The sequence below is a fragment of the Mauremys mutica genome, chromosome 2 (assembly GCF_020497125.1).
Source record: "Mauremys mutica isolate MM-2020 ecotype Southern chromosome 2, ASM2049712v1, whole genome shotgun sequence".
In the NCBI taxonomy this organism is placed as follows: domain Eukaryota; kingdom Metazoa; phylum Chordata; order Testudines; family Geoemydidae; genus Mauremys; species Mauremys mutica.
The window spans coordinates 114828585-115044651 of record NC_059073.1 but is presented as its reverse complement, the minus strand read 5'-3'; the positions used below and the strand labels follow the sequence as shown (position 1 = coordinate 115044651).

Genomic DNA, 216067 nt, shown 5'->3' with positions numbered 1-216067 from the left:
GATTTTATACTGCCTAGCACCTTGGCTCTGTTTAGACTAGGAGAAAAAGCTGTTTTTTAAAAAATGTATTAGCTAACATGCAATAATGTTGTGATATTTATAAATGCGACTGCTGTAGGTAGGTTTTCACACATTTTAAAGGTGTTAACTGGTTGTGATCCACCCTGGCCTCCCTCTGGGGTAGCTGTACTTTTTTGATGAGTGAAGTGATTTCCCTCCCACACACACACATTGTTTATATACAGTATATAGCACTTTGGGACCCTTTAAGATGAAAGACTCAGTAGGCCAGATTTGTAAAGATATTTAGGTGCCTCAACAAGCAGATAGGGATCTAGTGGGATTTTCAAAGTTGCCTAGGCATTTCAGGATCCTTTCTGCTTCTTCAAGTGCCTAAATACCAGTACAAATCTGGCCACATATGGTGATGTAATCATTAATGCATCGGAATAACTGCACTTTATTCGTGGTCGGGAAGTGGGCCAGGTCTGACAGAGCAGTTTTAACACCTTTTTGGTGTGCTTTACTGTCAAACAAAAGAAAATGTAACAAATACATTTGCAAATGGAAAGAATTCAAGAGGGATATTGATAAACTAGAGAGGGTTCAGAGAAGGGCCACGAGAATGATTAAAGGATTAGAAAACATGACTTATAGTGACAGACTCAAAGAGCTCAATCTATTTATCTTAACAAAGAGAAGTTTTAAGGGGTGACTTTGTAGGGATATTAAAGAAGGTACTAACAGTGATTCCCCTAAGTGACAGTGCCCCCCCATAATCTGTCCCCCACACTTTAAAAATCCAACAGTTTCACCAAGTACAAAAATCTCTTTTAGTTCTTCTGTTAAAACTTGCAAGCTACTGTCTGTAAAAACCATTGATTGTATCTGTCCTGTGAAAGATGCACTATTACTATGTAAAACTTACAAACAAGTTAATTGACTTTGTTCTTGAAGTAAACACTATGCTACCACCCCTGCTGTGAGCCTTAAGCTGTAATTGATACAATGTAAACAAATGCTATAAGCCCTTAAGTGACTTTCACTTCATTGTAACAGCAATGGCTCCTAGGAACAGACCACCACCCTCTGTGGGCTTGGCTACACTTACAAGTTGCAGCGTTGGGAGTTACAGCGCTGGTCAGGCAGCTGTGTAGGGCCAGCGCTGGAGTGTGGCCACACTGACAGCTACCAGCGCTGCAGTGTGGCCACACTTGCAGCACTTTCCAGCGCTGTATTGAGAGGTGCATTGTGGGCAGCTATCCCACAGAGCACCTCGTCCCATTTTGGCGCTGAGTATTGTGGGAAGGGGAAGGAAGTGTGTGGGTCATTCCGCTTACTGTGCCAACGCCCCGTGGTGCATCGCTTCACATCCCAGCATTCTGTCTTTCCGGCAACGTTTGGCGCCTTTGTGAGTGTCTTTCTGTTTTACTCTCTGTGTGTGAATCGCGATTTCTGTGGCAAATGGAGCCCGAGCTGCTGAGGACTGTGCTGATGAGTGTCGCCAGCACAACACGTTTGGCAGTTGAGCTATTCCTTCAGCTCCAAAGTGACAGTGAGGAGTCCGACGATGATATCGATATGGATTTGCCTGCCGCGTGTGACACTACAGTGCTTGTGGCATTCACGGAAATGCTCAGCACTGTTGAACGCCGCTTTTGGGCTCGGGAAACAAGCACTGACTGGTGGGATCACATCATCATGGAAGTCTGGGATGACGAGCAGTGGCTACAGAACTTTCGTACGAGAAAAGCCACTTTCATGGGACTGTGTGCTGAGCTCGCCCCCACTCTGCGGCGCAAGGACACAAGATTGAGAGCTGCCCTGACGGTGGAAAAGCGGGTGGCTATTGCAATCTGGAAGCTGGCAACTCCAGACAGCTACCGGTCGGTCGGGAACCAGTTTGGAGTGGGAAAGTCGACCGTTGGAATCGTGTTGATGCAAGTTTGCAAGGCAATTAATCGCATCCTGCTAAGAAAGACCGTGACTCTGGGGAACGTGCAGGACATTGTGGATGGCTTTGCACAAATGGGTTTCCCTAACTGTGGAGGGGCGATAGATGGGACGCATATTCCTATTCTGCCCCCCCCCCCCCCACCTGGCATCAGAGTACGTTAATCGTAAGGGGTATTTCTCTATGGTTCTCCAGGCACTTGTGGATCACCGTGGGCGTTTCATTGACATTTACACAGGCTGGCCTGGAAAGGTGCATGATGCACGCATCTTTCGGAACAGTGGCCTGTTCAGGAAGATGCAGGCAGGGACTTTTTTCCCCAGACAGGAAGATCACAGTAGGGGACGTCGAAATGCCCATTGTGATCCTTGGAGACCCCGCTTACCCGTTACTGCCTTGGCTCATGAAACCCTATACAGGGAAGCTTGACAGGAGCAAGGACCGGTTCAACTACAGGCTGAGCCGGTGCCGAATGACTGTGGAGTGTGCTTTTGGCCGTTTAAAAGCACGCTGGAGATCCTTGTATGGGAAGCTAGACTGGGGGAAAGCAGCATCCCCGTGGTTATATCTGCTTGCTGTACCCTCCATAATATTTGTGAAGGGAAGGGTGAAACATTCAGTCAGGCATGGACCACCGAGGTTCAAGTCCTGGAGGCTGAATATGCACGGCCAGAGAGCAGGGCTAATAGAGAGGCCCAGCACAGGGCTTCAAGGATTAGGGATGCCTTGAGGGAAGAATTTGAGGCTGAAAGCCAACAGTAATGTTTGCTACCTTGCATGGGAGTGAAGTGCACTGTTTACACTGTTATTCTATTATCCCTAAAATGATTTGCAGTGCCTGTTTCTTTACTGGGCTAAGGTATCTTTCACTATCTGCTATAATAAAGACTGTTTTCAAAGCCAAGAATTGTTTTATTGAAAAGAAAAAAACTTCCTTGACCGACAGACAGACACACACAACATTTCATGAACACAAGAGGGCAGGGGTGTGGGTTGGTGAACTGCACAGTCACAAGTTTGCATACGTCCTGTCTGGAGTGCTGTGCAATGAATCCTGCACTTCAGGGTGCATAAACTGCATGGTGATGGGGGTTGAGTGCAGAGGGTAAGGGTTGTAGTTATCAGGGCTGGTTAGTGAACATACAGGTGTTGGAGGCAGCTGGTGGTGGTAAGAACCTGGATGCTGGGGAAGGGGGGTTTGAACTGACATTGGTGCACAAGGCAAAAAGCTTTGGGACGGGGGGGTGGGGGAGTAGCACGGTAGTGCTCTGCTTGCATGGCAACGAGTGACTCGATAGAGTCCGCTTGGCGCGACAGGATGCTTAGCAGCTGCTCTGTGCTTTTCCTCTTGGCCACTGCATTTCTCTTGCGGAGCCTGCTTTCCTTTTCTCTCCACTCCTGCAAGTTTTTACTCTCTCTAGCAGAGTGAGCAATAACAGTTTTCAGCATGTCCTCCTTGCTTTTTCAGGGATTTTTCCTCAAATTCTGCAGTTTCTGTGCTGTGGTACATCTGGTCAGTCCAGCAGTCAAGGTCACTTTAGAAAGGCAGAAATGACAACATTTAACAGGGTAGCATTGTTTTCACTATCTCCAGACAGTAATTCCCACACACTGAAGGAGTTCTTAGTCCTCACTTTAGCATTCTTTTACCACACACATAACACAACAGAAGACACGAAATGGTGAGTGAGGGGTGCTGCATAGAGGGAGAAGTGGGGCTTGAGCGATAGAGGGGTGCTGGTTGCTTCGGGGAAGTGCACCGAACAGCTGCAGTGATAGAGGGGTTGAGTGAAGATGCAGCTGCAGGGGTGATCTTCACTATCTCCCTATCTCTATCACTATCTTCACTAAAGAGTCTCCCAACATTTTTCACAGGAGTTAATCCTGGAAGATATCTCCCTGCTGAGGGTCACTAGGGAACAGCGGGAGGCTCTTCTACAGCAATGTGGATTCCGCCCTGGACCCTATGCGAGTTGCCTGTGTGCAGCAATGGTCCCCCCACCCCTCGCGGCACAGTGGCGCGGACACGTTAGCCTGACTGGGACAAGGACCACAGTGGCTCTCCCTATAAACCTGCGCAGGCATATTGCCCACGCTCTGGCTGAAACTTTTGAGGAGATTACTGCAGCCGATTACCGCGACGTGATAGACCACATCAATGGGCTATTCCACATCTAGGCTGGCATGCATGCAGCCTTAACCCCCCTTCCTCTCCAGAAACATTTCCACCCAGAAAATAAAAGCCGCTTACCGGTAACCCGCTGCTCTGCTTGTACTTCTGCAACTGCTGGCTGCTGCGATTGGGTACTTTCCTCCTGGCTTGAGAAGAGCTCCTGGCTGCATGGCCACTCTGGGGTGTCTTCCCCCATCCCAGTAGCTTCACTCGCGTTTTCCTCCCCCCCCCCGCCTCCGCCTCCTCCTGTCCCCCACCCTGCTCAGAAGTGTCCATCGTGGTCCTGGGATTGGCAGTGGGGTCACCCCCAAGTATCTCGTCCATCTCCCTGTAAAAACGGCAGGTCGTGGGGGCAGCTCCGGATTGGCTATTGCCCTCGCGGGCTTTGTAATAGGCACTCCGCAGCTCTTTAACTTTAACCCTGCATTGTAGTGCATCCCGATCATGGCCCCTATCCAGCATGGACCTCGATACCTGCTCAAAGATATCGTAATTCCTACGGCTGGAGCGCAGCTGGGACTGCACAGCTTCCTCCCCCCAAACACTAATGAGGTCCTGCAATTCGCCAGTGCTCCATGCTGGGGCTCGTTTGCCGCGTGGAGGCATGGTCACCTGTAAAGATTAACTGATTGCACTCCACACACCTGGCTGCTGCAAACAGGAAGGAGATTTTTAAATTTCCCAGGGCATTTAAAGGGCGGGTCACCTGAGGCAAGAGCAGTAGAGTGCAAACTGATGAGCAGAGAGTGGCTGAACAGGAATTCTGGGATAACTCCTTATTCCCTGGAGGACAATTACAGCGCTGGTGAGTGTCCACACCTGATGAGCAGCGCTGGATCACCAGCGCTGCACTCCTTATACCCCAACCCGGATGGGTTTTCAGCCAGCGCTGCAACCAGGGAGTTGCAGCGCTGGTTGTGCCCTGCAAGTGTGGACGGGGTGTAATTGCAGCGCTGGAAAGCCTCCACCAGCGCTGCAACTTGTAAGTGTAGCCAAGCCAAAGGGCCGGGAGTCTCAAATGAATTAGCACACACTCCGAAAGTGGTGGAGACAGTAAATTAAAATATGGTTAAGATATGGAATGTATGTTGATGAATGCTTGATGTACATGAATGGTTAGGGAGGTGCCAGCCTAGAAAGGGAGTATCTATCAGCCGAAGAATGTGTCAAGTGGACCACCAGACAACTCCCGGAGGGTAAACTGGGATCCACCTCAACACCTGAAAGGATGAGAAACACAAACTTTGGACAGTGTGGAGCCACCAGGAATGTGCCATCTGCTGAATGAGTCAGCAACAGCAGGATGAAACAGTTCCCATAGACTAACATAGGAATTTATTCCTATAAGAATGGACTCTAAAGACTGAGGACTTTGAGTCTCTGGTTCTGCTGCCAACCTTCAGGAGCATCACGTGCATCTGACACAGACTCAGCTCCATCCTCATGACCAAGATACCTGGCCAGTAACTTGGCATGAGCAACTTCTAGGCTGGTAACTATAACACCTATACAGAACTTGAATGAATATGTATGTGTGTATAAGGAATAAGTAGTAACAGGCATAAGTAGTTAAACAACGTTGTTTACTTTTATCTTTTGCTTTATTATTATATTTACAATAAATGTGGCATCTTTGCCTTTCTCCTCTTAATAAGATCCTGCTGGTTTTTATTCTATTGGTATAACAACTTGATCACAGTCAATAAGTACCTACATGGGAAACAGAACATTGATAGTAAGCTCTTCAGTCTAGCAGATAAAAGTATAACATGATCCAGTGGCCAGAAGTTGAAGCTAGACCAATTCAGACTGGAAGAAGGTGTACGTTTTTAACAGTGAGGATAATTAACCATTGGAACAATTTACCAGGAGTTGTGGTGGATTCTCCATCACTAGCAATTTCTAAATCAAGATTGGATGTTTTCCTAAACGATCTGCTCCCGGAATACTTTTGGGGAAGTTCTATGGTCTGTGTTATACAGCTCAGGCTAGATGATCACAGTGGTCCCTTCTGGCCTTGGAATCTATGAAGAATACCCTACTGCTTTAAGAGAAAAACACAATGGGGCTTGTAAAGTTACAAATTCCTCACTTCTTGCTGAACACTAGTACCTTGCAAATGTGGTTCTTTCCTGTGTCACAGAGAGATGGGGCGGGGAGGACACCCATTTTCTGGCAGACCCTGTTTTCTGGCAGAGCCTATACACCCAGACATGGGATAGGACTACCAGGGTGTTTAAATTGCTACCCTGTCCTAAAGTGTCTTTCTGCAAACACAAGAAAATTTCTCCAGGTTAAATCATTCCAGAAGGAGTTAGTTTAAAAACTTGCTAAAAAGTTAAATCTTCTAATATCTACTGCTCCCTTCCCTAACCCCACAATTACCTCATGCTGCTGCAAGCACAAATCTTGTGTATTTTGCTCAGACATGCTGAACTTAATCATACCAGAAGACAGAAATAACTGATGCTGTTTCACTGCACCAAACACAAGAGGCCGAGAAAAAAAATGGCTGACAGCTGGAATCATCTCCTTTTATGTCTTTATTTGCCATTCAAGATCCTTTTATTCCATCAATGCAAATATGCAGAACAGCTAGAAACCATGTTTTAAGCAGCACATACCAGTTGGCTGAGTATAACTAACTACATTCCCCAAGCAATATAAAATGAACAATGCACATCACCTTCCAGGAGAAGAGACAGATATTGTGGCAACTGAGAAACACAGTAGGCAGCTTTCTTACAAAGTAGTTTGGCTGTTAAAATGGTAGAACTGTCACTGTCCATTTCTTTAAAAAAAAAAAATCCTACTATAATTTAAACACTATTTTTTTGCTATCTACATTATATAGAAAATATAGACTCTGTTTACTTTATAACACTTATTCTTGATAAATAGCTCTTTAAAATATCTACTGTACATATGTCCATGCACTGACATTTATATATATATATATATATATATACACACACACACACACACTTTGCATTTATGTTTGAAAAAACACAATAAATATATTTAATATTGATAAAGCAAAAGTATCTTCAGTTTGTTGCTATAAGATTTGAAAAAAAAAACACCAAAAAAAAAAAACCCAGACAGTACAAAGAGAAGCAATGGGCACCATTCATGAACCAGGCATAGCAGGGAGCTGCTGTCTGTCCTAGCTGGGCAATGGGAATGTAATTTATTCAAATTTAATGGATTTTTACTAAAGCAATTTTTTGCTTTGGGATTAGCTTCAAATCAGCAATTAGCCACCTGAGCTACCCTGTGTTATATAGAGTGAGAGCAAACCTGATGAGGAAGCAAAAGATGCCTTTCTCAACAGATACCTGTCTTGATGGCCTGCAATGGGATGAGAAAGAAAGTCCATACCAGTGGGCTTGATTGATGGTTAAAAAGAAACAAGGCTGTGGGAGGGACTGTAAAATCATATAAACCATATGATAAACGTGTTAATCCTTATTTTAGTGCTTCTAAAGATGATAGCTAGCACTGCAACACCAGAAGTGGAGAACCTTGATTATCTACAGCCAAGTCCATGTAATCAACCAGAGTTCCTATATAGAACAATGGCAATATATGAGTGAAACACACTGGACCAAATTCAGACCCTGACAATACAAATCTATAGAATTGCACCTGTCTATACCAGGACTGAATCTGGCCCAGTTAAAACTAATTCAGTGCTGATCTGGCCATCATGACAATTTTGATTTAGAGGCAACATCTTCTCCAAAAGAAGAGACATTTCAGGTTCCTTGTTAACACAATGATTCTGTGTTTCAAATGCTTGGCATCAGAGCAGCAGCAAGAAAGAGACAGTTGTTCAGGTATGGGTGGGTTCATGAATGCAGCCTTATGTACAGTCCTATCTATTTAAAATTCCTCCTTTCATGCATGAAGGAAGTGAGGATTTGGGGGTGGAGGGGAGGGGGTTGGACGTCATTGTTATTTAATGGAATCTACCTTGTAGGTTAAGAAATCCACAGCAAGGAGAGAATTTTAAGTGAACAGGACTAAAGATTATTCATTCATACTTCATCTGCAAAATTTACAGATTTTGCTTCCAATTTTAACAAGAACAAGAACAACAAAACCTGCTATCCTGCATAAGTCTGCCATCTCTCAGCTAGTCGTAAATACCCAAAAGCCTTCTTTAGAGGTCAAACAGTTCAGTGTTGAGCTTTTCAGCTATTTAAGGGCATATCACTTGCCCATCAAGGAGGTAAGAGTGTAAAGCCAATGCGTTAAATAGCTGCACAAAGCCCAAAGGTCTGCTAGATGCTTTTAAACACTTGTAGGTACAGAAATGAACAGATTACACTCAGTGTATTATACACCTGTACCCTGAAATAATGCGACCCAATATAACACGAATTCGGCTATAACGCGGTAAAGCAGCGCTCCGAGGGGGAGGGGCTGCGCACTCAGGCAGATCAAAGCAAGTTCAATATAACACAGTAAGATTTTTTTGGCTCCCGAGGACAGTGTTATATCAGGGTAGAGATGTACTTACACCATGTAGAAGTTCAGGGCTAAAAACTTCCAGTGACAAGCATTGCTGTCAGTAGTCATTTATGGATCTCTGCAAAGATGCGATGGAGATACTAAGCTTGTCTTTTGAGGTGAAATAAAATCAGCTAAGAATAATGTTAATTTTTGTACAGAACAGTCATTTTTAGTTGGTTTTTGCTATAGTTGTAAGGACATAAAAATAAATGGGATAATGCCAGAATTGAATAGTTTACGTGCCAGGACAATGTGGAGCAGAGACAGGGATACCCCTTCTCTTCTGTGGTCACAGTAATTCAAAAGCTATTGAAGAGATGAGAAAAGAAAAAGCAATTGAGTACAAAGTGGAGAGTGCCTCTGATTGCTCTAAGCTAGCTAGACAGGAATTTCTCATGCTTTCAGCCAAAGGTTAAGATGAGTTTTGCAGAAACTCATGCTGAGTCTGAGCTTGTCTGTGCATGCATTGACACTCTGCCATACAGGGATCCTGGGTAAGAAAGTATTATCTATACATAGGTATTTTCTAACTATACAGGTTGAATGCTACTAATCTAGCCATGTGCACGGTATGAAATAAGGGAAAGCCCAAAGCTTGAGGTTGCTAACATTGTTTAGGGCTTAACTGAGCCCTGCATTGGGGCACAGCTCCAGGCAGGGCCGGCTCTAGACCCCAGCACGGCAAGCACGCGCGTGGGGCGGCCCTTTCCTGGGGGGGCGGCAGGCTGGGCCGGCGGACCTGCCGCAGTCATGCCTGCGGCAGTTCCACCGGAGCCCTGGGACGACCGGACCTGCCGCAGGCATGACTGCGGAGGGGGCGCTCGTCCCGCGGCTCCAGTGGACCTCCCGTAGGCATGACTGCGGCCGGTTCGCTGGTCCCGCGGCTCGGCTGGACCTGCCGAAGGCATGACTGCGGAGGGGGTAGGCAGCTCAAGCGGAGCCGCCGGACCTGCGAACCGTCCACAGCTGCGGGAGGTCCGCGAGCCGCGCGACCAGCGGACCCTCCGCAGTCATGCCCGCGGGAGGTCCGCTGCTCCCGCGGCTCCGGGGCGCCTCCCGCGCATAACTGCTTGGGGCGGCCAAAAAGGTAGAGCCGCCCCTGGCTCCAGGGGGAGTTCTGGGAGGAATTTTGCCCTTGGGAAAACATGACTCCTTCCTGAGCTCCCTGACACACAGGCAGAGTGCACCTGTTGTTACACCCGTCCAGGGGTAACAGTATACTTCACTTGCATGGCTGGTGTATACAGGGCCATGGACCCACCTTCTCACCCACTTGGGGTATCTTGAAACTTATGGGGCACATGGAAGGACTGCAATTGTGCCTTGCTGCTACACAGGGACATGAGGAGGGGCTGCCCTCCATTTACCTCTTTGTTCATTGGAGCCCAATCCAACTCCACATGGAGTCAATGGGAATCTTTCTACTGAATTCACTGCAAGGCATAACCTGCCTCTTAATGAGCATTGCTTTGGCTCGCTGCCTCTTTGGCGGCAGATCACAATGTTTAATATCACAGGTACACAAGTAACGAATGGCAAAGGAAAGAGCCTCTCCAACAGCAGCCCTAGAAACAAAGATTATTTTTGATTTAGCAAGTGCACAAGGTTACTTCTGGGCTACTGTACATTAAATAGTAGCCTGGATTTGAATAACTGGGTCTGCACCAATTCTAGCAGGAGCTCAGATCTTGTGGCACTAGAGCAGAGGTAGGCAAACTATGGCCCGCGACCATCCTGCCTGGCCCCTGAGTTCCTGGCCTGGGAGGCTAGCCCCCGACTCCATCCCTACTGTCCCCCCTCCCCCGCAGCCTCAGCGTGCCGCGCCGCCAGCGCTCTGGCCTGCCGCACCTGCTGGGCAGCGCAGCGGCGTGGCTGGATCCGGCATGCTAAAGGGGCAGGGAGTGGGGAGTCCCAGGGTGCAGTCAGGGGACAGGGAGCGGTTGGATGGGGCAGAGGTTCTGGGGGAAGGGAGGGCCTTCAGGGGATGGAGAACGGGGGCGGAGGTTGGCTAGGCTTGGGAGTCCCAGGGGGCCTGTCATAAACAGATAGTTAAGGGTTAAGGTCTGTTTTACCTGTAAAGGGTTAACATGTAGTACCTGGTGACCACCTGACCAGAGGACCAATCAGAGATAAGATTTTTTCAAATCTCTGTGGAGGGAAGCCTTTGTCTGGGTGAGAACTGTTCTTGAATTTAACAGAGGACAGTCATGTCTCCAAGTTCTCCTGGAGTAGTTTCTACTAATTAATAGTGAGTATTAATTAGAAAGGCAAATTAGTCTTATGATTTGATTTCTATATTTGCAATTGTGTGTTTGCTAAAGGAAATGCTTTATTCCTGTTTGCTGATATTGCTTTTACTGAGAAAAGGGGGAGAGGGGATTCTCTCCAGAGATTGATAAGGTTATACCCTATGAGTGTCCAGCTTGGGCTCATAGAGATTCTGTACTTTCTTTTTGTTCTCTTAATAAATTCTTTTCTTTTCTTTGGACTTGGTTAATTCCTTCCCTTGGGGAAATTCAGGGGAAGGGGAGGGGGAAGTGGGCTGCTTCCCTGTGTGTAGAGATTCAAGGCGTTTGAATCCAGGCAACTCTGTCTCCAGAGCAGGCTGGAGAGAGGGAAGAGGGGGGGAGGTTCCTCCTCTGTGAATTGATCTGTGTTCCCAAGGGGGGAAACAGGGGTGTCCCGGCCCACGGAATTGACCGGGTGGTGGCAGCCGAAGGGGAGACCTACCCTAGGATTTTGGGGTGGGGGAAGACATGCGGGTCCTCACTTTGAAACCGCCCAGTTTCAAGTGAGGGTAGACTCCTGACATGGTGGCAGTGGTGTTTCGGACCCAGAGAGAGAGGCTAGGCTTTTCTACCAGAGGCACTCTGAGGCAGTTTCAGGGTTAGAAGTATTTTCAGTTTTTTGCAGGGCTTTCTGTTACAAAGCCTCCTGTGGAGCGATACTTGCGTCCATTGTGATACGAGGTACCACTCAGGATTCCTGAGGTGGGGGGAAGTGCTCGCCAAAGTACATTCCCATCCAACAGGAAAAACAGGTTTGGGGTGGAGAGAGAGAAACCCTCCAGCCAGGTTTTTTTTTTTTTTTCTCCCTGTGTCTTTTGAAAGGATCAGAAGACAGGAGAACACAGATCCCTGAGGAAATAGATCAGATTTTTCTCAGGGGTATTGTTAGCAGCAGCCTTTCAGCTGGGCTGCTGGGTACAGCAACTCAGAGCAGAGGCAGTTTACAGTTTCAGCCAGGTTGGCTGGAGGCAATTTAGTTTTCCAGCAGGCTTTGTTGAAAGCATATTTTCGTTCTTGTTGCTTGGACAGGCAGCTTGAGGAAAAGGCAAGTTTCAAGCAGTTTTCAGGGTTAGGAGGAGTTTTTTTCTCTGCTGGCTATGTTGAGGAAAAACTCTTCCCTAGAGGTGTGTCCTTCCTTTGTGATATCAGGTATCACTCAGGATTCCTAAGGTGGGGGGAAGTGCTCGACAAAGTACATTCCCATCCAACAGGGAAAATAGGTTTGGGGGGGGGAGACAGAAACCCTCCAGCCAGATTTTTTTCCCCTGTGTCTTTTCAAATCCTCTGGAGCCAGGGAATACAAATCTCTGAGAGGATTTACTACACTTTTCTGCAGGTACTAAGTAGCACCAGCCGGTCAGCTGGGCTTATTAGGAAGATTGTTTTTTGGAAACAGATTTTCAGCTGGGTTTAGCTGAGGCATAAGGTTTCTAACAGGCTGTGTTAGAAAAGGATTTTTTTCCTTCTTCTTTTCTTTTTTCTCCTTTTTTTCTTTCTGTCTGCTTAAAAACAGCTAGGAAAGAGGTGCAAGTTTTTCTAGGAGGCTTGTTAGAAAGGACCCCCACTGTGAGGTACTTAGCAAGTGCTAGAAACAGGACAAACCAGTTTTTTTGGGTCTTCTCAGTATATCAGCAAACAGCAACTACACATTTGCAAATGAAAAGGTTTTGTTTCTTTTCTATTCAGTCTCTCGGAAATAGAGAGGGTTAGGAATTGGGGAAACCAATTCCCTGACTGCAAAGGGGTGTGGCCAGCACCAAAAAGCAACACCAGCAAGCCACACATAAAATTCACTGACTGCAGAGGGGTGTGGCCAGCACCAGAAGGCACTGTTCCCCATCCCAACAAATTTCCCACCTACATGGCAGGTGAGGACACTAAGGCCTTCTTCAAAAAGGTTAAAAGGACCTGCCATGGGTACAGCATCCCTGAAGACCAGTACAAGGACTGGTCAGGAAAAAGGACTTTTGCTGTCTATTACAATTATTCCATCCCCATGCTACTGGGGGAAGACTTGGCCAACCATGTGCAGCTGGCCAAGAGGGGGGGAGTGGTCACCCGCGGCCAGGCCAAACAAGCAGGCACTCCCATCCCTGTTCCTGAGCCATCCACCAGGACCCTGTCTGTGTTACCAAAGACCCAGACAGAGGTGGTGGAACCGGATCCCATGCCAACAACTACAGCAGCCATAGTACATCCAGTCCCAGGACCGGAACTGGAAAAGCAACCAGCGGCAGAACCAGCGCCAGCACTGACGCCAGCGCTTGCAACTCCACCGCCAGGGGGCGCCAACGGGCCTAAACTGGCAGAAGCAGCAGACAACTCTACCCAAGAGGCTCAGCCAGAGCCTGAAATATCACCTTGTGCACCAGCGGAGAGCGGTCCACAGTCAATGAAAACAACCTCATCACCTACATCGCTCCCAGAGGAACTGGTGTCTCCCGCCTCAAGGGAACAGTTCCAGACTGAGCAGGAAGCCGATGACAGCCTTAAAAAAGCTTTGGGCGGCGGCACGAAGCAACCCACCGCCTCTCAGCTCTTCTACCCAATTCCAGTTTGTTGTAAAACAAGGACTTTTATATAAGGACATTCTTTCTGGTGGACACCAGGAAGGCCAGCATCCTCAAAGACAGTTGGTAGTTCCAACTAAGTACTGGGACAAGCTCTTAAGCTTGGGCCCTGACATCCCAGGGGGCATTCTGGGGTCAACAAAGCAATAACAGGTTAAAAACATTCCTTCCACTGGGAGGGGATGGGCAAGGACGTTGCCAAGTATGTCCGCTCAAATGCATACAAAGTGTTCTTCAGTGTCAAATATCTTGTTGGTTACATACTTAGTAGTATATGTAATAGTGCATGTGTTTTGTTTATCTGTTTATGTTACAGTGCTAGGAGGAAATCACCACCAGTAGTTCCCACTGTTGGCGATTTGGGGGGCGTGTCATAAACAGATAGTTAAGGGTTAAGGTCTGTTTTACCTGTAAAGGGTTAACATGTAGTACCTGGTGACCACCTGACCAGAGGACCAATCACAGATAAGATTTTTTCAAATCTCTGTGGAGGGAAGCCTTTGTCTGGGTGAGAACTGTTCTTGAATTTAACAGAGGACAGTCATGTCTCCAAGTTCTCCTGGAGTAGTTTCTACTAATTAATAGTGAGTATTAATTAGAAAGGCAAATTAGTCTTATGATTTGATTTCTATATTTGCAATTGTGTGTTTGCTAAAGGAAATGCTTTATTCCTGTTTGCTGATATTGCTTTTACTGAGAAAAGGGGGAGAGGGGATTCTCTCCAGAGATTGATAAGGTTATACCCTATGAGTGTCCAGCTTGGGCTCATAGAGATTCTGTACTTTCTTTTTGTTCTCTTAATAAATTCTTTTCTTTTCTTTGGACTTGGTTAATTCCTTCCCTTGGGGAAATTCAGGGGAAGGGGAGGGGGAAGTGGGCTGCTTCCCTGTGTGTAGAGATTCAAGGCGTTTGAATCCAGGCAACTCTGTCTCCAGAGCAGGCTGGAGAGAGGGAAGAGGGGGGGAGGTTCCTCCTCTGTGAATTGATCTGTGTTCCCAAGGGGGGAAACAGGGGTGTCCCGGCCCACGGAATTGACCGGGTGGTGGCAGCCGAAGGGGAGACCTACCCTAGGATTTTGGGGTGGGGGAAGACATGCGGGTCCTCACTTTGAAACCGCCCAGTTTCAAGTGAGGGTAGACTCCTGACAGGGCCTGTCAGGGGGCAGGGGTGTGGATAAGGTTCAGGGCAGTCAGAACGGGGGAGGTGACTAGGGGGTAGTCAGGGGACAAGGAGCGGGGGGGTTGGATGGGTTGGGGTTCTGAGAGGGGCAGTCAGGGGGCGGGAAATGGGAGTGGGCGGATGGGGGGCAGGGACCAGGCTGTTTGGGGAGGCACAGCCTTCCCTACCCGGCCCTCCATACAGTTTTGCAACCCCGATGTGGTCCTCGGGCCAAAAAGTTTGCCCACCCCTGCACTAGAGAAAGAGTAGCATTAAAACTGCAATTCCAAATTCATTGGTACAGTACCAGGGATTCTTTTAAATTAAATACAGTAAACCTTTTTTAACCATTGGCCACATTCTTAAATGTGATGTGAACTCCAGGGGCCAGCTGCAGCATTCTGCTCAATGTACTTCAAATGGTCCCCAAAATAATGAGGGTTTGATACTGCAAATCTAAATAGCCCTAGTATAGAGTAAGTCATAATTTTATTGGAATATTATGACACATTCTACAAATAAACTAGTCACTTGTTCCTTTAATTCAGATGGCAGTTTAATATATTTGCATCTCATGCTACCAAAATCTTGCCCAGATAGCAGTATATTTCATCTCACCTTACATCCTGGAAAGTACAAAAACTTCATTCAATCCTGACTGCAAGCAGTCACCAGTTGCACCCCAGTTAGAGTTAAACTCTGCAAATTGCAGTATCCAAACCGATAAGGCTAAGGAGAGGAAAGGTGATGCACAACCACCTGAAACTCAGGGCCAGAAAAACTGAATTCAATAGGACTCTGTTTTGCCTGCATGGAGCTCACTGCAAGGACAAGGCCCAGGATTCCAGCACTTATGCTTTCAGCCAGGACCATAAAACTCCAGAGAGGCATAAACGTTAAAAATATAGATGGCAAAGATATTACATTTTGTGCAGCACCTGGCACAATGGGGTCCTGGTCCATGACTGGAGCTCTGTAACTCTACTGCAATGCAAATAATAAATGAAGAGAAACGAAAAAATAATTTGATTCAGATTTAATTCAGGTTTGGGGCTACAGTTTGGGATGGTGTTTTCTTTTACCAGACTTGGTTTATGGTACCTAGCTCCCTGCCATTGATTTTTCTGTATCTTAGTCATCCACTTTATCCTGCATCCATGACTCTACCTTTGTCCTCAGTAAGGAGATTACACCATACTGCATTAAAAAAAAACAAAAAACAATACATGTCTCTTGACCCTCTCTGATTAATATCATTCTTTTGCTAAGAGAGATTTAGTTTTTGATCCGACTGTCCCTCGGGGGGGTGTGTGTGTGTGTGTGTGTGTGTGTGCGCGCGCGCAGGTTTATTTAAATAAAGGAATAGTGTTATATGCAACAATGATTGTAATCTTGGCTATTTCCTATTTGCTTAATTGCTTCATTGACAATTATTTTCCAAGGAATAATTTTAAACAATTGGGAAAAAAATTGAAACTTGAGACCCTAGCAGGAGAAGCCCTGCATCCTTGCCCAAGGCCCTAGCAGAAGCAGTAAACAACAGATACAATTGCTAGAGCTGGTCAAGCAGTAATCATCCAATAGTCTGATTCATTTCACAATATTATTTAAACAAATGTTATGACCTTTTTCCTCCATCATTCACACTATTTAAAGATCTCTGTAAAGAAGTCGTGAAAGTTCACAAATATCTAGGATTTTACAAATTTTTTCAAATAAAATTTGTACTGAGCATTGCTCTCCCAGTTCAGTAAATGCAGCACTAAAGCCTAGACAATAGCAGTCAAGAGAACAAGGTAATAAGGTAGGGGCCAGTAGCAGGATTCCTAAGGGAGCTCTAAGCACCCCTAAAGATGACAGAGCTGTAAACATTTTTTTTTTTAATTTAAAGAGAGTCATAATTTTTGTAATTTAAACAATTAATTAGTATACTGACCTGGTGTCCCTGAGAAAAAGGTTCAAAATTTCTCTCTCAATCCTTAGAGCAAGCATATATCTTCTAAGAGGTCCTCTCCCCGCACCCCCCGGCCGCCCAATCAGATTAACCAAAACAAGTTGTTTTGCTACAGTTTAAGACAAATGCATTTTTGCTTTGTATTCTTTTGGGGATTACATTTTACTGTGTTATTTTTCATAGCTGCACCCCGATGCTGCAAACTCATGAACATGTGAGTAGCTTAATGCATAAGAGGAGCCCCACAGAGCTCACCAGGACAATTCACAAGCATCCGCATAAAATGTTTCCAAGAGTAGGGCCTAACACATTAAAGACAAGGGGGATAAGTAAACCAGAGACCATTTGTCTGTTCCTGCAGAACAGTCAGCACAGTACCTGTGGCTGCTGACTTTAGGCAGTTAAGGAGGTTTTTGCTTTTTTCCCCTGTAAATCTATAAGAATTTTTCTCATTCTTTGTGGCCTATCATTCAGACCTTCCATCTTCAGGAGCTGAAAGCTTCTGGGCTGAGCAACGGGGAATTTGGTGGCTGGTGCAGATTTCTTCTTTTAGGTTGAGGTTCACATGCATGTAAAAACACAAAAACTCAAAACATAGCTTTGGGTAAAAGCCCACTTAGTTTTGTATATTCTCTGCCATAATTCAAGACCAGTTCACTCAGAACTCAATCCCAGGCTCACAGGAAAAAAGTGTGTAAACCTGGTCCAAGTTTTGGCTGTGTAACAAACCCCAAATCAGGAGAGTGTCACGTGGCCTGGATTTTGCTGATGAAGGTTTTGCACAAACCTTCTTTATGAGCACATCTGTACAGCTAACATTGAAACTCAACATGAGCTTGTAGAATGCTTTTCCCACCCCCAGTTATATGAGCTGCTGTTGGAGACTTACTTGTTTACAAAAGCCACAGTGTCCCCTACTTAATTGTAGTTAAAAACAAAACAAAACAAAAAAACCCTCAGAATAAACTATGAAAATTGAGCTGCCAAGTGTGACCTGGTCACATGACACTTGGTCACACCAAGTCTTATTATTCTATGTACTGGTTAGTAATGTAGTAGTACAGTGTGGTGTTGTCAGCTGGCATGGTAGGAACTCTTCACGTCAGATGCCACAGGAGACTTTCTGACATGACAGAGCCTTCACAGCCCTCTGGCCGGACAGGTAAGTCAAAAAGGACCTTCCTGAACTTTCACAGTAAGCACAACTGGATCAGATAAGCACTTCCATGCAGGAGACTGATTCCATGATATCTTGCTATCCAGCCAGTTAATACTGCTGCTAAACAGTTAGCACAAGTTATTTAGGTCAGCCCTTTAACAATTCTCATTTCCAGCTGTCTAGCTTAGGCATTTCTAACACGCCCATCACCATAATATAGAGGCACCAACTAGTTTAGTTGGTCTAAACACCAAATTTGTCAAACTTTTATATGTCCAAATCCTTATGCTGTCTGAATTATTCTTTAACAGCTGTGTTGTTTCCATTCCTTTCTAAGAGCTGAGTGAAGCTAGCAGTACAGAGACATTCTGCTCCTACGCATGGCTTCACTGATCAGGTATGCAGGGCTCAGCTCTGGCTCTTCTGTCATGATTGCAATGTTCTGCCATTCCCCTAGTTGGTTTGACTTTTTAATGGTGTCCACTACACACAAGGCATACAGGCAGTCATCAAAAGTCGCAGCCATGGTGAGGGGCCTCCCATCCCAGGTTCTCCTGTCATCCTGGTCCTCAAACGCTTGCCGGATGGCCTGCACCATCTTAATAGTGCCCTGAAGGTATGGGGATGGGATATCACTGAAGGCCTTCTCAGGCAGTAAGGAGTTGCTGACTGGCATAGAGTCCTTTAGAAGGAGCTCTCTTTGAGGAGAGCTGTTTCTCTGCCCATACAGATCAGTGCCTATTACAATCAGTCGTCCAGTTGAACCTACCATAATAATATCCTGTTTGAATTCCCCAGGGACATTGAAGTTGAGAGTGACAGTGCAGCACACCCCTCCTTCCAGAACCATTTGAAATGTGCAAAAGTCATCACTGGTGATCTGACGTATTCCCTTGATGTGGTCGGTCTGTTTCACAAAGGTCTTGAGCAGCCCATGCACTTTCACAGCCTTTTGGCTGGTGAGGAAGGTCAAGAGGTCGATAATATAGGTACCGACCGAGTGCAAACCCCCGCCCCCCATCAGGTCATCACAGCTCCAGTTGTACTTCTTGCCCAGCAGACTTCCGCTGTGCACCTGCACCTCGCACACCAGCAGCTCCCCCACATAGCCCTCCTGAATCAGCTGCTTCATCTTCACAAAGGCAGGCAGGAAGCGGAGAACGTTCCCCATGATGCTCATGAGCTTGGGGTAATAATGGGCTGCAGACATCATCCTAAAGGCATCCAGAGGAGTTGCTGTTCGGTCACAGATAACATTTTTTCCAATGCCTGCAAAACAGAAAAAAGAGTGAGCAAATTCAGGACGTTTTAATGGGCAAATATTGATCAAGACCAACAAGAGACATCCTGGACAGAAGACAATATTTTGTGAACCAGTGGTACCATATGCACAAAAATCCCGCATGTGTCAGCTGACTGAATACTGCAATGAAAACGAACCCCTTCCTGTTTTCAAAATTCATTCACACCGAAAAGGGGATATGAAAGTGAGCAGTTAATCCTAGCCTTCCCTCATTCTTACTTGTAGAAGTGCATGGTAGAGGAGATCTTATGCCCGTAGTAGCCCACACTAGGACACTGAAAATCCTGGGATTTTCTTCTGAGGGAACTCATTTCTCCATCCCCACCCTTTCTGTTTGATGGATTTTGTAGGGGAGGGAAGTGTATTGGATTGATTGATTATTTTGGGTCGGGGAGCGGGAAATAGTATTTTATCCACAGAACATCACGTATCATTCTGGCTGAGGTGCAAAATATTTGAGGGAGCCCCATGTCAAGATGTTAGTAACATATCTAGGATGTCAAAGAAGACCTGTGATGTCTCAAAAGAGGTCAAACATGCAAACATATAGCTGGGACGATCTGTCCTCCCACATTTCTCATATGTGCACATTGTTATATTGAGCCTTTTATGAGGGTTCTGTTTTAACAAGCTACCTGCGTGTACTGAATGCAATTCAGGGTTTGATATCTAATAGTTGTTTTATTATTGACTTCTTCTTGATGGCTTCTTTCTTCCTGTATATATACACAAATGCAGTGCTGGCAAGGTAAAGTTACACAAATAGACCTGCAGTAACTGCTTGCATGCAGAAATCAATTCAAAATGACAGCAGGGTAAATCACTTTATACCATTCCAATTTGAGTTACAAGTGACACCTGTTCCCAGACAAAAAAAATACTCAAATTGTTTTATATATTATGCCTGTACTTGGGCTTTTCACATGTAAAGGGGGGTGAAAAGAACTGACAGTTCTTGAAGTCTTAATTCCATTTATAATAGCACAGATGGATTTTTTATGTCCGATGAGCAATAGCAGAACTCCTATCACCTATCCGGCCCTGCATTATGTCCTGCCTTCCTCTAAACAAAAGCCTGAGAGGAGGAAGGAAGGTCTTGTGGAGAAAGACTCAGGAGATGCATGTTCAGTTCTTGTCTCAGACTAAATGTGTGATCTCAGGAAAGCCATTTAATCTCTGTGTGACTCAGTCCCTTGTCTCTAAAACTGAGTATAGTACTTCCCTCCTTCATAGGGGTGTTTTGAGGATACGATCATAAATGTTTATGAGGTGCTCAGATGCGGGGGTCATAAGGCCAGACAACCCCTTGGGGTCAGACTGGGACCACTCACATAAGTAACTAACTGCTCGCCCATGGGGAGGAAGCAGGGTCACAATCTGTCCTTGACAATCAATTCATATGCACTTCCTATTCAGTCTTTGTCTGCTACATATTGGACCAATCAGAATTGGAGCTAGGGCTGTCACCACCGAAGAGGTAGTCAAAACTGGTAAATCATCTCCACAGGACTAAATGAACTGGAGTGAATGAACTGTGTCCCCCGTCCCCTTTTATATGGCCACTGACAAATACGCCTCATTTACACTGGTGACAGCATGTAAGTTATGTGTAGCCACACATCACAGTGAAAAGCAGACTGTGTCCTCACTGCAGTGTGTAGCTACATGCATCAGTTAGAGCAGGGGTCGGCAACCTTTCAGAAGTGCTGTGCCAAGTCTTCATTTATTCACTCTGATTTAAGGGTTCGCGTGCCGGTAATAAATTTTAACGTTTTTAGAAGGTCTCTTTCTATAAGTCTATAATATATAATTAAACTATTGTTGTATGTAAAGTAAATAAGGTTTTTAAAATGTTTAAGAAGCTTAATTTAAAATTAAATTAAAATGCAGAGCCCCCTGGACTGGTGGTCAGGACCTGGGCATGTGAGTGCCACTGAAAATCAGCTTGCGTGCCACCTTTGGCCCACGTGCCATAGGTTGCCTACCCCGAGTTAGAGGCTCTGGCAGTGGGGAGGCCAGAGCCTTTCCCCACTGCTCGAGTCTTTCTCCATGGCAGGGATAGGCTCTGGCAGCAGTACACTATGCTGCTCAAAATACCACTGTAAATGTGGGAGGTACTGCTTGGGTGAGTAGAGAGCCATGTAAGGTGCATACCCTAGGGTTCTGGTGTGTCTTCACTCTATTCACCTAAGCAGTGCCTCGCCACCTGCACTGCTATTTATACCCATGCTAGGGGGAGTGTGAAATGTATGTACTAGACATGCCGCTGTAAGTGTAGACATAGCTATAGACACATATAACCTTTTTCTAATTGTATTATATTCTACTGGATTCCCTTTCAAACAGTCATGGTTTTCTTTTCTACATTTCCTTTCTCATCTTTACAGATAGCTCAGACACCAGTCTGTAGGCATTCTCCTTCATAGTCAGCCTTCTCCTGCTCCTGTGTAATCCCTTCAGTGATGCCACAGTGCAGGATTTGTTTGCATTCATCTTCCTGACCTATATTCCTTTAACAGGTAATGTTCTGCTGTACCATTTGCTTCAGACACAGCTCAGTGATTATTTCAACGAGCCATTTTCTGTTACATGGATGCTTTACAGTGGGCCCTAGTTTGGACAATTAGCCATGAACACAGAAAATGTCAGGTGCAATTATATCCTAGGGGGTCATCATGTGATGTGAGTACATAAGACTAATAAGAAATTCTAACGATTATTCCTAGACAGACAGTATTTCAGAAGGATTACTTCTGCTTGCCACAGTTTTCTTTGCTGGAGGATAATAGGGGTGGTCAAATGGTCCCAGATACAGTCAAATCCCTCAATGAGGAATCCCCAGGGGCTCAATCGTGAGCTGATCTACACAATGGAAGAGAATCCCCTGAGTTCAGTTCCTGTTCCAGTTTGATTCTCATCCTCCTCTCCCTGCCCTCAACACATGCTGCTGGGTTTTTTCCTGTCCTCCACACAGTCATTGATTACGTAAGCTATGCATGAGGGCAAGACTGCATTGTGTTCGTAAACTCTTTGGAGCTCTGGGACAATCTTTACGTGTGTAGAGTGCCTAAAACAACTGAGCCCTGATTGGGACCTCTTGGAGCTACCAATATACAAACAAACAAACAAACAAACCAAAACAAGATTGAGCACCCTATGGGCCCTGAGACACAGGGGAATTGCCTTTAGAATCAGTGGGAGTTAGGCCCACACATGGAAGGATGAGCAGAACCGAGAGAGAAAGGGAGGGGGAATCTTGCAGTTTCTTTTAGCAGCATTTTGATCTGTTTTTTAAACCGGATTCTTTATTAATTAAAAAAGCCTCAAATGCAAACCCTGAGAGCCATTGTTTATTTATACATATCCTAATCCACGTGCTATAGTCTACTCTGGCGGGGATTTGGACAACTTTCTGCTTTGTGCCCAGATAGCTCTTATATTATCACCAGCACTGATCTTTCAGGAGGACGCTGTTCAGCATTTGAGTCTATGCGATACTAAACTCTGTCCTCTCCACAGCTGTAAATTTACAAGCAGCTATAATGGTTTTCTTGAAACATGGAGAACATTAAAGGTTTGCACAAAACAGCTGATTTAGAACACTGACATGTTTGTGCAGACCAAATAAGAAACAGGGAGATCAAAATCCCCCCACCTGTCCCCCCACCCCTCGGGGTTTCCTTCTCCAAAGAAGAAATTAGCACCTTAGCTTTGAGCTGTGGGAATGAATCAGCTGCATGCTGACCAAAAGTCAGGGTTGAAGGAGAAACTCTTCTTTAAATATTGACAGTCTCAAGAAAACATATGTGTCTGGCTGCAAGTTCCAAAACTGGATTCTTTAGGAATGAACCTAGATACAATATTTACCTCCTGCTGCCCAGGCCTAGGGTCAAGGTCTAGTCATGTCCACTGTTGAACAAGATACTTTTGAGAAACAGATTTAGCACGGGAAATAACGGTCATTCTACTGGTCATTTCATCACTGCCTTAAACTGAGCTAAGCGCAGCTTTTCCTACAAACATCTTTCACAAGAGCAGCTCACTGTTGCAGATAAAAAGAGCCACATCAATGACACAAAAGCTAAGAAAAACATAGCAAGCTTATTTCAGCAAAAATAGTGAGATATTTACCCACAGCGAGAAGCACCAATATGTATGTTGTGAATCTCAAAAGGACTGGATCTTTTGCAGGTTCCTATCCTTGTCCTGGAGTTTTTAATTAAAATAATAATTTTATACAAGTACTGACCATCCAGAGTGCTCAATCCCGGCCCATTTCTGAGTGCTCTACTCACCCCCTATTGTTGTATTACCTTCAAAGGGGGAAAAATTCACACTTTTAATAAAATAACTTAGTTTCCAGCACTTCTGTCACCATTTCTACCATCCTACCTTCAAAAGGCCCCCTCAGCTCATAGAGACTCTCTCTTTGGCTGACACTGCTCCTCAAGTCAGAAGGTGAGGCATAGCTAAAAAGGGTCACTCCATATAATGGGCCAAATTCTGCTGTCAGTGACACAGGCATGTATCTCTGTCATCACTCCAATGATTTCATTCTGGAGTCACACCCGTGTAACTAAGCTCAGAATCTGGCCCAATTGTGAACAAGGTACTGGTCTGAACAGTAGAAATGGGGACTTCAATTTCAGGTTGTTTTCTAAATATTGTAGCTTCTGCAATGCTCCTGTGCCTTGGCAAATTGGAGAGACACACACACACAAGCAATGGAACCACCCCAGGATATCACATGCAGCAGTGCAGTCAAGTATTCTGCTTGCCTTAAAAATGAGGTGGAGGGACTAGTTGATTCAGGAGATTGGCAAAATGACACAAGAGGCTTTGGTTTCTAGGTCACCAGTTTACATTCAGATATGGGCACTTGTCACTGAAAGCTGTTGGCATTCGTCAGCTTTTGAAATGAGCTGGTGGTTTTAGTCTAAGTCCAAGAGTCTACTTCACAAAACCATCACTAATATTAGCCCTCCTTGGTGTCCTTGTTAGCAAGTTCAGCAGAGGCCAAAAACTGAATGAGCTATGGAGACTACTAATTTTGAGAGTAAAATACACCCCTGAGCAAAACCCTATGCACACACACACACCCTAGGGCCTACACACCACTTAGGTCCTATTCAATCCTTATTTTGAGCATGTAAGGTTTGTGATGGCCCTCTGTACAAGGATGAATTTCACCCTAACTCCCTGGAAGTGTTTGCTCCAGGCAAAGTGGGGCATCTGCCTGTTTTGTAGACAGGATTATCTGATACTTTACACAAGCCCAGAGATTTATAACATTTTAAAATCATGTGAGTTGATAGTATTTATCATCTATGTCATATAGATATCATTTATAATAGTTGGTGCTTTTCTTACAGCAACAGCTTGTGGAATCATGTGATTATATGTGAATCTCAGCTTTCATTTAAAAAAAAAAAAAAGAAGTATCTAGCCCTCATGGTTGCAGAGAAAAGCTTGAAAACATGAACATAAAGGCTCAAAAACCACCAGGCAGTTAGAACACAAACTTTATGTATATTTAAAACTCTCATGAATTTTAAGCCAATCTCATGATTTTCTGGGGGCCCAACTCATGATAGTTCAATGCTTGGGACTGGCATATACTACATTTTATATAAAAGTCGCATAGCATTTTGGTTATCTGCTGTCCAGCAAGTCACTCTACCCACACACAATCCCTGTACTTGCCAGATGTCCTAAATAATTAGCAGAGAATATCAAGTTCCATGACTTGACCAGTGCATGACGGTCCTAACTCACTTAGAGATTTTCCAATCTAATCAATTCTAAAACTCTGCAATGCCAGCTTTATTTTTCCATCTGCTCTGAATCCTTCAAATACGCTGACAGCCCCATTTTCACTGGAAACAAAATTAGATGTCCAACATCCAGCTGGAACGAGGCTAGCCCTGGACTTGTTCAGTCCAGGATGTGAACCTACAATCAAATATTTTCTCCTCCTCCTATTCACAAGGAAATCAAAAAGGCTTTTATTTGGAGTCTGGGCATCTAATCAAAAACTGCATTTACATCACAAAGATTCATTAGTCCAAAGCCTGCACTTATCACTGTTGCTCAGGGGGGTTTCAAGATCCTGAGATTTGGTAGAATGAGTTAAATTAGTCAGCAGAAAAAAGTATATTTTTGAAGAGAAAGGGCAGATTTAAACATTTCAAGGATAGTCTGAATGTTTAAGTAGGGAATGGGGTCCTTAGAGTGTAGGCTGAACTCCCCGACCTGCGTGCCATGGTGGATAAAAATAATTTTTTTTTTAAGTTATTTAAATCAGATTTTTTTAAATTTAAATTAAATACATTTTTCTTTTAAAATTAAATGTGAAATTATGACAACCTGTAATAAGATTTAAATGTACTATAATTATTAAAATCATTTAAGTAATTAAAAAAGAGATGCTGCTTCATGAGTCCTCATCAGTTTGAATGAGCTTATTTAACTATATTCAGAATCAGGGAAAACACACCCTAAACTTTTGAAGTCACCTCAAGCTTTCTAAATATATCACAATGTTCTGTACTGAATTATGTATCTATATTATGTTCAATCTTTACACCAGAGCCACTGCCGGTATTGTCATTTTTGCAAATCTAAGGAGTTTCAGTTCCTGTTGTGCAGAAAAGCTTTTGCCTTAATTACTTTTGGGTTCAGTTGAGTCAGCAGGTGCAGAGAGGATATTTTCCTTCATGTAGATTAGTTCATTCAAAGTTTAGACATTTATTAGGAGTTAACAAAGCAAGAAAGCTTGTTTTCCTCTTCCAGACTATGAATACAAACCAGGTGGGAAAGGATGAGATCTACTAATTCTAAAAACAGGGAGGAGCCAGATTTTCAAAGGTATTTAGGTATTAAGATTCGGAGAGGCACCTAGTGGGATTTTTAAAAGCACATAGGCATGTTAGGCACCTAATTCCCATTGACTTCAACAGGACTTAGGCACCAAACCTGCTCAGGTACTTTTGAAAATCCCACAAGACACCTCTCCACATTTCTAGGCACCTAAATAACTTTGTTTCTTGTCACTATGAGTCAGATTTTCAAACTGTCAATTTACTAACCAGAGTTAATGCTTTCTTTGTTTAATCAAGGACAGCATATTCCCGTTTATCTAAAACTCTATTATCCAAACCTCCACATTATCTTAACCCCCTCCTTGTCCCCCAGCATGAGACACCTGACCTCTGCAGCATGTACTTCATGCTGAAGGATGGGATTCAGATAGTAGTTGGGATAATAGAGCAAAGAATTGCTCCTGTGGCAGCACAGGGAGACCTCTACAGCCCTACTGTCAGGGAAATGACACCTGATCCCTGCATGCACAAGGTGCAGGGAAGGAGTTGTCTTGGCAGGACAGATCCCCTGGCTGGGGATCTCAGCTTTGCCCCACCAGGACTACTACATATTCCCCCCACCCCGATCCTGCAGCGAGCAAGTGTCACCAGCCCTGCAGCAACCAGGGAGCCCTCTGTAGCCCTGCTGTTACAGGAGTGAGTGAGCAGGGCAGAGCAGAGAGATCTCTGGCCAGGACTGCAAGGAGTAGCAGCAGCCCCAGACCGCAGGGAAGACCACCTTGCTGCTGATTGGCTCCTGCCCTCTTGATTAACCAGACTCCCAGTTATCCAAATTAAATCTGTTCCCCACGGGCTGTTCAAATAATTAGGAACATACTGTAGTTTGAAATGCAAAGCATGTTTTGAACAAGCTTTTTTCCTTATGTGGCCAGAATATTTAAGGTAGTTTTATTTAATTAATTAAAAAAACTATTCTAAAATGATGTGTGTGCGCATTTTTAATTGAATTCCAATTTCCATCAAATACAGCTGGAAACAAATCATGAGTAAATAAAAGTCATCCTAATAAGGAAATGCATCATTCACCATTTTCTAAATATATTTAAAAATGTAAAACTGAAGAATATGAATAAATGTATGTTAAACAATATAATTTCTTAAATAAATATGCATAGATCTAGTATATCCTCCTGGTTAGCCCAGAGAATATTGTCTAAAAGTGTAGGCAACTGATTGACTATACTTGCAGTTCAACATTAAGAATGTTCAAGAGACCAAATAACCCAGCTCAGCCAAATTTTTTATCTAAAGGCAAAGTAATGTGGTATAGGAAAGAAAAAAAGAAAGTACACCTCTACTCCGATATAACGCGACCCGATATAACACGAATTCGGATAGAACGCGGTAAAGCAGCGCTCTGAGGGTGGGTGGGGCGGGCTGCGCACTCTGGTGGATCAAAGCAAGTTTGATAACACGCAGTTTCACCTATAACACAGTAAGATTTTTTGGCTCCTGAGGACAGCGTTATATTGGGGTAGGGGTGTACATCACCAATTCTTCCCAGGAAGCAAATTCTCACACATTGTTCAGTTTAACTTACATAGAATGCCCCCTTAAACTAGCCATCTTTTATAAGATGGCTATTTATAAGTTACACAGCACTGTTCATGTCACTTAAGTTTAAGTTTAACTAACCAGCTTTGTCATTGGTGCCTTCCTGTATTTTCCCATCTTTTGTTTTGAATAGTAAATTCCAAATATTAAGGGGCAAGAAGATACTCCCTAATACAAAACATTCATACACCGTACATTATTTCCTTTGTTTCATAAAACACTCATCCACCTAGCTTCTGTATTTACCTCAGCCAAGTGCTGAGCTATAGCTCTCCTAGGGCATTATGGGATATATGCTTTAGCATAAGTGAGCAAGAATAAGCATAGAACAAATTAGCATGATTACCCAACACACATATATAGATATATATACTCTAATACCAGATACTTAATGTGTGTGTGTGTGTGTGTGTGTGTGTGTCCTGTATGCATGGGCTAACAATAAGTACCAAATTTAGTGTAAAGACTATATTTAGTTGCAAGTAAACACATTTGAATGGTTACCAACCATTGAGAATCAGCCTCTTTTTAGGAAAAAAACTAAAAAGTATAAAATACAAAGAAAGATTAAACTCAATTATTTAAATCAATCCACTCTACTATATTCATGCATATGTTCTGGTACAAAAGGTGATTGGGTGGGTGAGTGAGGAATATAAAAACCTCTGAAGCCAATTAATCCAAGCCCTCCCATCTCTTTGAGTCTGCAGAAGATGATGTGTGTTTATATATTTATTTTGGTCGCTATTCCACCATTACCTCAAAAATCTTCTCAACTATCTAAATGTATTAATTACAGGAAAACAAAACTTGAGTTTGGTAAAGCAAAGTTCTGTGGGCGTAAAGCTGGAAGGAAAGGAGAAATACTGTTTATATAATTCGTATTTGGACGGAACTTTAAACTGTATGTCAGATTTATAGAACTGAAATTATGTGTGTATCATACTAATGCACAAAAACAGTTTTTATTTTAAACCCACAGTCACATTCTGATTTATGTGAAGCTTGACTAACCATTTCAGTCTTACTACATATAACTAGCATACCAATGTGAAACTGGCAGACCAGGTCCCAGCTCTTGCCAAAACGGCCTGCATTAGCTAAGGACTGACAGACTCATAGCTGGAGACCAGACTGGTTCACTTGTATGTTAGTTTTGCTCAAAAAAGTATTATTCTTATAAGAATGTATTTAGTGTTTAGACTCTATGAAATGCTTGCAAGTCTCCCTTGTAATGTCTGTATTCTATGCTATAAGAAAATGTAAGTTTTGCTTTGTAACTTTGAAAATGTTTGCTTTGAACTTGTGAACCCAGCCATGGGAATCACCCCCCTACCCATCCGAGAGGACTATCAAAATGGGCCATTTTAAGAAAAAAAGCTTTGTTAATTGCCCCATCCACTCATGGAGATGTACGTGCAGAAGGCCTCGTCCCATTGCTTTGAATGCTGGAAGAGAGAAATAAAAATAGTGGATGTGAAGATTCTTCATCTCTTTGCTGTTTGAATTCTCACAGGGCCAGAGAAATCAAACTGAAACCAGAGATCCTAAGGGGTTCTCTCTCCTGAGTCCATCCTGAAAGACACTTTGAATGGACAGATCACTTCAACTCTGTCTCTCTTAGGATTTAGATGGTAACTCATTTGTGTGTATGTTTCCTTGCTTTAACCTGTAAATAATACTCTTATTTCTCTTTCCTAGTTAATAAAAATTTAAATAATTTATTATAGGATTGGCTACAGGTGTTGTCTTTGTTGTATAGATACCCATTGATCTGGAGTAAGCATCTGGTCTCTTGGGACTGAAACAGCCTATGGTGTGATATTTGGAGTAATCATTTATCACTAAGTCCAGCTTGCTTAGATGGCAAGATAGACAGGAGACTGTGACTCCATAGTAATACTGTTACAGTGATCCAAGAGTTCACATTTGTCGCTGGCTAATTATAGAACACACCACCAGTTTGGATTGTCTACCCTGTTTTCTGACTGTCTGCCCTGAGGTAGGCACTCTCAGTCATGAGCCACTCCAGAGTGACAACACGTACAAGGTTGAGAGACCGCAACAGGTAATTCAAGACTGACATCTCAGAAATCATATGCAATTACAGAACTTGAAGGCACTAGCTCATACTGTCATTCTAATTTATTTAAAATTTTGATCACAAGGATAGCTTTGGAAAATAGATGTTCTCATTGGTCTCTCAGGAGCACCATAATCATACAGTCATATCTCAGCATACTTCAGGCATCACAAGGTATACATCTTTGGCACCATACATCAAGATTTTTCATTGTCACGTCAAACCCAGGCAACATACAGCGGGCACGATTCCCACCTGTGCAAACTCACTGACTTCAATGCCATTGCTCCAAGGGGCTCCACTGATGATTGAGAGGTTCTCTTAGCTCATTAGCTTTTAGCTACAGAAAATCTTGCCACACAGTGTCAGTGTTTCCAAACATTACTGTCACACGGGCAAGTGCTTCTGTTTTTTAGCTAACTCATCACTACACTGCTGTAAGGATTAGAGAGACACTGTATACTAATAGCATTGTTACACCATATGCTATCTACTTAGGCATCAGGAGAACTCCCCACCCCCACCCTCAGCACCTTATCCAGGATTGCTCAAAGAAGAGCCAAGGCCCTCAATTTTCTTTTCCATGTCTAGTCCACGGGGGCATGGAATTAAACCAGGCGGGGCTAAGTAGCTGGTGGCCAAGGCAGTCTGTTGTGTCCCCCAGAAGCTCAGCCCATGAGAGCAGAGACAAGCAGCAGCAACAGGTATTACGGTACCATTGGGGAAAGGGAGGAGCTGTGACCCAGGTGGCATTGCCCATCCCCCAGCACCCCTGAATCCAGAACTGCCAAGGGAAACGCCTCACTCTGGAGGCATCAGGACCCATGCAACCCCACTCCCTCCCCAGCTGTACGAGCTCAAAGACGAAAAACTTCTGGGAGGACCCATCCAGAATCTCAGCTGGCAGGAGCAGACAAGCAGCTGCCGCAGGGACCTACGGATGCTGAGGATGTCACTGGTGCACAAGTTTGGTACAGCTCTGAGTGTGGGCTCACTGGCTGTTTGCTCCATCTCCCTCCCTCTCAGTCTCTTCTCTTCAGCCTCACTGTGCCTGCCCTCCACACTGCCTTTCTTCCCTCCTTGCTCCTGTCCTCCTTGCTCTCCCTCCTTTCAATGCCCCTCCCCCTTCCTTTCTCTCTCTGTTTAGCCAATCCCCTCCCAGCAAAACCCTACCCAAAGCATTACAAAGAAACCCAACAAAAAGTCATGGCACTAACATGCTGTTTGTGACCATCCCTCTGCTTGTATATTCCATCCCTTCCCCCCAGCTCTCACCTGGCTTGTCGGTTTAGATTGTAAGCTCTTTGGGGCAGGGACTGTCTATTAGTCTGTGTTTGTACAATACTCAGCCCGCTGGGGCCCTGATTTCAGGTGGAGTCTTTAGGCACTATTATAATACAAATATTAAATAACAACAGCTGGGGACAGAGCTGACGTGATAAAGGAAGAGCCTGTGACAAGCACATTGCAGCACTTTTATGCAAGATCAGTTGTAAAAACAAAATAAAACTTGCAACTACTTCATGTTTTGTCATGTCAGGGGAGTTGGAATTGCCTGCCATAAGCAAAGGGTTAATGAGCTATGGAAAGATGGTGGTGGTGAATTAAAGCTTTCAAGGGAGTGTTTTGCTACCAGGACTAAAACATTCCACTGCTCTGTTACACTAAACCTTTTACCCAAGCAACCCCCTTTGCGTGTTATTGCCCTTCATAAGTATATTCTAGAATTATACAGTCTTGGGAGAACTACTAGTGCCTCTCATTGCCCCACTGACTTCAGAGGGACCAGAATTTGGCCCTTTGTGTAAAAGTGATCACTATCCGTGAGATCTGGCTGTTGTAAAATGACATGCAGATATCAACTAGTTTGGAGACCACAGGTATTTCAACACTCACATGGGGCAACTGATAATTTAAATATAAAAAACAAAAACACTTTGGTGGTGGTAAAAATAATGATGGAGGAGCAAGAGATGACTTGCAAGAGAGAAAGAAGGATTTTTCCTATTCAAAGACTTGGCAAGCACAGACCAGGAGAGAGAATCAAAGCTCAAAATGGGATAAAAGAGCGAGAGTGAGTGAGTGTGTTTTTTTTCTTTCAGGCTTCAGAACTATAATACTGAGCTAGCTTATTCAGTGGGGCCAGCATTTTCAGATGATGCATGAATCAGTTATTGAATTCTAATGCAAAGCTTTTGAATTGCTCTGAAATTGATCTAAATCAATATTAATATGAACGTTTTCAGCACTAGCAATGGAATAGTTCCGTAGAAGACAGATCTGGACATGGAAATGAAGAGCACACTTTGAAATGTCTTGTGGAGGAGGGTGCCGTTGAAAAGCAAAACTTACAAGGATTTCTTCAGACCCTTGAGCAGTATGTATAACAAGAAGCCTGTACTAAAAATATATACTATATCATACTCTAACCATTATTCTCATGTATTTATCACACCCTAAGTATGATATGCTGTCAATTACTTGATTGGCTTGAAGACTAAAATTAGTTCAATAAATACATCCGTAATGGGAAAATATATGGCAATACTATGCTTCTTTGAGAAAACTATGCTAAATAAAATTCCTGACAAGGGAATAAATTTGGCAGAGATATACATAGCAAGAGTAGCATTAATCATGGCTGTACCCCTGACTAATATAATTTTTATTAAGGCCAGCATAATTTACAAAAGTAAATTGAATCTTTTTCCCTTGTCTGAATATTACAAAATACAAATGAATATAAATACTTTTTATTTTAAAGTCAATTGAGAGAAGATATACTTCACAAATATTGAAAGAAACAATGGATTGAATAAGATTCCCGTGTGTCAGATCAGTTTATATAGTATCAACCAGACCAAAATTTCAGTTCATGAATCCCTGCTTGGACCAGATTCACCGTGTGACTCCGGTTTTATGCTGGTTGAACTCCACTGATTTCACTGGAGTTACATTAGCATAAAGCTAGAGTAACGCAACGGTGAATTGGGCCCTGAGTCTCTGAGGATCAGTAGTCTAAAGTGGTTTCAGAGAAGTCTCAGGTCAGTCACTGCCCAACAATGAAATTAATTAGCTTGTAACAAAATTTTAGGTCTCAAACAGCTTGTTTAGATATGTGTATAAAGCATCCTACCAGCAACCAGCTTGCCCCAGAGTTATGTTTTAAAAAAACAACCACTACCCAACAACCCAGAGTCTGTGACTCTGTGACCAAGGCTTGACTATTATGGAACCTCAAGGTATCCCATAGTTCAGTGGTTCTCATTTTCCAGACTACTGTTTCCCTTTTGAGAGTCTGAAGCCCAACCCCACCTCCTGGAGCTCAAGAGCAAGCCCGCTGTCCAGAGCTTCACAGGGCCCCCTGTAGCATGGGGTTCTACGCTATTGCTCTGCTTGCCACTCCTAACACCGGCCCTGCACTTACAAACCCTGCTAAACCTGTCCCAGGACCCCCCCTGGGGGTCGTGACCCCAAGGGTGAAAAACACTGATCTAGGTGACAGCTTTCAGAGTGGTAGCCGTGTTAGTCTGTATCAGCAAAAACAAGGAGTCACTCAATAACAGACTTAAAAGTGGCGATTCTTCAACAAAAAAACTTCAAACAGACTCCAACAAGAAACTGCAGAACTGGAATTAATTTGAAAACCGGACACCATCAAATTAGGCCTGAATAAAGACTGGGAGTGGATGGGTCACTACAAAAACTAGTTTCCCCCTGCTCATACTCACACATTCCTGTCAACTGTTTGAAATGAGTCACCTTGATTACACTGGCCTTATTAGTATTCACCCCTTCTTGTCAACTGTTGAGAATAGCTCACTTTCACCTTAATTGAATTGGCTCATTAGCACTGACCCCCACCCCCCACTTGGTAAGGCAACTCCCATCTTTTCATATGCTGTGTGGTTATACCTGCCTCTGTATTTTCCACTCCATGCATCTGATGAAGGTTAACCCATGACAGCTTATGCCCAAATAAATTTGTTAGTCTCCAAGGTGCCACAAAGACTCCTCATTGTTTTTGCTGATCTAGATGAGTTGACATACCACCTGGAAGACATCTGCATACACCCAGGGGCATGCATATCCCCGATTGAGAACCGCTGCAATAGTTCATTCTGAATGTTACATAAATGATGAAAACATAAACCCTTCAGAGAATGTTGGGAATGCAGGTCTCAAAGCACATGATCTATTTTCAATGATCAATTTAGGTGTCACCCAGCTATTAAGACCCACACACCTCACATGAGCAGTGTGAGAACTGGAAGAAGTGATCTGATTTTATTGTCAAGGCCGGAATCCACAGCTGAGACAAGAAAGCAGGTGAAATGGAGATGTGAAGAACTGATTCTGAAGGAGTAAATTTAACTGTGGCAGTGGTTTGAAGAGATATTAAATCAAGGAGAGAGCTGGTTCTCCTTAAAAGAAAAAAAAAAAAAAAGAGAGCTTAGCCCCTTTCGGGATAGGCTGTTTGGGCAAGATGTTGTGCAGGGGCAACCAACACACAAATCACTTGAGAAAAGGTGCCCCGACAACAGCATGTTACGACGGAGACTCTGGATGGATGACCACCACCTAACCAGCATTGACAGTACAATAGTAGAGGAAGAAATACAAAAGTGAGATCAGTGATCATTATTTATGATCACTGATGTGTATTGAGATAGTGCTCAGAAGCCCCAGTGAGGGCTCTTGGCCTCATTGTGCTAGACACTGTACATGCATACACATATTTTTATTGTAGTCAATGACCAGGGCCACATTGTGCTAGGTGCTGTACATGCATACACATATTTTTATTGTAGTCAATGACCAGGGCCACATTGTGCTAGGTGCTGTACAAACTCAGAACAAAAAGATAGCCCTTGCTCCAAAGAGCTTACATATTAGTATGCTTTTGACTACTCAGTGCCTTGAGGATCAAGTCCTCAGTAACTTTTCTAATAGCTCCCATATTCATTTTTGTTTGCTTGCTTGTTTCAGTTTTTTGTGCATGTGGTGTTTACTTTGTTAGTTGTGGATTGCCAAATTCTTTTAAACTTAAGTCTTGGGGGGGGGGTGGTATGAAGCATGTGAACGTACTCAGAGCCTGATCCTGCACCACTGAAGTTAATGGGAGTTTTGCTGTTCATTTCAATGAGCGCAGGATCAAGCCCTTATATAGCAGCCGAGTCTTATGCTTTCCTACTTACTCATGTATCATGGCAAAGCATGGATTCCCAAGCTTTTTATAGCATCAACCACATGTTGATAGAAAGACTGGTTTAAAGTTACCTTCTTTCTCATTCACGATCACATAAGATCCCTGTAGCAACTTGAGCAAATGCTTACATGGGGAAGTGAGATTAATGAAGTATTTAATGTATTTTTAGCTGTCAATACAATTTAACCTCTTGAAATTCAGAGAAAGAGCCAACACCATCTGACCAGCCCACTATCCACAGACCACCAGGATGAGCTCCATGAATCACAGGTTGAGAACCTCTGTGCTAAAGCATCTGAAACATGCTTATGCTTCCTGAGCAACTGTCTGGTGTTTTTCCATGCCACCAAAAGGACTTGGGAAAAAGTCTGTGGCCAAACCCTTCAATCTTTCCTGAGTTTCTACTCAATATTTACTCACACAAACTTCCATTAAAATCATTGACCCAAAAGCTGAAAATCCTTATCCACTGTCTACTAAGGCAAAACACCCATTAACCTCAGCATGTGGGTATTTCTTAAAAATATAATTCAGTCCTTAACTTCAATGGGAATTTACTGGGTAAGGACCTCTGTATTTGGTCCTTTATTTGCTCCAATTACTTCCAATTGCTCTACATTCCCCTAACAGTAAAATGCAGTCCATCAATGCAGTCTACATTACAATAATAAAAATCACATGGCTGTGACAACCTATGGTCAATCTCAGGTATTAGCATCTGCCTTTAATCAGGGCAGGTGCAAGGATGTTTCATGCCCTAGGCGAAACTTCCACCTTGCGCCTTCGTCCCCCGCCCCCGAGCCCTGTGGCAGCTCTCCGCCCCCCCCCTCCACCCTGAGGCGCCCCCCCCCCCAGCAGCTCCCCCCAGACCAGGGAGCCATGCAGCAGCTCCCCGCCCCAGCTCACCTGCTCCGCCTCCTCCCCGAGCACACCATCACAGCTGTTTGGCGCCGCAAGTCTGGGAGGAAGAGAAGCAGAGTGGGGTGGCGTGCTCAGGGGAGGAGGCGGAGCAGAGGTGAGCTGGGGCAGGGAACGGTTCCTCTGCGTGCCGTGCCGTACCCCCCTTACTTGGTGCAGGCAGCCCTCCCCACACCCCACTGCCCTAGATCCCTCTGCCTAAATGCTGATGATGACTGGGGTGGCCAAAGATCCAGCCGCTGCAGTCACTGCCAAAGGACCCGAAATGCTGCCCCCTCAAATGCTAGCGCCCTAATGAGTTGCACCGGCCCTGCCTTTAATATGTTTCTTTTTGTTAGTTGAAAACAACTAGATGCCCAGCTGTTGTAAAGGATTTGGGAAGATTAGGCAATCAGGCAGATTAATTTTCTTTAGGCTTTCCTGTCCTACACAGAATTGTTTATACAGATACGAATGGGTTACATTTACAGCTGTTAATCTGAGTCAATTCTCTTTATGTTATTCTCTCCTAACCCATTCCCCACCCCGCCCTAAACAAGCTAATTGTAGTCTGGCGCTGAACCTGACTCGTTACAAAAAGAAACGTCAGACTGATGCTTTGGAGTAATTAATGCAGCCATTACATTGACAGTTTTGTCTGTATTCAGGCAGCCTTAAGAACATGGAGGAAATTACATCTTGTCTGCAGAGTGACCGGGAAAGTGATAGGAAATCCAAGTCTTCATTTAGAAAGAAATGCAGGCTGCAGTGTCAGGTCAGTAAGTGTATTGCACACAACATAACCACAAACACAGCAAATCCTGCATTCTCCACACCTTTTATGGTTTGGTTTGTTGTTTTTTTTATATATAAACATTCCATTCTACCATCTCTCTGAGTGAGGTACACTGTAGCTTTATCACTATCTTTATTGTATGATGATGCTATAGGAAGCGTGAGCATATTTTGTTATGAATAAGAGTTACTATAGCTTGGGAACTTTAGTATTGTAAACCTTTGCTCTTGTAAACATTCGGTCTTGTTTAATTTGGGAACAGCTATCTTCCTAGGGTAAAATGGGATTGGTCAATCAGTCTCTCTTTCTTTCAAAATGAATTTGAAAACAAACTGGTGTTCAGAACTTGAGACCCGTTTCCTTCCCCTCTTTCTCATCTCCTCCCCCTGCTTTCCCCTTCACCGCCCCCCGCAAAAATAATAATAATTAAAAAAAAAGGTTACAAAGGACTTGGCTTAAGCACTTGTCATTAAACAGCCTCTGGCATTTTTGTAAGAGAGGAGGGGGCATTACTTCCAGTGTCCAGATCTAATTCTAAACTGGGTAATTACATTTTTCCTAACCTTAATTTCCCCTGTAGTTTCAACTGGATAAAATATAGTTCTTATACTGAGACTCTAAGGTGTGCCTACACAAGGAAACTGACCGGTATAGCAGAATAATTATAATATAGCAGAATTACATTTTTCTGGAATAAAATCACTTTGATTCCAGAACAGAGTGTCCATACTCTGTTATAGTTATATCAGTATCACCAATTTTATTCCTCTCCCTAAAACAAGCCCTAACTTGCCATCAAGTGGCTAGTGGAGTGACTTTAATAAATCCCCTCCAATTCTCTCCCGGTTTGGATTGTACAAAAATACAATAGGCAGCAGGCCTCCTCTTTACCCAATATTAAAAATCAGATTATGGCCCCTGTTTGGTTTCATTGTTTATTCAGGCAAACTCTGTCCCTATTCTATGTGGATAAACAGAGTTCTACTGTATCTATTATTTGGTCTGGTTCCAACCCGCCATAGGGTCCAGTTCCATTCTCCCCTTGACGTCAATGGGAGTTCTGCCATGGACTTTAGTGGAAGCACAATCAGGCCTTACCAAGCTTCAGGCCAAATTCATCACAGATATAATTCTACTGACTAGCCAGAGTTACACCAGAAATGAATACAACAGTAATAAACAGACTATAAGTAATCCATGGTTTAAACTAACTGTTACATACATACATAGCTGATTACCATTTCAGCTGAAATTACTCCACAATTAAATAAACATTGTTCTTCTTTGGGAAACTTGTTAAGTCCTTTTTTTATCTTAAAATAGTAGCCTAATGTTTTTAGTTCATATTTTATTCCTGGCAGAACTAGCTCAATGCTATTAAACAAGCCATAAACCCATTTTGAAAAGTAGCAAATATAGCTTATCTTGTGAGGATCAAAGTGAATCAGCAGTTCTAAATACTCCACCTCTGGATCCATCAGAAAGATTGATGCTTGTTTAATTACTCCCCAGGCTGCAGAGCTTACACCAGGGCCAAGGTCTCAGCCTATGCCCAAGCAGCTGACTGAGACAAAGAATTCATCAGGTTCCAGCTGCCTGGATTCCAGCCTCCCCTATCCACAATCATTCTGTAGCTAAATCTTTCTGAAAGGGATTCTTGAAAAATGCCATTCGGGCTCAAACTGGTTTAGCGTGACTTAGGCTGCCCCGCTACAAGACACAATTAAATTACACTGTGGTGAGCAATGGTGGCTTAGGCCAGGTTCACTATATTTTCCCGTTTGTTTGTTTTAATGGAGAATAAGTACCCTTTGCTCCAACTTAAAAAGTTTAAGGAACTCAACAAATCTCAGCATTCCTGGGTGGTGCCAGGCATACACAGTATGCGACTACACCGCCACGTTTGACATGCCCTCGGGCAACTTCTCTCACTGGAGCTCAGGAGAGCACCAGGCAGAATTTAAAGCAATTTTTCCCAGGTAAACTCCTAAGAGGAGGGTATCCCTGAATTTGAACCCCACTCTAGTACAAGTGTTCCCATGGATGTAGGGGGTGCACTTTGCATCTATCTGTGCCTGTGGTGGAATGAATCTGGTTTACTAACTAATGCAATATCCCTGTGATTTGGTAAATTGTATTATCCCCATTTAAAACCTATTGCAATTCTTAAGTTTGCTCTAGAACCAACTAACATTTGATTGCGGGGGAGGAAATGATAGCTAGAAAGATAGACAGACAGAGACATTTAATTCACTTTTAAGTGAATTAAGCCAAAGCAAATTAAAACCACTTTTAGTTCTGAATGAAAGCATCCCCACAGGGGCTTAACATGCTTTTAAACTAGTGCACTTTAAAGTCACACTTCTACTTAATTCAACTTAGCTTCCATGTAGATAAGCCCTAGAAAGGTTTTTCAACCTAATAACAACCTATGATCTAAATAACCAGCATTCCCAAACACATACTACATTCTACCTGTAATCCCTAGGAGGTTGAATGATTATGAACAATTCAAAAAGACAGTTTTTACTGTGGGGCCCTATTGCCATGTGAACTCAGTTTGATTTTTTTCACTGAACACCAAGCAGCCAATGTTATAACCCCACTCAGTAGGAAGCTCAGGGTCTGGATGTTGGAAAGAAAACTAACCAAATCAATTGTATTTACTTTTCTGACTGCAGTGTTTACCTTCACGGTTGGACTCTGAGGAAAAGCAGTAGTGTCTGTGATTAAAACCCCCTACTATGAACTAACAGTAAAAACTGCAGGTTTCAGAAAACTAGATTTATACCACAACAGATTTAATGTAGGCAAAAAAATATAAATGGCAATGTTAAAAAAGGAGTTTGAAAATCGCTTTCCATACTGACAGCATGTATGTGAAATGGAAGTGACTCCGGCACAAACAGCAACTTCAATTTTACAATGGTATAGCTCCAGTATCTCCAATTGCTGCATAACAACATGAGCATAACTTCACAACACTTAATACAGTCCCAGTTTCTAATAACCAGAGTAGTACCTTAATAAAGCAAACTTCAGTCTGGCCAAGGGCTCATAATTTCTACGGCCTTATCCATACGTGAAAGTTGTACCACTGACTATACTGGTGGCAGTTAAAGCGGTACAGCCCCACTAGAATGGACACAGGTATACTGGTTAAAAGGTGCATCATACCAGTACAGTTTAATAAAATGTACTGGCATAAGGCATCTTTATACTGGTATAACTGCACCCACACTAGGGGTAGTACCAGTATAATTGGTTAAAAAAAAAAAGTCACACCCCAAGTGACACAATTATACTGGTACAAAAATTTCTAGTAAACCAAGCCTAATACTGGGAGATTTGTGTACTCTATGGAATAATCAAATCACAGAATTTCAGTGTGGATGAGATAGGTTTCCAGTTATAAAACCAAATGTAACCATGCATAGGTGGATTCAGACAGGAGCTTTGCTCATGACTTCAACACCAGAGGAGTGCTAGCATATCAGCACTTGGGACTTCGTGGATGGAGAGAGGAACATGTCCATTCAAACTGTTACCCTGGCTGATTATATCATGGAGCCACAATATTGTTCCTCGAGGGGCTGACTCACCAACCTTCTAAGAGACACCTTCCACACTTGATAATGTCTAGCAGCGGAGGGAAAATATGTTAAAAACAATTTTAAAAACAATCTTGCTGTTCCCTGTCTATACTGTTTGTTAAAATGACTCTACACTAATTGCACCTGCATGGATATCTACAGAGACTTCACATCAGCTACCTTCTTGAGGAAGTTTCATAGGCAGAGGGATTTGACCTTCCAGTGCCATTCCCAACTTCCACCTTAACACAGAGGTTGAATCTGCACCGGTCATGGGAACTTTTAGAGTAAACCATCCCTAATTCTGCCCATGTCACAGCTTTTAGGAACAAGGCTAGCTGGCAAGCAACCTAAATAAGACTTTGAAAATAATCAGAATCAGTATTTCTAGAGAATTGTTAATCCACAGATTTCAAAACACTTTACAAAGTTGGGTATCATGAACCCCATTTTAGAGACAGTGAAATTGAGGCATTATGAGGGAAAGGGATTTGCCCAAGGTCACACAGTGAGTTAGTGGCAGAGGCAGCAATCTATCCTAGTCTATTCCCAGTTTGGTGACCTTTCCACACCAGAGGGTATTAGAGGGTTTCACAGTTTTATTGTGAGCCTTGCAATATTTAGTCTTCTTGTTAAAGTCCCACCTGCTGAAGTCAAGAGATTGCAAGAAAATCTCAACTTTCATTTAAAAAAAAAAAAGGATAAATTTATAGCTCTTATAGTTGCATAAAAAAAAGATGGAAAACATGAAGCAAGCTTGCCAACTACAGAACCAGTTTCTCCTCCCTTGGTTTTCACACCTCTACTGCTAGAACAGGGCCTCATCCTCTCTGATTGAACTAACCTCGTTATCTCTAGCTTGCTTCTTGCTTGCATATATATACCTGCCCCTGGATATTTCCACTACTTGCATCCGATGAAGTGGGTATTCACCCACGAAAGCTCATGCTGCAAAATGTCTGTTAGTCTATAAGGTGCCACAGGATTCTTTGCTGCTAAGTTCACCTGCTAAGACTCAAAAATCAGAAGGCAAACAAACTCCCACCCCAACATATTTTAATCTCATGATTTTGGGCCTGTCTCATGATGTTTTAACATTTGAGGCTGGCAGTACTGCAGATGAGGCTCACAATTAAAATATTATCTTTTATATCTATGCTGCATTAATGGAAAAACACATTTTGCTAGCACAATATATTTTTAACAATGAAGTATTACCACTCACAGATGAGTACTGTAGACTGTTCCTTATTTAATCCATTATGCTCGTCTCCAATAAAAAAGTGTATTTTACATTACTCCATTCTGTGGTGTACTAGTCTCCTGCCACTGTGGACACTATCCACATGCAAAAATATAATGCAGACCAGGGTAACATACTTTAGAAAGAACAGAGAGCTGGTCACATGAACTAAAGCAGTAGTAGCAAACCTCCAAGGCACTGACCTTCAATTTCCCAACTGCTTCACATTTTAAAGGATTCCCTCCGATATGTTTTTTAAGATAAGGGGGCTCACGTTTTTATACCTTCCTCTACACAATTGCAGAAGATACATGCCGGTGGAAGGAAATGGTACTTTGGGTAGGACTGGGGTGATTCACCCCTGGTTATTGTGCCCTCTACCAATGTCAGCCAGGGCACCAGACTCGCAAAGCAAAGAGTCTAGTAGAGGGAAGGCTGGAGTTGTGGAATTGTGGAAAGCTGATGCAAATTCCCCTTCTGCTGGGAGTGGGGTGAGCGCTGGCTTGGAAACAGGTGTGACCAGGGCAACTAAGATCTGAGCTGATGATTCAGTGCATCCTCTTTGTAGTCACCTTTCACCTGCAGAGCTGCTATAAAACTTCTGAGGAAACTAGTTAGTTGTCCTCCCTATTGTAAAACCCCTATCCTAAAGCTGGGTGGCAAACCCCCTCAAAACAGTGGAAACAACTGCCTGGACTCCCAGATGTACAGCAGGCCTTGCTGGTACAAGTAGGTGTAATTTGTACCTCCCTGTGCTAGTCAGGTGAATCCAGACCCTTATCTTCAGTGTTTAAAAAGGTGCTATAGGATAGTAAAGAATCCCATGTCTGTTTTCACTGTTGCTCCTTTTAGGTTCTGAGATAGCTGGAAAAGAAAGCCAAAGGCGAATTGACAGAGCAAAGCCTACCCACAGTGAAAAGCACATATGAGGCTTTAAAGAAACCTAACATGATGAGCTTAACTTCAGTGTGACATAACTCTTTTCAGCTTCCCAACATATTCACTGTATTATCCCTGTGTTGGGCTCTGCGGATAAGCATGACCCAGGCAGTCTTCATATGCAAAGCTTTCAAAGGCCAGAACAATGGGCACAAAAAATTATTTGCAACACATCTTCAGTTTCCAGCTGAGCAGTTAATATTTGCTGGAAACTGAAGCTGGAAACAAACAGTAACAAAGGCAAAAGACTAGTTTCTGTATGGGGCTCTTGTAGCCGGCAGAACTTTGTCCCTAGGATTCAGTGCATCAAGAAGTAGCTGTCAAAAATGACTTTGCTTTTTCTAATAAGTTTAGCCCAGAAAGAGGTCTTGTGGGGAACTGAGGAGCTCAGAGGAATTAGGGTGGAGATATGGGACTTTTTACCTCTGTGGAACAGGCCTCGATTCAGCTAGATCAGTACCAACTCAATGAACGTCATTAGATTTGATGAGCGTTTGGCAACCTATGTGGAAATAGGCCTCGGGCCCAGTTCCCGGGGGACAGTTGTCCATACCACAAAAACTACTTTCACTGTTGGCACTAATTAGCCCTCACAGGGCAGTCCCAACAGAGAGGCAAGCAAAGAGATTCATGAGCCAGGGAGAGTGACCCATCCTCAGACAGTCATCCTCACACAGACTGAGAGCAGTGAATTGGAGGCTTTCACTACTACACCCCGGGTCAGACAGGTTCTTTTGATAAAGAGGAGTTCAGTGTCCCAGGGCTGGCAGCCCTTTTTGCTGTAGTGATGCAGGCATTTTGATTATATCTTAACAGCAGCCATAGCTGCCTCCCACTAACTTACTAATGTTGCTGTGCCTTTGCGACACACATGTTTCTGCTTTCCCCCCAGGGAACTGCCAGCTGAGATTCTACACACTTAGAACAAGAAGTCAGGAGCATCCATGGCACAAACGGTTCCTCCTATTGGGCATGTGCTATGTTCTTTTTCCGAGAGCATCCCTGGCTTGCATATGGATGGCGACACCCTGGCCACAAATTAATTCCACTCAGACAAAGGGATATTGAAGCTGGTGTGATTGGTAAAGAAGTTGGGAGAGGTGGGTTTCAGAATCAGGAGATGTAGACAGGGCCTGAGCAATGGAGGGCCTTGGATAAATTTGAATCTGATTCACAGCTCAGTAAGGAGCCAGTGAAGCGACTCAAACACAGAGATAATATGGATGAAGAAATAAGTGTCTTCTACCTATTTTATTTTATTATTTTTTTTAAACTGGCATAATAACCTGTATGTAGGTCTGGGTTCCCATGCAAGATAATTTTAGAATATACCAGCAAAGACAGATGCTATAGAGCAATGATCATCTGCCACAGGAAAACATTTTGTACAGTGTGGCCAATACAGTCAGAGTATTTGCGCCAGTCTCTGCCAAGGCTCTCGTGCCTTGAATGTTGTTTGCAGATACAAGATATGTATTTGTGCCCTGGAAGAAGCCTGCCCTGGCAATCTGAACAGAGCAGCTACCAAGCTGCAATGGTACTTTGGTGAGGAGAGATTTCAGCAAACTGCTCATGTCTCAGAAGCTCAAAGTACAGGGAGCTGTCAGACTGCTGGATCCCCCAGGGATTTAATATGTGCACTGCTACTCACTATGTACTCTATGCAAACCTGTACACTGAATAGACTTATACATTCATTAAATCAGTTTTCCATAACACTGCATAAATAAAATGCGTCTCATATGCATGCCTTCTCTTCTTACTCCAACCTTGAGCTCCTGGCCATACTGGGGTGATTTGCACCAGTGCAACCACACCAGTGCAAACCTTCAGTGTGGATGTACTGCACCAGTGCAAGATGGAGCTTACCCTGTAAGGGGTCTTGGAACTTACCCTGCAGTGTTAGGCGATTTAGTGGGTGGCACATATTGCTATGGTCAAATATATTTGAAATACTGTATCTCTTTTTAGTGCATATTACTACTACTTGGGAAAGTGGAAGGCTGCCGTACCTGGGAAACTGAACTAGGGTTTATCAGAAGAATCAGTGTGACATGGGGAGTGGCAGTGAAAGCTTCCAAAACACTGCCTATGACCAGAGCAAAAATCTTTTCTGGTGCAAGCCTTATTTTGCACTGAGACAGTATGTGTTTATTGGGGCTTTACACTGCTATTGCTACACTGATGGAATTAGACAAGTATACACCTCCTTAACACTGTTTAAGGCTGTGTCTACTCTATGGAGTCTATATTGGCAACATACCCATGTAAACCTAACTTTTGAGTGGAGGCCAAGCACGATGTTACTCCTGGTTTTGCTACTGATGTGAAAAAATTTTTCTTTAAATAATGATAAACCAGTTAAAAAAAACCTAGCAAACATTAAAAAGAAAGTGACCAAATCCTCCCTGGCGTAACTGCACTGACTAGTTTGTCCCTGCTTAAGTTAAAATTAAGCTGGTTCTATAAGAATCTGGATACAAATCCAGTTGGACTACCCTTAAAAAAACCCGACAACTATGTGTTGTTTGTTCTCAATAAAACCAGCCTCTAAACTAAAGTTTTGGAGATTATTTTGTTATCTGTTATGGTTTGGGGCTTTAAAAAAAAAAAAATTAAAAAAAATCCACCAAATGTCCCTTCCAACGCGAGAACCAGTTAAACACAGACATCTGGTCATGATATTCTGTTGATTCTAGGAGAGCCAACTCAAGCTAATTATTTTTACTTCTGCTTCCACTTCAGAAAATAATAAAATACCTCCCCCTCACTAATGGAAAATAAACATTCTCCAGTGTGTATTCATTACATTATTGAAAAGTTTTGCTTGCCATGCAAATAACTTTTTAAAGGTACAAGCACTGAACATAGACAGTACTAGATACAACAACCACCTGTGTGCATTCATTCACATCTGCTTCCCTGGTTAATTAGATCAGCTGTTCTGTAAAATTTTAGGGTAAGGAAAGGAACATCTATTTCTGGGAAGGAAGAAAGCAAGGGAAGAAAGAGGCTGGCTGACTGGCTTTGGACTAGCTGGCTTCTGGACTACTGCACCAGTCCTATAAAGAGATTAAGCTACCCCTTGAAGACAATGGAAGAGGATCTGCTGGAGGAATGGAATATTCAGTAAGCAGCAGGCTTACAATGATAGATATGTCATAAAGGTTGATAAAATCTGTAACTAGCTCATGATTTTTCCACAAAGTGCATGATAAATTCACTGCAAGTGATCGTCACAGATGACAGCTAAAAACAGAAATCATAAACATAAGTGAGACATACTATGCAAGATGTGACAAATCTATCATGGACAGCCTTCCAACATGTCCTCACCCAACACTGAACACAGAGCGGCACTCATCTAAAATTCATATAAATGCAACTAGCAGTGTGACTCCAGTTCAGCCCAGAAGGATACACGTGGGTCTTGTGCAGACTCTGATGACTGTTCTCATGTATTAGATGTAAACAAGCATTTTTTGGGGGGGAGGGAGGGACCGCCTTGGCAAGATTTTAAGTTCTCTGTTCTTTATTCTCTTAGGCTGTGGCTACACTTAGCACTTCAAAGCGCTGCCGCAGCAGCGCTTTGAAGCGCTAAGTGTAGTCAAAGCGCCAGCGCTGGGAGAGAGCTCTCCCAGCGCTGTCCGTACTCCACCTCCCTGTGGGGAATAACGGACAGCGCTGGGAGGGAGCCGCGCTCCCAGCGCTGGGGCTGTGACCACACTGGCGCTTTGCAGCGCCGCAATGGGTGTGTTTTCACACCCTGCTGCAGCGCTGCAAATTTGTAAGTGTAGCCAAGCCCTTAGTCTATGCTGTTCTGATAGATAGCAAATAATGGAAGGGATTTGGCCTCTTTTTTGGCAGGCGATGTGTACTTACCCTAATAAAGTGTGCAGGACATGAGTGACTCATGTGCATTGCTTTCCAGCTGCTACCTCCAGGCTCTCAGATGGTCGTACCAAAGTGCAGTAACTTTTTGGTCTCTTAGTTTCTTTTCTACTTGTTGGAGTTTAATATACTCTTTTTCTTTCCAATGCAAGCTAGAGCTCAAAGAATGATGCTGCCCTTTGTCCACTGGATGTTAGTGATTTGTTCACATAAGGACAAGGAAAGGTTTTTTGGGGGGTTGGGTTAAAGCAAAAGGATTCTTGGTGCCTGAAGGCAATTTTTTCTCTCCAAAAACCAAAACATATTTTACAGTTTTCTCTCACAGATGATGGCTACAGGGGGCGTTGGAAGATTTGTGTCTGCGTGGCTGTGCATCCTGCTGGCTGACTTTACACAGAGCTGCTCCAGCGGCACTCAACATGGACTGCCAGCCAGTGAAGCCACAGGAGTAGAATCCCTTATCTGGGATCTCCTTGCTCTTCTGAAACTTGGTAGGCAAAGCTTTCCCCTTCTGGCCTAGTAGGGAGTGAAGATGTGGAAATTGAGAGTGTTCCGCAACTCTCAGGAGGTGTTCAACACTTCACAGGACCCAATCCTCGTAGGTGCTGAATGGGAGTTGAGAATGCTCGACATCTCTCAGAATCAGGCCCCACATATATTGAAACCCACTTAGGAAAAAGAACAAGAGTACTTGTGGCACCTTATAGACTAACACATTTATCTGAGCATAAGCTTTTGTGGGCTAAAACCCACTTCATCAGATGCTTGAGGAAAAGGCAGCCACCACTGAGGAAAGCCAGCCACCTCTGCAAAACTGTTTAGGAAAGGAAGTGAAGAGGAGTACCATATCCTGTCAGAACTGCCAGGCTGGTCAGAATCCTGCTTCTTTGACTTTGCCCCCCAAACGACCACAGATTATTTTACTGATGTAGTTTAAGGCTTCTCAACCATAAATCCGTAGCCCCCTGGAGATCTGTAAGACATACGCTGGGTGCACTTTATGCTGTAAGCAAAGAAATCTCAACACTGAGGCCAGTCTATGGAGAAATGCTTTTTCTCTCTTAGATGTTTTAATAGGAGCAGGAAGCTTTTATGGGGAGAAGCGGGGAAGTCCTTACCTAGTCCACTGCTATTCATTTGTCACAGACAGCCACTGTGTCTTAGCTGACATTCACTAATGCTTGGAAACAAGCCACCTCAGTGTACCACACTCAGAATGACCTCAGGGACAACAGAGTTCCAGAAAGGTTAACTTCAGCTCCATTCTAGGGCAAGACCCTGTTCCATTTGTTCATTTAGGCTTAATTTAATTTTCCACACTATCACCCACTGCTGATTCCCTTCCCTTTCCTGGGGAGGTGGAGCTTGTTCCTCTTATCCTACTGTCACTTTCAAACGGGATCCAAAAATTGTGACAATGAGTAAAAAAGTCTGCCTGGTAAAAATGTAAATTATGGTTGCACAAGATTTTGACCTAGCTGTGGAAAGGCTGGTTAATTCCTTCATTAATCATTTCCATTCTGTAAGAATGCACTGATATAGAAATGTGCCTGGCTGGGGAATGCAGTGAAGTCTTTCCCAGATAGATAATACTAGATAGAGGCAGTAAAGCCTGCAGCCATATCTCCTGGCACTGGAACCTACTCAGAGATGGAAGGGTATCTTGGGCAGAAACTTCCAAGGGACACTTAGATCTGGCAGAAAATTGTTCTCATAATTCAGCAAATATCACTTTGGATAGATACTGAATTAAGGGACAATGTGTCAGTCTGGTATAAGGGAGTGTTTCACTGTTGGAGGTGCTGTTTATCAGATGAAATATAACACAAAGATCTTGATCATTAGTGGTCATTAAAGATCTTATGACACTTTTCATAAGATTAGAGGGCTGTTAGCCCTGGGTGCAGTAGGTAACTATATTCTGCTTACCTAAATTTTCCCTACAGTTTCAACTTGACACTAAACTCTTTGTTTTAACCTGTCCCTGTGTGCTTCTACAACTGCTGTGCTGCACCCCAGTGACGGCTGTATTTTGGGGTGAAATAATCTTTACGCTATCTGGAGGGCAGTTTGTGTATTAGTTTATTACGCTTACTAAGTGTCTTGGGATCCTCTGGGATGAAAGACGCTACATATATCACCATTACTGAGCTCTATCCTGGGGTCTTTAGTCAGTTTCAATTCAGTCCTTACTCCTTAAGGACTTTGGGATTTTGCCCATTAAGCACAGACAGCACATTGGAGAGCAGATGCTGATAGAATAACATTTGGGTGGAGGTAGAAGGCTCCCCTTTCTTCACAACCTGCAAATAACTTTCCAGAAGTACAGTAGATTGGTTTTAAGCCCATATCTTGCAAATCTGCTTAACCACCAGCAAATTTTAGAGGTTCCACCCTTTATATTTTTAGGACCCAGGGAATAGCACAGGATTGCTCACAGAATATTTTTTCCAGCTCAGGGATACATCAAAACAGCCTCTAGTTACACACCTGGGATTACTGTTCAGTACAGAATGCTTTTACCTCTAGAAGTACAATTCCTTTCAAAGCAAAGGGCACTTGCATAGCCCCATGGATGCACAGTGTACATCCTAGCAAGAAAAGGCCCGACTCCCCCCTGCCTTGCATCTTGTGTAGTCACTGACACCTATGCAGAGCAAGTGTAAAATGCAGCCACTCTCATGTGACAGCATTCTACACTTGCCTTCCATGGGTATAAATGTGAGAGGCAGTGGAGAACCCGCCTACATAGTGTACGCAGGAAACAGGAAACTGCCTAACAAGTGGCCCTACATGATCTAACTAGTATGATATAAGAACTTAAAACTCCCAAGACCATTTAAGGGTGGCGTTTGAGAGGAAATTAGCAAACAGTTTCTAATTCCAGGAAGCTCCACCACAGATCTGTACAGGATATCCAAACACAGCCCAGTCAACTTGTGGTGCTGCATTTGGTAAAATGAATAGAAACGATTGGCATATTTCCTACCTTGACACTGAGAATGTACATAGTCAGCCAATACAAGATACTGCTCTAAATTCCAGGAAGACAAAGTGCCACTAAATATTTAAACATGGATTTATTTTTATTTTTTTTAAAGTCCAAAATACATACATCAAAAGCAATGACATTTAATAGTAATTAATTGCAGCTTTCCCTAAATCCCCTTCCAAAAATGCTTCTTTCCTTATATACTGCTGTGTAATTATTAAAATAAATAATAAAACCATAGTAATAATAAGATGAATTCTAGGCCAAGTTTATGAAGCCATAAAGGGCTTATTGGCCCCCAAAAGCCTGAAACAGGCCTCAGAACAATTGATCCTGTGGGTTGTCAACCCAGTGCACAGAAGGGAACGGAAGGTAACCATGGGACTGAGACCTCAGGTCAATATAAGCCCTCTGCCCCAGTCAATGAAGTTAGGGTGTTGCACAATATTTCAACAGTAAAATATTCCACTACAAACCACTTATTTATCATTTATGCAACTGAAAGTCTCAAGAGGTTCAACATAGAAGAAAAAGGGATAGTGGGGTCAGTTGGGGACTGGGGTCATAATCTACAACTCATATGAATAAAGGGGTCTGGGGTGTTTCTTGACAGTGGGAGGAGATGGATACAAGGGTGAATGCATTCCCAAACACAAGGCCTATTTAAACAAAAGCCTGATTGCCTGCTGATCTACAACACAATGGTAGGATTCTTAAGAGGTGGGTGGTGTCTGAGCACAGGCATCCATCTGAATGAGGCTCCAGGAGAAGGTGTCAAATGTGCCATTAACGGCATCAAAAAACCAACAGTGCTGATATAAAAATCAATCCACCTTTTGACAGGCAGCCAATGTAAAAATGCTGGACAAGAACAATATGACCATGCTCCTCCATTCTGACCAAGCTGCAAGTGGTGGAGATGCATTGCCAGCAGCTCTGATGAGAGTGAATGGTAATAGTCAAGACTTATAGTCACAAGGAAGTAGGTGCTGCTGTTACAAGTTTCTTGTGGATAAATAATAGCATAGTCTGTGCAAACTGTCCATTTGGACGTCAAATTTTTGTATCACATCTGATAGGCGGCACCCCCTGGCTTAAAGTAGTAATAGCAGCCAAATATACAGTAAAAATTGTTCCAGCACCTGTGTGTATGGCTCTCCATGGAAGAACATGGCTGAATGTAGCAGCAAGATTCTTAACTTTACTCACTAAAGGAGTCTTCTCAATAAACAGAGACACAAAGGAAGTGAGAACACCCTCACAATGACTATTATTCTCTGTATTACAGTAGTGCCCAGAGACCCACAATCATGAAACGCTGATTCATCTAAACTGAAACTTTTCAGGGTCGGTTTCTACAAGCTTCTTGACTCAAAATGTTTTTGAAAGAAAGTGTTTTGAAATTTTTGAAAAAAGTTTCATTTTGACATTTTCAAAACTCTGGCTCGCTGGTTCAAAATTACTGTTTCAAAATTTAAACTAATTGCAGTAAAAAAAAGACCCATTTTTGGGAGGAGGGAGGGAATTGAGTTTGACGACATTTTTGAGATTCTGACTTTTTGTCCTGGTTCAGGACAGGAATAAATTTCAAAATCTCAAAAAACCAATTCCTGCCCAGCTCTAGCACTGATCATGAGGCACTTAAATTCCCAGCTAGGCTTAAAATGAAAATGGCCCCATTTTTGGAGGTGTTTAGTGAAAAAAAAAAACTGCCACTGAAATCAATAGGAGCTGAGTACTCAACATCTCAGAAAATTAGGCCATTTAGTTAGGTGCTTACCCCGTAAGCATCCAAGTTTGAAAACTGACTTGCCACGGTGACATAAGTCAGCAGCACAGGCAGGACTAAAACCCAGCAATCTTGACTCCCAGTGCCCTTCTCTAAACCCTAGGCTGCATTTCCTCCAACAATTACCCAACAGTTCTCTGTGAACCAGTTATATGATAAAGAACTTTCATATTAACAGACTGGTCTGGTTTAGTGCCTGTTCCTGGTGGGCCAAGAAGAGGCTGATCTATAAGAACAATTCATCCTGATTGGCCAACCAGGGCTTATCTGCACCATGCACTGCAACTTCTCCGTCTTTTCTAGGAGAATCCCTACAGCCATCTCTGTACTGCCTGAACATTCCTACCAGTTCTGCCTATAGAGCAGCGGATCTTCACCTTTACAACTTCAAGCCTGAGCAGCCTTAGGGATCTAACAGCATGAAGGACCATAAAGTATACAATGGTGCTTCTTGGTCTATCCATGCAATCTATTCTTCCATCCATCCAAGGATGTGTCCAGCGCTGTGGTATCTGGGTACAGTGATACTTGATCACTCTTTCCATGAGAAAAAGATTTTCTGTGTCCTTTCCATGCCTTGTTTCCATGAACACCCATGGTTACAGCCTCTCACAGGAAGGACTGTTTTTAAGACCCTAACAGAGTGGCAGCAATCGGATTGTCTACATCATAAACTTCTGCATTCCAAGGACTACTACTCTCCATGGTCAGTAGTGGCCATGCTTTTAGGACTACTTGAGAACCCAAGAAAATAGTCACACTTCTGGTTAGTCCTCATCTGACCAAAGAGAGTAAAGGTGGCAGTGTTTTATGATGCCATATCGGCCTCTAACTCCACACAAGCTGTGAGTGTTTTGTTTATATCACCCAAGTGCTTCCTCCAAAACCAAAGTCATAATATACTATATCCCAGAAGTTCAATTGTTCTTTGTATTGCTGTGTGCAAGTGTCTGTAAAGCTCTTGTCTCACATTTCCTATAGGCAGTAAGGATGAGGACATGATTGAAGTTGCGGTGAAAATAAGCAAATGTTGCTGCAAAAGCTGCTTATTTCATAAGCCTGCATCTTAGGGGGAAGAAAAGGACAAAAGTCTCTTTTTTCCCAAAGTGGCACAAGATGCTCACAGACAGAGTCATTTCACTTGGGCCATCTCTGCTTGCACAATCCTTTCTATGTAAGGTACTTTTAAGGCCACACAACGATAGCATCTATGCCTGATTTCACAATATCTTGAAAGGTGGGGGGGGCATTATCCACATGGGGAACTGACGCACAAACAAAGACTAAGTGATTTGTCCATGGTCACCCAGGCAGGGGCGGCTCTAGCCATTTCGCTGCCCCAAGCACGGCGGCACGCCGCGGGGAGCGCTCTGCCGGTCGCCGGTCCCACGGCTCCGGTGGACCTCCCGCAGATGTGCCTGCGGAGGGTCCGCTGGTCCCGCGGCTCTGGTGGAGCATCCGCAGGCACACCTGTGGGAGGTCCACCGGAGCCGCCTGCCACCCTCCCAGCAACCGGCAGAGCGCCCCCTGCGGCATGCCGCCCCAAGCACGCGCTTGGCATGCTGGGGCCTGGAGCCGCCCCTGCACCCAGGGAGTCTCTGACAGAGCAGGGAAATGAACCCAGGCCTTCTAAGTCCCAGGCTAGTGCTTTTACTCCTGGACCATCTTTCCTTGCCTTTCCATACTGTGCTGTCCCATGCTGCACTTCTGGCACATCTGTGCCTGACAAACGGGGATACGTGAGCAAAGAGAAGCTCAACTATAGGTGAAAGTCATACAGATTGCCAAAGGGGGAAGGCTCAGGCAGGGGTGGTTAGTATAGTTAGAGGCCATGGGAGGTTGTAAACAGAGCCCAACCACCTGGCACAAATTACAGTGCGACTTGCCTTTTCTGCTTGATAGCATCCATGCAGGAAACCAAAGGTTTGCGAAGGGTGGAGGAAGGAAGTGGGGATTTCAGGGCTCATGCAAACAAAGGACAGGCAGAGCTAGCTGAAACCAGTGACAGTGCTGCAGACAGGTTCTGTTTCCATGCCTCCAGCACTGATTTCCAACACCCTGACTCTTCACTTACAATCCTAGTGCAGCATCCTCAGCTGATGTAAACTGAAGCTATGACGACCGACAGGAGTGGAGGAGCTTCTCCCTAGCACAGCAGCTAAATGGGGCAGTTGGTTCCATGGACAAATGTTTCACTAAGGAATCAGACCAGCTTGTAGATGATCTCACCAAATTCGTTTCATTTGTGACTCAAATTAGATGTGAATCCAGGTCCCAGGGGTGAAACCCTAGAGCATTAATTCACTGTGTCGCCTGCAGGCCAGGCGTATTCCCTCATATCACTTGAGTTTAAAAAAAAAAAAAATGCGTGTTGAAACCTAAGTCTGTCAATAACGTTAGAACATTTGATAGCAGCTTTTAGGATGGCCATGAATGAAAAGTGTCATTTCTGGAAGGCAGCCATGTCACACCCACCCACACCCAGAGTGTAGTTGCACATTAAAACCATTGCAGTATTTTGGCTGGATTATAGTTCATAATGAAATGAGGAATAAACAGAAAAATCAAATGGAAAAAAGTGTGCATGAGTGGGAAGTATTTTCCCCTGAAAATGTGTCAATATCATTATTTAATCTTTTAAACGAATGGGAATTGTATACACAAAACAAAGCTTTACTGATAAAACAAGATCTCATGTTACCTAGCTGCAAAATTTGAAATTTAAACTAAATATTGTTTTATACATTCGAATTTCTCCCTGCAGAGAAAAGATCTGGAATGCCAAGCCTTTCACGTTTTATGCCTTCCCAGTTTTTGGTTATACCAGCAAATAGATCAGACTCAGAATACTCAATTATTTATAATCTAAAATAAAAAGGTGACAATTCTTGGAGGAGAAGTCAAGAGGGTAAAACTTCACATCTGATCTCTGCAGGAGCTCTGGTCTAAAATGCTTTCAAGACCTTATCATACCAAATCCAATGCTCCAGGGTAATCCAAATTGGTGCTGTGTGTGCAAACAACACACAGAGGCCAAACAGAATCAAAATGCAAACACAGATGGGAAGACCCTCTAAGCAAGGAACACTCCTTTATCGTTCCAAATTGGAAATTCCAGACAAAACAAAACAAAAACACTAAAACAACAAAACAAAACCTCAAGGGTGCCTGATGCTATACAGCTGGCCCCTACCACGCAATCACCATTATCAAGTGTTTCATGGCACAAATACTTGAAATATTGGAGATTTAGTAAAGATAGGCAAATTTAAGACCCAAATTTAAAAACATTTACCCACACAACCAAATTTGGGAGAATCTGATCCAGGTGTTTGACTCAGGCTCATTCTAGTCTTTAGCTGTGTAAACCGAAGGGCAGTATTACCCCAATCTAACCATCAGCATTGTATAGGAAGGGGCAAATCCTGCAGTCCTTTGCATAAGGGGAGTGCAGTCTATTCAATCTTTTCTGAGCCCACTAGTGGTGCTCACCACGTTGTGTGTTTTAGAAGGTGCTGGAACTGTATCTGTAGCAAAGCCTTTTGTATATTTAGGAAACATGGTTAATTGGACCCTACCATACTCGTGTGGTTCCATCTATTCTGTTTGCTGTGTAAAAAGCAGAAGACAACAGGCTGGGAAGGAGGCCTAGACAAAATAAGGCTCTGAGATTATTCTTTTGTGCGGTTTTGCTAATAGAAATAGAATTGGCTTAGTGGGGTAGCATGGAACTGACTTCAGTCAGAGTTTTATATGCACAAGTGTAACCCATACACCACCTGGGTGCGGTGTTCTGTCCCATCTAGTGGCACTGAGACCACTTAGATAGAGAGCTAAAATGAGTCTGCTCTACAGCCTTAGCTAAGAGCCAGTTGGCTTTTAGCTCATGTGGTAGAGGCTCATGCACTAAGCTCCAGAGCTCCCCAATTCAATCCCACCCGCTGACGACCGGGGTCTGTCAACATTACAGGTGCAAATCGGTCAAAGGGGGTCTAACTGAGTGAAAGGGCTTGGCTACACTGGAGAGTTGCAGCGCTGGTGGTGGGTTTACAGCGCTGCAACTTAGTCACCGTCCACACTTGCAAGGCACATACAGCGCTGCATCTCCCTGGCTGCAGCGCTGGCTGTACTCCTGCTCTGCCTGGGGTACAAGGATTGCAGCGCTGGTGATGCAGTGCTGCTCCGCAAGTGTGGCCACCAAAAGCACTGTAATTGGCCTCCAAGGTATTCGGAGGTATCCCAGAATGCCTGTTCAGCCACTGTGCTCTTTTGTTGTGAACTCCGGGCTCCCGGAGCTGCTTATCTAAAAAAACAAACACAGCTACTGTTTGCTCCAGCAGAGGCAGGCAGGGGGATTCTTTTGGAATGTTCACAGCTAGTGTTTGCTTGAGGAGAGAAGCAACACGGCGGGGGGGGGGGGGGGGTGGGGGGAGTCCCTTTTGGAGCAGCTGCTTATCTGGTCTGACGGCTATTTGCATTTAGTGAATAAGAGAGGGGTGGGGGAAGGGGTCCAAACTTTTAAAATGATTGAAGGTTGGTGCTGTGTGTCTTCCAGTTCTTAGAACTTCCAAGGCAGGGAGCTCACACAGTGTCAGCTCCAAAAATCCACTCTCTCTGTCTCCCCCACGCTCCCTGTCACACTCCACCCCACCCCCCTCCTTTGAAAAGCACGTTGCAGCCACTTGAATGCTGGGATAGCTGCCCATAATGCACCACTCCCAACAGCGCTGCAAATGCTGCAAATGTGGCCACACTGCAGCGCTGGTAGCTGTCAGTGTGGCCACACTCCAGCGCTTTCCCTACACAGCTGTACGAAGACAACTGTAACTCCCAGCGCTACACACCTGCAAGTGTAGCCAAGCCCTAAGAGAGTCCAAGTGTAATAAGGTCTTACCTAAGCCTCCATCAAGACATACTGTTGCTGAATTTTACCCTTTGCATTTTACCTATATATTTAATGGACTAAAACCCAACAAACTTACTGTGCCAGCTCCATGGGTAATCTGGTTCATATGAATGGCATTTAAAGCCAATTGTTCATGTTGAGGAACATTACTGTCAAAATACACTAACTTCAAAAATGAAGGGACTGCTCTCCGATTTGTCTGTGGACTGTGTGACCTACCTAACGTGAAAGCACTGATTCATCCTAGATTGGTCTGGACCTCTTAAATCTCAGTTGATTTCCTGTCTTGCTTTTGCCTTCACATGTGCTGGTTGGAAGACTGAATACAAAGAGCCCTATTGGGGTGTTTTATAGACAGAGAAGAGTTTTAAAACTGGAGTTAGCAGCTTCCTTGTAACACTGGCACATGTAAAGAAAAAGCTTTCCCAACTGGGTCAGACATTTTGCAATTAGAACAGTGCGGTCAACGACAACAACATCAGAGAATCAATATACTTGGAAATCCTATACACTTTGTAAAGTGGGTCCAGTTCTGCAAGGGGCTTAGCAGTCTCAGCACCCAATATGCCCATGTCTCCTCACTCACTGACTCTTTTACACTAGTGTAACTCCATTGACATTGCACTGGTGAGAGAGAAGAATCTGGCCCATTGACTTTATTAGGAGTTGCAGATGCACAGTACCTCTCTGCATTAGTCCCCCCAGGCCCTGCATTGGTCTTACCCCAGTGGAATTTCATTGACTTCTGTGGGATTACTCTTGATTTACACAGGTGTCAGAGGATGTCTTCATTTAGAGGAAAGTGCATCCTGCTCCCAACCCACTATTTTGATAGAATGACCCGAAGTGAAAGGGAGGCCCTGATTTGCATTTATAATAAGATCGCTTTATTCTCTCTGGCCAGAGCAGTGTAAATGGGCCTTAATGTAAAAGAGAATCAAGACCAGAGTGAACAGTGGGAAAGGGTATTTTTAGATAACTGATTAGTGTCATCCCAGCACCTTAGATATCTAATAGTGCAAAGTGATGCAAGTCCATGTTATTGCCAGGAGTTATGTGCTTCTCCTATACCTAAAAAGTACAAATTTAAACAAAGACAAAATAAAAAAAGCAAGAAAAAGCAAGCGAGGAGCATGCTATAAAAACAAAAGAGGGTTAAGGCTTTTCAAGAAGAATCATTGGGCAAAGTAATAAAATAAAACAGCTCTTTGGGGGTAGGGATTATCTTTTTGTTCTGTGTCCATACAGGACCTAGCACAACTGGGTCCAGATCCATGAATGGGGCTCCTCGCTACTACTGCAATACAAATATTACAATGCCACTCAAAGCACAGATCCATTGACATTTTGTACCCCCAGCGTGCAGGCTGCCCCCATTCCTCCTCTTTTTCAGAGCTTCCTCCATAGATCCCCTCTCTTCTTCCCTATCCCAGAGACTCTCTCCTGCGAAGCCTTATAGCCGCCCTGCCCAGAGCAGACATCCACCCGCCCACTTTGCTTCACTCGCTGTTAAAGGTTTGGTTCTGTTGGTGGTGCTCGCTGCCAGTGGCAAAGGTGCTGCCTGCTCTCCTTGAATGCATAGCAGGCTCAGCTGTCTGAGTGCTGCCCACTTGGCCTTGTGCCAGCTGCCTCCTGCTTGAATTCCAGGCTCTAATGTGACATTAGGGGAGCACCCAGATTGTACTCCACCATCCACAGCTCAGTGGGACACTACATTCAAATAGAAGAAGGCTGGCAGTCCAGAGTGGTAGAAGGGGCCAGAAATCAATTGTACCACATGCATCCAGACTCCCTGCCTCCTTGACCCATTTTTATTACTTCTACCATAGATCAGCAGCAGATTCAAGGTTTGTTGATCTCTGTGTCCCCCTCTCAGCCCAAGGCCTGACTTCACAGACCCATCAAACCAGCCTCTATCACATCCAGGGCCGGCTCCAGGCACCAGCTGACCAAGCACATGCTTGGGGCGGCACCTTGGGGCAGGGCGGCGCTCAGGGGTTTTTTGTTTTTGTTTTTTAATTCCTCAGGGCAGCGCTGGAGGGTTTTTTTTGTTTCTGTGGCCCGGCGCTCGGGGGGGTGGGGGGGGCTTTGGGCAGGGCGGCACTTGGGCGGCGCGGGGTGCTCGGGGGGGCAGGGGCTTGGCGCATCGCTCGGAGGGGGGGTGGGGGCTTGGTGCAGTGCTCGGGGGGGCAGGGGCTTGGTGCGGCACCCAGTGGGGCAGGGGCTTGGCGCATCGCTCGGAGGGGAGGCGGGGGCTTGGTGCGGCGCTCAGGGGGGTGGGGGCTTGGTGCGGCGCGGAGCTTGGAGAGGGGGCGGGGGCTTGGCGTGGCGCTCAGACGGGGGCGGGGGCTTAGAGCAGCGCAGCGCTCAGAGGGGGGCGGGGGCTTGGTGCGGCGCGGAGCTTGGAGAGGGGGCGGGGGCTTGGCGTGGCGCTCAGAGGGGGGCGGGGGCTTAGAGCAGCGCAGCGCTCAGAGGGGGGCGGGGGCTTTGGGCGGGACGACGCTCTTCTCTTTTGCTTGGGGCAGCAAAAAGTTAGAGCTGGCCCTGATCACATCTGTCTCTGGGGAGGGCTTTGAGTTACTACAGCGAATTCTTTCCCAGGTGTCTGGCCAGTGGGTTTTGCCCGTATGCTCAGGGTCTAACTGATCACTGTATTTGGGGTCAGGAAGGAATTTTTGCCCAGGTCAGATTGGCAGAGACCATGGGAGGGTTTCGCCTTCCTCCTCAGCATGGGGCATGGGTCACTTGCAGGTTTAAACTAGTGTAAATGCTGGATTAAACCATAATTTGAGGACTTCAGTAACTCAGCGAGAGGTTAGGGGTCTATTACAGGAGTCGGTGGGTGAGGTTCTGTGGCTTGCAATGTACAGAAGGTCAGACTAGGTGATCACCATGGTACCATCGGACCTTAAAATCTATGAGCCTATGAACATTGTTTGTGATCCAAGTTATCAAATGCTTATTTGTGATCCATGCCACTAAACAAAATACCACACTCCCTCCACATCACATGAACATCAGTTTAGCCCAGTTCAGTCCCAGGGTTCTGGTGGCATTAGCTATCTGTGAGAGCTCCCATAGTTTAGGATCTCATCAGGACTTCTCTGTGTATATCCCAGCCTTATGTCCTGACCCTATGCTGCGCCGTGTGCAGGCCAAATCTCTGCAATCACACAAAGCCTCACCAATCTCAATGGGCTCCCAGTGCACGAGTGACCTTGCAGAATCAAGGCTTCAGTCCATACAGTTGGAGGGACTTTTCCGTACAAACACAAGGGGGACCAGAGAAGCACAATTACCAGTGGTTCTTAACTTTTCCCATACTGTGACTCCATGGTACATCAGAAAGAAAGAAAAAAAAAAAAGTCTCTGGGCCCTCCCACTCCCTTCTAGCTGTAAACAAAGGGAGGGTGATCACATTCTAGAACCCACATTCTAGGGGGCAGGAAAAAAGGATTGGGGACACCTACAAGTTCCACACAACATTCCATAAGCCTGCTGCCCTCGGGAGGGGGGATATCCAGCCCTACAGATAGCTAGCACACATACGGGTCTCAACAAGCACTAGCCACAAGTATATCCCATCTTCTCAGAGAAGCAGCAAAACGTGCTTGCAAGTATGCCCTAACCCTGTACATTAAATCCTGCCCTATCTGGCAGGCTTTCTATACTAGAGGATCTAGGACAGAATTTGGCCCTAAAATGTATTTTTTTTTAAATATCAATTTAAAAACGACAGTGGCAACTTAAAAATCACACTATTATTAAAAGTGAAAACAGAAATGTTCCACAACTGTTACTATGGTAATACAAATAAAATAAATAAATAATAATTGTAATTGTAAAACCACAAAAACTGGCAGGGGTGGGGTCCTCAGGATAAGGTAAACAAAACTGCTTTAAAACTTCTTTAGCAGACTAAATTTCAAGTCGATTTTATCTCTTTAATAATAGCATGTGAGAACTTCCTCATTCACTTCTAGTGTCATAGTGCAAGGGAGAGCTGCTGTCCGCTCACAGCTAGGGTGACCAGATGTCCCGATTTTATAGGGGCAGTCCCGATTTTTGGGTCTTTTTCTTATATAGGCTCCTATTACCCCACACCCCCGTCCCGATTTTTCACATTTGCTGTCTGGTCACCCTACTCACAGCGTATGAGGATTGTGTCACCACCACAATACCCAGTTTTACTTCTCAAGTCACCAGTGACTGTTCCCAGAATACGTCTCCCAGACAGAATTAAAAGTGATTTATGTCTCAACAGGAAGCATGTAACCTTCCAGACAGTACTGGCTTGGCTCCTTTTGTTTAGACAAAAGATTTCCCCCGAAAGCATGGAGAAAGGGGCTTTTAAGCTGTTCTATTCTGGCCTTTGCTTATAAAATTCTCTCCTAGTGGAAGTGTGTGGTGCTCAGACTGCAGTTGTTTTGAAATCCGGTTTGAATCGCTCTTGATGATTTAGCACATATTGTTTGAAGGGATTTTTGATGACATTACTCTTTCCTCCCGTAATGAGTCACTGCTCTACCTTGTTTTATAGGCTATTTCTAATGCATTGCCTGAAAGGTACCCTAATGATAAGATACAGCATTGGAATAATTGGAACACTTGCGGAGATTCATTCTCTGGTTCTTTCCCAGAATGATTCCCTGGTGTTTCTCTCACCCAACATGGAATGAGTAGGTCCAGGGCCATCCCTAGCTATTCTGGGGCCCTACACAGCTCCCCAACAGGGAGGGGGGAAGCCTCCGTGGGGGTGGGGGGCCTGGCTTGGGGGGCAAGGGGGAACCACCCCCCAGCATTCACCAGTGGCGTGGCTGGGGCCGGGTCCCTGCACATCCTGCCGGCGGTGAGTGCAGGCCCGGCCCTGGTGCACTCCTCAGGAGAGTTGGGGCAGGTCTGGAGCAGGGGTGGGAAGAGGTGGGGCTCGGGCAGGGGCTTTGGGGAAGGGAGTCGGGGCAGGGCTGGGGCGAAGGCCATGGAGAAGAGCCAGAGCAGGGTTGGAGCAGCATGCAGGCCACCAGGAAATTTGGTGTCCTACGCAGCTGCATACTTTGAATATGGGTAAGGACAGCCCTGAGTAGGTCTGCAGGAAGACCTAACTGACTTTACTTCACTTGATTTTTAACACCTGCCCCATGCCCTGCATTCTCCTGGTCCTTCTTTACACCCAACTAGGCCATAAGCTCTTGGGTCACGAGTGGTGTTTCCTTATGTATTTGTGCAGTGCCTAATACAGTGCAACCGTGATCTCAAATGGAACTTGTTTATATTTCTGTAGCACCTACAACAAACAACAAATACATTTAGCTCACTGACCTCTTGAATCTGGTCTGCTTTGTAGTAAACAGAGCCAATGCTCCGGCTTCTTAAAAGCCAAGAAAGCAAATGAATGCATCCTACACAAGCATAAAGTGTTTATAAAAGCTACTTTAGTCCAGGGCTATCTGCATTGTATGCTTCTCCCTCCCACCAGTCGCTGTATTACATAAAAGTATCTGTTCTCTGCAAAAACATAAAAAGGAATAGGGAGAAAATGTGAGTCAAGATATTCACGTTCTTTGATTTTACACCCGAAACGGCCTCCTTTTCTTTGAGCGATGTCTTGGAAACAGAGCAACTATGTACCGAAGAGAAATGCTGTACATCAAAATGAGAAAGCCATAAGCACAGCCTGATTTAGTTTAACAAGATAGAAGAAGTGAGTGCCAGGAAACCACAGAAACAGTTTTGGACACAGATCAGAACTGCAGACATCAATGTAAGCCTCAAGTTTTTCCCAGCCTGTCATTTATTGTGTTATCTGGGTCAGAGGGCAGGTCACAAGAAACTAAATGAAAAGTTCCTAATAGTGAGAGACAGCAGGAATCATTTTTGACACTGTACCATTTGGTACACTGAGCCTTACTGGAGCAGAGAAGAGATAACATTGGGGAGGGGGGAGGGAGGGAGAACATTTATTTTTCATCAGCGAGGAATGACTAGATAACACACAAATATCAGTAACACTCCAGGAAGTGAAAACAGAATGACAAAAGAAAACACTGCTGCATGCATTTCCAATTTGTTTCCTCATTGCCATCTTTGAGAGAAGATGTGAAACTGTCCTTACCACTGTGGTCTTTAAAAATACTATGGCCCTTCATGCAAGAGGAAAGGCATGTTAACCTCACTGTGCTGGCCATACTCCATTCTGGGTAATTATATTAGGCTTGCCTACAATCCCCCCTGTAGTTGCAGTTGGACATGGTATTCTTCTTCACTTCCTTTATTCAACTGTTGCATCGTGTTGCTTTGTGCTATTCAACAGCTGCCCCATTCCAGTTCAGAGGAGGTAGCATTTCATGACTGAGTGACATGATACTGGTATATACAGAGTGAGAGAGCATCAAATTCTACCAAGCATCTCAAGAAAATGCAATTGTCATTTCTGAACTCACAGATCAGAATCACCCACACAACTTCAAATAAGTCTCAATGGATATATGTTCACAAAGTGCAAACAAATTAGAAGAACATTCAAACTGAATGCAATTTACACAGATCTGAGCTTTGAATGTAGTTACACCTCTACCCCGATATAACGCTGTCCTCGGGAACCAAAAAGATCTTACTGCATTATAGGTGAAACCACGTTATATCGAACTTGCTTTGATCCATCGGAGCGTGCAGCCCCCCCGGAGCGCTGCTTTACTGCGTTATATCCAAATTCGTGTTATATCAGGTCGCGTTATATTGGGGTAGAGGTGTATTTAACTTCAGTCTGACGGTTGCTGTTCCTACAAAGGTTTGGCCTTTGTGAAGTAAATTTCTACAGTTGCAAAATAAGGTGCAAAATTTCAAAAGCGGTTTCTCATTCTGGAGGACTCAGTTTTGGGGTGCAACTAGAGAGAACCCTTTACCTTGATTTTCAGAAGCCCATGGAAACTATTGAAGGGAAGCACCATCAGCTACTGAAGTCAGTGGAAGCTGCAGCTGTTGTTCAGCTCTTTCTGAAAATCAGGACAAGGCATTTCAGGCTGGGCATGGGTACCCAAAAATGGAGATACCTAAATTCAATGGCCGCTTTTGAAATGGCCTAACCCTGCGAGGTGCTGAACGCTCTCCATTCCCACTTAATTCAAGAGCTTTGCATGATCAGGCCCTAGCACTGTACTTCCATATTTCCGTCCTCTGAATGTCACTGTGTCTGCAACCAGCAGAGACAAAGCACGAGGCTTACTTGTGATTGTTTACCAATACTGTTATGCAGTATGCAATTTTAGCGGTATAAAGGTAAAGCTATTCTTGTATGGGAAGGGGAAAAAGCTATATGGTATAAAGCACCTTTTTACTGATATAACTGCATCCGCACTAGGGATATTACACTGCTTTAACTATATCAGTATCAGGGATGGCTCTAGACACCAGCGCTCCAAGCATGTACTTGGGGGGGCACTTTCCAAGGGGTGGCACTCCGGCTCCTTTTTTTTTTTTTGCTTGGGGCACAAAAAGCCGGGAGCCGGCCCTGAGAGGAGGTGAACTGCGGCGGTGGGGGGCACGGGGAGGGCCACAAGAAGTAACCGGGGGGGGGCAGAGGAACCGCTCCCCCCCCCCCCCGCTCACCTCCGCCTCCTCCTCCGAGCGCCGCTTCTCTCCCCCAGGCTTGCTGCAAAACAGCTGATTCGCTGAGGGGGGTAGGAGGGGCAATGCCGCGTGCCTAGGGGAGGAGGCAGGGCCGGGGATTTGGGGAAGGGGTGGAGTTGGGGCGGGGCCGGGGGGTGCAGGAAAATTTTTTGCTTGGGGTGACAAAAAACTTGGAGCCAGCCCTGATCAGTAAATAGTCTTCTAACGCCCACTGAAGAAACTGGATTGTGTGTGAAAGCAGCTGAGCCACATGCAGTGCACACAGCCCTTCAGCTCCATGAAATTAACATAAAGCTGCTTGAGGGACTACCTTAAAGCCACTGTTAGGGATGCTGCTGCTTTCAATAATTAACCTTTTGCAGACTACAAATTGCTTGTACATTTCCCTCCTCCCCACACAGCAGCAGACATAAATTGCTTCTCGTAGTCACTTCATCTCTAAAACATGATGTGCTGAAACCGAGTAAGGAAATGTTATGCTGCCGGGGCTATCCAGTGCTCAGGCAATTGGACATATTGGGCTCCTCTCTCACACACCAGTTTTATATTAGTTGCTTAACTCTGATGGCTTTATTGGAGTTACTCCTGATTTAAAACTGGCACAATTTAGAGGGGAATCAAGACTCTAATGTGTGCATAAATGGCTGTCAGATTCCCATCTACACCCTTTTCGTAAAAGGTAATCAGATCACTATATGAGCCTTTTGCGACAATAGTGTCCCCAAATACACAGAGTAGCTTGTTGTGTCTTGCCCACATTTTCAACTGCTGCCTCTAAAATTGTATCTGCAGTTTTACGCATGCACTTTTTCATGCCAGAGTTGCTGCGTGCCTAAGATCTTGGCCTTGCACAGTCACAGGCACAATTTTAGAGAATGAAACCCCTGTGAAAAGTTGACCCATTGTCATGTAAATGTTACTGAACTTCGCTGATTGCTAAAAACACCACAGTCCATACGGGAATCCTGCCACAATATGGCCTTCAATAGCAGCAGGCCCTTCTGGGCAGAAACTCTGTGCCAGCTGTTTAGATTCTGCTACCCGTGCTCACACTGAATAGTACTTCTCTCCGCAAATAGTCCCACTGACTTCCCACAGCTAGACTGAGGAGCCATTACTCATTCTGACAAGCACTAACTTGTCCAAATGGTCCCACTGACTTCAGTAGCTAGATTGTGAACCCTGACCCATGTGAAGACAAGTAAAGGGTTCTCACTCTGGCCCACTGGGACCATCCAAGGAGTGCGAGTAAGGATAGTAGAATCTGGCCCTATGATGTGAGTTCTCTTGGATTCTCCCAATTTCACTCACTTTACTTCTCAAGTCGTCCTATTAAAGAAAATGGGACTACATGCAGAGTAATGTCCATGCAGTACTTGCAGGAGTAAGGGCAGCAGAACTACCGCTTAAATGGCTACTTTAAGCAAGATGAGTCATTACATGTAAGAGAATCCAAAAGATCTAGGGGACCAAATCCTCATCTGACATAAATCAGTGTAGCACCATTGGCTGCTGGCATACAGGTGAATGACTGTTTGTGATGACTCGTACCACAGCTAAGAAAACACCACAGTTCTAGTCGATGACATTGAAATCACATTAACTTTCCCCATTTGGAGCATTATGAGAGACTGTGATTCTTCTAGATGATTCAAAGGAAGAGCTGAGATTTTACAAGGGATATGGACGCTTGCTATTACAAGGCTACTCTCCTCACCTTTCCTTGTCCCCTGGGCAGCAGCAAGATGAGACAGACAGGTAGGTAGTTGCAGGGAAGTAAAGACTGAGCTTTTTTCCAGGGAGGCTTGTTCACTTAAATGACAATCAGATCACTTGTAGCTAATTACCAGGAAGGCCTCCACCATTTGTACTAGCAAAGCACAGGACAAAAGAAAAGAAATCAGCCCATTCCCCACCAACTCACCCAACCCGCCCTTTTTTTGCCATAGCTCAAAGGCCAGCATTCCTGTGAAACAGTAATAGGATGGAACAGCCTCCTGGGTATTGACATACAAATGAGCACACTAATTAGCATAGCCTAATTTTGTGTCAGGAGGAGAGGCTCACTATTACAACCTCATTCTCCTATTATCGCTGAAAAACGTGTTCCTCCGGCCTTCTGCATGGCTTGGTGGAAAGGGCAGGCAGGGATTAGGAGAAAACACAATATGATGCTAACTTCCATGTGGTATCATGGCGCCAGCTGGGCTGTGAGGTTCCTCTGCTCTCTCTAGGATAGCAGCTCACCCAGCAGTTTGGCAGATTACAGCCGTGATAGTGTTTCTGCTGGAATCCAGTACAGCGAAGCTCCTCTTCCTCATATACTTGGGGGTTGGAACAGTAGGTACCACTGCCACAAAGAACCAGCTTTTTCTTTTAAAGAGATCTCCATGGCTAGTTCAATGGTAGCTGAGTGGCTTCTAAGATGGGCCTTAGCTCTGAAACAAGACGACTGGGGCGGGGGGGTGGGGGGCTGAGGAGAAGCTGCACCCGAGTTAGCAACAGTGGGAATTTTTAAAGTAAAAACAGTCTAGTTTGTGCAACTCAAACAGATGGATAGTAGTTCAGACATATCATTTGCAATCTTTTGTCATGTGACCACTCACCTAAGGGCTAGTCTACACTGGCAATGCTAAACTGCTGCTGCGGCAGCGCTTTGACGTGGCTTGTGTGGTCGCAGTGCAGCACTGGGAGAGAGCTCTCTCAGCGCTCTAAAAACCCCACCTCCACGAGGGGCATACCTCCCAGTGCTGGTGCACTGTCTACACTGGCACTTTGCAGCGCTGAAACTTGCTGTGCTCAGGGGGGTGTTTTTCCACACCCCTGAGCGAGAAAGTTGCAGCGCTGTAAAGTGCCAGTGTAGACAAGCCCTAATGAATGCTATTGGCTCTATTTTTTTAAAAACACCTGCAGCACTGGATGTGTGTTTTGTAATACCCATAAAACATGATGCACTTCTACAGTGCCTTCTGTCTGAGACTCTCAGGTGCTTTACAGCCATTAATGGATTGAGCCACCCCCCAATACTCTGTGAGATAGGGAAGTATTGTTTGGTTTGGTTATTAAACAAATGGGGACCATGAGATGTCCGGGTCAAAATGGTCAAGATTGGTCCCAAATCAATGGCATTTTAGATTTTGGGAGCTCATGGTTTTTCAGGAGTGCTGAATGAGCCGATAGCTCCAGCAGAAACCCGTGGGATTTGCACCTGCTCAGTACTTCTTAAAAATCAAACCAAAGGTGTCTCAAGATGAGTGCCTAAAAATTGAGGCTCCTGAAATCACTGGCCACTTTTGAAAATGTGTCAGTATGTGAGTTGCACACTGAATCTGAACACCCCTTTTATTCCCAATTACCAACACCCCTCCAAACACACCCTCAGCCCCTACCCCAAGTAGAGTTGTGGCCTGTAAAGGGAGGAGCACCAGAGACTCCATTAGGGACTTTGCTATTGCTATTACATGGAAGGTGCTCATATACTATGGGGATGGGGATGGGGAGCAGTATAAAATGCTGAGAGAGACAGTTGGAAGCAAAGCTACGAACACCACCAGAACTACTGATTTCCATCCCCGTGCTTTAACCACAAGCCAGCCACTCCCTTCTTGTAGGTCAGGGGTTCTCAAACTGGGAATCGTGACCCCTCAGAGAGTCGTGAGCAGGGGTGAGCTGCAGCCGGTTCGCACGGGTTTGCGCGAACCCGTTGTTAAATTTAGCAGCCATTTTAGAACCGGTTGTTAAGGGCTGCTAAATTTAACAAAAGTTCCGGCCCAAACTCACTTCCCGCTCCTCTCCTGCTCCGCCCCCTTCTCCTCCCCCTCCCCTGCTTCCCGCGAATCAGATGTTCGCGGGAAGCCTGAACAAGCAGCATGGAGGCAGGTAAGCTGGGGCGCGGAGGGGGAGGGGAGGTGCGGCTGGCTCAGCAGCTCCCGGTCCCAGACCGCGGCTCCCTCCAGCCTAGCGCCGGCCCGGGAGCGGCTCGGCCCCGGTGCCGGCCCGGGGAGTCGGGCCGAGCGGCTGCCGCCGAGCGGCTGGGCCCCGGTGCCGGCCCGGGGAGTCGGGCCGAGCGGCTGGGCCCCGGTGCCGGCCCGGGGAGTCGGGCCGAGCGGCTGCCGCCGAGCGGTGCCGGCCCGGCGAGTCGGGCCGAGCGGCTGCCGCCGAGCGGTGCCTGCTCTAGTCCAGCTGGGCTCGGGGAGTTGGGCCCCGCGGCACCGGTCGTGGTCCTGGCAGAGTGGACCCGGTCCCCAGGCAGTGTGGTAAGGGGGCAGGGAGGGGGTGGGTTGTGGGGGGGTGGATAGGGGTCAGGGCAGTCAGAGGGCAGGGAACAGGGGGATTGAATGGGGGCAAGGGTCCCAGGGAGCAGTCAGGAAAGAGCAGGGTTGGATGAGGTGGTGGGGGCACTCAGGGACAGAGAGAAGGGGTAGTTGTATGGGGTAGGGGTTCTGGGGGGCCATTGAGAATGAGAGGAGGGGTTGGGTGGCGGCAAGGGGCAGTCAGGGGACAGGGAAGGGGGGGATGGGTCAGGGGTCTCGGAGTGTGTGTGTCAAGGAACATGAGGGGTTGGATGGGGCACGACCCCCCCGGGGGGGGGGGAAGGAGGGAACCTGTTGTTAAAAATTTGGCAGCTTATCACTGGTCGTGAGGTTATTACATGGGAGGTCGTGAGCTGGCAGCCTCTACCCCCAAACCCGCTTTGCTGCCAGCATTTATAATAGTGTTAAACAAAAAAAGTGTTTTTAATATATGGGGGGGGTCACACTCATAAGCTTGCTATGTGAAAGGGGTCACCAATACAAAAGTTTGAGAACCAGTGTTGTAGAGTAATTATTACAAAAACCTAAGTCATTATTATCAGATGTAAAATGACTGTCGGTTCTTTATTAAACACATTCTCAGCTGTTCTATAAGGTCTGAAATGAACTTGTCTTGTTCTATTATTTCACATACACTGTTATATTTTCTTTGCCTATATTTGGAGAGGGGTCTGGAAAAGTGATATCACAATTGGAATGTGGAAGTATTTATTCCCTGGCTGCAACCACATGACAGTGAAGTAAGAACTATTTATATTGACATTTCCTGAACCAAACATGACAGAGAAACTCGGGACAAAATGTTGTGTCATTGCTACATTCTGCAGGAACCACTGCCAGGGTTTCACAGAAGTTTGAATGTCAGCAAGTTACAACTGCATTGTGCAGCAGGCAGGCTAAAGGAGATACGTGGAGGGTTATAGGAATAGATCATTGCATCAGACAGACTACTGTTCTTGGGGCAAAGATTAGCATTTGTTGTGACATGCCTGAGTGGGCTTGTTTGCCCATGACTAACTCTTGTTACATAAACCTAAAATGTTCGCTATTGAAAAAATGGACATAAACAAATAAAGCCTGAAGGATTAAGCCATTGCAACATCCATTGTCGTAATCAATGCTCCTGACAAGTTTGACTTATATACATGTGAAGCACATCTACGTTGAAACAAATCTTTGAAAACCCTCTCGCTCATAATTTGCTGGTGATATAAATGCATGTGAAATGGACAGTGGTTATAGCACAATCAGTGTGCAATGACATTCACAGACCTAAAAGTCACAATATTACAACAAAAAAACTTCAAAAACAGACTCCAATGAGAGACTGCTGAATTGGAATTAATTTGCAAAATGAACAGCATTAAATTAGGCTTGAATAAAGACTGGGAGTGGATGGGTCATTACACAAAGTAAAACTATTTCCCCCCACTACTGTGCCTCACAACTTCTTGTCAACTGCTGCAAATGGACCATTTTTATTACCACTACAAAAAAACTCTCTCTCCCGCTGGTAATAGCTCACCTTAACTGATCACTCTCCTCAGAACGTGTATGGTAACACCCATTGTTTCATGTTCTCTGTGTGTGTACATAATCTTCCTACTGTATTTTCCACTAACTGCATGCATCCGATGAAGTGGGCTGTAGCCCATGAAAGCTTATGCTGAAATAAATTTGTTAGTCTCTAAGGTGCCACAAGTACTCCTGTTTTGTTTTTTTAAGAGTGGAATTTGATTTTAGTGAACACTGCTTGTAGTGTCACTCTGTTCTATAAATCAAAAATTACTCCCCGAAAAGCCATTCCCTGTTGCTAATGGATCAGTCAGGATTTGATTGCAAGAATCAGTTGTTTAGAAGTAATCATTTCTTTTAAAAAATTAAGGATTACAAAAGGGAAAGGAGATCTAGCTGAGACCCAATTTCCAGGCAGAGATCATATGAATTTATAGTCTGAACACCTTTAAGAAAACTGCATAACCTTCCTCTGATGAAGCTTTTCCACCATAATGTCATTCACAGCATCAACCATTTCCTTTCCCCACTGCCTTTAAAAAAAATAAAAACACCTGAAGTGGAGCTTTCTATGCTCGCAAATCAGGGAAGAGCCAGAGATTCTATGAAGTCCCCTAGGGACCTCATTATAGGGACCTCACTATTACCAATATAATTTGTGTGGAAGTTCCTCAGATACTACAGTGAATGACGGCAGTATAAAAAGTGATTAGACAAAGATTTCACACCTCTGAGTGCCAATTATCTGCAACTGAAGAATGTTACAAGTTCATAAGTGTACCAGTTAGAGCAAATAATAAGCTACACTGGCATTAAAATACCTAATATTACATTAATATACACAAGAGATCTTAGTCTGTCCCAATTTTGCAAGGATAGAGTCACAGGTAAGTCCAGGAGCGTCTAAGTTGGTGTATCATACATGCTGAAAAGCCTGGAAGAAGTAAACAAACACCAGTTAGGTAGCCTCTTAGGCTCCCTTCTGAATGTGGTCCTTTGTTTCTATGCATGTGGCTTCTGTCTGGAATTCATCCATATCCATCTTTAGTAATTCCACTGGGTGTCCAGTGTGCTGGGTGTACACAGTATATGGGACAAACAGGGTATAAAACGTTACCAAATCAGAAGGGTGGCATTTTACACCCTCTTTGCACAGATGTAAATGACTACACATGGAGCAACAGAGACTCAGGCACCTATATCTGTTCAAATTTGACAGACAATCATTTATAAATACATCTAGCATATGCAATACAATCCAAAATAAAATCCTGAGGTTCTTATACCTGGCTAAATTGTGTAGTTGACAATTGACAATTAAGCAAGTTTCCATCGAGTACATGTGATTTTGCCAGAGTAAAAACTGATGGAAAACCTTTGGACAGAACAGGGGGAGGGTGAAAAAAGATGTTGCAGAGATCTCTGCAACAACAGTTTCCTCACTAACAATGTTTCCCAGCCATTCTGTCCAGGATGGAAAAGGACAGGGGCCAGTCCAGAAACATCATAGACCCCTGACCAGGGTGAACCCATGGCTGTTTGTGAGGAAGTCCTACACATCCATACCAGCTTGAAATGTTACTGCATGTGTGTCTGGGCGGTGCCCAGAGAGCTTCACACAGAGGGCCTCATCCTCATCTGGTCTTAGCAACAAGAGAAGGCCCTCAACACGCATCCAATGGTTGACTTTCCCACTCCTAACTGGTTAGCAACCAATCGGCGGCAGTCTGGAGTAGTCAGCTTCCAAAGTGCAATCACCACACGCTTCTCCGGTGACAGGGCAGCTCTATTCTCGTGTCCTTGTGCCACAGGGCTGGGGTGAGCTCATCACAGTGTCCCACGAATATGGCTTTCCTCATCCAAAAGTTCTGCAGCCACTGCTCATCATCCTAGACGTGCATGACGATGTGATCCCACCACTCAGTGCTTGTTTCCCAAGCCCAAAAGTGGCATTCCACTGTGGTCAGCACCTCTGTGAATGCCACAAGCAATCTCATGTCGTAGCTACTACGCGTGGCGAGATCAACATCGAACTCCTATTGCCTTTGTAGTTTAAGGAATAACTCCACTGCTACTCGTGACGTGTTAGTGAGAGTGAGCAGCATATTGGTCAACAGTGTGGGATCCATTCCTGCAGCCCAAAGAGGCAGAGCATGCAGTACACAAACTGTTGAAAGATGGCACCAAATGTGGACAGAAACACAGGGATTGCTGGGATGTGAAGCAATGCATCATGGGGCATTGGGATGAGGACCCAGGATGCCCCATGACCCCCCTCCGCCTTCCCACAACTCTTAGCGGCAGAAGAGAGGAAGAGATGGTTTGTGATGTTGAGTCTGAACTTTTGATGAACTTAAACTTAACCCAGACTTGATGTCTCTGTCTGAAACTTTTAATCAAAGCTCTGACCTGCGAACTACTCATGACACCCCCCCTCCCCTTAAGTAGCCATCTCCCCTTTTGTCTTTTTAAATTTACATTTTAACCTGTTTTATCCTGTAGAATCTTGATTGATTATGCATGACCATTATGATCTGTTAATCACTTTGTTTACTTCTGTGTATAAATATTGATGCTCAACCCTAATAAACTTGCCACACTTACTCCGAAGCCTTTTAAGCTAAGGATAGTGTGAGCCCGTTGATCAACGAAGTGTTGTCTGGTCTCTGACAGATTGTGAGCCCCATACCAACTCCGCACGAACTCGGGTGCTGGAGAGGCGAGTAAGGACTCGCTTTTTACCTAACAGTGATATAGCTGCCCAGAGTACACCACTCCGAATACTGTTGCAAGTGCCGCAAATGTGAACATGTTATTGCACAGGAAGCTGACAGTGTGAACACACAACAGCAGTTTCCCTTCAGCACCCTCTAAGCGGCGCTGTAACTGCTGGTGCTTTAACTCTGCCAGTGTAGACATACTTTTATACCAGTATAGCTTAGGGTGACTTATACCAGAATAGCTGTGTCCACGCCAGGGCTTTTGCCAGTGTAACTATTTGGGGTTCTTTAAAATGACACCCCTAACCAAAATAGCTTATATCAGTAAAACTTTTAAGTGTAGACCAGGCCTAATTATAGGATAACAACAATGCCACATAAATGAATATTATATGGAACAATCCTTCCCAGGCAGGAGAATAATCTGGAAAGCCTACAAGGAATTTTTCATATTTAATTTAGATTATTCTTAAGGCCTGTGAATGCTATAAATGTAACCAGTTACAGCACGGTTTTCCCTGGCCCTGGTGCCTTTTGTAATGTAGATGGACCATAACTGTGTTCTCCAACTTGGCTTAAACCTGTTTTGCCAGTGGACAATAGGATCCCATTTTGCTTGAATTTATGGTACAGGCAGGTCCTAAGAAGAAGACAATATGCCAAAGGCCTAGCCACCAAGGAAATCCTCCTTTTCCAGACATAAAACTATAAACCGGGCACAGATTAACCAGGTCTGACTGTGTGAAATGTTTTTAATCCAAGCCCCTAAGTGACTCAGTGGGTTTGGCAGAAGCCTGAATGACAGAAAGGGTCAGAAGGGAATTTTTTACTGCAGTGTCTGCTCAAAACCACAGCCTGCCCATAAACTCTCAGTAATACCGTTTCCGGAGTGCACCAGTTAAGAGCTTTACCACGGATCAGTGGCCAGAATGAAAAACAAAACTACAGCATAGAAAGCTTGCTTGAGGCTGACAGGGCTGTCTGACCCATCAAGGTTCATATGCCAATAACACAAAAGCACTTTCATTTAAATCCTTCCTTTAATTCCAGGCCATTTTCCCAATACATCCAAAAATACATTAAAAAAGGGAAGAGGTTGGAGAAGGGAATGTGTATGTCTGTCTGTTTTCTATAGAGAAATCACAAAACTACTGCTTCCAAGAAATAGGTTTTTGCAGCCAAATCAACTGTTTCTTCTTTTAAAAAAACTTTTTTGTTTCAGTGTCAATCCCTCTTATGAGTGTACATGTGAAAAGAAACTGTCAATATACCTGCTTTCATGACCATAATAAAACACATGGTGGCAACAGAAAAGAAAGTTAAACATTAGCCTCATTCTTGTCCCCTGTGATGTGTAATTCTAAATTCCCTCTCAGCAACAATGCCATAGTACAAACACCCTATTAAACCTTTACCACAAGACATCTTGCAGGTGTCTATATATGCTATACCCTACCTACTTTTACATTGACCATCTAATCCCTGTGTTTAATCATGAAATGAGAAGCACTTATTTGCTACAATTTGTTACCAGGTGGAAGAAGTCACAGCTAAGAATTCACATATTGTGGTAGCACTAACTTAACCATGCGTTTCATTTGAGCTGGGGGAGGAGGGAGAGGAAATGGCAATAAAAGCTGAGCAGATGTAAAAAATGAACTCAGAACTTTCACCCAAACCATTTCATTTTCACACATACAAATTCCAGACCTATAGAGTTTAACCTGCAGCTCTAGTTAAACACTAAATGCTTAATGATCTCTCAGACGTAAAAACATATTGTCAGATCTAAATGGACTTGCCCTTCAGAGATAACAACTCCCCCATGTAGATAAGTATTTATTTTGGAAGAAACTATTCCAGACTGTGTCACTCCCTCAACCCAAAATGGCTGAAGTGAATTTGGAATAAAGCACTGATTCCAGAATAAGAGTGTCTACACAGGGAGTTAATCAGGAATAGCTATTCCACTTTAAATTCATACCCTATCTTAATATGAATTAACTTTACTGTGTAGACAAGCCCTAAAGGCTTGATTCTTATGTACACTAAGGCCGCTTTACATCCCTCTGGCAGAATAAAGAGTCCTTAAAGTGACTGTAAATTAAACATGCCCCCAGGTTTCAAGACACCTTTACTGTAGCAGAACAGCATAGTGTAAATGAGAATCATACCCATGATAGCTGTCATCATCGTATCTCTATTTCATGCACAGAACTTTCATTATAATCAGGGGGAGTTTTGTGCAGAAGCTGATGACAAGCTGTGATGCTGCATGGAATATGTGGAACTCTCTAATATTGTTGATACCCATATTATTATAAAATTGCAAGGAATCTGACCAGGTATGCCATGTAAGGGATGTGTGAAAGTGTTATGATTTGCCAAGTCTGATGTTCTTGTTTATGTTTGTATCCCTTTTATACCTGTGAGTTATAGATATGTATGGTATATCTGTATTTCCAAACTTGTGCTGTGTTTCTGGGTGACACCCCCAGACAGATTGGCATCAGCACTGCCTAGCTTATTCGATGGCCCATCAAGGGTCATCAAATGTACAAAGAACCCATTGAAAGAAGCCAGCGGCTACACCTTATGAGACAGCAGGACTTGTAGGGGCATGCCTATGGACAGGGAATGCCAAGGTTTTTCCATTCCATGTGCTGTGAAGCTTGTGTTTGGGACACAGGAAGTACAAGCCACATGGCAAATGGAGTATAAAGGGCAACTGCATCTTCTCCATTTTGTCTTCATTCCTGCTTCTTACCTCTGCAGCAACTTCTCTAAAAACTGAAGCACTGAACAAAGGACTGACTGGCCCATCCAAGCCATGGATGTATGTACAGTAACTCCTCACTTAAAGTCATCCCACTTAACGTTGTTTCGTTGTTATGTTGCTGATCAATTAGGGAACATACTCATTTAAAGTTGTGCAATGCTCCACTCTTACATTGTTTGGCTGCCTGCTTTCTCCAGAGCTGGCAGCCTCCCTATGGCCCCCTCCCCCCAGCACTGCCCGCCTGCCGGCAGACTCTGTGGATCAGCGCCTTCCCTCTCCTTCTGCCCATGGCAATCAGCTGGCTTGCAGCATTTTGGAAGCAGAAGGGAGGGGTGAGGAGCGAGGACTCAGACCGCAGGCTCCCCCTGCCTCCTGCCGGCAGCAATCATCTGGCTTGCGGCGTTTGGGAGGCAGGCACACTGAGTCCTCGTGACTCCCCCCTCCCTCCCCTACGCAGCAATCAGCTGGCTTGGCATTTACAAGGGAGGGGAGGGAGAGGTGAGGAGCTAGGATGCAGCGAGCGAAGTAAAGGGGGAGGAGGTGGGGGGCAGAAGAGGCGGGTCAAGGGTGGGGGTTTGGGGGAAGGAGTGGAGTGGACAGGCTGAAGGTTGAACACACACACCCCGCCTCTGGTGCTTGCAGAGTAGGGTAAGCTGCCCTGGAACTTAAGAACTAATGTAGCTGGGGTGGGGGTTGTTATGGGGAAATTGGATTTGCTTAACATTGTTTCACTTAAAGTCGCATTTTTCAGGAACATAAACTACAACGTTAAGTGAGGAGTTACTGTATTCCAGAGGGACTTTCATGACAGCAAACTCACCAACACTGCTAAGAACCTGATATATGGACTTTGTAGTCTTATGTATGTATCTGATTGCTTGACCATTTAACAACACTCTTCTTGTTCTCTTTTATAATAAACCTTTAGTTTTAGATGCTAAAGGATTGGCTGGCTGTGTGGTATTTTAGGTAAGATCCAAATGGATATTGACCTGGCAGTGTGGCTGGCCTTTTGGGAACAGAAGAACATTTTGTATAGTGAGCAGAGTTTTTAAATAACTTCTCACTCTACTGGGCCTGTGTACTGACTGGGAGCCAGAGAACTGGAATGCAATAAAGGGGCCTGTGTGATTTCCTTCTTCAGCTTCTTAATAACCAATGTGGGGAATCAGAAGCAGAGTGTGTGACTGGTGGGTAAGTTTAACTTCAGTGTGTTAACCACCAGTTTGGGGAGTACCTGCTCTCCCTTTTCCAGCCTGCCCCTGACCTTGGCATTTCAGTGAGGGCTGCCCCAGGCACACAAGCTACAACCATATACACTAGCCTAGTCCACCCACCTGAGCTCCCTAGTGGCATCAGAGACTTCAACATAAATAGGAACTGAGAATTACACTGCCTCACACTTTCAAAGCAGTACGTCGAAATACAATGTGGTTATTGGAGTGTACTGTAATACAGACCCTGTTCGGGAAGACACTATAATATGGCTGGCTGTCCCTGGAGGAAATAGGTGTGGAGCTTGTCTGCAGCAGAGAGTACACGTGTGAGTGTGTACAACAAATACAAGCATCAACAGGGCTTGGGTTTGGGGGTCTGTAAAGCATAGTTGATTGGATTTGCAAAGCTGAGATCCAAAGTCCAAAGCTAAGGTGGTTCAGCTCCAAGTCCCATTTATTCAAACGCTCAAAACATGGGTGAAGATGGATTTCAGTTATTCTGTTTTGGATCTACTTCTACATATTTTTCATGTACCTGTGTAGTGTACACAGTGTGCAATAATATGTTGACAAGGCTCTTGGCTACACATTAGAATGGTTGCTATTTTGTCCATTTAGGATTTGTATATGTGGCTTGTTGTTTGACACTATGCATGTGTTATTTATCATGTGTATTTCATCACCAGATTCACACTAAGTTTTTTTTTTAATTTCATGGGAGCCCTGGTAAACAGCAGGACCATGTCATCCACTGCATTTGGCATGCAGCTTTGGACACCTCACCCATACTGTGCCCATTAATCCATCTCTGCCGGGACTACTTCTGACATTCCAAACACTACTGATAATTCTAAGAAAGCTAGTTTCTAGCTCTTCTCTGGAGGTGAGGAAAAAAGTGTCTGTCTAGGCCTTACAAAGCTACGAATGGATGCAAGAGGGCTAGGACTACATGGAGCCAATTGCCTTAAATCCCTGAGCATGAAAGGGAAATGGCTGTTGTTCAAACTCATTGGATCCCACATGATCCCCACCAACACCACCCTTCCTGGCTCCAGATACCACAGATACCTGTTGTTGGAGCACAGTAAGAAGGAACAGTAACTACAGGAAATGAGGTAGGATTGATGTCAGTGCTCCACTTGTACCCCTCTCCTTTCTAGCCCCAGGCTCCTTGTAGAGAGGGTTGAATTTCACTCTGAAGAAAATGCATCATGTTAGAAAGCATGTTAACTAAGGCCTTGTCCCAGCTGGGATTTAAAGGTGTGACCTTAGCACATACTAACCGAAATGTGCTAACCAATCTAGTGTTGACAAGGCCATGTGCCTTTAACATGTGCTAAACTGACTGGGGGAGGGGGGAGCCTAGGCTTTAAGTCAACCAGTTAGCATGTGTTAGAGGATACACTGCATTTTCTACAATAACTTTTAGAACATGTTAATTAGTATATGTTAGCTACCACATCGCTCATTCTAATCTAGACAAGGCCTAATACACTTGAACTAACGTGTTAAACCCTTCTTTCCTGGTGTAGATGTGGCCAAAAGTTAATATCTAGTTTAACGTTTCATTAAACACAATGTTAAAATCCTTGCATAGACAAGGCAGTTGTAGTTTTAACACATGCTAGCTCATCAAGGTAAACTCTAGTAGGGAGTATATAATTAACCATGACCAAATACCAAGTTTTAAAAACACATTTTGCCCTCTCTACAATAGGTTCTAAGTCATGTTCGTTAGTTAATTAAAATGTTAAACAGGTTTACTAACATGATACATTTTCCCCAACAGACACATGCCCGATGTGCAGAGCAGAGATTTACATCAGAAGAAATGGTCAACTCAGGCAAATAATGCACTTTTCTCCATCCCAAACCGAGACAGTTTTGCTCTGAGGTCAATGCATTGCTGAAAATTAGGTCACGTTTTGCGGTCCATCAAGTCTATTGTTTCCAAAAGTAAATATCCATTGTCCTCAACTTACAATGACTCTCTTTCCTTAAATCAATGGCTTTGAAGACATGAGGGGAAAGGCTTGTTTGTCCCAGATAGCCCAAGCAGGAAAGGACAGCCAGCTTTTGTGCTCCTGTATTTCCAGGAAGACTTGTTTTCTAACTTTTTTTTTTTTTTTTTTACTGAAAGCTTTTCCCCACCACCATCCCCACTCCAATTAAATGATAAAACTTACAAGATCGTAGAAAATTATGGAATTGCCATAACCTTCTGGAAGGGGGTTGACTGTCTTTGGTCTGTGCTCTCTTTTGGTCTGGTTAGTATGCGCAGAAGGGTCAGAGCTGACGTGGTAAAAAATAGCTGGCAAGTAATAGACCCCTTGTCTACACGAGAGCTCCCATTCTTGTTGCCTTATGTGAAGCTACCTGCAAAGAGACATTATTGCATTCCTTAGTAGTAGTACTATAGGGCTAGTAGCAATTTAGATCTTTGCGGCTGGGTTCTGGTCTAGATCTCATTCCCTGGCATCAAGTTAAGGCTTATTCTGATAGAGTATAATTATGTTTCCCCCAGGAGACTGCCAGCACCAACTGAAAAAGCTTTGGCCAGTGACCTGTAGATGGACTTGCTTTAGCTTTCTCAAGATCTCTCAAGAGAGGGAGTGAATTGTAACACTGATTCAGGTACTCAGGCCAATATGTAGAGAGAGAGACAAAATTGCATCTCCTGGGGGGACAATACCAGCTCTACATCCTGTAAATATTTACCTGACTTGGAGGTATTGATTCCTCCCCACCCCTGCTCCATTATAGTTAAATAACGGAGGGCGTTAAATCCCAGGGATTGTCAAGAAAGCTCAGCACTGATCTACTTCTGCTCCCACTCAAGTCAATGTCAACGGGGGCCGATTTAAGACCAGTGCTGAATGCTTTTGAAAAATCTCATCCATAGCTAACAACAGGTCTAATCCAAAGCCCACTGAAATCAATTGAAAGATTCCCATCAACTTCAGAAGGCTGTCGATCCATCTCCAGCTGCGCTAGTGTCCTGTGGGCCACCGTGCTTCTGTAATTTACTGTCCAGCCGCTCTTAAAATTTTTCACCCTGTCTCAATCTCAGCCTGGTGTGACTGTTTATTATCATCTGGGTAGCATTCACAGTATATTTGGGGATTATGTTTTTTCTCCCTGCATAGTAGAAGTGACTGAATCAGACTACTGTTGTTGCTGAGGTACTTAAAAGTTAACAGTGCAACAAATTAGGGAGAAGGGGGTTCATTACAAACTCTGGGCATAATATTACACTAGTTCCATAATAGGCCCTGTCTCTGCTGAAACCGTGAACATCCCAGGTGATAAAAGCTAAACTGGGAGGACTAGCATTGTTAACCTACCTGATTTATGATCATAAGACAAATCAGGTAGCCATTAAGAAATATTAAGTAAGAAAATGCCCAGTTTTGTTTTGTTTGTAAAGTGGATTTGAGATGTGTAAAACAGGGCAAAAGAGGGGATTTAACTGGAGTAAAGAGGTTTTGCTCCAGTTACATGTTCCAGCATCAGCCCTGCTAAACTCAAATTAAATGTGTAAAGGGGAAAAAAAACAGGGATTTGGGGATGATGTGGGAGTACAAAAATTATCAGAAAAAACATCCAACAAGGACGGATAGAAAGCTGGAGAGCAAAAAATTTGGAAGCTGAATTTCCACCGACTGATGTGAACCCTTTTTTCCAAAGTCTTTGGATTTCAACAAATGTATTAGGAATCTGTTCTTCCGATGTCGAGTTGCTTTGGTTTGGTTTGTTTGCATTTCTCAAATACTGGATAGATGCCAGCTTCCCCCCTTAGCAAGAGAAGAGAGACCAATTTAAGTAATCTACTAAATTTAGACCATTTGCTGATACAACTAGAGCTACTGTGATGGCCAACCTCATGGCGGACACACTGGAAATTAAACCAGGCACCTCCAGAGCCAATAAGCACGAGCTGTGACAGCTTGTGTTAAAGAGCCAAAGATCTCTTTGTAAGAGTTGTACAGAGTCATATATTCTGTGTCTCATGCACAGAGAGGAACCTGAAACATATTCTTGCTGGTATGAATTAGACAATCTTTTCGCAACTCCATTTTAACCTCATCATACTGAATACACAATTAACTGGGACTTTGCTTACATATATTCTGCACCTGTTTGCACTATTTGATGCAAAACTTATGCATCTGTGAGCTGGAAATAACAACAAAAGAAAATTAATAAATAGCAACTTACAAATTATACCACCTTTCATTTAGACGAGATCCTCCAAATCTTTACAGACCTATGAATAATGGGCTAGATACCGACCTCAATGTCATCATTTTTACACCACTATAACACCATCGACTTCAGTGACTTTATGCTCACTTAACAACACGAGAGCAAAATTAAGCTCAGTGAGTACAGGAATCACTCTGCTTAACGCTGAAAGGCAGCAACGTTATGCAACAGTTGGTCACGTAAAGTGAAAGATAACCATACAATAGAAACCTCCTCTAAACATATCAAGCTCAGACTCTCTGGAGTGCTGTCCCAATGGCACAAAGCTGATTTATACCTGGCTTAATTAGCCAACAGAGCTCTCCCTTTTATAGGGAAATCTGCCTATGCCACCCCCCTCCCTAACTCCTGGCCTAGAGGTCATGGTTAGGATGCCCCTATGCCCAGCTGATCCAAGGCTGCTAGAATGGTTCTTTGGTGCTGTTGGCAGCCAGTATAAAATAGAGCTGCCCCCACCAGGCCCAGGATTGAGATGCCATAAAGCCAAGCTAGCTAAATGCCATCTTTGCCCAGCCCCTCTGGAGCTGTACCAAGTACAGCTCAGCTGGTCCAGAGGAGCTGGGCCATAGGTTTGTTCATGGTAAGGAGACATAACATATTTATACTACTTTCTGAGAGCTTTGTGTTGTACACTGCACTGCAAAGCTCCATGTCTCACATAATGAAACAGCCTAGAAATATATCCTCATATGCTTAGAAGCATATGTGTATGGTACAGTCTAAAGAAAGTTATCTTGTGTGTACTAATTAAGCCACAAACTAAAGCCTGAAGCTAATATCAAGGTTCTAACAACTTCACCCCATAAAAGCAAAAGAAATACCATAGAATGAAAATGTTCTAGTGGGGAGAGAAGGGCACTGGTTCCAGTTGCAGGGGACCAAAGATTGAAGCTGGAGTTGGGAGCTAGACACAGTTCTGTTCTACTAAAAAAGTTAATGGCTTCTGCATACTAAGCAGGCTATAGACTAGGGTAGTCAATAGGTAAAGCTACATTTTAATCACGGATATTTTTAGTAAAAGTCATGGACAGGACACGGGCAGTAAACAAAAATTCACAGCCCATGACCTGTCCATGACTTGTACTATATACCTATGAACAAATCTTGGGTGCTCTGGTGCAGGGAACTGCCCGGGGGCACCGTGGGTGCTCTGGGGAGGGGGCAGGCAGTGGTGTGCATCCCGGAACCCCCATGCTGCTGAGGGGAGGCAGGTGGCAGCGTGTGGCCCAGGACCCACATTGCTGCTGGGGGGAAGAGGGGGGTGCCTTCCAGCCCCCCTGCTGCTGCAGGGGGGCAGGAAGGCACGGCAGCCTGAGACTGCCCCAGCAGTGGCTGGTGCGGCTGGCCATGGGGCTGCCCGAACTGCTCAGTCGGCCCCCGGGCTAGCAGCAACAGACACTGCAGAAGTCACAGAGGTCCTGGAATCTGCAACCTCCATGTCAGACTTGCAGCCTTATCAATAGGTGAACCGCAGGCCAAGTCCAGACCGCCAGTCGCTTTTGAACGGACCCCAAAACCTTTTTATTTACTTATCATTATCATCATCTCCTCTTTTCATTATTATTTTGTCTGGAGTCTGGACCTTGACCAAGAAATTCAGACCTTGACAAAAATAATAGACTGATATAGACTTTAAGTTATGCTAAGGGGAAAATTGCAAAACTTCAAGATGCTGCTGTCTGAAACAGTTGTGATTACAAGGAGTATTCTTCTGAAATGAAAACCAAATGTATTCGGTTAAATTCAGCCATCTGCCACATGACTCAAGGTCTGATCTCAGAAGCTGTCAGACCTGAATAACCCAGGGGAAGTAGAACATGGGTAGTGGGTGTATGAGCGTGATTAGAGTGACATATTTATGAAGGCTGTGAATTATAGATGAGTTTCTGTATAAACCAGATGGGTTTAACTGTATCATACATCCTTCACGCAGCACATATGGATCTCATAATATGGCAATTGCACTTTATTATTCAGTGAATTTAAGGCTGACAAAAGTGCAAGATTGACAGCCCTGGAGACTTAAGTCCTCTATTTATCAACGAGATACGTGTAACACTCAGTACAAACTGATCCTCCATGGACCAGATGGGCATAGTGGCATCCCAGCCACACCCTCTAAGCCAGGAGCTAAGGAGGGGGTGGCACAGGAGCATTTCCCTACATAAGGGAGATCTCTGTTGGCCAATTAACCCAGGTTTTATGTCAACATGTCCTAATCTGGAGGGACCAACCAGTCTGGAGGAGTAAGCGAGTTTCAGTCTCCACAAGACCAGGTAGTAACAGTGGACTTTAACTACCCAAACATTTGTTGGAAAAGGAATACGGCTAATCACAAAATGTCCGGTGAGTTCTTGCAATGTATTGGGGACAACTTTTTGTTTCAGAAGATGGAGAAAATAACCAGGGGGGACAGCCAATTTAGACTGGATTCTGACTAACAGGGAGGTATTGGTTGCACATGTAAAGGCAGAAGGCAATTTGGGTGAAAGGGATCATGATATGATAGATTCAGGACCAGGTAAACTGAATCATGCAATCAGCATAGGGATTGAACTTGATGCGTTCTTGAGGTCCTTCAAGTCCTACATAAAAAGGAAAGCTGGAAGTTTCTCAAGGAGACAGTATTAAAGGAGCAACAGCAAACTATCCCAATGCAAAGGAAAGATAGGAAGAACAGTAAGAGGCAGAAATGATTCCATCGGGAGCTCTCTAGTGACCTGAAAAATCAAAAAAAGGAATCCTCCAAAAAGTGGAAACATGGACAAATTGCTAGGCATGAGAACAAAAGAATACCAAAAGCACACAGGGACAAAATCAGAAAGGCTAACACACAAAATGAGTTATACCTATCAAGAAACATGAAAGACAATAAGAAGAGGTTCTATAAGTACATTAGGAGCAAGAGGAAGACAAAGGACAGCAAGCCAAAATAGGGAAAGAACAGGCTGAATAATATTTAGCTAAATTAGATGCATTCAAATCAACAGGGCCTGATGAAATTCACCGTAAGGTATTTAAGGAACTAGCTGAAGCTATCTTTGAACTGTTAATAATTATCTTCGAAAACTCATGGAGGACAGATGCAGTCCCAGAGGACCGGGGAAGGGCAAATATAGTACCTGTCTTTAAAAAGGGGAACAAAGAGGACCTGGGGAATTATAGACAATTCAGTTTAACATCAATACCTGGAAAGATACTGGAACAAATTATTAAACAATCAAGTACCTGGAGGATAGTAGGATTACAGTAATAGCCAATCTGGATTTGTCAACATCAAATCCTGCCAAACCAACCTAATTTCCTTCTTTGACAGGATTATTGGCCTAGTGGATGCGAGGGAAGCAGCAGATTTTAGTAAGTTTATTGACGCAGTCCCACATGACATTCTCATAAGCAAACTAGGGAAATGCACAGCTGGTTGAAAGACCAAACTTAAAGACTAGTTATCAATGGTGGGCTGCCAAACTGAGGGGACATAATCAAGTGAGGTCTGTGCTGAGTCCGGTACTATTCAATACTTTCATTAATGACTTGGATAATGGAGTAGATGATATGCTTATAAAATCTGTGGATGACACCAAGCTGGGAAGGATTTCGGGCACTTTGGAGGACAGGACTGGAATTCAAAAACAACTTTGACAAATTGGAGAACTGGTCTGAAATCAACAAGATGGAATTAAATAAAGACAAGTGCAAAGTACTACACTTAAGAAAGGGGGCGGGGAAATATATACACACACACACAAAATGGGGAATAACTGGCAGTAGTACTCCTTAAAAGGATCTGGGGGTTATAATGAATACGAGTCTGCAACGTAATGCATTTGCAAAAAAAGATTAATATTCTGGGATTTATTAACAGGAGTGTTGTATGCAAGACACAGAAGGTAACTGTCTTGTTCTACTCAGCACTGGTGAGGTCTCAGCTGAAGTACTGTGTCCAGAACTGGACACTACGCTTTATATGATGTGGATACCTCCCCCACAGGAAATGAATTGAGACCACCAACACATTTAACACAGGCCACTAGATTTTGTGATGCTCTGAAACTCATCAGCTAAGAAGTTCAGTTGACAGGAGCACCATAAACAGTCCAATATATGACACGTAATGCTAGCACTGTTGAGTATATATTTTATGATGATGTGTTACATCTTTCAGTGTACAACCGTACATATGCAGTCTCAGTTTGTAATTATGCGATGACAATGTTTTACCATGTACTTATTATATTTCAGTATAGCCCAGCTACATTTCCATACGTGTTCACTAATAAGATGTATATATATGCAAACATCATGTCTGTCCCTAATGGCCCCTGATATGACTGAATATACAGACTCTCTCAAAACAGAGTCTACAGCACTATGTATGTGCCTAATATTTGAATCAGTTTTACAAAAAGCCCAACATCCCCCCCACAAGACTCTTCTGTCTTCACACTGCAGCATTTCAGCTTCAGTGCTGGAGATAGAACAAACATTTCTTTAAAGGGTACAGTATGCTAATTTTTAACTGGCTGCGTCTGATCAGATGTGGATAGAAATATCACCCACTTGAGTGACAAGACTTACTGCCAGACTTGCAAGCAACAGAACGTGCCATTCATTAAAGAGTTTAAAATCATGGTTATTGTCTGTCTACCAAACATGGCTAAGATCAATGGACATAATAGACTCCACTCACATCCTGCCAATTTGCTAGATGCAATACAATGCAAAAACACAACCTAATCATTCCAAAGACTGTGTACATTTTGAGGTAATATATTTTGATTTTCTTATGCAGTCATTTCCCCATGATCCAATTGGCATCTCATCAATAACCCTCTCCATTTGCACTACAACATTTGCAGGAATTTAACTGTACAAATCCCATGGCAGGGCTAAGCCCCTGACCATTACCATGGATATGCACAGGGAAGCGCAGATGGATTGTGACCACTATCTCTAGGAAGCACAACTGTGAAAATATATAGGCTGTTTTCTACTTATTGCTATGCCACTTAGATGTGAATCTGATGTGACTTCAATTGGAGGAAGGTGTAACTTAATAATGGTTCTCTGTCCCAATAGCCAGAGTGTTACTGTCATCTGAATACTGTTTGGACAGGCTCTGAGAAGTAAGGTGACTGATGGGACTCCAGCAAAGACACTGAAATGTGGGTGCAGTGGTGAAAGTGGGCTTGTACGGGCCAGTACGGCATACCAGTAAGAAGTGGCCACTGCTACCGGCCCATACGCAGCTGACATTAAAGCACTGCCGCGGAAGCACTTTAATGTCACTGCCCCTGCCCACCCCCCTCAGCAGCCCTGCCGGTAGGGACCCTACCAGCAGGGCCACTGCCGAGGAGGTGCGGTAAAAGGGGCAGCTGCGGGTCCCAGTGATTTAAAAAGGCCTGGGGCTCCCAGCCTATGCCACTGCGGCAGCAGCTGGAGCCCCAGGCCTTTTTAAATCGCCGCAGGCCAGGAGGTGCTGATGGGCTGGCTGGGGGAGGCTGACCCCAGCCCCGCCCCCTTCCACCAAGGCCCCACCCCCTTCTGGGGGCCCAGAGCCAGGTCCCCGTACCGGTAAGTCTTCTGTGTTACTTTCACCCTTGTGTGGGTGTGATGTGTTGGTGCAGAAATCTCTAAAAGCAGACAAAGAGGAACAATAACTAAGGCTGCAAGTCTGTCACAGAGGTCACGGATTCTGTGATTTTCCAGGACTTCTGGGACTTCTGCAGCAGCCAGTGCGGTGGATGTCACCAGGCTGGCCCTGGGGCCGTGTGAGCAGGTTGGGCAGCCCCTGGACCAGCCGCACCGGCTGCTGCTGGGGCAGTCTTGGGCCACTGCATTCATCCACCCCCCAGCAGGAGTTTGGGTGTGGGAGGGGGCTCAGGCCTGGGGCAGACAGTAGGGGTGAAGGAGGGGTGAGGGCTCTGGGCGGCGCTACTTCGGGGAGCTCCCTGGAAGCAGCGACATGTGCCTCAGCTCCTAGGAGTAGGGGCAGCCAATGGAAGCTGCGGAGCCAGCACTCGGGGTGGGAGTAGTGTGTGGAGCCTCCCTGGCTGTGTCTCTGCCAAGCAGCTGAGGGACATGTTGCTGCTTCTGGGGAGCCATGCGGAGCCAGCTAGGGAGTCTGCCAGCCCTGCCAGTCCCCTACCCCCAGCAGAGGTCCCAGATTGTGCATCACTATCCGCCCCCTACCCCAGAGGGCCCACAGCACCCCTGGGCCACCCCTTGCCCCAGAGCACCAAGATTTAATCAGGGGTATATATAGGGTGACCAGACAGCAAGTGTGAAAAATCAGGACAGGGGTAGGGGGTTATAGGCACCTATAGAAGAAAAAGCCCTAAATATCAGGACAGTCCCTATAAAACAGGGGTCGGCAACCGGTGGGAGGCAGGAAGTGGCGCGAGCCGAGGGATGTTCTGGCCGCGGCTTCCTGCCTCCCGCATTGGCCTGGGACCGCGAACCGCGGCCAGTGGGAGCCGCGATCGGCCAAACTTGCCGACGCGGCAGATAAACAAACCGGGCCAGCCCGCCAGGGTGCTTACCCTGGCGAGCCGCGAGCCACCGGTTGCCGACCCCTGCTATAAAATAAGGACATCTGGTCATCCTAGGTATATAGTACAAGTCATGGACAGGTCACAGGCCATTAATTTTTGTTTACTGCTTGTGACCTGTCCATGACTTTTACTAAAAATACCCATAACTAAAACGTAGCCTTAACAATAACTACCTATATATATATCTGAAGGGTATAAACATCCGGGATGGAAATGAAGTAAAGAACAAGAACAAAGAAGTAAAGAGCATTCACAAAAGTGAAATGCCTGCACGCTGCATGGAAACTTTTTAAAAAGAGGCACAAACTACCGTATATGTTAACACGAAATTTAAGAAAAGAAAAAAAAAAAAGTAAAAGGACAAAAAAATATGTCACCAGGGCTAACCAAAAGAGTCAGAGAGGCAGTTAAAGACAAAAAGACATTTTAAACACCGGAACTCAAATCCTACAGAGGAAAATAGAAAGGAGATATACTTTTACATTTGATTTGTCTAATTTGTCAGGCCAAAAACAGAATTTGAAGAGCAACTAGCAAAAGACACAAGAACTAGAAGCACAATATTTTAAAGTACATCAGAAGCCTGCCAAACAATCAGTGGGGCCACTGGATGACTGAGGTGCTAAAGGAGCACTCCGGGAAGATAAGGCTAGTGCTGAGATGCTAAATTAATTCTTTGCATTGGTCTTCACTGCAGACAGTGTGAGGCAGATTCCCACACCTAAGCCATTATTTTTAGGTGACAAATCTGAGGAACTGTCCCAGATTGAGGGGTCAGTACAGAAGGTTTTGGAACAAATCGCTAAATTAAACAGTAATAAGTCACAAGGATCAGATGGTATTCATCCAAGAGTTCTGAAGGAATTCAAATATTACTCCTGAGGGAATTCTGCGCCAAAAATTATGTGCACAATATTTTAAAATTCTGCAACTTTTAGTTGTCAATAAATAAATGTGGCTCCAGCATAGCAGTGGGAAGCACAAGGCCACTGGCTGCATTGATGTGGGAGATCACCCTGAAGCCCCCAGCTCCCCCAGTACAGGGACTCAGCAGTGAGGCTGCACCTGACTCTGACATAGCGCAAGGGCTGGGCCTGCCCCAGAAACACCCCAGAGCCCTGACCCTCTGTGCCTGGCGCACCAGGTGTGGGTGGACAGGCTCAGCCCTGCAGGATCCAAGTGTGGAGGAGCTTAGTGTGGGGAGCCCCAGCTGCTGCCGAGGGGACACCGCATGCCGGGCTCCTGCTTCCCTTTGTAATTCCCCATCCCCCTCCCCTCACACCCACATTCCTCTCCCCCTGCCCTATTCCATCCCCTTCCTTCCCCACTGCGTCTTCCCCCCCACCCCCTCACAAAACAAAAGAACCAGGGGGTCACCCAATGAATTTAATAAGCAGCAGGTTTCAAAACAAACAAAAGAAAGTACTTCTTCACAAAATGCACAGTCAATAAGTGGAACTCCTTGCCAGGGAATGTTGTGAAGGCCAAAAGTATAACTGTGTTCAAAATATTAGATAAGTTCACAGAGGATAGGTCCATCAATAGCTATTAACCAAGATGGTCAGGGACACAACCCCCATGGTCTGGATGTCCCTAAGCCTCTGACCACCAGAAGCTGGGACTGAATGACAGGGAACGGATCACTCAATAAATTGTCTTGTCTGGCACCAGCCACTGTCAGAAGACAGGAGACTGGGCAGGGGTGGCTCTAGACATTTTGCCGCCCCAAGCACAGTGGCATGCCGCGGGGGGCGCTATGCCGGCCGCCGGCGGCTCCGGTAGACCTCCCGCAGGCATGCCTGCGGAGGGTCCGCTGGACCCGCGGCTTTGGTGGACCTTCCGCAGGCACACCTGCAGGAGGTCCACCAGAGCTGCCTGCTGCCCTCCCTGCAGCCTGCATAGCGCCCCCCACGGCATGCCGCCCCAAGCACGCACTTGGCGTGCTGGGGCCTGGAGCCGCCCCTGAGACTGGGCTAGATGGAGGATGGTCGTTCTTGTGAATTTTTTAGGGTATTACATGGGTAATAAGGAGTAGTGGGATGAAATTAAGACATGGAAAATGTAGACTGAATATCAGGATAAGTTTCCCAGCTGAGAGATCCACCAGTCTGAGTTATTATTTCCCAAGAAAAAAGGTGAACACCCCATTGTTTAGGATATTTAAAACTAGACTGCACCAGAAAATGCATTGCAGGGAAAAACCCATCTAATAGGCTTTTTCCATATCAAATTTCTATGAGTGTCTGAAGCAATAAAAATGTAAGAGAGTTAGGGAGAAATACAATGCTTATTTGTTTTTCTGAGCAATATGTCCAAATATGAATAGCTATAGCCCTGCTAAGTCAATTATGTTTACACCTATGATGTGATATGACCAGGGCAGTACTGTCATCATAATGAAAACACAAAGGTACTTCCAGTCCATCAACCCTCTAAATGCTCTGATTTCTTTGCAATGATCTATGACTCCTTCAAGAGCACAGCCACCCTGGGACTAGAGATACCACAGCACATCTGTGCTTGCAAAATATCTGCATTTAAATAAATAATACTAACATGCAGGGGTAGAATACATTCTAATGGCAAGACTAATCTGATCTACTATGTAAGAGTACATTTTTACTGTATTATGCTGTAAGAAGATATTAACATGTACACCTGCTTGTATCTTCTTAGCCTATTACAAATAATGCTTAGATGGTAAGGAAATGAATAGGGATAGCAAGAAGCAGAGAGAGATCGTTTATTGCTTTATCATCTAAACATTGGTCAAGGATTAAAGTCACCCAGAGAGGTGGCAGCTGATACAGTCAGCCCAGCATAGGAGTTTGTGGGTTGAGAGACAGAGTGCTATAGGTGTGGGAAGAGAGCACGGTTCTTCCTCCTTTCAGTCACCTAAAAAATCCCTGTGACGGGTATGGTCACAGAAACTCCTTCAAGATTATCACCAGATGTGCTAGGATACCACTGAGAACAAACCCACCTGCCAGAGAAGGCTTCCCTCCACTCCCGTCTTGCTGAGCTAGACACACCAGCTGGCTACAGCACAGACCAAGAGGTTGGGCCACACACCCCTGCAGTTCACAGAAACTAAGATTCAGTTAGCCCAGGGGCTTCTCAGTTAACAGGGACTTTCCCAGCACCCACTATTCAGTCTTTCTGGGAAGCCTAAACCCAAAATGAATCCATTTTACTCTATAAAAGCTTATACCGAGTAAACTCATAAATTATCCGCCCTCTATAACACTGATAGAGAGATATGCACAGCTGTTTGCTCCCCCAGGTATTAATCACTTAATAAAATCACACTAATAAAATCAGAGTAAGTATAAAAAGTAGGATTTAAGTGATTCCAAGTAAGTTACCAAGCAAAATAAAACAAAACAGGCAAGTCTAAGCCTAACACATTTAAGAAACTGAATACAGATAAAATCTCACCCTCAGAGATGTTCCAATAAAACTTCTTTCACAGACTAGACTCCTTCTTAGTCTGGGCCCAATCATGTCCCCTGGTACAGTCCTTGTTCCAGCTCAGGTAGTAACTCAGGGATTTCTCATGACTGGCAGCCCCCTTTGTTCTGTTCCACCCCCTTTTATAGCTTTGGCACAAGGCGGGAATCTTTTGTCTCCCTGGATCCCCATCCGTCCTTCTAAATGGAAAAGAACCAGGTTTAAGATGGATTCCAGTTCAGGTGACATGATCACATGTCACTGTAAAACCTCCTTCTTCATAGCCCAGTAGCTGGAAGACACGTACACAGTAATGGCTTGCAGGTAAACAAACCCATTCACAGTTCATGGATTCTGAAGCACCCTTTATGGCTTCCACTTAACATGTTTACATTAGTAATAGAAGTTTACATCTTATTCTCCTAACTCCAGACATAGAAATAATACCTGCAAACAAATAGGATGAATATACTCAGTAGATCATAAGCTTTGTAATGATAACTTACAAGAGATCTTTTGCATCAAGCATATTCCAGTTACATTATATTTACACTCATAAGCATATTTCCATAAACATATGGAGCACAACATCACAAACCCTTCAGTAGATTCATGTTGCTATATCTGCTCAGTTTTCTTGTACTAAGATGCCTCAAGAAGAGGCCAAGCTCACCACAGACACTTTTCCATATTAATGACATCACTGTCAGGATGAGCTGCAATGGTCCCTCACCCACGCACTCTAGTAACCAGGCTGGGTTGCAGCCAGCTAAGCTGTAACATCTCATACTCTAACCCCTTAAACCTGTTAATTGGATTCCGTAGACTCCTGCCAGGTGCGGCAATGCTTTCTACAATATTATGATTCAGAAACACATAGCAGGTGGCCAAAACTGACAGCTTCTAATGAATATTAATATTCTTTAGTCCTCCATATGGCAAGAAACAGAGGGTGCAAGGATGGTGTGGAGGGAGGGGTGTCCAGATCTCCTGGGATTCTCTCCCATTCACTTTGCTTTTATTCACAGCAAAGCTTCAGTACCTACTGATTATGTTGTTATAAAAATACTAACTAATCATTACTGAAATTGAATGAGCTTCTGTATCAACTCCTGATCCACAGTACAAACAAGGATAAATCAGTTTGACTATACCAGCTCCCCTCTTTACTCTTCACTTCCTTCTGTCACACAGGCAAGTAAACAAGAAAATAAAATTAAAGCCATGCTAGAAAAAAAGAACAATTCCTCTATATCTAGAGAAACAGCCACATTATACTCCCCGGGGTGTGGGTGGGTATGGGTGTGCAGGCAGGGGCCTCGTTCACATCCAGCTTCTGGTTTCTGAAGATAAATGATTTTCAGAATATTAGGCTTGTCTCTTTGATAGAGAGCATCCCATATCACAAAACTGCCTGGGTAACTGCTAATCTTTAACTCTTCCCTCACTCTCTATTTCGCATAGTCAAGAAGATTTAGAGAAGAGAGGAGGCATGACTTGCCACTCACACCAGTTTCAACTGGTATAACCCCACTGACTTCAACAGAGTCACTCCTGATTTACATTGCTGTAAGTGACAGCAGAATCAGGCTCAAGGGTAGTTAGTCTACGGAGAAGCACCTGCAACTCAGGAATGAAACAGGGAGAGCTCAAGTACTATGTAGTATCCTCCATCACCATATGAGCCAGCAGATAAATATACAACATTAGGTTCTACAGCTGCTGTCCTCTGAACATTCAGGATGACAAAAAATGAAATAATAAAAGAAACAGCATCAGAGGGAAGCACTAAGACAGAATCATGGGAGGTGAGGTGATGAAATATTACTGCCACTCTCGCCCCCCAAAAAAACAAAACCAAAAAAACCCCCTATGATCTCATGTTGGCAGTATGCCCAGCATGTCTGACCACAGGGGATATGTAAGGCAATGCAGCAGGAGTAGCAGACCTTGAAATTTAATATCTGCTCCTCCTTGTAAATCAGTGTTTCTCAAACTTCGGTTGCCGCTTGTGCAGGGAAAGCCCCTGGTGGCCGGGCCGGTTTGTTTACCTGCCCCGTCCACAGGTCCGGCCGATCGCGGCTCCCACTGGCCGCAGTCCGCTGCTGCAGGCCAATGGGAGCTGCTGGAAGCAGCACGGGCCAAGGGATGTACTGGCCGCCGCTTCCAGCAGCTCCCATTGGCCTGCAGCAGCGAACTGCAGCCACTGGGAGCCTGCAGATGGGGGAGGTAAACAACCCAGCCTGGCCCGCCAGGGGCTTTCCCTGCACAAGCAGCGACCCCAGTTTGAGAAACACTGTTGTAAATCTTATCTAATCCAAAATATTTTATGTTAGGAAAATAAATAAAAATAAGCCAAGATAAGCACAGTTCAGTTATATGAAGTCATGATAACTATAGAAACAGTCATGTTAGGAACAGGTTAGCTGTTCATTTGGTCAAGTTAAGCAAGTCACAATTAGGACTATCTGTGGTTCATAAGCCTGTACATGGGAGCTCTGAACTGGTGCAATGGCAACCAATTAGCCTTAACTATGGTTAGACCATTTTAGTGACTAACCCATTTTTGAATGTGCTGTTTCTCTAGATATAGATGAACAGTCCTTTTTCTAGCATTGCTTTATTTATTTGTTTATTTATTTTACAGGTAGTGCTGGGGATCATTCAGATCATAATGGCTGTATTCTTTTACCAAGCTAGCTACAGTCATGACCAGAACGTTCAATGCACAAAGGTTGCTCTGCTCCCAAAAAAACCAAAGAAGATCTTTCAGTGGACAAGATCGATCCTTCATGCACGTCTGCTCGCAATATAACAGTCAATGAGTGCTTATACTGTACAGAGGCTCATTAGAATCACATCATATTGCTGCTGTCCAGTCATCAGCCCCCTTTGTGCTGTCATGCAGAGCACCTAGCCAGAGGGGATAACATATACATGGGCCATATCTGCAGTAGGTAATTCCTTACCTGTTTCTTAGCAATAGTTCATGCTGCGCTGGTGCTACCAACAGCATTTTTACCAGCATGTCATCTGACCCATTTCTAGATGTGGTAGTAAAGATCCCTATGGCCATCCCACATAACAATTTACAGGTTTAGTAGCACCATTGCTACTTGAGGACCTCAAAATGATGGTGATTCTGGGCCCCTTTTAACCTTAATCAACCCCTAAACAGATCTTGCATTCTGACTAGATGACACCTCATAAACTTGTCTCCTTTGCACACCAGCAACCAATTCAGGAGGGAGAAAGATAGCACATACATTTATAAATACACACAGAGAGGCTTAATTGAAACAGCACTTCCAAGCTAACAGCAACTGTGCAGAACATGTGCTTGACAAAAACACCTTCAGTTACACCAACTCACCAAATGCCTCACAGTTTAGTGCTCCTGCAACAGATATGTACTGCCTCATTTAAATTGACTGAATCTTCTTAACTTTAAATGTTTGTTACCATGTTTTCTGCTGGTGAAGACTTTCTCCCCCGCCCTTTCTTGCAGGATAGCCTCAGCCCTCACCTTTAACCATTACACTGTTACTCAATGGATGGCTGCAATTTTGGAACCAAAAGCATTTTCTTTTTGAGCAACACCACTGATTGTTATGTCCTGTAGCCAGTAATTCAGCATGGAGTCAGTGGCACCAGATAGGTTACTCTATTTGTACCCCCAAAAGTTATTCTGTATGCATCTCAAACTGTGAGGCTCATCTCCCTGGCGAGAGGCTTCAATCCCTTTCGACAGGAGGTTTGAGCAAGCTCAAGGAAAACAGAATACGGGGAATCTTTTAATTCATCTGCTTAACCCTTTCCACCATCAGCCTCACAAGAGCCCATGGGCAGCATTTTCACTTTCAGAGGTATTCACTAATCCTGCGCACCCCAATGTTTGGTTGCCCAATCTGAGATACCACAGAGGTTCTAAGGATTCTCTAGCTCCCACTGAAGTCAACCACACCCTTCCCAGTCTCCAAGGAGGACAAATGCTTCCTCTTCTGCTTTCTGGAAAAGAGCCTTTTGCAAGTGGTTCTTTCTCCTGGGAATCAAGCTTCTCTTTATATTTTACCTTGGCAAATTTTATTCCTGTGCCTTCACCCTGGCCTCCATGCTCAAAGGAGAGGGTCTTCACAGAGGCACTTTGGGGAGGACCGAGAACTCTCTTGACCTTGCTATTGTAGTAGCTTGCAAGCAGGTGCCCTTTGATCTTGCTACTGGGGCTCCCTTAGGACTGCCTGCTCCTGCAGCCACTAGATTAGCTTCCTTCTGCTTTGCTGCACAATGGATTGGGGAGGTCAGCAGGTTGGTTTTAGAACCTGTGCTACTGGCCTATTTTTTATTTAATAAAAGATTCTCATTACCCTCAAAAACATATTTCCATCATGCAGCAGCTTATATTTTTTACTCACTCCCTTACAAAACCAGAGAAATCAGTATTAGAAAAAGAAACTATGCTCTGTAGCAAGTCCTACCACGGTATTCTCCACCAACTATGGCATGGAGTGAGAGCAGGAAAGGAGACAAATCCACTGCGGGGCTGTTTGCCAGGCACAGAAATGGGGCCCATCAGTGGCACTCTTGATGGATACCTCCCTGAGAAGTTTTGATTTCCATAATAATCCAGGGAATTTCCAAAGGGAGTAAAACTAAATCCCTACTCTGATTGCATCTGAGATCTTTATTATTACTGAGCCGTGAAGGAACAAGTAGCTATCCCCAGCAGCCTGTGCCACACTCAGACTCCCACCAGCCCTCATTCCCCAGAGCCATTTGGTGATTGTGTCGGAATGGAAGGACTGTACAAATATCTCCTAATATTTCATGCTATTTATTGCTTATCCCAGTGGGGAGGGGATGGGAAGAGGCAGGAAGCTGAATGGAGCCTTGACTCCAATCCTCCTCCACAACATACCAGCCAGCAGAGCTGAGCCACAGTCATTACAATAGATCAAAACAAGAGGGGGAGCGCTCTCCATACCAGCTAAAGAAGATGGGAGTTCTCCGTCTGCTTTTAGCAGAGGAGGGGGAACTGAGCTCCACCCTGCTCCCCATTGCATCCTACCCACCCCACCCCCGAGTCAGCAGAAGGCAGGCAATGCGCTACACCTGACATGGGACTGTAACAAATTAATCCCCTCTTGCAGAAAGGCAGGAAAACAGGAGGAATTGTGACTCCAGGTACAGTCTAGCCATGGACATAGAGAAGCAGCAACTCTCCAACTGGTCTCTTTCCCCCTTCATTTGTAATCAGTTTGGTTACAGTAATATATCACGTTGCTTAAAATGCTCTTCCTCCCTCCCTTCCCTACTGAGCTGTATTCAGTTGGTTTCCTGTCAACCAGATTTGACAGTCAGTGTTTCCATTTCAACTTTCTTTGTTAATTTATTTTCCATAAGGTGGCTGAGGTGTGTCATTGAGAAAAGTCCCCCACTGCTTATCTTTTCACCCAAATCCATCCTCCTTTCCAAATAAAAAAGCATCTGAGGTTTTTTAAGCTTCATATAAATTTGTGTTTTCAAAGAAAAGAAACGTCCAAGAATGTTAAGGCTTTATAACAACACTTTGCAAATGTAGGTACGGTATGATCATCTCCATTCTACAGATGAGGAACTTAGTGTCTTGTTTAGGATCACATATGAGACAGAGTTAGGTCCAGAACCCAGATTTTATGACTTCTAATTCTGTCCCCTAGCCTGGATCACTCTTAACCCCCTTTACTCTCTTTAATCACCTAGATTTGGTTCACTATCTGTACTTTTGCCTCTGAAATTCTTTTGCCTCTGAAATTCTTCCCAATACATTTAGAAATACCTTTGGTATTAAATCCCATTTTATCCCTACTCACACCACTTCCATGCCCCTCTCCCGGGATTAGAATGGCCAGCAACCCAAGAAAATAAGAAAAAACAGACACTTGCACACAAAGAAATTAAACTCTGTGTTTTGTCTAAAGGTTGCTGGTCTGCAAAGACACTTTACAGTACTCTATTGGCACCATTTGCACAGCTATGTTCTGCCATACATTTCCATTACAAATTTTACTCCATTATCCTATTTTCAAGATTTATAACTCAAACATAAAAATTTGCCCTAGAGATGAAACTTGTCAAGGAAGCCTCAGCCCAAGAGCAAACCCTACTTTTTAAAAAAAAAGTTTGCTTAATAAATAACTAAATAAATAGATGCTGTATGGCCATTTGTAAGCTAGAGAAGTGCCCAGAAGATACAAGTGAATGGGATCAGCTTTCTGTTTTATGTTACGCTAATGAAGACCAATCTCTTTAGGTGTTTTGGACACCTCAGTAATTTGTCTAGAAATCAGCTACTTCAAACAGACAACTTTTTTCCAGCAAAAAAATGGTAAGGAACTTTAGTCCGTAGATTTAATGCACATATAAAGTTCATTCAGGATCAAATGGTGAGGTCTTTAAACACTTCTGACTTGGGTAAAACCCCAGATGGGCCAAATTCTGAAAAGTGGGAAGCATCCAAAAGTTTCAGTGAAGTCAATGGGAGTTGCAAGTGCTCAGCACCTTTCAGGATTTGGCCCTTAAAGCAGGTACCAGGGGAGTCATTTGCTGCAGGGTAGGAGGGCCCCGCCCTGAATTTTAGGAACTACCTTGAGTGGCAGATTTCTGAGCAGCCACGTAGGGCGGTAGATTTGGCCCAGCCACCCCTCTGTAATGATGGAGTGTCAGCTGTGCCAAGTTTGAGTGATGTTGAAACCCAGTGTTTGAGTGGCGTTGCAACCTGACTCAAATTTGGCATAGCTGCCGCTCTGTCATGATGGAGAGGTGGCAGGGCCAAATTTGAGTGGCATTGCGACCTTATGCACCAGAATGGAGGGGCAATGTGCTGCCCTAGGCCTATGAGGAAGGGGGTGGCAAACTGTCTTGAGCAGCCTAGGATGCCACCTCCCTCCCCCTGCTGTCCAGACAGGAAGCGGGGGCATGGCCCAGAGCTAAGCATGGAGCAAGACAGGCCCCAAGCACTGTCCCAGGCCAGCCATCAGTGAGAAACACACCTCCAGCCCTCTGACATCCTCTACCTCCTCTGGATGGGGCAGCCCGTTAACTACTCAGCTATAGCCTCACTAGGGAGGCAGAAACAGGAATGCTGCTGACACAACTTGGCCCCTTAAAGAAATTTTCTGAAACGAAGCCCCTGAGGCACACTACATTCTTCCTGGACTACTTTCACTGGGTAAGATTCACCTTGGATTCAGAGGACCACTCCAAGGCCACTTACATTTCCTTTAAGATTGGCCTTATTCTGTTTTGAAACTTAACTATTGCATAGGCCTTAGACTGCCCCTATGCATAAGGGTGCATTACACCTATTGTGCCTAACGATTTACATGAATCCCAGATCAGGACATGATGCTGAACTTGGGTAGAATCTAGGCTAACAAGTGCAGCTGAAAAGAGACGTTAACTTTCCCTTGTCGCTACATGAGGGGACCCTGCTAGAAACTCATGCTATCTGAAGGGGAGAGTGTGCAAGGGAGGAAAATATCAACACAGAATGGTCTCCTGTCCACGTAAATCCTTTTTTCCTTCTTCAAAACATCCACAGGGATCAAAACATGGACTTGACCTGGGAGTAGAGGGGCAGGGCCACACTGTGTGGCATATTTCCCTCCAAAACTGTATCTGACCTACAGTTGAGGAAAATGAATGCTGCCTCAGACAGCATCCACTCCTGCTGCATGCTCTTTTTGACTCCCTTTTCATAGTTACAGGGCACAATGGAAGGCCAGCAGCTATTGGCAACATAACTTACTTTTCCTGCCATTGTGCTGTGAGTTATGATACCTGTGAAGGAGCATAGAAGGGAGGTCACTCCATAGAGCTGAGCAGGATCCATAGGATTGGGGAACTAGATCCCTTTAGATTCCTGGCCTCTGCTACCCCCACTTTTCACCCTTCCACATCTTTGCCGATCAATCCCATGTACTGGGGGAGAGGAGAACCTTGTCAGAGTCCAGCGTACCCTTGCAGCTGCAGAGTTTGGGCATTCAGTCATCCCCCTCTAGGATACTTTAGCACAGAGGGAAGCATATTAAACTCTTCTAGGAAAGCTACACCTACATCACTGATTGTTCCATAGTGGTCTCATTTCTGTTTTGTATGCCTCTGACACAACAGTCTAGATCTTCAGAGGAGGTAAACTGGCATAACTCTACTGGCTTTAAATGCTTGACTATAAACTATGGCTCTGAGTTTCCACTGCTTGGCACCTTGTGAAGTCATTTGCACGTGTGCAAAGTGAGCACAAAGTGAGTGTAAAATACTTCATTTTTAAAAAGCAGAACCAAAATATATTAGATCTTAGATCAACCATTCAAAGCAATTGGAATGTATTTTTCCTCCAGGTTTCTCTAACAGCATCTCAAATATGTGAGGCATGTTACTCCTCATGCAATCCACAGTCTTTTCATTAACAACATAATCTATTGTGCACATTAATCCAGCCTCTCATAATCTTTAGTGATATGCTTACAGACTGAGGCAGGATATTTTTTGTTAAATCTCTAAGGCAAAGTTTAATATACTCAATTTTCCTATCTGAACCTCAAGACTTACCCTGCAGTTATTGGTCTGATTTCTCTCTTACTATGGCCATGCTCTTTCAAGAAACTACTGCAATCATTTCGCACCTGTCTGTTGCTTAAAAAAAATTTATCAAGAAAGCAAAATTATCTGCATCTTTACATCACTGTAACAGACGATTCCAGGAAATCCAGACAGAGAATGAGGAAGAGAAAAAGGGAAGAAGCTAGATAAAAGTAATCCATACCTTTGAATATTGTTAGGACTCAATTTGATTCTGTAGTTACACTGGGGCATATGTCCTGGGGTGACTGGCTTCTTTAAGAGAGAAAGGGTCCAATTCACCTGTGACTAGTTAGTTGCCGCCTAATGGGACTTGATAGAAGGCACCTGGCCTCTATAAAGACCCAGGAATCAGGTAAGAAACAGCTAGTGAGCACTACTTGAGATAGTAATAGATAAGAATGACTGGTGTAGTAAGAAGGCTGATGATAGAAGTAGTCTGAGCTAGGGAATTCTGCTCAGCAGAAGACAAGTACTGAGACCTCTAAGTAAAGGGGGAGAAACAGCTCAGTCAAAGGAGGCTGAGCCCAGGAAAATGAAGGTTGATTCTGGAGGGACATTCCTATGAGAAGCAGTTCAGCCTGGCTAGGACCTGCAGCTCAAAAGGGGGTTTGGGGAGTTGAATGCTGTAGGGGGTGGTCTTGTAGAAGCCCTGAGTTGAAGGTTGTGGGAGCAGACCTCCAAGAAGTATGGAGAATGGCCAGACATGTGGAGCCCTTGGAGAGTGAGATAGGAGTTAATGAAGAGTGAGTGTTTAACTCACAGGTAGATAGCCTGGTGAGTGGGCCCTGGAACAGAGGTAGAGGAACTGGAGAATGGAATGGGTGTGGATTCATAAGTGGGCATTCTGGGGGACTGTAGGAAAAATGAAGACAAAACTTACCTTTGCTGTTGTGAGTGGATTCGGGAAGGTGTGCTGGTGGGGTGAGATCTGTTATAACATGTAAGTACAAAACTGGATCTTGCACCCTTCTAGGCATGATGGCAACACCACAGATAAGTTTTCTAGAACCATCTTGTTCTGTCTGTACATTGCCTAGCATAACCGGGTACTAGCCCATCATGGGCTATTAGGCATTAGTATAACAAATTTGATCAGAGCAGAATAATTTTTGTCAAGTTAAGTAGCCTCAAATCTTCTTTAAACCTCAGCTAGATCCTGGTAAGACTGCTGGGATGTAGAACATCGAGAAGGTAGAGCGGTGGGAGGGCCAGGCAATTTTGCTGGGATGGAAGGGGGGGGGGGCATGAGCACTCACTGGCACTGGGAAAAGTTGGTGCCTATGTCACCAGCTCCATAAGTTTGTTGTCAATGTCTGCTACTTCTGATCAGGACATCTAAATTGCCTATGTAGATTAGGAACATTCTTGAATGCATGTGAAAGCAGTGTGCTTTCAAAGTTCTTATAAGGTACACTCCATTTTGAAACAATTTCAGTATCTTTATGCAATTGGATTCTCTGTATGACATTAAGAATTCTTGCTCTCATGCATTCAGACAGATTGCTGAGATTTAGGAAATATTCTATCAAAACAGCACTTCCTATCTGGTTAATTAGGGTCAGATTGAATCCCCTATGCCCAATGGTCTTAAACGCAGTTATGTTGAACTCCTCATCAAAAGCTGGCCCTCTTCTCTTTCAGTATGGTGGAATAGATGCAAGACCATAATTAAGGTTGCAGCAGATCACATGTAAGATGCATCATTAAAGGTTCTTTTGATGTATCCTTTGTAATCCGATTCAGTAACTAGCAGAGTATCATTAATATTACACTGCAGTCTTCCCTTAAATCTACTGTGAGCTGAATGTCTTTAATCTCAGTGACCCTCTAGCTGTTTATCAAACTGGCAAAATGCATAGAACATCCACAAAGGGAAGCTGAGTGTGGCTGTTTGTAAGAGGGTTTTTCTCCACAGTTTTATTTTGTGCTAGGTCATTAACAAGTACAATCATGGTATGGTGTGACTCAATTGTAAATTACCTCAAGTTCAGCAGCTGAAAGTGCCATATCTGCCTCTTCCCAGTGCCTTGTGACTACTCTGACCCCTCTGTTGCATGTTCTTTTTTTTATGCCCAACACGTACGTGTGTGTGTGTGTGTCAGTCAGTCATAGAATCTCAGGGTTGGAAGGGACCTCAGGAGGTCATCTAGTCCAACCCCCTGCTCAAAGCAGGACCAAACCCAACTAAATCATCCCAGCCAGGGCTTTGTCAAGCCTGACCTTAAAAACCTCTAAGAAAGGAGATTCCACCACCTCCCTAGGTAACCCATTCCAGTTCTTCACCACCCTACTAGTGAAAAAGGTTTTCCTAATGTCCAACCTAAACCTCCCCCTCTGCAACTTGAGACCATTACTCCTTGTTCTGTCATCTTCTACCACTGAGAACAGTCTAGATCCATCCTCTTTGGAACCCCCTTTCAGGTAGTTGAAAGCAGCTATCAAATCCCCCCTCATTCTTCTCTTCTGCAGGCTAAACAATCCCAGTTCCCTCAGCCTCGCCTCATAAGTCATGTGCTCCAGCCCCCTAATCATTTTTGTTGCCCTCCGCTGGACTCTCTCCAATTTATCCACATCCTTCTTGTAGTGTGGGGCCCAAAACTGGACACAGTACTCCAAATGAGGCCTCACCAGTGCTGAATAGAGGGAATGATCACATCCCTCGATCTGCTGGAAATGCCCCTACTTATACAACCCAAAATGCCATTAGCCTTCTTGGCAACAAGGGCACACTGTTGACTCATATTCAGCTTTTCGTCCACAGTAACCCCTAGGTCCTTTTCTGCAGAACTGCTGCCCAGCCATTCAGTCCCTAGTCTGTAGCAGTGCATGGGATTCTTCCATCCCAAGTGCAGGACTCTGCACTTGTCCTTGTTGAATCTCATCATATTTCTTTTGGCCCAATCCTCTAATTTGTCTAGGTCCCTCTGTATCCTATCCCTACCCTCCAGCGTATCAACCACTCCTCCCAGTTTAGTGTCATCTGCAAACTTGCTAAGGGTGCAGTCCACACCATCCTCCAGATCGTTAATGAAGATATTGAACAAAACTGGCCCCAGCACCGACCCTTGGGGCACTCCACTTGATACTGGCTGCCAACTAGACATGGAACCATTGATCACTACCCGTTGAGCCCGACCATCTAGCCAGTTTTCTATCCACCTTACCGTCCATTCATCCAGCCCATACTTCTTTAACTTGCTGGCAAGAATACTGTGGGAGACTGTATCAAAAGCTTTGCTAAAGTCCAGAAATAGCACATCCACTACTTTCCCCTCATCCACAGAGCCGGTTATCTCATCATAGAAGGCAATTAGGTTAGTCAGGCATGATTTGCCCTTGGTGAATCCATGCTGACTGTTCCTGATCACTTTCCCCTCCTTTAAGTGTGTGTGTGTGTGTGTGTGCACCCCTGCCCCCACCCCCCAAAAAAGTGAACACCACACATGAGATTATAAGGTCTGTAACACTTAAAAATGCCCTGAGCTGATTCTTAGCATCTTTTAACACTTGAGCATCTCTAACTGCAGCAGTAGATCTGAACTTGCATGTGTTGACAGAGCTTTTTGCTCAAGGTTGTATTTGCAACTGACAATATATGCTTATTTGCTATTAAGTTGTTTGTTTTCCCACATACCAGCTACTCAGATCTGCCCAGAAATGTACCGACTCCTTTGCAAATGAAGAGGAACAAGCTTTCCGAGCACAGAAAGGACCAAGTCATATACTGAACAGCATAGAATCCTCATTAAAAATAAACACACATCTGCTAGCTGTAGAGCCATCATTGCTGGTATCGAGCTGATTTAATACCATCTCTGCAGCAGCCACTAAATAAGAGCCGAATACCAGACTGACTATATGCAATAATCATCAAAGTCATCTTCAACGGCTAATATAATCCTACAGTGCAGGTTTGTATAATTTTTGGTGGCGCCCAGAATGGGTCCAAGTCCTACCCCCGCCCCACACCTGCCCTGTAAGCCTCTCTCTCTATATGTATGTATGTAAAAATGTGAGGGCTCTGGCAGGGGCTGGTGATAAGGGATTTGAGGTGTAGGAGGGGCTCAGGCAGAGGGTTGGGCTGTGGGGGTGAGGCTGGGGATAAGGGGTTCACATTGCAGGAGGGGGCTCAGGGCTGGGGCAGAGGGTTGGGATGCAGGGGGGTGAGGGCTCTGGCTGGGGGTGTGGGCTCTCGGGTGGGGTCAGGGATGAGGAGTTTGGGGTGCAGACAGGCTACCCTGGGGCTGGGGCCAGAGAGGAGCACTCCCCCTGCCCTCTCCCCGCTGGCAGCAGCAAGCTGTGGGGGAGGGGCCCCCTCTCTTTCTCCCCCCCTCCCCGGCAGCACTCTCGCCTCACATCACTGTCACTGCATGTGCTCCTAGGCCCCCTCTCAGGTCCAAGAAGCCCCCTTGCCTCCCCGTGGTGGGTGCTGGGGGGGAGGGGGGACTGCCATGATGTGCGCACCTCCTCCCCTGCTGCTGCCCCTCACTGTAGCCTCACTGGGGCTGGGGGATGGGGCTGCCCGTTGCCCACCATGGGGCAGGAGCGGTGACGGTGGGCAAGGGGGGGGGCTGTGCTGGTGGAGGGTCCTGCCGGAAAAGGGAAGGGTCCATCTCTCCGAGGCAGAAGGGCAAGGTCAGAGTCAGCCTGCCCTGGCACTAGTGGTTGAGGGGCGCTAGGACCCTGCAGTGGCAGCTGATGCTGGGAGCCGGCAGAGCGGAGTGCAGCACGGAGCTGCAGGGGGCAGCTGCCCAGGGCACAGGCAGGAACGCTCGGGGGAGATGCGGGGGGGGGGGGGTAGCAGACGGGGCAGGGGGAGAGACCCAGCCCCAAACATTGGTGGAGCCAGGCCCCCGAGCCCTGAATATTGCTGGAGCACGGGCACCATGGGCCCAAATAACTCGCCACCCCTGAGCACAGCCACATCTTCACATTGCTCTAATTATTACTCTTCCTCCCCACACTGGGCACTATATGCTTGTGGAGTCCTGTAAGGCTCTCCCTCAACTTTTCCTTCATTTTTTAACCTGACACCACAACCGTGATCCTTCCTCCCTAGAAGATTTGCACTGCAATCAGTTTGAAGGCTGTCCTATAACCAACAGAAATGGGTGCCACTGAGTGAAGTACCTGGCTTGCTTTCAACATTCAAGAGCCTGTGCCTTTTTGAGCTTTTATTGCAGCTATAAAGCCTCCAAGGAAAACCAGCAGGCTAGAGCAGTGGTTCTCAAAGCCGGCCCGCCGCTTGTTCAGGAAAAGCCCCTGGCGGGCTGGGCCGGTTTGTTTGCCTGCCACCTCCGCAGGTTCGGCCGATTGCGGCTCCCACTGGCTACAGTTCACTACTCCAGGCCAATGGGGGCTGTGGGAAGCGGCGCAGGCTGAGGAATGTGCTGGCTGCCCTTCCCGCAGCCCCCATTAGCCTGGAGCAGTGAACTGCAGCCAGTGGGAGCTGTGATCGGCCAAACCTGCAGACGCGGCAGGTAAACAAACTGGCCCGGCCCGCCAAGGGCTTTCCCTGAACAAGCGGCGGACCGGCTTTGAGAGCCACTGGGCTAGAGGAGTAACATACAGGTCTGTCCTTCAGACATTGGAATGACTTTGTGTTCATGGCCTAATTCAGCTAATTCTATTGATGCTTTGTTCATTAGGGATAAAGGAGGGTGTCATAAACCTATGACAGAGGGTCTTATGGTTAAGGCACAGGGTTGAAATCAGGAGACCTGGTTTATATTCCGGTCTTTGTCACCACTTTCCTGTGCGACCTTGGGTGAGTCAATTAACATCTCCATATTTCTGTTACTCAATCCGAACTTCTGAGGGTCTTGAGGCAAAATTCACTGTTGTAAAATGCTTTCAGATCCTCAGTCACAAGATGCTGTAGAAGTATTGCTACTTATTTTTATTGCTTATTTTGTCTATAGAAATAAGGTCACAAATCTTTTGTTCATAAGAGTGGGATGCTTATAATGTAAGTTACTCTTCTCATGTAGCCTCATCTTGGAGTTAGAAAAAGGTCTGGTATAGAGACAGTTTTATCTTAATCACATTTTTCATTTATGTGGCATCTTTCATCCCAGAAGATCAGAGTTCTTCACAAACTCTGGATCAGTTCATCAACTAGTATAAACTGATGTACCTCTATTGACTTCTCCATGGGCTTGCATCCCTGATCATCTTGGGTTCAAAAAAGAATTAGATAAGTTCATGGAGGATAGGTCCATCAATGGCTATTAGACAAGATTGTCAAGGATGCAAGCCCATGCTCCGCGTATCCCTAAACCGCTGATTGCTAGAAACTGGATGACAGGGGATGCATCGCTCAAAATTGCCTGTTTTGTTCACGCTCTCTGAAGCATCTGGCACTGGCCACTGTCAGAAGACAAGATATTGGACTAGATCAGGGTCGGCAACCTTTCAGAAGTGGTGTGCCAAGTCTTCATTTATTCACTCTAATTTAAGGTTTCAGGTGCCAGTAATACATTTTAACGTTTTTAAAAGGTTTCTTTCTGTAAGTCTAAACTATTGTTGTATGTATAGTTATATATTAAAGTAAATAAGGTTTTTAAAATGTTTAAGAAGCTTCATTTAAAATTAAATTAAAATGCAGAGCCCCCCGGACCAGTGGCAGTGACCCGGGCAGTGTGAGTGCCACTGAAAATCAGCTTGCGTGCTGCCTTCGTGCCATAGGTTGCCCACCCCTGGACTAGATATACCATTGGTCTGATCCAGTATGGCCATTCTTATTCCTTAATTCTCATATCCATGGACTGCACATCCTATCATGGCATTTTGAAGCATCTCATTGCAAAATACCTTTCACAATACTAAATAACACAGCAACTTCACACAAAGCAATTAGTCACAAAAGACTTCCAGGTTCTATCACGTGAACCTGCTGAACAACTTTCATATCTATTGCATTAAAAGTACTGAAATGAGCAAGGATTTGCAGAGTCAGCCTGGGATGCAAATAATTTTCTAAATTGACACACAATTTCCCCACTCAGCTGATATTGCCCTGCTGTCTGCACAGGGCCGGCTCCAGGCACCAGCCCAGAAAGCAGATGCTTGGGGCAGCCAACAGAGAGGGGCAGCACGTCCAGCTCTTTGGCGGCAATTCGGCGGAGGGTCCCTCACTCCCTGTCAGAGGGAAGGACCAGCTGCCGAATTGCCACCAAAGACTGAAGCGGCGGCGGTAGAGCTGATCACGATCGTGGCATTTTTTTTTTTTTTCCGCTTGGGGCAGCAAAAACCCTGGAGCCGGCCCTGTGTCTGCATTGTGCTACTAGCCGTTTTCTTTAGGCCATAGTCTGATCTCAGTCATACCAGTGTAAATCAGAAGTATCTCTCCTGATTCACTAGAGCTACTTTAGATTTGTACAAAGTAGCAGAGATCAGAATCTGGCCCTCTGTTTTTATATCTATTAATGTGCATTAACTCAGCCATGATTGCTGATATCAGCTGAGCACTTTCCAGCTGTTCCCTAAGGGGACAGCTTTAACTTGGCTGTGTAGTCATGGCACCAGCCCCCCTGGACAAAGTTGCAGCGCTGTAAAGTGCCAGTGTAGACAAGGCCTACGTTATTTTCTTTCTCACTATATAAAACTGTAGAATTATGTTGCTTATGGACTGAGGAAGTGAAGGGAGGAGGGAATTTCCAGGCACTTTTAAAATAGATGTTTTTCACCTTAGTTTTGGGATAGACATGAGTGTGTCCTCGGTTTTTAATTCACTTTATAGCTTTAAGCAATGTCATTTGATAACTATTTTGTGCATTGTCTGCTCTTGTTTGACTTGACTGTAAGTGTGCAGTTTTGAAAGTTGGTCTGAATAAAGCTTCTTTTTAATGCTTCTGAAGGCTAACACTCTGGGGACTCTCATTAATACAATAATGACCTCTCTTTTTGGCACTTCCTGGCAACTAATGATCAGCTGGAGGCATTGAAGGCTGCCAACCATTCACTGCAAGGAAGTGCCAGACTCAGAGGTCCTTACTGCTGTTATAAGCCATGAAAAATGTAAAAAATAAAAACAATTACCTTTTTTCTGTCTGCTGGACTCAAAGTGTGTATGTTGCTAATGTGGGATTCAAGGCATCAAGTTTTATCCAGCACTTAAAAGGTGGCACAGTAACAGATGAGAAGAGAATTTTACTCCGTGTCAAATAATGGTTTCCTCTTATTAGCAGCATTCATGAATCACATTAATTCACCTGGCTTGTAAAATCCTCAGGGCCGGGAGCATGTTTTGATTTCTCTCTGGTTAGCACCCTGCTCATACCTCTGTGCTACATATGTTCAGTAATAACCCATCTCACTATTATTTGCAGAGTGTCGTCTGTGTGTGCTCGGTGCTGTACAAACATAAAGGAAGTCACAGTCCCTTCTCTAAGGAGTTTATAATCTTAAGCCCCAATTCTCCAACTGAATCTGTGGGGGTGAGCATGAGTTCAATGTGGTTCCTTCCACCAAGGTGGATCCAGTTGTAGAATTGTGTCCAAAATCTGGCACACATGATAAACCAGAGGCAAATTCAATCACCTAGAAGTACAGCTATAAAAAGCACCAATGGGGACCAAGCAGAAATAAGGCCCCTTAAGTCAGTTCCAAGCTCATAATTAGCAGGTGCAGGTTGTCAGTTTCTTGGCTTTTTTTTCTTTTTCGTGTCTGCTTTCCCAGCGTCTAGTCCTAGGTGCTCCCAGATCCCTCACACCCGCCCGCACCCCAACCCGCTGCTCCAGCCCAGAGCCCCCTCCCGCACCCTGAACTCCTCATTTCTGGCCCGGACCAACCCAGAGCCTGCACCCCCAGCCAGAGCTCTCACCCCCTTTTGCATCCCAACCCCCTGAGCCTGCCCAGTGAAAATGAGCGAGTGAGTGAGGGTGGAGAGAGCGAGCGACAGAGGGAGGTGGGATGGAAGGAGTGCGGGGGGGGGCAAGGCCTCTGAGAAGGGTAGGGGCAAGGCCTTGGAGGTGGGGCAGGGCAAGGGTGTTCAGTTTTGTGCAAGTGGAAAGTTAGCAACCCTACTGCCCAAGAATGGGGTCAGACATGGGAATGTGCCTGAGGGTATGTCTACACTACAAGAGTAGTTCAATTCAACTTAATTTGAATTTGTGGAATCGACCTTACGAAGTCGAATTTGTGTATCCACACTAAGGACAGTAATTCGACTTTGTGATTCCACACTAACGGGGCCAGCGTCGACTTTGGAAGCGGTGCACTGTGGGAAGCTATCCCACAGTTCCCGCAGTCCCCGCTGCCCATTGGAATGCTGGGTAGAGCCCCCAATGCCTGCTGGGGGGAGAAATGTGTCAAGGGTGGTTTTGGGTAACTGTCATCATTGAACCGTCAGTCACGCCCTCCCTCCCTCCCCGGAAGCGCCTGCGGGCAATCTGTTCGTGCACTTTTCTGGTCAGTGACAGTGCGGACGCCGCAACACTGCGAGCATGGAGCCCGCTGCAGTTATGGCCGTTTTCACCTCCTCGCACCTTATCGTCCCCCTCTTCCACAGTCAGCTGCTGAGAAATCAGGCTACTTTTCAATGGTGCTGCAAGCACTGGTGGACCATAGGGGACGTTTTATCAACGTCGGGTGGCCAGGCAAGGTTCATGACACGTGTGTTTTCAGGAACTGTGGTCTGTTTAGACACCTGCAGGAAGGTAGTTTCTTCCCGGACCACAAAATAACTGTTGGGGATGTGCAGATGCCTATAGTGATCCTCGGGGACCCAGCCTACCTGCTAATGCCCTGGCTCATGAAGCCCTATACAGGTGCCTTGGACAGCAACAAGGAACTCTTCAAGTACCAGCGAGCAGCGTGACCTGTGACTGTTCAGTTTCTTTACAGAGAAGCTGAACCTGCCCCTGTTTCTTTACCCAGTTACTGTTGACTATCCTCTGCAGTTACATACCCCGTTCACCCCATTTTCCCCACTTCCAACACATGTGTAAAAATAAAATACATGTTCCATTGTTACTTAAGAAAGGTTTCTTTATTAATGACTTTGCATTAAAGGGTTGAAACTGGGACGCAGACTGTGCTGGGTAGGGTGTGCGGTGATGTAAAGACCGCCTCTGAACTCGAGGAATGACAGGCTCCTGCTCCTAGAGCGGTCCGCAGTGCCGGACTGGTTGTTTCAACAGAGCCTGTCATCCCTCCTTTTTGGGATTCTGTGTGCAGGGGCTATGTGACCTTGTGGCGGAGGAGGACAGATACAGATTCCTCTGCTGCGTGACTCAGCGGTCCAGGACAAGGACTGCTGCATAAGATCTGTAACCGCCCTCTCCCGCTACAAAGTCACATCCCCCCCACCCACACAGAACCTGGAAACCACCTCCCATACCGACCAGGGTGCCTACTGACTGCACTGTGTGTGTGACCTGCTGCTGATCCTGCCCCCGTGTCTGTACCCTGGTAAAGGTGACTGTCCTGTCCAATTACCAACCCCCTTCCCCCCCTTCAAACACAGTCTCCTCTAAAAGAACATGACGGAAACAGTAATTAACAGAAAAGTATTTTTTATTATCAACTAGCCAGTTAGGGGATGAAACTGGGACGGGGGCTTGGGTGAGGCGGGAAGGAAAGGACTTCTCAAAATTTAGGGTATGAGAGCTTTTGGGTACTTGAGCACTCTGCTGGGGTGCAGTGACAGTTTTAACGCCTCCTGGCGCCCCTCCTTCTGGTTATTTTGGGTGAGGGGGCTATGGGACTTTGTGGCGGGGGAGGGCGGTTGCAGATACACTGCAGGGGGGTTCTGTCCTCCTGCCTGCGGTCCTGCAGAACATGCACAAGGCGCCGGAGCGTGTCCGTTTTCTCCCTCATTAGTCCAAGCAGCGTTTGAGTCGCCTGCTTGTCTTCCTCATGCCACCTCTCCTCCCGTTCGCTGTGTGAGCGCTGGTACAGAGAGAGGGTCTCCCTCCACTGGCACTGCTGGCTGATGTGGCTGATCAGAACATCCAAGCTCGGACTGCTGTCCAGAGCGTCAACAGAGTGGTGCAGTGTGGGATAGCTCCCGGAGCTACTAAGGTCGATTTCCGTCCACACCTAGCCTAATTCGACATGGCCATGTCAAATTTAGCGCTACTCCCCTCGTCGGGGAGGAGTACAGAATTCGAACTAAAGAGCCCTCTATGTCGAATTAAATGGCTTCCTGGTGTGGACAGGTGCATGGTTAATTCGAATTAACGCTGCTAAATTCAAATTAAAGTCCTAGTGTGGACCAGGCCTGAGAGACCCAGAGATAGGAACAGTGACCGGTTACTACCCAGATGGCTTAGAAGTATATGGGATTTTGTGGTTGGGTCCACTCACCAGAGAGGCTACAGGGACAGGTTGCAACATACAGGTTGTTGAATGTATTACAAGGACATCCTTTCTCCAAAATGTTCATTAGACACTAGGTGTGGGGGGTTGTTTGACATCTGACAATGGCAGGGAGGGATTGGGGAAAGACAAGGTTTAGACAATGTAAAGTCAGTGCATTATTTGCATAATGTAAACAGATTTTTTTTATCTTCTTATTCAATTATAATTTGCACAAAAAAGGGAGTCACTGCAGCTAATGGAATTACATCAGGAATTAATTTGGTCATCAATCTTGTTTTAAACTTTGAACTTAGAAATCCAGTGGTTAGGGCGCTAGCCGAGCACTTGGGAGTTGTTTAATCCCCTGCTCTGCCTTGAACAAGTCAATTAATCTCTCTGCCTCGGTTTTCTATCTGTGAAAAGGGGATAATAGCAATTTCCTACCACACAGGGTGTTGTGAGGACTCATGCATTAAAGACTGTGGGGTACTCAGATGCTATGGTAATGGGGGGGATATGGGTTGAAGACTCACTACAACTAGTTAATAGACTGTGTAGACGCAGGTGGAAAGAACAAGTCAGCTGTACCTGGATGATGCTTCAGTTAGAAGGAAGATCTGATCTGGAGTAAAAGATGAAGAAACAGAGTAACCTCACTTATTTAAATGGCTCTATAAATCATAGTAAAGTAACAGAACTGTGTTTTTAAAGATGATTTTATTTAGCTTAGCTAAGCGAGGTCAGGGCTAGTGAAATGCCAAATTAACCACCCCAGAGCTGAGTTTCATTTTCTAATTTAATACATTAAAAATCTCAATCAATATACAGCTGAGTCCACTTAATATCAACTTCCTGATTTATCTAAATCAATACAATGCACTGTTAGGAGTTGTCTACACATACAATTTGCACTGCTCTGTAACTATACTAGTATACTTAAGCAATACAACCCCATTTTCCCCACTTCATAAACATGTTTATACTGGTATAGCGTATTCCCATACGGGAAGGAGAATAACCTATACCAGTATAAGGCATTATACCAAGATAACTGCACCCACGCCAAAGGTTGTACCGTTATAACTATTATGCTAAAAAAAAACCAACCACACCCCTAACCAGTGTAATTATATGGGCACAAATCTGTGCAGACCAGGCCTTAAACCACTTTAAGAGTGTCAACACAAGGGAGTTGCACCAATTTGGTTAAATCAGTAAAACGTTGTAGACTTTAAGTGTGCACAGTGTCTACTACAGTGGGACTATGATCTTTGATTGCTGACTCCTAGGAGCTACTGAAACATGAATAATAAAGTAGGAAACATGCTTCTGCTGTGGTGATTTCATCCTCAGCTTGAAGAAATCCAGATCACTTGTCTTCAAATCCTGGTAAATATAGTGGCAAACTGATGACACTGAATGGTCTTGGCTATACAGATGAGCTGGAATCTAAAGCATTTAATGGAAAATACCAGCCTTATCTACACCAAGGATTTGTCCTGATTTTTAGGCAGTGGTACTCAGATCCCACTAATTGCAGGGGGGAAATCCCTAAGACATATGGGATAATAAACTGCATTTGCACCAGTGCAATTTACCTGAGTTCCAAGCAGTAGTAAACAGCACCCATGCAAATTACAGGTCATAGAGGTTTATCTGGGCTGCACTGGGCCAGCTACATCAGTGGATATCCACCAAGTCAAAGCAACATCTCATACTCTAAAGCAGGGGTAGGCAACCTATGGCACGGGTGCCGAACGCGGCACTCGAGCTGATTTTCAGTGGCACTCACACTGCCCAGGTCCTGGCCAACAGTCCGGGGGGGCTCTGCATTTTAATTAATTTTAAATGAAGCTTCTTAAACATTTTGAAACCTTATTTACTTTACATACAACAATAGTTTAGTTATATATTATAGACTTACAGAAAGAGACTTCTAAAAATATGGCACGCGAAACCTTAAATTAGAGTGAATAAATGAAGACTCGGTACGCCACTTGTGAAAGGTTGCCGACCCCTGCTCTAAAGAGTCAAAGTGCTTTCAAAAAGAAGAAATCTAGAAGTGACAATAGCAGGGAGCTTGTAAATCTTGAAAGTTTACTTTTCAAAAGGATTGTCATTGGTTTAATTTATCTATACATTCCTCCTTAATTACGCTGCTTAGAATTCTTCCAAAACCTAAAATCAGAGGCACAGCACTAGTACTTTATCTACAGAGCTCTTACATAAATACAATGTATTGTCCTTTATCTGTACCACTCAGCCACCAGCGCCAAAACATGAAGAAAAAATCCTTTGAGGTAAACTTCTGAAGTAGAGTCAGTGAATTTAGCATTACAATGGGTGTGAGGACTAGCCACAAATTCAGAATGAAGGCAGAAGGCAAGCAAGATAAATATCTGGGTAAACTAAGGCCTGGTCTATCTATACATAGTTTTTATACCAGTATAACTATGTTATTGGGGGAGGAGGTGATTTGTATTTTTAATCAAAACAGTTAAATCAGTACAACTCCTAGAGAGGACTCAGTTATACCAGAATAAGGTGCCTTTTTACCAATAGAACTTATTCCCCTTCCCATATAAGAATAAGTTATTGTAAGAACTTTTAGACAAGTATAACTGTGCCCACATGATTGGGATCGTGCCGCTTTAACTATGCCAATGTAGTTTGTGTGTAAACAGAGCTGGGGATTTGTTGAATAACAGAACTGAGAACAACCTCTATTATAATTTTAATAGTACTAACTAATAAAACACTTTGAGATACAGCTTGTATGAAAAAGGATTTACAAAATAAAGGTGCATTATACTGTACTGTTGCTATTTATTTTGCTTAGCGCTGACCATGTGCTCAATCTTGTAGAAGACGTGCAGATAAAGGAGATCCCTGCCTAAAGAGCTTACAGTGGAAGGCCTTGTCTATGCACAATATTACCTGATTCAGGAACTGGTGCAGATCACCATCAGTGGCCCTACAAGTAGATAAGGGCAAGTCATGGTTTGCCCCAACTTAGCTAATCACTGTTTCCCAATTCCTAAAGCCTTGTCCACACTAAGGTAGAAATGTTTTGTAAGATACCAGAGTTAGCATCAGTTCAGTTGAATCTGTATTAGCCGGCCCATCTACACTGGGGCTCTCAATGGTGCTATCTGGCTCTAGTAGCCATTTTCAGCACCATGTCAAATAAACCCATTCAGAAGACGTCAGAGAGCCAGCTAAACTATGGCTTGTCTACACTGGCAATTTACAGCACTGCAACTTTCTCGCTCAGGGATGTGAAAAAACACTCCCCTGAGCGCAGCAAGTTTCAGCGCTGTAAAGCAACAATGTAGACAATGCCCAAGCACTGGGAGCTATGCTTCTCGTGGAGGTGGGCTTTTTAGAGCACTGGGAGAGCGCTCTGCCGCGACCACACAAGCCACGTTAAAGCGCTGCCAGTGTAGACTAGCCCTATGCCTCCCAATGCTGCTAATCCACTGTTAGCAATGGTGGGTGTGACAGATGTGGGAATATCCTGGAAAAATCTTGTTGAATTAAGTTTAAGTATCTTTGGAGTCCATTGTATTCAATGCAAAGGTTATGTATTATTGTGGGCCTGGATGATAAACGGACTCTATTGAACAATGTGGCAGGGAAGAATGGTCTTTTGGGACACTGAGTGAAGTGGATTTCCTGGGAAATATCTAGGGGGAGGTGAGTGCAAATTCCACCCTTCCCTGGTTACAGGAAAACCCAAGCTTTAGCCATTACAGCTTAAGGAAGGGACCACTGTCTTTTGATTATCTGTTCCTAGAATCTGAAGATCAAAGGCCCAGGTATAAAGGAAAGACTAACCTATGCATGAGTGTGCTTGTTCTGAACTGAGGCTGTTATGAACTTGTAACCACAGGAAAAACTCCTTGGTGTGATTTGAAGTACTGACTTCTAACAGAGCCCCTGCTGAAGTTGGGGAGGTGATTTCTGGTAAGCTTATTAGCACGTGTGTTGGTTCTTTTATTGTTACTGTATATGTTTTCTGTCAAATGCTTTCACTTTAAGGATAAATGTGCTTGATTAGAAAGGCCTGTATGGTCATTTATAACTGTGGGCAATTACACTGTTCATAGACACTAAAGAGAAAGCAAAGCGCAGACACTGGCCTGCTTAGGGCTTGACTACCCTTGCGAGTTACAGTGTATTAAAGGAGCCCCGGGCACACCAGCTTACTCCCTGTCCACACTGGCAAGGCATGTAGAGTGCTCTGACTCCACGGCTAGAGCGCTCCTGGTACTCCACCTCGGCGAGAGGAATAACGTTTGCTGCGCCCCCGCTGGAGCGCCGCAGCACCAGTGTGAACAGGGTGTTCCATTACTGCACTCTGATCGGCCTCCGGAAATGTCCCATAATCCCCTTAAGTCAAGTGGCCACTCTTGTCATTGTTTTGGATATGCCATCTGAAAGCTCCATTTGACAGCCGGCTGCTTATCTGCTCCGAGACAAGGCAACCATTAGTGTGGAATGCTGTGTGTGAGAGATAGAGGTGGGGGGGAGGTCTGCTGCTGTCTGAACTTACAAGACAGCATGCTGACATGCTCAGCTCCTCAAAACCCCACTCTTTCTCCCCTCACATACATACAACACATTCCCTGTCACACTCCACCCCACCCCCATTTGAAAAGCACGTTGCAGCCACTTGCATGCTGGGATAGCTACCACAATGCACCGCTCTCTGTGGCCGTTGCAAGAGCTGCTAATGTGGCCACGCCAGTGCATTGGCAGCTGCCAGTGTGGACAGACTACAGCACTTTCCCTACTGCGCTCTACAAAGGCTGGTTTAACTCAAAGCGCTCTACATCTGCAAGTGTAGCCATGCCCTTAGTCAGGAGTGAGGAGAGAGACACAGGTCTCCACCCAAGAGAAGTGATGGCAGGGGAGCTGGGAGCCTAGAATTGGTGCCTTTTGTGGACTGTGAGGGGGAAATACAGGTGCAGTTGCCCTGAACTGTGACAGTGAGAATGTGTTGAAAGGATTCCCTTGTGTAGTCAAGGCTCCCAGATGCATCTGCATTAAGACTTTTCATGCCACTGATCTACAACCAATGAATCTCTGCCAATGGTAATGATGATGGGGAAAAATGTCTGTCCCTGTATACATTAGTACTGCCACTGTTGCTAACACCAGTGGAGCTGGACTAATACTAGACCAATGATGCAAAAAGTGCTAGTGTACGGAGAAGGCCTTCACTACAAGCACAGGTGGTAGTAACTTTGCTCAGCTACCCCAGAGGTTGTGATGATGGGAAGGAGGGGACGATGCTATATGTTATCTACATGAGAGAAATGTATTGTTCTAAGAATTCATCTGACATCCTAGTATGCTTGTAAAACACTTTGGGCCTAATCTTCTGTTACATTTGTTGACTAATCTATGCTGGCTAGCATATAAATATATATCATATTAATAATATATATATATATTATCAGCACTATACATATATTAGTATGGATTAAGCACCAATATCATAAAGCACAAATATTGTAACAGTGATATAGCCTAAACTGGCCCATACCCTAATCCTCTTCTCTTATGCTAAGTAACCTATAATGCCTTGGATTTGCTGAAGTAAGCATTTGACATAAGTAGATAGGAAACTTGTCAAAATCAAGATACATTCATACTATGTCTTAGTACAAACTAGGGAAGTACCAGTAACTGGAACGCTAGTATCGAAAACAAAGATAAGGAAGGAACAGAACAAGAAGTTACGGAACTGGGACAAAACTCATGGGTTGAATTTTAGTGACCTGTAAAGGGGTGTAGCTTGTAACATCATCATATAAATAATCCCAGCTGAAATGTGTAACTTTGGGAGCACACCTTATGTGTAAGGAGAATGTAACTTCTTTGCACAGGATCGCTCTTTGGAGACTGGTATCATATAGAACCTTTTTCCTGTGCCATGCTAATAAACCTGACTGACACTGCTTACTTGGTCTCTTGGGTATATTTTATAATGAACCAAAGTATGGTGAAGCAATCGACTATACAATTTATTAACACTTTGTGCCTTCATTTACAGTGGTGCAAAATGCTACTATTCTGACTTGGTATGGTTTTACACGGACTTAGCACTGATGTGAATGACTTCACAATGAAGTTCACATACATGCAAGTACACCAACCAGTTTCTAAGCATTCTGTAAAGCCTTGTCTACACACAAGTTATACCACTTTCGCTGCACTGGTGTAGTTAGGCAGTACAACCCTAGTGCTAGCATGGATACAGTTATTTCCATATGAAAAGGGAATATGCCATATGGGTATACGGCACCTTTCTATCGGTATAACTAAGTTCACATAAGGGGTTCTACCAGTATAACTATTTGAGTAAAAAAAAAAATCGTACCCATAACCAAAATAGTTATACTGGTACAAAACAGGACTTTGACTTTGTTGGAACAGACTACACTCTGCAGTTCTAAGAACTGCTTCAGTCAAAATTATTTCCATCTAAACTGGTTTAGTGCCAGTGTGGGTGGGAGCTAGCTGAAACAGTGCAACTATTTTTCCTGCTACTGCCCTGGTAGCCTTCGGAAGCCTCTGGAATTCTGGGAGCTAAGCCCGGAATTGTGGGATCGGTACCCAGAGGACACTGCAAATTAAATGGTTTGGAGCAGTACTAGTTTGGACAAAACTGCATCAACTCAGACCAATTCAGCGTGGCTAGAGTGGATTCAGCTAACTGTACTTAAATTGGTTTAATACAACTGCTTCCATTAAAACTGGTGTAATTCTCTAATGTAGAGAAGTCTCCAACTTTCAATGTTTTTACCAACAAGTGAGTCAGATGGTGGAGGATGCCAAAGCCTTGTCTACTCTAGAATTCCCACCAGTGCTGTTCCTCCTAGAGCAACTGAACTGGAGCAGCACCAATGGGAGTTTTCCCCACTAAAATTTTGTAATGTAGACAATGTCAAAGACAAATACAGAGAAAACAGGACAATGTGGGAAATCCAGAGAAGTATCCATGATTTGAGGGACAGAAAGGAGAGGACACAGAGGAGAGTGGGTTATTGTTGTTGGTGTTCAAGCACAAGCCAGGGCTACCATTGTTGTTATGAACTCATGACTGTAGCTACTGATTTACATTGTATATGGATCATATACAGTAGTATTTTCCCTGAGTAAATCAGCATCTTGACAAGTCCACAGGTACAATCCTGCTGTATTCCAGCAGGAGGTTTGCTTGAATAATGATGAGTTGGAAGGACTGCATGATTGGACCACGTATCACTAAAAGAGTTGGTTACCTTTTCCTGTAATACACATTGTTTGTTCAACTGGTATTGAGTATGTAAGCTGATGGCCAATGTATTGTTTGCTTTGATTTCCTAGTAGGTAGCTTGTGCAAAATGGGTACCGCTCACAACTACTCCTGGCTGTGCTGTTTAAAGGTGGATTGCTTTTTGTCTAACTTTTTCATTTGTCATATGATTGACATAACTCAAGTTTAATATTCTGCAAAGTCATCTGTTTACCAAGCACAAGATATTCTACTCAGTGTCCTTGCTGCTGGGCCACATTTATACTGACTATAGCAGGACAGATACTACATTGCTATTAATAAATAATTATGCTGTTTGCCTTAATAGAGCCTCTCATCCCAAAGGACTCCAAACCTTTTTACAGACAATGGATCAAGTTCTACCACAGTTACAACTATGCAATTGCTTAACAGGGTTAAATGGGTATCAAGGAAGGTGCAAATTAATTATAGATTAGATTCATGAATCACTTCACTACCACTGAAGTTACCTCTACTTCTGGGGTAGACGTGCTGCCAATATTTTGGTACCAGACTGAGGTCCTGACCTGGCTGGCCTCTAGGTGCTACTGCAATATAAATGTTTAATAATGTTTAGACTATATTCCTGAAAAATATACTGTAAATATTTAGAGCACAGCAGAGTGTTTAATCTGCATAATGTGAAATGAGAGAGGAGGCAAAGACCTTATCAGAGGAGCTGGGGACAACCCCCAGTGATATATTTCAAAAATATCTAACACTAGATACATTCCAAAGGCAAAACATTTTCTCCTTAAGATATTTACATGAACCCTGGGAATAAGTCATCTCTGGCAGGAATGGTTTAGCAGCACCCACACAGTGGGGGAATTCCAGCAGAGACAGAGAAATGACCCCAACTCTCCTTTAAATGTACAAGTGACATTTTAACAAGGATTTCCCAGGAGCCACCTCAGGTACATCATGCAGCAGCTGTTTAGCAGTACACAGTAATACTACACAACAGTTTCAGGCAAGGACTGAGGAATATCATATTTAATACATTGTCAGAATTCATGTATTGACAATTTTTAACTGGGTGGAAAGTTAGAACTCTTTCCAGAGGGATAAAATCATGTTGCTAGTACCGGTAACTCTTCTAGTGCTGAATGCTAACGAGTTTTGAAAGCACATTGTCTTTCTGTCTAGACTTGCTCTGCCCCACCTCTCCTAACCCTGCATTAGCACCAGTGTTATACCCAGGGTGCGTTCATATTGCAGTTGTAGGCAAGTAGTAGAAGAGCAAATTGCTTCCAGCTCATGGAAAAAGAACATGAAAACATGTTGGCACAAGTACCCCACGCTTGCCAAGACCAGTGAGAAACAACAGAGTTCATATTAAATACTAGAACGGGCCTCCATGGTCATTCAAGCTTTGATCTATCTTTCTTCAAAAGGGAAGTCAATTGTGAGATTATTTCTTTATTTGGTATTTGTATTATCCTAATGTCCAGAGGCCCCAGCTAACACTAGGTTTCCATTGTGCAAGATGTGTACAAGCAAAGAGCAAGGGACAGTCCCTGCCCACAAGATCCTATGATTTAAACAGACAAGGCAGACAAAAATGGTTTTACTATCCCCATTTTACATATAGGAACCAAGACCCATGGAGTTTGATTTTTTTTTTCCACACAGAAACTGGACTCAGACCACCAACTCATTTCACAAAGGAACAGCCCTGGATTTGAAACAACTTGTTGTCTGTTCCTAAAGCAGGCTAGCTCTGAACCATCTCAGGCCTGGGCCACACTACCTCAAGGAGCAGTTCCACCTGCAGGTCAAAATGGTGGAAGCATGGTAAAGATAGGGCACAAGAATTTTTATCTTTGTGTTGTATAAACCAGGGTTAAGCAGCACAGCTGTAAGGACACCCACATCAATCTACACCAGAGCTATCTTCAAGGACCTGTATCAGAAAGAGACCAGCAGTGGGGAAAGTGATGTAAATTCCCAGTGTAAAAAGGCCCTAGAGGTGATAGTGAAATACTGTGTAACCAGTGCTTTCTGCCATCCAGTTCCCCAAGTTTTCATACTGAAAACAAAACAACCCATTATTTGAGGTGAAAGGTCCATGTTTCATGACAAACTATTGCTACACAGAAATACACTATGGGTAGAAGAAAGGTGTACTCCCCTACAGGCACATTACAGAGCTCCAGCAGCAACAGGATAAACCAGAATGGATTTCTGTATAGAATAATACTGGAGAAACTCCTATGTCCCTCCGGCTTTACTGCCATAATCCAGGACAGCACTGTTTATTTTCAGTCCTTGTTACAGACTAATTCACCAAGTTAAACTCTGAGGTATCACTAAATCCTATCAGTGACTACCTTACAATACAAATGTTTCTTGCAGCCAAAGGTGAAGCATGAAGACGGAAACAAACAAAGGGAAAAATAAAGAAGAGATAAAAACCCATTTACTTTCTTTGTGTCAGTGGCTGACAATTTCCACCAGGCTACACTGGCACCCTGAGCAGAGGTGGAAGTTTGAGCCCATTTCACCAGCTCAGGGAACATTTATGGACCTTCTTATTTCAGAAATAGTACACTCCACCTTCCAAAAATTGAGACTCCAATGACTCAGAGAAAGTCATCACTCTCTAAGCCATTTTACAGTATTTGAATCCACAAGGATTTTCATTTTTGCAGAACTAATGCCTGAGTTTAAAATCAAACTGCTCTCGAAGAGTGAGGGCAGGAAGTGCTAATAGATAAAAAATATATTTCTGTAAATAATGTTTTTAATATTTACATCTTATATTGCATGCCATTGTAACCCACACACTTCTTGGGTGTGGTGTTCTGTCTCCTCTAGTGGCACCGAGACCACATAGCATTTAATGGGTCTGCTACAGCTTTAACTCATGCAGTAGAGGTTCATGCATGTAGCTTCAGAGGTTCCAGGTTTGACCCCAACCACCAGAGTTTGTCGGTGTTACACCGGTACCTTATATCATGCTCAGATCTCCTATGTAGGCATTCTTCCTTTAAAGACTGAAAATGCCCATTGATACTAACATCACTAATGTAACTTAGTATTGCTATGCTTTCTAGTAGCAATGTAATACTGTAATACTATGATGCAATACATAGTCATGGCAATCAGCCCACAGAACAGCAGAAAGAAACTAAATAGCCACTATTTGATTTGTTTACCTCAACATACCTTTGTCAGTTACAAAGATGACTCAACACATTTTCCCTAATTTACATTCTCTCATTTACATTTAGAGGGCCAAAGTCTGATTTCAGTGACACTGGTGTAAATCTGAGAGTAACTCCACTAAAGTCAACCTTGTTAGAAAAACAAATACTTTACATAGGAGGCTATGAAGTTAGGGTGATCAGCTGTCCTGATTTTATAGGGAAAATCCCAATATTTGGGGCTTTGTTTTATATAGGCATCTATTACCCCCCATCCCTGTCCCAATTTTTCACACTTGCTATCTGATTACCCTACACAAAGTCAATGGGGTAAATCCAGTTTACACTAGTGTAAATGAAAGCAGAATTTAGGCCACAGTTTTTATGTGTGTTAAAGTATAATTAAATCCAAAGATTATTTTTATAAGTGTTTGCCTATTTTTCAGTCCTTTCTTTGTATATGATGTTGATTAAGGCTCCTGTGTAAAAATATTTCCTCGCTGGTGCTTTGACTACACTTAGCGCTTCAAAGCGCTGCCGCGGCAGCGCTTTGAAGTGTAAGTGTAGCCAAAGCCTAAGTGTCAGTTTCCTGCTTGCTTCGCTGCTTTGCATCTGTGTCAAGTATCAGAGGGGTAGCCGTGTTAGTCTGGATCTGTAAAAGCAGCAAAGAGTCAAAACGTCCGTTAGGCTATGGCTACACTTGCACTTCAAAGCGCTGCCGCGGCAGTGCTTTGAAGCACTAAGTGTAGTCAAAGCGCCAGCCCTGGGAGAGAGCTCTCCCAGCGCTGTCCGTACTCCACCTCCCTGTGGGGAATAACGTACAGCGCTGGGAGCCGCACTCCCAGCGCTGGGGCTTTGACCACACTGGCGCTTTGCAGCGCCGCAATTTGCAGCGCTGGAGAGGATGTGTTTTCACACCCTGCTGCAGCGCTGCAAATTTGCAAGTGTAGCCATGGCCTTAGTCTATAAGGTGCCACAGGATTCTTTGCTGCTTTACATCTGTTGATCTTTGTGCCCTGCTCAGGTTATTTTTTAGGATTATTGTATAAGACACAACCTTCCAAATGTGCAAGGTGCTAAGCTGTCATTTAACACAAAGAGTAAATGGTGAATGGTTTCTCTGGTGCCGCCCTATGCACATATGAAAACTCCTGATTATTTTCTCCCTCTTATCATGAAACAGATGTTTTTCCCCATTTTGAACCTAACCTTTGAGACACTATTAGGGCCTGATCTTGACAGGTGCTGAGCATCCAGGCCTTGTGGGGATGAGGATGAGGCCCCCATGGATGAAATCCTGGTCTATTGAAGTCAATGGCAAAACTCCTACTGAAGTCAACTGGGCCAGAATTTTACCCCATAATTAGGGCCCTACCAAATTAATTGCCATGAAAAACACGTCACAGGCTGTGAAATCTGATCTTCCCCCCTGAAATTTGGTCTTTTGTGTGCTTTTACCCTATGCTATACAGATTTCAGAATCATGGGGGAGACCAGCATTTCTCAAACTGGAGGTCCTGACCCAAAAGGGAGTTGCAGGAGGTCACAAGGTGGGCGGGTCACAGGATTGCCACCCTTACTTCTGTGCTGCCTTCAGAGCTGGGGGGCTGGAGAGCAGTGGCTGTTGGCTGGGTGCTCAGCTCTGAAGGCAGCATCGCTGCAGCAGCAGCGCAGAAGTAAGGGTAGCAGTACCGCACCCCCCACACACACACACACAAATAACCTTGTGACCCGCCCACAACTCCTTTTTCGGCCAGTATCCCTACTGTAAAATTTCAGATTTAAAAAGCTGAAATCATGAAATATACAATTTTTCAAATCCAATGGCCATGAAATTGACCCAAATGGACCATGAATTTGGTAGGCCCCTACCCATAACGTTGCCTAGTAACTAGTTTCAACATCAAGCATTTAAAAGTGAACTCTTTCAACACTCTGAAAAACGAGAGATGGGAAACATTGCTTCCTAAAAACTTCCAGTATGTTGCCTTAGCGAGGTGTCTGATACAAACGACTGATGACATCTCAAAACCCATGCATCCAAATCTCAAAGACAGTGACAGCTTTAATAATCCCACATTTTAGCACTAAATCATCTCTGTTTCAGTAATCCTAAAATACCAAAAATAGTGCTTCAATAACTCCACCTCCCCAGCAGGGCTTCCTACAGGACACTAACACAATCCAGCTCGCTCGCTCGCTCGCTCTCACACACACACACACACCCCTCTCCTTGAATTGACTGATTTATTTACGCACAGGGAAAAGCTCCGAGGGGAGACCTCCACAAGCGCAATGGGTGGCCACAGATGCTCCTCCCATCCCCAGCCATGGGGATCCCGCACATGCTCCCCGACCCCCGGAGATGCTTCCCGAGCAGCCCTAGTCGGAGGGGGAAGGAGACGCAGGGAGGAAAGGGCGTCCGGGTGGGACTCACTCACCCAGGGTTTTGACCGCGATCTGCCTGGTGAGCGGCGGCGGCAGGTTGATGCAGACCAGGTCCACGTCCTGGTGCAGCAAGACCTCGTCTATCCGGCTGGTGTAGAAGGGGACGCTCATCTCCTTGGCCAGCTCCTCCGCCTCCTCCTGGGTCCGGCCCCAAATCGCTTTGACCGAGAAGCCCTCGTCCTTCAGCAGCGGGATGATGACCCGGGCGGTGAGGCTGGTGCCGAACACCCCCACCCCGGGCAGCATGGCTGCTGCTCTCTGCCCCTGGCCGGCTCGGCGGCCCCCTTCCCCCCGTGGGCGCCCTCCGCCCCTGCCGGAGCTGATAAGCGCCGCGGCAGCGAGCGGCACTGCAAGGAGCGATCAGACCCAGCCCAGCGCCGCCGCCGCCCCGGGAAGGGGGACACGCCGCCCCCGAGCCCAGCAGCAGTGGCTGGCCCGTCGCCTGGCAGCTGGCCCCTGCTGCGCCCCGCGGCTCCCGGAGCGGCTCAGCAGCAAAGCAGCGGCCCCAGATGCTGCCCCCAGCTTGCCCTCCATACCCGGATCATCACACAGCCCAGGGCGCCTCTCTTCCCCACCCCACGCACCCGGCTGCTCTTCCCCGGCCAGCTACCTCTCCAGCCAGCGCCACGGGAAATTGCTGGGCAGCCAACAAGTTGTATAGTGAGGAGGAAGAGGCAGCAGCCTGAACCTTAATCTGCATCTGCCATGTTCACCACAGAGCACTCCTGCTCACTGCGAGAAAAGGAGGAGTTTTGCTGTCACCTACAGCTTTCCTGCAACGCCCTCTTTAGAGCTCACATGTCATTGGCCACCACTCTGGTTTCTTTCCCAGTGCAATCGAAAAATAGCACCAATTGGCTGGCATGCCCTTACCAGGGGGCAGCAGAGTGCTGGTGGCACTAGATGGGGCAGCAGGCTATAGAAGCAGGCAGAAGGATGGGCTTCTAGTGTACCTAGTATCGGAGGGGTAGCCCTGTTAGTCTGGATCTATAAAAGCAACAAAGAATCCTGTGGCATCTTATAGACTAACAGACGTTTTGGAGCATGAGCTTTCATGGGTGAATACCCATTTCCTCGGATGCATGTAGTGGAAATTTCCAGGGGCAGGTGTATATATATGAAAGCAAGAAGCAGGCTAGCGATAAGGAGGTTAGTTCAATCAGGGAGGATGAGGCCCTCTTCTAGCAGCTGAGGTGTGAAAACCAAGGGAGGAGAAAGTAAAGTTGTACCTAGATCCTGAAAGGCTGGTTTTCCTCAGTTCCTCTCCCCTCCCTCACTCTTTCACCACCCCCTATCCAGCTGCTGCAACCCTCTCCCCTGGGGCTCAGGGCTTGTTAGGAGCTTACTCAGCCTTCCCTCCACTTTAACTCTTATTTTTGTTCTTATTGTTCGGCTTGAGCTAGGAGACCGAATATACAGAGCTGCCAGGTCTGGAGGGAGACTCTCTTCTTTTGCATCTGTTAGAAGGCAGGGGGTTTTAAGCCTCTCCCTTTAATAAAGAAGGATTTGGCTGCACATCTTTCAATGACATCTAAAATCTTAATCATACCTTTTGAAACGTCTCTTATTCAAGTTTTCTCTGGCGTACCATCATAAAAAGAAGATTGCTAATGCTAACTGCTCCCATTTTAAAGCTTGTAAAGGGGTCCCAGATACCAGGGTACTGGGAGCCCCAGAAATGCAGGGAATGATATAAATAAATTAGTAGTAAAATACACTGTTTGTAAGACAAATAAAATACACTAATTAAATTTCTTCACTACCTTTCATTTGGTATTTCCCCCTAGCTGGCTTTTTCATCTCCTTCTTTCTCCTTCATCTCCCACCATGATGCAGCTCCCTCCTGACAAGAGGTTCTGGCCATAGCAGCTGGCAGTAGATTCCCTGGCAGCATGTTTCTTAAATGTTCCTCATTTTGAGGGACATCACTTATTTTAGTCCCAAAGTTACCTGCGTCCCACACAAATATCGATGTCCCCTCGCTTCTATCATTCAAAATTATTTACATCAAAAATAAGGAATCGTGAAAACTGAGGTTACAGAATGGTATATGCACAAAAGGAAGGAATTATTCAGCATTTTAAGGTTTCTGAATTAATAATTTTTGACCCCTCATTCTGAGTGTTTATCACAGATTGTGTTCCACATCAGGCCTTGGCTGACTGAGAGATATACAACTCAGGAACTGTGTTGCCAAAGGGCCAGAGGTAGTCTGGGAGGGCCAGCCAGGAACCACTGCAGATGCACAAATTGGCTTGACCTCTGTTGATTCACCAAGATCTGTACAGATCTCTGGAGATCCACTGCTTTTGCAGGACAAACCCCCTTCTACTTCCATGGGGAGAATGGATGAGCAAAACATTTCTCACCCAGTTCTGTGCTGCTCACTTACACTGGTGTAAATCCAGAGTAACTCCATTGAGGTCAATGTCGTTTCAATGGTGTCATACCTGAAAGAAAAATCAGGGTCAGGAAGTTCCTTGAGCCCATGTAGGGGGATTTCAGTCAATGTAACCTTGGTTTTCTATTTATTCTCTATTCTGCTAATCCCTATACAATGAAACCCATCTAAATAAACTATTTTATTATTCTTGTTTCTTCACTAATTTCCTTTTGCTTTTACGTATTGCATTGCAATGCAATTGAAAACATTTTTTTCTACATTAGATTCCTGGAGTTGTGCCAGGGACATTTTTGCAACCATAACTCGCCAATATATGAAAATTAAATTCAGAGTAAGAAGCAAGCATTCCCTTTATCAACTGCTGCATGGAGATTCTGTTTTTTCTGCCCTCATCTGGGGGCAAAGACTTCTTTACTGCAAAAAAGAACAGAAGCCTGGAGGATCACTACAAGTTAAACAGTCTTGCATGATATGCACTCTGCTCCTTTGAACTAAGCACCATCAAACTAAACTGAGATTGATACACTTGGACTTAAAACAATTGAAACATGATCCAGGTCCATTTGTCAAATAACCACAGCAGCATTATCTTACCTTAGAATGTCAAGGTTGTATTGGGTCCTCAGTCAGATGCTCAAAACTATTTATAGATTATGTTCCTGAGATGAATAATTTGGAAATTTTTCTTTGTCTTACTGTCCTTGTCCGTGTATAAAAATAAACCCAAGAATGTAGCTAAATCACAGGAATAGACTGGGCATGGGAGAGTGAACTATGATTTATTAATTATATATTTTATATTACTTCGGCCCCCAACATAGGGTGACCAGACAGCAAGTGTGAAAAATCTGGACAAGGGGTGGGGGGTAATAGGTGCCTATATAAGAAAAAGCCCCCAAAATCGGGACTGTCCCTATACAATCGGGACATCTGGTCACCCTACCCCAACATGGATTTTACAAAGGTGCAGATATGGTCTCTATTCTGAAGATTTCACAATCTAAACAGATAACGTAGATCAGGGGTGAAGGATAGGATGAAAGTGACTGAGTGGTGAAGTTAGTACAACATCCTGCTCATTCCATGATTTTTATAGAGAAGTTTCTTGTTTGCTAGTTGTTTTATTTCATTACTTCCTATTTTGTTAATATGTCTTTATCAACAAGCTCACCTTTACTGTATGTCTCCCCTGCAGTTAGCCTAGTCCAGATGAGCAGCCATACCACAAAGCCTTATCTGAGTTACGGTGTCCTCATTGGTGCGGCTGTGCTGGCTCCCCCATATGTGTTGCTAGGCCTCTTGGGAATGTATCCATGGTTCTTTGTGCGGCAGTAAGTCAACCCACTCTATGATTCTTTCCCAGTGAATCGTGGGAGAACGTGTCAGTCCTTCTGGGCACAGGGAGGGAATTGTAGGAAGGTGTTGGAGGATAATCCAAGTGATATAGCCTGTGGCCTCTCTGCAAAGTGGGCAGGTTACTAGCCTAAGTGAAAGGGGAACTTTCCATAAGGGAATGTACAATCAGAAATCCTTCCTACATTCTAATACCTATATTCAAAGAGGTCTCTTTGTATTAGATTTATTCAGCATTCTGTAGCCCTAAAGCATGCAGTCCTTGCAGATAGGAACTGTTATGGGCACCTGAATAATCAGCTGCTGCAAGAGAAGTGCAGGAACCTGGCACTCTTTTGAACTCAGTCACCTCTTGGTAGGTAAAAGCTTTCAACTGACCTTTAAGATGTAAAGTTGCTACACGTATTCTGTTAGGCGTCTATCCAAAGTCCACTGAAGTCAAATGAAAGATTTGGGTCAGGTCCTTAATGGTCTGAAGCAATTTCTTTTGTATCGCTCCACACTTAAAAATTCTGTTCATTTTAAGTCTACTTTCACAACAATTGTGCTACCATTATATTCTATAACTATTGTTCTACATCTTTTTAATACACCTGTTGGAACAACAGTGAGCAAAGCTGAATAATACATAACTTCTGTGATATCAGGAAACAGAGCTTGCTGTCTGCCAGAATAGTTTTCAAATCCCAGAATTTAAAACATGAATTAACTCATTTCCTTTTACATAAATCTGGGTCCTCGAGCATCAAATGGTTGTGAAATTTCTTTAAACTAGTTCGTTCCTTCTGGATTTTACAATTTGTGATCATCATGACTGGGCTTCTGTAGCTCTGAGAGCTGCAATTGTTTTACTCGAAGATAACAGTGATTCAGAGATAAGGAAACTTGGTGATTCAGACCTGTCTGGTTCTCCCACTCAAACCTTATTGAGTCACACATATGTGCTGCACTAGAAACGGTACATGAGCTGAGCTGCTCAAGTTTATACATATATATATGAGATTCCAACACATTTGTAAGTTTCTCAGACTATTGAGAATTTGTTCTTTGCAGGATCCATACACTTTATTTCAAGGTCTCTTTAACTGCATTTCCACTGAGACAGCTCACAAAGTTCTCGTACTTTTATTTAAAGGGAAGAGCTGTGTTAACATTTATTGTATTAAATGGCCCAGTGTGCAAAAGGGAGCTCTGCAGCAAAGTAGGCTGTATAAGCTAGTAGACGACTCAGATAAGGCTTGACCCTGCCCCACTTAAGTCCATGGGAATTTTCCCCAGAAAACAGAGCCCATTGGCCCTTGTTCCCTGAGCCTGTTCAATGTGCATTTGAAGCATACCAATTCCATTAGTCTGAAGCCATTCTTTAGAAGATACGCATCTTAAGTGCGTAGCGCTATAGGGAAGCAGTGGTGACTCTGAAATCCCCAGTCATTGACATAATCCTTGTACAGGCATTTGTATGCTGTGCAGCTAGGAGTCCTTCACTAAAGGACTGCGGGTCCACAAAAAGGGGTTGAATAATAACACCATTTAGCACATAGGATGATGTTTTATGCATAGATCTCACAATATTTTACCATGGTGGGTAAGTATTATTACCCCCATTTTACAGATGGAGAAACTGAAAGAGAGGGAAAGTAAGTGCAAAATTTTCAAAGGTGTCTCTTCATTTTGGGACCCTCAGTTCTTAAGTGTTTGTCTCCAGCTAGCCACCAAAAATGAAGTACTCAGAATTAGTGGCACTTGAAAATGTCAGCCTAGATGACTTGCATGACAGCATGTGGGACCCAACTCAGCAAGGTATTTAACCATCTGCCTACTTTTAAGCATGCGAGTAGTCCCATTTAGTTGTTCCAAATGCTCCATGCTGAATCAGGGCCCTAGTAAATCAGTAGCATAGAAGCCCTGAATTCTGAAATCTAATTTTGGGCCTAAACACTAGACTATGTCATGACTCATACTATATGTTTGTAAAGTGGTGTAAAAATGAAATATGCTATATAGCTAATAATTATGTTTTTAATTGATCACATTGCATTATTTGCACGGTGGATAAGAAGTTAACATAATACCAGCCATACTGGGTCAGACCAAAAAAGTCCACTGGCCCAGTATCCTGTCTTCCAACAGTAGCCAATGCCAGGTGCCCCAGAGGGAATTACCAGACCAGGTAATCATCAAGTGATCCATCCCCTGTCGCCCATTCCCAGCTTCTGGCAAAGAGAGGCTAGGAATGCCATCCCTGTCCATCCTGGCTAATAGCCATTGATGGGGGACCTATCCTCCATGAACTTATCTAGTTCTTTTTTGAACCCTGTTACAGTCAAGTTACTTTAGGAAGAAGATAGTATGGCATTGTGAGTTTTTTAGACACTTTGAAATATGTAAAATAAAATTAACTTGCTTTTAAGAGTTATGAGGAATCCCATATAAAATATGTTTAAAAGAGTCAAATTAGGTGGTAATCCATTTGTATATAGGAGCATAGCAATTGCTAGACTGGATCAGACCAGAGGTCCATCTAATCAAGTATCCTGTTTCGAAAAGTGGCCAGGACCAGATGCTTCTGCAAGAAACTTTGGAGTACACAAAAAATATAGCAACTCCAAAAAATAATGCAGGCATGCAACATATGTTAAATACTGCAGCCAGGAGAGATCCAAAATTCACTCCAAATAAATAAATCTTGTTCCATTTCACAACAGGAAGCGCTACCTCAGTGATTCAAAAAGCCTAGGCGCAAATTTCATTTTTCCCTTTTGTAAATACACATGAGGAGTGAGCTAAATGGACACTCAACCCCGGGAGCAGAAGAACTGATAACATTCTTTTGTTTCATCTAGAGCAGAAGAACTGATAACATTCTTTTTTTTCATCTATTTGCTTCTTTAAAGAGGACTGGCCATGTTCCAGTGCAGGGTTTTGTTCTGCTGGGTTGTTGTTGTTGTTTTAGTTATTTATATCGGAACTTGCTGCCCTCCTTTGGCCCACCAGAGCCCAAATTTATTAACCTTCCAGGCACATTGAAAAGCCCATTTTCCTCCTCCTCTCTAAGGCTGTTGAAGAGGGTATAGGCTGAGGTGGATGTATTTCTGGCGAGTCCTCCGTATATGTTGTGATTTTTAATATATGGGATCGGCACCCAAAGCATTGGATGGGCAGCTAGAGATTTGAAGAAATAAAAATAAAGAATTGTTCTTGCTTATGTGCCATGCAAAAAAGAGGAAAATGGGAAAACAATTCTGCTTAGACTGGCCAGGTTAGGCAGCTATATACCAATAATCAGCATGTTAACGTATTCATATTCCAGAGCAATTTTTGTAATGTGCTTTCAAAGAATTAATCTCTGCACAGCTGTGATCCCTTCAGGTTTTCCAACAGTGCTATAGCATTTAATACTATGCCAGGCCATTTAACTCTGCAACTGTATTATCTAACTCTATCAAGCTTTTGGGGATAATAGTTTGCATGAAAGATAGTACTCAAAATAAAGTTACAAGGACAGATCCAGATCCTGCATGAATACAATTCCAAGGAAATCATCATGTCTGAAATGACTTGTACTGTTTGGCCTAAGTTGTTTATTTATTAAATTTACTATTCTAAATAATTTATTTGTTAAATTCATTCCTGGAATAAACCCACTGAAGCAAATGTATTTTCATCAAGGATAAATTTAGCCCATTATATCAGTCCTATGACAGCTCATGGAGATTCGCCTTTATCTCAAGTGATAGAACTACTGCTTTTGGGACTGAGGGTGCTTTGTTAGAGTCCAGGCAGAACTGATTCCTTATAACTCAAAAATTAAGTCATGCAAGTAATGGCCTCTTTTTCAGGAAGAGAGTGTTTCCTAGTAGTTAGAGCAGGAGACTGGGTTCTATTCCTAATTCTGCCTATGACTTTCAAGAATCAAGGTGGAGAGCATCTTCTGAGAAGTGCTGAAAGGCTCAGCATCTTGCAGCATCAGTGTCCCAATAGTACAGTGTCTTAGGGCTTGTTGTTGCACACTATTTGGTATGTGTAGACCAGTGATACTTAGACTGAGGCTCGAGAGCTGCTAGTGGCTCTTTAATGTATCTCCTGCGGCTCTTTGCGGCACATTATATTAAAACACTGTGTGATTTAATGATTAACCAATCTAAGTTATTAACCAATCAGGATGCTTTAACTATGCTATTAACCAATTGTAGTTTATAAAATAATAATACGTAGTCACATTTTTATATATATATAAAACTAAATATTTTCCTGTCATACTGTTTAAATATGAATATATAGTACTATAGTAATGAAACAATGAATTCACACTACTGTGGCTCTTTTTTGTAATGTTGATCACTAATTTGGCTCCTGAATCACTGAGGTCTGAGTATCTGTGGTGTAGGCTCTGCTGGTGTACATTAAAAATTCTCTAGTTCACTTTAACATAGGACCAAACAATACTACATTAAAACATACGAGGGAACTTCTAGTGCTCAGCACCACAGACTACAGAGGCCAGTTAACATGCAGCACATTAGTGTGCTTTAGAAATCACACCCTGTAGTGCACTTTCCACACTGTGTAGACAAGCCCTTATTTTACACATCTTTAAAATCACTGTTATACTAATTACTTACCCAACAAGGTTGAGGTGAGGATTAATGTTGTAAAGCACTTTCAGATCCTTGATAAAAGTGCTATAGATACATATTAGTCATTACTGTTATTATGTAAACATTGTCAAGCCTGTTTGGTTTGTTCTCACATGCTTCTCCGTTAAACATACATATATTTAGAATATCTTACATAATTCCTTCATGAACAGTCGATCAAGACACATAACAATCTCTTATTGTATTAAAAGTGCCACATAAGCCATTTTTAAAACATTTAAACGCACTGGATTATTAGACGATCACAGCATCATTTAGGAATTAAAGTTAGACTTCGTTAAAAAAAAATGGAGGGGAAGGGGACTTTACCAAATCTAGTATGAACAAAAAAAGATTTTAAGTGTTCACATTCTCCTGCAGTGCTGTGAACCTCCGCCCCTCTAAATACACAATAACATTATGCTAGAGCACACAAACCAGAAAGTAAAACAGACTATAAACAAAGTCTAGTTCCCTTGTCCAAATAAAGGGAAATGTAAAAAACAAATAAGCAGCTGATAAAGTGAAAGCACATGAGGGTTTTTTAATTATTTCAGTTCTAGTGGCCAAAAGCAAAGTTTCCCAAACCTTTCAAAGCTGAGCCCCCATTCAGGAAAATTAAACGAATCATAACCCCCTTCTATCCCTCCATGTAGTGTTACAGGCATATCCAAAATGAGCTATCACTCAGAATCGATTGTATAGATTTCATAACATAATACTTCCTCTTCTTTCTTATCTCCTTTGATGAACAGTAAAATAGTTAACAACGTTGACATTTAAAGTGGCATTGGAATCTGAGTTTGCACCCATTTAAATGAACTGGGCAGCGTTATTGCTTTAGGCTCTCCACAAACTCAGCAGGCAGACACTGATGCATCACTTACACTGAGGTCACATTTTAAAGTGTTTCTTTGCAACCATAACAGCCAGAGACTGACTCCCATCACAATATTGAGGATAATTTTCTCATCAGTAACTCCAGTTAATATTATGCAAGTTATGCACCTAAATGTCCCTGTCAACATGAGAAAATACTTTTTAATAGGTACTTTATATAGTTGGGAAATGTTCTAGGGAACTGGTTCAGTAGGCCAGAAAACTATATATGGTCTACCTTTAGATCTTTAATTAACAGAGATCCACTGATATTTACTTCTATAATAACTGACTAAGCAACCTTGACTCACAAAGTAATTCTCATGGAAGTATCTCATTGACTTCAGTTGGACAACTCACCTAACAAAGGGATGCAGGACTGGGCCTTTAATCATCACAAATCTAATTGAGCATTATAATGTTCCAGTTACATACATTGATGCTTTATGGGAGGCAAAAGACACACAGACTTTTAATATAGCATAAGCATCCAAAATCAAATGAACAAGGAGGACCCAATAATGTGGGAATGTTTTTCTGAAAGGTAACAAGGCTTCTGTTTCAGTGCTCAGCACTGCTAATATTAGTAAGTCATACCCACAAAGAAAGTAGGGCAGCGTTATTAGGGACAGTGTGGAATCATGAATCTAATACTGTACACAAGAGCTGTGTCTCACATATTGGATCTGGGACACTGAAAAACATATGACTGGGCTCCTATTGTTCTAATAATGAAGCAGGAGGAAAGAGGAAACTGTGATACAGTAATGCAAGAAATGAGAACATGCAACTAACTATTTACCTCTAATGCCCCACTTCTGTGCTCTCAATCCCCACTCACATCAGTGGAAAGCTATTGCTTTTAATCACATTCGTCAAACCACATTCAAAAATCAGATTAATGCATCCACATTCGCCCAATAGATTTGACATGATTTGTTTCCATTAAGACATAGTTTACTGTGTTAGTCAGAGGCTGAACCATGGTTGAGTCTGGACAGGGCTGGGTGAAATAATCACAGTGCAATGACATAAACCTTGAAAATTGAGGCTTCCACTTTTGTTATTATTTGGTCTAATTTCACACAGAAAAAAAATCTGAAATTTCAAAACAGACTAATTTCTGAGCAAAAAATCTCAATGTTCTGAAATTTGGAACATGATATTTTATTTTGACAAAGAACCATTTTTACCCTGAAAGTTTTGATCGTTTCACATAGTTTTAATGCGAAAAACACCTCATCATGAATTCAGGGCCTGAAATGGCCTGCAATGAAATTGTGAATATTGGTCAAGACAAGTAGTGAAAAAATATTAGCTGTCGTTCTAGTACTGGTTTAAATCACAGTTTCAAAATAGCGTCATGATGATATAAATCCTGCTGTACAGCTGTGTTTAATGCTTTGAATTAGTGTGGACACAGGACTTAAATTCTGAAATTATTCTTTTAATTTAAGACAAATGAACTTCCTTAGGCGTGGTTCCTCCACCTGTCAGATTTACACTACATTTAACTGGTGTCTAATGGGCTTTAGCTGTCACTGATTGCCGTCTTCTGTTTCCCTTTGTATCCCAGGCAGTGCATCATGTAGTGGTATTTGATCTGAATGCTGAGGGCTGCCAGCATGCCTTACTTTTTTTTACAAAGGTACAAAGGCAATTATAAACGGTCTCAGAATAATTCAGAAGCAAGGGCTGAGATTACGGAGTTCAATAACCTTCACACACACAGCAGCATCACAGTGGAAAATGCTGGACTGTACCTTGGAAACATAGAAGTCTGATTCCTTCCTATTCCTGAAGGAAGATCTAACTGTAAAAACACTGGGACAGATTCTGAAGTCAATTATATAGCATAAAATCTGGAATCACTCCACTGACTTCCGTGGAGTTACGCTGAGTTCCTGCCGATTTAATTTAATGCCAAATTGGGCACAGGCCCAGTAATGTTATAACGATTTCAAAATCAAGAAAGTAAGCATTGAGCAAACTAGCTCAGAGAAACAAGGACCAAAGATGACCACCAGCTCTTTTCCTGAATAGAAACCAAATGGAATTTTTTATGGATATTCCCATCTCAATCCCTATCCTTCCAGCCCTTAACTGTCCACTTTTCTCCCTACAAACTCCAATAGACCCCAGCTCCCTCCCTTCTTGCAACTTCTAAAAGGCATTCTGCAGGATGTGGGAAGTCTGATATATGTCTGCTAGCAGGGGCGGCTCCAGGCCCCAGCACGCCAAACGCGTGCTTAGGGCGGCAAGCCGCAGGGGGTGCTCTGCCGGCGCCGTGAGGGCGGCAGGCAGGCTGCCTCTGGCGGGTCCGCTGGTCCCGCGGCTTCGGTGGACCTCCCGCAGGCGTGCCTGTGGAGGGTCCGCTGGTCCCGCGGCTTCGGAGGACCAGCGGACCCTCCTCAGGCAAACTACCGGGGGCAGCCTGCCTGCCGTGCTTGGGGCAGCAAAATCCCTAGAGCCGCCCCTGTCTGCTAGGCCTTGAGCTGCTGCTGCATTGAAACCTAAGGCTCTCTGGGGCGCCTCTGATACACAATGCCTTTGGAGATGTCTCTTACTGAGGATGTCCTCGAATGTGAGATCTGTTGGAGGTCACAAAAGGGTAACAGCAGGGATAATGAAACAGGGAGGGCATGGAGGGTGAGGGGAAGGTGCAGCGGAGGAAAGGGTGAGGTATCTAGCTTGGTGGGAGAGAGAGAGAAGAAGGGAGGAAAAAGCTAGGGAACAAGTACATTCTGGATAAGCATCCAAGTTTTGGGGGGGCTAATCTGAATCTGAACTGAAACCAGTCAAGGAAACAACACAGCTGATAGGCTTTCATGAAAGAAAACACAGTCCTGAATGAGTGCGTTTCCTACCTTATGTCATGACACACACGCCACCTAGCCATGTACACAAGCAGTAGCACTATATGCAGGACATGCAAAATTCAAATTTCAGAGTAGACTCTTGCCCCCTCACCCCACCCTATTGGGTTTGTGAGAACAACTAGGTCCTGGAAGGATAGGGGATGTACCATTTTGATAGCAGTCCATCAAGGATTTCTTTTCCTCCAGGCACAGCACAAAGGGGAATACTATCTGATCACTCAATTGGGCCTTCTGTCAATTCACCTACATTTTTAAGGGCAGGGGAAGAGCCTTGTTTAGATTTCTTTTTTTGACACCAAGACAGAAGGGAAAACATTCACAGACAAGCACAACAGTGCTTATGAGAGGGAGAGCTAGCTAGTGAAAGGAGAACTACTCAGAATAAGCTAAGATACTTGTCTACTTCTATTGCTATCCCTTCTTGTAAAAGATCACTTATTCTGATAATCTTCTCATTATTGTTGCCAAGTTGCCTGCTAAGCAATTTGCGGCCAAAACTGGTTATTCCACATGCTGAATCATTACTTCAGCACTAATAGTTGGAGTGTGTCTGCAATGGGAAATTTTGGACCCCTCATTCTACACCAGCACAACTCCACCAGTGGTAGCAACACTGGAAGTTGCACTGTACTGTAAACAGGATTTAGGCATTTTTCCCACTTTGTCACTTAACTTCAGAAGAGCTTATTTAGGAGCCCGTCCTTCTTCCCTGGAAATCAGTGGCAAAACTTTCATTGACTTCAAGGGATGTAGAATAAGGCCCTTGATGGACAAACAGCCCTGTGGAAGAAGGAAGCAGAAGACTTTATGAAATAAAAAAGAAGTGAAGTTAGGAGAATTGGGGAATAAGAGGATGCAGGATTTTTTTTACTAGATTGCTAACATGTAGTAGTTTATTGCAGTGGAAATTCATTTATCTGAGTGCTGGTTCTCTAAAACCCTGTTTATCTAAAATGAGATCATGTCCTCTTAGTGTGCATTAAGGCCAGTGCTGTGAAACTTGGATGACTAAATTTAAACATCTAAGTCCATAGATAGGCATCTACCATAACTAAGTGGCCTGATTTTAACTCAGCACCACTGAAAATCTGGCCGCTTAATTATTTAGATGTATAATATATAAAAGACACCTGTCTCAGTCTCTGAGTAGCTTTAGTTATTTAGGTGTATAATATATTAAAGACACCTGCCTCAGGCTCTAAGTGGCCATCCACAAATTAAAAATACAGTTGCATAAAAAGATTGAATTTACAGCTGCTCTGCACCCCAAAACCAGAAAATAATTTTAGCAACAATTAAATCAAAACCCAATCAATATCCCCTCCCCTTTATCGCAATAACTTTAGGCACCCCAATGTGAAAGTCTGGCCTGTATACATGGAAAAGTCCCCTGCTTATCCAAACCATCATTCATTGTTATCATGTTATCATTTGTATTGCCCTGAGGGCCCAGCGAAGATTGGGGCCCCTCTGTGCTAGGTGCTTAATCAGAGATGGTCTCTGGCCTAAGACACAGACTGGGATGGGAAACAAAGGGACAAACACTTTTCTAAGGTCACACACAGCAGGCCAGTGTCAAACCCAAGAATAGAACCCAGGTCTCCTGAGTCTCAGTCCAGTGCCCTATGCTTCCCGTCATCTAAATTAGTTTTACAGCCCTGTTCCATTTGGAAAAATGAAGTTTCATTGGATATATAATTAAGAAACACAGCAAAATCTGTATTCAACCCTTTCTTGTTTTACATAGCATGGCCAAAGTATGCTCATCGCTACTGAGTGCAAGTTTACTCCTTTATTAGACCACCTTTGGTAAGCAGCCAGTTTTTGTCAGTCCCTTGCATGGATGCTTATGAGACATTTCCTTTTTATAATTTATTCATTATAATTGTTCTGATTACACCAGGATAAGTAAATGATAATGATTCATAATATGTAACTTTCTTTTCAATCATACCTCAAATATATATACCACTGCACTCTAATGGAGGGAATCAAGTATTAATTCTGTCCTGTCTTACCCATGGGAAGCAAATCAGGGCAGTATTTAGCCCTTCGCGTTATCCATTGCTGTCACGCTAACTACAGCAAAATATAAAGTGAGTTGTGCAACTTAGGGTATGTCTGCACTATGAAATTAGGTCACTTTTATAGAAGTCGATTTTTTACAAATCGATTTTATACAGTCGATTGTGTGTGTCCCCACTAAGCACATTAAGTCGGCAGAGTGCATCCACTGTACTGAGGCTAGCATCGACTTTGGAAGCGGTGCACTGTGGTAGCTATCCCACAGTTCCTGCAGTCTCCGCCGCCCATTGAAATTCTGGGTTGAGCTCCCAACGCCTGATGGGGCAAAAACATTGTCGCGGGTGGTTTTGGGTACATGTTGTCAGGCCCCACTCCCTCCCTCCATGAAAGCAACAGCAAGCAATCACTTCTTGCCTTTTTTCCTGGGTTACCTGTGCCGACGACATACCATGGCAAGCATGGAGCCTGCTCAGCTCACCGTCACCATATGTCTCCTGGGTGCTGTTGGCAGAGATGGTACTGCATTGCTATACAGCACCAGCTCCTTGCCTTTGTGGCAGCAGATGGTGCAGTACAACTGCTAGCCGTCATCATTGTCTCCTGGGTGCTCCTGGCCGACCTCGGTGAAGTCGGTCAAGGGTGCCTGGACAGACATGGGTGCTCCTGGCAGACCTCAGTGAGGTCGGTCAGGGGCACCTGGACATAAATGGGAGTGACTCCAGATCATTCTCTTCTTTAAGTTTTGTCTCATGGAGATTCAGTCCTGCCTGGAATTTCATGTGAGCTGGAGGCTTCTGCCTCAGGCTGCTCTCCCAGCCAGCAGCACCGCACGGTTGCACCCACCCCAGACTACCCCTTGCTCCCATGGCTCATGAAGCCTGTACAGTAGTAAGGAGCAGTTCAACTATAGGCTGAGCAAGTGCAGAATGGTGGTAGAATGTGCATGTGGATGTTTAAAAGCTCGCTGGCGCAGTTTACTGACTCGGTTAGACCTCAGCGAAACCAATATTCCCATCGTTATTACTACTTGCTGTGTGCTCCACAATAACTGTGAGAGTAAGGGGGAGATGTTTATGGTGAGGTGGGAGGTTGAGGCAAATTGCCTGGCCACTGATTAAGCGCCTCCAGACACCAGTGTGGTTAGAAGAGCACAGCCGGGCGTGCTGTGCATCACAGAAGCTTTGAAAACCAGTTTCATGACTGGCCAGGCTACGGTGTGAAAGTTCTGTTTGTTTCTCCTTGATGAAAACCCACCTCCTTGGTTCACTCTACTTCCCTGTAAGCCAACCGCCCTCCCCTCCCCACTTTGATTACCGCTTGCAGAGGCAATAAAGTCGTTGTTGTTTCAAATTCATGCATTCTTTATTAATTCGCCACACAAATGGGGGGATAACTGCCAAGGTAGCCCAGGAGGGGTGGGGGAAGAGGGAAGCACCAGATGGGGTAGTGGAGGAGGGGAGGAGGGAAGGACAAGGCCACACTGCACTTCAAAACTTATTGAATGCCAGCTTTCTGTTGCTTTGGCAGTCCTCTGGGGTGGAGTGGAGTTCTGATAGCACAGATTCCTCTCCCCATACAATGATCAGATCCAGTACCTCCCGTTCAGTCCATGCTGGAGCTCTTTTGCGATGAAATCTGCTGATGAAATCTGCACCGTCACCTCTGAGCTCGCTATGCTGGCCAAACAGGAAATGAAATTCAAAAGTTTGCGAGGCTTTTTCTGTCTACCTGGCCAGTGCATCTGAGTTGAGAGTGCTGTCCAGAGCGGTCACAATGGAGCACTCTGGGATAGCTCCCGGAGGCCAATACCCTCGAATTGCATCCACACTACCCCAAATTCGACCCAGCAAAGTTGATTTCAGCGCTAATCTTCTCATCAGGGAGGAGTACAGAAATTGATTTTAAGAGCCCTTTAAGTCGACAAAAATGGCTTCGTCGTGTGGACGGGTGCAAGGTTAAATCGATTTAATGCTGCTAAATTCAACCTAAACTCGTAGTGTAGACCAGGGCTGAGAAATCGCATGTGGAATATGTATGTCGAAATACTTAAATTCCTGTGTCCGTATCTGTAAAATGAGACATTGACCTCCTTTGTAAAGTGCTTTGAGATGAAACTGTAAGCTATATATGAGGTTGATCATATTATTATTATTATGGCCTGCTGTCATACGGCAAGTGAACCCTGCTGTTTCAGGTGAATTTTTTCAGCCTCAATGCTGTGCTTATTGACTTGACTAAATACAGAAACAGAAAGAATGTCTATAAAACCTTTGAGAGATGAGTACACCTCAGAGTTTAGAACAAGTTGAATGAAATTTACAAACCCCAAGATTGCCTAACTTCATGTCAGGTCCTCACATCACAGGACTGTGCCTGGGCCCATATCTTTTTTCCCAGTCCTGCACAGCAGTGTCAATTCTTAAAGTCACATTTTTCTGCCATGTGGGATCTCTCCAGGAGTCTCCAAATAACCACAGGACTAAACAAAAATGTAATTTGTGAAGCAGGTTATTACCAAACTGTTCAATTTTAATCTTTTCAGCTTCTGTACCAATAGATGTTTGAGGCTGGAGATATCTGGATTGTGGTTTAAACTGAGAAATTTCAAACTCAGTACTTCTAGGAGACTGGGAAAGCTCTGCCATGCACAGAGGTTAGCCATATAGTAATGCAAACATACCTTTTGATGCAGGGCCTCCCAGAGGATTCAGGGGGCCTGGGACAAAGCGGGGGAGCTGCGGTGCTTGCACTCACCCGGCGGTGGTCCGGGTCTTGGGCGGCATTTTGGCGGCGAGGGGCCCTTCAGTCACTCCACGTCTTGGGCAGCACTGAAGGCCCTCCCACCCCCCTCACCGAAATGCTGCCCAAGACCCGGACCGCCACCAGGCTAGGGCTCGCGGGGCCCCTGCGGGGCCCAGGGCCTGGGCTGATTGCTCCACTTGCCCCCTCTCTGGGCGGCCCTGTTTTGATGAGAGGGGGAGATCTTAAGAAGCTACACATATGCATAGTCATTAAGTTTTAATCACCAAATACTGCTGGATTGTACAAAAGGAAACAGGCATTAGCCAGTCAGGATGGATTCTACTGATCGATCAGTAAGTCTAGGAAAGTACTCTTCTCCTTATCCACAGACAGTGGGTAAGCCCATGGGGGCACTCCTATTGCAGGAGTGAGGATGTGTGTAGTGTTTCTTTAAAACTGGAGCAGGAGCAGAAGGGATGATCCATCCCCTGTGAGCCACATGCTTAAGGGAGGCATCATCCTCCTAGTTCTCTGTTTCCCCATTCCAGCATCTTCCTGCCTTAAACTAAAAGGATTTCTAGGTGGTTACTTTCTCCCTCAGCAGAACAAATATTACCAGCTATGAGCGTGCCCCAAAGCCCATTGAAGACAATGCATCTTGGATCAGATCCCATTTGCACCTGTGTTTTGTGTACAACAAACACAATGCCAGGGGAAAAAATTCCTTCCCATTGGTTTTCTGTTTGGATTCTCAGCTGCCCATTTCCTGAAACTTCCATTGTAACCTGCAGGATGTTGGGATCACTGGTTCTGCACAGCCTTTCTGTTTAGCACCACTCAGATTATAATTACCTCACCTTTCTAATAAATGCTTATGGAACAATATTTATGAGCTGTTTCCTCTCTTTCCTCCATACACACTAAGAAGCTAGTGTTCAGTGACAACGAACAGTGAATCAATTTTCTCTGCTGCTGTGATCCAAGGGCCCTTTGGGGTGGAATAGCAACATTGGCAATGACTGGCTGAGGTAACAGTGACTCAGAAGCAGACCTGAGACAAAAGATACAACTAGCATGAGGAATTTGGTTCACAAAAGCACTCCTTTGAATTGCATCAGTCTGAGGAAGATGCTGAAACAGGAAAAGGGAGCGGGGGAAATAGCAAAACTGTGTTTGTTACCAGGGAAAAGGCAGATGAAGACCTTTAGGAGAAATGTCAAGAACGAAATGAATAAATGGGTAACTTAGAAAACAAACAAACCCCCCATTACTTACTCAGAGGAGCTCCCTATAGAGAGTGTCAGCATGACAAATGAAAAGTGAAGCACCAAACCCCAGAGTTCTTTGGGTGAACAGTCTGGCATCTGTTTGCTTTTGGGGGCAAAACTCAAAAACGTTTTTGTGCAATTTGTCACACGTGGAAACATTCTGGACCTCTTGCCTTGGCTTCAGAAGTCACATGTAGCCATAAGAATTTCACAAGATCTTTCATTTCTTCAGTCAAAAGCAGCTCTCACAGCTACCAATAACGGGGCCCAGAAAACCAAAATGCAAAAAGATTTAAACTCTTTTAAAATGAAGGAACAAATTGCCCTCAAATCCCCTCTACAAACACACCCCACTCCTCGCAATGCCTCACAAAGACAGGGGGCTTCCATTTTGTATTCAGTCGGTTATTTCATGGAATATCTCAGGGTCTGGAGGCCTTACCTTCCCCAAAGCATTTTTCTCCTTTTGTCTCTGAAGCACCCAGTCCTATAGAACCATGGTTCTCAACTGGGTTTCAGGAAGGGCCTGCCAAAATAAACCAGAGAGCATGCAAAAAATAAAAGCTGTTTCACCTCATGCTATTTGGACACATTGCTTTTGCTTTGCTTTTCTTTATTACCAGAACACGTGTTCATTTTCCTGCATGATATGCTGAAACCTATTGGCTTCAGCAGGGCCAGCTTTAGGGGCAGGGCCGCCCGGGAGGGGGGGGGGGCGGGGAAGTGGGGCAATTTGCCCCGGGCCCCGCAGGGGCCCCCACAAGAGTTTCTCAGGGCCCCTGGAGCGGGGTCCTTCACTCGCTCCGGGGGCCCCGGAAAACACTCGCAGGGCCCGGGCCCCTGGAGCTTCTTCCGCTCCGGGTCTTTGGTGGCGGGGGGTCCTTCCGCTCCGGGGCGGAAGGACCCCCCGCCGCCAAATGACCACCAAAGCGGGGGCCTCCCACTGCCACCGAAGACCCCAGGCCCCCTGAATCCTCTGGGCAGCCCTGACTAGGGGGTTGCAAGCACGGCAACTGCCTGGGGCCCCATTCCACAGGGGTCCTGTGCAGTGAGGCTCAGGCTTCAGCTTCAGCCCCAGGTGGCAGGGAATTGGGCTTCAGCTTCAGCTTCAGCCCTGGGTGGCAGGGCTTGGCCATATTAAAAATATTTTTTTATTTTAGTACGTATCTTATCCTTTTTTCATATTTTATATGTGTATTTAACTGTAGAACTATCTATTTAATACAGGTTTTAATCTACTGGATATGCAGAAAACCAGTTGTTGGGGCACAGGTGAGCTCTGGACTTTTTATAGCATATGGTGGGGGGGGAGCTCAGAAAGAAAAAGATTGCAAGCCCCTGCTATAGAACTTCCTCTGAACACCTAAACAAGGGGAACAGGAAAATGAACTGGAGTTAACCCCACGTTCACCAGATAGCAAAGAAGGCCTCTGTAACTGTTTATTTTTTCATCTTAAATTAAAATAAGTTGCTCCCTCTCCCTTTGCAACAGTTGAAGCTCCTGTTAGGCTAAGAGACCCCCTAGGAACATTGGGTTTCATAGAGTTAGGCCGGCTCTTAGCAAGCCATGCTGGTTTCTGCCACATGATTAGGGCTCTACCAAATTCATGGTCCATTATGGTCAATTTCACGATAATAGGATTTTTAAAATTGTAAGTTTCATGATTTCAGCTATTTAAATCTGAAATTTCACGGTGTTGTAATTGTAGGGGTCCTGACCCAAAGGAGTTCTGGGAGGGGGTCGCAAGGTTATTGTCGGGGGAGGTTGCGGTATTGCCCCCTTACTTCTGCACTGCTGCTGATGGGGTGCTGCCTTCAGAGCTGGGCGCCTGGCCAACAGCTGCTGCTCTCCAGCCCCCCAGCTCTGAAGGCAGCGCAGAAGTAAAGGTGGCAATACCGCGACCCCCCTAAAATAACCTTGTGACCTCCTGCAACTCCCTTTTGGGTCAGGACCCCCTAGTTTGAAAAACGCTGGTCTCCCCTGTGAAATCTGTATAGTATAGGGTAAAAGGACACAAAAGACCAAATTTCACAGTGGGAGACCAGATTTCACAGTCCGTGACTTGTTTTTCATGGCCACGAATTTGGTAGGGCCCTACACATGGTATATGAACAACTAGGACACTATAATCCTTCTGATGACTGAAATTGGGTAGTTTCTCTTCAAATAATTGGCAGGCCCTCGAGTGGGGCTCCTGGTCTTCTACTGCAGAAGCCACCAGAACCCATATAGCAGTATGCATATGTAGCTAGGCCTTGTATGGTTGTATATACAGGCAAGTCGCATCTTAGGCACATTTAACATGCATGAATTCAGCTTTGCGTGGTCGGCAAAAACAGGGGAAAAAAAGAAAAATAACAACATAAAAACTGCATCTGTAGTGCGGGTGATTCCGCCCGCCATTCAACTCAATGAGTGTTTCACTATACGCAGTTTTCGCTTTACGCGCTATCCGCGGAACAGAACCCCCGCGTAAGATGAGACTTGCCTGTAGTTAGTAAACGCAGTTATTAGTAACTGTGTTCCTGTAGTTTCCTCATATTCATTATGTTGTGTAAAGAGCAAAGACAACATTACCAGTAAAGGTTTTACTAAGAGCTAGGCTAATAAATTCCCAGATATCACATAAACGTGGGTGTGACACTTCCTTGGGATGCCCAGGACTGAGAGTTATTCCCCTGCCTCCAGTGTGTGGGAGTCTTTCTTGTGGGAGCTGGGTGCCAGCGCCTGTACAGCACCAGTCTTTCAAGCAGTCTCCTTGGGACTCTGCGTGTCCCACTTTGCTTTGCAGGTTAGCAACAGGTGCATCCTGAGCCCTCTTGAAGAGTGTTCCTCTGAAGCGTCCAGCCCCTGTCACAGGGCACTCACAGTAATTACCAGGTTCACTACTCCCAAGGAAATACACACACCAGCTTGTTTGAGTCAACTGTCAGCTCCAGTGTAACAACCCAGCACTGTAATCTATTTATAGTGAAAACAAATACAGTGCATGTTTATTAACAAAGGTTAAGATTTAAGAGACAGTGAGCAATTGTAAAAAGAACAGCAGGTTACAAATAAAACAAAATATAACACCCTTCCTAGAGCTGAAAACTTAACTGGCTACAATCCATATCTAAAGCAGTCTTATCTCACCTAAACCTTTTCTCTAGAGCTTGCTGGTTTTCAGTCCAGCATCCAGAACATTCACAAATAACACTCCCACACAAACCCCGCCACAGGTGTTCCTCAGTGACACCAAAATGTCCTTTTGCTTCTCCTTTTACTTCCCCAAATCCATTGTCTTTGTTCCCCAGTCAGGCTGACTCCTGGGGTACAGACTCCGCTGTGCTATCCCCTGTTGAGTTCACATCCCCCTACTGGTTCCCTATATAAATGGGTTTGCAGTATATTGGCTTGCAATGTTAATTTACAATGAACATAGATAAATCAGCATTCCTTTGTCTAGGAAAACCTCGTTGGTCAACCCAGCCAGGGACACCGGCCCTACAATATATTTTTAGTACATACCTACAACTTCTTAAATATCACCCGAACGTACATGACACAATAATTATGAGGATCAGTATGACATCAGCTTTCATCTGACACCCCACATGACCCTTTATGGTTAAATACTGTAAATGCCGTGTATTATGTGTAGTGAGTTTGTCAGACCTGATAGGAGCGGCTGTAACAGAACAGGGGACCCTTTGCCAATTGGCACTGGAGGGCTTTTAGGGTCATAGTGAACACTTCCCATTAGCACACAGCAAAACCTTATGCGACATCCCCCAGTGCCACAGAGTCAAAGACAGCACAATTACCAGTATAAGCACCAGTGTTTGTAATTCTAGAACAGTGAGCTGAAAAATAATTTTTCACGTGGATATAAACGAATGCAAGAATGAGTCAAAGGTGCAATAACTGTATGAGGAGGCCATCAGCTGGGGCTGTGAGATAGGTCCACTGCCTGGTAAATCAACACTTGAGCAGATCTGTTCTGTTAGAAACCACTCCCCCGTTGAATGGCTGTGTGTGCGCTCATCCTGCACATCACCCCAGCTGAAACTCTTGTGGTTTCTAGGCAGCAGCTCCGCCAGCTGCCCAAAATGAAGAGACTCTCCAGCCAAGTTAGAAGGAGCTGTACTAAGCCTGATTGAAGTGTCTCTTTATATTTACCAGTGCTTTTTGCCAGGTGCAGAAATATGTTTACAATGAATACATAAGGCTCATTGTTTTAAGATCCACCTAATAACAAGGAAGAAACTAAATTTCAGATAATAAAACCTAGCTCTTACCAGCAGTAGATCTTGTAGCACTTTACAAATTATTCCCATTTTACAGCTGGGGAAACTGAAGTACAGAGCACTGAAGTGACTTGCCCAAGGTCACCCTGCAGGCCAGTGGTGGAGCCAGGAATAGAATCCAGGTCTCCTGAGTTAGAGTCCACTGCTTGCTCCAGTAGAAGCCCCTAAGAATTCCTTATGCAGCACTGCTAATCCTCCATTTGACCCACTTTCATCTCTTCCCTAAGCCCCGCAGGCCCCATGTTGTAGGCTCTATCCTTCTCTCCATGGCAATGCAAAGTACATAATTACTAAGCTATCTGGGTTAGCCAACAATGATCAATTTTCTCTTTCTAAAACATGTGATTTCTACACTGATCAAAAGCCGACAGTGCTGTTAGTCATTGCTCTAAGAAGGGAAGATAATGAAAAATATCACACCCATGAATAAGGGGCAATTTGAAGCTGTAACATTATTAGCTCTTTTTTGCTGTGAAATATGAACGGGCAAGAAGATTAAACAGCATTTTGTGAGCAACCTGCTCTTTTAGGAAAAGCCAAACAAACATTAGGAGATTGCCTAAATATAGGAATTGCTGCATTTTTGAGTCCAGGCTCTGGAGCAAGGGAAGCTCTGATAAAAGAAAATGTTCAAGGGAGACCAGAGTGGGAAGAGACATTTCAAAAGGCAGCCATCTAAAGCACAAAGGGCCTGATCCTGCAGTGCTAATGCAGACAAATCGTTACAATGGCAATTTGCCTATGTTAGGACTGCAGGATCTGTGTCAAGAGGAGGAGGAGGAAGACAGCACATTTTCAAGAACATCCTTCATTTGTCCTCTAATTCTCTTTGTCTCTGTCCATGGTTTAGCATTGCCACACACAAAGCACTGGGATTTCTGATATCGCTTACACTGGGGGAGGGGATAACAATGATAAGAAAGAGCCTAATGATGTATGTAATAATTGTGTGTTAATGTTCAATATTCAGCTGGGAGACCAGAATAGCTACTTTTAGACTGGGGGAAATGTCTTCTGTTCTTTTTGTGTGTTTAAATCAGAGAATTACCTGAGAAACAAGCTGAAGCGGTGACATAAACCAAGGGCCCAGATCTGCGCCTTCCTCTGTAAATCAGGCAGTTGGCCTCTAATTTCTCAGTTTGTCCCCCTGCTGCTATGCCCCTGGCAAAAGTTAACAAGACAAAATCTCAGACTGGAATTAGAATTTCCTGGTTTTGTCAGGCTGTGTGTGTCACACCTTTTGTGTTGGTTACACACACATCTGTTCTCAGGGTGTTTCTCCACTGCAGAATTAGCCTGGTATCAGCACCCAGATCTAAGCACCCAGGTTAGCCTGGGTTGGCTATGAGCAGCCACACTGAAAAGCCCTATCTAAATTACTGTATCCTCTTCACTGGTGCTGTGCTCCCTTGTATGTGTCCTGAGGAGCTCTGGAGCATATTGCACACCTCTTTGTGCTGCCACAAGCTGAGCCACTCTATGATTTTTCCCAGTGAATTGTGGGAGAACTTGCCTGTCCTTCTGGACACATAAGAGAATTGTGGGAAGGCGCTGGAGGGCTGTCAGCAGCACTCGAGAGATTCAGCCTGTATCCTCATTGCATAGTGGGCAGGTTACCAGCCTAAGTAAAAGCAGCACCCGAGCTCTGAACCAGGCCCCCACTCTGTGCCAGGTAGCTTGGGTATAAAGCAGCACCAAACTTGGGTGAGAGGGTTTGGTGCGTGGATGGGAGGGGAATAACACCCAAGTAAGAGCCTAGGCTGACTGCAGTGAAGACACCCTCAGCATCATATAAATAAAGACAATAAGTGCCTGTCCCAGTGGTCCCTGCCTTTGGATTTTATCCCATGTTCCTTTCCCCTCTCATCTTTATCCACCCTCCTGCTTCCTCTTTTAAACTTCTTAGACAGGCCCCTTGCACAAACATCTGAGAAACACTTCAAAGCAAGAGCGCTTTTAAAGGGTTTTGTTTACCCTAGTGAAAATGAGAGTGACATGCCTTCAGGCTGCACAGGAAATGTAACCACCCTGGGCAGGAGCTGTACACTTGTGGTTGTTGAGGTCCATTTGCCATTTCGTCACTGCATGAGTCAAGCTTAAAAACCAAGCAGAGCCAGCCTAGAGGACATGACACACAAAGAGCATGTATTGGGCAAGTCGTTAGCCACTCTCTGTCTCTGCAAAATACCTCCCCACTTCACAGGGCTGCTGTGAGGCTTAATTCACTACTATTTGTAAAGCACGTTGAGAGACCACAGCTGGACCGCAACTAGAGCAGAGCCAAGTATGAATATTTTAAACAGTGCGGGTATTAAGAAATGACAGTAACAATAGCTAACAATAATTAGCTTCCTGTTCATTTCCAGATGCAATTCAATGTGTCCATGTTCTTCTCGAAAACATTTTGTGGTTGATGTTCAAGGTGTCTAGATGCGGCCACATTTCTCTCTGGGGCAATTCCAGCCACCTCCTCCATGGCTGTGTAAGGTCCCCTGCCAGCATAGCTTGGTGGCACCAGGAGGAAAAGAATTTGAGGGATCAGATATGGGGTGCACACCATGTTTGCTGCACAGTCCCCTGCATGGAATCTGTGTTCTGTATCATGCAGAGGCAGACTGGGGGATGTTTGGCATCAGGGCCAGGGAATCCCCCACAGTGCAGATCCTCTTGTGCTTACTCTTGTGAAGGATGTGGGCGAAAGGGGAGCTAAAGCAGACTTCATGGCATGGAGGGAAAGATTTCCCCACCCCCACGCATCAGTCCATTATCCAGCCCAGCTCCTTGGGTTAGGCACTGGGCTGAGGATTTGGCCTTTAGTGTCCTAAGTACCTAACAGTGGGGATCTATGGGGCTGCTCGAGCTTAGAGCTCCAAGAGGTTTCCATGAGGGCTGTGAGCTGGAGATCTCAGTGGAGGGCGCTTGACTCAGTAATTAGCTCTTCCACTTTGCCTGACAGAACCAGGCTGTTGTGCTCTGTGGCAAGCTGCAAGGTTGGTCCAAGCAAGGGGGGTTAGAAAGGAGGGGTTTAGTTTGGATGGGCTTGTTTAGCTGGGGTAGGCGATCTTTTCAGTGTCTCTTTAGCATGATGAGGATTTGAATAGTGTATGCATGTGGGGTTTTAAGTATGCGTATGTGCCCAGAGACTTGCTGACTGGTGCAGCAAGCCAATGGAAAGAATAAATAAAACAGCTTAATGAATAAAATGTGACAGGAATTGGTGCTACAGAAAGTCACATGTTGACTTTGAAACAGGGCTTCATGTGACCGTTGGCTGTGTTACATAGTGCTAGTCTGGAGACCACAGAGCAGTCTGGCTTATGGAAAGTTCACTCTTGCTCATGCTTCATAGGAGCATGTGCCTCAGCTTCCTGAACGAAAGCAGCTAGTTACTCACCAGGATTCCAGTCAGTCACTACATATGTGATTAACTTTATACAAGGACACAAGTGGTTGAAGATCAGAGCCCATGTTTTCTGCAAGCGGCCACTTTCCTGCTTCTTTAGGGTGGAGCGGCGTGGGTCAGGGGGTAGGAGTGTGGCAGGCAAATAAAAAGGGGAGACATAGAATTGCAATGTCCTTTTATGAATTTAGTCTGAACAGTGCTTGGGCCAAATTCTGTCCTCTGTTACACCTGGGCAACTTCAATGGGTAGATTAGGGATACAGTTACAGCAATTCATGTAAAAATCACAGTGCTGAGACGTTAATTTCATTGTTATAGAGCCCTGTTTACATGCTGCAGCCAAAAGGGTAAAAATACTTATTGTTGTTACTGTAGCGACTGGAGTGGGGTGTCATTGTGCGAGGCACTGTACAAACATATACAAGAGACAGTCACTGTGACAGTGGGGCTGCACAAGGCTCCCTGAGCTGCTGCAGGAGCCATTCAGCAGCAGGGTGGCCTCCCCCATAGCCGGGGGTGAGGGGTCATCCTCCTTCTCCTCCTAACAGTCCTGGCCAGGAGGTCTCTGCTCTATTATCAACACCTCTTCATTATCTGAACCTCTTCGCTTGTCCCCCAGCATGAGATACCTGCCCTCTGAAGTATGTATCTCATGCTGGGGGACAAGGGTAAAGGTTCAGATAATGCAGGGATTCAGATAACAGGGTTTTGGATAAATGGGAGTATACTGTATATGAAATTGGTTTTTGAGAGGAGTAACAATGTGGGCTGTGCATTTTCATTATAAACCTTCCTTTTCAAAGCTTTACCTCTTGGTTGTAATAAATCAGTCTAGCACAAGAGTAGATGATTTTTATTTATTGACACGATTTTTGAATTAGGAAAGTGTAAAGAAAATAACTCACTGTGGGCTTCACGTTATGCACATGAATAGCACAGAAATGGAGGAGGAGCCAGATTTCCAAAGGCATTTCAGCACCTAAAAATGCAGCTAGGTACTCTTTATGATTTACAAAAGTGCCTAAGCAGGCTAGGCACCTAACTCCCGTTGACTTTCCTAAGGACTTTCAAAATTAATTTTGCAGGTAATTTGTTCATTTGGAGCCATTATCAGACACTCATTCTGTGACATCAAATACAGTGACTCCACTATATAAGATGTCACTGACTGGCCAAAGGGATGACACCACAGAGCTTGGGTATATCGCTATCTGCCTACTTACTGCTGCCCTCTGTTTTATTCCCTCCCATATAGTATTTTCATTTAAAAAGAAATTAAGTCAAGAATCCTGTAGAAATTAAAAGCAAGGGACAATGAACAAAAGTGACTGAGAGGTTGTAAAATATCACACGACTTTGTTACGTGATGTGCCCACAGCACACTTCAGAATTTTAAGCATTTAGCATAAAAAGCTACATGGAGAAGTTACACACAAAAAATGTGTGACCTCAGTTTCTGTGGCATCATTTCATTGAAGGGCAGAGTGACAGTCTTGGAGGTGGAGCCTGTGGGCAAGACCACAAAAAATTGCAGTGTGGAGATCAGCAGCTAAACCTGTCTGTCAGTTTACACGTATCCCTCCCTTTCTCTCTCTGCAAAATGAGGATGATGATAATACTTAGCACTTGTAGGGTGCTTCTCATCCATAGATTACAAAGCCTTTTACAAGGGATGGCAAATAGCATTTGCCCGATTTATAGAGATGAAAACTGGGACACAGAGAGGTTGGAAGGCCGGATCGGCACAGAAGAAGGAATTAGGCAGGACACCACGGGAATGGGCAGGCCCAGACTGAGCGGAGGCAGGGCCAACAGAGAAGAATTGTCGTCCTTCCTTTGGGCTCAGCAAACATTTCTGGCAAAAGGTAATAGCTCCAGACTGTATTGCCTTTCCTGCTCCTTCTCCCCCTCCCTGCCCCAGGGAACCTCTTGGGGAAATCAGCTACAGCCAGGCATATCATTGATAGTTTTGTTGAATTTGAGCCATATTTACCGGAAGTGGGATGGGCTTGCTGGAAGCATAGAGCTGTCACTGTGGTGCAGAGCCTCCATGTGGACAGCCCCAGCGTCCTGCATATTCCTTGGGATCCAGGGATTTGTGGGTGAGCCTTACAGACTATGCCAGGGGGCCACCCCACCAATGGAACAATGAGCGAAGTCATCCTCATGGAGATTTCACCCTTGGCGCCGCCTCCCTAGGCTAGAAGGGGGGTGATACAACCTGTAGTGATTGAGTCTAATTCTCATGCTTATAGAATTTGTGATGAGCCAGGAAATGCACTTTAGGGCCCCTTTGTACCATTTTTCCTTATCAGATTTCAATCTGGTTCTTTGCCATCAGTGAGACCAAAAGAGCTCCCTCTAGTGTCTAATTCAGCACCTGGGATATTCTGCCTACTTCTATTATCTCACCAAGGAGCCTGCACTCATCACAGTGGTGAGCACTTACATCAGACAGACACCTGGAATGCTATAAAATATACCTTAACATCCCATTTCCCCCCCCATACAAATGCTGTGTATGCAATTTAAGACTTATACCAAAAAGGTCCCCTCTACCAACGTATGGCATGTGCACCAAGGATTCCCTCTGGAAGAGCCCACTGCCTCCATGCGCTGCCCCCGCCCCAAGCGCCAGCTCCGCAGATCCCATTGGCCGGGATCCACAGTCAATAGGGGCTGCAGGGGCAGTGCCTGTGGGCACAGGTAGTGTGCAAAGCACCTGGCTGCGCCTACGCCTAGAAGCTTGAGGAACATACCAGCCACTTCCCGGGAGCCACCTGAGGTAACCACTGCCTGGAGCCTGCACCCCAAACCCTCTCCTGCACCCCAACCCCCTGCCCCAGCCCTGAATCCCCTCCCACACCCCTCATCCCCAGCCCCACCCCAGAGCCTGCACCTCCAGCTGGAACTTTCACACACCCCTCCACCCCAGCCCCAGCCCAGATCCTGCACCCTGAACCCCTCATTTCTGGCCCAACCCCAGATCCCACATCCCCAGCTGGAGCCCTCATCCCCTGCCCCTGCCCCAGCCCAGTGAAAATGAGTCAGTGAGTGAGGGTGGGCAACAGAGGGAGGGGGGGATGGAGTGAGTGGGGGGTGGGGCCTCAGAGAAGAGTCAGGGCAGTGGTGGGGCAAGGGTGTTCAGTTTTGTGCAATTAGAAAGTTGGCAGCCTTACCTAGTACCAGTTTAAAGATCTACTTGTAAACATTAAAAACAAATCTCCCTTTCTCTCACTCCTTCTCCCATCTGTTTAGACTGTAAGGTCTTTGGTACAAGGACTTACTTTGTTTATACAGTGCCTAGAAAAATGGAGCCTCCATTTCTGTTAGGGCCTCTAGACACTACTGTAATACAGTAATAATAAATAACGTGCTAGCAGAACATTATTTGGCATCAGAGTGTGAGTTTCTTAGACATGCATCAAGCTTATTTATAAAGAGATCAAAACCCATAGACCATTTTTTCGGTATGTCTACACAAAAGAGAAAAATAATGGTTATTTTCAATTACAAACTAGACTAAGAGAACACCAAAGATAGAAGTTACAGTCTCTTTGTTGATCCAACCCCTTTGTAATTCTTTGGACCGCAAAGGGCTGGAAAGCCCACAGATTTCCCTAGCTGGGCATTCTTCTGACATGGGGGGGTTCACAAGTGACATAGAGCTGTTTAATTAGCTCCTATGCCACCACTGTGGCCCCTGCCTTAGCAGGCTTGGAGTTGTGACTGAAGTGCTACAGCACTCTGGCTATTCTCAGCTGGCATACAGGCCCCTGCAGGATACACACAACCAACATATTTTATGAGAGTCCTGAGGCTGCTCTAAATTATGCTAGCGCCAGGACTGGTTTAGAACCACCTTCAGGGGGAGGGAGCCTCAAGTCAGTGGGCTCCCCGCCCCTTCAACTGTGCCCATAGATGCAGCTGAAATATAGGCCAGTGACTGAAATTACTCAGATTCATTCTCTTGTAAGCTATACACTGAGCAATGGACTAATGAGTCCAAACCACATGCAGCTTCATTCACCATGCTGAGGAGAACAAAAGAAAACAACAATGGTTTAGTTCATTCCCCTATATGGAAATATCCAGAGGGGGCCAGGAAACTCATTGATGTTCACCTCACAGAGAGTCCTCAGAAATCTTCCCTGGAAGTCCAGCCCAAACACTGCAGATCCACAGAGATTTCAGGGATCTGCTGGGAGTTATGGGGTGTTTGTGCTTCAGTACCAGCTATGGGCCCCAGGCAGCCTAGCAGTTGCACTGCTACAGACTCAAGTGTCCCGTGGGTTTAGTAGGTGCCAGTGTGCTTCCCTCCCCAAACCCACCCCATTTATCCCACCGCAAGCCTCCTCATACCTTATCTGGGGCCTTGGAAACAGCTGGTCCCCACCTTTTATGCAGGGAGGGGGAATTCCACTCCTGGGTCCTACAGGTGCAATCTGGCCTAGCATTATTTTCAATTACAAATTGTAACTGGATTATACAACCGTAGTCTACAAAGTGCCTGGTGATTAAAATGGTCTGCTTCAGTCTCTTCTCCAGAGGAAACTATTGCCTCAGCTTAATCATCTTCAATACATTTCACAGCAGCCTCATGAGAAATGAACACAAAAAAACACCCTCAGTGAGGAAATGCCCCCATGTTGGAGATGTCTTTTAGCATCAGCAGGAAGCCAGGGCATGTTTGCATTTCTAGCAATCTCCAATCCTTAAAACACTCCCTCTTCTATGTAGATCTTTCTATTTAAAGGGGAAAGGCACATTCTAAATCACTAGGTATGAGAAGGAGATAAAGGGATAGAGTTTCAGCTGGTGTAAATCAGTATAGCTCAATAGTGGTAGTTGAATTCAGCCCTAAGCCCTCCACCTGGGATTAACTAGCTACACTGAGCTAAAACTACCTGTGCCTTGTCCCCGCTAGGGTTTTACATCAAGACAGCTGGCTATCTCACTATAATAAAAACACTCTCTTTTTACAATGAAGACATAATCTAATAGTTCCACAGTCAGGCTCTTAAGCCTGTACTAAACAAACAGCTCATTTACAAACAGCTCTTTTGGGAAAGGAAAAAGTCAGCCATGAGGCAAGGAATGACTCCTGTAAAAGAACTACCTTGAAACAGGCCTGCAGGTTTCTTTGTCTCACAAGGTAAGAGTTGAATTCTCAAAGCAGGAGACTGGAAACCCAGGGGAGAACACACTTGTCACACTTGTTTTCTTCTGGCTTTTTATGTCAATTTCTGTTGCTCTAGTTCTTAATTCCTCCCCACACCATTCAGAAGTGGAGCAGTTAACAGTTAGTGTGACCAGATGTCCCGATTTTATAGGGACAGTCCCAATTTTTGGGTCTTTATCTTATATAGGCTCCTATTACCCCCTACCCCCTGTCCCGATTTTTCACACTTCTTGTCTGGTCACCCTAAGCTCAGTAACCAGTTGGATTCACTCTATCTCTGGAATGGACTGCACCGTAATTTCAGTGTCCACCTCCAGATCAGACAGATGTTTGATAAAGAGCCAGAGAACAGTGAACACTCCTGAAGTAGAGTGACTTATGGAGAGCTTTTTCATCATGTCACCATCTTGGATTTTAAAACAAGAAGCAATGAAAGCTTTGAATGAGGTCACTTGAAATGGCCCCACTAAATAAACAATTAATGAAAGAACAGGAGTACTTGTGGCACCTTACTTAACATGGGGAAATAGATTTAATTAGTGTAATTAGGCCTGTTTCAAGGTAGCTCTTTTACAGGAGTCTATTTCCCCATGTTAAGTATCCTCACACCTTCTATGGGTCATCTCAATTATCACTTCAAACGTTTTTTTTCTCCTGCTGATGATAGCTCATCTCAATTGATTGGCCTCTTACAGTTGGTATGGCTACTTCCACGTTTTCATGTTCTCTGTATGTATAAATATCTCCTGTCTGTGTGTTCCATTCTATGCATCCGATGAAGTGAGCTGTAGCCCACGAAAGCTTATGCTCAAATAAATGTGTTAGTCTGTAAGGTGCCATAAGTACTCCTGTTCTTTTTGCGGATACAGACTAACATGGCTGCTACTCTGTAACAATTAATGCTAGTCTGACCTCTCTCCAAACTCTCCTCCCTGTACACTCTCTAGTATGGATGTGCTAATCTTGTGGTGAGGGAAAGGGAGAGATTAGCATTAATTAGGTCTTGTTTAACAAGGCTGTTTAAATAGCTAACCCTTTCCTTCCCTAGCTTGGTTCTTACCCCTGAGTATTGTGTCTTGGATGGGTGTATGGCTGACCTTTCCTTTTCATAACTTGCCCCTTTCAGGGTCGGGAGGAGGGGTTAGCACATTTAAAAGTGTTTTTTTAATCGGATCTATAACTCCAACCTTCCAGTTATGCTGAGTAGAGAGTGCTGGCTCTGTAGGGAAGACCCAACACAGTATCTGTCCCTTGAGTTTCAGATCTAATGCAGATTTATGATTAATGTTCTTGCCCTGCAGGAAGCCCAGTGGGACATATTCTATAAATCAAATATATTGAATAAAATCCATGGCTCCTGTCCCTATTTCCCTTTAATCCATCTCTCTCTTTTTCTCTCTCTCCCCCTCTCTGTAAAAAAGTTAACAGTCTAATGTTTAACGTTCTAAGCAATATAGGAATAACTGCATGTCACTGCCACAACTGCTCTGTGGGCTGTTTGGAGGAGCTGCTGTTCAGCATTTGGTTGATCAGAGACTGTGCAAGAGGGCAGGAAAATAGTAATGGGTGGCAGCAGCCACTAACAAAGAAGAAAAATATGAGCAAAGACGGAGCAGTGTGGATGTCCTTGTGCATGTGTGTACAGATGCCTGTTAGAGTGCACAAGCGTGTGTGTGTGTGTGTGAGCATCATGAAACAACACTGTGATAAAATTCCCACTGTCGTAAGCAGAAAAGCACCAAACATACTGGACCAGATTCTCTGCTGCATCTAGCTAACACTGGACATAGCAGAGTGGGGCAGGGGCCTGGCAGGGAGCCAGTTTCTGCACCCTCATTCTGCCTTGGCCTTGGAGCAGTTTTGCATAGCCTGCTATATACCATGACACCTGGCAATGGTCACGTAGGTACCATGTGCTAGATGGGGCTTGCCAGAGTGCTTAGTGCTCCAACCGCTCACTCTGCCTGCGCCTCCCAGACACACACCTCCACATCCTCAATACACACTGGGCCAGAGGGGAATAGTTGTGGGAGCTGGCTCCAGGCCTGTCAGGGACTCCCCTTTGCTAGAAGTATTCCCAGCTGGGGACTTAGGGGAGGTTTCTGCTCCCTCTGTGCCACCTGAGAATCTGGACCACTCCTGTATCTAACTATTTATTATTTTATGCTACTCAAAAGTTTGGTAGGTGTTTCCAGAAGACATAGTCTCTGCCCTGCCCTGAAGAACTTACAATTTGAGGCATTGGTCCTGCAAGCTGGGGACCAACTGGCTAGGCAGCAGTTCTGCAGAAAAGGACCTGGGGATTACAGTGGACGAGAAGCTGGATGTCAGCAGTGTGCCCTTGTTGCCAAGAAGGCCAACGGCATATTGGGCTGTATTAGTAGCAGCATTGCCAGCAGATCGAGGGAAGTGATTATTCCCCTCTATTCAGCACTGGTGAGGCCACACCTGGAGTATTGTGTCCAGTTTTTGTTCCAACACTACAGAAAGGATGTGGACAAATAGGAGAGACTCCAGCGAAAATGGCAACAAAAATTATTAGGGGGCTGGGACACATGAATTACGAGGAGAGGCTGAGGGAATGGGGGTTATTTAGTCTGCAGAAGAGAAGAGTGGGGGGGATTTGATAGCAGCCTTCAACTACCTTAAGGGGGGTTCCAAAGAGGATGGAGCTCGGCTGTTCTCAGTGGTGGCAGATGACAGAACAGGAAGCAATGATCTCAAGTTGCAGGGCAGGAGGTCTAGGTTGGATATTAGGAAACGCTATTTCACTAGCAGGGTGCTGAAGCACTGGAATGGGTTACCTAGGGAGGTGGTGGAATCTCTATCCTTAGAGTTTTTTAGGGCCTGGCTTGACAAAGCCCTGGCTGGGATGATTTAGTTGGGGATTGGTCCTGCTTTGAGCAGGGGATTGGACTAGATGACCTCCTGAGGGCTCTTCCAACCCTAATATTCTATGATTCTATGATAAGCTGAACCGTCTGGGCCAAACCCTGAAAACCATTGACTTCAATGGTGTTCACAGCTGTGAACCAGCTTGCAGGATCGGGGCCTACATTGTAGATGTGACACAGCAAGCAAAGGTGACACGCAGCAAGGCTAGAGTGGGGTGAGGAAAGACGGAGGGTTACAGCAATACAGCAGGGTGGATATTCAGGACAGTTATGTGCTCATCATGGGCTACTCTGTTTAATTACTGCTAGATCTAGACAGAAGTAGAGCTGGAAGTTAGTGACTATTATTGACTCATTTTTTTCATAGGAATCACATGTTTTCAGGAGGGAGATGAGTGAAGAGAAAGGTAGAGTTCTGGCAAACCAGCAGGGGCAGAGCAGTGTGAAAAAGGCAATGAGACACTTATGGGAGAAACAGATGAACAAGGCATCAAGACTGTGTCACTGGCAGAGCTAATGGGGTAGAAGTTGATGCAATGGGAGACCCAGCAACAAATCCGCTAATACTCTAATACACCAGCCATGACAATTTACACCAGCTGAAAATCTGCCCGCAGATTGGGTAAGTGGGAAGGAAGCAAGTGATGTAGGGTCTATAAGGCAAGAACATTAAGTTAAATGTGATGGGAGGATCAGGAGCCAGGGGAGATAGTAAATGATGGGGATGTTGTGATCAGATTGATAGGCTAGGACAATAATTTTAGCAGCAGCTTTGTGGATAGGAGCAAAATTAATAGGGGAGGTTTATGTTACTATTCTTCATTCATCACCAGGGTGTCTGAGCTCTTACTCCCAGTAATAAAAATCTTCTATTTATGGAGAATAGGGCCAAGGAAAGAAAACAAAAAGACCATATGGACTAATCTCACTCTTTCCTGGACAATTTTGTGGATTACCTTCCCAATCCAAACTAATTAAGTATAAAAATGTGGCTATGATTATTATTAAGGGGTATTGCAGTAGCAACTAGAGGCCCCAGTCAGGGTCCATGTCCCCATTGTACTGACTGGCAAATACTATAGGCTGTGAATCCGACTAGTGTGATTACTTATAAGCCACTTGTAATCCATCTGCAGTACATGTCACGTGGCAGTTTCTTTATACAGGGTCAGGATGGAGGAAGGGGAGTCAGCAAAGAAAAAATTCACTTTAAAATTTAGAAGCATTTACTTTCTTCCCACTGCTTTTCATCCATCTCCTCTCTTCCCTGGGTGTAATTTTCTTCTCTGCTAGACGTGGTGCTGAATATTAATGAAACAATACTTGGTTCAAGCCCAAAGGAAGCTGTTCATATTTACTGGGGAGGATGTGAAGGGGACTGATAATTTTGGCAGATCCAATAACCCTACTAACTAAGGGATGTTTTTATGTTGCTTGCAGCAGATAGCTGATTCCAGCCATTGCCTAGTATTATCTGATAATGTCCCTGCTTAAAGAACAAAGATATCCTGCATCCTCTCCCTGTTTATACTCTGAACAGGTGACTAGGCTATGCTGTTTATATGGTTTCAATAGGGTGCCCAGTATTTTTAATTCCCTTCTGCTAATGGTACAGCAGAACCTAATTCAATTTGCCAGTTGCCTACATATCAGTATTATCTCCATGTATTAGTAGGATTAGATGCTTAACTACCATGATGTTGCTCACATGAGCAAAGCTAAACTGATTTTCAAATATAAAATCAGGAAGGAATTTTCTGCAGGGCATATGGGAAAGAATGTCAGGGTTTCTACTGAATTTTCTTTATTAATGTAATTATTATTAGCAGGGGATTGTTCACTAGGATGAAGGGGTGGAAGCATTTCCCACATGATCAATTTCCTGCCTTTACAAGGGGAGGGGTTTTGAAGGAATTCTCTTCACTCTGTTGGCTTTTATAATAGATATTTTGCTTTCTCCTATTATAAACACAGCTGAAGTTCTAGTGCCCTCTGTTGTCCTACTTAATCAAAAATATGAGCAGGTCGGCTGCAAAGAAAATACACTGCATAGAGAGAAGAGTTCCGTGAAACCCCGAAACAAGTGTTGCTGCAACTTGCCCGAACTTTCAACAAACCCTCGCCATTTCTGAAGGACAGAACACTACACGTGAAAACATAGTTCAAGTTTAATAGAAAGCCTGTATGAATTATTCTGTATCCGTGTATTAGCTTCATAATCCCAGGAAGCAAGGTGGGGAGGTACATAGAGCAGTAGGTTAACATGGCTTGACAAAGCCCTGGCTGGGATGATTTAGTTGGCGTTGGTCCTGCTTTGACTAGATGACCTCTTCCAACCCTAATCTTCTACGATTCTATGAGCTTTTCATCTATCCCCTCTTCAACCATCATTGGAAACCTTTATTTAATACACAAAGGCCTGATCTTCACACACATCTTGCAATGGTACACCTCTACCCTGTTATAATGCAACCCAATATAACACAAATTCGGATATAATGTGGTAAAGCAGCGCTCTGGGGGGCCGAGCTGTGCACTCCGGTAGATCAAATCAAGTTCGATATAACATGGTTTCACCTTAACGCGGTATGATTTTTGGCTCCTGAGGACAGCGTTATATCGAGGTAGAGGTGTATAACTATTTCAGTTAGGGGCAAGTTTTTTAACAATATAGTTATTCAGAGAGTTTAAGGCCAGAAGGGTCTGCTAGATCATCTAATCTCACCTCATATATATTCCAGGCCATTAAATTTCACCTAGCTATCCCGGTTTAAAGCCCAATAAATTGTGTTTGACTATAGCATAACTCATGTACATGTCACAAGTCTTACTCCATCTCCTGGGCAGCATGGCTCTCATGGTGGAACCACCAGCGTGGACACAGTTATACTGGTATAAAGGTGCTTTATAATACTTATTCCCCTTTCCATACAGATGTAGCTATACAGGAAAAAGTACCTTTATAGCAGTATAAGTGTGCCCACGCTTGGGGCAGAGGATTGTACTGCTTTAACTATACTAGTTAAGGTCATGCAACTTTTTTGTGTAGAGAATCCCTGAGGCTGAGTATTAAAAATGACCTGCAATGATTTTTTTTAAACATGGGCATGTGCCTTTCTGTGCTTCTTTATAAAGGGACCTGGAGGGCAGGGCTGGCTCTAGTGTTTTTGCCGCCCCACGTGGCCAAAAAAAAAAAAGCCACGATTGGTGGCAGTTCTACCACCGCCGCTTCATTCTTTGGCGGCAAGTCCTTCCCTCTGAGAGGGACTAAGGGACCCGCCACCGAATTGCCGCCACAGAGCCGGACGTGCCACCCCCTTCCATGGGCCGCCCCAAACAACAGCTTGCTGCGCTGGTGCCTGAAGCCGGCCCTGCTGGAGGGTTGGTTACTGCTGCTTTATGTCTTAGAAATATCATGAATATAAAGGCTTCCTTTTCCCAAAACGTTAATTAGATATTGGAGTGAAGTGGGTGCTAACAGAAATACATAACCATCTGACTGAAACTCCTTTCCCTTTCTAGTGCATAGCTTTCAGTCTCAGGGCTCTTGTGATGTCATCATTTCACTAGTGCTCCATTTATCATAGACTCTTCCAGCCTAGAAAGGACCTGAATTTCTAATGTAAAAGACAGACAGACCAAAATAAATAAATAAATAAATAAAAGCTCAGTCCTTCTTTATACATCCTAAAGAAGCCAAAAAACATCACAAGCCCAATATTTAAAGTAAAGAACTAGCACTGTACTTTTATTTGATACCTCCCTCCTGGGTGTTTGCATAGAACTGACTAAATATTCAAGTCTGATTGCAATGGAAATGATGTTGACAGTCTCACTCTAGTTCCCACAATGCACCTTAAAGCTTGTGGGACTAAGCAGCAGCTCGGTAAGTACATTAATATATGTATATGGAGATATACCAGCTCTATGAGATAGGAAGTGACCCTGAAAGGTCATTGAGTCCAGCCCCCTGCCTTTGCTAGCAGGACCAAGTACTGATTTTGCCTGGGATCATTAAATGGAACTCTCAAGGATTGAACTCACAATACTGGGTTTAGCAGACTAATGCTCAAACCACTGGGCTCTCCCTCCCCTACAGGATGAGAGCCATTGATGGAAAGGACTATCCATATGCTGATCCCAGGGGGTATAATCAGGTCCAGATTGTAACATCTTTTCTTCTCTTTAAAAATAAAATTGTAAGAATCATTTGCTCTTATACAGCACTTTGCAGGAGAGGACCTCATAGTGCTTTACAAACATTAATGAAATGAGCCTCCTGGAGCTCCTGTGAGGCTGCATGTAAAAGCCAGAGCCGGCGTTAGGGGGTAGCAAGCAGGGCAACTGCCTGTGGCCCCGTTAAGCTAAGTTGCTCGGGCTCAGTCTTCAACCACACAGGGCTGGGGCTTTGGCTTTCTGCTCTGAGCCCCAGCGAGTCTAAAACCAGCCCTGCTTGGTGGACCCCTCACTGAGAACCTCTGCTCTGAGTGACAGGGAACTCCCAAACAGTGGAAGGAAGCCTTGCCTGTCAGAAACTAGATGCTGCCCCACAGAAGAGCAGCAGCAGCTGACAGATCTATGCCCAGCCCTGACTCCAGGGAAGGATTTTTTAATGGTAAGAGACCCTACTCCAGGGAAAGGACCTGAGTTGAGAAAACCTTGCTGAAGGGGAGCGGTGGATCCAGATGAGAATGGATAAAGTGAGACTGACTCAGTCTCCCAGCTAAGGTGCTAGTGTGAAGGCTTGATTTTCACTGTGCCTTCAGTTAATAAGATAGACCCTTCAGAAGGGGTATTATTCCTTATGTAAAACATTTTAATTTATTGATGACATTGGGGGGAACCGAGGAAGCAAGCATCTATAGCATCACACTTGGCCGGAAGGGACTGCTATAGGACAGATACACCATGTGATGGGGGATGTTAAGGAACAAAGCTTTCCATCTTATGTAATAACTGCCTGGAGGGTCTCTGGCCCTTCTTTTCCCAAAGATTAAAATGTTCAACCAGAGAGCAAAGCTGGCAAGCTGGGAAGTCTAGCACCATAAAATGATACTGCTTAATACCTCAGGCCATATTTCTGAGCAGGTATTGATCCTCAGCCGGTGAGGCCAGGGTGCCAGGGCCGCCCAGAGGATTCCGGGGGCCCAGGGTCTTTGGCGGCGGGGGGCCTTTCCGTTCCGGGACCCGCCGCCGAAGTGCCCCGAAGACCCGCGGCGGGGGCCCCCCCGCCACCGAATTACCACCGGAGCGGGACCCGCCGCTGAAGCGCAGCCCGGTCTTCGGTGGTAATTCGGCGGAGGGGGGCCCCCGACGCGGGTCTTCGGGGCACTTCGGCGGCGGGTCCCGGAAGGGAAGGGCCCCCCGCCACTGAATTACCGCCGAAGACCGGGCTGAACTTCGGCGGCAGGTCCCGCTCCATCTTCGGCGATAATTCGCCGGCGGGGGGTCCTTCCGCTCCGGGGCAGAAGGACCCCCTCCCCCGCCGGCGAAGACCGGGAGCGTAGAAGCTCCTGCACCCGGCCCCGCAAGAGTTTTCCGGGGCCCCCGGAGCGAGTGAGGGACCCCGCTCCAGGGGCCCCGAAAAACTCTCGTGGGGGCCCCTGTGGGGCTCGGGGCCTGGGGCAAATTGCCCCTCTTGTCCTCCCCTCTGGGCGGCCCTGCAGGGTGCTGTCAGCTCACAGCACAATAGATGACAGAACTAGGACATGGCAAATGGTACTTTTAAAGCCTCCAGCAGAATGGTAACTTGGTGGATGCTTTGCATTCAAATCAGGGAGTCATGTGCTATGTTCTTAGAGCAAGGCGTAATGCAGAGCAGAGCCTTAGTAATATCTTGGAAACCATTTCTCTTTTAACCAGTTTTTTTCCCCAGCTAACTAAGGTTTTCTCCTCCTCAGCAGTTTGCTTTCAAAGCTCAGTTCTCTTCTCATGTTATTTCTAAGAGTGAAATGGGTTTTGGTAACTCAAAGACAATCTTTTAATTTATTGGAATTCAGGGAAAACATCAGCGGCTGCACATAGTGGTGTTGCTGAGTCTGTAGGTAGCCCTCTCCTTCCCAAATCGGTGCTGTCTTTGTACCTCACTATGGTAGCAGTGGTCATTGCTGCTAGAGGCACTATCTTTGGGATAAAACCTAAGGTTCTGAACACTTATGCTTATTAAAGATCTCCCTTCCCAGCCCACCCCCATCACTTTCTCTCCCAGAGTAATGGGTTTTTTTAATCCTGAAATCATGGCCAGATTCTAACTCGTTAGATCCTGGTGACCTAAATCCACCTTGGGTACAGCATGCTTAGTTTTTTTTTGTGCTTAAAACCACTGCACGCGGTTGCCATGTATCATTAAAAAAGGTGCTCAGTTCCACCCAAGAAGTGGGTGCACTTTGTTACTGGGTGAAGGGATACTGGTACTTGTAAAACACTTTACTATAATGCTGATAATATTCTAATTATAATGATATTTAAGATGTTAAACTGTAGGACTGTACTAGATCAACCCTATCTTCCACAGTTGTACTACAGTTTAAGCCATAGATTGCATACAAAGCAGAGGTATGTTAATGATTACAAAATAAAGTCATACTTGTGTCCATTAACTGAAGAGATGCTAGAAATGTTCAAGAACTGTTAGAAACTAAAGGGCGAGTACGGAAGACCAGAACTACAGAACTTATTTTATATTTGGAATAGAATATGCAAGTGACTGTGTATTTTAGGCTGACTTCAACAGTTCAAATACTCCTGCATAAATCTTGCTGAAATTATCCACAATAGAGGTTTTTTCTTTAAAGAGTCTTTAATGCAGTATTAACACAATGTACACACTTAATTCTGTCTTCTTCCCCTCCATTTAAGAGTTATCTTTCTTTACATGATCAAAGACTGAATATGGAGAACAGTACACAGGAAAGATTTCCTTAAGAAAAGAAAAAGGTACGTAGGCCACAGGAAGGGCACAAACCAGCCCCAATCCAGACTTGCCCAATAAAGGAAATAGTTTTGCAATATAAGTTCAGTTTTTATTAGAATAAAAATCAATCTCCTTTAATGACATTTTGCTCAACATAATTTTGCAATTAAATATTCAGCTGGTGTTAGACACATTCTTACAGCCAAACCACAGTCAGGTAAAGCATTCTGATAGTTTGCATGCAGAGTAACTATATATATTTGTATTGTATTTGACCAAGTACTCCTGTTGGCCCACAGTGGGAATTTTCTTTATCATGATGTTAGGCACCAGTTCCCTCTCTCCCTCATATGTTGTCTATACTTTTTTTTTTTTGGACTGCTCAAAATGGGAGTGGTTAATAAAAGATGTATTAGGATAAATTTAAATGAACACTAACCCAACTTCTCAGAAAAAAGTACAGATAAACATTGACTGAGGAAACAAATGATATTTTGTATACTTAACACCCATCCATCCCATCAATTTCCCCCAATCTTTAAAAAAAAAAAGTTATTTTGATGTAAGAACAGTTGTGTACTCTCTGAACATTCAGGCAGCTGCATTTTCAGGCTTCCTATTGACACATTAAGTCACACGATGTTCACAATTATGGACCATGGGGCTTTTCAATCATCTTCAGTCCAAGTCTCCCAACCATTAACAGACTGTTTAAAGGAAAACATTGTAAGTTCACTGAATTTAAAAACACGCAGAGCAAACTTCCAAATACTCCCCCATAAAACATAAGTAAGCAGAAAATTGAAATTATCTGTTTTTAAAAAGATACATGGAGTTTTATTTAAATATTTTATAATCTTAGAATACAGTAATTTAACCCCAATGTAATTAAATAGGAGTGACTCGAGCATATGGAGTAAGATTAGAAACAGCATGTGGTATAGTACCTGGCACCAGCAATTAAACCTGCAGGCATGACTTTTCCAGAGTTGTAAAATCTCATTCCCATAACTCCAGTCAGTGTTCCAGATGCAACTAAATGAAAGATCAGATGACCAGTGAGAACTATTTCAGAGGTATGTGCACAAGAGAGACATACTAACTCAGAGCGAGCAAAGAAAGGAGTAATAAATAAGATCATCAAGTGTGAAACATGATTAATGTCATATAACAGAAAAATCAAAACTATGTATTTTTTTAAAAAACCCACATTGTTCTGTAAGGGGTAATACTTTAGACTCAGGTTTTACACACTGCACATGCTGTATATGCCTAATAATAATAGGGATAGTGAATTGCAGAGGAATTTAAACAGCACATAAAACTCCCTCCCGGTCTCCTCTTTCATCTAGGGTACTGGCAACATTTGATAGGGGTTTCTCTTTCACTATTTGTGTTACCCTACCTTCATTAAACTTGTAATATGTACTGCTTTTGGGCATCAGTTGGAGATGGGAACGAAAGCCTTATGGAGCCCTGGAGTGCACAGCAAGAGTGCTATAGGCAATATGAAGGTGAAAAGGAATGCACAAGTCTTTCCCCATAACTTATTTCCGTAGTTCTAAGGTCTGAGTGGGTGGAGTGCCACAACTTTAACTGTCATTAAATTAGTTTTTGTTTGCTAACTTCCTGGGGTTTTTTTTTTACTACAGCTTGAGTGTATAATTCTCAAGAGTCCGCGAGAAAGGAAGCTGCACCTGCCTGGGAACCAGAAGAATAAATTGCATTGTTGAAGCAGCATCTATATTGACCCTTCGGAAGAGTGAGAGAGGCTGTGATGTTCCTCAGTAAATTGGGTGCCTATACCATTTTATCCCCATTTATAAATTATTAAAAAGTAAACAGAGAGCAACCCTCCAGGTTTAGCAGTGAAAACATAACCTGTCAGCTGGAGAGAACCTCTGTGAAGGAGCAGTTGCAGCAGCAGGGTGTCATCCCTGCATTACAGCAGATATGCCTATTGTGCTCCCTCCTCCCAGCCAGTATAAAGCACATGGCTCAATGTGAGACACCAGCACATGTGACAACCATCAATTTGGCCAAGCCCGGGGACTGAACCAATGGCCTTTAGAGCATTTTTACAGCTTGTTCTGAAGAGGTATGACCTCAAGCTGAGAGCTGTCACAGAGAGACATCCTCTGTGGATCAGACACCGAGGGTTATGCTTAACACTTCTTGCCTCCATTGGGTTACACAAACAAAATGTGTGACAAGTGGCTGCAATATGAAACATGTATTTTGGTGATTCACACCATATTACAGATTGTAGTTTTTAACCAAAAAACCCTGACCAAAAGTAGTTTTTTCACTATGTGAACTGCATGCAACCATACACCCCCACTTTCCAGCAGCAGCAGAATCTGAACTCCTCGACCTTCTGGTCCCTTAACTTAGGCTCTTATTATTTGAGCTACAGGAGCACTTCCTTTCTAGACCAGCCACTGGAGGAGGACTTGACACACACTTCTAAGCGAGTTCAGTGTTCTACTGCTGACTAGTAAACAATATATGATCAGAACCCCCGGCTCTGGGAAAAGAATGTGGTTTACAGCTGTTAAGGACAAGATAACCCAAAACCGTTTTAGTCTCTCTGAAAGACAGTATGGTGCAGTGGAGAAGATTAGGGTTTGTTATCTTAGACCTGGGGTCTGGACCTGCAGTGAACTTGCATCAACTATTAACTTATTTTAAAAATAAAGGGGGCTGGGGGGGGGAAGGGTGCTTTCAACAGCTCTTTCCTAATGGTATTCTAGGTAGGGGTTCGGGGCTGTAGTCAATAATAGGGATAGTGAATTGCAGAAGAATTTAAACAGCACGTAGAAGAGGTGAAAGTTGAACTCCCTCCCGGTCTCCTCTTTCCTCTAGGCTACTGGCAGCATTTGATGGGGGGTTCTCTTTCACTATTTCTGGAAGTGATGACCATTCATACCCACAGCAAATTTTTCTTCAAACTGAAATTTGGCAGGCTTGGCTTGGCACATTTTCCATTAAGGCTAAAATGTCAGACAATGCTCTACAGACAAACACACCTGATGTACAGTATAACTGATATACTTGGTATCTTCATGTACTCATTCCTATGTGGCTAAAAGCCAGAGCCTTGAGTGATTTAGATTTATTGCAAAAGGAGAACAAAGAAAAGTGAGACAGTCCAGCAGGGAGGGAGTTGGGGAGACACACCAAAGGGAATAATTTTTAAAAACTCTCATTCTCTCTATCAATTCATTTTTCATGAAACCATCATGAAAAATTCAAATAGTGCTCTAAGTTTATATTTTATGCATTGCTTTTTGCCATTTCAGTGAGTTTTACATAATAAAGGTTTTAAATGCCCTGTTAAAATTGAACTTTGGATCACAATCTTAACTATGGTGCTCTCTACTGCTGCACCATAATATACACCCTTGAAGTGTTATTAACATAACAGTAAGTTTGTTTTACATACATATTTTAAAGTATACTCACTCAGAGAAAGCCACACATTTTTTGGATTCTGAGACAGCTGATAAGCACCCAGTCCAGCTAAGCTCCCGAAAAGAAGACCAGCAGCTAGAGATGGGACACTACCTTGAATAAATCAAACATACTGCACTTATTAGAAGATCAGACAAACTTGGTCCATAAACCAAGCAGTCAAATAAAACAATCATATCTGTTCACTGTTATAAGGTAGAGTAGAATTTAGATCAAATGTGAAAGGATGTTAATATTCAAATAGGCTGGCTTTTATTAAGGAAGTCATTATACAGATCCTAACAAAGTACCAAATAACTCTAGATTAGTTGCAGGTAACATTACAGCACTTAGTTCTTTAACATGCAAATAAGTCATCGATAAATTACAAACACAAAAAGAGTCACTAGAATAAAAGCATCAGACATGACCTTTTATGGGTAAAAGAACTTGTTCCCCCCCCCCAATAAAATGTTTCCAGAAGCTCTTGAGAAGTACTAGCATGAAATAAAGGGATTAACTATGGTGGGTGGTACAGATCTCACATAGTAATGGCCTGAGATTAGAAAAAGAAAGTTTAAACTAGCCAGGCAAGACGATTAGACAATTTACTAAGAAGGGCTGGAAGGCACCAACAATAGAAGTATTCAAGGTTAAACGCACACAAGGCCCAAATTCAAAGCCATTGGAGACAATGGAAAAAATGATTCTCAGACTTGAGTGGGCTTTAGATCTGGTCCTTGGTGCAAAAGATAACCGTGCACTATTGACAGAAGATGGATGCTATTTCCAGTCCTATCCTCAGTGATTTGTAGGCAACCTGTAAATGGAATTAACAAAATGTCATCACCTTTAATAAGTGCTGAATGCCTTCATCAACCATGCTAAGAGGAGCATTCCACACCTATTGCTAATGGTGATAGCATTCTGTCTGTTCCATTTGCAGGTCACCATTAAAATTATCTGAAATCGTCAGGCCAGTATGATAAAAGTCTTTACTCCAAGTGTACCAGAATGATGAGCACTTAGTGCTGTAGGAAGCTGATCATTCTTTAGTCATCAACACATCAGCTGCACTATTGGTTCAGATCCCAAATCTGGGATAAAGCAAGGGATGGAGAGAGAGAGAGGAGGTGCAGGATATACTCATCTGTGTAAGGAAAAGACATGCACATTAGCAAGTGGCTACTCTATTCCCATCCAGTTCAGCAGCCTCAGCAGTGTAGCTACAGTTTCTCCTGCAAATGTGGCATAACTGATTTTCTGCAGAATGGCTACTGCATACCTGAATTTTGCCTCAATGATCTACAGTATTGAGATGCCCATGCCCACAACTACTCACACATAGTACCCACTTCCCTCCTCCCCCCATTCCATGACACAACTGGGCAGGGAGTGAGTTAGGTGGCATGATGCCAAGATCTCCCTGGCATACCTGCAGATTGGTGTTGGAGCCGAGCTCCCAATTGAATACAACATAGGCAAGATATGTTTCAGTACTTGTGATGAAGCCAAACAAAACCTTAAGTCATTACATACACATTTGGACATTCTGAATATATGAAGTCAGGCGGGGGTGCCATCATAAGGATCTCCACACAGGAATATACAGTAGAGGTAATTTACACAGAACATTTTTTAAAAAAGAAAAAAAAATGGTTAAAGAGCCCACTCTGTCAACGGTGACATCATTATATAAGGCATATCTTTTTTGCAAGGATATCAGAACAGTCAGTGATCTGACTGGTTGAACATTTTCAGGTTTAAGTTAGAAATAGATGGCTATAGAATAAAGTGAATATAATGATGGACAGGGCCATTTACTCAGCTACACTTCCTTTATTTTTAACATGCTGTCCTGTACTTTTACTGGCACAGACAGGTCTCAGTTATTAGCAGTCTCTCATTCCCCTGTCAAATCACTTCACTTGCTTTTACTCCTCCCCTCCAAAAAAAAATTAAAAAATTCCTCTTTCCTCTCAGATTGGGAGTCAGGAGACCTGGGTTCCATTCCTGGCTTTGCCACTGAATTACCACATGACCTCAGACAAGTCACTTAAATTTTGGGTCTCAGTTTCCCCGTCTGGAAACAGAGGATAATAATGCTCTGAGAAATACTGATCAAAAGGTCAGTGTAAGTTCCAAATGTTGTTTATTACCTTCACCCTGACTGGTCAGGATGAAACAAGCTAGTGGAAGCACATTAATAAGCTCTCTGGAGCTCCAATTTATTCACATTTGTGGGCAAACTCCTACTGAATTCAGGTAACGCAAACTCCTCAGTCCACATTCAACATGAGTCTACCCTAAAAATTGAATGAGGGTTTCCACATGAATTGAGGCCTCCCATTGCAAGCATTTTAGAGCTGATGGTCCACAGTTCTGTATGAAGGAATGAAAACCAAGAAAAGCAGAACTGGAAGCAGCAGATCAGGGAATAAAGTTCCAAGTGCAAGTATATTCAATGCAGCTCTGCAAAGAAATGTTGCTAAATAATTGTGACACAGCACAAACAAGTCACACTACTTACAGAAAGGTTAAAATGGAAAGCTGAACTCTCTAAATACTTGCAGTTACTCTTCTAAATGTACCATTTGCAGAAGTGATGAGGGGACCATTTGTAGTGTACAAGATGGTGCTAGTATCAATTATAAAAAACAAAATAAAAAACTACTAACATTTAACCTTTTTATATGTTCTCTGAAAATGTATAAGTAGGTCAATGATATTCAAGACATCAGCAATAAAGCCTTTCTGAAGTAAGCTTACTGCGATTCATCCAAAGAACATAAAGGCCACCAGTAGACGACTGGTATGCCTGATTGTGAGCTTATCACGAAAGAACACCAACTCAAATAATACAGCCGTCCAATCCCAATTACAGTGAAAGATCTGCATAAACCTTAAACTGTCAAAGTTAAGAACAACATGAACATTTAGATAGTCTGTTTTTATAAGAAGTTACACTGTGCAGAAAACTTGATATTTTGCTTTTTATAGGGGGGCTGGTTCCATTTCCCAACACCTGAGTCAATTATGCACCAGAGAGTTTGAGGATTTATCACTACTATACCTGCTTTTGCGTAGCCAATTATTCCACCTGATGTAACCAATGCTGCATAGCCAAAGCCTATCCAGTCCAAACCCATTCTGGGAACATAACAAGGAAATCAGAGTTATGTTAATTCTTTTCATTCCTTCTTTCCTTTACACAGTTTTTATACAATTTAAATTTATTTTTAACTTACTTTAATGCTCACAAAGATATTAGCTTGATAACACTTGAAAGGGAAGTCCTCTATGTATAATGTATAATGACTAAAGGTTGGGCAACAGTAATGCAAACTTCCCTATTGGCTCTGTTTTTAGACAATTATTGGCAATCATTGAGAAACACGAACAAACTTACACCATAAACTTCAAATCCTAAGAACATGAAAGCATGTATCATATCAACAGTGTATCTGGATGCAAGTGTGAGGGAGAAACATCCCATATGAATCAACAGTTCCGGACTAAGTGAAAGGATATCACACACATTAAGTATAGAATATGAAAATAGATTTTAAATGGGTTTGATGAACCTTGAACCTGAAGCCCAAGGAGAAGCAGTGTGTTAGGAAGTATCAGAGGGGTAGCCGTGTTAGTCTGGTTCTGTAAAAGCAGCAAAGAATCCTGTGGCACCTTATAGACTAACAGACGTTTTGCAGCATGAGCTTTCGTGGGTGAATACCCACTTCTTCGGATGCAAGTGGTGGAAATTTCCTGGGGCAGGTATATATAAGCAAGCAAGAAGCAAGCTAGAGATAACGAGGTTAGATCAATCAGGGAGGATGAGGCCCTGTTCTAGCAGTTGAAGTGTGAAAACCAAGGGAGGAGAAACTGGTTCTGTAATTGGCAAGCCATTCACAGTCTTTGTTTAGTCCTGAGCTGATGGTGTCAAATTTGCAAGGAAGGTGTTAGGAAGGTGGTTCAGTGTGTAATGGTTTGAGACATGCACTGAAGCTGCTCCTTAACAGAGGCCATTGGTAATGTTTCTGTGTCAAGCATCTTAAGCAATTCCCTATAATGACAACGTAAGGGGTAAAAAACCTCATCATCCTGCAATAGCTCTAGCCCAGAATTTCCCTGAAAAGCCAGAGACTGGGCCATGTTGCCATGATCAGATCTGGATTTGAACTTTCTCCAGGCTCAGGGGTGTCTGGATCTAGGTTTGGGTTCAGCCCAGTACACATACAGGCAACGGCCACAAATCTGGATCCAAACCTCCCCACAGTCTGGGGAAACTCAGAGGTGGGGGCTGGTTGAGGCTCGGTTCTGTAAGATGGGTTGACAGACCCCTGCGATCACCCCAGAGGGATGCAGAGTGAAGCAACTTCAGAACAGTCCTGCCCTGGCCTGGCCGGGCGAGGAACCAGGCGTGACCAGAGGGGAACGTCACCATCTCCAGACTCTGGAGTCTCCAACCGCAACGCACAAGAAACTTCACTCCTGAATACTGGCACCTCCTCCCCCTCCCAACACTCCCCCGTAGCACAACCGTGCTCAACCCCCACCCCACCGCCCGCGTACAGAGCCCCGCTCAGCGCCCCGCGCAGCTCGGCTCAGCACCGAGCGAGAGGTACGAAGCCAGGTACTCGCCCCCTCTCTTCCCCACAGGCCCTGTACTTGCCCTGCAGGCCCGCGGCCACAAGGCGCCCTGTCCCCCGCCGCACTGACCTGCCCTCCCGGCCCGGAGCCGCGCTGCAGCGGAAACCCCGGCACGGGGCGTCCCGACCTTCCACCCCCGAACCTCCCCGGGGCGGGGCAGCCAATCAGAGCCGCGCCCGGCCCAGCGGCGACAGGAGGGGAGGGGAAGGGCGGCTAAGCAGCCCGTAGCGCGGGGTTTGCCGCCCTTTCCGCCCAGGGGGCGGGCGCGCTGGCTGGGCTCCCTCCAGCCGCTGAGCGCCTCACTGGCCTCCATGTATTTCCTCCCCGGGAGGCGGGGCCGGCCCTGGGGCACGTCTGTGGCTAGCGGGGCGATTGCCTCTTATGCCCGGGCTCCTGTCCCCCAGCCTCCCCGGGACAGCTCAGAGACCGGGCGGCCTTAACCCCTCATTCAGGGGCAGCGAGTTGAAGGGGCCCAGCTCCAGCAATGTTTGGGGCTGGGTCCCTCCCCCGGCCCCGACTGCCACCCCCCTGCACCTCCCCCGAGTAGCCTCAGCCCCCACACACCTCCCTGGGGTCCCTCTCCCCTGCAGCGCCACGCTGACTCTGCTCTTCTGCCCCTGGCATGAACTGCCGCCGCAGGGTCCTAGGGCTCCCCAGGCCGCCTGCCCCCACCCTTCTGCCTCAGACCCTTCCTTTTTCTGGCAGGACCCTCCACCAGCATAGCCCCCCCCCCCGCCCACAGTCACTGCTCCTGCCCGGCACTGGGCAAGGGGCAGCCCATTCCCCCACCCCCAGTGAGGCTACAGTGAGGGGCAGCAGGGGAGATGCACACCTGTGATGGCATCCCCCAGCACCCACCAGAGGGGAGGCAAGGGGGCTTCCTGGACCTGAGAGGGGCCCTAGGAGCACATGCAGTGACAGTGCTGTGGGGTGAGTGTGGTGCAGGGGTGGTGGTGGTGAGGGCCCTCCCCCAGAGCTCACTGCTGCTGGCATGGAGAGGGCTGGGGGGAGTCCTCCGCTCTGGCCCCAGCCCTGGGGCAGCCTTCCTGCACCCCAAACTCATCCCCAGCCCTGCCCCACCCCAGAGCCTGCACCCCCAGCCAGAGCCCTCATCCCCTTGCAACCCTCTTCCTTAGCCCTGAGCCCCCCCCAGCATCATGAACCCCTAACCCCCAACCACAACCCCAACCCCTGCACCCCCTTCCTCCACACCTCTTCCCACCCCCAAACTCCCTCCCAGTCTGCATCCCTCCCTCCCCAAACTCCATCCCAGAGCCTGCACCCCCAACCCCTGCCCCAGCCCAGAGTCTGCCCCCAAACTCCATCCCAGAGCTTGCACTCCCACCCCATTCCCACACACCTTCTCCTACCCCCAAACTCCCTCCCAGAGCCTGCACCCATCACCCCCTGCTGCACCCCCACCTGCTGACCCAGCAACCAAACTCCATCCCAGACCCTGCACCAGCCCAGGGCCTGCACCCCAGACCTCCTCCCTCCACCCACATTCCTCCCAGAGCCTTAGGCAGGTGGGGGGCAGAGTTTGGGGGGGGGGCAGGTTCTGGGCACTATCAAAATTTCTACAAACCTGCCACCCCTGCCCTCATTCCTTGCACAGCCTAAGCACTACTTGTTACCGAGTCCCTGGGCAATGCTTTGGAACTGCTCCCTACAAAGCCAGTCAGGACTTTGGGGAGCCTCCTCTCCCATGGAGCAGACTGTCTTCAGGGCAAGAAGCTCACACGGCTTCACCTCCTGGGTCTGACCTTGGAGCATTCAGCATATACCCCTCCGTGCACTTCCCACGGCGAGTCCGCCCAGGTGGGGTCCTAGGGAGGCCAGAGGACCTGCACGCATCCCCAACTTCGCAGTCAGATATGACTCTCAGCCAGCCAGTAAAACAGAGGTTTATTAGATGACAGGAACACGGTCTAAAACAGAGCTTGTAGGTACAGAGAATGGGATCCCTCAGCCAGGTCCATTCTGGGGCCCAGTGAGTCAGACAACCCAGTCTGCCCTCACTTCCCGTCCCCAGCCAGCTCCAAACTGAAAACCCCTCCAGCCCCTCCTTTCTGGCCTTTATCTCTTTCCTGGGCCAGGAGGTCACCTGATCTCTTTGTTCATCTTTAGCCATCCCCTTGCAAGGGGGGAAGGGCCCTAGCCATTTGTTGCTAGAAGACAGATTGTCGGCCATTTATGCACACTGGAGACTTAAGAAATGCATGGGGGAAACTCAGGTGCACACACAGTATTCCGAGGAAACAGTAAGAACAGTCCCACTTCGTCACACCACTGCTGTCAAGCACAGGGAATTCCCAGCAACCAGGCTTGGGCCCTTAGAAATAGAGACTCACAGCATGTGCGGATGCAGTATGCAAATCATTAATTAGGGCTGCTTATTTAGATATCTGAGAGAGAGAGTGAGAGTGTGTGTGTGTTTTGTTAATAGCCACCCTTTAAACAACAGCAGCAAGTTACACATTACATGTCTGGTCCCCTGGCATGTCCCTGCTCCGGTTACAAGTTAACACCTAACTCCTACAGAGATGAAAGGGGGAAAAAAAAGTTGCCTCTCTCATTTATATTTTTTACAGCACTGTTTCATTGTTCCTTTAGTCAGTCGCTCAGTTTCCCCTGTTGTCTCTTGAGACAAATTCTCCTTGGCAGGGATCTCCCTTAATAGTGTGATAAAGGGCAACTGTGACTAGAGGAAAGAGCAACAGAGTCCTATGGTACCTTTAAGACTAACAGATGTATTGGACAAAGTGGGTATTCACTCACGAAAGCTTATGCTCCAATACATCTGTTAGTCTTAAAGGTGCCACAGGACTCTCTCTTGCTTTTTATAGAGCCAGACTAACAGAGCTACCCATCTGATACTGTGACTAGGGGGTTATTCCTGGTAGGGCAGCTCCATTAAAGCCATGCTACCAAGAAGCCAGGGATAGGGAGGAATAGCCAGGGCAGACAGCTTACATGGAGGCACAGAGCCTCCTGTGATCCTTGGAATCTACAGATCCCTGGAGATCCAGCTGTTTTGAAGACCTGCGAAGAGCAGGGATACCAACTCTCATCATCCTTCCAAGAGGATATTGTGAGAGAAACTGTTCAAGGGGAACGTCATAAATTTCCTCCTTCACCAGCTCCCACAGGTTTTACAAAGGAAGAGAGACAGAGCATGCATCAAGAATCTTTCTGACAGGGTATGTCTATTTTTTACATGTTTTAGCTCAATCACAAACCAACCAGCCACAATGGGTGCAGCTGTGATAAACAGATCATGGGCCATTGTGCCTGGTGCTTCTGATCTCTTCTCAGCATGTCTGTCTTATCAGAGGCTTCTCTCCTGGATTTGCCCAGTAAGACAGCAAAAGGTCTTCAGTATAGGTTTCATATAGACTGTAATTATTGTGATAAGAACATGCTATCAATGTACAGTGTGGGACATGTGTTTCAGCTAAGAAGTGTTGTTTACCTTGCAGAACTTTTTTTTTTTTTTTTTTTAATTAACACACAAATATTTTCAGCCCCCACCCTGGTTATTGCTGAATTACATTTGCTAAAAATATCTGACAGGAGCACCTGGAAGAAAATGGTTGGTCTGTCACTACAAACAAAAAAACAAACAAAAATAAAAGCTTAATAGATTTTGGTGAAAGGTTTTTGTTGTTGTTTTTTAAACATCACCTCTGACCTAAAAAAAACCATGAAAAACATTTCTTTTCAGCCCAAAAGGAGTTTGAGAATGTTATCAGTAACTATTTAATAGTAAAAAAATAAAGAGAGAGACTGCAGTTGACAATAGGAGATGCATTTCAGACTTAACTAGGATAACTGCTACTGTAATAACTGAATCCTGACTTATGGAAATTTTATCCAATATCCAACTTTGAGCCTATAGTTAGCATAAAATGGTTTATAGTTTATATACTCCTCTACAATTAGAGTGGTAAAAACTAGACATGGGCCCAAGAAGAAACCCCAGATCCATACCTCACCCACAAATTCTTAGGAAATTCAGATCCAGACAATAACTTGATTACTGGGATCATATCTAGTAAACAGTATTATTCCATTGCAGCTCAGTTCTTATCGAAGTGTAACACATACATTTCAGATGTTTTTGATTAGTAGTTTTTTCCAGTATGTTTCTTCTGTCTAGTAATTAGCTGAAAGTCGTTACAGAGGATCCTTCTGGCTCTCATCAAATACATTCACAACTGTAGTAAATGCAATAGCTTCTTCCACTACAGTAAGTATGCAACACTAGCCAAATGGACACATTTAGTGAAGGAAGTGTTTTGCACTAACATTTCCTGCAAACACCTTGTGTACTGTGAGGTAAAATATATCCCCAAAGTCATACAAAGAATATAGAAAATTTTTTCTTACAAACAACTAAGATTTAAACAAAACCACCTGTACAAGTGCTTAAACTAGCTTCTCACTTTCTTCAATTCAATGGTACTACAGGGTTCAAAGAACCTTAGAGGTTTTGAATAGGAATTCAGAGTGCACACCACATTTCAGATTTCAAAGGAAAAAGGTGAGCAGTCCCAAACCAACACTGTACAGCACTGAACCTTTTAACTAATATTAGAGTCAGAAACAGAAGCAGGCTATAGTCAGCATGAGTATACTTGCACCTGGGGCCACAGACTTGGCTGTGGAGACATTTATGGAAGGTGGCTAACATCATATACACCTCTACTTTGATATAACACGGGTTTGCATATAACACGGTAAAGCTCTGACATGCTGCGCTGAGCAGTGTTAAGGGTAGTGGATCAGGCTGGGACCAAGGGGTTTGATAAGGGGCAGAGGGTCTTGGGGGCAGTCAGGGGCTTCCCCCCCAAGGGTCTGGGGGACAGGAGCTGTGGGAAGGCACTTTTGGGGACCCCGCAGTCCCAGAGTGGCCCAGGGGATTAGCGGGGGGCTGGGAGCCACCCACTCTGCTTCCCTCGCCCCAGCCGTGTCACTCAGGGGAAGGGGCTTGGGGGAAGGGATCCCCTTGCACTCACGGCAGAAGCAGAGCAGCCTGGCCCCAGCTCGCTCCACTCCGCCAGCTCCCAGCCACAGTGCTCTGCTTCCCGCTGCAAGTGCGTGCAGGGGGCATCCTTTCCCCAACCTCCCTGCACTCACTGGCGGCGGGAAGCGGAGTGGCGTGACTGGGAGGTAACAGAGTGGAGCGGACTGGGGCCATGTTGCTCCACTTCCCGCTGCCGGTGAGTGCGGAGGGTGTCCTTTCCCCAACCTCCCTGCACTCACCGGCGGCGGGAAGCGGAGCAGCCCAGCCCCAGCCAGCTCCACTCCACCAGCTCCCAGCCATGGCGCTCCGCTTCCCGCCGCCAGTGAGTGCAGGACCTTTTCCTATCCGCCCCCCAGCGACACCGCTTTCCTTGCCCCAGCCCCAGCTGAGCGGGCTGGGGCCATGTCGCTCTGCTTCCTACTGCAGGTGAGTACTGGGGGGTAGGGCATCCTTTCCCCAACCTCCCCGCACTCACCGACGTTGGGAAGCGGAGCGCTGCAATTGGGAGCTGGCAGAATGGAGTGGACCGGGGCCGGCCTGCTCCACTTCCCGCCGCTGCCGGTGAGTGCCTGTCAGGGGGCGGGGGGGTGGGGGTGGATAGGGGTCGGAGCAGTCAGGGGACAGGGGGGTTGAGTAGAGTCCTGGGGGTGATTAGGGACAGGGGTCTCCGGAGGCGGCAGTCAGGGAACAAGGAATGGAGGGTGGGGGGCAAAGCCGGTTTGATATAATGCGGTCTCACCTATAACGTGGTGTGATTTTTTGTCTCCCAAGGACTGCGTTATATCGGGGTAGAGGTGTCATTCTTTAGGTCTACATCCTGCAAAGATTTACATGCGAGCAATTCCACTGAAGACCATAGGTCTACTCACGTGCAGAAAGCAAGTGCAAAAATCTTGGCTGGATTAGGGTATTAGTCAAGAAATGCTTAAGTTTTTGATCCACATTCTTAAAAATGTATATGCTTTATTTTCTGGGTAGAGATTAATCTACATATTTCCATATATTGCAGTGTTTGTGAAAATTCATCCTACATATTTAAAAATCCACAACTACTACCTACTAGTCTACATGTATAAATGACATCCATCACCTCAGCCCATAGACATATTAGATAGAAATAAAAATAAACATCTGAAAATACTATACAAAATATAGTTCTAAAAGAACCATACAAAACTCTCAATATCTGCCACTAAAATGGCCTAGCAATCAGTCAAAAGTTTGATTGGGTATATCTCGCACTATACCCTCAAATGGATCAGGCTTATTTTATATAGGTAGAAGCTATGTATAAAACCAGAAGCTTCTAAAAAAACTATTTTAGGCCTTAATGTATATCCAGAATTGTGTAAATTTAAATAAAAGGTGTGACTTTAAACCTTTCAAAAGTGGTGTGCCGAGTCTTCATCTATTCACTCTAATTTAAGGTTTTGTGTGCCAGTAATACATTTAAACATTTTTAGAAGGTCTCTTTCTATAAGTCTCTAATATATAACTAAACTATTGTTGTATGTAAAGTAAATAAGGTTTTAAAAATGTTTAAGAAGCTTCATTTAAAATTAAATTAAAATGCAGAGCCCCCCGGACCAGTGGCCAGGACCTGGGCAGTATGAGTGCCACTGAAAATCAGCTTGCGTGCCATAGGTTGCCTACCCCTGCTTTAGACTGTTCCTGTGAAGCTAAGCTAAATCAATATAAACCAGGTTTAAAAATCAAATTAAGACAGACAGGGTTTAGTTCAACTAAATAAGGGGAAAAATTACAAAAGATTAGATACCTACTCCAAGAGCACATTGCCAACATAAAGTAAATGATCCTAGCACAGTCCAGAAGATGTTTGTTTTGTTTTTGTGTCAGAGGACCCTTTAGTGCTCAGCCAGAGTCAGGCTGTTGTGCTAAAATACTTTACAGGTTTTATTTGATGCCCCCCCCCCAAGATACACTGCATTCCTTTTCCAGTGTGGCCCCAATTCATTTTGTTGAGTTTTCCTATCCCTTCAATACTAATCTGGTCCTCTATATTCAAGTTAATCAAATTTTTATATAGAGTAGAACAGGGGTTCTCAACCTTTTTCTTTCTGAGGCCCCCACCAACATGCTATAAAAACTTCACAGCCCAGCTGTGCCACAATAACTGGTTTTCTGCATATAAAAGCCAGGTCCGGTGTTACGGGGAAGCAAGCAGGACAATTGCCAGGGCCCCAGGCGAAGCTACATTGCTCAGGCTTCGGCTTCGGCCCCAGGTGGTGGGACTCAGAGCTCCGGGCTTCAGTCCCATGAGACGGGACTTCGGCTGTCTGCCCTGGACCCCAGCAAGTCTAACACTGGCCTTGCTTGGTGGTGCCCCTGAAACCTGCTCATGGCTCCCAGGGATCCCTGGTTGAGAACCACTGGAGTAGAGAACATTTCTGCTTTAGTGCCTATTGTCAGCCATGATTCTTATTTTGACTACTGAACATTCTCTGCTCACTTTCCTTTAAAGATAGGTGGAATTATGCCCAGTACGAATACTTAGCACAATGGTTCATCAGGGAGTCAACTTTATGTACATAATAAATACTATTCTTTCTTTGTTTTACACAATAAATCTCAGAGCACAGACTTGATAAACATTTTTAGGGGAGAGAAAAGGAGAAGGAAAGAAATGAAAATAAGCTTTTCCAACTTAACTAATTTATATTAGATGTCTTTGAACATAAACATTTAAAACCTATAGAACCTCTTAAAGTTGTTCTAGCCCACTTCTTAACACTGGCATTTCAACAGCTCAAGAGTAAATGTAAATATTTGTAAAATGCCTGCATAAAAGTTACCAAAGTGTTTGTTTCAATCAAGTAAACCAACTCCTGGAAAAAGAGGACATAAACAGGGTTGAATTTATGGACACAGACAGGTCTTTTTAAAATTAAAGACTTGAAATATTAGAAGGCAAAAAAATATACTGTTTGCTTTTACAACCTTTTTTCATTGCTGTCTCAAGGGTTAAACACAAGTTTTCTTTTTGTGAATATATGAAGGATATTTTTGGTAGTTCTATTTTTCTGACATCATGGAGTATATATTAAGATTGTCTAAAAATAACCGTTAAAGTGATAAAGGCAGGCACATTTTTTTATTAAAAAAATCCAGCCTACTAGGTATATTTAAAACACAGTTTACCCTGAATTATATAAAAAACTGGCCCCCTCCAAAATTAAGTCCTCCTAGATACAAGTGCCCAAACACTGTGGAAGATCTTTATGGGCTGCCAGTCCTGTTGCAAACAATTTAACATTGTAGAATTGGTTAACTGCAGACATTTTCATTGTATATTTCACTGAAACCTATTTCCAAGTTTTAATGATTAAAACCAGAAAATCCAAGTATATTAACACAGAACTGCGGCAATTTTTGTAGTTTTAAACTGAATTTCAGAACTGCTCAAAGATAATTTTTATAATATACTTGAGATAATTAAAATATATATTAGATATACTACATTATGTGTTTACTTCTGAATGGTATATTTCAAGAGAAGTTAGTACCATCAGATTTGCCACCTTCCAAAATTCTGAATGGTCATTTATCAATGTAGAAAACTTTTCTATTCCCCAAATTAAGATAGTTTCAGAGATACGTGCCCTGTTGAGGAGACAAAAAATGCCTTGAGTAGAAGTGATAGGTGTAAAAAATAGTTACAGTGATACCAAAATTTACTAATATCAGCTTATTATTTGAATGGTAGAGAAGTTACATTCATTTTGAGTTCTGTAGTTTCGTTTTCTTCTTTTGCTGTGCACCTTCTGATTTTTTTTTCTTGGGCATCACTTGCCTATCTTCCTTTGCTGATTTATCACTATTATCAGTCCAACAAACTTTCTTTTTCCTAGTTATCAATGGCTGTTCATCTTCATTTACTGAAACAAAGGAAAAAGTTATTTATCATGAGTTTTTAAGTTCAATATTTGGAATCTCTGCTGGCATGAAGTACAAATTTATTTTCCCCCATTTTAAAAAGAAATTGAAACAGCATGAGCTCTATAATATATTTTAGCGGAAGAGATGAGAGTGCCATGGTATGCAGTGTTCAAACATCAAGCGGACAAGTAAATGTATTTTACATGGTCATGCATGACTGCCGAGTAAAAAAAATACTGGGCTGGATTTTCTAAGTTAGGCCCATGCAATGGGTAAATACATCTGCCCATACCTACTTAATGCATACATACCTGACATGCAAGTGACCTATTAGGTACACAAAACTGCATACATTTAATTTTGAAAATCTGACCCAACAGTTTTAAGGACTCATGCACAGCATACTGCCAGTCAAAAACAGTATCCTAAAAGCCTGAGCATTTTATTTACATAACTATTACCACACTAATTCTTACTTAAAGGTGCTTAGAGAAGACTGCAGAGAATTAAGATTTTGGTCACACTAGCTGTGACCATCCGAGCACCCCAATGCCAGATGGCCATGGCCTCTGGTATATAACAGTAAATCTCAGCTGGCCTGACCAGCTCAATGAACTTCACACACTTGTTATAATATTCATTTAAAAGGTTTCCTGTAATATATCATTGGAAAACCAATAACCCGCTGGTCATTAATATCACTCTGAAATGTGTGTAATAATGCTGTATGTGAAATTATGGATATTCCGATATTATGATTTGGAGTCTGTAAAACAGACAAAAGAGAAAGGCCAACACCTCTTTGGCTCAACTGCAGATTGAACCAGGTGTGACAAGAAAGAAGGACAATGAGCCATTCATTTGCACCGGATATTGCAGGAATATCATTTGCACTGTAAATCTCAGGAGACTGCAAAATTAACATGGCATCTGGTCCCTGGCGGAAACAGAATGTTGAGCCCCCAGGAAGGCTTCTTGGCTTTGAAGACAAAGATAAACTTTGGAGATATAAGAAGCTGCTACAGGACTTTAGGATATTCATCACCTGAGACAACGAAGCAGTCAGCGCTTTGTATCTGTGAAAGGTGGGTCCTCCTGTTACAACAGGCTGCAGAATGCTGACAATATGATGTAAAAAACTATGTTAGGCAAAAACTGTATCTTGCTAGAATTAAGTTGTCGAGACTAGAAAGCATGTTCTTTTTGTTTTGTTTGTAGCGCTTTCATATCTCTTTCACTTTTGCTTGAAATCATTTAAATCTAGGTTCTTTGTTAATAAAATTATTCTTCGTTTTACTACAAACCATCTGTGCTGTGTATTATGGGGGAGTGTGATCACCCCAGCTGAGCTGACAAGCTCTTTTGTGTACTGGCTTTTTGGATGCAGCGAACTTGGTGTTATCTCTTTGAGTGTCCAATAAGAGGGATTGGACACTGCAGGGGAGATGGTTTTGGGGAGACTCAGGATTGGAAGGACTGTTGAGTCATCCTACAAGGAGCAACTGGACTAGTGAAAGCCAGGGTGAGACCATTATGCTATGTGCATGCTGCTGGTGTCAGGGCTCTGAACCAAAGCTGCACTCCAGAGGCACCCAGGGTTACAGGGAAGGCAGTGACAGAAACCATTAGTGGTCTGGGTGAATACCCAAAGTGTCAGACTGGCATGTTTCAATAATACAGTCAGTAAGTTGGGTCGTGTGTATTTGAGAAAATTGTATATTTTTAGCTGGAAAACTTAATCCTTCAAGTGCAGTTCCATTTGAAAAGTGATTCTGCAAAATGCCATTGTATGGTTGCTTATTTATTGAGTCTTCAGTAGTTGTGGCATTACTGCTCCAGACTGAGACAGTATTAGGCCAGAAAGTTTGCACCATCTATCAGTATGATATCCTAAATAAGAAGTGCTCTCACGTCCCTTAGTTTTGAGAGCACCACATTCAGCCACAAAACATGCAATAAAAACTCTCACCTGCTCTCGTATTTTCTATTTTCTCACTATATTAATAGCACTTAAATAGGAATTATTTTCAACATAAAATAATCACGATCGCCCTCTGTTACCATAAGAAGAGGTTGTAGCATTGTCAGGGTTCTCTTTGGTTTCTGAAGTTCTGTCTAGCCATACTGCTAGACATGTAAGCCTGGCTTTGGTATTTACTTCACATAGCAAAGATGGTCTATCCTGGATCTGAGGAAAATATAGAAACAGATTCATTAAAAGGTTATTTCAATATAGTTTAAGTCACTTAACCTGTACATCTACTTTTAAGGACTTATATCACCATGCCACAACTGTTAACTGTGGTTTTGTAATGCTGTCAGAGCCATAGCTGCCTTAAGGGTACATCTTGAGGGGCAAGATGGGTGTTTTTTTTAATCACGTTGGTTCAACTGAGAGAGCTCAACACAACTGAAACCATTAGTTGGCTGGCTGTAGCCTGGGTGAATCCTTGGCTACAACAAAGGTAGCTAGTCTGCAACTTAATGGGGCTCAGTGGTGTGAAGCTAACTTGATTGAAATATATCCCCCCCGTTTATTTCCTCAAATACAGGGTTACAACTGGTTACAAATAACGTGGTTCAGTTTATTTGCACATAGCAGCTTTTCTGCAATCACAACCATATTTGTGTATCTATATCTACCATACTGCTTAACTGTGTCTGTATCAGTGTGCTTTGGGAAAATCTGGGCAAACATTCCATAATACCTCATCAAAACAAAGCGTGTGTCCTGAGGAAACACAGAATAGCAATAGCAGTCCACGAAGCATTGCACTTTGGAATGTCCTACCATACAGAGAGCTGGGAGGAGGAAGGAGCAAGCACACCAGTTTCATAAACACGTTTAGGACAGCTGCAGTTTGGGCGGAAAGCATGCTGAACCAGTAACAGTAAAACAACCATGTGCCAGCCTAGGTCTCTGGCTGAAGCCAAACAAACACTGTTAGCTGCCATGGTTGCTGAGCTTTAACAATATTGTTTAAATCTCGGAATGCGAACTTCTCGGATCAGGGATTATCTTTGTGTAATTTGTACAGTGCCTAACACAATGAGGCCCTCTTTGAGGTCCTTAAGTGCTTCTATAATAACAACAATGATAAAAAAGTGAGGACACAACCCACAATTAGAGCCAACCAAGGCAGTAATTGGCTACAAACTTGGTTACAAATTGTAGTGAGGACTAGGCCTATCACATTTCAATGAAGAATGAATAATTTATAAATCTTGGCTAACTATAGTTACTAAAACTGTTCACCTTTTGCATCGTGGAAAAAGGCATTGGGATAAAAATGCAAAAGACACATTCTGAAGTGATTTTTTTTCTGCTTTGTTAAAAAATAAAATGTTTGGAATAAAAGTGCTCAATATAAAATTGAAATGCCTAGTGTATCACCATCTTTGATTTTTTTCAATCAAGACAGTATTTTTCCCCTCTTGAACACAAATAAATAATACATTTTGTGTTTTTAAAGAGTGGTGTTAGTCACCAACATTACAAACACAGTAACCAACAAAACATAGATTGATTAGGAAGCTGTAAGTGTGACCAGTTAGATATCAGGGAGAGCATAACCTTGCACAAGATGGAGGGGTGAAGTTACTTGAGAATTTCAAATATTTTTTTTTTAAATCACCACTAAAAATTAAAAGTTTTTAAAGTTATAGTAAGAGGAATTGATAGCCAAAAGATCTAAGTGCATATATATAAAAAATTTCTGATAAACATGGTGTGGACGAAGTTTAGGATTTCTAGATTGCAAACAGGTTTATTCAATATTTAAAAATAAATTTGTAAATGCATGTGTGACATTGCACCCCATATTCTTCACAGTGATATTATTATGATATGATTATAACATCATCATGATTTTATGCGGTATCATTGGAAAGGTTACAGTTTGCTGAATATGATTATCCTATTTGTATGCATGTATCGTTTTTGGTATCTGAAGTTATGAATATTGACTATGTATCTATTTCACATGTAGCTATTCCTGGGCAATGCCTACTAGGCAAAATGCTCTCGGTTTAGATGGCTGGCTGGGAAGGGTCCATTCAAGTTAATGAGCCACTAGGAAGAAACAATAGGCTTTAGGGGAAGCTTATCTCCACCTGGGGAGCCTTCTTGAGGATGCTACAGACAGCGCCCGAGTTAATGGCTGCTATGACAGGGACATGTGACCAGGTCACCTGGTGCTGGTTTCCACCTTGGGATATCAGTATTTTTCCATTGGCTGGCATGGGAACCAAATTGTGAAACAAAGGGTTCCCACCATATGCAAAAGCTATATAAAGCAGGGGAGTGACATCATCTTGGTTCTTCACTGACTCCCAACCCAAGAAGATTCCTGAAAACACCTAAGAAACAAAGACTGAGTTGGGGGAAGTGCTGGACCCAGGATAAAGGGATTTTTAGCCTGTGAATGGAACATCTGGGAATTCCAAGCTATAAGAACATAAGAATGGCTGTACCGGGTCAGACCAAAGGTCCATCTAGCCCAGTATCTGTCTACCGACAGTGGCCAATGCCAGGTGCCCCAGAGGGAGTGAACCTAATAGGCGATGATCAAGTGATCTCTCTCCTGCCATCCATCTCCATCCTCTGACGAACAGAGGCTAGGGACACCATTCTTACCCATCCTAGCTAATAGCCATTTATGGACTTAGCCACCATGAATTTATCCAGTCCCCTTTTAAACATTGTTATAGTCCTAGCCTTCACAATCTCCTCAGGTAAGGAGTTCCACAAGTTGACTGTGCGCTGCGTGAAGAAGAACTTCCTTTTATTTGTTTTAAACCTGCTGCCTATTAATTTCTTTTGGTGACCCCTAGTTCTTGTATTGTGGGAATAAGTAAATAACTTTTCCTTATCCACTTTCTCCACATCACTCATGATTTTATATACCTCTATCATATCCCCCCTTAGTCTTCTCTTTTCCAAGCTGAAGAGTCCTAGCCTCTTTAATCTTTCCTCATATGGGACCCTCTCTAACCCCCTAATCATTTTAGTTGCCCTTTTCTGAACCTTTTCTAGTGCTAGAATATCTTTTTTGAGGTGAGGAGACCACATCTGTACACAGTATTCGAGATGTGGTCGTACCATGGATTTATATAAGGGCAATAATATATTCTCAGTCTTATTCTCTATCCCCTTCGTAATGATTCCTAACATCCTGTTTGCTTTTTTGACCGCCTCTGCACACTGCGTGGACATCTTCAGAGAACTATCCACGATGACTCCAAGATCTTTTTCCTGACTCGTTGTAGCTAAATTAGCCCCCATCATGTTGTATGTATAGTTGAGGTTATTTTTTCCGAGGTGCATTACTTTACATTTATCCACATTAAATTTCATTTGCCATTTTGTTGCCCAATCACTTAGTTTTATGAGATCTTTTTGAAGTTCTTCACAATCTGCTTTGGTCTTAACTATCTTGAGTAGTTTAGTATCATCTGCAAACTTTGCCACCTCACTGTTTACCCCTTTCTCCAGATCATTTATGAATAAATTGAATAGGATTGGTCCTAGGACTGACCCTTGGGGAACACCACTAGTTACCCCTCTCCATTCTGAGAATTTACCATTTATTCCTACCCTTTGTTCCCTGTCCTTTAACCAGTTCTCAATCCATGAAAGGACCTTCCCTTTTATCCCATGACAGCTTAATTTACGTAAGAGCCTTTGGTGAGGGACCTTGTCAAAGGCTTTCTGGAAATCTAAGTACACTATGTCCACCGGATCCCCCTTGTCCACATGTTTGTTGACCCCTTCAAAGAACTCTAATAGATTAGTAAGACACGATTTCCCTTTACAGAAACCATGCTGACTATTGCTCAACAGTTTATGTTTTTCTATGTGTCTGACAATTTTATTCTTAACTATTGTTTCGACTAATTTGCCCGGTACCGACGTTAGACTTACCGGTCTGTAATTGCCGGGATCACCTCTAGAGCCCTTTTTAAATATTGGCGTTACATTAGCTAACTTCCAGTCATTGGGTACCGCGGCCGATTTAAAGGACAGGTTACAGACCTTAGTTAATAGTTCAGCAACTTCACATTTGAGTTCTTTCAGAACTCTTGGGTGAATGCCATCTGGTCCCGGTGACTTGTTAATGTTGAGTTTATCAATTCATTCCAAAACCTCCTCTAGTGACACTTCAATCTGTGACAGTTCCTCAGATTTGTCACCTACAAAAGCCAGCTCAGGTTGGGGAATCTCCCTAACATCCTCAGCCGTGAAGACTGAAGCAAAGAATCCATTTAGTTTCTCCGCAATGACTTTATCGTCTTTAAGCGCTCCTTTTGTATTTCGATCGTCAAGGGGCCCCACTGGTTGTTTAGCAGGCTTCCTGCTTCTGATGTACTTAAAAAACATTTTGTTATTACCTTTGGAGTTTTTGGCTAGCCGTTCTTCAAACTCCTCTTTGGCTTTTCTTATTACACTCTTGCACTTAAGTTGGCAGTGTTTGTGCTCCTTTCTATTTGCCTCACTAGGATTTGACTTCCACTTTTTAAAGGAAGTCTTTTTCTCTCTCACTGCTTCTTTTACATGGTTGTTAAGCCACGGTGGCTCTTTTTTAGTTCTTTTACTGTTTTTCTTAATTTGGGGTATACATTGAAGTTGGGCCTTTATTATGGTGTCTTTAAAAAGGGCCCATGCAACTTGCAGGGATTTCACTTTAGTCACTATACCTTTTAACTTTTGTCTAACTAACCCCCCCATTTTTGTATAGTTCCCCCTTTTGAAATTAAATGCCACAGTGTTGGGCAGTTAAGGTGTTCTTCCCACCACAGGGATGTTGAATGCTATTGTATTATGGTCACTATTTCCAAGCGGTCCTGCTATAGTTACCTCTTGGACCAGCTCCTGCGCTCCACTCAGGATTAAATCGAGAGTTGCCTCTCCCCTTGTGGGTTCCCGTACCAGCTGCTTCATGAAGCAGTCATTTAAAGTATCGAGAAATTTTATCTCTGCATTTCGTCCTGAAGTGAAATGTTCCCAGTCAATATGGGGATAATTGAGATCCCCCACTATTATTGGGTTCTTAATTTTGATAGCCTCTCTAATTTCCCTTAGCATTTCATCATCACTATTACTGTCCTGGTCAGGTGGTCGATAATAGATCCCTAATGTTATATTTTCACTGGAGCATGAAATTTCTATCCATAGAGATTCTATGGAACATGTGGATTCGCTTAAGATTTTTACTTCATTTGAATCTACACTTTCTTTCACATATAGTGCCACTCCTCCCCCTGCACGACCTGTTCTGTCCTTCCGATATATTTTGTACCCCGGAATGATTGGGTCCCATTGATTGCTCTCAGTCCACCAGGTTTCTGTAATGCCTATTATATCAATATCCTCCTTTATCACAAGGCACTCTAGTTCACCCATCTTATTATTTAGACTTCTGGCATTTGTGTACAAGCACTTTAAAAACTTGTCCCTGTTTATTAGCCTGCCTTTTTCTGATGTGCCAGATTCTTTTTTATGTGACTGTTTATCATCTGATCCGGCCCTTACATTATACTCTTCAATCCTCTGCTCCTGACTATAACCTGGAGATTCTCTATCATCAGACTCTCCCCGAAGAAAAGTCTGTGTCCGATCCACACGCTCCTCTGCAGCAGTCGGCTTTCCCCCATCTCCTAGTTTAAAAACTGCTCTACAACCTTTTTAATGTTTAGTGCCAGCAGTCTGGTTCCACTTTGGTTTAGGTGGAGCCCATCTCTCCTGTATAGGCTCCTCCCATCCCAGAAGTTTCCCCAGTTCCTAATGAACGTGAACTTGCCTCCTAAGAATCTGCAGCCTGCTTGTATCATCACTTAGGGTAAGAATTTTCTATTCATATCCAATCTCGTTAGTATATTAAGCTTAGTCTGCGTTTTTGTTTATTTGCTAGGTAATCTGCTTTGATCTGTTTGCTATCCCTTATAATCACTTAAAATCTATCTTTTGCCATCAAACTTTTTTGCTATATCTAAAACAAGTGTGTGGGAGTCATAATTCGGGGCATAAAGCTGTTGTATATTCCTCTCCACATTGAGGGAGGGGGCGAATTTAATGAGCTTATACTGTGCAGTTCCCTGCATAGTGCAAGACGGTATAATTTTGGACCGCTTGCCTGAGTATCTGCGAAGTTCCCTAGCTGGAGCCTTCCCATGCAGGGCTGATCATAGCATCTGCATGTAACTGTGGCTGGGTATGTCCCTACCCATATGTGTTCTGGTGAAAGTGCAGAGCTTGTCACAGCAATACAGTGTAAAGGGAGCCCAGGCTGGTGGGTCGGGGGGCTCTGTGGTACCCCAGTTCCAGGAGGTACCCCAGGGGGAACCTGTCACAGCATGCTTTTTAAAACCTAATGTTAACCTGCAAATTAGTTCTCCAGAATTTTTCCATGAGTTGTTAATATACTAACCTTATCGAGTTCAAGACTCCACAATTTAATGTATCCATCACTGGATGCAGTAACGATAACCTGTAGTCCTTCCTTTTCAAAACTGTAGATGTCTTTTATTCTAGAACAAAATATAATACCTGGATACTTAATACCATGAAAGGTGGCTTCAAACAATAAGGACAAATGGTAAGAAGTTGTTAGAATTTAAAAATGAAGAGAGAACATTCTACACGTCATCTAGAGAGCCACAAACTATGGATGCTTTATGTGAATATTTTTGATTTAGGCACGTAAGATACAGCTCATGCACAGGACTAATCTGTTTTGTATTCTGCCATTTGGAGCAAGATGTGCCTTTGAAAAATGCATGTTGAGGACTGTTAGGACCCTAATTCAGGAAAGCACATAAATGCTTAATTTTAAGCACATGCTGAACACCCACTGATTTCAACAGCACTTTAGCATATGATTAAGTGCTTTGCTGAATTGGCACCTAAACTAAGACAGAGTACTTGGTATTTCTTTAATGATAATGGGGAACACATAAGATTCCCTTTCTACTGGTCTGGATGGAGTCTAACTGTGCTATTTTACATGGGTGTCCATTTGGACACCACTGCAAGATTATAAATTGGTAACAGCCTGTTAGTCAATGCTTATGTGGATTCATTAAAGAAATAAGAGACTCCTGGCCTTAGAATCTATGAATAAAAATAGAAAAAAATGGCATAAGAAGGGACCATTGTGATCTAATCTGACCGCTTATATAACAAAGGCCATAACTTTTCCCAAAATAATTCCTAGAGCACATCTTTTAGAAAAATTTCCAATCTAAAAATTAGCATTGATGGACAACTGTTTGAGTTAGTATCTGGTGCTGAACAAGACTCATGACTGCTTTGAGGGGAAGACCAGGAAAAGGTGCAGACACTACCAAAGCAACTAAGTTCTGGTACATGTTTGTCAAAATACCTGCATAGACATTGTGGTTTGGGCTGAAGATCGGGTTCTCAAACTTGAGGGTTGAGGTGGACTTGAGACCCTGAGCTGCTATGCCAAAGCCACCTCTCTACACAGCTATGTTTAGTGTGCTAGTGCAAGCCCCGCTAGCATAGGTCTGTGGACCTGAGCTGCAAGACTTGCTCCCACATGCAGCGTAGACATACACACGGTGTTTTAGAACAGAAGCACATTCTTCCAGTGAGATTTGTTCCACCTCTTTTTCTGCTGTCTCCATCCTTTCTTGGCAATTTATACTTCAAACACACCTCCCTCTCCTTCCTTACATATTTTGACCATCAGTGAAATATTGAACAATACAGATTATTAAATTATCATCATTGGGCAGCTGAGCTAAGACCATTTAGATGAACAGAGCAGTTCACACCTCTCCGAGCTGTAATTTCCAGTTCTCTGCAGATGCAGGCAAACATCTCTGCATCGGTTTATATTTGTTTTACTTGTTTTCAAGGTTTTCTCCTCAACCACAAGAGCTTGAAATTTTAATTAAAAACAAAAACAAAAAAGAGTATGTTGAGATTCTGGGAACAAGATAAAAAAATGCTAAGTACCATTTGGCACCCTGGTGCCAAGAATAGATTAGAAATGAAACCTGAAATTCTTAAAAAGTAGTTCCTCAAGAACTGATTTGAGGCATGCTGGTGGGGCAAAATAGGTCATTATGCAATTCTTGTGCCTGTGCTGTAACTATTTTATGGATAAAAAAATCATAATCTGGAGGTATAAATCCATATCTTTTTAGAATACATCCACGAAAGATGTGAGCTCATGCTCTTGTTGGAAAATATTGACATGACAATTTAAAATCACATACACACAACATACTGTATTTAACATATATAAAAAGATCATCATCTATATCCAGTGGGGAGATATTAAAATAAATCTCACACAGGGATTCTTTCATGTTTCATATAACAGTAGGTGTACACTCACACTCAGTGAGAATGCACAAATCTGTATTGAATTTTCAACTCAGTACATCAGAAACAAGGCAGTTTACTTTCTATTTTAAAAATAAAAATAAACTGTATTAAGCCAAGATGTTCTCAATGTTGCCACTAACCAGGCAGTAGCGTGTATTCAGCACTGCCATAAATTTTAAAACAATTTAACAGGACAAATATAAAATACCTGTTTTCATGAGCTTTAAATTCACAAAGGCACTTTTGTGAGTCACAATTGTACAGTCTTATAACTTCATCATCTCCGGCAATAGCAAGAACAGAATCCTTGAAGACGAAGAGAAGAAAATGCCGATGAGGCTAAAGTAATTCAAACAATTTAGCTTCCCACCCCCTTCTTTTATGTACTTACTGTTATAAATCTAACTGAAGAAATTCTCTTCTCAGTTGTGATGGCACCACTGACAGAAGCTGTTTCAAGTTTGTAGACATCCACTTTATTAGTTATGACCACCACATACTTCTCTCCACTGGGGGACCATTTAACTATGTGTGCATCTGACCAATTTTAAATAAAAAAGCAACCAGAAAGACCATAAGTTTTGCCTTAATAATAATTTAAAAACTCTGAATCTCATTCTTGACATCTTCACTCTGGAATCTTTAACATGCAATGTATATGACCCCAATCCTGCAAATATTTATGCCAATGCTTAATTTATTATCAGGAGTAGTACTATTGATTTCAATGATGCTCATAGTAGTAAATGTAAGCATGTGTGTTTTCAGGATAAGAGGATTATATTACCACCCAGAAGGGGAAATCATAACAAATCTTCATATCTCCTGGAATAAATCTAGTAGTAGCAAAACAGATTTTTAAAGACATTGTTGGGTTCCAAAATTTAGATTTTGTAAAAACAAGCTTTTACAAAATCTTACCAAAAATCAATGTTCCAAAGAAGTAAAACCAGAAAATATAAAAAGTTATATTTTAAAACAAACATTTTTCTGTAGTCTTTGCAACCCAAATTCATGTTAGTGCATAAGAATCTAAAAGTAAAAATCTTTAGAAACTGTCTAGTCTATTTTCAATGTCCAAGCTGAAATAAATGCAGAAAGTAAATACAAATACTACTACTACTACCAGAATAAATAGCAAACTATTTTTTTAAATTTTTCAGTTTTGATAATCTAAAGTGTTATAATTAAAAGAGGTACAGAATTTTAAAAAAATGATTTTTAGCCTAACAATGTGTATTTGAAGAAAGAAATAAGATTTCTGCCATAGTATTACTATAGCCTATTCATGGCAATGTCTGTATTGAGGATATGTGCTTTTGATATTCAGCAGAAGGTAGAGCAGAGGGAATTACCGTAATTAAAAAGTCAAACATTTGCAAACCAAAGGCTACTCCAGTGTACCTTTAAACAAACATGCACATACACAAAAGGAACTCATCTGATTTTAGTTTTAATAAATATTTTGCAGATTAGATTGACACACTCACTTTGCTTCAGATTTTTGATGAAGGCAGATCGTCCTTCTACAAGATTCCATGTTCTGTAAAATACCAAAAAGGGGCTCAATGTTCATCACTTAAAATAGCATAGAGAAATTAAAGTACCATTTACTAACCATTGGTAAGGCTATGTTTTAGTCACAGGTATTTTTAGTAAAAGTCATGGACCAGGTACTATATACCCCTGACTAAATCTTGGGTGCTCTGGAGGGGGGGCTTCAGGGGCACCGCAGGTGCTCTAGGACCTCCACAGGTGTGGGTGTGGGGAGGGGCAGCACGTGGCCGGGGACCCTGCTGGTGCTGGGGGGGTTGGGGAGGGGTGGGCACACAGCCCGGGACCACCGCTGGTGCTTGGGGGTGGGGGTGGGGGGGGAGGAGTGGCAGCATGTGCCCGAGACTGCCACTGGCACTGTTCTTTAAAAGAAATACTTTAAAATGCTGTTGCTATTTTAAAAAATGTAATAGTCTGCACTCCCATCTAGAGCAGGCCATCCAGTCCTCCTCCCAACACCAATCTCTTAGCTTTGTATTCTTCCCTGAAAGGTTGGCACTTGTTCCATCTGCAACTGACATCAGTCTTGAGGCTAACAGAAGACATCAATCTAGCAGTTTGATAAAGGTGGGCTTCCCTACTCCTTTGTGTTAAAAGGCCAGTTTTGTATACTACAGAGTCAACAGGATGAATATTAACTCTTTAATATTTCAATGGAGCTAAGAGGAAATTTCAAAGTGCTAGGTACAGCTACACTATGGAGACTTCACCAGTATAGCTACATCACCATAATTATGCCGGCATGACTCCCTAGTACTGATGCAGACTAGACTGATGGAACACCTCCTCCCTGAATGATGGTTATTGTCATGTTGACGAAGCCCTCTGCCATCAACATAGCTGCATCTACGCTGGGGATTAGGTTGGCATAGCTATGTCAGTCAGAGGTGTGTGGGTTGTTTTTTTTTACATCCCTGACTGACATAGCTATGATGACCTAATTTAAGTGTAGGCTAAGGCACAGATGTACTCTGTCTAGATTCTAGAGTGACCCTTATCCCAACCACAATCTCTGCCTAGTATAAAACAAAGTTAAATTAAAAGGTACATTTTGACAGACCAGGAATCCTGCAAGTGTGAAAACATACACTGTTACATATGTTAACTGACAACAGCATCACAGATGTTTTCCTGATCCTTGCTTCACCGTCTAGTCCCAATATATAATCCTTGCTTATAATTCAATAAGATAATTTAGTAAATTTCACTAAATAAGATTTTCAGCCAGTTTTGACTCACCTTAATGTTTTGTCTGTTCCTACTGACAAAGCTAATTTTCCAGAAGGATGAATAGAAAGAGATGTCACATGCCCCCTAATAAAGTCGTCAACAACAAAAAGTTAATCATGTATTTTCTTTGTCACATAAATAGCCAAAAATATCTAAGAAGAAGCAGTTCAGAAGACTCACTTATGTGCTTTAATGGATTTCAGACATTCCCATCTCTTTGTGTCCCAAATACAAATTAATCCATCTTCTGCTCCACTCAGTAAGTGTGCATTCCCATAGAACTCCAGGCAAGTTATTGTGCCTACAGAACAAGATCAGCACTATTAATCTACATTATGACATCTTGAATAAAATACTACACAAAAAATAGTTTTATATAAAACATCAAGATATTCACTTAAAGACATGCTAATATTTTAAAACTTAATTGTATACCTTCCAATAAAGTCTCACATATGAAATTGTATTTTGAAGTGAAAAATGAAAGTCACTTAAATTGTTTTCATTTTGCATCACACCTATAACAGATACCTTTTTACATAATACCTATCTAGGAATTACAACGTTATAAGTACACCTCATACATTATTTGCAAGAATAATGCATGCACAAAACATGCAGCAATGCCTCTCTATCAGTGAAAGAACAGCCTGCCTTTAACATCCAAACATGCCAGCCTTTTGTTCTGCTTATTAGATGAAACCTGGCTTACTTACTATATATTTATTCATGAAAATAAGTTTAACTACCATATTTAAATCACTGATGCTCCTCTATTGTCCTTGTCTGTAGTAGCATACAATTTTGAATTCTGTCTGATCCCTCACTCTCTAAAGTCACATGTATTTATTTATATGCATTTGATAATTCCTTAATCCATTTCAAATGTATCTCAACTGAGGCCCCATTAAAAATTGACAGTTCTCTGTTACAGAAACACACCCATCAGTAAATCATGTAATTAATACCTCTAAAAAGAAAAGTTCCCTTACCATTATGATGCAGCAATGCCCCATGTTCTATCTTCTTTTTCATGTCATATATTTGGATTGTTTCATCTCTGCTACCAGTGACTACATATCTGTTATTCACAGCTACTGCTGATAATGAGGCAGTGTGAGCATGATGGGTAAAGTCAGGGATAGGCGTCCAGTTCTGAAAACAAAATATAAAATGAACCTTTTTTGAAACACACCCAGTGTGATATGTTCTAACTTGTCTATGATTAGATTATCAATATCATAGTATAAGCCTAATTTTTAAAATAGCAAAAACTAGCCATGCTCATTTTGCCAAACATACGGAAACGTTATATTCTGTTACAAATCTAATGGGACCCTGTGAAGGAAGTTTCCTAGTGGTCACTCTATGATTAGAATGACACCATCAACCTAACAACTCTCCGGTCTCCAGAGCTTCGCTTGTAACTGGTGATGGGGGTGGATTGGTGCTGTGTGGAAAGAGGTTCTACGGCTTTCAGAAGAAAGAGACAAGTCGAGGCTCTTAGGAAAATCCAAGCCAGTCTTGCCCTTTCTCCTTCAGCACTTTGGCAATGACTGCCTAGGAAGGAGTACTGCGGAAAGGAATCTAGGGGTTATTTAGTGGATCACAAAAATTATTAAAGGTCTATAAAACACGACCTGTGAGGAAAGATTGGAAAAACTGGATTTGTTTAGTTTGGAGAAAAGGCGGCTCAGGAGAAGGTGGGGGTGATAACAGTTTTCAAATACATAAAAGGTTGTTACAAGGAGGAGGTGAAAAACTGTTTTCCTTAACCTCTGAGGCCAGGACAAGAAGCAATGTGCTTAAATTGTGGCAAGAGAGATTTAGGCTGGACATTAAGGAAAATGTGGGATCTTTGTCAATGGAGGTTTTTAAGACCAGGTTAGACAAACACCTGTCGGGAATGGGCTAGTTACTTTGTCCTGCCTTGTGTGCAGAGGACTGGAAAAGCTGACCTACTGAGGGCCCTTCCAGACTACACTTCTACATTTCTATATTCTTGACATTCCCCTCTCCACCCTTAATATGCAGCCTTGATGCTTCCCTGGATAGCTGAAGCAGAGGTAGTAAATTGTGGAACTAATATGCCATTAGCTGCAAAATCACAGTTTATTCTGCAGATATGTTTTATGCCTTCCACCCCCCTGTAGGTAGGGTGTAAACCAGGGGTCGACAACCTCTGGCACGCAGCTTGCCAGGGTAAGCACCCTGGTGGGCTGGGCCAGTTTATTTACCTGCTGTGTCCACAGGTTCGGCCGATCGTGGCTCCCACTGGCCACTCCAGGCCAATGAGGTCTGCGGGAAGCGGCACGGGCCGAGGTACATGCCAGAGGTTGCCGACCCCTGGTGTAAATGCTTCAGATCACAGAAGCATCTGGTGTTCTATGTCTGGGCAATGCGCAGCAAAACAGGACCCCGTTCTGGGTTGGTTGTTAGGTATTAAGGACCACAATAAACATACTAAATGATAATCATAAAAACCGTGGCACTCTGTGCCCCTCTAGAGGTGGCTGGGCCAAAGAGAGTGTGGCCATACCCCCTGCAGCCGCCTGCTTTTAGAGCCCCGCAGGGGACAAGGCCCCCAGGCATGTGGCTGGGTCCAGGGGCAGGGAGGGCTGACATGGAGCTGGCGAGGTCAGTGCTGGCTGCCCGCCCGCCCGCCGCGTGCAGCAGGCAGGACTCCCGGCATCCCCCGCTGCAAGCCGGGCCCCGGCGCTGATCAGCTCAGCTCAGCTGCGAGCAGCCACGCCCGGCTCACAGCTCGCGCCGCTCCCCGCACCGGCCACGAGCGCCCAGCAGGGGGAACCCAGCGGCGTCGCGCGCGCGCGGAGCCACCCCGCTTAAAGCCCGCGCCGAGGCGGGCAGCGTCGGGCGCGCGCACCTCCGCGGTAAGTGACTGGGACACCCCGGGGGGACGGGAGGGCCACCACCAGCAGCTGCCGCCGCCCCCCCGGCGCCGTTACCTCCCCCGGCCGCACCGCGAACCCGAAAAGAATCTGCTCGTAACAGCCACCGACTAGCTCCATCTGCCCGGCGCCACCCCGGTTCTCCTTCCCCCACGCTGGGAGGCGACGCCTGGGGTCCTTCCACGTACCCGTCGCACAGGCTGGCCAGGCACTGCCTGAGCCGGCATTGACAAGGCCCGGACACCCCCGAGCCCGCGGCCCACCCCTCGGGTTTCCTAGCCAGGGTGCAGCCCTTGGAGACCCGGAGTCGGACAGGAGTGCGCGGTAGGGCCCTGGGGTTGGGGAAACAGGCGTTGCTAGGGGCAGCCTCCGCGTGAGGTCCCGGGCGGGGGCGGAAGTAGGACCCGTCCTGCTCCTTATGGCGACGTCGTGGATGGGAGACGTTAGTGCCGGGACCGGGCCGGGGGGGAGTGAGGGCCTCGCGGGCGGGGGGAGGCGGGGGGGCTTCTCTCGCTCCCCAGGGTTATCGCCCCCGCCCCCGGGGCGGTGTCCGTCCGTCCGTCCCCTGCCCCCCGGGCCTTTCCCGGGGCCGCTGCCGCCCCCACCCCGGGCAGCCCCGCCCGCTGACCCGCCGCCGCACCGCCGGCAGCCCGGGGGGGAGTCACCGGGGGAATCCGCCCGTGGGACCGTCGGGGGTCGCGTCGCTGCCCTCGGGGGTCAAACGGCCGCCCTGGGTCAGCGGGTGAAAACTCCCCCAACCCCCCCCCGCACTGACCCTTTAAACGCTCCTGCCCGGGGGGCTCCCTGCGCCTTTACCAGGCAACACAAATACCGTCACACGCAAACCACAGGCAGCCCCCCCCCTCCCCACCCCATCAACTATAACCAGCCCCACTGAGCCTGGCCCAAGCACCCACCCGTACACAGCCCGAGAGTGTCCCCTCTGTTTTACTTTATATAGTGACGTACAGTTTCGAGGTCTCATAATGGTCCTTTTTTTAGCTTACTTTCAAAAATCTTTCCTTCATGCTACTGCCTGAAAAAGTTAGGCCTGGTCTACACTAAAAAAGTTTTACTGATAGGATTGTCAGCGGGTGAAATTTTCTACCTATACAGTTATAAGCCGTATTTTGGATACAGTTAGACATGTATAAAGGTGCTTTATGCTGGTATAGCTTATTTTGCTTCCCAACCCAGAATAAGTTATACTAGTCTAAGCATTTTGATACAAATATAATTAAATTCACCCTAGGGTATTTTTGTCATTTTAACTATATGAATATAATTAAAGAGACACAACTTTTAGGTGTAGACAAGCCCTTACATGCATGCTTCAGATTAAATGTGAGTAGTCCCATTTGAAGTTAAGCGTGCAAGTCTTTCCAGGATTGGGACCTTAATAACTAAATGGTAAATTACCTATGTAGCTAATGTTAGTATGAAAAAGTAATGTACCCTATCAATGTGCATACCTCTAACTTTTTTTAAATTTGTTTGAATTGCAGTGAAAAGATCAGATGACAACTATCAAGCTCAGAGAATAAAATATCAAAAATATTGTTTCGTATAGAAGACCATGATAACTGTGATCAAGATATTATTGCATCACTTTTTTTTCTGATACAATTCTTCTGCGGTCAAATAGCTTTTTTTAAATTGTGCTGCAGCTTGCATTAAATGTGCACACAGAGTGGTAAGTCCAAAAACAAACAGCATAAGTGGTCGAAAGTAAATTGGACAGTTTTTAATCTAAAGGCCTAGTATTAGAATTTTTTATTTTATATTTTTATACAAAAGTGGAATTCTGTTGGCTCTGTCTCTTTAAATAGCAGAACTATAGTAAAACCTTGCTGATGCACATTTTGCTAATCTGTGCACTTCATAATTTGTGCAAAATGACATCTATCTCTATCAGGAAAGAGTTAATAGTAGAGTGCTGTTGTAAAGTCTCTCATATTGTTAAAAAATTAATTGCTGAAATTCAAAGTGAAGTGCTGATCCTGAAAAGATTAAAGCAGTGGTCTCCAACCTTTTTCATGCTCAAGAGCACTTTTTGAATTTAAGCACAACCCAGGATCTGGCCCTGCCCTGCTGACTCCATCCCACCGCTCTCTGTTGCCGCTCTCCCCCACCCTCACTCACTCTAACCGGGCTGAGGAAGGGGGTTGGGGTTCGGGAGGGGATGCGGGCTCTGGGCTGGGGCTGAGGGGTTCGTAGTGTGGGAGCAGGCACCGGGGCTGAACCTGGGGCAGGGGGTTGGGGTACAGGAGAGGGTGAGGGGGTGCAAACTCTGGGAGGGAGTTTGGGTGCAGAAGGGGGTATGGGGTGCTGGCTCCAGGAGGGGGTTGGGGTGGGGCCTCCTGCAGGGCGGCACTTACCACGGGCAGCTCCCGGTTTGTGGTGCAGCGAGGCAGCCCCACGCTGCTCCCAGAAGGGGCCAACATGCCCCTGGGGGTGGGGGGTGGGGCAGGGGGCATGTAGTTCCGTGCACTGCCCCTCTCTGCCAGCACTGACCCCTCAGTTCCCATTGGCCACAGCTTCCTGTTCCCAGCCAATGGGAGTTGCGGTGGTGGTGCTTGCAGGCAGGAGCATTGCGCCAAGACCCCTGCCACCACCCCCAAAGGGGCCATGGGGCTGTGCTAGCCGCTTCCAGGAGCGGTGTGGGGCTGAGGCAGGCTGAGGGAAAGTGCTGTGTGCAATGACTTGCTCTTATCCCCAACATTGTTTGACTAGCAAGATGATTTAAAAGAAAATACATAGTGAATAGCTATTTCAGATTTTCCTTAAAAATTGTATAGAGCAAGTGAGTGAGCTAAAGGGAAAAGGCATTGAAACTAATCAAATGACTGCACAAAGCTGTAGCCCTAGAATGGGCCTTTGGCCGCTATTGTAATACAAATAATAATAAGAGGCTAAATTCAGAGGTGCTAAATGGCTATGTAAGCTACAAGTCAGTAAGAGGGTGAAATTTGCATACCAAGCTGGCAGAAGGGGATAGCTAGGAAAGATACAGGAGGGCAAAATTCTCCCTATGCTTTACCTTATACGGTCTTGTTGCTTTTACCGCTATAGCTGCCTCTTCCATATGTACCACTCTGCACTCTCTTATTGATTTGTAACTTACACCACCAACCAAGGCATCTTTGAATTTCTTCCAAAGAGAGGAAGAACCAAGGAAACCTCAAAGGCCCATAAAAATGAGCTAGCTATCTTTTTAAGCTTTTGGATGATAGATCTTTCTTCACTTCTAAGCTGACCTTATATCCCCCACCAACCAAGCACATATTTAAATTAATTGCGTGCGTGTGCATGCGTGTAAAAAAAACCTTGAGGCAGTGGTGGAATAAGAACAAAAACTCGCAACTGTCCTCTAGAATAGAGAAGTTTGTGGAAGTAGAGCTGAAAGATAATTACTGGTCTTGGTGAATATGTGTGGTCATTCCAGGTTATCCCCAAGTCAGGCTGTGTCACGATATGATGCGATGATGATTTGATCCACAAGTGATCAGTGGTTACTAATAGCAGTGGTCTACATAAGTGTATTAAGTTTAGGCTTTTGCAATGCAAGTCTAGCTGTGCAGCAACAATTTTTTTAAGTTTAAGTTGAATTACTTTTCATAAAATTTCATAAAAGCTTCTCTCCTCCTCCCCTTTTTCTTTAAATAGAGGATCAGAATAAATTGTGAAGCAGTGCAGCATTCCTTGTGAAGAAAACTTCTGAACAGTGGCAAACCAGGTAAGATCATCTGGTGAGAACAAGTCCAGGTCCACAGTGCTTAGGAGGGATACTAAACCATATCCAGAATTCTTAGCGAATATAAAACTAAAATAATTTCTCTGAGTAGGTGAATTCTAGCCCTGTGCTTCCTTCAGGTAATGTGCTAATTAATTACGCTCCCCTGCTCTGGAAACCTAATTATATCAACTGAAGCAGGTTGTGGGACCTGACATGAAGCATTGGACTTCTCATTGTTTAAAAGTGAGTTCTCATGGAGGGGCTTGCCTGTAACACTCTCTGAGCAGGATATATGCAAGCACTCACACAGACATTAATGTTCTACTTCTAGTAAGTAAAATATATTGAGAAATACCGAATGTATTAACTCTTGGAGCCCTAAGGATGAGAATCCTCATTCTTAAGATTTAAGGTGAGGAATGCGACCTGCATTAACTCTACGACCATCTCCCTCCTTCTCTTCTTTGTAGTTGCCCTACCTCCTTCCTCTTTTTTGAGTGAGGCATGTTTTCTGCCTGTTTCTTCTTTGCCCTGCATCTGGGCATGAGTTCCCCTGGGCTCCAAATTAGAATCTCTCTGACTCTTGTCTGCTTTCCCCTTGCATCCCATCTACCAACCTCCTCTTGGTTCTTGGCCTGAGCGAGTGACTGACAACTAGCTGTGAGGAGAGTTTTTCACAGCAGCAGGAAGGGAAGAGCTCCCAGCAAAAGGGAGGCAGGGCCAGTTGAGGCTCATTCTAGGCAAGAGTGATGACCTAGCTGTGCCTTTCAGTCACCCAAAAAAATGCTACTAGAGTGCTCTAGCACAGTGTTTCTCAACCTTTTTGATGCCAGCGACCAGCTTGCTGCCTTCCTAAACAGTGTCAGGAAGATTTCAGGGACTAGTGATGGTCCACAGACGGGTCATTGAGAAACACTGCTCTAGCAAGTCCTACGGAACATTTAGGCGCAGTCCGGTCCTTAAAGTGATTAACATTTAGGATTGGCCAACATCTGAGGGATAACTGCTTTATTTTACCTTTTTTTTTTTTTTTTTAAACTCCAAGAGGACGCTTTCAATCCTTTAGCCAGATTGACAAGTCAGGGGAATATGGCTGTTCATACAATCCTTTGGCTCTGTTATTTTTGCCAGGCGTTTTCCCCAGAGGCTGCTTTCCCTCATGGGAGGCGGAGGGAGAGATGGGACCCCAGGCTTCTTTCAAGGGCAAGGTGAATATGGGGAAATCACCTGTGGTGATGGGGAGTGGGTGGGAGGAATTTAAATGAGACTAAGTACTATAAAGCTTTTTTTCATCCCAGCAGGATACAATGGGAAAGAACAAAAGAGAGTCCCTACAAACCTATAGCTGGTGGAGAGGACCACAGAAAAAGCGAAAGAAAAAGAACAAAATAAAAGCAGGAAGAACAGACTATGTTAGTGTTGTTAATCTTCCAATCAGGTAAAAAGCTCTTGAAACAGACCAGAAGAACTAGCCCCTGTCCATAACAATCCATCTAAATCAATAGTGAGCAGTGAATTAATACTTTGAGATTCTTAAATGGAGGTTCTTATGTAAGTGCCAAGTATTGTTTATGCTAGTATATTTTGTAAAAGTAATAGTCTTTGTAATGAGATATCATTACACCGCTCTGCTGTTAAATCTTTGAGACGTGAAGGACACCAACAGTGTATATTTTTTGGGTTACCTTTTTACTTAGTACTTTGAGATCCATAAATATACATTTATTCATTTGTTGCTCGTATTTTTATCGCATCTCTTCTTTCCTCTTACCTTACTAAGAGAGAGTAAAATCCAATCAGTTTTTTTTTTGTTTGGTTTGGTTGAGGGTTTTTGTTTTTTTTTAAGGTGGATTGACTTGGACATCTGCTCTCTCTCAAAGCAGAAATAAAGCCTGTTTAGCTAGAGAAGTAGACTGGGCTCATTATCTTCGAGAAAATTGTGCCACAGTGGTTGTACTACAAGACTTGGACTGATCCTGCAAACATGAGCACTGCCAAGTGCAAGGATCACTACAGTGTGTGTAGTGCTATAGAAGACCACAGTGTTTGCAGGATTAGTCCCATAGTTATTTGTTATATGCAATAACTAATTAAAAGCTTTCTGACCAGTCTCTTAAGATTTCAGTATTCTTGCAATCTGATTATTTCTTTTCAATCCTTTTTAGACCAGATTTCTCAATAGTTGTAGGAGAGCTAACTCCTGAAGTGGATGATTTTCAGCTCTATGACTATTTTGTGAAAAGGTACCCTACATGCATTGACTGCAAAATAGCCACAGACCTACTGGGATACTCCAGGTAATTTTTACATAATCAAAATGCTGCTTATAAAAGGACTGTAGACAGTTATTTGTAAACCACTTAGTCAGACTTAAATCTGTATCATGTTTCTGTGGGGTTTTTGGGGTCTCCTCCCAAGTCAAAGAGAAGGTAGAACAGAGGTTAGAGTCTAAAAACAAAGCAGTATTAGAGGAAAATCCCTTGTGCTGTTTCAAGTCTTTGTCTGGATTGGACACGCAATAGGCTAAATTGTGATTTCACTGTGCACATATTTGCATGCCATAAAATTTACCTGGGGAGGCAAAGGAGATGTACATTGAATTAATGGGGCTCTGCTCATGCCCAGCAGTGCACCTGTGCATAATCAGGAGCTGTACTGAGGGCTAAGTATTATCCCCACTTGATAGGTGGGGAAAATTAGACAAGGGGCCACATAAACTGAAGTCAGTGGAGTTGAACCTACTTATACCAGCAGCAAAAAGGGCCCAGAGAGAGTTTGTGACTTGCCCAAGGCCACCCAATGAATCAGTGGCAGGGCTGGGACTATAACTCTCTGTTGCTGGTTCCCTATTAAGATCACAGTACACTTTGCAGGCAAGAAACCCAAAATACTGAGAGAGTGAACTTTTCTTCTTAAAAGGCTAAGTACTGTAAATTAATAGCTCATGGTTAACACTAATTGAAGATGAGGGTAAATCAGTTGCCATATACTCCATTAATATGGAGTGTGCCTAGATACACAGGTAACCATGTTGTTTTTAATTATTCTTTTGTTGAGAACTGCCATTAAAAGAAACTTGCTCTATTAATCTAACTGCAATCAGCTGTCAGTATTTGCTCTTTGACACAACTTTGAGCTCTGAGAGAAAGCATTTAGCTTGGGTGTTTAAAAACAAAACAAAAAAGTTAAAGCAAATATATACTGTAAGCCATAGTAGCTACAATGCTAAATAAGGGTTTTGTCTGCAGAAGAAAACACTAAACTTATTAACTCTGTTATAATTGGCGTGTATACTGGAATTACTAAAATATCTACATTTTGGAATTTGCAGGGGGTATGGCTTTGTCAGATTTGGTGAACAAGGTGATCAGATGAGAGCACTGCAAGACTGCCAAAATGCACCAGGTCTAGGTGGAAAACGAATCCGACTGAGTATAGGAATTTCTAAAAGGTAATGAATCAGTCTTGTACTGATACAGGAATTAAAGGTAGCTTCACTTTGTCAAAGCATATCTCATCTACTGTCATGGTGGTGTCATCCCATAGTTTATGACATAAAAGATCTAGTTTTGCATTTTTTCTAGTTAGTGCTTCTCCATCTGCTTTTCCTGTCTGGTAACCATGAAGTACCTAGAGCCTGGCCCGAATCCTGGGGCAAATTTTTTTCAAAAGCACCTAAGTGAGCACATGCTTAACTTTACTACTGTGAGTAGTCCCATTTGAAGTCAATGTGGCTATTCATAATAGCAAAGTTAAGCACATCATAAGAGATTTCAGGATCAGGGCCTTACAGAGTAAATACAAAAAAATTTTCCAATGAAAATAGCACAGGGTTTATTTTACAGTGATCTGGTGAAGTGAAGGAGCACTCTTAAGCAGGGAGAACAAAAAAATCTATAGTACAAAAGCCAAAACTAGATCCCAAATGCAATATACAGAAAATACACCAACTTCCATCAATGTTCTTTGCTGTCCAAGGATTCCTGACTTCAAAGCTCTTAACATGCAAGTGAGGACTGTGAACCACTCTTAAAAGGTTCCTTGTTCTGCCTCCTAAACTCTTAGTTATATACACTTTTTGAGGCAATCCCTGCTTTTACCAGTTAGGTTTGGGTAGGTTGATATCAAATTGACGTACTCTCTCATCCAGTACATGGGTGAAATAGCATGTAACAAAGAGGAAGAAACCTCCTAAACATACTTACATTACCTTGCCTTATATTCCTGTTAATCAGTGGAAATATCCAAAAGTGAAGCTCCCTTTTCTTCTAGGTATACCCAGACCTTAAAAATATTATCTCTTTCCCTTTAAAGGAGATAAATCTTCTATTTCAAGTTGGCAGTACCCAAAGCTGGTCTGAGAGCTAGATACCATTGTCTTTAAACTGTTAGGTTATGAACAAAATGTCTATTTCTTTTAGTTTTGCTTTCTTGGTTAAGGGGCGGACCGTACAACTGGCTTTTCTGTGTCTGTGTAGAGAACTATCAAAGTAAATGGGGGCTGTACAAGTACAGGAGTCTGCCTGTACAGGGCCACATTTAGCATTGGGTATTAAATATGGAAAATCTGATATGTCTCTGGAATGTGCAATCAGTCCATCTGACTTCATTGTATAGTGTATAATGATGAATGAGTATCAGATGAATCTACAATGGGGAGTTTTCTAATTTTTTTGAAGAAAAAATTGTCAAACAACTATTTTACATTTCTTCCTTCATGCTCTATTAGTAAATGAATCAGGCTCCTTTTTAGAGTTTGTGCTTTTGCTGCTTATTCCCCACTTCTCTGACTTCATAAATTGTTGTGGCAATGATGGTCATAAACAGGATTATAACTTTCAGATGGGAAATAAACTCTGGCAGCTGCTGAATGCCAAACCAGTCTCTATGCAAAACAAGTTCAGGTGGAGTGTGTGTGTTGGAGGAGGGAAGTGTGTGTGTTTGTGTTTTGGAATTTTTTTTTAAGAAAAAAAGTGTCACATGCTCCTTAAAATGTAATCTGGGATCTCTTTGGGATTTTTTGTTTAGTTTCTCCCTCTCTTCCCTCCCCTCCCCCCACAAAGATTTAGTAATTAGCCACACAAAACAAAGGGCTAATTTTAAAAAAAAAAAAAAAAAAAAAAAAAAAAAAGTAGCTTTAAAGCAGCTGTACTTGATAGCTGTCTAAGTACTAATTAACCAATCTATAGCAGAGCACAAGGCTTTAGCTGCAGAAACTGTGTTTATGCTGGTGCTGAAACTTACTTTAAAGTAAATGGATAGAAGTAGTAGTAGTCTCATGGATTTGGATTTTACCCAGGATAGTAATTACTATTGGTATTGGCAGAGGTGAAACCATTTACTTCTGTATAAACACAGATGAAAAGTACTGTGCAGTGATTTCCTCACCCTTTCATTTCTGGCAACTTTCAGAGAAATGTTCACCTTCATAATTTGATGTACAAAGACTTATTGAATTGTTTAATTTTAAACTAAAATCGGTTTTACATCCAATTCTTAAATTCTAATTATACACTTTAAAATGTTTTTTAGAATGAAAGCAGACTTCCAGCGGTTTCAGTCCTATAACTATAATGATTATTGTCAAGATTATCAGAACTACTACTCACAGTGGGGTTATGATCCTTATGCTGATTACAACTATAGCTATCCTTCCTATGACAACATGCAAGCTATTGGAGATTCTGCTATAAGAGACTCAATTGTGACTCCAGCTGTATTTGAGGTATTGATGTTACTGAATTTACATTGAAGATAAGTTTACGTAATGAACTTAATTTATAACAGAGCTGTATGTCATTTCCCCCCTTTAGTTTTAACATGGAAACCATGTGTAAAGCCTATGATAATGTGTAAAATAAGGACTAAATTGCAGATTGAAAATCCAAGCCTTTAGATGATACACTTTTCTAGTATTAAACTTCTATAATCCTCTCAATGTGTACCATTTGTTCTTGTATTTTTTTGCCAAATGTGACTGACATTATCTGTGTAATTTTTTATCCTAATAAGTCTGTCCATAATGCACATAGTTTAATTCTGTAGTTGTTCTAAGCCATACTAAACTATAAAATTGCCTTTCTCCTGAATGTCTATTTTTTTTAGAAAGGGAATGGATTAAGGTTGAAAAACCCCATTTTTTTACAGCTTCTAAGACATTTTTTTAATGAATACATTGAAAATCCTTTTATCGGATAATGGAATGTAAAAATTTCTGAAGCACCTGGAATTAATAATGATTACACTTCTATAAAACTAACACAAACATTCTTGTTTGTTTCAGGAGACCCCAATTGTGGCTGAAAGTAATGATGAACTAATAACTGAAGGTAATGCTAATGCTATCATACTTCAATTGTTTGGTCCTAATAATGTCTGGGTTTATAAAATTTCTATACAGAACTGCTGACAAAGTAGTGCTAGTTAATGGGAAAAAGTCTGTACAAATATTCCATTTTCATTTCCAAATGAGCTATCCTAAATACTGGCATAGAGGTCAGCAAGTTGGGACTGTAACATAATTTACATTGTATGTAAAATTAGGAGATTTCAGACTTGGCATTCTTTAAGACAAATGACTTTCTCCTAACTTGCTCTTACATGAAGATAAAATAGTCTTTTTGTCCCACTCTGCTAATTTTCCTCGATGTGCTATTTTTCCATCTCATAATTTCTCCAGCTCTTTACAGTCTTGACTCTGCTTTAAATATCTCAGTAGAAAACAGGTTTCTTAAATCTTTTACAGCATGTTAAATATCAATACTGCTTAACAGAATCATATGCTAAAAAGCAAGAGAGATGTTACATTTTGTACAGAACTCTTTCCCCCCCCCCCCCCCACCTTGTCCCAAACAAAGTGTGATGCCCTATCATTTATCTAACCATAATGGCATGCTAGCTTATGCCAGAGGGCTCTTTCCCTGCTTGAATTGCTACTTATCATGATTGTCTGTCTGAGCCTGACCAGATGTCAAGGTAAGACTTTGAACCTAACTCCTTCAGCAACTTTTCACCCTTGTGTCTGAGAAATAAGTGGGTATTGGATGCTGGGATATTAGGAAAGCATATCCTGGCATGCATTTTCTCCCCTTTTTAAATGTAGGGGTAGTGATATTTCACAAATCTGTAGCAATGGATGTATAATTTAGGTTAATACCTTCAACAAGTCTGTGCAAGTTTGTTTTATTAGAATTGATTTTTTTCACCAAGTAGTAATGTAGTATCTGTACTTTAACCCTAAGCATTAATGTAATTTAATGTTATGTTTGGGGTTTATTTTAAAGTCCAGTTTGCAGAGGGTTTGTGTGGTTGGTTTTTTGAGGTGGAACACTTGGTGTAATAACAATAACCACATGTCACATATGAAGCTCTTGCCATTACTTTTTTGTGTGCCTGTGTAAGTCTTTTGTGCTGGGTCCAATTTTTTTATTTATTGGGTTTATTTTTGCAGATCCACAGCTCCATCTGGATATTGATGAAATGAACAGAGAATTTATGGAGAGAAGTGAAGAACTCTATGACTCACTCATGAATTGTCATTGGCAGCCTCTGGATACGGTCACCTCTGAAATACCTACTGCTTTCTAAAAGTGTCTCTTTCATGAATATATAGCATGACCGTTATGACCAAGGTGCTAACATTACATTTCTTCTACATTACTCTAGACCATAAGTTTTAAAGCACAAGGATGGGTTGTTGTTTTGCTAAGCTTTTGACAGCCTTTGTAATTTTTGTTCATCACTCTACTCATGAAGCATCTTGAAATCATGTAAATATTCTAGAAATGTAAAGAGTTGACTAGAATCTCAAGATAGACTTGCTTGTGTAAATAAAAACTCGTTTCTGCAAACCTGTCAGTGGGGAATTTCACTTCTTCACATGTAAGTAGTTGGTACACATTCTCTCTTGGGCTTGCAAAATCCAAATGGTCTCCTTGTTTCCATAACTTTCTAATTTTTACTTTGGAACTGACACCATGCTATAGAATGGCTATAGCTAGAGTGAACACTACATCTAGTACCAAATAAATGTAGATGTGAAGATATTCTGAAGATAGTGTTGGCTCAATTAGCTAGCAACCATCAGTCTTAGGGTCTCCCACACTTGGGAATGGAGCATTCATTCCCATGGCTCTCCTGCAGCCTCTTGACACTGAAGAATTGCAGCTGGTCAGCCACTTGCTCCATTACTGTTTTCAGTTTTTTAATAACCTGATTAAAACTATTTAGAGGCATCCTTAACTTCTGCAATGATGTGCAGATGGGGCAGTTGGCATCTGGCACTTCTGTCCTCCTATTTAATGTCTATCAGCAGTCCACTTCTATTTGCATAGTGTCCAAAGGTTCAAGGAAACCTTTGAAAATATCCTTGTCATCTGACATTTACTTATGTTCAGAGAGCCCAATATATATCATATCATCATGTATCCTTATAATCCTACTGTGACAACTCATTCTTCTGTACCTTGCTTTCCTCGCTGCATTTCTTTTTTTCTGGCCCTTTGTCATGCAAGTAAGTTGTACCAACTCAGATTTCTGTTAATTTTAGTTGGGTTCTTTACATTCAAACTCTGTGCCAAGTTCAGTTGTAACATGCAACGGGAGGGGTGTACATTACATTTTAGTAAAAGGTTATACAGAGACTCCATCTGGACTTAAAAGTTCTCATATTCACACCTTGTGTGTTGGGGGGAGCTGGAAGAAGATGTGTATGTTCCTCCATTTCTTTCAGTTGGACTCTGAATCAGAGGAGTTCAGTTGAAAGACTTCACTACCTATATATAGGACTTTAATCCTTAAGGACAATTAAGTATGTTGCAGATACAGGGATCCCTTCACTGTGTGTATAGTTTGAGCCTGAGACTGAAGAATAAAGTTCTGAAGGAGCCATGTGAACAGAAACTACTGTCATTACTGATTTTTTTTTTTTTTTTTTTTTTTTGCCAGTAGTAAGGCTATGGAAGATGCCATAGTCTTTTAATTATCACAGGTAATCAGGACCTCACTTTCACATCTGATCTGGCACCAGCAATATGACATGCTTGTTTTAGGTTGGTGGGAAGGTCATCATTCTAGCTTGTTTAGTCTCTATTATGATTCATAACGTAAGTGAGGTTTGTAAACCATGTACTGTATCATTACACATTTTTAATAACTAAAATACAATGGCTGTTGAATCAATTATTTTCTTTTTAATAATGCCAACACCTAATCATTGATAGTTAATCCCTTGTACTATTGCCAATGGTGAATTTGGTTCTGAAGTGCAGGGGGCTTAAATTTAGTGTTATGATTTGATTTGTATCAAATTGAAGCTCTGAATCTTTAGTTTTCTGATAATTTGTTAAAAATAAAGTGACCTGAACAAAATCTGTGAGGGCTGCCTAAATGGCAAGCAATGGGACAATTGCGTAACCAGAAGGGGTTCAACTAGGTTTCTCTCCTTTAAGGGGCTGACTGGTGGTAGTTTGCGGACTTCACTTATTGTGCTGTTTCTGTACAACCAATAGTAGCAGATGAGAAGAACAGGCTGCTGAAGAATGCAACAGTAACACAATGAGTGCACAGTCCACCCACAGTACTGTGTCTCCATCTTTCCCCTCAACTACTCCATGTGCCCTATGCTACTATTGGCTTTTCTGAGTGTTGACCAGAAATTTCTACTTCTGTTGCTTTATCTCGTACCTGCTGCTGGATGCTCGCCCAGCCCTGTCTCTGCTAGGCAGATAGGCATTTTCCAGCATAAATTCTCTCAGAGACCTGTTAAGCTGTGAGAGTGGAACATGACCCGTAATGCAAAGAGCCTCCTGTATGGCAGGGGGCGCAGCAACATAGAGTGCCATCACCAGGTACTTTCCTCCCTGCTATTAAGAGCTCCTGTGAAGAGCTTGCCCAGTCAGTCCATAGTGTGAAGTGACCAGCTTTGCATCCAGGCCTACAGTTTGGGAACCCCTTGAAGGAGGAACTGGTGGTCTGGAGGGAGAGTTGATGGATGTGTGTGGGGAGGAGAAGGGAGAGTAATCGATGGACTCAAGGGGAACTGAGGGGTGTGTGGAGGGCGGGGGGAGTGATGTATGTGTAGGCCCCTTGAAGCTTGATGGAGAAGGTTTGGTAAGGACTTCAAGACCTTTGCAGCTCTGGAAACTGAACTCACTTTATTGGTATTTGCCTGTCGTGTTGAACTCTATAGAGTGTGTGGCTTGAATTGTGTACATTGGTAGCAGTGACCCCTACACCTCTGACATGTAAGCTGCCTAATCTGGGGTCCAACTTCTGTGAGGTTTGTAAGCCCCAGATACAGTAGCCATGTGTCATTACTAAACGCTGGTAAAAATGTGCCCTGCAGTCCGCCTGCCCATGCAGGATTCTCACTTGGGGCCAATGCCCCCAGTGTGAGTCACGTGGTCCAAGGCTTCCCAAATTGTGGGCTGTGGGCTACAACACAATCCCGAGTGGTCCACTGGCAAAACTGCATTCCCCAATCAAGTCAGGGCAGAGACTGGGGGAGGCTTGTAGGGGCGTTGCCCCCCAAACTGCATCTTTTCATTCCCCTCCCAACCCTGGCCCCTCAGCGCAGCTCCAGAACACACAGCCCCATCCAGTTGCCCTGCCTGACAGTCTGTGCAGGGAAGGCATACAGGGCTGCACTCAAGGGCTGGAGTCAGCAAGGGGCTGAAAATTGAAGATGAGATTTGGTTGAGCCTTACTAACGTGTGTCCCCAACTGGAAAAACTGTACAAGGAAAAGCAGGCACTTCTATCCCATTAAGAAGACTCCTGGTCTGTAAGTTATTTTATATTTTTATTTACAATAGTTGATTGTTTTCTAATTAGCAGAGAGTAGGGTTGGGTCTTTACTTACAAAGCACAAAAATTCAGATTTTACACTAAAAAATTGAAAATGTAATATAGTGTTCAAAGTTGGACAACTATTTTGTTTTAAAATCAACAAATAACACAATGTTTGGTTTTAACAGGATTGTTTAAAAAAATTGTTTTGCTTATTTCCAGTTTTATACCAATTTGAGTTTTCCCTGTTTGAACACCACACTTTGCTCTCAAATTTTTTTTAACGTGTAGTTTTACTATAACTGTTGGGTTTCAAAGATTTGTAAGCATTTCTTTGAGTGCATATTGCTAGGGCATACAATCATTTATGTTAAAATTAAAAGGAAATATACATTGTTTATTTGCTGTGACATGTATATGTAAGTAATCATTAAAATTAATAATTTTCCTCGAAGTGTTAATAGTGGGCCACAGTGCCTATTGCAGCTGTACAGGTGGGCATCAGGGAAAAAAGTTTGGGAACCCTTGACGTAGTCAACCTGGTCTAAGGTCTGAAGAATATTTTGCCCCTCTCAGACTCGACCCTTTACCTCACAGGACTTCGCATTCCATCCACTGCCAGAGAAGGGAGTATCCTGGCCCCAGAGGGACCATTGGTTCTGTGGTTCCCTCTCCCACACTGCAGCCCTGCCAGAGGCATGGTGGTGGTCCTCTCCCTGTTACCCAGTCAGCCATGCTCATTCCCTGGGCCAGGAGGCCTTGGCTCTGGGGGTCTGAGATGATTTGTTGTTTACTCTGGCTCTCCAGGCCTTGAGTGCTGCTGCTCCACCTTTTCCATTCTGTGAGTCACAAACTGGCTGTAAAACTGTCCTGTGCCTCTTGGGTTGGAGAGAGGGGCTAGGGCTGCTGTGAGGGTGTGTTCGCAGGTGGCGTGAGGATGAGGCTAAGGCTGTTTTGGGTTGGGGCTTCTCTAGAATGTATCTTTCCCCTGTCTCACCCCCATGTTCAGCACTCGGCTCCAGGATAGGGAAGTACCACTTCAAGAGCCCGTGAACCCATTGCCCCAGAGCCCCTAATAAACTATGTAGGGTCCCCTGCCCTGGAACTGAGAACATGGTGGGAAGAGGGAGCTTTGGGACTGGGTAGTGGGCAGAGTCAGGTGGAGGCAGGAGGCAGGGAGCAAGCAGTTCCTTCATAAAGGTTGCAGCTTCCGCAGATGCACATAATTAATATCAAGGCACCTACACCACGAGCTTCTAGAGGGCGGTGCCCATTGGGCCATTTGACCCTCTCTCCCATTCTCTTGCAGTGACCCCAACCACCCTTCCTTTCCTTCCCAAGAGCAGTGCTAGGCACTCTATAAACACATTGTCGGAGACAATCCTTGCTCCCCAAATTATTTTATTTTATTATGTATTAACTTATACTAGCACCCACTAAGGGCTTGATTAAGGAGAAATGCTATAACATAACTTTGTAGTTGCTCCAACCACCTGCGCAGCTGTCCCTCAAGAATTCTGAATCTAAGTAGTGGATGTAAGATTTTATCTCAAGCAGATTGCTGATCCCTGCTGTTGAGTGTCCATCCTGGGGCTGAAACAGTCCCAGTTCTCATTTAGGTTTATAAAGCAGCTATACAAAGTATTTAACTAGTAGCTTCTGTCATTTCCCCTTTTGTATCTTGGATTTGGCCTTACCATCCAATCTGCAAGCTGGGACCAAGGACTGGTCTGATCATGCTCAAACTGGGATTTACTGATGCAAAAGAGTTACAGGCTTCTGCAATCTCCCACCCCAAGCTGGAGGAAGCAAAAACAGGATCTCTGGATCTAGAAGTAGAGCACAGACACCTGTGGCCCACCATCCTGTCTGAGGAAGGAACAGATGGTCAGTTCCTCCATGGAGGCTAGTGAAAAAGTCTCACCAAAATTGCTACTCCTTGTTCAGAAGTCTATTGGTGTCCTGCAAATAGTGAATGAGACCCCATAAGTGGTTGGGGGTGAGTGGATTTTGGAAGGTTAAAGACTTGGGGGTAGGTTGGAGCCAGATGGATAGGGGAGGAGGATAGAGACTGAATAATTTAGGAAGGAGAAGGGCAATTGGGAAGAAGGACTTGATGCAGGAAAGGAGATGATATGTAGTGGGAGAAGGGAGAGATCACTGCTCTACAAAAGAGATGGGGAGGTGCATAAGTCCCTAAATGTTGGTGTCCAAGTTAGAAAATGTTGATGTAGCACAAAGTTTTTGTCAACTTGATTTTATACTTGTGCAGGACAGTCTGGGGCTGTGATGGGAAATCATAATGGGCATGCTTGGTGCATGCCACAGGCAAACTCCTGTAGTATTTCCACTGTTTTTGTGGAGTCTGCTAACAAACAATGAACAACTCTTCCCACTGTCCCACCCAACCCTGCCTCAGTCTCCCTCACTTGACTTCTTGTCCCATTCTCTTCAGCTCATTCCAGTCTACCAGCACTGCCTCTAATAAGGGCTACATGATTTACATAGTATTCTTCCTGTCAGGACTTTCCATGCCATTACTCCTGACTTAATTTTATTCCCATCCAAATTTATTTAAAGCCTGTTGCTCCCTGATTGATTTTCTTTCAGCAGTTTTGAAGGGCTGCTTTTCATTGTTTCTGTGAAGTCTGCGGGCTGGGATAATAATGAATGACTTTGCCCATTCTGTTTTAACAGGGCATCCATTGGTCTTTCAGCCTCAACTAAACAGTGTTCTCAGTTTCTGAGGTAGCCAAGTTAGAATTCTGACTCTTTGGTATCTTCTCAGATGAACCTTCTGGGTAACTTTGGGCTTAGTCCTGGGATCCACCTGTATGCTATAAACCACTTCATTTATTCTTGTCAATACCATACAGAATCCCTCCCAAGGTTAATCAGTTTTAGGGCTCCTATCCTTCCTTCCACTAAAAATGTGAAATCAGATTATGTCCCCTCCCCCCACCCAAAAAAGTTTCCCCATATGAACTTAATGGTTGAAGTCTTTTTTCATTTTCAAAGGGTTTCAAATTTTCCCAAGGAAATGTGTGCTTTTTCAGTTTGGGGCTGTGGAATATCTATATAGTTCAAATGATCCAAATTCCTTTGCTACTTCCCAGAAACTCTACAGGAGATTTCCTGGGGTCTTCAGTTTGTCCAAACATGAGGTGTACTGGGATTCATTTTGTACTTTAAATGGCTGCTGTTTATAGGCCATCAAAATAATGAGATATGCTGGTTACAGTGTGTTTGATGCTGTTCTGAAAAGGTAGCCTGCTTAACCTTTTTTGACCCATTCCACCTTCCCAAACAATTGTGGTGTGCGTCATAGATTCCTAAAATCTCATAAACCTGTTGAAATACTTTTGATTCAAATGTTTTCCCTTTATCTGTGTGCCAATCACCTAGAACCCTAAATCTGGTGAAGAATTAGTTCAGTAAAACTTCAGTGACTGGGTTACCCTTTTTGTTCCTTACTAAGATTCAGGCCATTTTGTAAAGAAGTCCATCCCATATTTGTGAACTGCTCTTCATAATGAGGAAGAATAAATAGGCATGTAACAAATGATTGACTGTGTCTTTTCTAGGGATCAGTGAAGGCAATTTGTGGGGGAACATCTTCTCTCTAAACCTATCTGGAAGGGCATTTTTATATTTTACCACATACTTGACATAGATTTATAAATCTAATGGGCCAGGTCATTATCTATAAATCAGCATCACTTCATTGGCTTGTTTCAAGCAGCTAAGGTTTGGCCCTTTTTGGTGTGTTTGTTTGCATTAACACTTATGTAAGTGTAGTGACTAAATTTTTGCTAGACATGTTGTTGGTCTAACTTTACCTAGAAATTGTTCTGACTCTTGTGTGTCACTTACAAATCATCTATAAAGGACTTATCTCCATTGGCACATCATGTGCGTGCCCATGCTCATTGCTTTTCCCTGCACCCCAAAACAACAACTCCATCCCTCCCCTTGCACTGTGGGCTTTCATAACAGCCAACCACAATCTGGCCCACAGTAATTGGTTTGTGGACCAAAGCAGCTATGGACCCAGTGGCAGATGTTCCTTTTCTTTACCACATTTTCTGATTATATTGATTCAAATCTTTTTGATCGCTGCAGTGTGGAAATCATCCACCAGACTATGTGCTTGCATGACCTGAACTTACACAGCGGCACTGCCAACCTGAAGCCTCCAAAAAACGCTAAATAAACCATGCGATAGCTTTAAACACTCTCACGGGGGTGGGGTTCTGCGTATTGGCCTGTGCGGAGTTTTTGCTCAATGCAGGCTGCGATTGGAGCTTGGGAAAAAAACACCCCAGGCCAGAACCTGGCTCGCTCTCTACCTCCCCTTCCCCCAGCGCCAGCGCCTGCCACTGCCCGAAACTACACTTCCCATGAGCGTTTGAAGGGGGGGGAAGCACTGGCTCCTGGGTAAGACGCAGCAGGATGACGCATCC

At 44.1% G+C, this 216067-nt stretch overlaps 4 protein-coding genes across 17 annotated transcripts; 1 reads left to right on the top strand and 3 right to left on the bottom strand.

Moving 5' to 3' along the window:
• Positions 1-16032: 16032 nt before the first annotated feature.
• Positions 16033-123855, bottom strand: GFOD1 (glucose-fructose oxidoreductase domain containing 1). Of its 2 annotated transcripts, none has more exons than XM_045003095.1 (2): positions 123134-123855; positions 16033-19043 (listed from the first exon to the last, which is right to left on the bottom strand). In XM_045003095.1, the coding sequence occupies exons 1-2, from the start codon at positions 123384-123386 to the stop codon at positions 18124-18126; spliced, it is 1173 nt and encodes a 390-aa protein (XP_044859030.1). In that variant the 5' UTR covers positions 123387-123855; the 3' UTR covers positions 16033-18123. The 2 variants fall into 2 exon arrangements, with proteins under 2 accessions (XP_044859030.1, XP_044859031.1); XM_045003096.1 differs by lacking the exon at positions 123134-123855 and adding an exon at positions 99094-99127.
• A 40020-nt stretch (positions 123856-163875) lies between these two features.
• On the bottom strand, positions 163876-172334 carry LOC123365069 (transmembrane protein 14C-like). Of its 2 annotated transcripts, none has more exons than XM_045007697.1 (5): positions 172181-172334; positions 170535-170611; positions 167474-167575; positions 164956-165043; positions 163876-164715 (listed from the first exon to the last, which is right to left on the bottom strand). In XM_045007697.1, exons 2-5 carry the CDS (start codon positions 170608-170610, stop codon positions 164658-164660), a joined length of 324 nt encoding a protein of 107 aa, XP_044863632.1. In that variant the 5' UTR covers position 170611; positions 172181-172334; the 3' UTR covers positions 163876-164657. The 2 variants fall into 2 exon arrangements, with proteins under 2 accessions (XP_044863632.1, XP_044863633.1); XM_045007698.1 differs by having other exon boundaries at positions 172134-172254.
• A 7665-nt stretch (positions 172335-179999) lies between these two features.
• On the bottom strand, positions 180000-198017 carry PAK1IP1 (PAK1 interacting protein 1). Of its 7 annotated transcripts, none has more exons than XM_045005146.1 (10): positions 197999-198017; positions 195165-195327; positions 194353-194473; positions 194182-194256; positions 192879-192931; positions 191780-191925; positions 191597-191694; positions 189461-189560; positions 183096-183222; positions 180000-181033 (listed from the first exon to the last, which is right to left on the bottom strand). In XM_045005146.1, exons 2-10 carry the CDS (start codon positions 195205-195207, stop codon positions 180873-180875), a joined length of 924 nt encoding a protein of 307 aa, XP_044861081.1. In that variant the 5' UTR covers positions 195208-195327; positions 197999-198017; the 3' UTR covers positions 180000-180872. The 7 variants fall into 7 exon arrangements, with proteins under 7 accessions (XP_044861081.1, XP_044861079.1, XP_044861076.1 ...); XM_045005144.1 differs by lacking the exon at positions 197999-198017 and adding an exon at positions 197857-197934; XM_045005141.1 differs by lacking the exon at positions 197999-198017 and adding an exon at positions 197270-197513.
• On the top strand, positions 196954-208667 carry LOC123363780 (tRNA selenocysteine 1-associated protein 1-like). Of its 6 annotated transcripts, none has more exons than XM_045005147.1 (10): positions 196954-197063; positions 198587-198774; positions 200748-200817; positions 201949-202025; positions 202116-202255; positions 202983-203114; positions 204149-204268; positions 206350-206542; positions 207101-207146; positions 208268-208667. In XM_045005147.1, the coding sequence occupies exons 4-10, from the start codon at positions 201996-201998 to the stop codon at positions 208402-208404; spliced, it is 798 nt and encodes a 265-aa protein (XP_044861082.1). In that variant the 5' UTR covers positions 196954-197063; positions 198587-198774; positions 200748-200817; positions 201949-201995; the 3' UTR covers positions 208405-208667. The 6 variants fall into 6 exon arrangements, with proteins under 6 accessions (XP_044861082.1, XP_044861088.1, XP_044861086.1 ...); XM_045005151.1 differs by having other exon boundaries at positions 196955-197063; positions 202119-202255; XM_045005150.1 differs by lacking the exon at positions 196954-197063 and adding an exon at positions 197386-197405.
• The last annotated feature ends 7400 nt before the right edge of the window (positions 208668-216067 follow it).

Excerpts from the sequence above, each read along its gene's own strand:
- PAK1IP1 (XM_045005140.1), bottom strand. The coding sequence starts at position 197,201 with ATGGAGCTAGTCGGTGGCTGTTACGAGCAGATTCTTTTCGGGTTCGCG. Across the intron at positions 189,561-191,596 it reads TTTAAAGCTCATGAAAACAG|AATAAAAGACATCTACAGTT; the intron begins GTATTTTATATT and ends ATTTTGTTCTAG. Across the intron at positions 181,034-183,095 it reads TGCTACAACCTCTTCTTATG|TAAATGAAGATGAACAGCCA; the intron begins GTAACAGAGGGC and ends CCTTTGTTTCAG.
- GFOD1 (XM_045003095.1), bottom strand. The coding sequence starts at position 123,386 with ATGCTGCCCGGGGTGGGGGTGTTCGGCACCAGCCTCACCGCCCGGGTC. Across the intron at positions 19,044-123,133 it reads GATCGCGGTCAAAACCCTGG|GCATTGGAAAAAATGTTATC; the intron begins GTGAGTGAGTCC and ends TCTGTTTTGCAG.
- LOC123365069 (XM_045007697.1), bottom strand. The coding sequence starts at position 170,610 with ATGGGTTTGGACTGGATAGGCTTTGGCTATGCAGCATTGGTTACATCA. Across the intron at positions 167,576-170,534 it reads AATTGGCTACGCAAAAGCAG|GTAGTGTCCCATCTCTAGCT; the intron begins GTATAGTAGTGA and ends GATTTATTCAAG. Across the intron at positions 164,716-164,955 it reads GGTTTAATTGCTGGTGCCAG|TCTGTTAATGGTTGGGAGAC; the intron begins GTACTATACCAC and ends TCCTTTAAACAG.
- LOC123363780 (XM_045005147.1), top strand. The coding sequence starts at position 201,996 with ATGGGACCCCAGGCTTCTTTCAAGGGCAAG. Across the intron at positions 202,026-202,115 it reads AGGCTTCTTTCAAGGGCAAG|CAGGATACAATGGGAAAGAA; the intron begins GTGAATATGGGG and ends TTTTCATCCCAG. Across the intron at positions 203,115-204,148 it reads GACCTACTGGGATACTCCAG|GGGGTATGGCTTTGTCAGAT; the intron begins GTAATTTTTACA and ends TGGAATTTGCAG.